General features: G+C 39.7%; 4 protein-coding genes and 2 long non-coding RNA genes across 15 annotated transcripts; 2 read left to right on the forward strand and 4 right to left on the reverse strand.

Moving 5' to 3' along the window:
- The first annotated feature begins 15452 nt into the window (after positions 1-15452).
- On the forward strand, positions 15453-59963 carry TMOD2 (tropomodulin 2). Of its 3 annotated transcripts, XM_082448062.1 has the most exons (11): positions 15461-15591; positions 28035-28127; positions 28968-29162; positions 30649-30805; positions 35695-35817; positions 37909-37995; positions 43418-43548; positions 45120-45227; positions 52285-52428; positions 57722-57866; positions 59796-59963. In XM_082448062.1, exons 3-11 carry the CDS (start codon positions 29037-29039, stop codon positions 59828-59830), a joined length of 1056 nt encoding a protein of 351 aa, XP_082304188.1. In that variant the 5' UTR covers positions 15461-15591; positions 28035-28127; positions 28968-29036; the 3' UTR covers positions 59831-59963. The 3 variants fall into 3 exon arrangements, with proteins under 3 accessions (XP_082304186.1, XP_082304188.1, XP_082304187.1); XM_082448060.1 differs by lacking the exon at positions 28035-28127 and having other exon boundaries at positions 15453-15591; XM_082448061.1 differs by lacking the exon at positions 28035-28127 and having other exon boundaries at positions 15462-15591; positions 28965-29162.
- Positions 59964-66638: 6675 nt separating this feature from the next.
- Positions 66639-75316, reverse strand: LOC309654380. The gene is made up of 2 exons (XR_014260206.1): positions 71511-75316; positions 66639-70099 (listed from the first exon to the last, which is right to left on the reverse strand). It is a non-coding gene; the product is annotated as an uncharacterized lncRNA (long non-coding RNA).
- A 124-nt stretch (positions 75317-75440) lies between these two features.
- On the forward strand, positions 75441-162462 carry TMOD3 (tropomodulin 3). 3 transcript variants are annotated; one of them, XR_014259152.1, is made up of 11 exons: positions 75465-75623; positions 114549-114742; positions 120270-120426; positions 144648-144770; positions 146075-146164; positions 149388-149518; positions 151246-151353; positions 154693-154836; positions 156432-156576; positions 159542-159630; positions 161554-162462. XR_014259152.1 is itself a non-coding variant. In XM_082448032.1 (11 exons), exons 3-11 carry the CDS (start codon positions 114617-114619, stop codon positions 161586-161588), a joined length of 1059 nt encoding a protein of 352 aa, XP_082304158.1. In that variant the 5' UTR covers positions 75467-75623; positions 105626-105677; positions 114549-114616; the 3' UTR covers positions 161589-162462. The 3 variants fall into 3 exon arrangements, 2 of the variants coding, with proteins under 2 accessions (XP_082304157.1, XP_082304158.1); XM_082448032.1 differs by lacking the exon at positions 159542-159630 and adding an exon at positions 105626-105677 and having other exon boundaries at positions 75467-75623; XM_082448031.1 differs by lacking the exon at positions 159542-159630 and having other exon boundaries at positions 75441-75623.
- Positions 161679-183418, reverse strand: LOC309653435 (RNA polymerase-associated protein LEO1-like). 5 transcript variants are annotated; one of them, XM_082448110.1, is made up of 11 exons: positions 179124-183418; positions 178057-178154; positions 177280-177425; positions 176436-176520; positions 175249-175343; positions 174534-174668; positions 173897-174032; positions 172098-172251; positions 171090-171187; positions 169977-170053; positions 161679-164805 (listed from the first exon to the last, which is right to left on the reverse strand). In XM_082448110.1, the coding sequence occupies exons 2-10, from the start codon at positions 178138-178140 to the stop codon at positions 169991-169993; spliced, it is 996 nt and encodes a 331-aa protein (XP_082304236.1). In that variant the 5' UTR covers positions 178141-178154; positions 179124-183418; the 3' UTR covers positions 161679-164805; positions 169977-169990. The 5 variants fall into 5 exon arrangements, with proteins under 5 accessions (XP_082304236.1, XP_082304235.1, XP_082304234.1 ...); XM_082448109.1 differs by lacking the exon at positions 179124-183418 and adding an exon at positions 178494-178512 and having other exon boundaries at positions 161679-164492; XM_082448108.1 differs by lacking the exon at positions 179124-183418 and adding an exon at positions 178494-178512.
- Positions 183419-183533: 115 nt separating this feature from the next.
- On the reverse strand, positions 183534-231255 carry LEO1 (LEO1 homolog, Paf1/RNA polymerase II complex component). 2 transcript variants are annotated; one of them, XM_082446518.1, is made up of 13 exons: positions 229951-231255; positions 216547-217302; positions 213894-213998; positions 209967-210061; positions 208856-209001; positions 208053-208137; positions 198307-198401; positions 197632-197766; positions 196397-196532; positions 194612-194798; positions 191534-191631; positions 186002-186093; positions 183534-183743 (listed from the first exon to the last, which is right to left on the reverse strand). In XM_082446518.1, the coding sequence occupies exons 1-13, from the start codon at positions 230006-230008 to the stop codon at positions 183671-183673; spliced, it is 2061 nt and encodes a 686-aa protein (XP_082302644.1). In that variant the 5' UTR covers positions 230009-231255; the 3' UTR covers positions 183534-183670. The 2 variants fall into 2 exon arrangements, with proteins under 2 accessions (XP_082302644.1, XP_082302643.1); XM_082446517.1 differs by lacking the exon at positions 186002-186093 and having other exon boundaries at positions 229951-230075.
- Positions 186932-191076, reverse strand: LOC309654347. Its single transcript, XR_014260172.1, has 2 exons — positions 188680-191076; positions 186932-188349 (listed from the first exon to the last, which is right to left on the reverse strand). It is a non-coding gene; the product is annotated as an uncharacterized lncRNA (long non-coding RNA).
- Positions 231256-239233: the final 7978 nt, after the last annotated feature.

Below are 239233 nucleotides of genomic sequence, written 5' to 3' on the forward strand. Positions count from 1 at the left end.
CCAGCCAAGGGTACTTCCCGCTCCCACCCGATTACCCCAGGACCTCACAGAAAACATTAAGACCATTAAACACACACAGTTTCTCCAGGCCCATCTCAACAGCCTGGAGGGTCCGGTGTACTCAACACTCCAAGGGGGTAGTGCTTCTAAGGCCGGGTGGCTGACCTCAAACTAACCCTCCAGTTGCTTTGCTTTCACTCTTCATTGCACACCAGTGCCAATTTTAGTCCTGTGCTGCCTTGAAAGTCTGCCTAGCTACCGTCCATTCTCCTGGCTCACTGCTTAGAATTTACTATCTGCACCCAATTTTTTCTTATGTTTCCTCTTTAATACCCTGAAATCATGACTCCCCAAAGTTTTGTCATTAACGCCATCAATGACCTCTTATTTGTAGTCTTTATCTGAACACCCTCTCCTCAACTTTCTGGCTTCCGATAGTATTCTACACAGAGTGGGTGTGCGTTTACTAGAATCTAGCGCTCAGGATTCTGTTGTACTCTGGACAGCTCTCCAGGAGGAAGTACCCTACAGGCAGGTTAGGAGACTGGAGGTTTGATTCATTGGCTGAAGTTTTGATATGTTGCTGTGCTGGACAGAGGCAAAGGAACTAGAGTTTAGGAGACAGGACGAGAGTGGGGGAGGAACACGTGGACTCCCAGTCACCCTCCCGCTCAAAAATTCTTCAGTGGCTCCCTGTGGACAGCAGTATTAACTCACACTGGCATTCAACTCTTACTTCCATTTTTATTATTCATGCTCTGGCCATACCCCATCTACAACTCATCCTGCAAACTCCATATACTCCTGCCACTTGAACTTCTTACCCTCATGCCTTGCATATGCTATACCCTCCACCTATAACCCCACTCTTCCAATACTCTCTGTCTACATTTAAGAAAATATTAAGGTCCATCCCAAATGAAACATCCCAAAATGAGATCTTTCCTGATTCTTCCCACCTGTCCCCCTCCCCCAACTGCCCAATTGTTATTGTTTCTCCATTGAATATCAAGGTGGTTTGTACCTCTTGTTTAGCATTTAACTCGTGTTTTGTGTCATGTACTTGTCTTATCTCCTCTATACATACTCCTGGGAGGTATAACTAGATCTTACTCATCCTTTTTAGCTCCAGCAGTGCCTACCTAGCTCAGTGCCTTGAATAAAGCATCAAAAGTGGTTGAATTGAGGTGTAGTAAAAAGATCCTGAAAGCTAAATTAGGTAATTTAGCAAGAGTCTGCCATAGATGAACTCTTGGGTGGTATCCAGTGTGCCTATCCCAGGGCCTAAGAAAGAGGCAGAACCCCAGAGTTTCAATATATAAATGAGATCAGGTAATACTTCAAGAAAACAGGAGAGGGGGCTTCCCTGGTGGCGCAGTGGTTGAGAATCTGCCTGCTAATGCAGGGGACACGGGTTCGAGCCCTGGTCTGGGAAGATCCCACATGCCACGGAGCAACTGAGCCCGTGAGCCACAACTACTGAGCCTGCGCGTCTGGAGCCTGTGCTCCGCAACAAGAGAGCCCGCGATAGTGAGAGGCCCGCGCACCGCAATGAAGAGTGGCCCCCGCTTGCCGCAACTAGAGAAAGCCCTAGCACAGAAACGAAGACCCAACATAGCAATCAATCAATCAATAAATAAATCTTTAAAAAAAAAAGAAAACAGGAGTAATTGCCCTCAGAGTTGACAGTCTAGTAGAGAGATAGCATATAACATGTCTTCCACTAAAGAAAAGTTTACTGAAGAACTGGAAGTTTTTATCTGAAAATTAATGAACTGGGTTCTATGAAGTATTATTAGGTGTTGTTTGAAAAGGGTTCCATGATCAATTAATTGGAGAAACACTGCGATATATGCTTCCCTTTTGGAGATTCACAGTGCACATTAGGATACTGAAGGCTCTAGAAGTCCTGTAGTAAAATAAGATATTGGATTTTGCTTGACACCATATTTCCCAAACTCATTTGACCATGGAACCCCTTTTTTTCTCAGAATTTTTACAATTTTGGAAATGCTGAATTAAAGTGGGGAAAAACAGGCCTAAATAAGGAACCAGGAAGATAGCTTTGGGAGTCAGAGATTCCCAAAAGGCAGAACAGTATACATAAGTAGGCAGAAAATGAGCCAGGAAGGAAAAAGGCTAGGTGATGATCACTTAATTCCTTTACAAAAAGACCAAGTCCTCTGTAAAAGTGCAAGGGAAAAGTTATCACCAGAAATGTATGGAGATTCGAAAGCCATCCCACTTCTCTCTTATCAGAGCTAATTTCTAAGCTGTCCCTAGTTATTTTCAATTTCTCCAGCCATAAGAAATCCTGGGTCAGAAAACACCTCCAGAACAATTCTAAAATGCTCTGAAATAAATTCAACACAGTTCTCAGAATTTTCTCCATGATTCCTTTTTGTGATCTTCACTAGCGTTTCCTCTAGCTCTCAGAAATTAATCGGCTGAAATAAGTACTTATTTTATGTTGCATGGTTAGGGTTCTTTATGAGTTGTTTTTTCCTAGATAGATTTGAGCTGTTGTCAAATATCTAGTGTTCCTGTGAATTTTTTTTTAATAAATTTATTTATTTATTTATTTTTATTTTTGGCTGTGTTGGGTCTTCATTGCTGCATGCAGGCTTTCTGTAGTTGCTACGAGCAGGGGCTACTCTTCGTTTGGTGCACGGGCTTCTCATTGCGGTGGCTTCTCTTTGTTGCAGAGCACGGGCTCTAGGTGCGTGGGCTTCCGTAGCTGTGGCACACAGTCTCAGTAGTTGTGGCTCGCGGGCTCTAGAGCACAGGCTCAGTAGTTGTGGCATACAGGCTTAGTTGCTCCATGGCATGTGGGATCTCCCTGGACCAGGGCTCAAACCCATGTCCTCTGCATTGGCCGGAGGATTCTTTTTTTTTTCTAAATTTATTTATTTATTTAATTTATTTTTGGCTGTGTTGGGTCTTCGTTTCTGTGCTAGGGCTTTCTCTAGTTGCGGCAAGTGGGGGCCACTCTTCATCACGGTGCGCGGGCCTCTCACTATCGTGGGCTCTCTTGTTGTGGAGCACAGGCTCCAGACGCGCAGGCTCTGTAGTTGTGGCTCACTGGCCCAGTTGCCCCGTGGCATGTGGGATCTTCCCAGACCAGGGCTCGAACCCGTGTCCCCTGCATTGGCAGGCAGATTCTCAACCACTGCACCACCAGGGAAGCCCCTGTGAATTTTATATCGATCTCTCCTTAATCCAAAGTTAATATCTACAATTTGTGGCTCAGATTGAATTTTTTGTACATTTATTTTTCCTTCTTCAACCAGAACTTCAAAATTAGTTTTATATATATCTACCTACAACATAGAACAAACCTCATCATTAGTAGTGAACATTAGAAGCACTCCCTTTGAGATCAAGAATAAGAACAGGAAGGCTTCTGTTACTACTCCTGTTTAATTTTGTTCTGGAGGTCCTAGCCAATGCAATAAGAAAAAGAAGGAGAAAGGGAAATGAAGATTGAAAAGAAATAAACTGTTATTTGCCAATAATAATACTAAAATGTTTACAGATAACACAGATAATGTCTACATTGGAACTGTTCAAACTATAAGACATAAGACTATAAGACACATTATGCAAATATCAATTGCATCAATCAATCAGAAAATATTTTGTGGAAAAGACAACCTTTTAGATACCAAAAAAAAAAATTTAGGAATAAACTTAACAAAAGAGAAGCATGCTTTATATGGAAAAATTATTACATTCTATTAAAGGACATAAAAGAAGATTTAAACAAAAGCAGAGATATACCATGTTTATAAATGGGGACATGCAAAATTTTCATTTCCTTCCCAAACTAATATATAAATTCATTGAAATTCCAACCAAAATCCCTATAGGATTCTTCAAAGGACATGACAGGCTTATCTTTTTTTTTTTTTTTAAATGTAAGTGTCTTATTTATTATTTTTTTAATAGTAATCTTTTATTTATTTAGTTATTTTTATATTTATTTTTGGCTGTGTTGGGTCTTCGTTTCTGTGCGAGGGCTTTCTCCAGTTGCAGCAAGAGGGGGCCACTCTTCATCGCGGTGCGCGGGCCTCTCACTATCGCGGCCTCTCTTGTTGCGGCACACAGGCTCCAGACGCGCAGGTTCAGTAGTTGTGGCTCACGGGCCTAGTTGCTCTGTGGCATGTGGGATCTTCCCAGAACCAGGGCTCGAACCCGTGTCCCCTGCATTAGCAGGCAGATTCTCAACCACTGCGCCACCAGGGAAGCCCCATGACAGGCTTATCTTAAAATTCATATGGAAGATAAAGGCTAAGAAGAGCCAAGACATTCCTGAAGAAGAATGAGGAAGGGAGACTTAACTTTACAATCATCAAGATTTACAAAAAAAGTGATGAGAACTAAACTATTACAGTAGTGATGCTGGGAAAGACAAATAAATGTAAGAAGGGGACAACAAAGAAAGCCCAGCAGCAGACCCACACATACCAGAGAAATGAATCTATGACAATAAATGCTGCTGCCACAATTAGCCATCCACATGGAAAAAAATTGTAGATCTCTACCTTATACCATATGCCAAAATCAATTATAGATTGATTAAATATATAATTGGGAAAAGCAAACTTTAACACTTTTAGAATATCTTTATAACCTTAGGATAGCAAAGAATTTCTTAAGCAAGATACCAAAAATACAAACTACAAAGAAAAAAACTGGCAAATTCTATATATAACATAAAAACCTCTGTCCTGAAAAGGCACCTGTAAAATTTCAATAGACAAGGTGTAAAATGGGAAAATATATTTGAATACCTATAACTGACAAAGTATTACTAGCCAGAGTATGTTAAAATGCCTGCAAGTTATTAGAAGAAAAACACCCACTAGAAAAATGTTCAAAAGATATGAACAATTTACAGAAGATAAAACTCAAATGGCCAATGGAAAGATGCACAACCTTACCAAAAAGCAGAGAAATTCCATTTAAAACTACAATTTCATAGGCATAAGACTGGCAAAAATTAAAGAACTGGACAATTCTAAGTATTGGTAAGATTCCTGTTGAACAACGGAAATTCTCAAACAGTGTTGGTGGCAGTATAAATAGGTGCAACCACTTTGAAGAGCTGTGGGACAATATCTAGTAAAGTTGAAGAAATTCATATCTGGTTCTGGTTCTGGCAAGCTGGAAGTCTAAACTAACTTGAAGTCCTCCTAATATAAGTATTTATAATTTAATTTTTTAATGAAATTCATAATTGAGCTGGCAATAAAAAAGGGACAGCCTTATGTATCAAAACAAGAGGAATTTGTAAGCTAGAACCATAAACAACTTGCCTAAACTAATACGTGGCAAAATAGAAAGTCTGAATGGTTCTATAACCATTAAAGAAACTGAATCAGTACTAGAGTTAAAAATCTTGTTACCAAAAAAAAGTCAGCATCAGAAGATCTTATTGGAAGATTCTATCAACCTTTCAAAGAACAGATCAATCCAATTTTATGTGAACTCTTTCAGAGAAAAGAAGTAGCAGGAACAATCTTCAACTTAGTTCATAATATAACCATACACTCAATCCCATATCTATCATGGTATAACCATGACCAAAACCAGTTGAGGAAGGTATCATGCTCATAAAGATGGATATAAGAATCTTAAAATATTATTAAGCCAAATCTAGCAGTGCATACAAAAGATAATCCATCATAAACAAGATGACTTTATCCCAGAAATTCAAGGGTGCCGTAATATTAAGACATTAATAGATTAAATGACAGAATAAATAGAACAAAGGAATGAATCTAATAAAGGATGGGCAAGACCTTTACAGAGAAAAAAATTTTAATATATGAAAATACATTAAAGAAGACTTAAATAAATGGAAAAACTACACCATGTTCACGGACAGGAAGACTCAATATCATACAAAATGTCAGTACTCTACAAATTGATCGTATATTCTATGCAACAGCAATGGGTTTGCAAGAAACATGACAAGCTAATTCTAAAGTTGATATGGAAAAGCAAAGACCCACAGACAGCCAAGATATTTTTGAAGAATAAGGAAAGGGAAACTGCCCTACCAGATAACAAGAATTATTATGAAGCTATAATAGTTAAGCCAGAGTGATATTGATGCTGGGAAACCAATGGATAAGAGTAGTGCACCCAAAAACACAATCACAAATGTATGAGAACTTCATCTATGACAAAGGTTGCGTTGTAGGTCACTGGGAAATGGTCTATAAAACACATGATGTCAGGACAGTTAGTTATCCACGTGGTAGAATCTCTACTTCCTACCACACACAAAATTTAAGTTCAGTTGAATTACAGATTAAATGTGAAAGATAAAACTTTAAAACTTTTAGAAGAATATAGAGAAAAATATCTTTATGATCTCAGGACAAGAAAAGATTCCTTTAGTAGGATGAAAAAAAGCTCTATTCATAAAACATTGATAAGTATGACAACGTTAAAATTAAGAACTTCTAACAAAAAAGATATCTTAAAGAAAATAAAAAGACAAATTAGAAACTAAGAGAAGAAACAGGTGTCCTAGGAACCAAAACTATTTGAATAAAATGTTGAATTATCTCATTATCCAAATTCGAGCTAACTTTTATATGAAAATCAAGAACGAAATAGATTCTGAAAACTAGGTATTCTTCATTATTTGAACTCTGGTTATCTGAATTCAGAAACTTCATAAATTCTGGTAGCAAGGAATGTCTATTTGTAACATATGCAATCAACCAAAGATTAATATCTAGAATATTTAAAGAGCTAATTCCTACATAACAGTAAGAAAAAGACATAATCCAATGGGATAACTAGAATTTTATAGAAGAAAAAAATCCTAATTGTGAATAAACATATGAAAAGATACTCAATCTCATTAAAATCAGAAAAATTCACATTAAGACCACAAAGAGTAACCCTTTTACACTCACCAGATGGGCAAAATCTAAGTTTGGCAAGATCAGTTACCAGTGAAGATAGGAATTCTATGCACTGCTGGGAGGAGTACAATTGGGTACAGCCACTTTGAAAAACACTCTGCCACTATCTTGCAAAACTGTACATGCGCATTCCCTACAAACCAGAAATTCCAATACTAGACACTGTATATCCCCTGTTGAAAATCTCGTACCTATACACCAGGAGACATGTTGTGAAAACGTCCATAGCAGCATCATTCAGAACAACAAAAACTGGAAATAATCAATTATTCAGTAGCAGAACAGATAAGTAAATTGTGCTATAATTATATAATTGCATATTTTAACACGCTTATTGAGAAATAGTTCACATACCATACAATTCACCCATATAAAATGTTTCACATTCACATTGCATTATTATTTTTTTAATTTGTGGTAAAATATATATGTATAATATAATATAATGTAAAATTAACCACTTTAACCATTTTTAAGTATACAATTTAGTGGCACAAAATACCATTCACAATGTGGTACCACCATCCCAACACTGTCTATCTCCAAAACGTTTTCATCACTCCAAACAGAAACTATAAACACTAAGCAGTGATTTCCGATTCCTACTTCCCACAGCCCCTGGTAACCTCTAATCTACTTTCTATCTCTATGAATTTACCTATTCTAGAAATTTCTTACAAAAAGAAACTTACAATATTTGTCCTTTGTGTATGGTTTGTTTCACTTAACATAATGTCCTCAAGGTTCATCCATGTTGTAGCACGTGTCAGAACTTCATTCCTTTTTATGGTTGAACAATACTTCATTGTATGGATATATCACATTTTGTTGTCCATTCATCGGCTGATGGATACTTGTTGGGTTGTTTCCACGTTTTGGCAATTGTAAATAATACTGCAGTAAACACTGGCATATAAGTATCTGTTCAAGTCCTTACTTTAGATTTCTTTAGAAAGATACCTAGGACTGAAATTGCTGGGTCATATGTTTAGCTTTTTGAGAAACCACCAAACTGTTTTCCATAGCATCTGCACCGTTTCACATTCCCACTTGCAGCAATGTATGCAGGTTCCAATTTCTCCACATCTTTGCCAACAAATATTTTTCCCAGTCTGTGGCTTGCCTTTTCATTCTTTTAACAGTGTCTTTCTCAGAGCAGTTTTCAACTTCCATAAAGCCCAACTTATCAATTTTTTCTTTCCCAAATCTGCTTCTGGTGTTGTATCTAAAAAGTCATCATCAAATCCAAAGTCACCTGGATTTTGTCCTATGTTATTTCCTGTAAGTCTTATAGTTTTGTGTTTTGAAGTTAGGTCTATGTTCCATCTTCAGTTAATATTTATGAATGGTGAGAATTCTGTGTTTAGATTTATTCTTTTGCGTGTGGATGTCCAGTTGCTAAGCACCACTGGTTGAAAAGACTATCCTTTCTCTATTGAATCCTCTTTGCTTCTTTGTCAAAGATAAGTTAATTGTACTTGTGTGAGTCTATTTCTGGGCTCTCTATTCTGTTTCATTGATCTATTTGTCTATTTTTTTCACCAATACCACACTGTCATGATTACTGTAGCTTTATAGTAAGTCTTGAAGTTTGGTAGTGTAAGTCCTTTGACTTTGTTCTTCCTCTTCAGTATTGTATGACTAATCTGGGTCTTTTACCTTTCCATATAAACTTTGGAATTAGTTAGTTGATACCTACAAAATAACTTGTTCAGATTTTGATTGGGATTGCCCTGAATCTATAGGTCAAGTTGGGAAGAAATGGCATCCTAATAACACTGAGTTTTTCTCTCTATAAACATGAAATATCTCACCATTTAAATTTTCTTTGACTCCTTTCAACAGAGCTTGTCGTTTCCCTCATATAGATACATATACCTAAGTATTTTTTTTCTTTCTTTCTTCCTTTTTTTGGTACTAAAATAAATGATATTGTGTTCTTAATTTACAATTACAGGAAAGCAATTGCCTTTGTCTATTGACCTTGTAACTTAACAACCTTGCTATAATCACTTATTAGTTCCAAAAGGTTTTTAAAATAATTCTTTGGGATTTTCTACATAGACAATCATGTCATCTATGAACAAAGACTTTCATTTCTTCCTTCCCAATCTGTATATACCTTCCCTCCCCTTCTAGTCTCGCTGCACTAACTAGGATTTTCAGTATGATGTTGAATAAGAATAATGAGAGGAGATATCCTTGCTTTGTTTCTGATCTTAGGGGGAAAGCATCCAGTTTCTCACCATTAAGTATGTCAGCTGTAGTTTTTATATATCTTCTTTATCATATCGAGGATGATCCCCTCTATTTCTAGTTTTCTGCGTGCTTTCTATCATGAATGAATGTTGGATTTTGTCAAATGCCTTTTCTATATCTATTGATATGCTCATATAAGTTTTTTCTTCTTTAGCCTGCTGATGTGATGGATTAATTGATTTTTTAAATGGTGAACCAGCCTTGCATACCTGGAATAAACCCCACTTGCTAGTAATGTAAGATCCTTTTTATGCATTGCTGAACTCAATTTATTAATATTTTGTTGAAGACTTTTGCATCTATTTTCATGAGAGATACTGACCTGTAATTTTTCTTTCTTGTAATATCTTTGTCTGGTATTGGTATTAGGGTAATACTGGCCTCATAGAATGAGTTAGGAAGTGTTCCTCTGCTTCTATTTTCTGGAAGAGATTATAGAGAATTGGTATCATTTCTTCCTTAAATTCTTGGTAGAATTCACGAGTGAAACCATCTCAGCCATAGTAAAGATAATAAGGATTATAGCAAAAATAAATGAAATGGAGACTAGAAAAACAATAGAGCAAATCAACAAAACCAAAAGTTGGTTCTTTGAAAAGATCAACAAAATTGACAAACCTTTACGTAGACTGACCAAGAAAAAAAGAAAGAGATGCATATACTAAAATTAGGAATGAAGGAGGGAACATCTCCTAGATCTTCATATCTCTACTGATATTACAGAAGGAAAAAGGATAATAAAGAAATATTATGAACAACTGTTTGCCAACAAACAAGGTAACTTAGATGAAATGGATAAATTCCTAGAAAGACACAAACTAACAAAACTGACTCAAGAAGAAATACATAATCTGAATTCAACCAAAAAGACTGAATTAGTAAATTTTAAATTTCCAACAAAAAAAGCCAAGGCCCAGATGGTTTCATTGGTAAATTCTACCAAACATTTAAAGAATTTAAAGAATTAATACCAGTCCTTCATAAATGCTTCCCAAAATTAGAAGAGGAAGCGACACTTCCTAACTCATTCTATAAGGCTAGTATTACTCTGATACCAAAACTAGTCAAAGCATCAAAAGATAAGAAAACTACTGACCAATATTTCCTATGAATATGGACACAAAAGGTTTTCAACAAAATACTAGCAAACCAATTCCAACGATATATAAAGAGGATTATACACCATGACCAAGTAGGATTTATCTCAGGAATGAATAGTTAATTTAAGATCTGAAAATAAATGTAATACACCATATTAATAGAATAAATGAAAAAAACCTACATGATCATCTTAACAGACACTGAAAAAGTCTTTGGTGCAATCTAACACCCTTTCATGATAAAAGCATTGAACAAAGTAGGAATAGACAGGAACCTCTTCAAACTGATACATGGTGTTTACCAAAGGATACCATCAAGAAATTAGAAAAAAAGAACAACCCACAGAATGGGAGAAAATATGTGCAAATAATATGTCTGATAAGGAATTTATAATCAGAACACATAAAAAACATTTATAGATCAATAATAAAAAGACAAATAGCCCAATGAAAAAGTAGGCAAAAGATTTTTAAAATTTTATTTATGTATTTATTTTTGGCTGCATTGGATCTTTGTTGCTGTGCGCGGGCTTTCTCTAGTTGCGGCGAGCGGGCGCTACTCTTCACTGCGGTGTGCGGGCTTCTCTTTGCGGTGGCTTCTCTTGTTGCAGAGCATGGGCTCTAGGTGCGCGGGCTTCAGTAGTTGTGGCTCGCAGGCTCTAGAGCGCAGGCTCAGTAGTTGTGGCGCACGGGCTTAGCTGCTCTGCGGCATGTGGGATCTTCCCGGACCAGGGCTCGAACCCGTGTCCCCTGCCTTGGCAGGCAGATTCTCAACCACTGCGCTACCAGGGAAGCCCAGATTTGTAGGCTTTAAGAGGGTAAATTTATGGTATGTGAAATATATCTCAGGGAAGCTGTATTTTAAAAATACAGAGATTATTTAGCCACAAAAAAGAATGAAATCTTGCCATTTGCGACAACATGGATGGACCTTGAGAGCATTATGCTTAGTGAAATAAGTCAGATGAGAAAGACAAGTACTGTGTGATCTCAGTTACATGTGGAATCTAAAACAAAAACAAAAACAAAAACCAAGTTTGTAGATACAGAGAACAGACCAGTAGTTGCCAGAGGCAAGGAGTGGGGAGTGGGTGAAATGGGTGTAGAGGGTCAAAAGATACAAACTTACAGTTATAAAATAAATCAGTCATGGGGATGTAATGTACAGCATGTGACTATAGTTCATAATACTGTATTGCATATTTGAAAGTTGTTAAGAGAATAGATCTTAAAAAGTTCTCATCACATGGAAGGGGGTCAAAAGGTACCAAAAAAAAAAATGCAGAGAGAATGGTTTAATGAAGTTCCATTACTCAGCTTCAACATTATCAACTCATGGCCTATCTTGTTTCATCGATACCTCCACCCTGCCACCCTACCACTACTCTCATGCTGGATTATTTGAAAAGCAAATCCCAGATATTATTTCTTCTGTAAATATTCAGTATTTTTTCAGTAATATTCAGTAGTATCTTTCCAAAAGATGACTCTTTTTTAAAAAATAACACGATACCATTATCACATCCAAACAATTTTAAAATAATACCCTAATATAATCAAATATTCTGTGTTCACATTCCCCCCAGTTGTCTCATAAATGTAATTTTTTTTAATGGCTGCTTTGTTCAAATCAAGATCAACACACTACATTTGGTTATTTGCCTCTTCTATTTCTGTGTATCTATAAGCTCTCTTTCCTTTATTTTTCTTGCAGTTTATTGAAGAACTGGGTTGTCATGTAGAGTTTCCCACATTCTGGAATTTGTTGCTTGCATCACTGTGGTGTCATTTAATATGATCACTATTATATAGTGATTCACTTTCAGATGCAGCACCAGGGCTGTTATAGTGTTATTTATTACACTATAAATAAGATAATTCATAGTTCATCAAGATAGTCACCACTCCTTTAGTGCTTACTAGGCACCATATCCTTTGTAGCATACTTGACACAAATTATCCCATTTCATCTTCATAACAACCTCATGTGGTAAGTATTATTATCCCCAGCCTAGAGATGAAGAAAATGAGGCTTAGAAAGGTTAAAGAAACTTGGCCACAGTCAAGCAAGCAGTAAACATATGGGTTCGACCCAGGTCTGTCTGGATTGGAAACCACAGTTTAACCATAGTTAAAATGCATACTTCTATCCATTATGTGATAATATCCCTATCCTTTTCCTGGGTTGTGGTTGTTGTTTGTTTTTATTAACTCTGGGAAGTAGTCCTTCAGTCCATCCAAAGAACTTACTTTCACATTTCATCTGCAACACTTAGGATTCTTTCAGTTTCAAGTAACAGAAAACTCCATCTCAAATGGGCTCAACAATAAGGATATTTATTATCTCATATAATAATAAATCCAGAAGTAGGGCAGCACCAGGGCTAATTGGTTTACTGACTCAACAACAACATCACAGACCCAAGTTCATTCTATCTCTTTACTCTGCCATCATCAGTGTGTTGGCTTTGTCTTAAGGCTGGATCCCCTAAGATGGCTATTCCAGTTTGAGGTAACACGGCCAGGTGCAACAACATCCCATGGAGATGGTGGCATGTTTCCCTGTACGCCTCTATTTAAGAGCAAGAAAACCTTTCCTAGAAGGACTTCAGCTGACCCCTCCTCAGGCCTCACTGGTCAGAACTGGGTCACATGCCCACCCCTAATCTCTCAGTGGCCAGTCAAGAGGATTGTATTCCCCTTGCCCATGATAGGTTGGTATGGGATGGTAATAGGGTCAGGTTCCCTAATGGGTGAACACCTTTACAGGCTTCTGCAAAGAAGGAAAAGGGGGGAATGGATGTTGAGTAGGCAAGCAACAGTATCTACTATGTGTTCCAAATGATGTATGCTACGTATTCCATTGCGAATTTACTGTCGACGTATCAGCCTCCTCATTGCATGAAGAGGCTAGACAAGATGATCTGTAAGGTCCCTCCCAGCTCTAGGAGTTGTGTTTCAATTTTACATTTTCATATAAATGGGACTGGGACTGTTGGATAGCTCTTGTATCTCTGCTTTGGCTGCCAACTATGACTTTAACCTAAGAAATCATTTCTATGCCTGCTTCCTTTCACAATCTTCATCTGAAGCAGTGCTCCATTCATTTCATCACATGCAGACATTTTCCTTTCAGGGAACCACAAGGAAGCCAATGAGAAAGATAGTACACCACTAAGTATCTTTGCTATATCAAACCTTTGCTACACTTTCTTCAAATCTGAATAAAATTGCTTTATTATTTTCAGCTTATGCCTACCATCAGCTTTCTCCAAGGAAGCTACTAGCCTGACCTGTAAGCAGTCCTATTCTTATTTAACAGAAAGCTATAATTTGTGACAAATGTACAACATAAGAAAGTCAAAGACATCTGGTCTGTTACATAGGATATTTGGAATAACAAACGTATAGGAAAACTTGGGAATGTGATTTAAATTGATTTGGTCACACCTCCATTTAAGTTCACTCCTTCCCTCTCAGATTAGTCATTCAGGTGAGGAGGCCAAAACTGTAGTCCATTACTATAGTGTTGATAGTGGAAACGACACTGGTATCTCAATCAGCAGCTACTGTATGCCATTGTTCATCTTTATAGTTCCAAGAACCTTTGAGAATTAACTTTATTTTCTGATTCAGCCCTCTTGCTGGGGAAGGTATGGCCCTGTTTTGAAATGTACAAAGGAAAGAGAGTGCTGTGAGTGCCTCTTTGGGGAAGGTCAGGGCTGAAGGAGAGAAGATAGGCTTAATGACCAGCTGGACGACCGAATAACTCATATCACCTCTCTGTGTCTCTTAGAACTCTAACTGAAGAAAATCCTCACTCTGCCTCTTACAGGGTTGTTGCAAAAATCAAGCGAGAACATGGATAGGAAAGTACTTCCACAAATGCAAAGTGATGCTACTATTTTCAAACATGGAATCCTCTGCGGCACTTTTTTTTTGGTCACATGATTACTGCACAGGTCATGCCAGATTATGATACTGTTTCACCTCCATTCACCCTTTGCCTATTTCAGAGATTATGCCAGCAATGGTGCGTCCATCTCTTTGGTTCATTTTCCTTCCACCACATCTGGAAGATGCAAATCCCACCATAATGAGAAATATTGCACTGAAAATATGCAGCAAGGGTTCAAAAAGGAGAGATATCACATCTGATTAGAAAACGTTTCTGGAAGGTAATCCTATTATGCCATATATTTTCATAATTCCAATCTTTGTCCAATGTCACCCCACCCCACTTCATGCTTCAGAGACCAGACAGTATTTTCTCTATCTTTGTAGTTCCCAAGAACCTGGCATAGAGGACACATCACAGTTTACATTCCGGATGAAGTGAGCCTGCTAAACGGCTGACAATAGCAAACCCGGCGGGTTGTAACATTTATTTATCTAGACCAACGATGTCGACTATCTTTAGCTTAGCATTATACGTAGGGCTTTCGAGGCCGGAAGTGTGCCCGGGTCTCCCTTGCAACTCCCGAGGAAGGACCATTTATGGAGTATGTGCTAAGTGCCAGACACAGGTGCTTTCACCTATGCACCTAAAATGCGTTTAGTCCTCACAACATGTCTTCAAGCTTTAAGCCTACCTTACAGATAAGGATGCTAAGGCACAGAGAGGCTAAATTAGCCAGCCTCTCCTCTAGTGACGCCATTGCGTGTGCGTCGGCTCTCGAACATTCTCACCCACAAACTTTAGATCGGCCTCGCTACACGCCACCTCCCTACCCCCAGGCATGTACCCCAGCTACTCCTCCCCACGCCCCGCCCTAGGCCGGCGTAAAGCCAATAAAGCCTAGGGCAGGCCTGCCCCTTCTCTGACCCGGTGTTAACAAGGCTTCCACTTAAAGATGCTCACTCACCCAACAGCTCTTCACAAGCTTGGGGAGACTTTGCCACCCACCCTATCCGTAGCCCCGAGCTTCTCCAAAGAGCCCGCACAGCTTGGTCCCAAGGCTGAGGTCCTCCTCGCCTGCACAGCGGTTACGGGGTCGGGACGCAGATTCCGGGCGAGGACACCTTCAGGGGAGGGGTGAGGAAGCCCGGGGTGGCAGCCAGGGGGCAGGGGGTCCCGCCTCCGCGCGGCCGCCGCACGCCGCCTCGAACTACGCTTCCCAGCCTGCTCCGCAGCAGCCGCGCGCCCCGGCGCCGCGCCCGCCCGGGAGCCGCCTGTTGATTGCCGCGCTCGCCCCGGCCACGGCGCCGCCCTGTTCGCCGGCCCCTCTACCTCGGGGCAGACAGACTGACGGCCAGCACCGCCGGCTCCGGGATGGGCGCGCTGACGGGTGAGCGCGCCGGGGGGTGGGTGGGGGCCCGCCCGGGCGAGGCGCGGTCTGCAGCCCCCGGCCCGCAGCGTGGGGCGGCCGCGCCCTCCCTGCCCTCGGGAGGATGCTCCGCGGCGTCGGCGCTCGGCCGGGCGGGCCCTCGAGGCCGGGGCCGCCTCTGGCCTCCTCGGCTCGACGGGCGGTGCGGAGGAGAGGGCGGCGCGGGCCGGAGGCGCCCGGCGGGTGTGGGTCCCACGCCCTGCACTGCGGCTCCGCAGTCTCTGCAGCCCTCGGGCCGCCGCAGTGAGGGCGCGGTCTCTGTCCTCCCTGAGCTGCGGGGCCGGGTTTTTCCACGCTGGGCTTTGTTCCCCATTTTATCCTCTCCTGTTAACGTTTGACAAGCTCCTGGAGCCTAATGCTGTCACTGCAGCGTTAGAGCAGGCGACGGGGAAGGGTAGACTCCGGCTGGAGCTGTCACCCGCAGGGCGTTTCAGCCTCCGAGAAAGCAGCGTTCCGAGAGCGGCCTGATGCAGGTCCTCGGGACTCATTTTTTTTCTGGTTAAAGTAATGGTAGCATGTGCTCCCTTGAGTCTTCCTAAATTTTCGCTGTTGACCTGCAGAAATGAAAATTGCTTTTTAATAATAATAATAATAATAATAATAATAATGGCTCCTAAAGGGAATTTTTACTTAACGTATTCAGAGGTGGGAAGGTGATGCGGGCAAAATGCAAATTAGCAATGAAGGAGGCTGTGAATGCTACGGGCTTCCTCTTGCCTACTAAACATCTGAATCACCAGGTCCTTGGGAAGGGAATGAAAAGACAATCGGAGAAGGTATTTACAAAACCCTTTTCCAGCTCTACCACTAAGGAGCTGAGGGACCCTGGACAAGTCCCTTCACCTCTCTTATCCTCTTTCTCCATGGTAAAACGGGGCATGCGGGTTACATGATTTCTAAACCTCTGTTCTTCCAAGACTCTCATTATCAGGGAACTGAGGAGATGAGGGGTGCTGGTGTTCAACACCATTACAAAAACCTGATTGTGACAGAACAAGCAGCTTTACCTAGTGAGGAGGAAAGATTTTTCAGGGTTTAGGCAACCTGATTTCTTAAAAAATAAAACCAATTTCCTCTATCTACTCTCTGCAGTCTAACCCAATAAATATGCATTACAACTTTTATTTTTTGTAAATTACTATAAATTGGTAGACAGCAACAGGCTGTGGATGTTCCGTGTTTGTTTTTAATTTGCTGAAGGTGAAGTGATGGGATCAGCAGGTAAAGGGAGAAGCAAATGGCTCCCCCGTGCTGGGCAGAGCAGTCAGATGTGGAGGAGTCAAGGAGGAGGGGAGGAAACCGCAGCAAAAAGTAAGCAGAGAGTACAGACACTGAGGATAGAGAGGATGGGTACTGATGGGTCATTGTTTGAATAATAAATACACAATAGAAGGAATGAAAGAACCAGAAAACCAGTGCTATGCAACCCTAATGTAACTGATTCAGGCAAGGATTCATCCAGGGGTACAAAACCTTTGAGCAAAAGATTGTTGGGGAACAGGATTTTCACATTTTTTCAAAGTATCTCGGCACAGATTACCTAGGGAAAATGTGTCCTTATAATGGAGAGATGAGGAAGTCATCACCTTAGCTGAATGATCAAGCTTACCAACACCTATCATGCATCTCTTGTTGGGATGCAATAAGAAGGTCACAACTTCACGTGTGTGGTGTTCCTCCCCAAAAGACGGTGGGAATGGGATACTGTAGATTAAAATATTCAAGTGATAACCAATCAGGATGTGTGAACTTTGGATCCTAGATCAGAAAAAATAAATAAAAAATAGCTATAAATGATGAGTTGGGGACAATTGGAGAGATTTGAATACGGACTGCATATTAGATAATATTATGGAATTACTTTTCATTTTCTTAGGTGCAGTGGTGGTACTGTGGTCATGTAGGACACTGTCTTTTTCTTTTGAGATGTGGGTATTTGAGGCACAGTGTCATGATGTCTGCAACTTTCAGCGGGTTCAGGGTGGAGGGGGATTAGAAGAGTTGGGGAGGACGCTCGAGAATGCAGCAAAATGATGACAGCTGGTGAATTAAAGAGAGTTGTATACAGGTGTTTATTGTACTATTTTACGTTTTCTGTAGATTTGAACTTTTTAAATAAAAATTGAGGTGATCAATAAAATAGATAAGTAAACAAAGGAAAGGATTGTAGAGGACAGCGTGGTTAGTGACAGAATAAAGCAGTGGTTAGTGACAGAATAAAGCAGTGGATCTGCGGGGGACTCACAGTGAGTCTGTGGCTTCAGGTTCCCAAGATTTAAATCCTATTGGAGGTGTGAGTTGGGTCAGGGGAAGTTCTCTTTTTTGGTTTGTCTTGGCTACTATGAATCATCTATTCTTAAGACATCTCATCCCCTAACTCCAACCTTAAAGGATTATTAATTCCCAAACCTTAGAAATTCTAGCCCTACCCAAGAACCATTCTGAAAGTGCTATCCCTTTCCTCTCTGAGTTCAAGATCTGCACCCATGTGGCTCAAAGAGGCTCATAGAAGGCAGATGCAGAAGAGAACTATTACCTATTACCAGACCAAGAAAACAGAACCAATTCTTAAGATACAACACTTAATTTTATACAGAACCTTTTGCTGCAAGGATGTTTTTCCTATACCTGAAATTTATATATATATGCTTTTATGTTCTGCCCCCCTGTTTTGGCATCAGGGCTACCCCATCTCTTTCCTGTGTGTCACCAGTATTCCTGGGTTTCCCTGGTGACGGCTGAGTAGAGTAGGAATGAGAAGGTCAGCTCTAGGACTGTGGGTAATAGGAGCTCATGAAACAAGGTGCAAGGCCAGCCATGCCAAGCCAGGACATGAGGAGTAAGGAGCCAATCTGAGGCACCAGCCCAATGAAAGAACCAGGAGGCCTCTTGTCAGAGCAGTGGGAGGGGTCTTGAGGCTAGGGAGCTGGGCTACTGTTCAGCCAGTGTATATAGGGTCAGCCATCCCTGTCGTTTATAGCTGACAACCATTCTTATAGGACAGTGCCCATTTCATACCAGTTAAATATTTTGCATATCATCTTGATAAGCAGTCATGAGTCAAGGTGCACATAGCACCTGTAAGTCATAACAAAGCTTTGATCAAAACCTAACTGGGATACAGCCAGAGAAGGAGAGAAGATAGGTGGGTCAAAGACACATAAGCAGGCAGACAAGACAAAAAGTAGAGAACCCATAGTGCCAGTCAAGAAGTGAGAAGCCCATAACTTCCTGAAGCCAAGATGAGGGGACATGGCCAGAACCAATAGGCAGTTGAAAACCAAAAAGACCCAGACACCCATGTGGAAGGCAAGGAGTTAGAAGTCAAGAAACAAGAACTCCTCAGAAAACAGAGAATAGGGCCAGACAAAGGGGTAGGGCAGCAGCAGGGAGTAGGACCTGCCAGGATAATTAGAAACCAGGTGGCAGTCTGGACAGACAGTGAGACTTCCATGCTAGAGCCCTTCTGCCCCCGCCAGGAAGCTTCTTGGCAACTTCCTGCCCAGGTGGAAACCTATCTCATACTTTGGCCAGCCTACCCATGGCGGCTTGCTACACCTGGCAGTGCTGACCCAGGGCTCCTATAGGGTGCTGCCTCTCCACGTTCAACAGATCCTGACAAGGTTAACGGAGGGAAACACCCTCTGAGATAAGTACTGCTCTTTGCCTGTTTTACAGAGGAAGGGACAGAGGCTTGGAGAGGTTGTCACTCGCACATGGATCTGTAACCATCAGTTCAAGGGCTGGCTGACTCCAAGGCCCATGCTTTTTGTCTTCTGTGCTCTTCTGAACGTGGAGGGGGTGGTTACTGGTGGGCACATTGTTTTAAAAGGAGACAGTTTTCAAGCACAGTTTGACCTATGGCAACTTTTGCGTTGTAAGATTGGCAAGTTAAGAACAAATGGTCTCAGAGACAAACTCTTCATTCTGGTAAGATCTGTTCCTCATTCCCCATTCAGCTTGCCCCTTCCAATTGCCTTCTCATTTTTTGCCTGAAATTCCTCCTTATCACACCCCATTCTCTGTCCTGCATCTCCTGCAGATATTTCCCAGGATATGGCAGGAGCCATTTGGTTATTTTAAAAAAAACAGACTTGAATGGGCCATCTTCAAATAGCTAGATTCCAAAACACAGGATGTGTTTTGTACACATCTTTGTATTTTCCTGCAGCTAGAAAAGAATTCAATATATAGGATCAATTCCTGTTTTGTTGGAGGATATATCGATAAGCTGATTTTCTTCTAACTTACTAGTTTTAGAAAATGTAGGTTTGGCTCTTGTGCAAACTGGTTCACTGGTTGTTTAAAGATTACTATAAAATATTGAAGATATATAATAAAGAATAATAACTTCTCACTTACTGACTACCCCACTTGGGACTAAATCATCATCAGTGCGGTGGAAGCCCAAGTCCTCCTTCCCCAATCAACTCCCCCTCCCCTCGCTATGTGGTGTCTGTCTTTTCCATGTGCAGTCCTTTGTAGCTTTCCCAGATATGTATGTACTCCAAAACAATTTATGGCACTGTTTTACCCATTTAAAAAACTTCTCACTAGGTTTTACAAGTATTCTTTTCTTACTCTTTTGTAAACATTGGTCTTTGGTTTGGATCAGATTTAATAAATAGGGCTGCTTGTTTTGGCTTTGGTTCTAATTGTGTGGGGAGGGAGGGCCAAAGGCTGGGCACTTCGTGCTGTATCTGATTTTCCTCTTTCATGCCACAGTTATACAAATAAGGTAGCGGAAAGAGAAGCGAAGGAAGCCACACTGCTTGTTTTCCTTCTCCAGGCTCGTATCTTTGGTAACAGGAAGAGTTATCAGAGGGCCCGAATCATCCTCCCTCCAGCTCAAGTCCTTGCTCCTCTTGTCCGTTTTCTAACCGGTTGGTGTACATGCCCACCTGGACTCCTGGAAGCTCTGTTTGGCGCTTGCTTCACTGCAGTGTGCATATTAGTTTCTCGTTGCATGTTGAGAGCTTGCCGTGGGACACACTCTGCTGGAGGTGAGGCTGCGGCAACTCTTTGGAAGCTTTCCGAAGAGGACAAATATGAACTCTGGGAGGCCTGGGTAGGGGCTAAAGCAGGCTAGCCATGAGCTAGAAATCTGTGATTTGACTTTAAAAGCTATGTGAATAATGTATTCACATATATCTGTATTTGTTATTAAAAATAAAACCAGCTTTCCCCCAAATCTTTAAATCAGAGTTGTGCTCCCAGAGGATACACTGTTTTTTTTTCTCCTCTGGCTTTAAGACTCCCGTGATGCACTGGCACAACATATGCAATTTGTTTTAACAGGTACTGTTACATAGTATTAACATGTTATTGTAACTACTTAATTAAAGTCTCTCTCACTGCCAAACTGTAAGCTTAGTTAGGGCACAAGATATCATCTGTTCTGTTCACTGCTTTTGTCCCAGCATTGGAAAAGGTGGGCTTTCAGTAGATATTTGTTGAATGTATATACAAGAAGCCCAGGAATATAAAGAATTATGACGTCATCCCTGTCCTCTACGAGTTGGTGGTGTAGTTGGAGAGAGAACCATTTATGTAGCATACATAAAAAATAATGAGAGAGAGATGAACACTCAACTGGTGACATAGGCAACGAGATTTAGGAAACAGAGCAACTTCTGTGCGTTTAGGTGGCCTCAGAAAGTTCCGTGACAGAGGGTGCAGGCTGTGGATATGGTGGAATGATCTCTGGACCAACGGGTCACTTCACCTCTCTGAGCTCATTTCCTTCATTTGACATTTGTTGCACAATACTTGTTGGATGTCTTCTCTGGGTCAAGACCTGTGCTGAGAGCCAGGATTATAACAATGACTAAAACTGATACAGTCTCCACCCTCACAGAGCTTAGCAAGGAAGACAGAGATAAAACAAGCAATTGTAATAAAGTCAAGGAGAGGTCTGCATAAGGGGTGTGCCATGGGGTGGGGAGTGACTCAGACCTGCCTGGGGGTCTGAACAAGGCCTCTCTGAGGAATTGAAGCTTACATTGAGACTGGAAGATGAGTTGGCTACCAGTCAGCCGGAGAAAGAGGGGGTAAGAGTGCTCTGAGCAGAGGAAACAACATAAGGCATGATCCAGGAGTTGGAAGTGGTCCAGGGGGCTGGAGCCAGGAGGAGATGGGGAGTGCAGTGCAGGATGAGGCTGATGAGGATGACAGAGGTCAGACTGTGAATTTGAACCTTACCCTCCAAGCGAAGGGAAGCCACTGGAGGATTTTAAGTAACTAGGGCAGAGTTGGTTAAAAAGATCACTTTGGCCGTTTGTATGGAGAATGGATGCAGATGGACTAAGGCTGGATGTGGCAGTGCAGGCAAGTGATGTAGGCGGATTCTCAACATGTTTAGGTATGGACCAGATTTGGTTATTGGTGGGCGGGGAGGAGACAAGGAAGAGAAGATGTCAAGGATGGCTCCCTGGTTTCTTGGCCAAATTCCTAAAATTGGAAATTCCAGTGGAGAAGCTATTTGGAAGGAAAGATGATGTGAATACTTCTGACATTTGAGCCTGATTCAGCGAAGTAGAGATGTTGGTTCGGCAATGGAAATATATGGACGTAACCCTCAAGGAACAAAGTCTAGATCAAAGATATGGATTTGGGGGTCTTCAGGTAATGGATTATAATTAAAACTTTGGAGGGGATGAGTTTCCCCAGGGAAAGTGTACAGTGTAAGAAAAGAAATGCTAAGACAGGATCTTGTAACATGCCAGTATTTAAGGTAGAGGAAGAAGAATTGCCAAAAGAGACCAAGGAGTGATCAGAGAAGCAGGAGAAAAACCATCTGTGTTGCTGGACTGTATGATCGTTAAGGCCTCACTCAGCCCTGACGTTCTGTGGTCCTGCAGAGCTGGGATCTGAGCCAGGTCTCAAAAGCAGAGCACATGGATTGACCATGAGAATAGAGAAGGGCATTCCAAGTAATATTGCTATATCAGCCAAGGTCCCAACAAGAAACAGAGGACACACTCAAACTGAATAATTTGAGGGAATTTTAATAAAGAGGCTATTTACAAAGTTGTCAGGAGGGTTTGAGGAATCCAACAAGGCAGAAATCTGGCACTAGCCACATAGGAACCCTTCACCACCCCCAGGCCTGAAGTCAGCAAGGGTGTAGGGGCAGCTGTGTAGAGGGGGCTTCCTGGTAGGCAATGTGGCCTTCTGGACCAACCTCCCTCTCCGCCTGCCCTCCGTTTTCCTGCTAGTGCCTCCTGTTGGCCAAACAGAAGCCAGAGAGCAAGGGAGCCTTGATGCCGTGTAAATACAGCATCTTCCTAGGGTGCAGAGCAGGGTGGGAAGTGAATTGGGAGGGCAAACGAGATATCCAGAACAATTATCTGGGAAAACGGAAGTCTATGAATAAGAGAGTATATTAGTTTCCTGTTGCTGCTGTCACAAATGCAGGGGCCTAAAACAACACAAATTTATTATTGCACAGTTTTGGAGGTTGGAAGTCCAAAGCAGGTTTCTTTGGGCTAAAATCAGGGCATCAGCAGGGCTGCATTCCTTTCTGAAGGCTCTGGGGAGAATTCATTTCCAAGCCTTTTCCAGCTTCTAAAGGATGCACACATTTCTTGTCTCTCGGCCGCTTCCTCCATCTTCAAAGCCAGCAATTGCATCACTCTGTCCCTCTGCTTTGGTCATCACATCTCATTCTCTGACTCTTCTGCCTTCCTCTTCCATCTTTTAAGAGCCCTGTGATTACATTGTACCCACCCAGATAATCCAGGATAGTCTCCCTAGTTTAAGATCCTTGATTTAATCACACACAGTCCCTTTTGCCATGTGAAGTAACATATTCCCAGGTTCTGGGGATTAGCATATGGACATCTTTAGGGGGCCATTATTCTGCCAACCACAGAGAGCGAATAAACAATTTTGGCTGGATTGGAGGGCTCCCTAGGAAAGTAATGAAGACAGAAAACAGAAAGTGCAGATCAAAGCCAAATAATAGGAGTTTGTGATGCTAGACTGTCTGAATTTCATTGTGTAGACAAGAGGGAGCCATTGTAAGTCCTTAATCAGGGAAGTGGCTTGTTAGCAGTGTGAAGAAAGATGATCTAACCATGGTGCTCTGGGTGGCTTAGAGGGAAGAATAGAATCCTTTCAAGATGCAATGAGAGTACTCCAGGTCTGAAAGAACAAAGATCTAAAGCAAGAGTGACAGGAAGGGATGGTATGAAAAGTATTGTACAAGAAGAATCCACAGGAGGTGGTAACCAACGAGACAGGGAAAGAAGGAAAAGAAACTCAAGTGGTCTGAGTTTTGGCAGTGACTGACAGGTAGATTAATAGTATGATCCAGAAAACCAGGAGAGCAAGTCCGTTTCAGGGGAAGATAAGAAGTTGGGGTATAGTTGTAGAATCCTGGAATAGAACTGCAAATAGAATCTTTTCAACTCTAAGATACCATCAGTTGTGAAATGCACCAGTATTTTACATACCACGGAGAAGAAAAATGCTGCCAATTAAAATGTGACCCTTCTTGGGAATTCCCTGGCGGTCCAGTGGTTAGGACTTGGCACTTTCACTGCCAGGGCCCAGGTTCAATCCCTGGTCGGGGAACTAAGATCCTGCAAGCCACACGGTGTGGCCAAAAAGAAAAAAAAAAAAAAAAAAGTGACCCTTCTTAAAAATATAATTTTTTACTTTATTGAAGAGCTGTTTTAGACTTACACATAGATTTTTTGAACTGACATTCAACAAATTGCACATATTTAAACCGATGCAATTTGATGAATTTTGACATATGCATGCACCTGTGAAGCCATCACCACAATCAAACCCCCAAAATTTCCTCATGCCCCTTTGTAAGCCTCTTCCCCTCCCTACCTCTCTCCCATCCCTAAGCAACTACTGTTTTGCTTGCTGTCATATAGAGCAGTTTACATTTTCTAGAATTTTAGACAAATGGAATCATGCCATATACATTCTTTTTGATCTGGCTTCTTTCATTCAGTATAATTGTTTTGAGGTTCATCCAAGTTACTGTGTGTATCAATAGTTCATTACTTTTTATTTCTGAGTAGATTCCATTATGTGGATATACCACAATTTGTTTATCCACTCACCTACTAATGATCATTCAGGTTATTTACGGTTTGGGCTATTACAAATAAAGCTGCTATGAATAAACATACATTTAAAAAAATAATATATCACCTCTGTGCATACAGAAAAAGGGAAAATGGAAATGAATGGGTTAATATTCTTTTTTTAAAAAAACTAATTAATTAATTTATTTATTTATTTTTGGCTACGTTGCGTCTTCGTTGCTGTGCACGGGCTTTCTCTACTTGTGGCCAGCAGGGGCTACTCTTCGTTGCAGTGCATGGGCTTCTCATCGTGGTGGCTTCTCTTGTTGCGGAGCACGGGCTCTAGGCGCGCGGGATTCAGTAGTTGTGGCACACGGGTTTAGTTGCTCCACAGCATGTGGGATCTTCCCAGACCAGGGCTCCAACCCGTGTTCCCTGCATTGACAGGTGTATTCTTAACCACTGTACCACCAGGGAAGCCCCTGGTTAATATTCTTAAAGCTTCTTCATGTTCAGACTCCAACTTTTTGAATCACTCATATTCATCAGTGTCTGGTCTTTTCCACACAGTATCTCCTCTGTGCCATCAAGAGTGGTAATTTAAAAAAAAAAATCTGAAAAAGAACTAAAAGCTTTTGATGTTGGCTCTTAAACCTACTCTGTAAATTATGTTAGGTTTTAAAAGAGTATTCCACTATTTTAAAAAGTCCCTGAGATATTTTCCAAACTCCTGACACCCCTTTTGCTACTTTTGAAGCTGGTGCTTTTGTTATTTATGCATACATAGGCAATGACAAGTATGACATCTTGACCGCTGCTGGGTTGGCAATAATTGTAGGACCATCAGTTGCAGGACACACAATTTCTGAGTGTTAAGTGTGGGAAACTGTGCATCTTAGAATCTGTTGGATAGGGTAATTCAGTCAGTTCATTTGATGGCTAAGAGCCTGGCAGATATGCACCTTAACTATCTAGGGCCAGTATCCTGTTCTTTCTCATCCTGAGTCCCCTCAGGGTGCACTGTTGGGGATGGCTGTAAGTGGCTGAGGGCATCCTTTGCTGATATGGCAGGCGGCCTTCTTAGACTCACACAATAAATTAGTGGTAGTTGGGACCAGAACAAAGTGTATATGACCCAGTTGGTTTCTTTGACTTTAGTGGGAGAGGATTTTTTTGTCTGTTTTGGTTTGGCTTTATTTTTTTACTGGGATATTACAATTAAAGCTTAAAAGAAGGTGGACTGATGGAAGGGAAAGAGAGTTACATTGTATATGGAAAAGACACCAAAATAAAAAACCACAAACTGGAACGTGGTGAGCAGTTGAAGTAAGGACAGAGGAACAACATTCCAATAGCCCTTAAGTGGCCCCGCCTACAACCAATCTCTTTCCATGACAACCTGTTTTTCATTCTTACCGTTTGAATTACCTTATTGAAAACAGGTCTTCTCAGATCAATTCCTCTACTTTAAACATTTGTGGTGACTCCCCATCTCCAACAGAATAAAGCCCAGGTTCTTTGGCAAGACGTATAGGAAAGGCCCTTCACAGTTGTCCCGTCCTCACCTTTAGTTGTTTCCTCTCCTCTTCCCCCTCCTCCCCTCTAGCCACACCAACCATTCACCAAGCATCATGTACTTTCTTATCTTTGTGCCTTTGTTTATGCTATTCCATTTTCCTGGAAGGAGCCTTCCCTGCCCACATCCACCTTAGGACCTCTTCCTTCAAGGCTCAAACACAACTTCTTTCAGTGTCAACTCAAAACCCCCATCCGCATCCAAGGATTATTTCCTCATGTGTTTTAAACCTACTGTGTACATGACTTCTGTTATAACACTTGTCAACTGAAAAAAAAAAAAGCACAACCTAAAAGTTGAGAATTATGTTTTCTTCAGTGGACTTTCTGAGGACTCAAGCCCAGGAGGCAGTTTCTCAGAAAGCTGTGTACGACAGGAGCCAGGATGTATAGGGGTTTTTGCTACAAAACCCAGGGAGTCCGAACATCAAAAGATTACTATTAGTTAAAACCAAACATCTCAAGTTAATGAATTCAGCACTTTTCTGTGTAGGGTGATAAATGGAATATTTATAAATGGAATATTTCCTGCCATATCAGTAAACAAAGGATGTCACAGTCACCAATGATTGCAGCCCTCCAACGTGAGCTGGTGAGCCCTGAGGAAACCATAGAGTCTGTCATACAGAGTGAAGTAAGTCAGAAAGAGAAAAACATATACGGTATGCTAACACATATATATGGAATCTAAGGAAAAAAAAAAAAAAGGTCATGAAGAACCTAGGGGAAAGATGGGAATAAAGACACAGACCTACCTGAGAATGGACTTGAGGATATGGGGAGGGGGAAGGGTAAGCTGTGACAAAGTGAGAGAGTGACATGGACATATATACACTACCAAACGTAAAATAGATAGCTAGTGGGAAGCAGCCGCATAGCATAGGGAGATCAGCTCGGTGCTTTGTGACCACCTAGAGGGGCGGGATAGGGAGGGTGGGAGGGAGGGAGACGCAAGAGGGAAGAGATATGGGGACATATGTATATGTATAAGTGATTCACTTTGTTATAAAGCAGAAACTGACACACCATTGTAAAGCAATTATACTCCAATAAAGATGTTAAAAAAGAAAAACAACATACAAAAAAAAAAAAGAATACGTGCCATCTAGCAGCCAGCAGACTGCAGCCAGTCCCTGCGGTGAGCCCCGAGGAAACTCAGGATGTGAAAACACAGGCCCCAGATAGATAAGATACATATCAAAGGAATGATTTCAGTGAGCCCAGACTCTTTCATCTTCCCATACATAGAAAAGCACTAAATTCCTTAACTTGAGATGCCTGGTTTTCTTTATTTAACAATAATCTTTTGACGTTCCCAATTACCTGCTCTTTGTTGCAAAACTCCTACATATCCTAGCTCCTCCCCCCGCCTCTTTGGAGCAGTTTCTCGGAGTTATCTGAAACGCTGTCTCCCGGGCTGCAGTCCTCATTTTGCCCCAAATAAAATTTAACTCGCAACTCTCACGTTGTGCATGTATTTTTTTTTAAGTCGACTAGGGGAAGATGCAAAAGTCTGGGCTCACTGAAGTCATTCCTCTGATATAAACCTTAACTATCTAGGGCCAGTATTCTGTTCTTTGCCATCCTGAGTGCCCTGAGGGTGCACCATTGGGGGTGGCTGTAGTGTTTGAGGGTTGCATCCTTTGCTGATCTGGCAGGCGGCATTCTTAGTCCACACACGTATCCAGTGGTATTATCCCTATATATGTATGTCTCACTGAGTTGTGTTCTCCTTGGGGAAAGGGTCATATCTTGTTTTATCTGTGTATTCCTGTTTTTTAGAACCATACCTGGCAAATAGTAGGTTGACAGCAAGTATTCATTGCCTTGAAAGATGTGCTTGATATTAATACGGCCAAAGGAGAAACACAATCAGTTAAGTACATTGCTATTTCCTGAGTGCAGTATTATCTTTTGAGGGAAGATCTGTAAAATCCTCTGCCAGAAAGAAGGGATTGAGGAAAAATTTTGTTTTGAGTGGAAGTTTAGGAGGGAGGTGATATAAAAAGAGGAGGTTGAAAAAAAGAATGGACTAGGGGTGTAAAGAATTAGGGAGGATGGCTTAAGAAACAAAAAGGAAATGGGACTAGAAAGAGAATGGGAGATGAAGAAAGAAGAAAAGAGGGGAGAAAAGTGGAGAGAGTACCAGGATTTTAGACTCTTACTTAGCTTAATTGCAGGGGAGTTTCTGCACGAGGCTTTCTCACATGGACGTCCAAACTCTCTTTCCTGAATGAACCCCATTTTGTATTCTTCACATCACTCTCCCTCTGAAAAGACACAAGTCTGCTCCTTACACTGACTTACAATTAGTGCATTGTTCTTCATTGTTCTCTGTGGAAAGCAGGAGGCAGAGTTGTCTGGTGGGAAAGGCACTCACTCCACAGGGACTCAAGGGCCTGGCACATCCCAGCTCCAGCCCCTCCAGCGAAGCCCTCAGCCCCTTCGACCTGAGAATCTTCATCTGTAAAATGGGATATCGATATCTGTCCAGGCTTCCTTTCCAGGTCATTGTAAAGATCTAAATAAGTGAGATAACATATATGAAAATACTTTATAAGCAGTCAGGCTGCTCTGCGAATGAAGGTGATATTACTTACTTTGTTGAGTTATTCGTCAGGGGAGAGACCCCATTGGCACATAGCATAGCCCTGTCTCCTGCTAATAAGTCCTGTTTACCCAAAGGAGATAACAGTGTTTCTTTCTTCTCAGCAGTATTCTGAAGTCTCAGGAAGCTGGTGCGGTTAAATGTGCATGGCCCATGAGAAAGGCGTATAGGAAACCATGGCACTCCCCTTTCAAAAAGACCTGGAGAAATACAAGAACATTGATGAAGATGAGCTTCTTGGCAAACTCTCAGAAGACGAACTGAAACAGTTGGAAAATGTTCTTGATGACCTAGATCCCGAGGTTAGTGACCTGGAACTGAAGCAGGTGGTTAGTGATAGGATGGGATAAACGGTGTGGTGTGGTCCTTAAACAATAGTGTAGGAATTCCCGATCTCTAAATGCAAATTATGTGTTCTTCCCTGATTGGCTGTGGGTCGTTACTTTTATAAACCCATGGAGAACCTCAGTAGCCACACCTATGATACAGCAATTGTATTTCTCAAAAACCAGTTTAATGTAAATGGGGGAAAATATTTTCCATTGGCTGAAAAAGGACTAGACTGACTTAGGGAAAAAGAAAGGAAGAGGGAGAGGAAACAAATATGACTGAGTTTCTTCTATGATTCATACACTCTGCTGGGCCCAGCAGCGCTTGAGATAAATTGTATTATCCCCATTTCATAAATGAGGAGACACACCAGGAGAAGTAATTTACATTAGATCCTATACTGGTAAATGTCAGAGATGGTATTTAAACCAGATCTTTAACCACAAAAGCAGATCTTTCTTATATCTTGTTTCTTTAACATGTATAAACAACTTGAAATCTTTGATGATCCCACAACAATGGCTAGATTAGAGTAAATGTAACCAGGGAGTTCCCTGACGGTCCAGTGGTTAAGACTCCACGCTCCCAGTGCAGGGGGTGCGCGTTCGATCCCTGGTCGGGGAACTAAGATCCCACATACCACATGGTATGGCCAAAAACAAATTTTTTTTAAGTATTAAAAAATAAATAAATAAAATAAAAACAAATAAATAAATGTAACCATAATATCAGGTAAATTTAAATGGAGCTTCTCATGTTTTTATGAGCTCTTGAAAAGGTAAATAGCTTGTTACAGTGATTGTTTAGCAAGCACTTTCTTCAGTCCTGCTAATATTATCTCAAACATAGAATAGGAGGCATCTAAAATAGTGATTTTCCTATAAATAAAAATGTCACTAAAATATTTATATGATATTCCATTATGCCAGATAATTTGGATATTGTTTTTACTTTAAAAAAATACTAGTATCCTTTTTTTAATTTTTTAAACTTAAGAAAGATACCTCTATATTTAATCAAGCAGGTATCAACATCTACCATAATACTCACTTACCAGCTTGGATGTTTCCCAGGAGAGGTTAGAAATAACAGAGTGTGGTCGCATTGGCTCATCCACACGCCTGCCTGGGAGCACTTTGGGTGCAGACCTGGCCAAACCTAAGAGGGATCTACGAAGAAAAAGGTCGTGAAGGGCGGCTGGCCTTTTGCTACCACGTTCTTAGAAGGCAGCTGCAGGAGACAGGCCGCTGCAGCCATGTGTGTTCTGCCTGAGCTCACCGGGAGCCCCCGTCTCAGCACAGAATGTTAGAGCAGGTGGGGCCTCAAAGGTATGCCAGAGCCCTAGCCCACAGCTCACACCCACATCCCCCATCTCCACATACACAGCAGGGGAAGGGGAGGTAACAGGTATCAGTCAGGCACACACCCTGCTTCCTGCTCACTCCTCTGTCTTGTCAGAGTGCACTGCTGCCAGCTGGATTTCGACAGAAAGACCAGACACAGAAAGCAGCCACCGGCCCGTTTGACCGCGAGCACCTCCTCATGTACCTGGAGAAGGAAGCTTTAGAACAGAAAGACAGGGAAGACTTTGTGCCCTTCACTGGAGAAAAGAAAGGTAAGACCACAGGCAGCATCTGGGAATGTAGGTACTCCTAAGGTATTGTCATGGAAGGTCAAGTAACAGAACTGACCTGAAAGGGGGAAATAAGACCACGAACTGGATTCAGTATTAAAAAGAACTGTGGCTGGTGGATACATGTCTGTGTACACTTGTCCAGACTCACAGACTGTACACCACCAAGAGTGAGCCCTAATGTAAACTGTAGATTTGGGGTGATAATGATGTCAATGTGGGTTCATCAGTTGTAACAAATGTACACTGTACTGTGGGCTGTCATTAGAGAGGAGGGTGTGAGTGTAGGGAAGGGGGAGGTGGGACACAGGAACTCTCTGTACTTTCCTCTGCTAACCTAAAGCTGCTCCAAAAAATAAAGTTTATTAATTAAAAAAAAAAAAAAGAACCATGGCAGAATATGAAGGCTGCAGGTATAGAGAACAAACTAGTGGTTACCAGAGGGGAGAGGGAGGAGAGAAAGGGTGAGACAGAGGTATGGGATTAAGAAACACAAACTACTATGTATAAAATAAGTAAGCAACAAGATCTATTGTACAGCACAGGGAAACATAAACATTCTTTTTAATAACTTTAAATGGAATTAATCTATAAAAATATTGAATCACTGTGTTGTACACCTGAAACTAATATAATATTGTAAATCAACTATACTTCAGTAAAATTTTAAAAAAACACAGACTGTTGTGCAGAGAAATTAAAGATCTGAATAGCAACAACAACAAAAAAGCTACCAGTTCAAAAGAAAGAAAATTGTCATTAGAAAGGTATGAATCTTGCTTCTGAAACACATGCAGGTAACCATAATTTATAAAAATAATCTGCTTGAGTAAGGGGGAAAGAAAAAGGAATATGTAAGCTAATTAACTGAATACTTAGAGTGTAATGGTACTCACATTACTTTTGTAAAAAAAAATCTTAAGCCCCAAAGAAGCAGTTTTGGAAGTGTAAAGTAGCGTCGGGCTTAAAAGAGGGTCTCACGGCATTGGCGTGTTCCTCTTAGCCCGGGGCTTTCCTAGCTGCAGGAGTCTACTCCAGGTCGAGGCGTTGCCTCTATTCCGTTAGATGCTACCATTAGAGGCCAGTGCAGTCAATCATCCGTTCATCCAGCATGTACCAACCACCTCCTGGGTGCAGAGCCCTGTGCCATGTGCTGGGACCACAGGGAATGAGACCCTGCCCTGCCCTCAAGGAGCATGTGGTCCGGCGAGAAACACTCTGATAGATCTGGAAAGGCCTGAGGAATAAGGGGATGTTTCTCCACACAGGGGGTGAGCTCTGAACTAAGACAAGGAAAATCCTCCTCCCTAGCTCCTGACCCTGAGCTCCTCTTTGGAGGAAAAGTGGATACCAGCCACCTGTCCAGGTTCCTCAGCTATAAGCAGTGACTTGGGCCCAAAGATACGACTGGAATCCCTGATAACTTCATAGTAACTACGGTCTTTTTAAAACACAAATCAGATCATGTCAGTTCCCTGCTTAGAATCCCAAATCATTGCCGTGGTCCTCAGAGTCCTGGCAGAGCTCACCTTGCCCACCTCTCTGACTGCATCTCTCCTACCCTCACTAAGCCTGGGCCCCACTGTCCTCCCTTCGTTCCCCAAACTTGTCAAGTTCTTCTCCCATCTCAGGGTCTTCTTCCCTCTGACCCACATCCCTGTTCTTCACCTCCTAAAAGCTCCGGCTTAAATGTCAGGGCCTCCAGCTTTCCCTGACCTCTCTGTCTAAAACAGACCCCATTTATTGCTTTCTTAGCACTGTGACAGAGTTCATCCTTTTGTTTACTTACTTTAGGATTTGTGTGTTTTCCATAGGAGAATGAGATTAACAGTGGGGCTGTGTCTCTCTTGCATCATGGCACAGAAACTGACACAGGGGAGGCACTAGATAAACGTAGATTGGAATAAATGCCATCTCTGAGCTTTTGTGCCGTGGCCACGGGGAGCAGGAGCACCGGCCGCTTGGCTGCTGCCTTCTCTATGCAGCCTCCTGGCTCCGCTGAATCATGCACATCCAATGGCTTGTGCACCACTCATAATGTCATTTTATTAAGAAGGTAAAGTTGGGCACTGACAAACTGGGCAAATAACCGAGGATTGCTGTAGGAATATGGAGCTGTTTCTATGGCAGCACGGTTATTGTTAGACTAATTTAATTGTGAAGGAAAAAATAAATTATAATGTCAGATCTTCAATAAAATCCCAGTTAACATCCAGTATTAGGGTAGTGAAAGAATAATAAGAGGGAAGCTGCTGTCTTCTGTTCTCAGAGCAGTGGTCTGAGGAACAGCTATGGTAATTAATTAATTACCTGGATTAATTAATCTGGATTAGGTATTACCTCCTGATCCAGATTAATCTACAGATGGTTCTTAGGGCGTTAGGAGTACAGGAGCAGTCAGAGTAATAAGTGGGGGTACAGAAGGGGTGCACAGCTGCACCAGGGAGCTTAGGAGAAGGCTGAGAAGCAACACGATTGAGCTAAATGAGCAGAGAGCAAGTTTTCCAGAAAGAGCGGAAGGATCAGAGTGAGGCGTGTGCAGGGCCCCTGGAAGAACAGCGGTGATGCAGGAGCAGCGGCAGGCTGTGGTGAGGGCTTCGGGAGAGGGACTGCCCAGCCTCAGTTCTGAATGCCAGGTGCCCTGGGCCTTCAGGTTGCTGGGCTACATTATTCATTTAGAGCTTGTCGTTCGGTTGGACCCCAGGAATGGATTTGCAGTAGCAATTATCCTGAATACTGATAGCTGGGCCACCTGTGCACCTAGTGTTCAGAGTAATCCTAAATGGTACCAGGAGTTAGGAACTCAGAAACCCGGTTTTGACTCTGGAGCCAAGATCTTGGCACCGGAAAGAAAATGCTTCGGGCTGCAGACGCTACGCAAAAGTCTGGGAGGAGCCTCACTGTCTGAGATGTTACTGATTGATGGATTGATTTGATTTTTTTTTCCTTTTCTATTCTCTGGCTATTTTCCTGTTTTGTTTCCCAGTCTGTTTCCCTTCTTTCTGGGAAATGTGGCAGATTATGTGATGGTCAGTGAGAGAGACCTTGTGGTCAGGATACCCCAGACTGACCACAGCAGTGGTGCCTCTTTGGGGTGCCCAGTTCTGCCTGGCCCCTGTTTATGTATCCAACCATTTGAAGGTCTGGTAAACCAGCAGGAAGTATGTAGCCCTGTAACCAGGGGAGTCTCCTGGAGAGTTTTCATGAGGGAGTACTTGACTTGGGTTATGACCCTTTCCTTTCCCATGAGAGTGGGGATGGCCAGGCTAGCCCGGGAGACCTGGCAAGAGCTTGGGTTCAGATTGTCTGAAGCTGGAGCCAGCTGTCTGTTCTAAGGTGACAAAGAGGAAAAGCAATAGAGGGGTGAGTCTTTAGGGACCTCCAACGATCAAAATGGAAGAGGCCAATTTCAAAGATCATGCCAAGACGTAAGAGCAGCTCCAACAGAGGGAAACCAAGAGTCAAAGCTGGGAGGAATTGGAAAAGAGTGTGAGTAGGTCTGGGGTCTCCTATGGTGGCTCTGTAGTGGCCTGGGTTTACCTTGAGGAGCCACTGCACACGTGGGATGTGGCTTTGTTGGCTTGGCTGGAAGTTAGGAGAAGGTCATGTGCCATCCTCCCAGAACTGTGATCATCAGTCCAGAGGTTTGGGCTGGGGGTGGGGGGGCGCGGTGGTGGTGGTGCTATAGATTTCAGCATATTCAGAAGTGAGTAGGGGGCAAAATAAATGGAATCAGCCTGACAGGATGAAGTGGGAGGTGGTGGCAGAGAGTGCATATTTGGGTAGCACAGTGTGTTGCTGCTCAGAACTCCACATCTCTAAATATGACAACCCTGATGTTTCCTTTTAAGTCAGGCTGACTTTGATGTGCTCTAGAAAGGTGACTGTGTCCCCAGGTCACTACACTAGTCAGGTACCCTAGATATAGCATGCTCGTTGCCTACAATCTCAGTTGGTAGGAGGAAAACTCTAGGAGGGGGATCACCAGTTTGTCTCTCAGGAACCCCTGGGGCTGTTTGGACGCATCTGCCCCCCATATGCAGGATCCAAGGCAAGAATACAAATAGAAGTCCATGTGCCATTTTTATAAATATTTCAAAGCTAACAAACTGTTAAAGTATGTGCTGTCCTCCTACCTAGGCCAATATTCTTGGACTTCCAAGAGTTCCACATAGGGATACGGGTCCATCCTGCACTGCCAACGCCTCAAGCACCATGGCTGACACCCCAGCCTACATATCACATATCCAAGCTTCATCCATACTCACTCACAGACAGCATCCTGTTGGCCCGTGGGTACACACCCCAGCAGTGTGACCTGCCTTCAGGAGGATGGACATGGGGAAGGGACTCATGCAGGCCCTGGAAGCAGGTTCAGGGCTCTTTGGCAGGGAATTGCAGGGCCCCAGGTGCCTGGGGTATAGTCTAGCAGGTGGCCTGTATTCTGGATGGGAATGTCCCTTTGTCCCCGTGACTCCTCCCTCGGTGGGATGCAGGCAGTGAGGAGGGGTGTGCATCCAGAAGAGACCAGAGTCGGGCCCCTCTAGAGCAAAGGGCTCATGGCAGGGCCCCTCTTGCCCAGGTCTAAGGGCAGTGCTGCCCAGGATAGGGAGGTAGGAGCCACTGTTTCCCTCTCTGCCGCCTCAGGTCTCTGTGTTGCAGAATTCAGGATTCCTCCTCTGACCTTCCTTCCTCTTATAGTGGATTATTGATATTGGCATCATCCCAGAAATTAAGGAATCCCAGTTAGATGTGCAGTGGTCTAATGCTTCAGCTCTTAGTGGCCAGAGCTGCACATTCTCTGGTTAGTTCACTTACCCTACAACAAGGCAGCAGCACGCAATGGTTTTTGTTTTTCTTCTGATTTAAAGGGAGAGTCTTTATCCCCAAAGAAAAGCCCATAGAAACTCGTAAAGAAGAAAAAGTGACCCTTGACCCAGAACTGGAAGAAGCTTTGGCCAGCGCCTCCGACACTGAACTCTACGATCTTGCAGGTTAGTCCTCAGCTCTGGGAAACTTTCCTGTCTGGCTCTGTGACCTCCAGATGGGCACTGACCCCCCTGGCAGCAGCCTTTGAGCTCCTGTGTAACTATTGATTGTTACTGTGATACCAGGTTGACTTCAGCCATTAGGCAGCTATAAGGCTGGATGCAGGTGACTTAAACCTCTCTGAGCAAACATTTTGCTGTATCTCAGCTGTAAAATGTAAAATCATATTTCAGCTGTAAAGTACTCCAAATAGTACCTGTCCTACAAAATCCGAGAGTTACTGTGAGAAATCAAAGAGAATAAATATGAAGGAGTATTCAGAACTTAATAAAATCACAGCCCTTATGCTTTCTAAAGAGCTTCACATTTGGCATTTTATCATCACAGAATTTCCGTTTCCATCACAAAATTTCTTGTTCTTCCCGACAGTCACTGTTCAATTTTGATTCTGTTAGCCTAAGCATGGAACAGGACCATTTTACTGTTACATTTCCCCCAGTAAAGTAAATCCATATTCAGCCCAATCTGCTGATTTTTTCTAGTTTTCTTAACAATAGCAACAATATAATAATTATGTGGATTGGTTATATGTGCAGATAGAAAAAAAACCCCAAATAGTACAAAAGAATATGTAATGAAAAGTCTCTCACCCTCGTTCCTAAGTCCCCTCCCATTTCTTACATTTCCTTCGAAAAAGATTCCATGCATGTACCAGCATATTTGTGTACTAATTGGATGAAAATTTGGATTATTAGGGTCATTAGGTCCTCACAGGATAGAGGTGCTTTGAGAAACAGTCCACAGCTTTGGCAAGAATTCTCACATTGTTATTCCATTGGAATATTGGAATATGTAAGTAATAATAATCTCCTTCCTCCCAGGAGAACCAGCTATGCCTTATTCTAATAGCATGCCAACCATCTCAGCTACATTTTCATTCCTTCTGTGATGATATCAGTGGTCATTATTAAGCTCACATATTTGAACCCCTCTCAGAAGTCACTGCAGGAGTTGAGGCACCTGCATCTAACACATAGGAAGTCATTTAACATTTGTAATAGGTAAAGTGTAATTATTATCCCTATTTTACAGATGGGGAAACTGAGCCTCAGAGGCATTTAAAAACTTATCAAGTCATACAGATAGTACATGACAGAGCTTGGATTTAAGCTCTGGCTGACTGCTCCTGACTGCCACTCTAAACCCCTAGACTCGCTGGTTCTGAACATTTGCCCTTTCTCAGCTGTAAGGGCTGCCCCCCCTCCTTCTAAGGTATAGATTACAGTGCATGAGGAGCTCAGGTGCGCCTCTGCCACCTGTTGGCAGACTATTCTGGGATCCTTGCCCAGGCGGCCACCTGTAATTTCTCACCTGGAATTTCCTTAGCAAAGGGAAAGCTGGGCAGTTGCAGTTAGAGTATGCTCAGTGTTGTCACCCCAGTGCTGTCCCCTGCATACTGTACTGCCCCCTGGTGTAAGTTTCATGTAGTACAAGAGACTCAAAAATCTCAGCCTGCTTATCTGACTTTCTATTGTTGACGTCTCTTATTTCCCACCCTGGGATGTTCTAGATGGGAAAAGAACCACTCTTTTTGGTACTGAGAGATGGGAGAGATGGGGAGGCTTACATTGAAAAAGGCCCATGATCTTTCTGCTCTTTGTCTCTGGAAAAACTGCATGCCATAGTCTGTATTATGTTAGATCTTAAACTATCCTTAGACTCAGTCCTACGTTCACATTTTACAGATGAGAAAACATAAGGGATGAATCTACTTAATTAACTAGGACGTCTATGCAGATTTTCAGTGTGGAGCTATGACGAGACCATTGTCCCTCAGACCCTACATGATTCTACACGTATAGATGTAGAAAGACATGTGAAGATTGATAGTGGTCTTGGGAGGAGGGTTTCTTTTTTTTTTTTAAATAAGCTTATTTCATACTATACATGTGTCATGCACTTTGCAAGGCAAGAGGGTCTAGAGACTTATCTTTATGATATGAAGAATTGTTCTTCGAGGGGCAAATTAACAATGTGGACATCTTAACACGCTTTCTCAAACTTAAGGTTTATTCACTGATTATCTTTGCTTTCAGCTGTTCTTGGAGTACACAATTTGCTCAACAATCCCAAGTTTGATGAAGAAACAGCCAGCACGAAAGGCGGCAAAGGGCCTGTGAGAAGTAAGCTGACATGAAATCTGTGGTTTTATGAAACTTGGGAGCCTCTCGGGTGTTGCTGGTAGGAAAGAGGCCTGTTGACTGGGCCCCCTGGGGAGTCCAGAATTCCTTTAGGCTTTGAAGGTGGATTTTGCCAGTTTACCAAGGATCACTGGGCTCTGAGCAGTCAAACCAGGATAGACTAGCCAATACTGGGAGCTCTGTCTGGCAGCGTAACTAGTACCAATCAGTGTGTTTTGCCCAGAACACACTGTCTTGATAGGTCTGTTCAGTCAAAAGAGAAAATTACTGATAAAAAAGGTTGCTTAGTCAGCACAGAATGCAGAGTTTTATGTTCTTTTTTTTTTTTTTAATTTAATTTATTTAATTTATTTATTTATTTATGGCTGTGTTGGGTCTTCGTTTCTGTGCGAGGGCTTTCTCTAGTTGCGGCAAGCAGGGGCCACTCTTCATCGCGGTGCGCGGGCCTCTCACTATCGCGGCCTCTCTTGTTGTGGAGCACAGGCTCCAGACGCGCAGGCTCAGTAGTTGTGGCTCACGGGCCCAGTTGCTCCGTGGCATGTGGGATCTTCCCAGACCAGGGCTCGAACCCGTGTCCCCTGCACTGGCAGGCAGACTCTCAACCACTGCGCCACCAGGGAAGCCTCGTTTTATGTTCTTAATGATGTTTTAATTAACTATAGTATCAGATAAGTTTCCTACTCTATTCGAGTGCCTTTTTGTCTCAGTAACGGATGTTTGTCATTAGAATTTGAATACCCGCTTCCCCCGGAGAGCGTGAAAGACACACTGGCATGGACTTGCTGGCACAGAATGTACCAGACCGTTATCTTCTATGTCACCATTTTCTGGAGAAACGTACAATTCATTAGACTCTCTCACTCATTCGTCAGTCATTTACTAAATACCTGCTGTTTCAGGAATGTTCTAGGCTTAGGTACAAAGGTAAAAAAGATGGTCCCTGCCCAAAGGAACTTATCTGTCCGTGGGAGGGACGGATCAGTAATGAGGTAATTTTAGTACAGTGTGATCCAGGTGCTATGAAAACTCACAGAAGATCACAGCTTTTCTTAGATTAAGTATATTTTATTCTCTTTGATGGTGATTTGGGCAATGCTTTCTAGTCTCAGCAGTATATTTATCAGTCGCTGTTTATACTGGGTAATTTACCCAATGAACAATATTCCTTTTATTTACCTTCTGTTTTCTTACGCATACAGATGAAAAGTGTTCATCCTTTTAATTTCAGTATCAAAGGATAACATTCTGACAACATGTTTGTTATTAAAAGTCTGGTGCATAACCTTCTGGGCTTTTATACATACACATACACACACATATCATTAACTTTTTAAAATACTTCATTTTTTTAGAGCAATTTTGTGTTCATGGCAAAATTGAGAGAAAGGCACAGAGATTTCCCATATACCCCCTGACCCTCCACATGCACAGCCTCCCCCATTATCAACATCCTGCACAGAGTGGTACAGTTGTTACAATTGATGAACTTACATTGATGCATCGTTATCACCGAGTCCATAGTTTACATTAGGGCTCACTCTTGGAGTTGTACATTCTCTGGGTTTGGACAAATGTACAATGACATATTTCCACCATTACAGTATCAGGCAGAGTAGTTTCACTGCCCTAAAATTCCTCTGTGCTCTGCCTATTTACTTCTCCTTCCCCACTAACCTCTGGCAACCCCTGATCTTTTAACTGTCTCCATCATTTTGCCTTTTGCAGAATGTCATATAGTTGGAATCATACAGTATGTAGCCTATTCAGACTGGCTTCTTTTACTTAATAATCTGCATTTAAGGTTGCTCTGTGTCTTTTCATGGCTTCATAGATCATTTATTTTTTTTATTGAGATATAGTTGATGTACAATATTGCATGTTACAGGTGTACAACATAGTGATTTGCAATTTTTAAAGGTTATACTCCATTTATAGTTATTATAAAATATTGGCTGTATTCCCTGTGTTGTATAATATATCCCTATAGTTTATTTATTTGTACTTCTTAATCCCCTACCCCTGTCTTGCCCCTCCCTGCTTCCCTCTCCCCACTGGTAACCACTAGTTTGTTCTCTGTATCTGTGAGTCTGTCCTTTTTGTTACACTGACTAATTTGTTTTATTTTTTAGATTCCACATATAAGTGACATCATACAGGATTTGTCTTTCTCTGTCTGACTTATTTCACTTAACATAATACCCTCCAAGTTCATCCATGTTGTTGTAAATGGTAAAATGTCATTCTTTATTATGACTGAGTAGTATTCCATATATATTATCCATTCATCTGTTGATGTACACTTAGGTTGCTTCCATATCTTGGCAGTTGTAAATAATGCTGCTATGAACATTGGGGTGCATGTATCTTTTCAAGTTAGTGTTTTTGTTTTTCTCAGACATATACCCAGTAGTGGAATTGCTGAGTCATATGGTAGAGATAGATCATTTCTTTTTAATGCTGAATAGTATTCTGTTATCTGGATATACCACAGTTTATTTATCAATTCAACTACTGAAGGACATCTTGGTTGCTTCCAAATTTTGGAAATGATGAATAAAACTGCTATAAATGTCTGTGTTCAGGTTTTAGACATAAATTTCCTGCTCCTTTGGGTAAATGTCAAGGAGCCGGATTGCTGGATCTTACGGCAAGATGTTTGGTTTTGTAAGAAACCACAAAACTGTCTTCCAAAATGGCTGTACCCTTTTGGATTCCCAGCAGCAAAGAATGAGAGTTCCTGTTGCTCCACATCCTCACCAGCATTTGGTTTTGCCAGTGTTCCAGATTTTGGGCATTCTAATAGGTGTGTAGTGGTATCTCATTATTTTAATTTGCATTTCCCTGACAAATATGATGTGGAACATCTTTTCATATGCATATTTGTCATTTGTATATCTTCTTTGGTGAGATATCTGTTAAGTTCTTTGGCCCATTTTAAAAATCAGGTTGTTTTCTTATTGTTGAGTTTCAAGAGTTCTTTGTATATATTGGATAAGTCCTTTATCAGATGTGTCTTTTTTTCTGATTTTTTTTTTTTAATGAAAGATTTTTAAAAATTCTATAGTGCTTTACAAATTTCAAAAGTTTCATACACACGATTTCAAATAATCCCATAATAACTCTTTTTTTCCCTCTACCCCTATATTGCCCCTCCCCTCTTCCCTCTCCCTACTGGTAACAACTAGTCTGTTCGCTATATCTGTGAGTCTATCAGATATTCTTTTGCAAACATTTTCTCCCAGTCTGTGGTTCATCTCCTCATTCTCTTGAGAGTATTTTTCGCAGAGTGGAAATTTTTTATTTTAATGCAATCCAGGTTATCAATTCTTCCTTTCATGGATTATGCCTTTGAGGCTGTGTCTAAAAATTCATCTCCAAACCCAAGGTCATCTAGATTTTATCCTATGTTATCTATCTATCTCATAGTTTTACATTTTATATTTAGGTCTGTGATCCATTTTGAGTTAATTTTTGTGAAGGGTGTAAGGTCTGTGCCTAGATTCACTTTTTTTTTTTCATGTGGATGTCCAGTTGTTCCAGCACCATTTGTTGAAAGACTATTTTTTTCTCCACTGTATTACCTTTGCTCCTTTGTCAAAGATCAATTGACTATATTTATGTGGGTCTATTTATGGATTCGCTACTCTGTTCCATTGATCTATTTGTATATTTTCACCAATACCACACTGTCTTGCTTTCTATAGCTTTAAGTCTTGAAGTTGGATAGTGTCAGTTCTCTAATTTTGTTCTTCTCTTTCAATATTGTGTTGGCTATTCTGAGTATTTTGCCTCTCTATAGAAACTTCAGAATCCTTTTTTTTTTTTTTTTTGATATCTACAAAATAACTTTCTGGGATTTTGATTGGGATTGCATTGAATCTATAGGTCAATTTGGGAAGAACTGACATCTTGACAATATTGAATCTTTCTATCCATGGAATATCTCTCCATTTAGTTCTTCTTTGATTTCTTTCAGTACAGGTCTGTAGTTTTCTTCATGCAGATTTTATATATATATAGTTAGATTTATACCTAAGTATTTCATTTTTCATTAACATTTTTTTCAAGTTGTGATTCTCTTATCAGTACCTGTAGGTTTACCTCATTCTTTTAATGAATAGATAGCATCGTATTATGTGATTATGCTATAACTTGTTTAACATTTTTGCATTGATGGACATTTGTTTATCATGTTTTGCTGTCACAAGTAACGTGTCAGTGAACATCCATGAATATATATCTTCATATATTCATGCTACTTTTTCTGTAGATTAGACTTTTAGATATAGAATTGCTGGGTCATAAAGTATCCACATTTTATATTTTAATAGATAATGCCGGGCTTCCCTGGTGGCACAGTGGTTAAGAATCCGCCTGCCAATGCAGGGGACACGGGTTCGAGCCCTGGCCCGGGCAGATCCCACATGCCGCGGAGCAACTAAGCCCGTGTGCCACAACTACTGAAGCCTGCATGCCGTGCTCTGCAATGAGAAGCCACTGCAATGAGAAGCCCGCGCACCGCAACGAAGACCCAACGCGGCCAAAGATAAAAATAAATAAATGAAAAAACAAAAAAAGATAATACCAAGTTACTCTTCCAGAAAATTTGTACCAGTTTACATTCCCACCAACAATGTATGAGGATGCTTTTTCCTCTACATTGTTGCCAACTCTGAATATTATCTTTTTACATTTTTTGGCTAATCAAATGGTATCTCATTTTTAAATTTCAGAGTTTAATTACTTATTATATGTTTTGGTTGACTGATAGAGATTCCTCTGATCATTAGTTGTTCATTTTCAATTGGGTTGTCTTATTGACTTGTCGGAGCTCTTTGTATATTGGGATATGAACCCTTTGTATGTTACATATATTGCAAACATTTTCTGTTAACTGCTTTTGAGAATTCTTCCATTCTTCTTTTCTATTCCTTTCTCTTCCCATACCATCCTCAAAATTAAAGCTCCAAAATGGAACTCAGAGGAGGGTGGGCCAGGAGAGGATTAAGGTTTGGGAGATAAAGAGACTCATTTTTTTGCATCTTAGATTCTTTGATTTGGTTATTATAGTCTGAAAGAGGTCCATATGGAGCAGCAGTAACTACCCACGGATATTCTTTTGGGTGTTGGAGTTTGCTGTTAGGGCCTCCTGCACTTTTGGCCCCATGGAGCATCAGCCACTGAGACTTCTCATTGCAGGTGAAAAACACCAACCTTTGAGGCTGTAACTCAGAACCATACCATTCCTGTGCTTGCTTAGTTGAGAGTAAGCTTACTGTCATTGATATCGGAGTATTATTGGAATCAGAGCATATGAAAGGAAGGTCATTTTGGGGGACGTCATCTCTGATTTTTATGGGAGAGCCCTTACATTTTATTTTTAAAGTTAAAACTTGTGTCTTAGATGTGGTCAAAGGTGAAAAGGTCAAGCCAGTATTTGAGGAACCACCCAATCCCACAAATGTGGAAGTAAGTCTGCAGCAGATGAAAGCCAATGACCCCAGCCTGCAAGAAGTCAACCTCAACAACATTAAGGTATTTCATTACGATTGTTGTCCATTGAGGTCAGAAAACTTACTGGAGATGACTGATTGCCTGTTTTACACCTGTTCAAAATTCTGTGTACTCACTGGATTTTGAGGCACAATATCCTATTTGAAAGAAATGGGTTTTAAAAAAAGAGTGATTCCTAGAATTCTTTGAAAAGAATCACAGTACTTGTGTTATACACAGTGTATTAGTTATCTACTGCTGAGTAACAAATTACTCCAAAACAACAAACAGTTATTATTTCACATAATTTCTGAGTGTCAGGAATCTGGGAGTGACTGGGCTGCGTTGTTGTGGCTCAGGCTCTCAAATGAGGCTATAGTTAAGCTGTCAGCCACAGCTGCACTTGTGTGAAGGCTTGACGAGGGCACAGAAATCCATTTCCAAGATGGCGCAGTCATGTGGCTGTTGGCAGGAGGCCCCAGTTTCTCAGAACGTGGATCTCTCAATAGGGCTGCCTGAGTGTCCTCACATCATGACAACTGGCTTCCCCCAGAGCAAGTGATCCAAAAGAAAAAAAGAGAGACTAAGCTGGAAGCCACAGTGCCTTTTAGGACCTATTCTCTGAAGTCATACACTGTCACTTCTGCTTTGACCATAAGTCATGTCACTCTCAAAGGGAGGGTAAGATGTGTGTGTGTGTGTGTGTGTGTGTGTGTGTGTGTGTGTGAGAGAGAGAGAGAGAGCACTGCCTGACATCTTTTTTGCTCATTCTTTTTGGGCCAATTTCTAGCATTTAATAATATTAACTGATTTTTATTAAGTACTCGCTATGTGCCATATCCTTTGCTAAATACTTGAAATTCATTATCTCATTGAATCCTTAGTGGGACTTAAAGAGGTTCAGTTGCCCACAGTCACAGAGCTGGCCTGTAGTGCTCTGTGAACTCACATTAGCCTCTAGCTGTGCCCCGTATAGTCTGCCTCCCCAGTGCCCAGTACTAGGCTAAGTGCTGTGGAAGAGGAAGTAAGAGTCACGCGGTATTCATTCTGAAGAACTTAAATTACGAGAAAAACACTAAGCGAATAATTACAACATGATGTGGTCAGCCCCCACATGTGGAATTGCGGGTAAGGAAAATTTTGATCCTGCCTAGGAGAGCCAATAAACCAAGGAGGTGATAATTCTGCTGGGTCTTGAAGGCTGAGTAGGAATTAGAGCAAAGGATAAAGGAATTTCTAGGCAAAAGGAAAAGCATATCTAAAGGTATGGACGAAAGAAAGACCATGGGATGGTAAAAGAATGGCAAGCAGGTCAGTCTGACTAAAATATAGAGAATGAAAGAAGAGAAGAGGAAAGTGTGCTGTATGCATAATTTGGACAGTAGGGTAAACAGAGGTGATGCCAGAATGTCACATTGTGTTAGATTCCCTTATTGGACACTAAGTGGTGCTATTTGGCTTAGGATAGGTTGGTTGCTAGAGAATGGGTGATGAATGTCTTTTAGAGAGGCTAACGTCTAAACATACAAGGTATTTAAAAGCTGTTGGTCCTTAGCTTGGGGTGAAGGTGCTGCAGAATGATTCATCAAGGATCTGTGTCTTCCTCATCTTAGAACATTCCAATTCCAACCCTGAAGGAATTTGCAAAGGCTCTGGAGACCAATACTCACGTGAAAAAGTTCAGCCTGGCCGCAACCCGCAGCAATGACCCTGTGGCGATTGTGAGTAAAATTCTTAGAAATATAACATGAAAATATTTAATTCATTAGAAGCTACTTTTAATTTGTTTTATCAATTAACAATGTTCAGATCGGGTAAATTTATTTTTTGTATAGTTAATAAACAAAATTAGTTATAATGAGACAGTAAAACAAGAACCCAACTGTCAGGCACCTTGAATTCACTAGAATTTTGTTAGCACTACACTTTTTGGAGAAAGAAACAAGATTAGATTTGGTATTTAGCTAAATAAATATTTAGATTTTGTTCTGCGCTTAGTACAAATTTTCTGAAACGTTTGTATCTACAGTAACATTCTGTCCCAGTAAATGGATATTATAAGACACCCCCCCCAAAGCCTACAGGAACTCGGCCCATATAAAAAATGTTAACATATATTTCATTTTAATCTTTGAAATGGATTAATGTGTCTCAAAAATATTTTAAACAACCAAATCTTGAAACATTTTTTGTTTGATACTGTTAACCAGAATATGAAAAAAATAAAATAAACAACCAAAAGCCCTATTCCTTCTATGCACTTTAGATAATTCAGGTAAATAAGGAAGCCCCTGGACCCAAGTAAATACTACTGCCATTGCCATCATCAGTGTTAACCCTCCTAATAATAGCTCCCATTTCTTGAGCAATTAGTAAATGCCAGTGCTGATCTCTGTGCTTTACTCGCATCATCTCACCTAATCCTCACTATAATACAGTGAGGTATATACTGTTATTAGTTCCCACTCTAACAAATGAGCAATTTGAGGCTCCGAAAGGTTAAGTAACTTTTCCAAAGTAACACAACCAGCAAGTGGCAGAGTCAGGATTCACAACCAGGTCTTTCTTGTTCCACAACCAGGATGCCTAACCACCAAGCTATGTGATATTTACATACTCACTGTCGTACATTTGCTAAACTATGGCAGTTGTCAGAAGCCTGAGCATCAGGCTACATCAGTGGTTCTACAGCATCTGATTCTCAGCACTTGAATTAAGCTAGAAAAACGAAAGTTTTCTTGACTTGATGATGCGATTTAAAGTAACATGTCTTTTGGAAGATCTAAAAGAGCATTAGGGACTTCCCTGGTGGCGCAGTGGTTAAGAATCCGCCTGCCAACGCAGGGGACACGGGTTCGATCCCTGGTCCGGGAAGATTGCACGTGCCGCGGAGCAACTAAGCCTGTGTGCCACAACTACTGAGCCTGTGCTCTAGAGCCCGCGAGCCACAACTACTGAGCCCACGTGCGGCAACTACTGAAGCCTGCGCGCCTAGAGCCCATGCTTCGCAGCAGGAGAAGCCACCGCAATGAGAAGCCCGTGCACTGCAACAAAGAGTAGCCCCTGCTCGCTGCAACTAGAGAAAAGCCCGTGTGCAGCAATGAAGACCCAACGCAGCCAAAAATAAGTTAAAAAAAAAAAGCATTAAAAACGGACAACATGAAAGTAATGACTACCCATCACAGTGTTGGCACAGAGTAGATATTTGAAAAATACTTGTTAAATGAGTGAATGAACATGCCCTCCAACCTCTCAGCATTAGACAATATTTCCATGATGACGATAGCAAATTTGAATTAAGCGCTCATGTAAAAGAGGCGCTAAGCTACAGAACTGATGTTTTCACCAGCAATTCTTACATATCTAAATTTGTAGGTTGAAAGCAGTTTTGAATTTGAAACCTATCATTAAAATAGCAAAAGAGCAGAACTAGATTATTGGTAAGGTGAATTTAGCAATTTAAGGGTTCTTATCTGTGTATGATTTTGTGTTATAATCTCTGCCCTTTAGTAGGCTTGTTTTCAATAAAGCAAAAATATTCACAGTACATTTTGTAAGTAAGTAACTAAAGGGATAAATAAATGATTTGTCGTTTCTGTTTAATATATTATTTACAGTAAAATGGCAGGGATGCAAATAGTGTATAGTTCATTGTCAGCACTACTAGTAAGCAGTCTAACTTCTACTCTAAGTCAAATAGATAACTTGCTAAATGGACTAAATAAATTTCAAATATAATAATCTCTTTGTTACTGTTTTTAATCCAACAACTATGTATTGAATGTATGCCATGTGACAAGCAAACCATACAACTGCAAGGAAAAACTATTATCCTTGAGGGTGTGAAAAGAAAAGCCTCTTTCAGCCTTATGCCTGGATGGCTTCACATGGTCCAGCCCGCACCTGGCTGAACCCAAGGTAGTTCCCCTTTCAGCTGTGCTATAGTCAGGAAAGAACTTTTCTGTAGGTTGTAATTTGGTTGGTTACCCCACAGGCAACAGAGATATTCAGACTGTGATTATGGCTGAACTTGCTGTTGAGAACTTGCTGTTGTCTCAACTTGCTGTTGAGAATTACAAATCAGCATTAAAGCAAGAGCTTCGAGAGACTTTTCTATGTAAGGTTCAGAAACAGATTCAACAAAGTACTTGTGGGATTATTGTGAATATAGGCCAGCTATGTGTATGTGAGATGACATTATCCCCATTTTACAGATGTGGCAACTGAGGCTCAGAGTTTGAGTAATTTAACTAAGATTACCCAGCATGTGGCCAAGCCAGGAAGCAAACTTAAGTGACCTGTAATCAAATTCAGTTTGCCATGCTCCAAGCACTTCCATATAATCACACCTATAGCAGGGAGTATTAATGAAACTTGCCACAGTAATGAATGCCGATGTAGAGAAAAGGCCCAAATATGTAAAAAAATGCTATTACGTATTATTAACAGATATGCCACATAAAAATCAGAAGTTTCGGACAGCACTGTCCAATAGGAATAAAATGAGAACCACAAATGTAAGCCACATGTGTAACTAAATTTTCCAGTAACCACATTAAAAAAAAAACAAAAAAAAAACGGTGAAATTAAACTTAATAATGTATTTTATTTAAACCACCATATCCAAAATATCATCATTTCAAAATGTAATGTGAAGATGTAATGAGGTCTTTTACAGTATTTTTCCATACTACATCTTTGAAATCCAATGCATGTTTTACATTTACAGCACATCTTGATTTAGAACAGACGCTTTTTAAGGGCTTCATAGCCACCTGTGTCCTATGCCTACCACTGGGATGGTACAGGTTTGGACAGTGCGGGAAACTGCTTTTCCGGGCAATTCTATAAAGTACTGAAAGCAAAACCTTCTCTTTAAAAATGTATTTCTACTCTAATTATTTATGTAACCTTTAAGAAATCTAGTCTTTGTTTTACTAATGTTATTATCCCCAGCACGTGTAATAGATGCTCAAATATTCGCTGAACTGTGGTGAACCTGGGCCTACAGCCCAGGGTTATGTTTGGCTGGATCTCTCTTCCCTGTTTTGTTCAATATGTGAAAAGTGTTTTCTCAAGTTTAAAAGAAATTGGCAGGATCATGGCTACTTGCCAAGAGGTCCTGCAACTTTTTTACAAAGGCCTAATTGCTCTGACATTTTGTTAGTCTAGAAATAGAAGTAAATCCCAAAGCTTGGAGCGTCCATAAGGAAAGGCTTGATGCATTCCCTTCTGGGACTCTAATTAAAATGCATACACTTAATTCTAACTAAAGACCTAGCACTGAATAAATGCACTTTAGTTTACATGGTGTACAATAACATCAGTCCAAATCCTTGAGCTTCCTGGTAGTTCAAGCAACTGCTTGACTAATACACAGGATTGATTATTCTTCTAGTCCAGTGATTGTCAACTCAGGGTGATTGTGCCCTCCAGGAACATTTGGCAGTGTCTGGAGATATTTTGGGTTGTCATGACTGGGAGGGGTACCGTTGGCATTTCGTGGGTCTCAGAGACTGCTAAACCTCCTACAATACACAGGACAACCTCCCACAACAAAGAATTATCCAGCTTCATGTCAGTAGACCCGAGGTTGGAAACCCTGTTCTTGTCCCAATTTGGATTCCTTCTCCTCTTCCTTCTTCTTGTCTTTTCTGCCATAAAAGCAGTTAAAATAGTTCAGAAGTTCCTTGTTCTACTCCCCAGAGCAATCACTGTTAGCAGTTTGTTTTTCATTCTTCTCATTGTCTGTATGACTTTAATTAAAGTGGTTTTCAATCCTTGCTGAACATTAGTCACCTGGAGAGCTTTTCAAAAATGCAGTTGTAAATCAACTACACTTCAATAACAAAAACCAAAACAAAACAAAAAAACAACTGTCCAGGCCACAGCCTGAGATTCTGATTTAATTCATCTGGGGTGGGGCCCAAGCACTGCTATATTTTTTAAAGCTTCCAGGTCATTCTAATATGCAACCAGGGTAGAAAAGCACTAATATACATGCACTTATATTTTTGATTTCTTATCTTAGACAATTTTTGATTCTCCATTAGAAAAGATGAGGGCAGTTCTGTACTCACTCTCCCTTCTATTCCTCCTTCCTTTTCTACCTCTGAGTTGTAGTTATTCTATCATTTCACACATTTGAGCTTTATACATTTTATGTCATTATATTCTGTTATGTACATAGGTTGACTCCAAAAAAATTAAAACATCACCAGCATTTACAATTATCTGGCTGTATAAATATATAAATCTCTGTTCTCATGGGCCTTAAAATCTGGTGACTAATGGCAGTCTGATTCTTGTTCCTTTGTGAGTAAATTTTTCTTGCTAAAAACTTTTAGGACTCTCTCTTTTCTCCTGGAGTTCTGAAATTTCACCTGTATGTGCCCACATATGAGTCTTTTATTTAGTCTGCTGAGCATCCAGCAGGTTCTTTCAAATAAAAACTTGAAGCTTTCTTCAACTCTGGGAAATTTTTCCCTATTATTTTATAGTTTCTTCCTTTCTGTTGTCTTTTTTTTTTTTTTGTGGTCCTTCTGAAACTCCAATAAGATGAATGTTGAGCTTCTGGATCTTTCCCTCCATACCTCCTAACATTTCTCTTGTATTTTCTCTTTGTCTTTCACTCTACATTTTTTAAAACATCCTCAGTTCCGTGTTCTAGATCACCAACTTGCTCTTCAGCAATGATCATTTTATAATTCTAAATGCCCATTGCTTTTTTTTTTTTTTAATTTTATTTATTTATTTATTTATGGCTGTGTTGGTTCTTCGTTTCTGTGCGAGGGCTTTCTCTAGTTGCGGCAAGCGGGGGCCACTCTTCATCGCGGTGCACGGGCCTCTCACTGTTGCGGCCTCTCTTGTTTCGGAGCACAGGCTCCAGATGCGCAGGCTCAGTAGTTGTGGCTCATGGGCCTAGTTGCTCCGCGGCATGTGGGATCTTCCCAGACCAGGGCTCGAACCCGTGTCCCCTGCATTGGCAGGCAGATTCTCAACCACTGCGCCACCAGGGAAGCCCTGCCCATTGCTTTTTAAAATTTCAATGTAGTACAGATTTTCAAAACTTTTTCTTGTTCTTTGTCCTCTTTTTTAAAATATATGTAATAGCCAGTCTTTATTTATTTTATGGCTACAATGTTTTTTCTTTCTCCTTTTTCTTTTCTTTTTTTTTGAAGTAGGGCAGGGTGCAGAGAGACTATAACAATTAGAAGTTTTACATATTTCTGTTTTCTGAATAATCTCTGTCCCTGTATGGCATGTTCTCCTGTTTGGTCAACTTGGCTTTTCTCTTTCATGGTGTTGGTTTTCCTAATATGTCTAGTAATCATTGGTTGCCTGGTCATATTTCCAAATAGAGAACAAAACGGATTTGTGTAAACCGGGACTATTTCCTCTCCTGTTATGTCGATCTGGTTCACCAACAGATCTCTCCCTTATAAGGGAAGCCCCTTTATGTTTCTCCATTTGTTACCAACTGACAGGCCACATATTTTATTTATTAATTATTGACTCTGCCTCTCCTACTCAAATATAAGCTCCCTAGAACAGGGATTTTTGTTTTTTCTACTGCTAGCATACAGTAGAAGCCTGATAAATAGTCTTTTTTGGTTGAATGAGTGAGTGCAGGCAGGTGAATTGATTGGCGGCCTTCCCTGCAGTGTGTGCATGAGAAGCTGGCAGGCAACCAGGGAGTCCTCTGCAAGTGCTCCAGTTAGTAGGGCTTCACTCTGCAAGGGATACATTTCAGTATACTTCCTTCCTGGGCAATTGCCGCCTCTCCTCTCCCTTCTCCGACACAGTATCTGGTGGAAGATCTGGAGGTGCCTCAGTTTCTGCACTGCTTCTCTCTTGGGACCTAGCACCCTCACTAGAGCCTCTTCCTGGGAGATTTCTCACTGATGGTTATGCAGGCAGTCGCTCTTTTTCAGGGAAGCCACAGGGAGGGATGGTGTGCTCGCCACCTGCTCTAGCTGATCCACCTGTTCCTAAGGTAGCTCTTTAATGAGACGCCCTAATCAGCTCTTACCTCTGGCATCTCAGGCAATTTTGTACTAATTTCTCCACCAATCTTTCTGTTTTCTGTGTTTTAGCAATTCTTCAAGATAATGGCCCTCTTTTTTTATTTTCTCGCACTGTGAGAGTTCCAGCCACTTAAAAATTATATCTTTTCTTCATGACAGTGGGAAACTTTGGGAATAAAGGGAGCAGACAGGTTCATGTGTACAGTCTGCTGTCTTGAACTGGAAGGAGTCTTTAGCGGTTCTGCCACTGAGTGTTGATTTTGTTCCAAAAGTTATCTTTGAAAAATCCTGATTTGTGATGACCTGAAGTAGTGCCCAAATGCTAGTCAATGATAAAAAATTTTTATCCATTCATAGTAAAAGGGAAATAATTCTGAGACTGTGTCGTTTCTACACTTTTCCTAATGTTAAAATGCCTTTTCTCAAAAAAAGAAAAAAATTGACAATGATAACAGATGGTAGTGAGGTTTTTTTTTAATGTCCTTACTTAATAAAACAAAGTTGTTAATTCTATGTCAGTTTTTTTTTTTTTAAGTTTTGCATGTATATGAAATTCGTAAGTCTGGACTGCTGAACTGAACTATCTTTTTGCATTTTTTAATTATTATCTTTGTTACTTGGAGGTGAAAGTATGATTTAACTAAGGTTTTCTTTAAGTACTGTAAAAAATATGTATTTAATGTGGGGGTGGGAAGCTTAGTAAATAAATCTTCAGAAACCCTAATGGTTATTTTCTTTTTCACATAACAAGGCTTTTGCAGATATGCTAAAAGTAAACAAGACCTTGAAAAGTCTAAACATAGAATCCAATTTTATCACTGGTACTGGGATCCTGGCCCTTGTAGAGGCACTCAAAGAAAATGACACCTTGACAGAGATCAAGATCGACAACCAGGTCAGTTAACGCACAGGGTACATGTGAAAGGGAGGAATACCACAATGGAGGGAGTTAAAAGACAAAGTTCTGTGACTCAGTTTGATGTTCTGGCTTTCTGGTAAATTATGACAGCTTCCAGCATGTGGAGGGTGTGTGGGAGAGCATATTAATGATTAAACGGTGCACAGTGGGGAAGCCTGAGACAGAAGGCTCTCCCCAGCCCTGCGCTAGTCAGGCACCAGAGGAGGAAAAAGAGGAGATGGGGGCAGAGGTGTTGACAGCTGCTTTGTTCAGCCTTCATCATCCTTGCCTCTTAGCAGGAACTTCAGCGCAGTCCTGCCCCAGCCTAGCTGTTGCCTCTCGCTGGGACTATGAGAAAAGCAGAGTGGCCACACCCAGAAACAGACTCCTTGTCCTTGGTTGGAGGCTGCCAGAGCCAAAAGAGCAGTCCCGGGCTCCTGCTGTCTGGTGCTGGACACAGAGCCTTGTTTCAAGGACTCGGGGTTCTAGTAGATGGCCTGGCTTAGAGTAGTAGTCCACACCCACAGTGTGATCACAGTCTCAGCTCTGTTGCAGCAAGGCTCCAGGTCCCACCAACAGCCAAAGCAAGCCGCTTTTCCCTGGAGCCACCCCCTCCTGTACCCCGAAGACCTCTTTTTCCCAGCGTCAGCCTACAGTGTTGCTGTAGTCGCTCTGCTGGTTTCAGCTGGTTCCTGCTCCCAGACAGCAGCTCTCAGTTCTCAGCATGATGCTGTGCCCTTCCCCTTTGGCTACAGGGACGTGTCTGCAGTGGGATTCAGTGAATCTGCGAGGTCTAGACACTGTATAGTTGGAATAAAGGGCCTTGGAATGGACCAGAAAGAGGAGAAAGCAAGGAGACTTATGCTGTGAGCATTCCCCTGTGGGGTGACGGGACGGGCAGTAGGGGAAGTGACCCCTGCATGGCTAGGAAAATCCCTGGTCTAGACCCTCCAAGATGTGATGAAGCCCCAGGGTCCCACCCAAGACTATTGCCTAAGCCTGGAGACCCCCAGCAGATCCCATGAATAGTTCTACTCTCCTTTTTTGTGTGTTTTTTTTTTTTTTTTTTTGCTAACCGGAACAAGTGGGCTGTTTCAGTGCAGGTCCTCTGTCCCGAGACTCCTCCTGAGCCTTGTTGCCAGGGGAGCAGGGGAACCCCACCAGGAGACAGGTACTCCCTCACTCTCACCCTCCCTAGAAGGGATGCATTATCAAAACAGCTTTCCCTTGCAGAGGTGTGGAGTGAATCCCTGGGAATGTGCACACGTGGCTGTACACACTTAGGAAGCTCGCTCCTGTGTATCCTAATGTGTCCAGCTGCTAGTAAATTAGGGCGTGGGAGAGTAGGAAAACAAGCTAGAGGGAAATATTAAGTGAGTGAAAAGAAGTGATAGCTCAGGGATATATATCAAATAGGCTAGTATCAGGAAGAAGTTATGAGGACTCTTAGTAAATATTTTCAGGAGTGCTAAGACAGAATTGGATACCTCGTTCCAAAGTATGTTTAACTTTCTGTGTTGGTTCAGGCCATTGTGCAACCCCATATCTGAAATAATGTTCCACGTGCTTTGTTACCAGTTCCTTGTAAGATACTACCTAGTTAGGGTTGCCAGATAAAATACAGTTAAATTTGAATTTCATATAAACAATGAATTATTTTTAGTACAAGTATGTCCCATGAAACATTTGGGACATACTTATACTAAAAAATTATTTGTTATTTATTGAAATTCAAATTTAATTGTGTGTCCTGTATTTTTATTTACTAAATCTAGCAACCTTATACCTATTAAATGAGCTGAAATCCTGAAAGTTTAGAATAGAGTAGCTTTTTAGAATGCATGTGAAGAAGACCGTGAAATATAAAGTCTGCTCTCTTAAATTCCTCTGAAGCATCAAACCTCATCTCCCATCCTCAGTCATCTAGGGATGGATTTGTGTAATTTTTCAACTTTCATCTTGCAATATGCCTCTGAAATGGCTTCTCTTTACTTGTGATGAGAAAGAGTGTTAAGTTCTAAAGCAACTGGAAAAATTATTTGCTTTATTCCAATGAAGGAAATTCAGACTCAAAACTTCTCTTCCATCCAAATTTTCTTCATTGACTCATAGACTGTTAGAAGTAGACCGCAGTTTCCTCATCTGTACAGTGAAAGGTTTGAAATAAAATAATCTCTAAGACCGGTTCCTCAGGAAGGGCCAGCAGCTGAGACCAATTTAGCATCATTGCAGCAGGCAGCTGCACCAAAATGAAGGCCTGCTGAGAATCCAGCACTGGCGTGAGCTGCCATGACTAAGCTCCAGGTAAACAAGTGATGATTTAATCAGGTGCCCCTGTGAGAAGAACAATCAGTGATGCATATTAATGAAACAGATGGGTAACTGCTAAATAAATTTGAGTAGAGAGAAAAGGTCACAAAAAAGGTGATCTGAAGGACTGTGTGCTTAACTTTTGTTTCTTTTTCTTTGTATTTAGTGACTTAAAATAAAAAAGAGAAACATCCAAATTATAAGAAATTTTGGTGCCCATTTGTTGCCCTGGGTTTATACAACACAAAAGATCTCAAATCAAAAAAAAAAAGACTCAGGCTAAGAAAGAAAGATGCTCTATGCTATACTACTTTCTCCCCTTCTTTTATATGCCCTCCTCCCAATATAATTTTCTTCGGCTCTTATATCCTTTTATCACCACAGCACGCTCAAGCTGTATATTACCCAAATCTAAGACTCCAAATGCCTAAGATTTGTGAGGGGAAATAGAGGGGTGTTATGTCATCCCCCTCAGTCAGCTACATCCATCTTGAGCTCCTTCTGCCCTTGGATAGCACCTTTGGCCGCCCCCGGGGGCATAAGCCATAACTATGGCAGCCCCGACCTTAGCTCAAGTCTCAATCTCTAATACAGCCCCGTTGTTGGAAAGTGTGTCATGAACTAAAGTTGCTCATGAAACTTGGAGGTCAGAATCTCTTACCTTTTTTGCTGCCTCTCCCTCCCATGGCCCTACGCTGCTGAGAACAGTAATCTCTATACTGTGGATACCCTGAATTGTTATTTTCTGACTGGAAATATCACATTTTGTTCATTTCTTGGGGAGAGACTCATTTGACAGGTTGCTGGATGAAAAGAAAGAAGAGGAACAGAGTTAAGCCTTAGAACTTGCCTAGAACACAAAAATTCCTCCATTAACTTTTCTTCATCTGCTCAATACTTAAATTTTCCAAATTTAAAAGATATATATATATTTAAATATATCTTTTAATATATTACATATTTTAATATATTTAATATATTTAAAAGGTTTAATCAAAATTGCATGATTCAGGCACAGACATAGACTTGGCAAAGCCATAGGGTCCAGAAACACACCCAAGTACACCTGAGAATTTTGCAGCAAGGTAGTATTTCAACTCAGCGGGGAAAGAATGAAGTAAAAGATGGTGGGACTACTCACTAGCATTTTTCTTTAAATTTCTATTGGAGAATAGTTGATTTACAATGTTGTGACTCACTAGCATTTTGGAACAAAATTACGTTGGGGCTCTATCTTAATTCTTCTACTAAAATTCATTCCAGGTAAAATGAAGATTTAAATATTAAAATATATGAAATCATAAAACAAATGGAAGAAATGAGAAGTAGAGAGGCTTCCTCAACATGACATAAAATCTAAGAGACTAATAAATTTGACTATATGAAAATGAAAAAAGGTCTTAATCAGAAAGTCAAAAGACAAACTGAGCAAAGTTTTTTTAGCATGCTTGACAAAGGGCTAATTTCCTAATATATAAATTTTAAAAACAGGAACCACAAGCTGGTAGAAAAATATACAAATGACAGAGGTTGGTAGTTTCCAAACAAAGAAATATAAGTGCATAAGAAAATTAATTGTTCTTAGTCATAATTTGAGAAATGCAAATTAAAGCAATTAAATAAATACAAGTGAAATAAATTTTTACCCCTTAGATTGAAAAAGGTGAAAAAGGTTCATAATATCCCATGTTGGCTAAAGTAGGGAACACTAGCTCTCCAACACTATCAGCAGGAATAAAAATCGTCACAACCTTTGACAGTAAGTCAGTAATTTATCAAAATTTGAAACATGCTTACTCTTGGGCCCAGCTATAATTTGCCCTACAGGCACACTGGCAGAAATGCCCCAGGACGTACTTTGTGTGCAAGGGAAGTTCACCATAGCATAGTTTGGAATAGGAATGGAAAGGAATGTAGCAGTCAGTAGAGCATAGCTAAATAAATTATGATCACTTACTACAATACAATGCTGCGCAATTGTTTACAAGGATGAGGGAAACATACTTACCTACATGAAAAGATGTTCTTAATGTTAAATGAAGAATAAAAACATGTTTCAGAACAATATGCTAGTGTGACCCATTTACGTGAAAAAAAGCGTAGATGTACATGTGATTACGTAGACATATGAATGCACAGAAAATGTTTCAAAGACTGCATGCCAAACTGGCTTTCTCTATGGGGAATGGGAATACTGGGGAAAGGGAGCTTTTATATTTTATACACTTTTTTTGTTTGTCTTTTCTTTGTACTTTCTAAAAAAATTAATGAATATAGTATGAAAAAATATACTATGTTCCTTAAATTTAACTGTAAATTCCTAAATTTACATGCCCCATTTTTTAACTCTACTTTTTAAATTATTATTCGATGTCTCAACTTAAAAAGCAAACAGACAAAAAGCCTCTTTCCACCAACTTAAAAAACTTAGGGGATTTTCCTGTAGCCCAATAACCCCTTCAGTGTTCGATAATTCAACTAGCTACAGTTCAAACCACTTTAATAAAGCCTCTTGAGGACCTCCTAGTGAGACTGTTGGGAGAGAATGGCCCATCTTCAGTTATTTTTGGATATGGACCCCAGAACAGAAAATTCCATAATTGGATTGATTGCTATAAGACAGTGTCACTATTAAAAAAACACCCTTTGTTTAAACAGCAGGTACTGGGGTAATTGGAAACACCAAGTATTAGTTTTGCTTTAATTTTACATCTGGAATTGTCTTTTCCTTCATAAATAATTTGCTTAGTCTTTTCAGTTTAACATGCCAGCAGATTCAGCTTTCTGTTGGATTTTGCTTCTCCTCAAGGAACAGTTCTCAAATAACTGTATGAGAGAAAATACCTCAAGTGATTTTGTCCCTTTCAATTTGAGACTTTTGCCTTTTTATCCAACAAATAGCCATGCATCTTTCCCATGCGAGTAACTGTTTCCTCTTCCTTCTTGGCCATTCTCTGTATGTGTCCACACCTGCAATCAGAGGCAGCAGTTGGGAACAGCCGTAGAGATGGAAATTGCCCAGATGCTCGAGGAGAATTCAAGGATCCTCAAGTTTGGATATCAGTTTACCAAGCAAGGACCACGAACAAGAGTGGCAGCTGCCATCACAAAGAATAATGACCTGGGTAATGCAGCCATAATATGTGCTGTTAGCAATTAGAAGAGCAGGATGACCATTCATTTCTCCAGATAGAACATCTCACAGATACCTTTCCACTGGCCTTTGGTGCCAGCCCTTCATCAGAAGCACATTATTACATGGTCATAGGAATCCTCATCATCTTCACAGTGTTTAAGTTTTATTGTAGCATTCTTTCAAGAGGAACTGTTTATTCTTTTTTTTCCAGACAGGCTTTGATTTTTGCTTGATTTCCTTTGTGCATTTACTTCTCCTTTACTTACTTCTTACACGTAATCACCCTCTGTTGTTATCTACACCACAAGATGGACACAGTGACATGGAAATTCCCAATTCACTTATGTTTGACTCCTGACTGTGCTTTTGTACTTGGGGTTAAATATGGTTATTGGTGATTTACATGTGAAATAACCTAACAGAGCTATGTTTTATAAAGGTTAAACTCAGAAGTAGCTTTTTCAGTTAGCCTCTCTTTAATCTTTCCTGCTACCCACTCTTTGCTGAGGACTTCTGTTAGAATGAGGTGAGGCATGTCCTGGTCAACCACAGCAAAGAAGAATGGGACTGATTGGGAAGGCTTGGTCTGGGGACATCCCAGCCACCTGAAGCAGTGTGGAGCAAGGCCATCCAGGTGCAGACAGTCCACTTGGCAAGCAGTCTGCCAATAACAGAGCTCAGTCCCCAGTCTGAGGTTCAGGGACAGAATGCCGGACCTTGGACAGGGAAACTGGACAAGGTGTCCCGCCACGTATAGTGCTGGCCATGGAGAGGGTTCAGATGGTGGACAAGATGGAAGCTTAGGGTTAGAACCAGAAGGGGGCAGGTACATGTTAGTGTCCTGTTTGCTGCCCAAGACCCTGAGGCCCAGCAAAGGTGCAGTGAATGGCACCCAGAGGCTGGCCAGGCATATGGCAATGCCTGCCTCCAAGGTGCAAAGGGTGAGGCTCAGGGGGCAATCCAGCAAACAGGGCTTTGGGGAATGATTAGAGCAGCAGTTGGAAGATTCCTGGGAAAACACGTGGGTCCTCATCTGAACAACACGGAGAGCAAAGAAAAACAGGCAAAACAAGAGGTCTGAAGTAAATGGAGAGGCGGTCCTGAGACCAAGAGCGGCAGCTGTGGGCAACAGCTTTTGTTGAATTTTCTGCAGCCGAGCAGGAGCAGGCTGGGCTATTTAAAGTGGGAAGTTGAGGCAGGGCCACAGCCAGGGCACCTTTTGTTTTTTGTTTTTTTTGCCAAATCCAGGAAGATTGGAGCAGCCCTCTTCCTATCCACCAGAGGAGCCTGCAGGTGGGGAGGTGAAAGGGGGAAGAAGAGGGTTGCAGAAACTGGGAAGGCAGTCAGGGCAGCTTCTTTGATACTAAGTACCAGATTAAAGGAACCTTAATCTCTTGAGTTTGCTAGCCATCTGAATCATACCTTCCTTGGAGGTTGATACTTCGAAGTTTCCATTTAAAACAGATTTAGAAACTTTAAATTTCTGTTTGCAGCTCCTCCTGGTTTTCAATCCAGAATCAGAATTGTGAATGTGTCATCCTGGGGAGTTAGTTATAGCCAGTTGGTGACTGAGTTACACAGAAGCTGAGAAGATGTGTTGTGGATAAGTAAACATGAAAATATTTAGACGTTCACTGTTTCGTGGGTTTGTTCTGGACCTTCTACTCCATAGAAATGGGAAAGCTCTAACATTCAAGTTCCCAACTATCAGACTTAGCTTTATTTGAATGTAAATTACAAAAGGCACTGGACTATTCTATCATTTCCATTTATTGCCACGGGTAGTTAAATATTGAAATTTTTGATAACTGTATTTTCAAGTGTGTGAGATTGCTATTCTGTGTGATTATTGTTGTTTGTCTGAAGTTTAAGAAATGTTCCTTCATTTTGTCTTTTTAAACCTTTCTTTCTCACCTAGTTCGTAAAAAGCGAGTTGAAGGAGACCGAAGATAAACTTCCACAAGAAGAGGAAGTTTCACCATGGTGGCAATTTCAAAACAAAAGCTCTTCTCCTTCTCCATTGGGACCATTTTATCAAAGGTTGTTCATTTCCGTTAACCACACAACTAATAATTTAATTGTTATTCTTTTTTAGCACTACGTATTTGTCTTGGATTTTTAAACGTATACGATTGTTTTATTTGCTCATGGGCACCTCTGGCAACTTGCACCAATGGACTTATGCAGATCTTAGTGGGTGACAACAATTGAAAATGGTTTAGCGACTTTCATATTGGGTGGTCTTGCTTTCTTACATGAACTTTTTTTTTAACCATTGAAAGGAACTTAGTATATAAATGTGTTTGTAACTGTGATTAAGATAGAGGCCTATCTCTGTTTACATGCATAGCTTTGAGTTAGGCTAAATACGTCAGAAGTGTTCTGCTGACCACATAAGAAGTTAGCATTGCCAATCTTTCACTGGGTGAAAAAATGTGACCAACTTAACACAAATTCTCCCTTAGTTCCAGAAAAATCACTAAATGCACATGCCTTACTGGTTGAAGATCAGTGGTGTCATCTTCATAAAAAGAAGACAGCATTATGATACATAAGCATAGCTTTAGCAAATAGGTATGAAATATTCTTTCACCCACAAAAATAGCTTCAAACCAGACTCACAAGTAGCAAAATGAATTAGCATGCGTACTTTTACTGATTATTCCACGTAAATTCAATCTTTAACATCACTCTATGGGTAACTTTTTACAAAGATGTTTTAAAGTTTTCCAGCCATGATGGCAAATTTTTAAATTTTAGCAAGAGGGAAGCTTTTAAAATAGTACATTCCTAAAAAAAACAATAATAATCGCACCTTAAGGTTTTCTGTTACACATGATTGCATTATTTTGGCAAATTTTAGAAGCATTTATTGCTTTGTCTTTAGGGCAACAAGATCACAGGATGAAATGTGAACATTCAGGTTAATTATACAGATTTTGTCCACATGGCATGATCCATCCAGACATTTTCAAACATCAGGAAAAAATATGAATTATCGTTTATCCAGATGTTTGTCATTCCAAGGACAAAGCCTGTGAAAGTACGACTGAGATGATTGCATGGTAGATGCATGAATCTTTTCGTCTAGCAGTGCACCAGTGCGATATTAAGCTAAGGAAACATGTGACTGCGGCCTTTGGCACTAGCTCACAGGTCGTTGGTAACTGTCAGTGCCTGAGGCTGGACTTGGTGACCCTCTGACACTACCTTAGGCACCTCTGCCTCCCTTCCCCACCTCCTTTCCTTCCAACTCATTCTCTTTTTTCTTCTTTTCCTTATAATTCTGAGCCTTGTAAAGGTGACATCCTTTGTCCTGGTGACAACTGGATCTAAAGAAGTTGCTGACTCAGGCAGAAGGTGGGCCCAATCCAGAATTTACTAAGTAACTGAGTGTTCCTGAGTTGCTTGATAGCAGTAAAACAAATAAATGAAAAAACAATTCATATATTATTCTAGTTAGTTTATAAAGCACATGGAAACTGTTTAGGATGGAAAGCCCTTATAAAATTGAACATTTACCTGTATTATAAGTGCCCACATCTCTATCTCTAAAATCCTTTGGAAAAGAAAATAGAAGAAAACAAAATAAAATCCTTTGAGACATAAGAATATTTTATACTTTTTGAGGGAATAATGAGCAGAGCATGTTGAATTTTGGAAACCCTAAAAATCCTTTAATTAGCTTTCTACTGCATCTCCCTATCTATCTATCTATCTATCTCTGTAGCAACTACTATTGGACAGTTTTCAGTCTGATTTTTTCTTTCCCTCTTACTCATTTAGGTGTGGTATGTTAGAGCCAACTCACAGGCTTACTCATTATTAAATTATCAAGAATTTTGTAAACTGGTTGTTAAACACAACCATTATTAAAAAGTAAATGACATGCACTTAGAATTAAATAAATTATATTAAAAAACAAAAGTAATACTCAAAAATACACTTTACTATTTTTCATACTCTTGAGATTATTTGCACTTATTGTGTCTGTATGGCAGAAATACTATATCATGGTGTGCTCTTATAAATCTCTGCCCAGCTCAGTAGTTCTTCCCAACTCAGAAGTTCAGTACTTCTTGTTGGTAGTTTGAAATTGGCCATGGTGGGAGTATTTATACCATGGAAATTAGCAAATGTTACAAATCAGGGCTTTCACCCCTTTGATGGCTTTCAAATTTCACCCATCTCCCCTACCTCCAGTTTGCTGGTTAATAAACATTCAGCAGCACACCACTGGGTAAAATGTATATATAGTTCTTCTCCTTCTTCTTCCTCTTCTTCCTCTCCCTCTCCCTTTCTCTCTCCCCCTCCCTCTCCCTCTTCTTCTTCTTCTTTTTGTATACATGTTTTGGTTACCATGTTGCCAGGGAAGACACATCTCTTAGTTGTCTTTCTCCTATCCCTTTAGATTTGTTGCAAATATGTTTAAGTGCAGAGTCACTGACATGCCCCTCTAAGTAAGGCTTCTTCCTTTCTTTTCTCATTTACTCTCTTTCTTGCCTTCACCCCTAAGAAATATTGGATCCTACAGAGTGTTCCCTGCAGCCCCAAGGTGCTGTGGACCGGGGGCTAAAGCAATTCTTGGCAAACCCTGGCAGAAAGCAAGAAAAAAAATCAGGACTTGATAGTGACTGTGCTGCAGTTGTCGATAGTATTAAAGCAAGATAATGGGATATTGTCAAAATTTAGCACTGTTTTTAGCTTATAAAATAGTTGGGTCACATGTATATAGAGTCTATTAAATCAAATATTTATTGTTAATCAGTTTATCTTATCATTACCTGTGTTTTTGTAGTAGCTCGAAAGGTGACATTTCCATGAGTATTCATATAACTATTAGAAGATAAACTTACATTTGGGGGAGCCTATAAATCATTTAATTAGCCTAGGACTTCATTTCCCTGTCTGCCAAGTGTGTGTAAGTAGAAGCTCTTTCGTGATCCTGAGCATGATTAATCCCTTACCATCCATCATGGTGGGGCATAATGTATATAAAATATTTTTATATGTATGCATTTTGCCAAATATTATATCGAGATATTTGGCAACATCTGGACAATTGATTGAAAGGAGATCATCTCTCCCCAGACCGCCTTCTTTCCCCTTTTAGACTTGTACAGGCCCACCCTAAGTGTAAAATCACTCACCTGGACTTGCAGGCTCCTATCACCAACACCCATCACAGCATATGTGGAAGATGACTTTTAGGAGATACATTTTGGAAGTCTAGAGAGATCATATAATTAGTTTAGCACTACATCTCCTCATCTGCCAGAAGTGTATAAAGGAAACTTTTATCCTCATCAGCATGATTAAATCCCTTCCTTTCATCTCGGTAGGGCATAATGTAAATACGCACGCGCGCGCGTGGGTGCGTGTGTGTATGTTGCCAAATATCCAAATATCTAACTGGGTATTTGGCTGCATCTGGACCACTGATTGAAGGGAGGTACTCTCTCCCCAGACCCATTTCCCTTGTCCTTTTTAGAGTTGCTTCAGGCCCAGGTGAAATGTGAAATCACTCCCTAGAGTTTGTGGCTTATGTCGCCAACCACCAAATTTCACAGCTTGTATGGAAGATAACTCTTAGGGAATGAATATCAGAAGCCTGGAAATCATTTCATTGTTCCAGCACCAAATCTCTCCATATGCCTAAAGTGTATGGGTGAAAGCACTTTCATCTTCATCCACATGATTAAGCCCCTTCCTTCCATCTTTGTAGGATATATTGTATGTAAATATTTTGTACATAAAGGTCGCCAAATACTGTAAGGAGGTGTTTGGCCAAAGCTGGACTCCTGATTGAAGGGAGATGCTGTCTCCCAGTCCCTCTCCCCTTTCCTTCTCAGAGTTGCTGCGGGCCTAGGTTAGGTAGAGAATCACTAACCTGGAGGGGCTCATGCAACTCACCCATCTTAGAGCACGCAGTTCATCTTACAATAAAAGCCCATCTCCATTTAAAAACTGAGAAAGCATCCCAATGCCTATACTCCTCAAAACAATTTCCCTAAGGGAAGCCTGGCACATCAAACCAAAAGAACAGCTGCTTCTCTTCCAGACAGAAATGTGGCCCCTGGCAGGTCACCAGCATTAGGGAAACCAGTGTGTTCTGAATAACTACCATGAGAATATTTCAGACAGTCAAACTTGAAACCAGTTTAAGCATCAACATGTTTTAAATGTAAGATAGCCCTTTAAAATTTACAAAAGAGTTTGGGGGTATTTTCCTTTTTTGTGGGCGTGATGTACTTAGCCCTCTTCTAGGCACTGTGAAGGAGACAGGAAGTGAAAGAACTCTGGATTAATATAATTTGATCTGTGTTTCTGGGTTTTGGGGTAGAGTGCCTTATTGAAAAGTGGATACCATCTTTAGCTCAAGTATTGATTGCATAAGCAAAATCGGGCAGGGGGCAGTAAGCTGTGGATACTTTGTTCTGTGCTATGTTACCTGTACTCAGTGGAACTGTTTCTGGAGTTGGGTTTTAAGTCATGATTCTGAAGCTTCCTTCCTCTCTTCCACTAATGAAGCAATGACGGCTATTTTCATTTTAATGAATAGAGAACTAAGAAGAAATATTTTAGCTCTGCCTTCCAGTAGCAGTTTCCCCTTATTGCTCCTCATTTAGAATATCCCCACCACTCACCATGCCATCCTCAATGCTCAAGGATTGAGACACATGCAAAGGAGAAGTGTGAGAATGCTTGGGAGCATCAGGTGAGCCCTCTGGATGAAAATCACATGATCGGGCCCCCTGATAACAAGCTGGAGAGAGAAAAGTACCCAGAACCTTAAGCATGTATTCATTGTTCTTGCTCCCAACTCTAGGTCAGATTGAATTTTGTTTTGTGGTTCAGGAGTTTAGTAGAGTGGAGGGGCTAAGTGCTGTGGGAAAGGAAGATGGAAATTAAAGGTTTTAATTTGCTTAAGGGTAGGAGTAAGCTCTGCTCAGCTTACCTCTTTCCCATCTGCCCCTAACAGCTATAATTAAACATTCAGTAGATGGATGGAGGAGTTGCAAGGTTTGAATCTATAACCTGCCTCTGGGTACTATTCTAGGAAGGTTGTACATGTACCAGAGGTTATCCCAGTTTTGTGATGCATCATTGACTTGGGAGAGGGTGAAGGAGACTAGACTTTTCTCTGACATCTTCCATGGTAGTCATTCTGAGCACATTGGCTCTGCTAGTTGGTATGGTGGAAGGGCACCATACTAACAGGTTTGGAGGCTGACTCCTAATCCCATCACCAACACTTAGCAGGTATATGATCATGGGCAATTCATTCAATTGCCTGACAATTATAGACTATATAGGGGGAAGAGCACTGGATTTGGAGTCAAGAAACTTGGACACTTGGCTCCATACTTTCTTAGCTGGGAGACTTTGGGGCAAGCCACTTAGTCTCTCAAGCCTTAGGTTCTTCAGCTATACTATAATGGGAATAAACTTCACTAACTACCTCACAGACTTGTGGTGAGAATATAATCAGATAATGGGATGAAAACACTATACTGGAAAGGGCTATACAAAAGTGGGAGATCATTTTTATTATCTATTCACTAACGTTTTCCACTGCCTCTTGAATCCATTTTATTTTCTTCTAACCAACAATTACATCTCTCACATCTTTTTGAATATGAGGAATTAAAACATGGGTATGATGTAGGGGACTGGAATTATTTTACTTTCAACATAGAGGTGGGAGAAGTGTTTGATGGGCGCAGTGGGTGTTAGATATACCAGTGAAGTATGTGGGTGGGCATTTTCCTGGGCCACTTTGACAGTACCCTGGGACGTGATCAGGACCCTTGCAGAGACACTAAGGGGAGAGCAAACAGTGATTAAGAGTTGAGAGGAGGGTCTGGCGCACTGCTGCCCTCCTGTCAGCTTTGTCACTACTCAGGGGGTGGGGTAGGCTAAGATTTGAGGTGTGATTGGAGGCCTAGGAAGGAAGACTGTCCTTAGGGCCCCAACAGCTGTGTAACAGGCTCGAGCCCTGATGGTGAAGGGGAGAACATGTTACTTGTGAGATCAGCTCTCCTGGGCATCAGCTGCTTTGTTATCACCAGCAACCTTAGTCCTGGTCAGTATTATTTTCTGCTAAGAAAGATATTGAAACATAGCCTCAAGGAACTTTCATAAGTACTGGGAAGCAGGGACTGTCTCATCAATCTTTGCATCTTCAGTAACATCTAGTAAGGTGCCTTGTATATAACAGGTGCTTAATAAATGTTGCTTGAATTGAATTATCCTCCAACCCCACAAGAATTATGCTCAATTTTCCACCAAGTGATATTTTTGGAAAATAGTACTGATTTGTATGTCAGCTATGTGTGACTTTGGGCAGGTCTTTCCATCTATCTTGTCTTCATTTCATTTCTAAAATGAAGTGAATTAGATGCTCTCTGAGGTCCCTTCCAGCTCCCAAATGTTACAATCCTGTGATTCTAAATGTTTCCATTGCCTCTGAACTTGGGTGCGGGTGTGCAATGCCTCCCTTGTGGCTCCATCTCTCCTCCATAGGCTTTGTTCAAAGGAAGACGTCTGAACATTCCACAGAGTTATTTGTTCCTCTGCAGCGGTTTTTACTGTTTTCAGAATAGTTCTGGAGGAGCAGCCTTTTTGACATTTTAAAATGTATGGTATTTTCTCCTTGTATTTTATTTCTCATGGTGGAGAAAGAGAGGAGGAAATGCAAAGAAAGAAACTGAGCACAGTAAACATGGTATGTTTTTCATAGGTTTTTATTTAGGGAGGGAGAGAGAGAGAGAGAGAGAGAGAGTGTGTGTGTGTGTGTGTGTGTGTGTGTGTGTGTGTGTCTGTGAGTCTGTGTGTCTGACTGAGCACATATTGACTGGATAACAGAGAGAAGCCAATCAGAATCAGAAGTACACTGTGTGATTGGGAGAAGCTGGTCCAGGATTAAAACTTTCCCATGGATAATCTAAATGTGGATAGATAAGAATTGGCCATATGGTGAAATGAGATGGATAGAAAATGTACTTTTTAAGGAAATTTTATTTTAGTACCAAATTTTGCCAGTGACAATCTTTAGTTAAGAAAGAAATTATTCTGAACTAAAATTCTCATCTCTGCCACTTTGGTTTTAAAAAACCCCATTATATTCATGGAATAATATTTATATTTTAATTAAAACTTTATCTTAATTCTGTTTCATCTATTTAAAGAAAACAAATAAGCAGCATTTTTCATTGCATTTAAAAATGTAAAATACTTGCATGCCACCAATGTGTAATATTTTACCAGTTCAGATGCCTGTAATGTGTGACCTTATGTGTACCTGTATTGTTTTGAAGAGAACAAAGGAAATAATACCTTGTAAGCTGTTTAAACTTATATTGGCAACATTTATCTGGCTAAGCAGTTATTGATAAATCCACATAGTTTTATTTTTCATTTTGAAACTTTTCAAAGGTAGACATTGATTATATTCATTAGGGAATTAAAGATTAATTTGCCTTTTAAATGTGAAATTGAACATTATGTGGGAAATAAATGTGTAAAAAAGCAAAATGTATGAAGCGTGAAATACTTTTACCATGATAATTAATAAGGATCCCAGTCGGCACAGATAGGTGCAGTGTTTGACCTTTTGGAATTTGCCAGCCTGACCTAATGCTAAGGTAAAGGTATACTGTTTTAATTAATCAAGATCTTTCTGCTTTCAAAGATGTAATGTATTCATTTGTGTCTGGAATGAAATTTCCAAGTGAAAATGTACAGAACATTAGGAATAATAAACTTTTCTTTTAAAATGAAAGTAAAGACTGATTTAATCTAGATAATTTTAAGACACATTGTCTCTTTAAAATAAATGATTGGCACCATGTTCTCATATTAGAAAAGTACATTTGCTAGAAAGGACCATAGAGTGCCCTTACTATGAGGAAGATAAGAAGTAGACAGACAACCAGAAGTAGCCAGAGGAGAAACAAGACCTCCTTATTAAAATGAAAATACACACACACACACACACACACACACACACACACATTCAGCTAAACAGTTAACATTTGTTAGAATAAATGGGAGCAAGAATACAGATATACTTAACCCCAAATGCGTTAAGTATTTTACCTTGAATTTTTTATATTAACTTTGGAATTAAATTTTTTGTAAGCTATGCTGGGATTCAAAACAGGGAACACTAAAAATAAAGTAACATTGTAAAGGCTTGTCCTGGAAGAACAAGAAAACCTACTCTTTCTGCCACCCTGTTGAACTCTGCCCTAACTCTTCGTCACCTAGACTGATGATGAGGTCCAAGAAGAAGCATAGGAGGCCTGTATCTAATTTCTATATTTGCTGTCTCATACCTTTTCATGGTCAAGGAGGTAAAGTAATTATTTTCTCTGAAGAATTCTCTCAGTCTCTGAGGCTGTAATGAATGGGAGTTACAGGTGTGCACTTTGGGGTCAGACTTGCCTAGTTCATATCTCACTTCTGTTAGTTGCGTGAATTTCTGCAAATTACCTAGCCTCAGTCTCTTCACCTCTGAAATAGGAATCACAGTCGTACTTCACAGTAGGACTATTATGAGGATTCATGTGTAAAAATACTTAGAGCAGTGCCTGGCATACAGAAGGCACTTAGGTATTAGTATCCTAAATTCTAACCTAAATTAATATCCATGGATATTAACAGCAACAAAGTTCCCTGTTCAATGCTGACAATGTCAGGAATTTAAGGAGGACTGAATCTTACTCATTTTTGTGTTTCCACTGTCCATTCCCTTCTGGCAGACAGGCCCTCCCCCATCACTCAAAGAATCAAATATAAATAAGATACAGCTGACTCAGAAGTTACTCCTGACCCACCCTCTCATTTAGCTCCTCATGAATTCCCTGATGTTTCAACTTGCTTGTACTTGCCCTGCTTTCTGGGTGCCCTCCTTTGGATTTGGCAGTCTGGCTTTGAGCAGTGACTCCTTGACTTTGGGTCTGTTGTATATTAGACTTGACTCTGTTATGGACCACCCTCTCTTGATCAGTCAGCCTTTCTCTGGGGCTGTAAGAAGTGGCGCCCCACACCCTCCCTGCCTCAGCTAACAGCTTGCTTCCCAGCCCACCAGTCAGGCAACACAATCAGATGCCCACAGCTGCCTGCAATTATCCCACATATCACAGGTCCTCTGTAGGAACTAGATGTACATGAGCTTGGATGAGGCGGGGCTATGCTTTGGCCCAACCAACCTAAGAAGGGAGATGATATAGGAAAATCAATGCATGACTCAAAAGGCGTGGTGGTAGAGGCCGGGTGGAGGTGGGGGAGGTCTCCAAATTGTAGACCACTGAACTTATCAATCCTGAGCAAAATCTTAGAAAAGTGTATTATCCGCTTTAGTGGTTTGTAAGCACTTAGAAGTGAAGCAGTGATCTCTTTAACAGGTAGCACAGATTCACTTATATTAAATGATAGGAAATCATAAGAGTACAGTCAAAAGAACATACTGTGTTTGGATTTCATCAAGACATTTGAGAAAGTCTCAACACCCTTGAGAAATGTGGGCTGTATAACAGTTCAACTAAATAGTTAAATGACTGGTTTAAACAGTCTTTTTTTTTTTTTTTTTTTGACTCATGATCATAAGCAAAGGCTGATGAATGGAAGAATTTCAACCAGGAGGGCTTAGCCACTACATGGCTCTTTCCTTGATGAGTTTTGGTTAGCAGTTCATCAGTAATTTGGATGTGATGCTCATGGAATACAGACTGAGTCTTTAACTAATGGGCACTGGGAGAGATAAGGAATACTTCGAGAGGTTCAAAAATATCTGGACAGGTCAAAATATAAGCCTGTGTCTAATCAGATGAAATTGAATAGAAACAATAGTAGTTTTCTACTTTTTAAAAATATATATATAAATTTATTTATTTATTTTTGGCTGCGTTGGGTCTTGGTTGCTGCACGTGGCAAGCGGGGGCTACTCTTTGTTGCGGTGTGGGGGCTTCTCACTGCGGTGGCTTCTCTTGTTGCGGAGCTCGGGCTAGTCTAGGCGCACGGGCTTCAGTAGTTGTGGCTCGCGGGCTCTAGAGTGCAGGCTCAGTAGTTGTGGTGCATGGGCTTAGTTGCTCAGCAGCACGTGAGATCTTCCTGGACCAGGGATCGAACCCATGTCCCTTGTATCGGCAGGCGGATTCTTATTCACTGTGCCACCAGGAAAGTCTCTAGTTTTCTACTTTTAATCCAAAAAGTCAACTACAAAAAATAGAATGGGAAAAATGTGACTTAATTGCCATCTGTGTGGATAAAGACTTTGGTGTTGACTAAAAGCTTAACTGTGAGTAAGAAGTAGAATGAGCCTGCCTAAAAGCCAACTCTAGCTTCAGTGACAGTAGACAAAGAGTCTTGATATTTGTCCAAAAATCTGTTATTTGTCCTGGGCTTTGGGCCTCAGCTTTTGGAATGCCTACTTCAATATTATTCCCATCATCCTTGAACTTTGGCATGGTTGGTGATAGGTATTTTTAAAGGTAATTCTTATATCTAATCAGTCAACAGTGTCACTGATAAGAACAAAGTATGTCATTTAGATTTGCTATTATTTTATGAATATTGATTTTCAGATATAGGCAGGTATTCTAGATTTAATCTGAGTGAAAAATCTGTTATTTATTTGTTGAAATTCTATCAAATATAAATGTATATTGCTAATTGGATAAGTAAAATGCTGTAATAATTGCTGATTGTGAAAGGTTTCTTTTGTCTTCAACATCAATTAAAAATAAATTAATTCAAAAACTATTTAAAAGTATTAAGAACTTTCAAGTAGATAAGTAGGGAAATAGGTTGACAGTTACTACAAATATAAAGAGAGACTGCATTAGTTAGATAACTTAGGAAGAACAAGAATATCTTTTTTAGTCAATATAGGCTTAAAATTTTAAAATAATAATACAAGGAAAGATAAGTAGAGATTACATCATACTATTATTCTTTATAGAAATCTTTGGTGTACCTAGCATGTATAATTTAAAACCAGAATTTAATTCTTATTTAGTTCCATTTAGGACATGGCTCTTGTTCATCCACTCGCCTCTGCTGAAATCTGACTCTCCAGTGACTGTAGGAGAGTCTAACAGCTCACAGAACTGGGAAATTATTGTTCCTATGCTTTACTATATTAAACTTTACTATTTTAGCACTAACATTTTAAATAATATTAAAACAATAATTTAAATTTTGGCATCAAAATTTAGGTTTATTTGTGTATCCAGAAGTTTATTTTTTGATAGTGATATCTGTGAGCAACCTTGGCTTCAGCTGAAAATTTAAATTCTCAGCCCTTTGGCACTTAGCTGAAATATGCATTTAGTGCACCTTCAGCGGAGGCACAGTAGGGTATAAAAATATGAGGAATGGCAAAATCAATTCCAGCTGATGGCCTTAGGGAAGTTTGAGTCAGAAACAGGCACTTGAGACGGGCAATGAAACATGAGGAAGCTTCTAACAAGCAGAGATGGGGTGCTAGGGAAAGATATTTCAAGCTAAAGGCTTTGCTTGAATCCTTTCTATAAAATCCTGCGCCCCAGCTATGGTGTTTGTCTTCTCTGATTCCTCCCTCCCACTGCTTTAACCAACTCTAAGCTCCCAGCGATGAAATCCTTACCTTTTAGTTACAACTTGATGTCTTTAGCTTAAGTTTTCTCAGTTCTCCTATAAAACACATTAAAAAGAAAAAACAAACTTCAGTATATCAAGGAAACTATTTCCTAAAGGAACTTTTGATAACAAGAAAATTGCCGCTGGCATTAATTTGCAAATGATGATTCAGTGTGACACGCTTTATGAGTTACTCTGGTAGGAAGTTTAAAGATAACACTACTTAGGGCTTGTAATACATTAAGTAAAGTCACAGTGTCATTTTGTCAATCACTTTCACTCTGGCGAAACCCTGAAAACTAACAGGATGTGTACTCTGTTCCTTATTCAAATATTTTACCTAACAGTCTCAGATGTGTTCTCTTTCGTATGTTGAACTTAAACTGTTTTCCATTACTTGAAGTGGGATTAAATGTGTGGGGAGGGGTGCCAGACCACTTTTATTTCAGAGGATCGCCTTTCATGGAATAGGCACTGCAGTAGTCAGCTTTGCTAGGTCAGTCTATAGTAACAAACAAACCTAAATCTCTGTTTACTTCTTGCTCGCATTACACGTCAGCACCTGTGTTCAGCCGAGGCTCTGATTCCATGTGACTTCTCATTCTAAAACCCAGGCAGAAGGACAAGACTCTATTTGGGACATGCCATTCTCTTGGTGGAAGGAAAGAGTAAGCACATGAGTAGGAAATGGCACTCTTAAAGCCTCCACTCAAAGCTGTCGTATTGTCGCTTCAATTCATTTTATTGGCCAAAGCAAATTCATGTTTGTAAGCTTTGCGATTACAATATGACAGTATTTTTGTGAAGAAAGAAGGAAAAGAAGCCTGAAAATATCTACAGAGAGGCACTGCAAGTCATATAACAGTGGGTAAGGTAGTCTTTTCCTCTACGGGAGAGCAAATAGTTGGGAACAATATTGCAATCCACCACAGGCATTTAGTGGATTAACCTTTTCACTTATTTATGTAAATATAATTTTCAGGTTTTGCCTTTTTTTCCCTCTTCTAGAATTGTGCTTTTTCTAACTGTAAGCTAATAATGGCAACCCATAAAGTGTAGTCCTTTTAAGAGAGCTCTGTCTCCATTTCAGGATGAGTTTCACTGGATCTTGTCCTGTGGAGCCAAACCCTCTCACAGCTGCTGTTTATAGCTGCATCAGGACCTTGGCTGGCATTTACCATGAACCTTGTGGATCTGTATCCCACTCATGTGCAGGAGGGGGGAGGGAAAGCTATTCATTTATTTACAAATATTTATTGAATACCTATTGTATGTCAGGCATTGTTGCAGACGCTAGGGAGAGAGGGGTAAATGATGCAAACTCCTTAAGCTTACGTGAGTAAATAAAGCAAGATGTTAGGGAGTGACAGGTGCTAAGAAGACAAAGCAAGTAAAGGGGAGAAAGACAGGGTAAGAGGATCAGAGAAGACCTTTCAGAGGTGACATTTGAACAGAACCTTCATGAAAATGAGGGTGTTAGCCACGAGTATTTGGGAGGGAATCATTCTCCTGTGTAGTAGACAGAACTTGAAGTGAGAAAATACTTGGCAGGAATGAGAAACCTCAGGGAGGCCCTGTGACTGGAGTAGAGCAAAAGAGTGTATGCGTGGTAGGAAATAAAAATTTTCATGTAAGGACTGGTGGGGGTGGATTGTATTGTAAAGGAATTTCCTTTCCTTTCCAAAGGAAATGTGTTGGGAAGCCCTAAGTGGTTTGGAGCAGGAGGGTGACATGATCTGATTTATTTTAAAAAGATCATTCTGGCACTGGTATACAGAATAGATTGTAGTTAGAGAGAGAAAGCAGTGAGGAAGGTTCTATTTTTTTAAAGTTTTATCCAATACTAGGATGTTATTCTTAATACGTCTGGTACCATATGTGGTATTTAATGTATATGGGTTTAGGCGATTCATATTTGTGAGTCTTGTGATTACAATATGATAACACTTGTCTGAAGAAAGGAAAAGAATCCATCACCAAATCACTTTATTTTAGAAAAATGAATTAGAATAAGATGAAGGCATTTGTTAGGAAAAACTTAAAGAGCTAAAAAAGAAAATATATTTAATGTATGCCTAATACCCCATATTGGAAGGTCAGGGAGGAAATGTGTCATAGTTTAAATCAGTCAGACATTGAATTAAAAGCCCTCTCTGCTTATTAAAGAGCAAAGCAGAAGAAGCCATATCGCTGTAAAGGAAAGTCCTTCTTAAAATAAACCATATCTGGATAACCATGGTTCTCTGCTTTGCTTTTTCAGAAACTCTATTTTGTCAGTTTCCCCAGAGGTGTAGCGGGAACTCACAAGAGACTTGCCAGTTAGCATAACACCTACATATTAACTTATAATGAAATACAGAACTACCAAATGAATCCAGATATTCAGCTCATCCAGTCAGCACACCATCTCCCTGGACTGTGTTAGAGAATTTTTTTTTATGTAACTTGGACATGGTCACAGATGATCTTACTTTAAAGAATTTGATGAAATTTAGGAGACAGTCTGATCAACAGTGGAAAGCATGCTAGAATTTGAGTCAGGCTACCTGTACTTCATTTCTGGATCTCCAGTTACTGTCTGTGTGACCTCGCACAGATTACTTAACTTTTCTGAGTCTTAGTTTTCTCATCTGTAGAAATGGAGGATACTAATATATTCTTTGCAGGGTTATTTCGAGGATTGGATGAGATATTATAAAGGGAGTGCTGGCACAGTTCTTGGTGTGGGTTAAATATTCAATAAAAGTTGAACCTGAATTCTGAATTCTGTAGGAAATTGCTCTCAGCTGTTATCACCAAGAATATTTGAGAAACTGATTCCCACGAAGGTGCTATAGAAAATAAGATGCAATGGCACAAGATTTAATGTTAATTGCCTTCTAAGTGTATTTTCATTTTGGAGGGTTTTTTTTTTCTTTTTTTCTCTTTCTTTCTTTTTTCCTGAAAAACTCCAAATCATCAGTGATCTTCACTGCTAGAATTAGTGGATGTTAATTGCATGAAATTCCAGGGTGTTTACCTGGGGTGCTCCCTGCTCTGAGGGGAAGAAGTAAATGCCAGGGGAGGCTTGACAATTAGTTGGCTCCCACACTGGGCGTAGCTGGAATGTATCTCAAGCAGGCACTTCAATCCTCTATCTGGCTGTATTTTTTGAGAAGGCGTATCAAAGCTGAGCATTACTCCGGGGAATGGTTTATTCCTGAAGAGCAGGTCAGGAAAATTACCGGTGAGTGATTAAAGGAATGAATGCAAGGCCGTGGCTGTTCCCTATCCTCAGAGCCCTGGACAAAAGGCAGCCATTTCTTAGGCCACCCTAGAGCTGCCATCTGAAGTATTCCCGCTGTCTTCCTCTTCGCCTTCAGAGTGCCCACCTGCCCCAGTTCCCCCCTTTAAGCAGCGCTTCTACTTTTTTCTCCCACTTACATCAGCCCGGTTCCACTGCCTGTTGTACAGCTTGAAGCTGGAATGCGAAGATGGGATGGGGTGGAAACTGATCGCGGCGACATCACCCCTGGTTGCAAACCTAAGGAAATCACTAGGGCCACTATGCGCTTGAGGTGACATCCGCCTGATTTACGTCCCTCTCGTGCTTGGCCTGTTTCCTTTTCTATCAGTTTTTCACAAGTTTAAAGGTCTCGATGTTATGTCCTCACATTAGCAACGAAGGGTACAACACAAGTCCTGCCTTGTGTCCCTCTTGACTAAAAGTCAAAGTAAAGAGGAAATCTATACTAAGGAGCCTCTAGTTGCTGTTTATAGCTCCCAAAGGGTCCAAGGTAGATATTTCCACTAGTAAAGGACGTTTTCTCAGGCTGGTGTAAGGCTTGGTATCCGCAGCCACTTCCAAAGTCCTGCACACAGAAAAGACCAGGGTCTGCGCTGAGCCGCGCCCTCCTCGCTCGAACTACAACTCCCAGGATGCCCCGCGACCTGGGAGTGCGCACGCGCATCGTCGGCGGAGTGGGAACCTGGGCCGTCGAGTTGGGGGAGCTGGCGGCGGTGTATCAGACAACTCCCTGGGAGGCGGCAGCAGGCAGACGGGCGGGTACTGGGAACTGAGCGGCAGGCCGTCCCCGCGGGTCTGTGAAGGAGGTCGGTGGCCCTAGCGGGCTCCAGTCAGGTAAGCCAAGACCGTGCTTTCCAGGAAGTCCGTCTGCGGGCGCGGGCAGGGAGTCGCACCGGCCATGGTGGCTGAGACGGGAGAGGTTGCCTTCCACTGCCTGGCTGTGATCTCCTTCCCTACCAGTCCCTCTCGGGGAGCGAGGGGACGCTGGGGGCTGCTTCGGGGCTAACGGGCCGGGGTAGGAGCCGTGGGACGCGCTGGGCGTTGCCCGCGGTGGAGGCGCGCGAATCGCGAGTTGCTGATGAATCACTCGGGGGGCCCGGCCTTGCCGGTTTCGGGACCGGCCCCTTCCCCTCCCGGCTGGAGCCTGCGCGGGCCGCGACCGTGCGAGCTCGCGGTGCCTACCCTTTCCACCCCACCGAGGTGTAGCTCGGGGGACTAGCGTCTGAAAAGGTTTTTTTCACCAAGACTCCTTCAAAGGTTTCTACTGGGTGAAAGTTGCAAAGAAGAAAATGAAAAAAAAAAAAAAAAGGGCACACCCTTTTCTTTTTGATTGAAATCTGGCTTGTCTTGCGTTCGCCGTTTTGATCTGTCTGCTCTTAGAATAAATTCCTGGCTCCTGCGCAGCACAGCTGGATCCGGCTGTGAAGTTTGTATGTTGGTTTGTTTTGAGGACGTGACTGGGTCGTTATATTTTTGCTTACAGAAATTGGTGTGTTTCCTCTGCAAGCCCGCATTCTGATTACAAACAAATGAGAAACAGCCGCAGGGGGATTTTTGTTCTGGTTTTTGGTTTTTTTATGTTTAGTTAAGAATCACATTTCCAACTTGCCCTTGGCTTCTCTTAAAACCAAAAGTCATCTGGTAATGAACACTGCAGTAAAACTTATCCCAGGAGGTCATACTTGAACAGGAAATAAGCCTGTGGAGATTTAAGTTAGTTATGTGCGGTCTCCCTTGGTTTGTAACATTTTCATGCAGCTCATGTTTCTTTTTCTGACAATTCCTTCAGGTTTATTTTTCAGCAGATTAAATTGATTAATTAATTGGCCTGTCCAAAAGTATATTAGGCTTAGAAAAATAGTTTTGTCCAACTTCATTTACCTTTGCCAGTCTCTTCTTCCTAGTCCTAGGCACCTTTCTACCCTATCACTTCTTTAAGAGCCCACAGTCATTTTATTAGAATACTTAGAATCACTTTTCTAACACATTCCTAGGAAAGTAACAAAAAGGGAAAATGTGAGATGCAGCATATTTTGGCTCGTTTAGCTTGCTTGCTTTTGAACCTCTCAGGATTTCTAGTTTGCTCATCTTTAAAATGAGGTTGTTTGGCCAGATGACCCCAAGATTGTCAGCCCTAGATATCTGATTGTAAAAATTCATTTATTTCATTCAGTCAGGAAACACTGGCCACACCTGTCATTCCAAGCCCAGTGCTAGGCATGAAGGAACAAAACTGAGTTCTTGAGGATGTCACTGACGTAATGCTCAATTTCTTTTAATCATGTTGTTATGACTAGTTAGTGGTAGTGGTATGAAAGTTTTGTGGTATACCCTCCAGGCCAAATTACTCTGTAATTAATAACTTAACCTAAAGTTAAATACCTACAGATCAAATCCAATTACAATGATCAGTTTCCTCTAATCAGAGATTTTTCAAGTGTTAGCTACTGGTCCATTTAAATAAAACACAGGTTCAGTACAACAGAAAGGACTTGAATGGTGTAGGGTGGTGCTTCTCAAACTTTAACAGCCATAAATCACCCAGAAACTTGTAGGTTTGCAGTGGGGGCTTGGAATCTGCTGGTCAGGAAGGGAATACTGTAGTTGTAGTGGGAGGCCACACTTTGAATATCAAGGGTTAGGAGATATTTTAAGGTGTTTATAATGACAGTTTAAAGACCAGTGTTGATAAATGCTGGAGAGGGTGTGGAGAAAAGGGAACACTCTTGCACTGTTGGTGGGAATGTAAACTGATACAGCCACTATGGAGAACAGTAGGGAAGTTCCTTAAAAAACTAAAAATAGAACTACCATAAGACCCAGCAATCCCACTACTGGGCATATACCCTGAGAAAACCATAATTCAAAAAGAAGCATGTACCACAATGTTCATTGCAGCTGTATTTACAATAGCCAGGACATGGAAGCAACCTAAGTGTCCATCCACAGATGAATGGATAAAGAAGATGTGGCACATATATACAATGGAATCTTACTCAGCCATAAAAAGAAACGAAATTGAGTTATTTGTAGTGAGGTGGATGGACCTAGAGACTGTCATACAGAGTGAAGTAAGTCAGAAAGAGAAAACAAATACCATATGCTAACACATATAGATGGAATCTAAAAAAAAAACCTGGTTCTGAAAAACCTAGGGGCAGGACAGGAATAAAGATGCAGACGTAGAGAATGGACTTGAGGACATGGGGAGGGGGAAGGGTAAGCTGGGACGAAGTGAGAGTGTGGCATGGACATATATATACTACCAAATGTAAAATAGATAGCTAGTGGGAAGCATCCACATAGCACAGGGATATCAGCTCCATGCTTTGTGACCACCTAGAGGGGTGGGATAGGGAGGATGGGAGGGAGACGCAAGAGGGAGGAGATAATGGGGATATATGTATATGTATAGCTGATTCACTTTGTTATACAGCAGAAACTGACACACCATTGTAAAGCAAATATACCCCAACAAAGATGTTAAAAAACAAAAAAAAGACTAGTGTTGATAGCTGTGATATGAGGTGCATAGCAATGGCTTTTTCCAACTCTCAATTTAAAAAAAGTAATCCTACTCTAACAAAAAAAATTTCCTTCACAAGTTTTCTTTTCTTTTTTCTCTTCTTTTGTTCCTTCCCTTCTCCTTTCTCTTTGATGTATCCTCTCAGCTTTTTTTCTCTCCTCCTCTTCCACCCTCAACTGTTTTCATTTACGTTAATTCAGTAATTCAATAATTCAACTTGTGTTTTGCCCCATCCTGTTCAAGGTATTGTCTTAGGCTCATGGTGAATACAGACATAGAAGACATGTTTTTTGTCTGGGAGCCTACTCCCTCTGAGATTAGGCATGTGTACTTGTTTATAGTTCAGAGCACTGTAAGAGTTGTCTGTAGGGAATAAAAACTTGCAGTAGGAGTTCAAACGGACAGATCTTCCACAGTTTTCAGGGTAGAAAACAAGTGAAGTCATCTTTTTCCCACTCAGTGGTCATGTTTTCCCCCAGGCTGTACTCTCTATACTGTTTGAGTGTGTTTATGACATATCTACATAGAATATAGTACAATTTCATAAATTAATTTATTTGGAACTTGGGGTGAGCTGGCTATATGAAAGTCAGTTAGGTCTGAGCAGTATCCTAGGGAGGATGAGAGGTGGTGAAGATGAAAATAGACCTGGATAGAGGCGCAGAGGACTCAGTAAAACAGTAGAAAAGGTCTCGGTGGTTTTCAGGTGTCTGTCTGACATACAGTGCTCTTGTTATTTAAGATGTGTTATCTTTTAAAGTTCAAATTAGCTGGCAAATTATGCCAGCTTTTCAATTGTTTTTTTTTTTCCATCCAGAGGTCTTTATTTATTTTTTTAACATCTTCATTGGAGTATAATTGCTTTACAATGGTGTGTTAGTTTCTGCTTTATAACAAAGTGAATCAGCTATATATATACATATATACTCATATCTCCTCCCTCTTGCGTCTCCCTCCCACCCTCCCTATCCCACCCCTCTAGGTGGTCACAAAGCACCGAGCTGATCTCCCTGTGCTATGCGGCTGCTTCCCACTAGCTATCTATTTTACATTTGTTAGTGTATATATGTCCATGCCACTCTCTCACTTCATCCCAGCTTACCCTTCCCCCTCCCCATGTCCTCAAGTCCATTCTCTACATCTGTGTCTTTATTCCGGTCCTGCCCTTAGGTTCTTCAGAATCATTATGGTTTTTTTTTTCTTTTTAGATTCCATATATATGTGTTAGCATATGGTATTTGTTTTTCTCTTTCTGACTTACTTCACTCTGTATGACAGTCTCTAGGTCCATCCACCTCACTACAAATAACTCAATTTCATTTCCTTTAATGGCTGAGTAAGATTCCATTGTATATATGTGCCACATCTTCTTTATCCATTCATCTGTTGATGGACACTTAGGTTGCTTCCATGTCCTGGCTATTGTAAATAGAGCTGCAATGAACATTGTGGTACATGCTTCTTTTTGAATTATGGTTTTCTCAGGGTATATGCCCAGTAGTGGGATTGCTGGGTCATATGGTAGTTCTATTTTTAGTTTTTTAAGGAACCTCCATACTGTTCTCCATAGTGGCTGTATCAGTTTACATTCCCACCAACAGTGCAAGAGGGTTCCCTTTTCTCCACACCCTCTCCAGCATTTATAGTTTGTAGATTTTTTGATGATGGCCATTCTGACTGGTGTGAGTTGATACTTCATTGTGGTTTTGATTTGCATTTCTCTAATGATTAGTGATGTTGAGCATCCTTTCATGTGTTTATTGGCAGTCTGTATATCTTCTTTGGAGAAATGTCTATTTAGGTCTTCTGCTTATTTTTGGATTGGGTTGTTAGTTTTTTTGATATTGAGCTGCATGAGCTGCTTATAAATTATGGAGATTAATCCTTTGTCAGTTGCTTCATTTGCAAATATTTTCTCCCACTCTGAGGGTTGTCTTTTGGTCTTGTTTATGGTTTCCTTTGCTGTGCAAAGCTTTTAAGTTTCATTAGGTCCCATGTGTTTATTTTTGTTTTTATAGCCATTTCTCTAGGAGGTGGGTCAAAAAACATCTTGCTGTGATTTATGTCATAGAGTGTTCTGCCTGTGTTTTCCTCTAAGAGTTTGATAGTGTCTGACCTTACATTTAGGTCTTTAATACATTTTGAGTTTATTTTTGTGTATGGTGTTAGGGAGTGTTCTAATTTCATTCTTTTACCTGTAGCTGTCCAGTTTTCCCAGCACCGCTTATTGAAGAGGCTGTCTTTTCTCCATTGTATATCCTTGCCTCTGTTGTCATAGATTAGTTGACCATAGGTTCATGGGTTTATTTCTGGGCTTTCTATCCTGTTCCATTGATCTATATTTCTGTTTTTGTGCAGTACCCTACTGTCTTGATTACTGTAGCTTTGTAGTATAGTCTGAAGTCAGGGAGTCTGATTCCTCCAGCTCCTTTTATTTCCCTCAAGACTGCTTTGGCCATTCGGAGTCTTTTGTGTCTCCATACAAATTTTAAGATTTTTTGTTCTAGTTCTGTAAAAAATGCCATTGGTAATTTGATAGGGATTGCATTGAATCTGTAGATAGCTTTGGGTAGTATAGTCATTTTCACAATATTGATTCTTCCAATCCAAGAGCATGGTATATCTCTCCATCTGTTTGTATCATCTTTAATTTCTTTCATCAGTGTCTTATAGTTTTCTGCATACATGTGTTTTGTCTCCCTAGGTAGGTTTATTCCTAGGTATTTTATTCTTTTTGTTGCAGTGGTAAATGGGAGTGTTTCCTTAATTTCTCTTTCAGATTTTTCATCATTAGTGTATAGGAATGCAAGAGATTTCTGTGTGTTAATTTTGTATCCTGCAACTTTACCAGATTTATTGATTAGCCCTAGTCGTTTTCTGGTGGCATCTTTAGGATTCTCTATGTATAGTATCATGTCATCTGCAAACAGTGACAGTTTTGCTTCTTCCTTTCCAATTTGTATTCTTTAATTTCTTTTTCTTCTCTGATTGCTGTGGCTAGGACTTCCAAAACTATGTTGAATAATAGTGGTGAGAGTGGACATCCTTGTCTAGTTCCTGATCTTAGAGGAAATGCTTTCAGTTTTTCACCATTGAGAATTGATGTTTGCTGTGGGTTTGTCATATATGGCCTTTATTATGTTGAGGTATGTTCCCTCTGTGCCCACTTTTCTGGAGAGTTTTTATCATAAATGGGTGTTGAATTTTGTCAAAAGCTTTTTCTGCATCTATTGAGATGATCATATGCTTTTTATTCTTCATTTTGTTAATATGGTGTATCACATTGGTTGATTTGCGTATATTGAACAATCCTTGCATCCCTGGCATAAATCCCACTTGATCATGGTGTATGATCCTTTTAATGTGTTGTTGGATTCTGTTTGCTAGTATTTTGTTGAGGATTTTTGCATCTATATTCATCAGTGATATTGGTCTGTAATTTTCTTTTTTTGTAATATCTTTGTCTGCTTTTGGTATCAGGGTGATGGTGGTCTCATAGAATGAGTTTGGGAGTGTTCCTTCCTCTGCAATTTTTTGGAAGAGTTTGAGAAGGATGGGTGTTGGGTCTTCTCTAAGTGTTTGATAGAATTCACCTGTGAAGCCATCTGGTCCTGGACTTTTGTTTGTTGGAAGATTTTTAATCACAGTTTCAATTTCATTATTTGTGATTGGTCTGTTCATATTTTCTATTTCTTTCTGGTTCAGTCTTGGAAGGTTATACCTTTCTAAGAATTTGTACGTTTCTTCCAGGTTGTCCATTTTATTGGCATAGAGTTGCTTGTAGTAGTCTTTTATTATGCTTTGTATTTCTGTGGTGTCCGTTGTAACTTCTTTTTCATTTCTAATTTTATTGATTTGAGTCCTCTCCCTCTTTTTCTTGATGAGTCTGGCTAATGGTTTATCAATTTTGTTTATCTTCTCAAAGAACCAGCTTTTAGTTTTATTCATCTCTGCCATTGTTTTCTGTTTCTATTTCATTTATTTCTGCTCTGATTTTTATGATTTCTTTCTTTCTACTAAGTTTGGATTTTGTTTGTTCTTCTTTCTCTAGTTCCTTTAGGTGTAAGGTTAGATTGTTTATTTGAGATTTTTCTTGTTTCTTGAGATAGGATTTTATTGCTCTAAACTTCCCTGTTAGAACTGCTTTTGCTGCATCCCATAGGTTTTGGATTGTTGTGTTTCCATTGTCATTTGTCTCTAGGTATTTTGTGATTTCCTCTTTGGTTTCTTCAGTGATCTCTTGGTTATTTAGTAATTTATTGTTTAGCCTCCATGTGTTTGTGTTTTTTATGTTTTTTTCCCTGTAACTGATTTCTAATCTCGTAGCTTTGTGGTCAGAAAAGATGCTTGATATGATTTCAATTTTCTTAAATTTACTGAGGCTTCATTTGTGACCCAAGATGTGATCTGTCCTGGAGAATGTTCTGTGTGCACTTGAGAAGAAAGTGTAATCTACTCTTTTTGGATGGAATGTCCTATAAATATCAATTAAATCTATCTGGTCTGTTGTGTCATTTAAAGCTTCTGTTTCCTTATTAATTTTCTGTTTGGATGATCTGTCCATTGGTGTAAGTGAGTTGTTAAAGTCCCCCACTATTATTGCATTTCTGTCGATTTCCTCTTCTATATCTGTTAGCAGTTGCCTTATGTATTGAGGTGCTTCTATGTTGGGTGCATATATATTTATAATTGTTATATCTTATTCTTGGATTGATCCCTTGATCATTATGTAGTGTCCTTCCTTGTCTCTTGTAACAATCTTTATTTTAAAGTCTATTTTATCTGATATGAGTATAGCTACTCCAGCTTTCTTTTGATTTCCATTTGCATGGAATATCTTTTTCCATCCCCTCACTTTCAGTCTGTATGTGTCCCTAGGTCTGAAGTGGGTCTCTTGTAGACAGCATATATATGGGTCTTATTTTTGTATCCATTCAGCCAGTCTGTTTCTTTTGGTTGGGACATTTAATCCATTTACATTCAAGGTTATTATTGATATGTATGTTCCTATGACCATTTTCTTAATTGTTTTGGTTTTGTTATTGTAGGTCTTTTCCTTCTCTTGTATTTCCTGTCTAGAGAAGTTCCTTTAGCGTCTGTTTTAAAGCTTGTTTGGTGGTGCTGAATTCTCTCAGCTTTTGCTTGTCTGTAAAGGTTTTAATTCCTCCGTTTAATCTGAATGAGATCCTTGCTGGGTAGAGTAATCTTGGTTGTAGGTTTTTCCCTTTCATCACTTTAAATATGTCCTGCCACTCCCTTCTGGCTTTCAGAGTTTATGCTGAAAGATCAGCTGTTAACTCTATGGGGATTCCTTTGTATTTTATTTGTTGTTTTTCCCTTGCTGCTTTTAATACTTTTTCTTTGCATGTAATTTTTGATAGTTTAATTAATATGTGTCTTGGCGTGTTTCTCCTTGGATTTATCCCGTATGGGACTCTCTGTGCTTCCTGGACTTGATTGACTATTTCCTTTCCCTTATTAGGGAAGTTTTCAACTATAATCTCTTCAAATATTTTCTCAGTCCCTTTCTTTTTCTCTTCTTCTTCTGGGACCTGTATAATTCGAATGTTGGTGCGTTTAATGTTGTCCCAGAGGTCTCTGAGACTGTCCTGAATTGTCTTCTTTTTTCTTTATTCTGCTCTGCAGTAGTTATTTCCACTATTTTATCTTCCAGGTCGCTTATCCTTTCTTCTGCCTCAGTTATTCTGCTATTGATTCCTTCTGGAGAATTTTTAATTTCATTTATTGTGTTGTTCATCATTGTTTGTTTGCTCTTTAGTTCTTCTAGGTCCTTGTTAAACATTTCTTTTATCTTCTCCGTTCTATTTCCAAGATTTTGAATCATCTTTACTATCATTACTCTGAATTCTTGTCCTGAACTCAACTCTCCCACCTCAGAGGCACAGGCCTGACACCCAGCCGGAGCACCAAGATCCTGTCAGCCACACGGCCAGATATGTGGGGAGTTTCTTGCCTTTTGGGAAGTCTGAGGTCTTCTGCCAGCATTCAGTAGGTTTTCTGTAGGAGTTGTTCCACATGTAGATGTATTTCTGATGTATTTGTGGGGAGGAAGGTGATCACCATGTCTTACTCCTCAGCCATCTTGAAGGTCTCCCCTTCAGTTGTTCTTAAATTTAAATATATATGACTCTGTCTTGATAAAAATAGTTGAGAGCGTTTTTCTTTAGGCTGTCATAGTGGTCAAAGCACTATTGTCCTTCCTTGCTGACATTTGATTTACATGCCTTACTCTTTCTCAGTCAGTTTTATATCTGACCCTCTAAAATGACAACTATAAAATCATTGAGAGGAAAATGGTAAAGAAAACAGAAAATTCTACTGAACTTCTCATAGTCCATTAGGTATGTATTGAAATTGTGAAGAATCAAACTTGATTTGCCATTTATGAAAAATTAAACATGAACACATATAATTATATCGACCTACCTATGTGCATCTGTAATCCATTAGGTGATTTGCAATAATGAAGGAATAGAGATGTCAGTAATCCAAAGTGGAAAGTAATTGAACATGTGTGGGGGGGTATTCTAGAATTTCATTTGAAACAAAATCATTAACTTATATCTTGAAGCAGAGTGCTACTTTGTATTGTTTTACTGAGGTGTGATTAACATTCAACAAAATGCACGTATCATAAGTGTCCAGTTCAAGGAGTTCTGCCAATTATATACACTGTAACTTCTACCAAAAGAGATAAAAAATATTTTTATCACCATAGAAAGTACCCTTATGCCGCTTTCCAGCCATTTCCCTCACCCACCCTCCGAAAGGTCACCACTTTCTTACCCTGTATTTCTGACACCATAGGTTTGTTTTGCTTAGTCTTGGACTTGACAAAAATGGAGTCATACAGTAGTATGTGCTTTTTTGTGTCTGCCTCTTTCCTGTAACGTGATATTTCTGAGATTTATCTGTGTTGTGTATCAGTGGTTTGTTCTCTTTTATTGATGAATAGTATTCCATTGTATGAATATACCGCAATTTGTTTATCTCATTTCTTCTTTTTTAAAAAAAATTATTTATTTTATTTATTTATTATTTATTTTTGGCTGCGTTGGGTCTTTGTTGCTGTGTGCGGGCTTTCTCTAGTTGTGGTGAGCGGGGGCTACTCTTCGTTGTGGTGTGCAGCCTTCTCGTTGCGGTGGCTTCTCTTATTGCAGAGCACGGGCTCTAGGCATGCGGGCTTCAGTAGTTGTGCCTCGCTGGCTCTATAGTGCAGGCTCAATAGTCGTGGTGCACGGGTTTAGTTGCTCCGCGGCATGTGGGATCTTCCCGGACCAGGGCTCAAACCCGTGTCCCCCACATTGGCAGGTGGATTCTTAACCACTCCGCTCTCAGGGAAACCCTACACAATTTAAAAAAAATATTTATTTGGCCGTACCAGGTGTTAGTTGCGGCACGCGGGATCTTTGTTGCCGTGTGCAGGATCTTTAGTTGCTGCATGTGAACTGTTAGTTGCTGCATGTGGAATCTAGTTTCCTGACCAGGTATCATACCAGGCCCCCTGCATTGGGAGCACAGTCTTAGCCTCTGGGCCACCAAGGAAGTCCCCAAATTTTAATTTTTAATGTTGCCAAATTTTAGTGCTGTCAGCCTTTTTTATTTTAGCCATACTAGAGGATGTAAAATGGTACCTCATTATGGTTTTTTTTTTTTTTTTTTTTTAAATTTTATTTTTTTTCTTTTTTTTATTTATGACTGTGTTGGGTCCTCGTTTCTGTGCAAGGGCTTTCTCCAGTTGTGGCAAGCGGGGGCCACTCCTCATCGCGGTGCGTGGGCCTCTCACTGTTGCGGCCTCTCCCGTTGCGGAGCACAGGCTCCAGACGCGCAGGCTCAGTACTTGTGGCCCACGGGCCTAGCCGCTCTGCGGCATGTGGGATCTTCCCAGACCAGGGCCCGAACCCGTGTCCCCCGCATCAGCAGGCAGACTCTCAACCACTGCGCCACCAGGGAAGCCCCTCATTATGGTTTTAAGTTGCATTTTCCTGACGATTAAGGACGTAGAATGCTTTATCATGTGCTAATTAGCTAGCCTTTATTTTCTTTTGTGAAGCATCTGTTCAAGTCTTTTGCCTATTTTTTTCATTGGGTGGTGCATCTTTTTATTGTTGTTTGCAGGAGTTCTTTATATATTCTGAGTACAGGTCTTTTGTCTGGTACGTGTGTTGGAGATTTTTTTTAACCTAGGCTTTGGCTTTTCTATTTATTTTCTTCATGATGTGATGAGGAGAAATTTTTTATGGAGTCATTTTATTAACTTTTAATTTTATGGTTAGTGTTTTTTATGCCAATCCCCAGGGTTGCAAAGCTTTCTTTATAAAAAGCTTTTCTTCTTTAAAGCTTTCTTTTTCTAGGTTTTACATTTTAGATCTTTGTTCCATCTCAGATTAATTTTTGTGTTATGATGGGAGGTAGGGGTTTAGGTTTATTTTCCTTTCATACAGATATCCAGTTGTTCCAGCAACATAGGTTAAAAAAATCTTTGCCATTAGATTGACTTGGCAACTTAATTGAAAATAAGCTGAGCTACTTTGTAATTTAGTTTTGCTTATATTGTCAGTTTCTTAAGAAGGGTCCTGGGGGCTTCCTTGGTGGCGCAGTGGTTGAGAATCTGCCTGCCAATGCAGGGAACACGGGTTCGAGCCCTGGTCTGGGAAGATCCCACATGCCGCAGAGCACCTAGGCCCATGAGCCACAGCTACTGAGCCTGCGCGTCTGGAGCCTGTGCTCCGCAACAAGAGAGGCCGCGATAGTGAGAGGCCCGCGCACCGCGATGAAGAGTGGCCCCCGCTTGCCGCAACTAGAGAAAGCCCTCACACGGAAATGAAGACCCAACACAGCCAAAAATAAATAAATAAATTAAAAAAAAAAAAAAAAGAAGGGTCCTGGATCTTTAAAACAAACAAAGCAACAACTTTTATGCACCTCTTCCATACTGCAGCTAGACTGAGATTGATCCAGGGCTAGTTACCATGTATTTCCTGATGGAGGTGCTAATAATGAATTTGAATTTTATTTTATTTATTTATTTTTTGGCTACACCACGGGGCATGTGGGATGTTAGTTCCCGATCCCCACGCCCCCTGCAGTGGAAGCGCAGAGTCTTAACCACTGGACCTCCAGGGAAGTCCCTAAGTTTTAATTTTAAATGGCTTTTCTGTGGGTTGAGTTGATGGAGCCGATCTCATTTCAGTAGAAGTTGCACCCTGAGCAAGCTATAGAGAGCTTAATATTTTCCTGTTTATTGACTTGGTCAAAATAGATGTAAATATATATATATATATATATATATATATATATATATATATATATATGTATATAAAACCCATGCATTTTAGTTTTCATCTTTCTACTACACTACTCCAGTCCAATCCTTTTTGACGCAGTTACTGAATTTGTCTTGGAACAGTTTCTAAGGAGACAGGTTGGTTCTTTTTTCTTCCAGATTTTATTGACTGATAACACAATACAATGATAACATTTTTAAAAGAACGTCACCTTAACCATATTACTCTAATGTAACTGTTTCATTTTTCCGCATTTCCTTCCAGGCTTTGTTCATCCACATACATATTTTTGTATGGTTGAAATCATAGTGTACATGTCCTTTTCTGTGGTAACCAGTGGACATTGTGTTCTGTATGTGAGTCACCCTTGTTAGTAAAGATAAATAAAGCTGGAGATGGAGATAAGACCACTAGGGGACTTAGCAGTGGGAAATCTTGAATCCACAGCTTAATTAAAATTGAAGTAGAACAAAGTTAAGATTTTCAAAGACAAGGTTACCCTTCCATGGAAATGCAGGACAACTTTGGTTTCCTTATTCTCTCTCTCTTTCTCTTTTTAATGTATAACAGCTTTATTGAAATATAATTCACGTATACAATTCACCCATTTAAAGCGTACAAGACAATGGATTTCAGTATATTCACAGAGTTGTGCAACCATCACCACAGTTCATTTTGGAACATTTTCATCACACCAAAAAGAAACCCCTGGGACTTCCGTGGCAGTCCAGTGGTTAAGACTCCAAGCTCCCAATGTAGGGGGCGTGGGTTTGATCCCTGGTCGGGGAACTAAGATCCCACATGCCGCATGGCATGGCCAAATAAATAAATATCAATAAATTAAAAGAAAAGAAAAGAAAAGAACCCCCTTGACCATTAGTAGTCACTACCTACTTCCTCCCAACACCCCTAGCCATAGGCAACCATTCTGCTTTTTGTCTCTATGAATTTGCCTGTTCTGGACATTTCATATAAATGGAATCATACAATATATAGTCTTTTGTGACGGGCCTCTTTCACCATTATACTCTTAATAGTTTGCTTTGAGAATCGTATTACAAGGTAGGTTCCTCCACAGATGTGCACACTTTTTGACCTGTAGAGAGATACACTCCCTTGGGTACATATGCTCAAACACTTATACCTACTCACTAAGGGAGGAACACAAACACACCAAGACGAACTTACAAACTAAGGTAATTGATACATGGAGATAACCCTTTACAAATAAACAGTTTCATATCTGGGCATATCTAAGCACTAATATCACCACACGTATGCACATATGAACACAACTCCTGAAGCATGTGTGAGAAAAATGGGTGAGAATATGATAAACTGGGAGGAAAAGAGGCCTGAGTGGACAAGAGTGAATGAGAGTGTGATGGCAAGTTGTGTTTATTTCAAAGTGTATTCTCCTGGTGTTTAAAACACTTTCTAGAGCTTTTCATCTTTTAAACCAGTAGCAATTGTCTGATATGTTTGTATTATTTAATATGTATATAGACTTGTAGGAAAGATTGTTGTAATTAGCTTATTATATAGCAGTCCTTTTGAGCAGGATGTTATTAATTGTAAAGTAGGGGATTTGCACATGGAAAAGTATAACCAACAAAATATTTTAGTTCCCTGGGTGTGGTGTTATCATTTTAATGAGGAGTTGTTAAGGAATATTTCCTTGATATGCATACCAGTGAAAAGAGGATACACTGTAATGTATACAGACGTATACATTATAAGTCTGACTTCTTCAGGCAGCCCTTACCCTGGAGCAAGCATGGCAAGATTTGATATAACCCCAGGATTTATTTTTGTTTATGGTGGGCGATTATTAACCCAAGTTAGTATTCTTAAAGAACTGTTCCTTTTTTTTCTTTTTTTTTTTCTTTCTTTTGTCTTTAATGGCCACTGAGATGCTTGCTTGGCTTGAGGGTGGGATTAGGGGGTGGGGTGGGTAGGGAAGGGATGGTGAGGTGGGGAAGAAAGTTTAATTTGATTGGGAAATATCAATAAATGATTATTGAAAAGTCAAGCCCCCCCCCCGTTTTTTTCCACTCATTTGTCCCAAAGATCTACAGTTTCTTAGAGAAAATCACAGAACCATACACAGAAATGGACCTCGACAGATTTGCACATTTTTATCTCTGCAAAGCCTTCTGTGCAGCTCGGCCCTTCTGTCAGCTATCAGCACACCCTCTACACCTGCTTTTTCTTTGCCACTTTTCTGGAGCCCCATTACTCCTCCTCATCAAATGATCTCACTTCGTACTCTCCTAAGATATCAGATGACATTGCAAGTGAACTGCTGGATATAGTTTGCTCCCCACCAGAGGACAGCCCTTGTCACTGCATTCAGCTTCTTAGTTAGCCTTCCCATCTGCCATATCCTCTTTTCTATCTTCTCCCACTGCCAGATAGGAATTCTGGCTTATAACTCCTTTTGAATGGGATACCGGGGGAGCCTCTTCAAAGAAATATTCAAACTGGTCCCTGAAAGATGTGAAAGGATTTGAACATGAAAAAAGGTAGAAAAGGATATTTCAGGTGTAACGAACGGTGTAGTCTGAGGGCTGGAGGCAGAAGACCAGGGAACTGTATTTACTTCTTTGGCTATGATACAGGGTGTGTGAAGGTCGTGCCTTCCCCTTTACTTGACTTTCCTTCCTCTCTTTTCCCTGGCTCCCTTCCCATCCTCCTTCCACCCCTTTTTAGCATGTACTTTGATGTCTTTGCTTAGATATTGCTCCTCCCCACTTCTATCTGGCTAAATCTATCCTTCCCTGACCACCCATAGCGATCTCTGAACTTCTGTATCACTAATTGTCAGTACCATTCTTTTGTCAGTTAAATATGTATTGCCTTGATTTAAAAAGGAAAAAAAAAAGCTTTATGTGCATGTCTCATTTTCCCAAATAGAGTTTATTAATCAAGGTTCTTAGGTCTCAGGGAACACCACCCACTCAAGCTAGGCTACTAGAAGATATGGCAGCAGGGCTGGGAGTTGTAGTGGGTTTTTACCCTGTTAAGGCAGCTGTGCTCCTTGAAATGAACTACAGCTGGAACCCAGAGCAGGCACTTGGAAAGTCCCTGTCCTTTCTCCCTCTGACTGCAGTTTTGCATGGACTGTCTTCGGTTTCTTTCTGTGCCTCTGCTTCATTCCAGAACAGTAATTTGGATTTTTTAAAATACTGTGCATAACACTATTATCTATCTTGATTACTGAGTTTCTTGGCGTCCTCTTAAATCTTGCACCTGAGGCAAATGCCCCAGTCCTGCTCCATTCTTTCCTTTATAGACTGGCTTTCTCTACTGTCTTGCTTTCTTTCTCTCTTCTGCCTTCACCTTAGCTTCAGCTTAAATGTGACTTTGGCTTGCTGTGATGCTGCCTTCAGACTAGACTGGATGATATATGATCTTTCGACTTAGATCAAATCCAGTTCTCCAGGAATTTGGAAAGCTGAGAAACAAAACCCATCTTGCTTGGGCTAGGGGTACTGCCTGTACCGAATATCTGTGAGGGAGGGGCATTGTTATGGTTGTGTACTTCACAGGGCCTGGGGTAAGGGTCCCAGAGAAGGGGGTTTAGGGTTGGTCATCCCCAAACATGCTTACCAGAGGTCAGAGGGAAGTGACCATGTCATTGTTTTTGTATCTGCACTGCATCTGGCAGATTAACAGCTAAAAAGTGGGTGTGCCTCTTTAGTATTTGTTTATTGCTATGACTCCCTGACCATTTGACCATTAGGATTACCTTTTGGGCATAACAGGCTAATCAGAGAAATATTTTTTAAATAAATAAATTTATTTATTTATTTATTTAGGCTGCATTGGGTCTTTGTTGCTGCATGTGGGCTTTCTCTAGTTGCGGTGAGCAGGGGCTACTCTTCGTTGTGGTGCATGGGCTTCTTGTTGCGGTGGCTTCTCTTGTTGCGGAGCCCAGGCTCTAGGCATGTGGGCTTCAGTACCTGTGGTGCGCGGGCTCAGTAGTTGTGGCGCACGGGCTTAGTCGCTCTGCGGCATATGGGATCTTCCCGGACCAGGGATCGAACCCTTGTCCCCTGCATTGGCAGGCAGATTCTTAACCACTGGGCCACCAGGGAAGTCCCAGAGATATTTTTAATATTAAAAATATTACCAAAATTTGTTTTATCATCATTTGAAAGATTTCTAATTTTAGAGCAAATTAACTATTTTTTAAACATTTTTGAAATTTATTTTCTAGTTCAGAAATAATAGAGGAGTAGAACATTGATAATCAATTAAATAAAAAGTGATAATAAGTCTTTACAGACTCTACCTGCCAGTCCTATTAGGATATGGTAAAATCAGGTACTCCCATCATTGATCTCAGATATTATTGAGTCCCACCCCCTTATTATTTTGTTATATACTTAGTATCTGCTATGTTGCAGGCACTATGTTGGGCTGATAATATAAAAATAAGTGCCTGGGGACTTCCCTGGTGGCACAGTGGATAAGACTCCACGCTCCCAATGCAGGGGCCCTGGGTTTGATCCCTGGTCAGGGAGCTAGATCCCACATGCATGCCACAACTAAGAGTTCACATGCCACAACTAAGGAGCCCGTGAGCTGCAACTAAGGAGCCCGCCTGCCTCAACTAAGACCTGGTGCAACCAAATAAATAAATAAATAAATACTAAAAAAAATAAAATAAAAAAATAAGTGCCTGTCCTTAAAGGGCTCACGGCCTATGAAGAAGATATGTATTAAGCAACTGATGATGATGAGGTAAATGTTGGTAGAAGTGTAGGCAAAGTGGTGACTTAACACCTCTCTTCTGTTGCTTTCTTTGTACATTCGTCGTCTCATTTTTTTATATTCCCTTTTTTAGTCTTCATTGCTCTCACCCAATCTTTGCAATTAATTGTCTGGATTATATGGATCTCAGTATGGTAATATCTCATTTACGTAGTATGAAATAATGAAGTATTCCTTAAAAATGAATTTTGAAGATAATGACTTTATTGGCTAAAATTTATTGAACCTTTGCTCTGTGTCAAAAACTGTTCTAATTGATTTATATGTATTCATTTAATGAATTAATATATCAGCCCCATGAGATAGGTACTATTATTATTCTCATTTTAAAAACAGAGAGACAAAATGTAGTTTACTACCTTGCCTAAGATTACAAAGTGAAATATCTGTAAGAAGATTGAGATCTTTTTTAAAAATCTATTTTAAATGTCATTTTTGGTAAAATGCATTATAAAGCTTTTCCTGGTCTTCTTAAATGGAGTTCTTCAAACTTAATTTAACCAAGATGATTTGGAGGATATAGAATTTTGAATTCATTGCGTGCATCAGGTATTATTCTGTGCTACTGAATTGCCTTCTGAGGTTGTTGCAGTTTATGGACTCTTGGTAATTACATTAAATTGTCCCACACTTAGTGCTTTAGTTACTTTATAGTTTTTCCTTTGCTTTTGCCTCCAGCTGCAGCTTTTTAATTGCCAATTACTGTCATGTTAGTAACTTGCTTCTGTTAATGTGTGGTGTGTAGTAACGTAAAAGTAAAAGCATGGTAGAAAGTAAGTATTTTATAGAGGCAGTATGATATAGTATAAAAAGCATGGATTTTAGAGTCAGGTTCAAATCTCACATCTACTGTTGAGAAAGAAGTTATATATCCTTGGGCAGGCTCTTTATTCTGAGCCTTAGTTTCATCATTTATGAAATGGGGATAGCAGTATTTTGCAGTTATTATGAGGAGATGTATTTGGTAAAGTAAATACCTGGCAAATAATAGGTATGCAAATAAAAATTGATCCCTTTATTTTTCTCTTCATTATGCTGGAATATGGCATACGGCCTCTTTGTTATTCTGAGAAGCTCAGGTAAATGAAAGAAACTTGTTTGTAAGATGTAAGAAAGATGTAGACAGTTTTATTCTGTCACTTAAAAATATTAGTTTACAGTTGGTGTCATAAGTGTTAATTTGAGCATTACCCTAAACTTCTGTTTTGGGTCTTTGTACTAAGCTCTCAGTAACCTCCTCTCCTTCTCTGCATTAAATTAAGTTGCCTTTACTTCTTTCTGTGTGGCTTTCTTGATTTTCCTTGTTTGCTATTAAAGGAAAAATGTCCCTCAGCCCTGTTCAAAAGAACCTATGCCAAGGCAGACCTTATGACACTGGGGGCAATAAACCAAGCTTCTTGGCCAATAACAGTGACTTCTGAGACTTCCTTTCTTTCATCAGTTCTGCTTTTTTCAGCTATCTCCAGCTTAAATATGAATTTATTTTTCTTTTTAGCCCCACCCCCTTCCATTTCTCCCTTCTCAGTAACTATCCACATTAGCTGTATGGTTATTATTTCACTAGTTTTATACGGTTTGGTTTTCATTATGTGTGTATATGTATTTCTCAAAGGCTATATTTTGGTAATTTTTGTTATTTATAGGGAACTCTCCTATCTTAATATGATAAAAAATTTTGCACCAGAGGTTTTGCCTTCTGTCTTGAAGTTCCAGTAAAAACCTGTGATACCCTCTCCTTACTGGACTGTCAGATGCTTCACCACATGCAAGTACTCCAGCTCAAGTCACCAAAAAAAGTTTTTAAACAATTTTACTGAGGCATAATTTACATATCATAAAATTCATCCTTTTTAAGTGTACAATTCAATAATAGCAAATAACTTTTTCCTATCAAAAACTCTCCAGTGCTGTCTTTAGTCTATAAGAGGATAGTCATCTTTTTGTTCCCAAGATCATTTATGGTGGGTTGTGTGGTCTTGCTCCTGGCTGCCATGTGGTTACATACACGTACCCCATCTGTTGGTTATCGCTTCTGTTGTTCACTCTGGGTATCATAGTACTTCATTAACAGTGAGGTTCTCTATAGTTGGGACACTGAGTCAAAGTGGTGGGACACTACCATTTTGTTGAAGAATGGCTCCTTTTTGGCATTAACTGAGGGAACTCATTCTCTCATCTTAGGTATTCTCCACCTGATGAGATTTATACCCTAACTTCAGGGCCTTCCAAATCTCTCTGATTGGTTCTGTATTCCCCACTTCTCCCTTGAGACATCAAGACACATTATGTAAATTTAGGCATGTGCCTCTCCAAACATAACTGCTTCTCCATGTTACTCTGACAATTAATTCAATAATTGCTATAGCAAACTTGGTATGTCCCTAGTCCCCTGAAATTGATTAGGGTAAAACGAGTGGTATCCCTAAAAGTCACAAGTGTGCTATTTCTCCAAAGGTGTATATGAAATACTTCACCATGTAGGAGTGAGGCATGGTCCATTGGGGGGCATACATTCATAGCAGGCGGGGCACCAGACACCTGAATCAATGGCAAGTATTGGGGCTAAATGGTGTGGTGCATCCTGAGTGTTGTTGACCTTCAGAGTGGAAAAGAGGCCAAGTAGGGTTGGAGGAGCTAAGAAAGGCTTTGGAGAAGATGGACTGGAGCTAGTCTTTGAAGGGTATGCAAGTTTGGATAGGATGGAGAAGTGAAATTTGGGGTTGGAAGAGGGAGGATTGTTGAAGAGAAGTGCAGACCATATTGGGAAACAAATGAGGCAAAAAGGTAAAAGTGAACTTAGGATATTTGTGAGACCCTGAGGAAACCAGCCTGATTAGAACTGAGGATTCCTAGTAATTCTTAGTGAAAGTAGGAAAGTGGAGTTTTATCAAAATCACCGGAGAAACTGTCAAAATACAAGCACCTAACAAATAAAAAAATTCTTAGCAAAGGAATGAAATGTAAAAGCAGTGTTTCAGGAAGCATGGTCAGGTGACTGTGATCAAGATCATTAGAGCAGGAAGGCAAGAGTTTAGTCAGGCAAGGAGTTTGCTTGCCCCTAGGAGGAAGGGCTTGGTAAAGCATTGTTTTTTACTTCCTTTCTTTATGAGACTCCAGAAATTTCCCTAGGTACTGGAACTGTTCCTGGGAAGGGGCAGGGTCCAGAAACACAAGGCTTTGAAGGCCTGCACAGAACTTCAGAAAAGTTATTTCTCTTGATGTTTCCTTAGGGAAAAGGAATAAAACACCCCAAAACTGGCCCCATCCCAGTTTCAGAGTCTCAATTATATAGGGCCTTTGGGCCCAAGCTGTGGAGCTTTGGAGACTATATAATTATATATCTCTTTAAATGATTCTTACTATTGGTCTCATAGATTGTTAGTTTTTTTCCCCTTAATTAATGTTCTGAAATTCTTTTAATAGGACTCTCTAATGGCTGATGCTTTTCGTTGTTTTGCTTTTCCACCAAAGCACTTTTTGCTGTTACCTGGGGGTGGCATGCATAAAGTCAGAGGCAATATTTGTTACTGTTTTTTCATACACAGCAACAAAATGCAACAAATGATTGAGTTATTATTTAAATTAAAAATAAAATAAATGCACATGATACAAAACTCAAAAGTGACCACTGGATATCTGGTGAACACTCTCCCTGTATCTTTAGCTCTCTGGTTTGTCTCTGGTTCTTGTGGATCTTTTCAGAGTTAGTCCCAAGGCACTTATTTTTAAAAGTTGAGTGATCTTAGACTTTTAGATTTGGAAGGACCATAGGGGTCATTTGTCAACCATTAGTGTTTCTTGTGGTATAGAGAAAAGTGGGCCAGATTTGAGGAATGGACATGGATGAATTAATGGGGTTGAGTGACTCCTCTAAAATTTCTTAGAATATCACCATCTGAAACTAAAGCCTTTATGAAGCCTGTTTCCCAAAGGCCTCTTTCCTAAATTCCAAATCTATTTTCCCAATCTGTTTTCCTTGTTCTAAAGTCTTTTTCCTAATATCTTCCAGTACTGTCCTACTCTTGATTGTCTTGGATTTAATATTTAATTAAAATAGAGACAGTAGTTAGATACTTTTAAATTTATTTTAAAAAAAGAAAATGAAATAAAGAACAAGACAGAAGTGCATGTGCTGCTTTATACTTCAGTAGTTTTACTGTATTACTAAAATTTATATTTAATTTTGTGATTAAAATTCTTTTGCATTCATTCTTATGATTTATGATGTATTGGGAATTCATGTTTTCATAGAAACAGTTCTAATTTTATTATGGGAAATAGAAAATGATCTGTAGAAATTTGCTTTATTTGGCAACTTTCAAGAAAGCATTTATTAATATGGTTATTCCACTTTAACTTCTTTTTCTCTAGTACATAACAACATAGGCCTATGTTTGACTTCATTATTTACTTTTTTTCGTTGTTTAATCTGTTCTGGTTTCTCAAGTCACTTTCCTAAAGTATTTCACTTTATTGTTTTTGTGCTTACCTAGCATGATTCAGCTCTGGTATCTTTCCTTTCTACTTATACATTGTTCATGTTGGCAAGTTTGAGTTAGTGTTTCCTTAAGATCATAGACACTAGAGCTACAAGAGACCTGAGGACATTGAGCCTGGGAATAAAGTGAATAGGCTTCATCCCTTTGCCACTTCTCATCTGTTGATAGTGGCTGCCTAAAGACTGAGGCAGAATTTACCCTGACTGGGGAAAAGGCTGTTTGATTTCCCGTGTCTGGACCTGGAGAAGTCTACTGTCAGAACTAGGACATATCTTGGTTATTCCTCATCTAGCCCAGAAAACTGAGAAGTGAAGTAACTTGCTCAAAGTCACAGAGCCCTTAAGTCCATGGATCTAGTGACCCCCAATGCTAGGAGCTAAGTGCTAGGCCTTTTTCTCCCTAAGAATTCTGGATTTCTTTCTGGATTTTTTGGTTTGTTTTTGTTTTTCCTCCTTGAGTGATAATTGAATTCTATTAAGTACATCAACTTGTCACAGTTTGTTGTATCTTCAGGAAAGACTCAGAAGTGTTCATCGGGCAGTTTAAAAATAGACTTGTCCTTATTCTAGGAAAGAAAGGGGGCTTGAGTTACATAGTCTAGCTAAAACTGAGAACTTTCTTTTCACTTATTTTTTTTTAATATAAATTTATTTATTTGTTTGTTTTTGGCTGCTTTGGGTCCTCGTTGCTGTGTTGCGGCGAGCGGGAGCTACTCTTCGGTGCAGTGGGCGGGCTTCTTATTGTGGTGGCCTCTCTTGTTGCAGAGCATGGGCTCTAGGCACACGGGCTTCAGTAGTTGTGGCACACGGGCTCAGTAGTTGTGGCTCGTGGGTTCCAGAGCTCAGGCTTAGCAGTTGTGGCTCACGGGCCCAGTTGCTCCACGGCATGTGGGATCTTCCCAGACCAGGGCTCGAACCCACGTCCCCGGCATTGGCAGGCAGACTCCCAACCACTGCGCCTTCAGGGAAGCCCCAGCAGGCAGATTCTTAACCAGTGTGCCACCAGGGAAGCCCTCACTTATTTTATTTTATTTTTTTCTTTGGCTGCGTTGGGTCTTTGTTGCTGCGTGCAGGCTTTCTCTAGTTGCAGTGAGCGGGGGGGCTACTCTTCGTTGCGGTGCACGGGCTTCTCTTGCGGTGGCTTCTCTTGTTGCAGAGCATGGACTCTAGGCGTGCGGGCTTCAATAGTTGTGGAGGGAGGGCTCAGTAGTTGTGGCTCGCGGGCTCTAGAGCACAGGCTCAGTAGTTGTGGCGTATGGGCTTAGTTGCTCCGCGGCATGTGGGATCTTCCTGGACCAGGGCTCGAACCCGTGTCCCCTGCATTGGTAGGCGGATTCTTAACCACTGCTCCACCAGGGAAGTCCCCTCATTTATTTTTAAGACTGAAAGTTTTCCCATTAAACTTTTAAAACTTATCCTCATTACTATGCATCCAGACCCACCCTCCCAAAAAGGGAGGAAAAGTAGAATTTTATTAGAAAGAGTGAATTTTATTAGAGTGAGATTATTGGTTCAAAACAAAATCTGGTCTAGAAGGATTAAAACACTAGCAGAGTGAGACAGGGTAGGGAGGTCCTTTAATAACGTTTTACTTTCTACATTTATCAACTGTACTATTTGACATTTTGGCCAAGATCATGCATTATTTTGCAATTACAAATACAGGTAACACAATACACAAAACAAATAACAATAGTAGCTATATTCTGTGTGTATGTTAGTATTTATTTTATGATCATTGATTTGGGAAAACTTCATATTAAAAAATATATATTTTCTCTGACATCTTCTACATCTTATGGGCTTATTTTGGTGGTTTAGAATAGTTCTGGTAATTCCTTAGAGCACTTTGTCCCATGTATTACCAAAACCTTAACTTTTTTAAGTCTCTAGAATGCTGGGACAGCTTTCACACAAAATATTTTGATGCCTTATTAACTGTTAACCAGCAGGTCTGCAAGTATTGCCAACAACAGTTATGTACGTGTTCATCAAGTCACGTTTTGTTGAGAATAGTTGATTTCTCCCAGGATAGTTTCCTCATTTGGAGGTATATTTTTCTATATAAACACATTTTCAGTTGAACAGTGATGTACTTCTTAATCCTTTTTTGTGGCACAATTATTGATACACAGCGTTGCTAGAGGGTAGGGTTCTGCATACCCGTGGATGTAACAAGGGAGTGGAGAAGAGAAGAGACATGCCAGTGAAGGGTTCTTTTCAGTGTGCCACCTGGGCTGTACTCTTATGATGGAAGGTGGCAAGAGAAGGTGTGAGGGAGAATCAGATTTACTTTCACTATATGCCCAGCTTTGCTGGTCACCAGTTTTGCATATTGAGAGAGCACAACAGTGTATCCAAAGAAAACTTTAAAGTGTTGAGATTGAATCTGCATTTAACATTACATCTACAGTTGAATATTACAGTCTCTGTGCCCTATTTTTGCCATGTCTTTGATTCTTATAATCTTTTAAATTCCAGTTTGAGAAACACTTATAAAGTGGGGAGAGAGAACAACAATCTGTTTATGCAATTTTCTGAAATTCTTTTCCTCTCCTTCCCGTGGTCCCTTTCCTCTCCCTATGTCCTACCCACCTCCAGTCCAATGTCTCCCTTCCCCAGGACAGCACATTAAATGTAATAGGCACTTAATAAATATATACAAATACATATTGATTTGAAGATGGGGAAATTGGTAAGGTTGAAAAGAGTTTTTCAGAATGAAGGAAAAAACCTGGTCTGAAGCCCAGGAAATTCAGAAGGGTGAAACTGAGGAAAGATGTTGCCGTTCACCTTTTGTTCACTGCATAAAACTCAACTTGATCTCAGCATGATTTCTTTAAGATCTAGCCTAGTTTATTTTAGGATTTTGTATATAGTTTTACTAACTCAGTGTATTAAGAAAATTCTTGCAAGAGGAAGAATGAGTCATAGCGATACTTCCCTTGGTAGAGAAAGAGAAAGAAAACCCTCAGTCTCTCCGTTATATACTTGGAATGGATTCAGCATTTTGATTGATGGCTGAGCACTGATAAGTTTTTCCTGCAAGCCACCTCATGTCATATTTGATTTTGTCCACAGTATAACTGGTAGAAGAATCTTTTAGGTTAACCAGCAGAGATAAGAGCTCTGTAACCTGATTATCCTGGGAGACTTGTTTATGATGTCATTCCTATTTTAAGATTTTTTTGAGTTTGCAATAACTTTTAGAAAAGCTTGAGCATTTCCTCCTCTGCCCAATCTATTAAACAAACAAACCAAAAAGAAGACTGGAAAACATTTGGTACTGAGAAACGGGTATGTTAAGGGTGTGGCTGGTGTGGCATTCATCCCAGCCCAGAGTGGGTTCCTCTCTGACCTTGCCTTGTACCTCTGTTGCTGCAACTCCACAAAGAATAAATAGAGAGGAGGTGGGCTACGACTGGGAGCTGGTTTGGCTGCTTTGAGCCAGAAAAGGAAATGAGGGTACTCACATGGGAGCCACAGAGTCTCTCGGTAGAGTCTTGTTGAAAGATTGTTTTTGAAGTGCTATGAGTAACCTATGAAGTATTTCTCCTAATAGTCACAGAAATGACCTGGCTGCTTTCTACTTTAAGGTTGCCCTCAGTAACCTGCTTCCAATTAAATCTCTTCTCTGTTCTGGCCCTAACAAGTTTTTCCGGACTGCCCTCAGACTTCAGACTTTATTTTCTTTCCTTGTGCTTTTGGGATCTACAGATCTCATTTTAAAAAAATCGAGACGGCATCAGTTGCAGTGACAGGAAAGACGGGGCTGCTTAGCTAATCTCATACTTAGTGAAGGTTGGTAAGTTTCCATGGAACTTTTACACAGAATAATCAACCACCAGTTTCTCAAACTTCTGTGTGCTGAGCACCTACCTCACTCAGATGTGCCCACATCTGGGTCAACCATAGCATCCTAAGAACTCAGCAAAAATCCTTACTTAATGCACTGCCTTTTACACTTCATTGTATAGAAGAGGCAGTGAACAGAACAGAAGGATAGATTTAGCATCCAACTCATTTCCTTTAAAAATGTCTTATTTACTACAAAAGTAATATACGTAATATACAACTAAAATAAAATGGTTTTTATTTTTTAGAAGGTAAATACTGTGTGCATAGTGCTTTGGACGCAGTGAGCACCAAGTACATTTTTTGGTTATAATTAGTGTTATCTAGAATCATAAGCTCATAAAAAGGAAATGACCTTATGAGACTCTTAAACTCCCTTGCAGTTGAGGAATCTGCTGCACAATATCCCAGACAGATATTCATACTCAGCCTGTGCTTTAGCAATGCCAGGAATAAATAGATGACTTTCTTTACTCCAGCCTTCTCCATCAAAGAGAATGTTCCTCAGACCAGCAGAGATGAAACTAAAGGCCGACATTAAATGGGATCGCATTTAGATGCTTTAAATGTTAAAATCTCCAGGTAGAGATAACTTATTTTATTTTATAAGTATTTTTTGCGTGTTTATTTATTATTTTATTTTTGGGGGCTGCAACATAATGCATGTGAGATTCATGTTTTTGCACATAATCATAGTTGCTCTTTAATGTAGTATTGTCTTTTATAACTGTACCACAGTTCATTTGTGTATTCTCCTGATAATGGGCATTTGGCTCATTTTCTATCAGTTTGGAGATATTATGAGTAAAGCTGCAGTGAGCATTTTTGTACATCTTATTTTATTAACACAAACACTATTTCTCTTGGGTAGATAGCTAGGAGTGAAATTGCTACACCATTGTGGTATGAGTGTGTTTGGTTTTAGTAGATACTACCAAATACTTTTCCAAAGTGGTTGAATCAATTTGTACTCCATTAGCAAATTATGAGTATCAGTTGCTCTACATCCTTATCTACACTTGGTATTGTCATTCTTTTTCATTTTAGCCATGCTGGTAGGTATATGTATTTTTATTTTTAAAAAGACAAGTTACGAAGAAAAAAAGAGCCAGGCCATCTCAGCAATTTAATATGAGAAACTTAAAAATACAGAGTTAGGCAGCTCAGTCGAGTGCTAACTTTCCTATTCTTAGCTTAATTTATTTACTTCTTAATAAATAAGCCTCGATTTAGTTCTTAAACAACTTCTTAAGTTAGATCTGATCTAGGAAGAAACATCATAAACAAAGCTACTGTCATATAAAGGTAAGAGGTTAGTGTTTCAATAATCTTGAATGACTCTAGGTTAACTTAAGTGACTTTAATAAGTTTACACTTAGCCTTGAAATTAGATATATCTGCTGTTTTTTAGTACTTGGCATGGGCCATGATCTATTCTCTGTTGACGATGTAGTAGTGAACAAAAGAGAGTCTCTGATTGAATATAGTTTAGATTTTAGTGACAAGATATAGATAATGAATCAATAAATATATAGCATGTCAGATAATAATGTAGAGGGAAATACAGGGTAAGAAAATAGAGATTGCCTAGTGCAGTAGTGGAGGGGCCTGTGGGAGTTGATATTTTATATATAGTGGACAGGGAAGTCCTCTCTAAGCAATGGATATTTAAGCAGAGATCTTAAAGAAGTGAGGGAACAGGTCATTTAGCTGTTTCAGGGAAGAGTTTTCCAGGTAGAAGGAACATCAAGTGCAAAAGCCCTCAGGCAGGAGTATGCCTGGTTTGATGGAGGAAGAGCAAGAAGATCAGTGTTGCTGAAGTGCTGTGAGCAAAGTGGAGGACAGTTGGAGATGAGTTGAGGCTTAGTGGGGTGGGGGGATTGTGTACGGCCTTGTGGACCACTGTAAAGCCATTTGGCTTTTATTCTGATTGAGATGAGATGCCATTAGAAGATAGTGAGTAGCAGAAGTAATGGAATCTGGCCAGTTCACACAAGAACCTGTACACAAATAGACACTTTATTTGTAGTAGTCAAGAACTGTCTTTCAACATCTGAATGGTTAAACTGCAGAAAATACATAGCATGGAATACAATTTTAAAAGTGAACTATCGATACACAGCAACTTGGACGAATCTTTAGGAATTTATGCTTAATGATCCCTAAGGTTACATATTGTATGATCCTATGTATATAGCATTTTTTAAATGACTTAATTTTAGAAATGGAGGGCAGATAAGTTGTTTTCCAGGGGTTAGAGAAGGAGATGAGTGTGGTTATAAAAGGACAACATGGGGAATCTTTGTGGTGTTGAAACTGTTCAGTATCTCCACTGTAGTGGTGGATACACAAACCTAAAAGGTGATAAAATTGTATGGAACATACTATACACACATATACACAAATATGAGTACAAGTAAAACTGGAGAAATCAGAAAAAGATCAGTGGACTATATCAATGTCAATATGCTCATTGTGATGTACTATAGTTTTGCAAAATGTTGCCATCAGGGGAAACTGGACAACGTGTTCAAGGGATCCCTCTGTTGTTTCTTACAACTGCATATGAATCTATAACTATCTTGATAAGAACTTCTTAAAAAGAATAAGATAGCTCTGGTACCTTTGCAGAAAATAGACTATAGACTATATGGGCATTAGAGTGGGAGGAGGAGCCCCAGTTAGGAGGAGATTGCAGTGGTCCAGGAAAGAGATGTTGATGACTTGGACCAGAGTGGAAGCAGTGGAGATGGTAAGTCCATGATGTTTTAAAGATAGAGCCAAATGTTTGATGGATCACATGCGGAGTCTGAGAGAAGTCAAAGTTAACTCCAAAATTTGTGGACTGAGCAACTAAAAGAATGGAGTTGCTGTTTATTAAATGATGAAAACATGGCAAGAGCAGGTCTGGGGGAGAAAATTAAGAGTCTGTTTTGTACATTCACATTTGAGATACCTGTTAGCCATCCAAGTAGAGGTGTTACCTAGGTAGTTATTTTTAAGTCTGGAGTTGGGGAGAGAGGTCCAAATTGGAGATATAAATCCAAGAGTTGTCAATGTATGAAATCACCTAGGGAGTGAATATAGAAAGAGAAGCTGTCCAAAGAACTTAAGTCCTGGGGGCACTCCCACATTTAAAGGTAGGAAAGATGAGGAGGAACTAGCAAAGGAGAATGAGGTGGGAGAGTCAGAGAGATAAAGGGAGACCAAGAGAAAATAATGTCCCCACGGCCAAGTGAGAAAAGTGTTTTAGGATAAAGGAGTGATCTGTTGTCAGATGCTGCTTCTCATAGGTCTCGTAAGATGAGGGCTAAGAATTGACAGCTGGCTCTGTATCTTGATTATGGTGGTGGTTGTACAACTCTACATTTACTCTGCATTTATCAAAGCTCACAGAACTGTACATCAGAATGATGTACAGTTCTATATGTAATTTATAAAATGTAATAATATACTATATGTAATTAATAAAATATTTTAAAATTAAAAAAAAAAGAATTGACAGCTGGATTTGGCACCATGCAGGCCATTACTGACAAGGTCAGTTTGGGTAGAGTAAGTGCTGGGAACAAAAGCCAAACTGGAGAAGGTATAAGAGAATAAGAGGGAGGGAACTTGGGGTACCAAAAACAGTTCTTTCAAGGAATTCTGCTATAAAGAGGAGCCAAGAAATTGTCGGGAGGGGGATGCGAAGTGTCTGGAGGGGGATATGAAGTCAAAGGAATGTTTGTTTTTAATTTGGGAGGTATGTTAACAGTCTATATGCTGATGGGCATGATCCTGTAGAAAAAGGGCCCAATTATTGAAGTGATCTTGTATAAATGAGCATGGATGGGATTTGGTCACAGGCAGTGGGTTTGGCCTTAGATAAGAGTCTGGACAGTTTATCTATAAAAACAAGAGAGAAGATAGAGTATATGAGTACAAATTTAGGTCGGTTGGTAGATATAGCAGTGTGAGCTTAGATATCCTTTTATGATTGCTTTTATATTGTCAGTGAAATATTAAGGTAGGGTCTTCATCTGAGAGTGATAGATAAGAAATATTAAAGGTCTGAGGGAAAAGACGAAGTAAAATAGTCAGATTATGGGAGAGTGACTGCACTAGGGAAATGCAGTGGGATTAGTAGGCAGCACTCTTTGATGTTAGTGGTGATAAATATTAAATATGGCTGGTCAGTTGGTGTGTTTTTCTCCTGCTTTATCTGTCACCCTGGTACAGGTGAGGAGTAGGAAGAGCGTTCTAACCAGGATTGGGGTTTTGCTAGAGGAGTTTCAGAGAGAGAGAGAGGATCAAAGAAATTTAGAGTTATGGAGGGGTACAATTATTGGTAATGATTAGAACTAGGTTACAACCATAGGGATGTAGAGCTGAGGTAGGGCAGAGGACGGGACCATCAGAAGAGAGAAGGTCAAGGAACTCAGAGACTAGGTGATGAGGGTCAGCAGTGTGGATCTTGAAATCACAGTGATTGCTGGGTGCCAAATTCATGATCATCTCTTCTTCAGTAGTTTGACTATAAGTATTAAAAATATTGGAGAGAAAAATAAGTTAGGAACAGTAATTGTATAATATTTTTTTAAAAATCATGACAGAATATTTGCTTGTTTCACTTTTTAGTCTCAGCTCTTTGCAAAAGATGATGCCAGAAATAGTATTAACATAGGCACTTTTGTTTAGCCTACAAATATATTTAAAGGCCATAGCCAGCAATTGTTTTATTTAGTAATTTTTTATTGGTTTATTTTGTTTCGCTAATTGGTTATTATTATTATGGGTGTTCAAGATTTGTCATATGAGAACAGTTCACAATGTGGATCTCAAAACAAACGATTATGAAAATATTAACCAGGAACCTTTTTTTTTTCAGACCTAGAAATATAGGTGGCATAGGGCCATGTTCAGCTCTTCAGAAAAAATAGGTATGGAACAACAACAACAGAAATTATTAAATACTAACTGAAGTTAACACAGAGGTCATCCCTTAGGGCATCTTTTGTCCTTATCTCCTTACAGCCAATCTGTGAACAAGTCCTTTTGGCTTTGCTTCTAAAATATGTCACATGTTTTTTTCCACTTCTATCTCCACAGCTACAACTTCAAGCAAAGCCACCATTGTTTTTCACCTAGATTGCTGCTGTTAGCGGAGTCCTAGGCTGAGAGGGTTGCGAGAGACCTTTAGATCTTGGCTTAAAAGTCACCTTTCAGAACAGTCTATCTGAACCACTTAAAGTAACTTTTCTGACCCTCACTTCTCCTATAGCATTGTCCTGGGTTTTTCCTTATCATGTTTATTGCTATCTGTTATTACCTTGGTTTTTTGTTCATTGTTTTTTGTCTTTCCACCACCTTTAAAATAAACTGGAGCAAGGAACTTGTCTGTCTTGTATACTGCTTATGCCTATTGTCTGGAACAAGTCAATTCCTGGTACAGAAGATGTTCAAAAATATTCGTTGAATGAACAGTAAATATATTGGAAAACAAATAATCACCTGGGAATCTTGTGACAGAAAAAAAGACATTTCTGATCTGGCGGGTCAGGTTGGTTCAGTACCCAGGGGTCCTAGGAGAAGCCAGTGAGGAAAAGACACGCAGTCTTAAGCCCAGCACATCTGAAGAGTGAGGCTTGGTATCTCCCAAGGAGGAAATTCATTTCTACTCAAAAGAAAATCAAATCATCATCAGGGCATGTATTTAATTTCAGAGGTCTGGTGACTGATAATCAGATGTTTTTCTTTTGTTTTAACTAGGGAAGATTAGACAGCAGAGAACTCTGAGCCAAAATGGTTTGACACTGAGGGAAGAAAAGATGAACAATGCAGAGGCTATAAAGGATTAGCAGAAGTATCAAGGACTGATTATCAGTGCCTTTTTAGTTGTGATAAGGGAAATAGAGTGAGGGAGCAAGAGGGATACTAGATATCTGGGGCAGGTAGAGGGAACTACCAAAGAAGGAAAAGGAGAGACTAATATATGATCCAATTAAATCAAATTTGGCTTAACTATGTGTAACCACGTACTGCACCTGGTGATGGCAACCCAGTAAGAAATGAGATCTAGAAGAGAATCTCTCTTCTTCAAGGGGCTTACAGTGTCCAGCAAGAGAGACAGAAGATGACCTAATACACTGTCATTGTTGGTTTGACATGAGATAGAGGGTGTCTTTAGGAGTAGCTGGCCAGCCATCTTTGGGATAGGATTTCATGTGATGGTCCTCAGCTTTGCTTTTGCAGAGACCTGATTTCAAACCACCAATAGGTGCCTAATTTCTTAAAAAGTGACCCATACTAACCACACTCATAAAAGACTGGTGCATAAGTCAAAACATCAGTTTATTAATTTACAGTGAGGAAAACTACATGAATAGCCAAGTTTTAATTAGAAGATTACTTGGTGAGCATGGAGAGGAGTAAGGGGAGTTGAGTGATGTAAATGTCGAATGACATCAGGCATTGGCCATCTGATGCTTCTTCATATGGGACATATAACTGCAGTGGGAACCAGCTAATCACATCTGCTGGTCAGGATATCATGCCTCCCTTGTACTTCATGAACACGGCCAAATCTTGCTTAATGAACCCCATTTTCTTTTTTTTTTTTTTCACAATTTACATTTTTTAAAAAATTTTATTTATTTATGGCTGTGTTGGGTCTTCGTTTCTGTGCGAGGGCTTCCTCCAGCTGCGGCAAGTGGGGGCCACTCTTCATCGCGGTGTGCGGGCCTCTCACTATCACGGCCTCTCCTGTTGCGGAGCACAGGCTCCAGACGCGCAGGCTCAGTAGTTGTGGCGCACAGGCCCAGTTGCTCCGCGGCATGTGGGATCTTCCCAGACCAGGGCTCGAACCCGCGTCCCCCGCACTGGCAGGCAGACTCTCAACCACTGCGCCACCAGGGAAGCCCCCCATTTTCTTTTATTTGCCTGCTTACTGCCTACTTTCCATGGTTGTGTTACCATCATGCTATAGTCATTTGTTCTATCTACTTTTTTGGGAAACATTCTCTTATCGTATGTTGATCTTATCAGTTGAAGATACTAATCTTTCCTGGGGGTCCAATCAAACGGAGAGCAGGGAAAATTTCAGGGAAGATATGTATGACATTTTAGCTAGGCCTTGAAGAATATGTAGGGGTTTGAGGGCAGAGGTAAATGAGAAAGAGTGCATGCATTGTGGAGAGAGGGAACGAAATAAGCAAACAGCATAGAGACCTAAAGCTTTGGGGCCTATTTGGCCTATAGGCTATGTGATGGTGAGCAGCCGGAGATAATATAATAGAAAGCTAGCTGGGTGCTGGTTGTGAACTACGTTATCTCATGCTGAGGAATTTGGACTTTATCTTGTAGGTCAGGGCTTGGCAAACTTTTTCTGTGAAGGGCCAGATAGTAAATAGTTCAGGTTTTACAGACCATATGGGTCTCTGTTGCATTTATTCAACTTTGCCATTGTAGCACAAAAGCAGCCATGGACAATACGTAAGTGAATGAATGGGACTATCTTCCAGTAAAACGTTATTTACAGCCATAGGCAGCAGGCCGAGTTTGGCCCACTGACACTGTACTTTGCCTAACCCCGTTGAAGGTACTATGAGTCTATTTTAGATTTTTGAACTAGAGAACAACATGATCACATGTGTGCATTTAAGAGAGAACAGATAAGAGGCTGAACTCTGAGCCTGCCCTGTTGAAATAGTGAGGAAATGGGGGTTAACACCTCATATTTTGAGAGAATGCAACTTTGAATCACGTAATTTCAGGTTTTTTTCTTAATAGTCAGTGTCAAGACCTTACTCTATAAAAAAATGTGAACTGAAGGAAAATAAGTGGAGATTGGTTAAATAGAGAAGTATTTCTCTTAAAAAATTATTGTGGATCCTAGTGTTAATTATTTTTGCAAGAACTAAATTGCCGTCGATGGGAATATGGTACCGACTGCTTCAGTAGAAGTTCTCTTTGAGTTCACTGTGCCTCTCTGACCATCTACCATGTACAGGTATAGCTCTTCTACTATTTTTCTTTTTTATACAGATTTTTTAAAATTTTATTTATTTTTTTATTTTTGGCTGCATCGGGTCTTAGTTACAGCACGCGGGATCTTCGTTGCAGGATGCTGTATCTTTCGTTGCGGTGTGTGGGCTTCTCTCTAGTTGTGGCATGTGGGTTTTTCTCTCTCTAATTGTGGTGCTTGGGCTCCAGAGTGCGTGGGCTCTGTAGTTGAGACGGGCTCTGTAGTTGAGGCGCATGGGCTCAGTAGTTGCAGCACTTGGGCTTAGTTGCCCCGTGGCATGTGGGATCTTAGTTCCCTGACCAGGGATCGAACCTGCGTCCCCTGCATTGGAAGATGGATTTTTGACCAGCGGGGAAGTCCCCTTCTACTATTTTTCTATGTTTGAATCTCAGAGAAACCTTTGGTTACGTAGTGCTGTGTCTCCATTTTGTGCAAATGCATCATTTAGGTATTAAGACTGCCTCTGTATTAGTTTAGAACAATTAAGGCAGGTCTACCTGGTGCTGATGCAATGATAAATATAAATGTAAATATGACATCTGAAATCTCACAACAGTGCTTCATTTAAAGTGATCCCAAAGATCTAGAATACAGCTATTTAAAAAGTATCTAAATAGAAGAATCCACCTGAAAATTAGCAGGGTCCTGAAAGTCTTGTGTGAAAAGTAAGGAGGATTCTAGAGACTAGTAATACACGAAAAGGAAGTTGGTTAATGGAATGAAAGCTTTTGGCCCAGAATACTCCAGGAGTTTCCTTCTGTTCCTCGGTATTGCCTCCGCTAACTGAAATCCAGTGAAGCAGTGGCAGAGTGAAAAGGAAAGCGTACCATGGCAACAGTTGTCATAGACTTTGGGGACTATTTTAACAAAGTTCTTCAGCCTGTGAGTAGGGCAAGATAGACTGCCACAAGAATGTGAGACCTAGTTGTCAGAATTTACAAATTTATGAAGTCAGTTCCTCTAGAGCAGTGCTTCTCAAAGCCTAGTTCCTGACCGGCTGTATCAGCACCACCTGGCAGCTGGTTAAAAATGCAGATTTTTGGCCCTACCCTAGACCTATTCAATCAGGAAACTGGGGGTGGGGCCCAGGGGTGGTGTCCTAACAAGCCCTCCAGGGGGTTCTGATTCAGTCTAAAACATGAAAACCACTGCTCTAAAAAGTGAGTTAAGGATGGAGAATTAAACAGTCTGATCATACCAGAATTTCAAGTTAAAAGATTTTCTACATCCGCCTGAAAGTTTACCTGACTTATCTAGCAAAACTAACTTTTGCTTATATACAACCTTTAGAAAAAAAAAAAAAAGACTGAGTATATTATGCTTAAAAAAATCTATTCCTGTGCTCTGTAGATTATGAAGTGTATTTTTATGAAATGTATTTTACATTAGCTTGGGGATTAAAAAAAGTTCCTGTAGACCCAGTGTAGATTTAAGATACTTTTCTAGCACACTGGTTGAAACCATTCAGAATTTGTTCCCCTTCTGATATACAGGTGTCAGAGGACAAGCAAGAGAGGACATGTTATCCATGGGACAGAAAGCAGAGCAAAGCACGGCTTCCAGAGCTTCCCTTCTTAAGGAGTTCTGAGCTTCTCTTGCTAATACTTGGCACATTGTCAGCACACAGATAATCCTCAGTGAAGGATGAGAGTTGAGAGGGAAGGTAACAATCAAGTTAGAGACTCTGAGAATGTGAACACTTGTGGTGAGTTTTGAGCAGCATTAGGTAGGATGAGCAGCAGTTGGTTGCTTTCTACTGAAGCAGAATTGAAGCTTCTGGGAAGCTCTGGTGTAGTACCTGGAAGTTCTTGGCAAGATTTCATAATCCGAACTTGAAGGAAATGCCTTTCCATTGCTTTGAAAAGGAAAAAACAAGCCAAAGAAGTAAATTCCTTAGATAATTAAATGAAAAACACTTTGATATGTTTCCCCCTAGAAATACCTTAATAAACTAATGAGTTAAAAGAAAATGGAAGAGATTTTTAACATATAACTGACAAGATTAGTATCCGGAATATAGTAAAGAGCATCTATTTTTTTTTTAAAAGATAACACAATATAAAAATGGGCAAAGAGGGCTTCCCTGGTGGCGCAGTGGTTAAGAATCTGCCTGCCAGTGCAGGGGACACAGGATCGAGCCCTGGACCGGGAAGATCCCACATGTCTCGGAGCAACTAAGCCTGTGCGCCACAACTACTGAGCCTGCGCTCTAGAGCCCGGGAGCCACAGCTACTGAGCCCTCCTGCCACAACTACTGAAGCCCATGTGCCTGGAGCCTGTGCTATGCAACAAGAGAAGCCACTGCAATGAGAAGCCCGCTCACCGCAACAAAGAATAACCCCCACTTGCTGCAACAAAGACCCGACGCAGCCAAAAATAAATAAACTAAATAAATTTATTTAAAAAAAAAACGGGCAAAGATTCTTCACAGACTAAGGAACACCACTATGTCTAAGTGACTAAGGCCAAGAACGTATGAAAAGATACTCAACCTCATCATAACTCAGCAAAATGCAAATTAAAACCACAATGAAATATCATTTCACATCCACCAGAATGGGCAAAAAAACCCACAATAACTGATAATATCAACAATCAGCAAGGACGAGCAACATGAAATTGTCATGCATTGAATCTTCTAGGAATGTGAATTGGTACAACCACTTTGAAAACAGTTTGACATTACCTAGTAAACTTGAGTAATACCATACCCTTTTCCCAGCAATTCCATTCCTAGGTTTGGACAACTTGGAGAAACTCTTGCACATGTATACCAGGAAATAGGTAACAGCAGAAAAATAGAGTAGGAAAGACTATAAGTAATTCAGATGTTCATTTATATAACAGAATATGATATAGACATGAAAATGAAACAAGTGCAGCTCTAAGCATGAACTCAAAGCAATGCTGAGTGTAAAAACCAAGTCACAGAAGGATACATACTGTGTGAGTCCATATATATACATATATATATGTGCAAAAAATAGCAAAACTAAAACTGTTTAAAGATATGTACATTTAAGGTAAAACTGTAAAGAAAGTAAGGGAATGATTAATTCAGAATTCAGTACAATGGCTACTTCTTTTGGGGGAAGAGATGCAACTGGAAAGGGGAACATGAGAGTACAAAGTAATGTTTTCTTTCTGAGGCTGGGTGGTGTGTTCATGGTGTTCATTTTATCAATCTTTAAGCAATACTATGAACATGCTTTGTGTGACAGATTTTACTTTGGGATAAGGAGCCATCTCTTGGAGTAACCTGTTTAGTCACTCTAAGGAATGTCATGTTCCAAACCTATAGACCCTGGGTGGCATATAACATTGCCTTTGCCCCTAACACCTCATTCCTATCATATTGCCCATTATAATACCTTATTAGTAGGATGACCATTGAATTTATGGCCCAAACTGGAACACTTGAGAGTAAAGTGAGGGGATGCTCAAAATAATTAATATGTATTTCTTTGAAATATTTATTGAACAAGAAGTTGGTTTTATTGTATGTTATAAACCTCAAAAATAAATTATATTAAACTACATTAAAAACTTTTTGGATTGATTGTCCAAACATTAAAAAATGGTGAAAACTAAGTAATTACTCATGGTACCTATTCATGTACTTTTATCAATTTCCTACCCTTATCTGTCTCAAATACCATATTATTGGTATTTTAATAAAGGGAGTATTTTTTCAAAATGTTCTTCTATTTATTTTTTTCTCCTAACATTGCCTGCCACCTTCTTTATTTTATTTTATTTTTTTAAAGTGAATTATGTATGTATGTATGTGTGTATGTATGTATGTATGTATGTATGTCTGCGTTGGGTCCTCATTTTTGTGCACGGGCTTTCTCTAGTTGTGGCGACCGGGGGCTACTCTTCGTTGCGGTTCACGGGCTTCTCATTGTGGTGGCTTCTCTTGTTGTGGAGCACGGGCTCTAGGCACGTGGGCCTCAGTAGTTGTGGCACATGGGCTCAGTAGTTGTGGCTCGCGGGCTCTAGCACGCAGGCTCAGTAGTTGTGGCACATGGGCTTAGTTGCTCAGTGGCATGTGGGATCTTCCCAGACCAGGGCTTGAACCTGTGTTCCCTGGATTGGGAGGCGGATTCTTAACCACTGCACCACCAGGGAAGTCCTGTGCCACCTTCTTTAAAATTGCATTTTACGGTTAATATATTTGAAAGTGCTGATACCTTCTATTGAATCGTCTCCTCAGACTGTATTATTTTTAATTGAGAAAATACACTCTCAGGATACTTGGTAAGCTTGTTGTCTTAAAGTTGGAAATACAAAGGATGTTTACCAAACTTAGTAATGACAACAATGATAATTATGTGTTCAAAAAAGTGAAAAAAATCCAGAGTAACTGCTCAACCAATGAAGTGCCAGTAGAACAGGTGTAAGCCAGACCTGTCTTTGGCAGTTACACAAAATGCCTGCAATTTAACATCTGCATAAGCACAGCTCTGTTAATTTGCTTGTTATTGGTCCCAGATGCTTGCTAGCTGACAGACCCCTGTGGTGAACCTTCCTGTCTTCATAGGAGATGAAAACACATAAAAGGGTCCATAAAATGTTACTAGTTTGAGGAGGAAAATGTATTAGTTAAAATATTAAGTTGGGAAAACTTGGGAGAAGGGAGTAGAAAGTATATCCAAACTTTGAAGTACTGGGCATTTTACAGCCAAGAAAAATTTAGCGAAATCAGGAAGTCTAAGGATTATTTCTTATTCACATAGGAACATTTTATGAGGCAAATGATCCACATATATGGCTAGAATTTATAGAAATACTTCATTTTTACTTCACGCTTTTTGCAGTACTTACTTTAAGTATTTTTTTTTCCTATAGAATAGTCTTGCTATATCTGGAAAGATGCTGCTTTTTGAGTCACTTCATAGCTGTTTGGGAGGGATGAACATGGTGAGGAAATGGTGAAGGTCCTTTCCTACCACCAGACCCTCCTGACTAATCTTGCCAGTCAGTGGATGACATATCCCAGCATGGTTTTGAGTATTTTGCTGAAACATTTTCAGAATGCTATGTTTTTTTCCTTTAAAAATGCCTTTTCCTAATAAGAATGCTAGTATGTATTGGTTAGAATACATCTAATATTTCATATTTAAAAAATAATCAGTGCACTTTCTTCAGAATTTTCTTTTATTTCGACTTGTAACCTAGATTACTTTGCCAAATAAATGTATTGTTTTCATAATGCAACAAAATATAAATTAGAAGAAAAAATGCAAAAAATTTTTTTAAATGAACCTTCTCAAAAAATGTTTTTTCCAATGGCCATTCCTCCCATGGAGAGCATATTAATCTCTCTCCTATATTAATATTGAGTCAGAAAATAATGTTCTAAGCAATTTACAGGAAAACAAGCATGCCTCAAACATACTGTGCTTAAACAAAGTATTCTGGTAGCAATCATTTGAAAGCAATTGATGGAAAAAATTATATTTTGGCACATATTATAAGTTCTTCCCCCCTAAAACTCAGTTATCAGGAATCTAAATTCTGTCAAGTAGCTGTTTTAATGGATTTCAATTTTATTCTCTCCTCCCCCTCTTTTTTCCCAGTGTGGCTTTTTGTTTTTGTTTGGTTGCTTTTTGTCAACAAAAGACAAAAGGTAAAGACATTGAATGATTCATAGGCAAGGGTAGTGTGTGATACGTAGTCAAAGAATATATGACACATGGAAATTACATTTCATTTAACCTAAAATAGATCTAAGTAGGTGGGGATGACTTAATATTTTAAATGTTTTTGTTTCTTCTCTCCATAGCTTTAAGAAAAAAAATAAGAAATCACTTCCGACTGTACTGAATAGCAAAAATTAAGTGACTGCAAACCATGGCACTATCGTTCCGGAAGGACTTAGAAAAGTACAAGGACGTTGATGAAGATGAACTCCTTGGGAATCTATCAGAAATAGAACTGAAACAACTGGAAACTGTGCTGGATGATCTTGACCCTGAGGTAGGTGCTAGACAATAAAGAGAAATGAAATAATTTTTCAAACCCTTTGATACTAAGTAGCTGCCTTTGAACAGTTAGCTTTTCCATGACTTTTCCCTGACACTGCCATCCCCCTCCTCCTCTTTATCCAAATGAACTTTTGGCCTCCTTTCCAGTACCCCCACTTCTGCCTGGTATCTCTAATGACATGACTGTTGTAAACTATTTTCTCCAACATTTTTATTTTCAAACATCTCCTGAAATTTTCTTCCCTTTAAGAAATCTTTTCTCTCTGGGCTGGGAAGAATGTTTTTGGTAAAATGCGGCAGATTATTAGCTCTTTGACATACGCCAGCCTCTATGCCTCTTCAGGGCTTCTGTACCAGGATGGCTGCAGTGTAGAGAGTGTCTCTAGAGGGTCCTTCATGACCTTAAATCTAATTATTACCTTTCTGAAAGATGCTGACCAAATTGGATCAAAGTTTCTAGTTATTGGTAGAGTAGATCTAAGCAGACTCTGGGCAATACTGCAAACCATGTAGAGCAGAACTGAATATATGAATATATGTTTTATTTTGCAAAATGGCTGTTGCTTACCTTATGCATTACATAAGGCTAAGGTGGAGACCCTTGACCCTGGAATTGTTAATCCCTGGTATGTTTGGAGCGGTTGTTGCAGCAGGGCGTGTGCGGCTGGGAGGCAGTGAGGGGAGAACACTAAGGTTGTGCCTCCTTGATCTGAAGGTAGTGGCTATTTGCTAGGCTGCTTTTCTTTACCACATTTTATTATGACAAGACATTGACTTTTAGTGCCTTTTAAGGACTGTGGTAAGAGTTTGTTTTATGAAAGTGTTCATGTCACTACCACACATTTATTTCCTGCTAGAAGGTTTTCTAATTTATGTTGAGAATTACACCCCTTTTCTCAGCATTACTTTAGCACTTGGGTAATGTGTCAATACCACTGATCAAATCCCTTAACCATAATTGTTACTATAAGGAAGATTTTTCAGTGCACCTAAGTCTGTGGGGTAACTCAGAATAACAGTGCTGTTTTGCAGGTTACAGCAGTATCTGCTCCAGGCAATTCAACCTATCAGACCTATTTGAATCAAATAGTAGGAGCATAAGAGTTCATCTGGTCCAGGGTTTCTCAACCCTGGCGCTGCTGACATTTGGGGCTGGATAATTCTTTGCTGTGGGGCTGTCCTGTGCGTTGTAGGGTGTTTTGCAGCTTCCCTGGCCTCTACTCACAACATACTAATAGCATACCCTCCTGGTTTAAAATGTACCTGGGATTCTGTTTTAATCAGGTCTGATAGGATACCATACATGGAAACTTCCTTGAAAGAAGAGTTTATTACTTTCAGTTCCCAACAGCAGGAGGTGCACCAAGCCCTGCAGGGCCACATGGGGGAGCAATTGGGTTGGTCAGGAGGTAGGAGTGAGGAGCAAGTGTGGCCCAGAACTTTTATTGTGGTTTCCAAGGGAAGGAAAAGGTGAGACAGGGTGGACAGATTTGAGCAAGTTTAGAATTGGATAGTTTGAATAATTTCAGTGGCTCTGGGCTACAGGAGTGGTCTCTCGTTGTCCAGTGCCTGGCCCTGGGCAGTTTAGGGCAGGGGAAGTATTGGCTTTGTGTGTGAAAGATGAAAGAGGTGGTCGGGGGTGTGGGCTCTGGATTGGTTGGTTTTCACATGAGAGGCACATGGCAGGGGCTGGGGGGAGTTGTTTGCTATCCCTAGGAATTAGTTAGCCCTGGGAGGGGCAGTCTTTCCAGGATTAGCAAGGCCCCCAAGATGTCAAAGCATCATAAAATACAGAAAATTTAAAAAGTGATTAATATGCCCTCCCCCCAACTGTGACAATCAAAAATGTTTCCAGATATTGCCAGTTGTCCCCTGGGGGATGAAAACACCCCTGGTTGAGAAACACTGATCTAGCGCTTGCCCTCTGTTTCACAGATGGAAAACAAAAGTTAGGTGACTTGCCTCAGTTATTACAATTAGGGAAAGAACTGAGACTAGATCCTTTACTACCTGATTGATCCCTGGCAGAGTCTAGTGGTCCTTCTGTTAAACTACAGTGAGTCCCCTTTAACTCGTGCTTTATAGGTCTAAAAGCTGATGGCTTATATTTTCTTCTTTGGAAATCCATGGCCTGCTTCTTTTATGGGGAGGCTTGGGTTCTAACTTCTGGATGTATTTTGCAGACTCCCCAACCCTAGTTGTAACTCCCCCAACCTCAGATACTGTTAGTTGAGACTAGAAGAACAGTGATGTTTACTGACAGCTTGCCACTCGTTGGGTGAAGTTTCTGGAAAGTGTTTCAGTAAAGGAACAGGGGAGACAAGAGGGCCAGGGCAGCAGCAGCTACTTCAACCAGAGGAACACACTGTACCTTACAAAGTCTCAGAAGGTAGATAAGAGAAGAGCAGGTGAAGTTTGTATATGGTGCTATTCTGTTATATTTTGGAGGGCTGTTTTACTTTCCTTATGCTGCATTCAATATATTTATTTGCTAACTTACTGTGTTTTCTCAAAACTTCTGTCTCAAAAAGACAGCCAGCCAGCCTAGGCAAAAGGTAGTTTTTTCGTTTCTAAGACTGGGAATAAATTATTACAACAAAATTCCACTGCAAGGGAGAAGCATGTAATTTTCAGTGGCAGTCATTTTAATGAGATTTTTATCTATTTGTTAAGTAATTATGATCCATTAACTTTCTTGATTAAAGTGTGCTTCTAATAAAGCTTAGCTCATGGCCTCCAAAGCCAGTTAGCTCTCATTTATTTTGTGGTCAAAGACTGTATTTAAGGAGCCAGGATTCCAGCTAACATATCATTTAAAACCTGTATTTTTTTTTAATATTTAATTATTTATTTATTTAATCATTTAATTAATTATTTATTTTTGGCTGTGTTGGGTCTTTGTTTCTGTGCGAGGGCTTTCTCTAGTTGTGGCAAGCGGGGGCCACTCTTCATCACGGTGCGCAGGCCTCTCACTATCGTGGCCTCTCTTGTTGCGGAGCACAGGCTCCAGTCGCGCAGGCTAAGTAGTTGTGGCTCACGGGACCAGTTGCTCCGCGGCATGTGGGATCTTCCCAGACCAGGGCTCGAACCCGTGTCCCCTGCATTGGCAGGCAGATTCTCAACCACTGCGCCACCAGGGAAGCCCTAAAACCTGTATGTTTGACATGGGCTTGAACAGGCAGGTGGTATAATGCAACTCCATTGCTACCACCATGAAGTAGCAGTATGTATACATGTGCCTTATTGATGGTGAAGGAAAGTAACTTATATTAATTTGCCTTAACGAGCATTTTTCTTTAAAAGTATTCTCAAATCTTTATTCAGTAAATATTGGGGTGGGGGGCAACCTATAGATCTCAGGTACTATGCTAGGCTTAGGAATATGAGAGTGATCAAAACAAATGTGGTCTTTGCCCTCATGATGTATAGTCTGGTAGGAGTGTGAGGAATTAGACATTAATCAAATAATCGTGCCATATATAAGAGCATATAATGGGAGGTCAGGAAAAGTTTTCCTTGGGGGAATGGAGCTGCAGTCTGAAAAATGAGTTGCAAAAGAGGATGGACAGAGCATTCCAGGGAAAGAAGTATATGGCACGTACAAGGGAGGAACAAGGGCTGATGTGGTTAGAATGGAGAGGGTGTGTGAGATGAGGCTAGGGTAACCTTGGTGGGTGGGAGTGAAGGTTGAAGAGTATCAGCAACTGATCCAGGGAGACCAGTTGGGAGGCTAATGTAATAGTCCCTCCCAGCTTGGATCATCGTGTAGACCAAAGTAATGGTATTGGAGATGAAGAAAAGTTAGACAGTTTTTTAGGAAGTAAAAATGGATAGGACTTGATGGTTTGTTGAGAATGGATTCTTCATGTGTAGGTCTTGTCTTGATTTCAAAGTCTGAGGGTAGAAATCTTGTATTTCTTTTTTATATTCCTATAGACAATTTTGTGTTGTAGAAACATTTTTGGTGCATGGTTAGGAAAAACCTCTTTTGTATTTCATCTTGATAGGTGAGCTTTCTGTGTTATGCATACACCATTACATGAGGAAAACACAAAGGCGAATTTTATGAAAATATTGTGGATTTCAGCAAATGGCCAAAGTTGAAGTGCCATATTTTCTAGTTATAAAATGAGTATTTCTTATTATCATTATCCATATAAGATCACTCTTTGTAATGAAAAATGATCTTATAACACCTAGGAGATTCAGCATCCTTGCCAATATTGTGAGGTGTTGTAGAACAGAGTTGGCCCTTTTGTGTAACTTTTCTGGCTGCCTCCCATTTTCAAAGCAAAGAATACTTGGGAATTGTGAGACAAGGTAGTATCACCTCTTCGGTTTTTGACTAGCAAAAAGATGCACCTCACATTGTTTAGTCACCACTTGTTATTCCTGGGCTTAGTGAAAATACAGAGTAGGGACTAAAAGAGACAACTTTAGTCCATTGCCTCTCACCCCTCCCCCACTCTCAGTTACTCCATGCACTCAAAAAGTCTGTACCCAGGTGGAAACCTAGGGATATAACTCTTGCCGTGAGAATCTCTGAGTGTCTTGAGTAGCAATGACAGTGGTTGCTGCAAATACGTCCTAGTGCTGATGTATACACACATACGTACACATAGAAGTTGAACCTTTGCATTTAAACACAAACAAGTAAACATTAATATCCTGATACCCTACTGTATGATACACATGTTTTTCTTCTGAGAAAGTCTTTATGATGAAATAGCAGACATTATGAAGGACTATGATGTATATAGTCATTTAACATTCTTTTTTTTTTTTTGTGATTCTCAATAAAGAATTGCTTTAATAATTTCTATACTGATCACAAAAGTAAATTAAAATAATATATATATATATTTTTAAACATCTTTATTGAAGTATAATTGCCTTACAATGGTGTGTTAGCTTCTGCTTTATGACAAAGTGAATCAGTTATACACATACAATATGTTCCCATATCTCTTCCCTCTTGCATCTCCCTCCCTCCCACCCTCCCCATCCCACCCCTCTAGGTGGTCACCAAGCATCGAGCTGATCTCCCTGTGCTATGTGGCTGCTTCCCACTAGCTATCTATTTTACATTTGGTAGTGTATATATGTCCATGACACTCTCTTACCCTGTCACATCTCACCCCACCCCCTCCCCTTAACATTCTTTTGCAATGGAATTCTTTTCTATGTTTACATATATGCTGAGCTGTTATTAAGCATTACAAACTATTTTTCATTACTGTCCCAGGATACTTAAAAGTAAAGGGTGTTTCCTGCTAGTAGAATACTTTCTGAAGAAAAGGTGCATGTGCCTATTTTAATAATAATGTAAGTGAATTCTACCTAATTTTAAAAAACTTTGTTTGGAACACTTTTATGTTGCTGCCCTAAAACCCTGTAATGAAGTCTTTAATGCCTACATCCCATTCTAGTCTATAAATCTTTCTTAGATGGTAACATCTGGACGTATATAGCATTGGCATTCTTGCTGGTCATAATGGCTGATTCATTCTCTTTGGCAGAATGCCCTTCTGCCTGCAGGGTTCCGGCAGAAGAACCAGACATCAAAGTCTGCCACAGGGCCATTTGATAGAGATCACCTCCTTTCATATCTGGAAAAGGAAGCTTTGGAGCATAAGGACAGGGAAGACTATGTGCCCTACACTGGAGAAAAAAAAGGTAAGCACAGAATTTTGAAGTCATTATTTGACAGCACTTGATTTTTCTGCTTACAGGTAGGACTGGAGAAAATATTTTTAGAGGTGCATCATTGATAGCCTCAAACATATGATACTGTTGACTTTAAAAATTATTAGGGAACTTCCCTGGTGGCACAGTGGTTAAGAATCCTCCTGCCAACGCAGGGGACACGGGTTCGAGCCCTGGTCTGGGAAGATCCCATGTGCTGCGGAGCAGCTAAGCCCGTGTGCCACAACTACTGAGCCTGCACTTTAGAACCCACGAACCACAACTACTGAAGCCTGCACGCCTAGAGCCTGTGCTCTGCAACAAGAGAAGCCACTGCAATGAGAAGCCTATGTACTGCAGCGAAGCGTAGCCCCCGCTCGCCACAACTAGAGAAAGCAAGTGCACAGCAACGAAGGCCCAACACAGCCAAAAATAAATAAATAAATAAATTAAAAAAAATTATTAGGTAATTTGGGCACTTTCTTTACATTCACCGACTTGGCCAGTAAGTTCCTTGTTAATGATTTGTTAGTGAGGTTTTATTACACAGTGATTTTTAGTTCTCTTTAGAATTCTTTAGTTCTCAGCTGTAACAAATATTAAAAGTGTACTGAGGTAAAATTTTAAATGCACTACTGTATTACAAAATGCAGTGATGTCAAAGTGCCACTCATTTCTAACTCCTGTCTTTAAAGTGGAATGCCATAAGAAAATTCAGGACATATTTTCAAAGACTCTTACCCTACAGCCTTCCTTATTAATTCAGTGATCCATAACCATTATAATTCTAATTGTCAGTGCTTCAAAATCATTACTTTCAGGAAATTCTTCTAGTCCAAGTCCTTCCCATTGCAGATTTTTTGTTTTTTAATTTATTTTATTTATTTATTTATTTTTGGCTGTGTTGTGTCTTCATTGCTGTACTCAGGCTTTCTCTAGTTGCGGCAAGCGGGGGCTACTCTTTGTTGCGGTGCACGGGCTTCTCATTGCAGTGGCTTCTCTTGTTGCAGAGCACGGGCTCTAGGTGTGAGGGCTTCAGTAGTTGTGGCACATGGGCTCAGTAGTTGTGGCTTGCAGGCTCTAGAGCGCAGGCTCAGTAGTTGTGGCAGACGGGCTTAGTTGCTCCGCGGCATGTGGGATCTTCCCGGACCAGGGATCGAACCCGTGTCCCCTACTTTGGCAGGCAGATTAGTAACCATTGTGCCACCAAGGAAGACCCCCATTGCAGATTTTGACCTTAGCTAGCCTCAGTGGAGAAAGAGTACAGCTATAATTTAAAAAGCTGTCTATATAATAACATTTAACATGAAGTAGGTTAAATTTCTCAGCTTTCAATACAGGTTGGCCTAAGAAGCCAGATTCTGCTTTCACTTCTATTTAAAATGCTGTTCATGGAACACTGGGGAGTGGTGGCAGCAGTAGAGTTGATCTTCAGCTCTTCCAGGCACTGTTTTTACATCTGAATCCTTACTAGGCCAGGCGGGGAGAATGGTTAGAGCATAGCGCTTTCTCCTAGTAAGGCTTTAGCTTTTTATTTGGGAAGGAAGCCCTTCTGGCCACAACTCTGTTACATGACTATCCCTTAGCTGCAGGGGAAGGTGGAAAATTCATTTTAGTATTCCCACCTCTGTAATAGACGAAGGTTGTGAATGGCTTTTGAGTAGGTATTATTCCACAAGGTCTGCCCATGCCTTTTCAAAATTATCATCCCCAACCCCTCTGCTCTTCTTATCGACCCCACTTCCCCTTATCTCTAGTTGAGAATCACTACCTTAGATACTTGTATTAGGGTTCTCCAGAGAAATAGAACCAAAAGGGTATGTGTGTGTGTGTGTAGAGAGAGACAGAGAGATTTATTTATTCATTCATTCCTTTTTGTAAAAATTGAGGTATAGTTGATGTACCATTTATAAGTTTCAGGTATACAACCCAGTGATTCACATTTTTAAAGGTTATTTAGTTTTTAGTTTTTATATTTAGTTATTATAAAATATTAGCTATATTCCCTGTGCTGTACAGTATATCCTTGTAGCCTATTTATTTATTTATTTTAAAATATTTATTTATTTAGGCTGCGCCGGGTCTTAGTTGCGGCACGTGGGATCTTTAGTTACAGCATGTGGACTCGTAGTTGCGGCATGCATGCGGGATCTAGTTCCCTGACCAGGGATCAAACCCAGGCCCCTTGCATTGGGAGCTTGGAGTCTTACCCACTGGACCACCAGGGAAGTCCCTAGCCTATTTATTTTATACATAGTGGTTTGTACCTCTTAAACCCTATCCCTATTTTGCCCCCGCCCCCTTTTCTCTCCCCCTGGTAACCACTAGTTTGTTTTCTATATCTGTGAGTCTGTTTCTTTTTTGTTGTATTCACCAGTGTGTTTTATTTTTTAGATTCCACATATAAGTGATAACATGCGGTATTTGTCTTTCTCTGTCTGACTTATTTCACTAAGCATAATACCATCCAAGTCCATCCATGTTGTTGCAAATGGCAAAATTTCATTCTTTTTAATGGCTGAGTACTATTCCATTGTACATACATACCACGTCTTCTTTATCCGTTTGTCTGTTGTTGGATGCTTAGGTTGCTTCCATATCTTGGCTATTGTAAATAATGCTGCCATGAACATTGGGTTCATGTATCTTTTTGAATTAGCGTTTTTGTTTTCTTCAGATGTATACACAGGACTGGAATTGCTGGATCATATGGTAGTTCTATTTTTAGTTTTTTGAGGAACCTCCATACTGTTCTCCACTGCGGCTGCATCAATTTACATTCCCACCAAGGGTTCCCTTTTCTTCACGTCCTCACCAACTTTTGTTATTTGTGGGTTTTTTTGATGATAGCTGTTCTGACAGGTGTGAGGTGATATCTCATTGTGGTTTTAATTTGCATTTCTCTGGTGATTATGACATTGAGCACCTTTTTATGTGCCTGTTGGCCATCTATTTGTCTTTGGAAAAATATCTCTTTAGGTCTTCTGCCCATTTTTTAATCAGGTTGTTTGTTTTTTTGATGTTGTGTTTTATGAGCTGTTTATATATTTTGGGTATTAACCACTTATCAGTCATATCATTTGCAAGTATTTTTTCCCATTCAGTAGGTTGTCTTTTCGTCTAGTCAGTGGTTTCCTTTGCTGTGCAAAAAGCTTTTAAATTTAATTACGTCCCGTTTGTTTATTTTTGCTTTTCTTTTGCCTTAGGCGACAGATCCAAAAAAATACTAAGATTTATGTCAAAGAGTGTTCTGCCTATGTTTTCTTCTAGGAGTTTATGGTTTCAGGTCTTACATTTAGGTATTTAATCCATTTTGAGTTTATTTTTGTATATGGTGTTAGAGAATGTTCTAATTTCATTCTTTTACATGTAGCTGTCCAGTTTTCCCAGCACCACTTATTGAAGAGACTGTCTTTTCTCTATTGTATATTCTTGCCCCCTTTGTCATAGATGAGTTGACCATAGCTGCATGGGTTTATTTATGGGCCCTCTATGTGCATGTTCCTCAGGCCAGGCCTTAAAAGCCATGTTACAGTATTGTAGACATGAAGAAGGGCAAGTTTACCTTCAACAATTGGAGAACTTTGGTTCCAGAGCTCTGTTTTGAAATATAGCTGAAAGACGGCTCTCGGCTTCTTAAAGCCACCCTGGAGCTCATCCTTAAATTGGTTGGCCTTGGTTATTCGTAGTCACTAATATGCCTTCCTTTCTTTGGGTCTCATCCCCAAGATTTTGATCACATTCCAGAAGATCCTCAGAATAATTCATCTACATCGTATTAGCATACCTTCCAATCAAGCTAAATGTGAATCCCCTCCTTAGCTCTGAGAATTCAGAAGCTTGTTTTTTTAAGCTGCCTCTCCAATGACCCTTTAGCTGAACACCTGGGTTGAGTCCCAGGTTTCTTACTTAATGGCTTATTTCACAGGAGATAGACTTTCAGATGGAGGATGCCTTCCCAGACAGAAGAGTTTCTCCTGGTTCTTCTTAAAACAGTTTGCAAACCTGTTAAGAAATAAAAGCATTTTACTGTTTTGGTGTACTCACACTAGTGAGAATCTGTGAAATGTGCCATTGTTCTCTAAACTAAATCGTTTTTCATACTAAGATGACTGGTTTCAGAGTTCAGTCCCCAATGGCAGTATTAGTTTTCTGTACCAGGGAATGCTACAGCGATTCACTCAGTTCCTTGAACTCCTTTCAAGTTATATGCCAGAATCTCATAGGGATCTCTTATTGTAAATTATTTTTAAAGATGACTACCCAATTCTCTTTTAAAAGAAAAATTGGGAACCACTAAAAGGAATAGTTATGCAACTACTTTCTTATATTCTGAGACTAAATGATGATGATTAATTATACTTGTTATTTTTTAACTTAAAGACACACTCTTTCTGGAGCTAAAATTATACAGAACTGGTATGACAAAAGGGAATCCCCATAAAACTAAAAATTGGACATTTCATGATTTTTCTTTTTGACCATGAACAAAAGCTATACACTCATGCCAAATTTTATCTTTCTAGGTCATCTCAGAATGCCTTGAAAAGACCTACAGAGTAAGAACACTTGAGGGTTGTTATACAGAGATATATTAGTAATTTCATTTTGTGATTTGTGAAATGGTTGTTTATAATTGTACATTTTACAGAATTAAAAGCATATGTCAACATCTGAGAAGGAGGAATTCATCCTAATTAGGTGAAATTCAAGGCATTATGTCTTCGATGCATTTTGGGAACATTTTGTCCTACAGTAATAAATGTTCCGCTTTTAATAACTGCAATTTTGTTGACAGCAAAAAAGAAGGTATTAGGCAGCTAATAAGGCACAGCTGACAAAAGATGTATTAAGGATTGTTTTTAAGTGCATTGTTTACAGTAGAATCCACAATATACATCTGTTAAGTTCATCTAAATCTAACAAGCTCATGGTAGGAATGGTATCATGGTATCAAGTAATCTTGGTAGAGATTAATGGAAATGTCTTTGCTATGAGCCTACTATGTTCAAAATGTTGAGAAACTAAATGTTTAAGAAAATTAAAACAATAACATAATTGCAATATAATGTTCCTTTTACTTGAAGATATAATATTAAACTTTTGGGAAGCTTTTTACCTCTTTCTCCTTGAAATGTTGCAGAAGATGTAACTGAGGCATAGACCAAGGGTGAAGGAGAGTATTCATCCAGCTCTTTCTCATTCCTGAGAATGGTGAAAATGCAGAGTTCTGACTGGTTATTATTTCTCATCATATTTTTACATATCTTGAATATTCTGTCTCCAGGATAGATAAGGCTCAGAGCCTTGCCATGGATTTGACACTTAGAGAAATAATTGGGCCCAGTTTGTAATACTTCTTACTGACTCTCATTTTGCTTTGCTTTGCCAGGAGTCTTCCTCCCCACGTCGAACATCACACTTTACCCTTACCTAGCCTAAGACTTTTTTTCCCCTCATTGTCCCTTATTTCATAGACTAGAGCCTGATGCACCTTGTACACTCTCTCCTGTGCACCACCAAAGAATCCCTCCCTTCGAGCCACTGACACTCCTAAGTTGGGCTCCTCCCCTCCTTGAAGATCACGCCTGTGCTCCCAGTTGGCCCTTGGGGTAGAGCCATCTATTCTTTCTGGTGGTTTCCCTTCCTCTCCTGGATAGAGGAATGCCCTTGGGTTTTCTTCCCAAGAATCTCCTAGGCCCTGCTCTGTTTACTAAAGGTGAATTTAACCAGATTGCCTTAAACTAAGAGTTCTCATATACTTTCTAGATTACTTATTCACAGTTACCTTAGCCTTCCAGAAAACTTACTATAGTCACTCTTCTGAAAGATGCTTCCCTCATCTTTCTGAGTACATGATTTCTTTTTGGAGGAAAGGCAGACTTGATTCCTTAAACCAGAAGGATCATAGTTATAAACTGCCTAAATCAGCAGGATTATGTAACTGCGAGTGTGCAGTTGGTTTCCACTAAATTCAAGATAAAGACTGGCTCTATTTTTGTACTCAAATCTCATAAATTCTAAATGTCCTTTATATACCTCTAAAAAGTGGTCTTATCAGGCACTGATATGTAGAGTGGGCTATTTAAATTAGTCATGCAGATGCAGGCATCTCCTTTGGAGACTGGTCACTGTATCTTTTGAATGATTCACTCACTACTCCTTTGGGGTGAGGAGTTAGCCTGATGGATTGTTCATGTTTTATGGGAAACTTTCCCGTATAAACATACCCACTCTGGATATTCCTTTCCCGCCAACATGCCTGTATATAATTTGCATACCACAGAATTTTGATTTTAATTGTTCCAGAATCATACACTGTGAGGCTGTGTTATTAGGTTTTTTCTTTTCTTCTTTTTTAATAGATCTTTATTGGAGTATAATTGCCTCACAGTACCGTGTTAGTGTTAGTTGCTGTTGCACAACAAAGCGAATCAGCCATATGCATACACATGTCCCCATATCCCCTCCCTCATGAGCCTCCCTCCCATCCTCCCTATCCCATCCCTCTAGGTCATCGCAGAGCATCAAACCGATCTCCCATGCTTTGCTGCTGCTTCCCACCAGCCAACTATTTTACATTCGGTAGTGTATATATGTTGATGCTACTCTCACTTTGCCCCAGCTTTGCCCTCCCACCCCATGTCATCAAGTCCATTCTCTATGTCTACCTCTTTATTCCTGCCCAGCAACTAGGTTCATCAGTACTTTTTTTTTTAGATTCCATATATATACGTTAGCATACGGTATTTGTTTTTCTCTTTCTGACTTACTTCACTCTTTATGACAGACTCTAGGTCCATCCACCTCACTACTAATAACTCAATTTCGTTTCTTTTTATGGCTGAGTAATATTCCACTGGATATATGTGCCACATCTTCTTTATCCATTCATCTGTCGATGGACACTTAGGTTGCTTCCATGACCTGGCTATTGTAAATAGTGCTGCAGTGAACATTGTGGTCCACGTCTCTTTTTGAATTATGGTTTTCTCAGGGTATACGCGCAGTAGTGGGATTGCTGGGTCATATGGTAGTTCTGTTTTTAGTTTTTTAAGGAACCTCCGTACTATCTTCCATAGTAGTTGTATCAGTTTACATTCCCACCAACAGTGTAGGAGGGTTCCCTTTTCACTACACCCTTTCCAGCATTTATTGTTTCTAGCTTTTTTGATAGTGGCCATTCTGACTGGTGTGAGGTGATACCTCATTGTAGTTTTGATTTGCATTTCTATAATTATTAGTGATGTTGAGCATCTTTTCGTGTTCCTCTTGGCCATCTGTATGTCTTCCTTGGTAAAATGTCTATTTAGGTCTTCTGTCCATTTTTTAACTGGACTGTTTGTTTATTTGACATTGAGCTCCATGAGCTGTTTGTATATTTTGGAGATTAATCCTTTATCTGTTGTTTCATTTGCAAATATTTTCTCCCATGCTGAGGGTTGTCTTTTTGTTTTGTTTATGGTTTTCTTTGCTGTGCAAAAGCTTTTAAGTTTAATTAGGTCCCATTTGTTTATTTTTGTTTTTATTTCCGTTACTCTAGGAGGTGGGTCTAAAAAGATCTTGCTGTGGTTTATGTCAAAGAGTGTTTTTCCTATGTTTTCCTCTAAGAGTTTTATAGTGTCTGGTCTTACATTTAAGTCTTTAATCCATTTGGAGTTTATTTTTGTGTATGGTGTTAGGTAGTGTTCTAATTTTATTCTTTTACATGTAGCTGTCCAGTTTTCCCAGCACCACTTATTGAAGAGGCTGTCTTTTCTCCATTGTATGTTCTTGCCTCCTTTGTCATAAATTAGGTGCCCATATGTGTGTGGGTTTATCTCTGGGCATTCTATCCTGTACCACTGATCTATCTTTCTGTTTTTGTGGCAGTACCATACTGTCTTGATTACTGTAGCTTTGTGGTATAGTTTGAAGTTGGGGAGCCTGATTCCTCCAACTCCGTTTTTCTTTCTCAAGATTGCTTTGGCTATTCAGGGTCTTTTGTGTTTCCATATGAATTGTAAGATTTTTTGTTCTACTTCTGTGAAGAATGCCATTGGTAGTTTGATAGGGATTGCATTGAATCTGTATATTGTAGTATAGTCATTTTCACAATATTGATTCTTCCAATCCAAGAACATGGTATATTTCTCCATCTGTTTATGTCATCTTTGATTTCTTTCATCAGTGTTTTATAGTTTTCTGAGTACAAGTCTTTCGCCTCCTTAGGCAGGTTTATTCCTAGGTATTTCATTCTTTTTGTTGCAGTGGTAAATGGGAGTGTTTCCTTAATTTCTCTTTCTGATTTTTCGTTGTTGGTGTATAGGAATGCCAGAGATTTCTGTGCATTAATTTTGTATCCTGCAACTTTACCAAATTCATTGATTAGTTCTAGTAGTTTTCTGGTGGCATCTTTAGGATTTTCTACATATAACATCATGTCATCGGCAAACAGTGGCAGTCTTACATCTTCTTTTCCAATTTGTATTCCTTTTATTTCTTTTTCTTTTCTGATTGCCATGGCTAAGACTTCCAAAACTATGTTGAATAATAGTGGCGAGAGTGGACATCCTTGTCTTATTCCTAATCCTAGTGGAAATGCTTTCCGTTTTTCACCATTGAGAATGATGCTTGCTGTTAGTTTGTCATATATGGCCTTTATTATGTTGAGGTAGTTTCCCTCTAAGCCCATTTTCTGGAGAGTTTTAATCATAAATGGGTGTTGAATTTTGTTGAAAGCTTTTTCTGCATCTATTGAGATGATCATATGGTTTTTATTCCTTAATTTGTAAATGTGGTGTATCACATTGATTGATTTGAATATATTGAAGAATCCTTGCATCCCTGGGATAAATCCCACTTGATCATGGTGTATGATCCTTTTAATGTGCTGTTGGATTCTGTTTACTAGTATTTTGTTCAGGATTTTTGCATCTATGTTCATCATTGATATTGGTCTATAATTTTCTTTTTTGTGTGATATCTTTTTCTGGTTTTGGTATCAGGGTGATGGTGGCTTTGTAGAATGAATTTGGGAGTGTTTCTCCCTCTGCAATTTTTTGGAAGAGTTTGAGAAGGATTGGTGTTAGCTCTTCTCTAAACGTTTGATAGAATTCGCCCGTGAAGCCATCTCGTCCTGGACTTTTGTTTGTTGGAAGATTTTTAATTACAGTTTCAATTTCAATACTTGTGATAGGTCTGTTTATATTTTCTAATTCTTCCTGGTTCAGTCTTGGAAAATTGTACCTTTCCAAGAATTTGTCCATTTCTTCGTTGTTGTCCATTTTATCGGCATAGAGTTGTTTGTAGTAGTCTCTTATAATCCTTTGTATTTCTGCAGTGTCAGTTGTGATTTCTCCTTTTTCATTTCTAATTTTATTGATTTGCGTCCTCTCCCTTTTTTTCTTGATGTGTCTGGCTAAGGGTTTATCAATTTTGTTTATCCTCTCAAAGAACCAGCTGTTAGTTTTATTGATCTTTGCTATTGTTTTCTTCATTTTATTTCATTTATTTCTGCTCTGATCTTTATGATTTCTTTCCTTCTACTGACTTTGGGTTTTCTTTGTTCTTCTTTCTCTAGTTGTTTTAAGTGTGGAGTTAGATTGTTTATTTGAGATTTTTCTTGTTTCTTGAGGTGAGATTGAATTGCTATAAACTTTCCTCTTAGAACTGCTTTTGCTGCATCCCATACAGTTTGGGTTGCTGTGTTTTTGTTGTCATTTGTTTCCACGTATTTTTTTATTTCTTCTTTCATTTCTTCAGTAATCTCTTGGTTATTTAGTAGCGCACTGTTTAGCCTCCATGTATTTGTGTTTTTTACAGTCTTCTTCCTGTAATTGATTTCCAATCTCATAGCATCGTGGTCAGAAAAGATGCTTGCTACAATTTCAATTTTCTTAAATTTTCTGAGGCTTGATTTATGACCCAAGATGTGATCTGTCCTGGAGAATGTTCCATGTGCAGTTGAGAAGAAAGTGTATTCTGCCACTTTTGGGTGGAATGTTCTGTAAATATCAATTAGATCTATCTGGTCTGTTGTGTCATTTAAAGCTTGTGTTTCCTTATTTATTTTCTGTTTGGATGATCTGTCCATTGGTGTAAGTGGGGTGTTAAAGTCCCCTACTATTATTGCATTACTGTCGATTTCTCCTTTCATGGTTGTTAGCATTTACCTTATGTTTTGAGGTGCTCCTTTGTTGGTTGCATAAACATTTATAATTGTTATATCTTCTTCTTGGATTGATCCCTTGATCATTATGTAGTGTCCCTCCTTATCTCTTGTAACAGTTTTTATTTTAAAGTCTATTTTATCTGATACGAGTATTGCTACTCCAGCTTTCTTTTGATTTCCATTTGCATGGAATATCTTTTTCCATCCCTTCACTTTCAGTCTGTATGTGTCCCTAGTTCTGAAGTGGGTCTTTTGTAGATAGCATATATATGGGTCTTGTTTTTGTATCCATTCAGCCGGTCTGTGTCTTTTGGTTGGGACATTTAATCCACTTACATTCAAGGTTATTATTGATATGTATGTTCCTGTTACATTTTCTTAATTGTTTTGGGTTTGTTTTTGTGGGTCTTTTTCTTCTCTTGTGTTTCCCGCTTAGAGAAGTTTCTTTAGCATGTGTTGTAAAGCTGGTTTGGTGGTGCTGAATTCTCTTAGCTGTTGTTTGTCTGAAAAGCTTTTGACTTCTCCATCGAATCTGAATGAGATCCTTGCTGGGTAGAGTAATCTTGGTTGTAGGTTTTTCTCTTTCATCACTTTAAGTATATCCTGCTACTCCCTTCTGGCCTGCAGAGTTTCCACTGAAAAATCAGCTGATAACCTTATGGGGATTCCTTTGTGTGTATTTTTTGTTTTTCCCTTGCTGCTTTTAATATTTTTTCTTTGAATTTAATTTTTGTTAGTTTGATTAATATGTGTCTTGGTGTGTTTTTCCTAGGGTTTACCCTGTATGGGACTCTCTGTGCTTCCTGGACTTGGGTGACTATTTCCTTTCCCATATTAGAGAAATTTTCCACTTTAATCTCTTCAAATATTTTTTCAGACCCTTTCTTTTTCTCTTCCTCTTCTGGGACCCCTATAATTCGAATGTTGGTGCATTTAGTGTTGTCCCAGAGGTCTCTGAGATTGTCTTCAGTTCTTTTCATTCTTTTTTCTTTATTCTGCGCCTCGGCATTTATTTCCACCATTTTGTCTTCCAGCTCACTTATTCGTTCTTCTGCCTCCGTTATTCTGTTATTGATTCCTTCTAGTGTATTTTTCATTTCAGTTATGGTGTTGTTCATCTGTTTGTTTGTTCTTTAGTTCTTCTAGATCTTTGTTAAACATTTCATGTATTTTCTCAATCCATGCTTCCATTCTATTTCTGAGATTCTGGATCATCTTTACTATCATTACTATGAATTCTTTTTCAGGTAGATTGCCTGTTTCCTTGTCATTTGTTTGGTCTTGTAGGTTTTTACCTTGCTCCTTCATCTGTGACATATTTTTTTGCCATCTCTTTTTTTTTTTTTTTTATGAGTGGGATTGTGTTCCTGTTTTACTGGTTGTTTGGCCTGATCCAACACTGGAGTTTGTAGGCTATTGGGTAGAGCTGGGTCTTGGTGCTGAGATGAGGAACTCTGTGAGACCTCACTCTGATGAATATTCCCTGGGGTCTGAAGGTGTCTGTTAGTCCAGTGGTTCAGACTCAGAGCTCCCACTGCAGGAGCTTCCACCCGACCCCGTGCTAGCAAATCAAGATCCTGTGAGCCATGTGGGGTGGCAAAAAAAAAAGAGAACAATAACAAAAAAAAAATTAGACTAGGAAACTAACAGATATGTTAGAAAGAATGTAAAAATAGAAATACAGATGAATCAACAAGTGGAAGGTACATAGTACCACAATAGTAAAAAAAGAGGAGGAGGGAAAAGAAAAATAATAATAAATAAAAGGAGGGGGGGAAGGCCTTGGCTGTGGAGAGCAGGGCCTAAGCAAGGGTGAGGTTTGGGTGGTGGGCAGGGCCAATGCTCAGGACACACAGCACTGGAAAAGGCCCTGGGGGCTGTGTGGGGTGGGGCTTAGGCTCAAGGAACAGAAGGGTCCCAGTCTCAAGAGGGCAGGGGACCTCACCTGGGAGCCCAGCAGGCTTCCTGGGCTCGAGTGGGTGGGGCAAATGCCCTCCTCTCCTCTCCTGCTCCTCCGGTCTGGGGTGTGGGAGGGCCCCTCCCGCCTGCGTCTCCTGATCTCCCTGGCCTCCCTCCTATGCCCCCAGGACCCATGTGGCCTGGAGGGGGCTTTGGAAAGGTGGGGAGCCGGCTTGGGAGCTCAGCAGGCTCCCCAGTCCCAGTGGTCCAGGCAATCACCCTCCACTCCTCTCCTGCTCTTCCCGGAGAGTCCCTCCCACCTGCCTCTCCTAATCTCTCTGGCTTCAGGGGTGCCGATCTTGTCTGGCCTCTACTTCTCCTACCCTCTCGGTCCCCCTACATCCTACCAGTTCACTCTGGGGTTCCTCCTGTCTCCTTGGGGGTTAGAGTCCTCCATCAGCGGCCGGCACGTGCCCTAGTTGTGGGGAGACGCTAACTCCCCGTCCTCCCACACCACCATCTTGACTCCTCCCCCCATGTTTTTTCTTTTTAGTTGATTTAAGCTTGTATATCCTCTTGATGCATTGCCCATTTTGTCATTATGGAATGACCTTCTTTATCCCTGGTAATATTCTTTGCTTTGAAATCTACTTTGTCTGATATTAATATAACCAATCTTGCTTTCTTTAGATTAGTTTTAACATAGTATATTTTTTCTGTTTGTCCCATCAGTTCTTTGTTCTCTTTCCTCCTTTTTTTTTTTTTTTGTTTCATATCTTCCATGTCTCTATATAACATTTTGAACATATGGAATATAATTATAATAACTGTTTTAATATCCTTACCTGCTGACTTTATCATCTGTCATTGCTAAGTCAGTTTTGATATATTGATTTTTTTTTTCTCTTCCTTATGGGTCGAATTTCCCTGCTTCTTTGCATGCTGGTAAATTTTTATTGGATACCAGACATTATGAATTTTAGCTTTTTGGGTGCTGGATATTTTGATACCCCTATAAATAGTCTTGAGTTTCATTCTGAGACAAGATTTAGTTACTTGGAAACAATTTGATCATTTGCTCCTTTAGGGTCTTGCTTTTCAGATTTGTTAGGTGGGACTGGAGCAGTGTTTGGTCTAGGGCTCATTATTTCTCCACTACTGAGGCAAGACTCTCCTGAGTTCCCTACCCAGTGCACTGTGAATTATGAGGTTTTCCAGTCTGGCTGGTGGGAGCACATTCTATTCCCAGCCCTGCATGAGCCTGTGCACTGTTATTTCTAATTTTTTCAGATGTTTTTTTTCCTTGGCCCAAGGTAGTTTCATCATACACGTGTGCTGATCTGTACTCTGCTGAACGCTAAAAGGCAGCCCTCTGCAGATCTCCGGAGTGCGCTGTCTGTGTAACTCTGTCCTCTCTGGCACTCTGTTCTATAAACGCTGGCTGCCCTCATCTTTCTGGACCTCAGCTGTGTCTCTTTGGTTCAGATAGTTCCCCAGGCTCTGCCTGGGTTCTGTTCCCCGTGCTGCAGCCTGGACACTTTTCTCCAGGCAGTAACCTGGGCAGTCATGGAGCTCACTTTGTTTCTCATCTCTCAGGAATCACTGTTCTTTTTTGCCTGATGATCAGCGTCTTGTAAACTTTCTTATATTTTGTCCATTTTGGGGTTGTTTCAGTCATGGGTAAATCCTGACCCTATTACTCCATCTTGGCCAGAAGTGGAAGTCTCCAGAATCGTATACAATAGATATCCTGTTTCCCCACCTAGAGTATAAGCTCCTCAAAGTAAAGAATCTCATATTTCATTTTCCTTATGCTATCTTTCTAGCTCATTATCTAGTATATACAAGCTCTCTAAACATTTGTTGAATAAAGAAGCATTTATTGGTGATCATATTGTAGTATTGAGCAGGTGTCATGTGTGCTGTTGGGTCAAACCAAAAATGCCTTTCCAGTATCTGCTCCCTCATCCTTTGGTTTGGTTGAGTTGAGGTTTGTGCACTTCCTGTCAAAAGGATATCCCAAAGCCCCCTGTGGAGATTATAGTGGCCTAGTTCCCTTAAATCTTTTCTGGAACAAGGTAGCTTATAAACATGCACATAGTAAAATTAGCTAGGGCCTTTCACCTCTGTAGAAATGAAATAACTAGGAGACTCCTCTGTTTCTAGTTATTGTACATTTTATATACTTAGCAAGGATGGGACCATGACTAAGATCATTCTTTCTTTTTTTTTTTTTTTTTTAATTTAATTTATTTATTTATTTACTTTTGGCTGTGTTGGGTCGTTTTCTGTGCGAGGGCTTTCTCCAGTTGCGGCAAGTGGGGGCCACTCTTCATCACGGTGCGCGGGCCTCTCACTATCGCGGCCTCTCTTGTTGCGGAGCACAGGCTCCAGACGCGCAGGCTCAGCAGTTGTGGCTCACGGGCCGAGTTGCTCCGCGGCATGTGGGATCTTCCCAGACCAGGGCTCGAACCCGTGTCCCCTGCATTAGCAGGCAGATTCTTAACCACTGCGCCACCAGGGAAGCCCAGATCATTCTTAACATTGTGGTAGCTGTGACTTGATATCAGAGCAAAAGAGATGAGGACTTGTGAAGAAAGGTCCTGGCCATAGAATTGTTAACATGGTTCATAGTATCTTACTTATTTTAGAACAATAACAAGGATCTTGGCAAGATATTCCTTTTTTTTTTTTTTCTCCTCTTGGCACAAACACAGGTTTGGATTAATGCCATGCATTTAAGCTACCATTATATGAATTCTTATCTTGGTTTCTTCTATTTCCTTAGCTGCCATTTTGTAGTTACAGAAACATTACTGAACTCTTTCAGCATTCTTAGCAACCAAGAGTCATTGCCCTGTTTTTGTTTTGTTTCATTTGGGGGTGGCAAGCCTATCTTTTCATACTTGTCTGAGAGATTTTTTTCTGATCTTGTCATTGCTTATTTTCATATTTTGCTACAATGTAAAGAACTGTAATTTCAGTCTTTAAAAAATCCAGTTTTAGATGTTGCTTTGTTAAATAAGGTATTTAGATAGAATGCTGTGTACTGAAGAATAGAAGTGAATTAACCATTTTTTAAGACATTATGTTATTTCAAATAAATACAAATATTAAAAGTTATAAGTCAGAGCTTTTTGACCATATTTCAAGGAGAGGAAAAGTAAAATTAGATCAGTACAGTAGTACTCATCCTAATCTTTTCAGAGCTGTAATTATACAGATTAGCACTTTATCAACATGAGTAGGTAAAAATCAGAATCATGTAGGGAGCTTTTTCAAAAATATCCATGCCTAGTCAGTCTTCATTTTCTGAGTTTAGGAATCACTGATATAGGGCTTCCTTGGTGGCGCAATGCTTAAGAAGCCACCTGCCAATGCACGGGACATGGGTTCAAGCCCTGGTCCGGGAAGATCCCACACGCCGTGAAGCAACTAAGCCCGTGTGCCACAACTACTGAGCCTGCGCTCTAGAGCCAGTGAGGCACAACTACTGAAGCCCGCACGCCTAGAGCCCGTGCTCCGCAATAAGAGAAGCCACTGCAATGAGAAGCCCGCGCACTGCAACGAAGAGTAGCCCCCGCTCGCCACAACTAGAGAAAGCCCGTGCGCAGCAACAAAGACCCAACTCAGCTATAAATAAATGAATGAATGAATAAATTTTAAAAAAAGAATCACTGATATAGATACTTGGGACTTTATGGTTTTCAGTCCTCCTGGGTTGTTTTGGAAAACGCTCTGTGTCTCTCACGTACACATGCAAGAAATTCCAGAGAAAATAAGAATAAATAATTAACATGTGTCTATTGCATTTACTGTATACCAGTTGCTTTATATATGTTAAATCATTTTATCAGAATGAGACTGAAATTTCTATAAAGAATAATCTATGATTTTTATAAAAACATATCAGAAGAAAGATGATCATAAAAAAATGGTGTACTAATTTTGTTAACAGATGGTTTTGGATAAAAGCAGTATCAAATTTACACATTTCCCTACCCTCTGCAAAAACACACACACACACACACACACACACACACACACACACACACCCTACTCAATACCTATACATCAAATAAAAGCTGAACATTTCACTCATCTTGCAAGACATTGAGGGCACAAATCACATTAACCATTATAATGGAGATCTATTTATCAGCATCTCTTAGTAATTAAGATTTGTAACAAATCTAATTTATATGAGACTAATTTAAATTAACACACATGTTTAGAAACGCGTTTTCTGTTAATATGGAATCAATCAAGCAGTTTGCTAATTGTGTATTTCTCAGAGAACAGCTGATTTTAACTAAGAAGCACAAACAGTATCTGGCTGAATGTGTTTAAGGTGCAACCCACATCATAAAATTTACCCATTTAAAGTGTACAATTCAATGGTTTTTAGTACATTCACAGAGTTGTATAACTATCACCATAATCTTAAGTTTAGAACATTTTTATCATCCCAAAAGGAAACCCTGTACCTCTGAATAGTCTCCATTCCTCACTCTATTGTCCAGCCCCAGAAAACCACTCATCAACTTTTTCTCTCTAAATTTGCCTATTCTGGACATTTCAAATAAATGGAATCATACAATATGTATTTATGACTGACTTCCTTCACTTAGCCTAGTGTTTGGGAGTTTCATCTGTGTTTTAGCATGTTTCAGTGTTTTATTCCTTTTTATGGATGAATAATATTTCATTGTATGAAAACACACACTTTGTTTCTCCATTTGTCAGTTGATGGACATTTGGATTGTTTCCACTTTTTAGCTATTATGAATAATGCTACTGTGAACACTTGTGTACAAGTTGCTATGTATACCTACTAGTGGAATTGCTGGGTCACTTAGTAACTTTTTTAACAATTTGAACAACTGCCAAATTGTTTTCCAAAGTGGCTGCACCATTTTACATTCCCACCAGCAATGTATTAGGGTTCCGATTTCTCCACATCCTGGCCAACTCTTGTCTGTCGTTTTGCTTATAGCCATCTTAGTAGGTGTGAAGTGATAACATACATTGTGGTTTTGATTTGCATTTCCCTAATGACTAATGGTATTGAGCATTTTTTCATGTGCTCTTAGACATCTTATGTCTTCTTTGGATAAATGTCTCTTCAAATCCTTTGCCTATTTTTAAATTGGGATGTCTTTTTATTACTGATTTTTGTCAGTCAATCAAAATATTTGATTTATTATTGATAAACACTTTTTATATATTCTAGATATGTTTCTTATCAAATATATGATTTGAAAACTTTTTTCTCTCATTCTGTAGCTTGTCTTTTCATTTTCTTGGTGGTATCACTGCCCCACAAAATTTTAGATTTTGATATAGTTCAATTTATCTATTTTTTCTTTTGTTGTTTGTACTTTTTTTTGTTTTACAATAACCTTTTAAATTTTATTTATTTATTTATTTTGGATGCATTGGGTCTTTGTTCCTGCGCACAGGCTTTTTCTCTAGTTGCGGGGAGCAGGGGCTACTCTTTTCATTGCGGTGCGTGGGCATCTCATTGCGGTGGCTTCTCTTGTTGTGGAGCGCGGGCTCTAGGTGCACAGGCTTCAGTAGTTGTGGCACACAGGTTTAGTTGCTCCGTAGCATGTGGGATCTTCCTGGAGCAGGGATCGAACCTGTGTCCCCTGCACTGGCAGGTGGGTTCTTTTTATTTTTTATTTATTTCTTTGTTTTTTTTTGTTGTTGTTTTGGGGTTTTTTTAACATCTTTATTGGAGTATATTTGCTTTACAATGGTTTGTTAGTTTCTGCTTTATAACAAAGTGAATCGGTTATACATATACATATATCCCCATATCTCTTCCCTCTTGCGTCTCCCTCCCACCCTCCCTATCCCACCCCTCTAGGTGGTTACAAAGCACCGAACTGATCTCCCTGTGCTATGCGGCTGCTTCCCACTAGCTATCTGGTTTACATTTGGTAGTGTATATATGTCCATGCCACTCTCACTTTGTCCCAGCTTACCCTTCCCCCTCCCCATATCCTCAAGTCCATTCTCTAGTAGGTCTGCGTCTTTATTCCCATCTTGCCCCTAGGTTCTTCATGACCTTTTGTTTTTCCTTAGATTCCATATATATGTGTTAGCATACGGTATTTGTTTTTCTCTTTCTGACTTACTTCACTCTGTATGACAGACTCTAGGTCCATCCACCTCACTACAAGTAACTCAATTTCGTTTCTTTTTATGGCTGAGTAATATGTCATTGTATATATGTACCACATCTTCTTTATCCATTCATCTGTTGACGCACACTTAGGTTGCTTCCATGTCCTGGCTATTGTTAATAGAGCTGGCAGGCAGATTCTTAACCACTGCGCCACCAGGGAAGTCCTGTTGTTTGTACTTTTGTTGTTATATCTAAAAAATCATTCCCTAACTCAAGGCCATGGAGATTTACTCTTAGGTTTTTTTTTTCTGAGTTGTAGTTTTAGCTCTTACATTTAGGTCTGTAATTCATTTTGAGTTAATATTTGTGTATGGTATGAAATATAGGGGTCCAACTTCATTCTTTTGCATATAGCTATCCAACTGTCCAAGTACTATTTGTTGAAAAGACAACTCTTGCTCAGTCGAATTGTCTTGGTATCCTTGTAGAAATTCAATTGACCGTAAATATGAGTTTATTTCTGGGTTCTCAATTCTATTTCATTGATGTAAATGTCTTTCCTTGTACACCATAACACTATCTTGATTACAATAACTTTGTATTTAGTTTTTTTTTTTAATTTTTATTTATTTATTTACTTTTGGCTGCGTTGGGTCTTCATTGCTGCGTGCGGGCTTTCTCTAGTTGCGGCGAGCGGGAGCTACTCTTTGTTGCGGTGCGTGGGCTTCTCATCGTGGTGGCTTCTCTTGTTGCCGAGCATGGGCTCTAGGCGCGCAAGCTTCAGCAGTTGTGGCTTGTGGGCTCTAGAGCGCAGACTCAGTAGTTGTGGTGCACGGGCTTAGTTGCTCCATGGCACGTGGGATCTTCCCAGACCAGAGACTGAAACTGTGTCCCCTGCACTGGCAGGGGGATTCCTAATCACTGCGTCACCAGCGAGGTCTTGTATTAAGTTTTGAAATTGGGAAGTGTGAGTCCTTCAGCTGTTCTTCTTTTTCAAGATTGTTTGGCTATTCTGGGTCTCTTGGATTCCCACATGAATTTTAGAATCACCTTGTCACTTTCTGCAAATAGCTGAGATTTGTTTAAGGGATTAAGTCTTTAAAGAGTTTGAGGAGAACCGCTTAAGTACTGTATTCATAATACTAAACTTAAGTTCTGCCTATTTTATCCTTTCTTACAAAAGTAATTTTCTTTACTTTTAATTTTCTATAACAAGATTTTATATATACGCATTAAAGTATAATTCTTACAGTGTATTCATGTTAAACTAATCATGAAGAAATATGAAGTGATTACTTTTTGTATTGTTAAAAACACAATACTGTATAATCTACATACCTCTGCAACAAAAATCTCTACATACAGAGAAATTGTAAAGAGGAGTATCAGAAGAGGTACCAAATTATTTCACAGCTGTATAAATAGAGCAAAATTCTGTGTCACAGAATTTCCATAAGCCCTTGGAAGTTTTGTTTTGCTTTGTTGTTTTTTTCTGATGAGATCCATTTTGTATTTGTAAGTATTAGCAAAAGTTTATGTATGGGGAAAAATTAGATAAGAATAATGCCTCGGGACTTCCCTGGTGGCGCAGTGGTTAAGACTCAACACTCCCAGTGCAGGGGGCCTGGGTTCGATCCCTGGCCAGGGAACTAGATCCCACATGCATGCTGCAACTAAGAGTTTGCATGCCACAACTAAGGAGCTAGTGAGCTGCAACTAAGGAGCCTGCCTGCCACAACTAAGACCTGGTGCAACCAAATAAATAAATAAATAAACATAAAAAAAAAAAGAAAAGAAAGAAAGAACGTGCTGATGGGGGATTGGAACTCCCTTCTGCAAAAAAAAAGAAAAAGAAAAAGAATAATGCCTCTATGGACTGTGGATGAGGATTACAAAAATAAACATTTTAGATTTTTATAACGCTTTAGATGCCGTTGGTCCCTAGAATAAGACATAGGCAGCTTTTTGATAGTTTATATAGTTTTTTTTACTAAGTGAATACCATAATCCAATGTTTCTTGACCTTGGCTACTATGCATTAGAATTCCTAGAGAGCTTTTGAAAATCCAGATGTCCCATACAGCACATCAGACCAGTTAAATCAGAATCTCTGGGGGTGGGACTTGGACATCAGAATTTATTAAAATTTTCCAGGTGACTCCATTGTGCAGCCAACATTAGCCACGGAGATAGACACCTGAAAGTGCCGGTAAGATTTTGCTCAGGAAAATGTAATTATCCTGAAATGGCAATTAAAGGCATGCCATCTGAATTGTATGCCACTTTGTTATATCAGCCACTGTGAAAAGTATTAAGGAATTATCAGAATGTAATGATTTGTATTTGCCTTTGTCTGTGAACTAATGATAAAAGATTATCTAATAATCACCAGAACTCCAAAGTTTGGTACTAAGAAGATCAGTTACGTACCACCATACAGATAAGCATTTGTTTGAGTTGAAAAGTCCACTGCTAAAGAGTTAAGTTTGAAAGCCACCAGTTTATTGGGAAAATTACTGGGTTGAGAGTTTGGGAACCTGTGTTCTAGTGCTAACTCTGCTGTGTAACTTTGAACCAGGGTATTTATATTATACTTTATACAATGAGGTAGTTGAGCTGAGGTGATCACCAGATTATTTATTCAACAAATTGGATTGCCTGCTGTGAGCTAGGAAATGTAGGGATGGAACAGAACATTGAAAAGCTCACAGAGGACAGACAAGGTAGGGATGGAATTGTAGGGATGGAAATGTAAGGATGGAACAGAACATTGAAATGCTCACAGAGGACAGACAAACATGCAAAATGAGTAAGTGTAGCCACAGTGAAATGTTCAGGGAATTAAGGGAGCACAGAAGTGTACTTCATCTGGTTCAGTACTGGGACAAATGTGGTAGTTTTCTATTTAACAACCATTCAGAAATTCCTTCTTCCTTACTGGCAGAATCCATCTCTGAAATAGACTGAAAAGGCCAGATCCTTGCTTTTCAAGCTACCCTTGCAGGTGGGGCATGGACATGTGACCCGGTGCTGGTCAGTGAGACCAGAGAAGAAATCTATTGGACAGTTTTCCTTATAAAAGTCAGCAGTTGAGAAAGTGCCCTTCCTTCCTGCCCTGACCTTGCCGCATGAGGATGTGATGCGTACTATTACAAAGGTCATCTTGAGACTAATGGCCTGAGAACAAAGGCTTCCATGCTAGTTACAGACAAAGAGAAAAATAGAGCCTGGATCTTTGATGTCAACATTGAGCTGCTGAACCAATCCTTCAGCCACCTACCTGTGGAGTTATTAAGTGAGATAAAAAATACTTATTGTTTAAACCCTTGCTGCTTTGAGAGTGATCTGTGCATCAGCGGTATCAGCACCACCTGGGAGGCTGGCTAGAAATACAGATTCTTAGAGCTCATGTTAGACCTCCTGCATCAGAATCTGCACTTTAATAAGACCACTAGGTAGATGACATGCACATTAAAGCTTGAGAAGCACCAGTTTAAACCACTTTAAATTGGGGATTTTGTTATATGCAGTTAAAAGCATCCTTACTAATATAAATACATTGTAGATTGGCCAAGTGCCATTTTTTAAATAAGAAAATACTTGCCTAGAAAGACTTCTGATTCAGATGTAGGAAGTTGCAAGAGACTTCTTATTCTCACCAAAACAAGCAATATACGCTACATTAATCATAGTTAAAAAAAAAAAATCAGAAAGCTTGAAGACACAAATCTTAGTGACTCACAGAAAGTGGCAAGCCCTCCATCAGAGAGGTGATCCAAAAAAAAAAAAAAAAAAGAGGTGATCCATTCTGCGTTCTTTCCTGACTGAAATATCGGGAAAAGGAGGAAACTACCGTAGAGAGGAGTAAGGAGAAGTCAGCCTAACTTTTAAGCTTTTAATGGCAGTGTATGGGCCAGCACGGTAGATTAGAAATCACAGGAGCCCTAGAGCAGCACTGTCCGCTAGAACTTTATGCCATGGTGGGAATGGTCAGTATCTGTGCTAACCAGTGTGGTAGCTACTAGCCAAACGTGGCTAGTGTAACTGAGAGACTGAATTTTTAATTTTAACTAATTTAAACTTAAATAGTCACATACCGTATTGAACATATCATACTGAACAGTGCAGCCCTAGAGATAGGGTGAGACTGCATGACCCTCCAGTTCTTTGCTTCAGGTCTTCATTTAGTGCTAGGGATTCTACTCCAAGAACCGAGGCAGTGAAGCAGAGCTGAGAGAAGATTCCTGAGGCATAGGTTTTTAGCTCGGGAGATTGAGAGAGAGACAGGAGAGCTGAGAGAAATCCCTTTCAGGCCATCTCCCACTTCACAAAGTGTAGAGCAGACAACATAAGCGTCGGGCTGAAAGATCTGCCAAGGCCCAAAAAGTGGGAAAGTGGGGGGTGGAACTGCAAAACAGAGCTCCTAGAAATCTGGCAGCCAGGACTACACATCAGGAGCAATGTTGCTACTTTACAGTTCAAAACAGTAGGCAGTGGCAGCTCAGGAGATCTCCAGAACCTCACCAGAGTTCTAATCCTAGGCCTTGCTGAAGATTAAGTCCTGATCCTGTCCTCAAAATGTTTGAAGCCAGTGAGGAAGTGAATCAAACTAACGTTGCAACAAAAAGCCCAGATTCAGCTCAACTGTAGAGCATGTTACTTCAGCACTGACCTGAGTGGCACATTCCTTTCTAGGAATAAATGTCACTTCCTTTAGTCTCTGCTATACTTTTGTACAAAAATGCCCAGTATGAAGTCAGAGATCTTAAGACACATGTGGCCTATAGTCAAGAAAAGTAAACAGTCAATAGAAGACCAGAGATGACCCAAATATTGGTGTTATCAGTCAGGAACTTTATGACAAAAATCTCAGAAAATCTGGTGGACAAGGCATGTGTGAAGAGATGAGGCATTTTGGCAGAGAGATAGAAACTAATTTTTTTTAACAAGAACCAAGTGGAAATAATAAAAAATGAAATATAATATCAGAAATTAAATCTTTTAGATGGGCTTAGCTGAAAATACCTGACCAGCTTTGGTCAGATTCCTGGGAGCAATCTGTGTTGTGGAAGGATTTCTTATGAATTACACTGATTAATATTTACCTTGAACAAGAATTGTACAACATTTACTATACTGATTATTAAGCCCACAAACATTTCTTTTGATAGAATACTACATAGATTCATCAGGTCACATATTCTCACACATTTCCCTGGTAATTTTCTGATAGAAAAGAAAATAATTGGAGCTTGTGTGAATCCACACATAGGCCTTCCTAGATCACTTAGTTAGAATTTTCACCTGTCTCAGGGGGGAAACCAGAGTCAATCTTGGTAACTCAGTCCCACCATGTGTAAGTACCTCTTGTTTGGTTGGCTTGTGCTGCAGTTATATCATTATCATTTTCCATTCCCTTCATGTTTTCATTTTTGCGTTGAACATACGGTAATGAAATACTGATTTTCACATAATAAATACTGTAGGTTTCTAGAATAACTAGTTTCTTAACAGGTAACCTTGTTAGTGTCATAGAGGCTTAGATGAACAGTGACAGAAAGTTTCAGACTACCACTCAGGACATACTGGAATTTCTTTGCAATTAGAACTTGAATTTCTGGAATTAGAATTGCCTCTGCCATCCCCCAAGGGACTGTAGCAGTTCCTTGCTTAAGAATAAGAAAATGAATTCTGTTTTTTCCTTAATTTATAGATTTTTTTATTCATTTATTTTTTGATTTAGTATTTGTAGAATAACTCATAATTACTCCAAAAAGAGCCTATTTTTACTTTCACAAATGGGAAAATTTCTCGGTTCATTTCTTTTTCTTGTTCCAACTTATATGGCCAAAGTGTTGCCTTAGAAACTTATAAATACATACCGAAGATGAAACAAAATTATTGTAGATGTTAATCTTGACCTTTTACTTCAGCTTCAGTTGCACATACTTCTAATAATTTTTGTAAGAATAAAATGGTGAGTTACTAGCAGTAGTAGTGAAACTAACAAACTGCTTTATTTTACAGGGAAGATATTTATCCCTAAGCAGAAACCTGTGCAGACTTTTACAGAAGAAAAAGTATCTCTTGATCCAGAGCTAGAAGAAGCTTTGACAAGTGCTTCTGATACAGAATTGTGTGATCTCGCAGGTATCTCCTAAAACAAATTAATTTGTGAATGGTATAGAGGGGAGGAAAATACCAACACACACCTTATACACACTATACAAATGCTTGCTTTGCCCAGCAGAGTGCTGTTGAATAAGTAACCGTACATTTGGCTTTGTTTGTTACACTATAAATCTGACATAAAGGATTTAGTTTCTTTAAATTCTCTTAATGGTGAAATTTTTATATTAATGGAATTTATTGATTATTGGATGTCTTTTCCCATTTTGCCATCTTTGAAAGTCTTTATAAAAATCTTTCATCAGCTGGTGCTCAGCTAGAAGCTGTCTCCAGGGTCTACTGCTATCCCATTTTATTAGAAGACCCAGAAACGGGTAATTGGAAATTAGATAAAATAGTCAGTCCTGAGCTATACTCACCACTTTCCCAACTTTTCTGAAGATATATGGAACATTCCAAACCTCCCTGTGATTTTCATCATTACCAGTTTCTTATCTGGACCAGTATCTGCCCCCAGCTGCCTCCACCCACACCCATTTTTCTAGATAGAAAAATATGACACATGGGGAAAGGTTAGTACCAAATAATTTCAAGTACTAACATGTTTAAAAGGAGCAGTGATGGTTCTTTGGGAAGGACCCAGGGAAGGGACAGTCAAGGTGTGGTACCACAGCTAGAGCAGGTATCTTATTCCCTGGGGAGGGGCTGAGGGCTAATGGATTTGTAAATGGTACATTCCTCAGAGTGGAATGGGCCAAAGGCATACTGTAGCTTCTGCCTTATTTGTGCAAAAGGCCATCAAAATCCAAATTTATTTCTCCTCCTAAGTGTCATTTTTGAGGGATGCTACTTTAATCTTAAATATGAGAATTCAACCATACTTTTAGTATTCTACTCTTAGCTAAAATACAAATGTAAATTAATATGAGAGTTAAGGTTAAGTTGAAAAATCTGCCTTTTATCTCATTATGTTTGGAGAAGCCCTGTGACGGTGAACAGCAACAATAGATCATTTCCTTTTTCTCTCTTGGCCACCAGATGGAGCTAAGCATAGACTTAGGTTTAGGGTTAAGCTGGCTCCAGCTGTGTCTAAATTCAGAAATGTGGGGAGAAATTACAAGGGTATTGATAAGAAAGAGATTGTAGGTGGTTTTTAATCATGTTTTCTCTTTTTTGTTTTTTTAGCTACGAAATGTGTATTTAATTTAGTAGGAAAAAGCCCAGAGAGTGTTAAAATCGTTGATAGAAATTTGGGGGCATAAAATTAATTCTTTGTTTAAAATTGATGGAAATAAAAAAATAATTTTCTTTTTCTGTATTTATAGCTATTCTTGGGATGCACAATTTGATAACGAATACACAGTTCTGCAATATAGTGGGAAGTAGTAATGGTGTCGACCAAGAACATTTTTCAAGTGAGTACTTATAATGCTTTGTGAATTCCAATCCTTTGTTAATTATGTTTTGTTTTCTCCATGTAATAGCTTCAGTATTTGCATACCAGATGTTATGCATATGTACTTGAAACCTAAGATTCCAGTTAGATGGTATTGACCTAGAAAACCATTGAGAATAGAATATTAAATATTTTATGCTTAATGTGTCAGCAAATGTAATAGGAACTACTCTCACCTCACTAAATAATACTAATGGTAAACGCTATAAAAATTGGTCATACTTGGCTTTTACTGACATTTTGTTTTCAGTGTTCCTGATTTTCAAGAAACCCACAACAGTGCTGACAAAGAAAGTATATTATAAAATCAGATTCAGGAGAAAGCAAAGAACTATTCAGCCCCTAAACCTTTTAGTCTGATGCTAAGTATTAGATAACCTAAAGCAAAGCTTTTTAAAAAATTTATTTATAAGACATCTTAAAATCACCAAAGTCATGCCTATTTTGTAGTAAATTTAAACAAGACCTAAGGGGACAAGGTAAGCAGTAAAAGTGTCTCTACTCACAACCGTCATGCCTCCTACTCACCATACCCGACCTCTACCCCCTCCCTAACTGTTAACAATTGGGAATATATCCTTCCAGACTTTGTATTATGCTTGTATAAACTTACATATGTATATGTGCTATACACGAATTGTCTTTTTTCTTACAAAAATGGGATCATACTAGAGATATTTCTTGTCCCTGAATTTTTCAGTAATACTGTTGGCTGATTTTTTTGAATGCTTACCATGGGCCATGTTCTTGTGTGCACAGCTCTTGAATGTAAATTGTTCTCAATCCTCACAACAGTTCTACGAAACAAGTATTATTATTATCTTTAATATGCCTTTGAAGGAGCTGAGGTTTTAGAATGATTAAGTAACTAGCTTCAATATCCCACGAAATCGGTGGTGAGGATTTTAATCCATGCTATATAGGATATCACTTAGCAATATATCACATTTCCTAGTTAGTACATACAGATTTACCTCATTCAAACATCTGTATAACATTCCATTTTATGAATGTTCTGTAATTGGCCATTCCCCTATTTTTTTAACTTTCTATTGTAGAAATGTTCAAGCATACATTATAGAAGAGGGAATAATAAATCCATCGTCCAGCTTCAGCTGTTTTGCACATTATGCCAGCCGGGTTTCATCCACCGTCTGCCTCCCTCCCATCCCTTCTACTCTTTTCCCTGGAATATTTTAAAGCAAATCCTGTTTGTTTGTATTACTTCACCCATAAATATTTCCATATGTGTCTCTCACAAAGGCTTTTCTTGTAACATAACCACAATGCCATGATCAAACTTAAAAATAACCAGCAATTCCTTCATATCATCTAATACCCAGTCCATGTTCAGATTTCCCATTTTCTCTCAAAAACGTCATTTCACAGCTGGTTTGTTCAAATCAGGATCCAGATGAGGGTCACATATTGCATTTGGTTGTCGTTTGGTTTAAGTTCCTCTTAATTTCTTAACAGTTCTCCTCCTCAACTTCTTTCCCACTTTCTTCATAGCATTTATCCCTTGAAGAAAATGTGTTGTCATGTAGAATTTTCCACATTCTGGATTTGGCTGATTGCAACCTTGTAGTATCATTTTACTTGTTTCTCTCTACCTCCTGTGTTTCTGTAAACTGTTGTTTTCTAGAAGCTTGATCAAATTCAGGTGCAGTTTTTAATTTTTTTTGGCAAGAACGCTTCCTGGATAGTGATCGAATCACATTAGGAAGCATATCAAGTCTGGTCATTCCTCTTTGCGGAACGTGTTAAGATTGATCAGTGGACTCAAATTTTGGCAACCTGATCCCTCCAATTAAAGTTCCCCATGAACCTTTCTTAATGGTTTCCACATCCTGTTGACTGGATCCATTATTTCATTATAGAGCAAGGCTCTTTATACGCATTCTGCAGAGAAGAAAAGGAATTTCTTGGTTTTAGAAAATTTGGAATTGAGAAAGAGCTCATTGAATTTTCCATTCAGTGAGGAAGATTTTCTCCAGTCCCCTTGATCTACCATCTTGAAGAAGACTGCCTTGCTGATCTTCCAGCTGTCCTCAGGAAATTAATTTTCAGACTTTTGTCTGAGCTGATCTCTTCAGGATGCTGTGTGTAGGAGGGTGTGTGTGTGTGTGTGTGTGTGTGTGTGTGTGATATTTGAAAAGAACAAGGTACTCGTAGAGGGAATTTATTGGATGAGTAAGCAATATACTTTGTCTTAAGGTGAGTTTTGCTCCTAAAAGCTAGAGGAGGGCAGCAGGGAATAACTAAGCCAGACAGTGACCCTGTCAGTCTTTCCATTGTCACTTGCTCTTAATGTTGTGGTCATTCTCCTCTTTGAGAATCTGATGCTCTAGTTGTTCTCCCCAGAAAATACATCCATAAAAGTTTATCTGTTATAGGTATTCATGGACCTCCACACATACCTCAGAGCGCATTTACATCTCACTAGAGGGTTCAAGGCTTCTGGGTCCTCTTTCAGTTTTGAATAGCTGTATTCTGGCCATGTGTGTGGGTATAAATGGTGAAGGATTGGGCTGTAGGATGAAGGAGGGCAGGGAATTCCTGTCTCAGTAGTTCTTCCGTGTACCATTACCTTTCTCTGTCTCCCCATTCCCTGTTTCTACTCGTCTTCCTGATAGAGTCCTCTGCCCTTTCTCATTGCGTAGTACTCCCCACGGGAGGAACAGGCAGTGTGTCCTTCCGTCAACTCACTCTTTGTGGAGGCTGTGTTTGTTCATGTCTCTGATTCTTACTGCCTTTGCATTAATTACTAGTCAAACCTCAGAGAAAATGATGAGTTGTTAGATTTTGTCCTATTAGAACTTTATCTTGAACATTGCTAAAAATAAAGGGGGTCACCAGCTTGTGTCATCAACTATATTTTCATGGTAAAGATATCTTGTAATACACTAAGAGGCAAGAGGCAGTGAAAATACTCATTTTTGAAGGCTGATACACTGCAAACAAATTAAATGTTGAATTATGTTTGGTATTTATATTCAGTAAAATTTTATTTCAGTGCTTTATGTGGGAGCACATAAAGGATTTTTTAGAAATTTGGGGAAAGAAACTTATAGTTCTACTGAATATGTGTATGTGTGCTATGTGTTTCCAAGTTAATATATGCATTCACTGTTACAGTATCAACCCAGTGACACTCTTGCTCTTTTCATTTGTTGCTACAGATGTGGTAAAAGGTGAAAAGATTCTTCCAGTATTTGATGAGCCCCCAAATCCAACTAATGTTGAAGAGAGTTTACAGAGAATTAAAGAAAATGATGTTCGTCTTGTTGAAGTTAATTTGAATAATATAAAGGTAGGTGTGATAAGCAAACAAAAAGTTGTTTTGAATTGCTTTGAGTCAGTTGGATCTAGGATGAGAGCTGGGCAGTTTTGATACAGTCTAATCCTTTCTACTTAATGGTAAAGTTTTTACCTCTAGTAGTATGCTAACATAGATTCGTTCGATTTTAGAAGTTAAAGTATTATAGTATTTTTCTGATTTACTTTTTAAAGGCTATCACATAGAAATATAAACTCTACAGACTGTCACAGTATACCTCTCGGGCTCCCAAAGTACTGCCCACTTTTAGGAGCATTTTATAGCCTTTCAGGTTTTGTTTTTTTAATCAGCTCTCTTGAGCTATAAGGTATATATAGTGAAATTCTCCCTTTCTAGTGTGCAGTTCTATGAATTAAAGCAAATGCGTACAGTTGTACAACTACCACCACAGTCAGGTGTAGAACATGCCACACCCCTATGTCATCACTCCCTGCCACCAGCTCTAGCCCCTGACAACCGTGGATCTGTTTTCTTTCCCTATCGTTTTGCCTTCTCCAGAATTTCATATAAATGGAACCATATAGTGTGTAGCCATTGAGTCTGGTTTCTTTCACTTCACACAGTACATTTGAGACTCCTCCATGCTGTTGTGTGTGTCAGTGGTTTGCTCCTTTGTGTTGTAGAGGAGCATTCCTTTGTCTGGATGTGCTGCAGTTTGTGTGTCCGTTCACCAGTTGATAGACATATGAGTTGCTTCCAGTTTGGGATGATTATAAATAAAGCCACTATACACATTCACATACAGGTTTTTGCATGAACATATGTTTCCATTTCTCTTGAGTAAACACCAAGAATTGGGCTTTGTGGGATCTCATTGGGATTTTTAAAATGCAACTCTTCCTTGGAGTAGAGAAAGAAGAAATGAGTTAGGAGGGCATAGGGATAATTAATTACCAAAGAGTAAACTCAAATGATCTCTTAGCGTATTAGCCATTGTATAATAGCTTCATTACAAATTCCTCATTTTAAATCTTGATTTATCTGACTTGGAGGCAGGGAGAACATCTGGAAATTACAAGAACCTAGGGAATAAGACCTCTGTGCTCTTTTTGTGGGTGTTCCTTCCTGTGAGTGGAGGGGGGAAAGCCTTGGGGAAAGCTAATATCCCTAGTTGATCACTAATCTTCTTATTTTTTAAAAAAATTCAGTTCTCGTATATCTCTGTCTCTAAATCAATAGTAACAATCTGAAAATAGGCAGCCTACAGGAAATTGAAGTCTTGGTACTAAGGGGAAAGATGAGTGTCTCCTAAAACTATCTCTTTCCTCATTTCAAGAAATGTTAATCTCTCTTAATACCTTACAGCTTGAGTGACTGAAAACAGTATGTCATCTGCCTCAGGAATCATCATAAGTAGATTCCCACGTCTTTCCCTTTGTAGAAAAGTGGATCCACTTTGAGTACTCAAGGGCTGACTTCTCATAATACAAATAATTAAAAAGAGAATTTCTTTAACCTCAATGCTAGAGAAACGGTGATGTATGCTCTGCTCTATGCCAACAGTTTGTACCATAATAGAGAAATCAAAGAGGTAAGAAGGAGGCTGAGTTGTTTGTTTTCAGTTGTAGACCAGCGGTTGTATGTTACATAATTTCTGAATACATTTTAATGCAAAAAAGAAAGTACAGATGTATTTGATTAATGGACTGAATTTCCTGAAAACTAAAATGTAATAATGTTTCACATTTTTGTCTTTCAAGAATATCCCAATTCCAACCCTAAAAGATTTTGCGAAGGCTTTGGAAACCAACACACATGTGAAATATTTCAGTCTTGCAGCCACCCGAAGCAATGACCCCGTTGCTGTTGTAAGTAAGCTAACTACTAATGATACCGAAATTATGGCTATGTAATACCAGGGCATGTTACAAAGGTGGTTAAACTGATTTTATGAACAAGATTTACTCTCTTTTAATTCAACTATACTTCAATAAAAAATAAATTTAAAAACTAAAATAATTTTTTAATGTAGTTTCAAAACTCTGTGTTGTAAGATCAACTGTTAATTAGTAACCATGATGTTCAACAATCAATAAAAGCAAATATCAGTAAAAAAAAAAAAAAAAAAAAAAAAATTTACTCTCTTTTTTCAATTGATGTTTACTCACTATTAGGCAATACATTATTTACTACCATTTTATGTTTATTTTTTTCTGTATTTCCTTTCTATGAAATTTTTTAAACATAAATGGAGTCATGCAATGTAGGCTGTTCTGCAACTTAATTTTTCACTTAACAGTATATCTCAGAGATCTTTTCATATCAGCATATAAAGTTCTACATCATTCCTTTAACACCTGCAGAGGGTTCCATTTATGGATCTATAGTGTTGAATTTTTATCAAATGCTTTTTCTGTGTCTGTTGAGGTGATCATGTGGTTTTATTCATGTGGTCCTTTATTCAGTTAATATGGTGTATTACATTGATTAATTGTTTTAATAATTTATTTTATTATTTATTTATTTATTTATTTTTGGCTGCATTGGGTCTTCGTTGCTGTGTGTGGGCTTTCTCTAGTTGTGGCGAGCGGGGGCTACTCTTCGTTGCGGTGCACGGGCTTCTATTGCAGTGGCTTCTCTTGATGCAGAGCACGAGCTCTAGGCACGCGGGCTCAGTAGTTGTGGCTTGTGGGCTCTAGAGCGCAGGCTTCAGTAGTTGTGGCTTGCGGGCTCTAGAGCGCAGGCTCAGTAGTTGTGGCACACGGGCTTAGTTGCTCTGTGTCATGTGGAATCTTCCTGGACCAGGGATCGAACCTGTGTCCCCTGCATTGGCAGGCAGATTCTTAACCACTGCGCCACCAGGGAAGTCCCACATTGATTAATTTTTATATGTTAAATCAACTTTGCGTTTCTGGGGTAAATCCCACTTGATCATGGTATAAACCCTTTTCTTCTTGGCTTTGAGGATATCACTCCCTTTGATTCTCCTCCTTCCTCTCTGGTCCCTACACTGGTTCCTCCTCATCTCCCCAACATCTAAACATCTAAATGGCTCAGAGCTTGGTTCTAGTCCTTCTTCTTTCCTCTATCTGCACTCACTTCCCGGGTGATCTCATTCTGTTTCATTGCTATATATTATCTATGCATGCTGATGACTCCCAATATTATTATCTCCAGTTCATACCTCTCCCCTCAACTCCAAACCCATGTCCAGCTACTGCTTAACAGCTTTACTTGTGTATCTAACAGACATCTCAAACCCAAGTCCCAAACCAAACTCCTGACTTCCGTCCCATACCTGCCTCTCTCACACTCTTTCCTATCTCACTAAATGGCAACTTCATTCTTTCATTTGCTCAAGCCAAAAATATTAAAAATAATAATAATAATAATGGAGTGATCCTTGACTTCCCTTTCTCACAACTTTAAATGTATATCCAGCTGTGTCTTCAAATATTTCCTGTATATCCAACCACTTCTCACCATTTTCACAGCTACCACCCTGGCCCAAGCCACTGACTTCTCTCACCTGGATTATCCTAATTGAGCTGCCTGCTTCATCTCTTTACACAGCATCAGAAGTACTCTTAAAACTTAAATGTTCTCATTTCTGTACTCAGAACCCTCCAGCAGTTCTCTGTCTCACTAAGTAAAAATCAGAATCTTTCACTGGCCTAATAAGGCCTTACATGAGCAGACCTCATCTCCCCTCTTGCTGTTTCTTTCATTCTGCTCCAGCCACACAGCCTCCTTGCTCTGCCTCAAACATGCCGTGCATGCTCCCAACTCAGAGCCTCACGCTTGTTCCTCCTGCCTAGAACTTTCTCCCTGAAGATATTCCACGTAGTTTACTTCATCACTTAAATTATTTCAGTCCTTGCTCAGCTGTCACCTTCCAGGGGAGGCCGTTCCTGACCCCTGTACATAAAACAGCAACCCCACCCCTACCCCCAGCACTCCCCATCCACCCTGCTATGCCTTTGTTTCGTCCTCTATAGCCCTTTTTACCATCTGACATTACATTTTGCTTACTTACTATGTGGGTCCCCCACTAAAATGTAAGTTCCATCAGGTAGAGACTTGTATGTTTTATTTCTGAATTTACAGAACAGTACTTATCAAAAATAGGCCATTGTAGTATTTTAATAAATGTGTGTACAGATGGATGGATAAGGGATTTGCTCCAAGTCACATAGCCAGTTGTTGCTGTGCGTGTGTAGATATCTGTCCCCAGTTCTTTCTAGTATCACTGCGCAGTATTGCCTTTTCTTTAACTTGACTTCAATTTTAAGCTTGATCTTACCCATATTCTCTGGAGTTCGGCCTTTCTTTTGACGCCTCTTCAGGGCTTTTTAAATAAACTCACACTCCTATTCTTCCTCCTCCCCCCTCCCTTCTCTTTCCCCTCTGCTCACTTACAGGCTTTGTTAATTAATCAGTATAGCACCTATTAAGCACTGGGTCAAACGCCTAGCACTGCCATATCCTGTGAGAAATGTATTGGAAGCAGATGGAAAACATACCGTTCTTTGAGTTGAATATTTAGTTAGCCCCTTCTTCTCCATAGATTTTGTGCTCTCTCAGTTCCAGTCATCTGTGATCTTTTCTGGCCTTCTGCCTTAGGCAGTCCTTTTGGTCCCTGCCTTGGAAATTAGTCCATAATTTACCCTCATTTGGGCTTCACAGTAACCCAGCTGCCGCAGGACGCAAGTAAGAAAAAATGTTCCAAAGAGACATTGATGGGACTTCCCTGGCGGTCCAGCGGTTAAGACTCTGCGCTCCCACTGCAGGGGGGTGTGGGTTTGATCCATGGTCAGGGAACTACGATCCTGCATGCTGTGCGGTGCGGGCAAAGGGAAATAATAAAGCAAAGAGACATTGATGACGTTACTCCTACACAGAGACTCAGAGAAAGTATGAGAGACGCAGGAGAACGAAGCATGAAGTGGAAGTAGGAATGAATAGCAGTAGAGAATGTTACCAATGGGGAATTACACATGACAAAAAAAAAAATCTAAAGTCTGTGACCAAGTGCATGTGAAAATAGATACATGTGAGACCTGTGAAGTAGTGTGTCAAGCTAAAACAATCTAATAAGAAACATTAAAGCAGTTGTATTGATTTGTGTATTTGTTTCAGGCTTGTTCAGTGTTTATTTACTAGGTGCTGTCAAACTGTAATCTCCAAATATTTTCTTTAATTTCCAGGCTTTTGCAGAGATGCTAAGAGTGAACAAAAATTTGAAGAGCTTAAATATGGAGTCCAACTTTATTACAGGAGCTGGGATTCTAGCACTGATTGATGCTTTGAGAGATAATGAAACCCTGGCTGAGCTGAAAATCGACAATCAGGTCAGTGATGTGCAGCAGCAGCTTTGAGGAAACTACAGCCCACACTCTGTGCAGGGCTTGGGGACTCAGGAGGTGGGTGGGAGGAGGGCTTTCAGGGAACCCTTGGGAAGGTGGTCCTGAAAAGGGATGAGAGAACATTTGGGGGCATCCAGAATATTAACTTAACATATAGAAAGGTATACAAGCAGCACTCCCTGGTTGGTCTTAAGAGGATTTAGATGGCTGGCTGTTTTGAACAGGAAGAATTCTCACAGGTGACAGTCCATCCTCAAATTTTTCAGCTCTTTGGTGGCAAGATCCACATAGTAGAATTTTTGCGTCTGTAGCATGTCAGTCCCAGACACAGTAGGTGAACAGAATAGGCTCAGTGAAAAACAGAAAACTCCAGTACCCAGGTTACCCAGAGACACAGGCTCCTGTGCAGCCACATTCAGTGCTGACGCTGTAAGATAATGCTGGGTCACCCCTGCCAGACGCACTTTTCTTTAAAGCAGCAGAGAAATATACATGTTAGAGGTGTTTCCATCCAGAGTGGTAATTAACTAAAAATAAAACAACATTACACATTTGACTAAATACTTCAGTCTATTTTATTTGAAAAATAACTTCAGTTATTTTTTAAAAATATGTGGTAAATGACTCCCTTAATCCTTCAAAGTAAGTAAATTTTGTAGATTATGAAGGTAGAAAGAAGAGTTATATCTTAAAATTTAACCAGGATGCTATTTAATCAATGTTTCCAATTTTTTTATTGAGATATAATTCACTTACCATAAAATTTACTCTTTTAAAGTATACAATTAAATGGTTTTTAGTATATTCATAGAGTTGTGCAACCATCACCACTGTCTAACTCCAGAACATCTTCATCGCCCCAAAAAGAAACCCCACACCCATCAGCAGTCCCTTCCTAGTCGCCCTTCCCACCAGCCCCTGGCAACCACGAATCTACTTTCTGTCTCTATGCATTTGCCTGTTTTGGACAGTTCATATCAATGGATTTATGTAATATGTGACCTTTTGTGTCTTCCTTCTTTCACTTAGCAAAATGTTAAGGAGGTTTATTCATGTTGTAGCATATATCAGTACCTATTCCTTTTTATGGCTGAATAATCTATTATACTTGGGTTGTTTCCACTTTTTGAATTATACAGATATGCTGCTGTGAACATTCATGTACAGATTCTTATATGAATATATGTTTTCACTTCTCATGGGTATATACCTAGGAGTGGAAATGCTGGGTCATATGGTAACTCTGTGTTTAACCTTTTGAGAAATAGCCGAATTGTTTTCCATAACAGTTGCACCATTTTACATTCCTGCCCGCATGCCTAAAGCTCCCAATTTTTCCATATCCTTGCTAACACTATTGTCTGTCTTTTTGATTATAGTCATCCTAGCGGGTATGAAGTGGTATCTCACTGTACTAATCCACATTTTTCTGATGTCTGCATGATCATACACTAAACTTACATTTTTGTTTCTCTTATGTATGGTGTAAGACTTGGGAAAATTTTTAAGGAATCAGCATGTACCTGAAAAGTATTTTGATCTAGCTCATTAATACTATTCTTTATTCTCAATTATTCCAGAGGCAGCAGTTGGGGACGGCTGTAGAATTGGAAATGGCCAAGATGCTTGAGGAAAATACCAATATCCTTAAATTTGGGTATCAGTTTACGCAGCAGGGACCCCGAACCAGGGCAGCTAATGCTATAACAAAAAATAATGACTTAGGTAAGACATATTCGGTGTGAAATTGAATTTCTGAATTGTATCATTAAGCTAATGTATTGGAGGGACTTTGTCTAAAATATATTTTTACACAGGAAGATTATTTGGCCTTTGTTTCTAAAGTCCACACAGTCTTTTATAATACTCACTGAATTATAGTTCAGTTTAAATGCGGTTGTAGTGATTATAGGTTAGTGCGTGACAACCTATTTCACAGCTTTTAGTGAAATAGTTTTCTACAACAAACATTATAAAAAATGCTTCCCTAAAAAATATTTTGTTCTCAATTACAAGTCACCTCTTGGAGCTAGTAAAACAAAGATTTCAATGTTACAGGAAAGTTTTGCCCTTTTGATCAAAGGCCTAGATAGAAATTCTGTTTTATATGGTAAAATATAAAATAATTATAGTTTTTTAAAAAAATTTATTTATTATCCATTTGGTTGCTTCGGGTCTCAGTTGCAGCAGGAGGGCTCCTTAGCTGCGGCTCGCCGGCCTCCCAGCTCCCAGTTGCAGCACGAGGGCTCCTTAGTTGAGGCAGGAGGGCTCCCCAGCTGCAGCTGGCTGGTTCCTTGGTTGTGGCCTGCGAACTCCTAGCTGCAGCATGCATGTGGGATACACTTCCCGGACCAGTGATCGAACCCGGGACCCCTGCACTGGGAGCGTGGAGTCCCAAGCACTGCGCCACCAGGGAAGTCCCTAAAGTAATTATAGTTTTAACCTGAGTTTTAAGTTTGGTGTTTGTCACTGAAATATTTAAAAAAATGCATTTAGACAAGAATTAAAATAATACTTCTTAAAGAGAGTCACATTTCACCATGATGCAGTTCTTTTAGGCTTCGGCCATATTTGAGTTTGCAGTTTTTTAAAGATTTTTGGAGCAGAACTACAGCCTCATCCCTTTAATCCAGATCACTGTGAAAAGTATTAGTTCAAACCCTTTCTGTCCTTTGATGACTGTAGTTTCCTATGGAAGATTTTAGCCTCTTGCTTTTTAAAAGAGAAATTTGGTGTGTTTTGGTGTATTGTTGATTTTAGATGTAGTTTGCAAGGTCATGCTAATATTTTAGTGTTGCTTCCTTCGTTGGCTTCTATTTTTTTTCCTTCAGGAATTTAATTTTGCTTTTTAGAGCTAATATTTAGTGTTGCTAAATATTTTAGTGTTGCTTCCTTCGTTGGCTTCTATTTTTTTTTCTTTCAGGAATTTAATTTTGCTTTTTAGAGCAGTGTTTCTCAACTCTAACTGAACTTCATAAATAGAGAACCTTAAGAACGTATACATTATTGGCTCTAAAAAGTTAGTTTTTTACTTACTAGGTTATACTTCATTGTAATAGTCTATTTTCAAAGACTTTAAGCTTTTGGAGGTCAGGGGCCATGTGTATCTGTTGAATTCACAACTTTCTTTAAAACCATGTGTGACAATAGTAGGTACTTAATATTTATTAAGTAAAAAAAGAAAGTGGTAGAATTTGAATCCTGCTTAAAGTTGAAATTTTCTGGTAACTAAGCAGCTATAAACTTAAGCCAGAAGTGTCGCCATTCTTCCTTTCCTCAGAAACCACCTTAGCTTTCCCAGGATCCCACCAACATATTTGTAGCCCTAGCCCTCTCTGTCACCTGTGTCCCTCCCAGAGGAGGTGGTGCCAGCAGCTGTCCTGCAGGAGCAGCACAGTGAGAGTCTGTACGTGTACATCCCTGTATATGAAAGGGACGCCAGCCTTTCGAGGCCTCAGCACTTGTGCTCTTCTGCGAGCCTGTTATGGCAGGTGCTTTGCCCAGATCTTTCTAAGAAAAGAGGGCCTGATGTTAGAGCAAGGAAGATTTTGGCAGATGGAAGATGAGGGGAGCAGATGAAAACAGTTCCCTAGGCTGCTTTATGTCAACACCGAGCAGTCGAGGAGCTGTGCACAGGCCTGTGTAATAGAGGACGAGGAGGCCGTGTTGAAGAAGGTGCGCTCTGACATGAAGCAGAGGTGAGAAACGGCATACAGCTTTGTGCTGGTAGCTCTCTAGACAAGCTGCCCGCCCTCCCCATGCTGCTCATTCTGATCCAAACCAGATCTGCAGACATGGGTCTTAGGCATGAAATGAGAACAAGGACATTCCTGGAGTGAGGAATTGCATGAATAAAAGCTCAGATTTGGGAGTAAGCAAGTTATTTATATGCTGAAGACAGCCTGCAGATTTTGAGAACTGACTCTCATAACAGGATGCAGGATCCAGAATAAACTTTCAACAAGCACTTGCTATTTGAAGCTAACAGAATAAAAAAACATTATTTCAGCGGATTCAGAGGGAATGCTGATAGAAGGCACTAAAATTACGCGGTAAGGAACTTAGATTCCTTTGGACTTTATGTGGAGGCATTTGAGAGCCCTTATAGGCCACTGAGTGCATGATTAAAATGATACTTCAAAAACACTATTCTTATTACTCTTCTAGAGATAGAGAAGAAATGAGATTAGTTAGGATTTATTGGCAATTGACTAATCATGAAGTATCGAGAACTTATATTAGTGGAGTGGATTTTGGAAAGAAATTGCCAAAGAATTGTTAATAGGGTTGAATGTATTAGTCCTTCATCCACAGGATGAACTGAAGAATTGCTGAGGTAACAAGTGGGCACCAAGTGAGGAAGAGGGGTCGGAAGTGCTCTTTGCCCGCCTCCCTCTGCTGTGCTGTGTCACGGCAACGGCAGCCGGCCCTCCATCCACCCTCAGCTGGATTTGTTTTTTAGCCCTGCATTTTGATCTCTGCCTGTAGATCAAGGTGGCAAGCCTAAAGACCGTCTTCTTACTTGCATTCTAGTATGCGGTAACTGGACAGAGATATTGGAGCACAAGACTTGAAACTTGTACAGCATCTCTGGGGCATATAATTTTTCTTCACCTTGCAAACGGGGCTACATCAGAGCTTTAGTGTTCTGATTTTGATACTGTCTTTCCCTCTCTCATTGTTTTCTTAGTCTCAACTTTTCATTGAAATAATCCTACCTACTCGCCATCTCTTCAGCTAAGGAGTATCACGGCTATAACAGCAAAGAGGTTATATGGTGTACGTGCAATATTCGATTGAACTTTGTCTCACGTTACTATCTTTGCACTAGCTAACTACGTAATTAATTTTCTATACTTTTTTTGTTTGTTCCATCTGTCCTATTGATCTTGTTTATAATGTGCATTTTTTTAATAACATGCTTTTTAACATCTGAAATGGTCTGCCAATAACATCCAAACACTACTGCAATTCAAAATTTTCTTGGAAATGTTCTACCCTAAAGAATTATGTGCTTTGCCTTTCAGATATATCCATGTTCTTCAGAGATCCATATACATGAATTAAGTTTGTATTTGAGGACTCAATTCTCCATTTGATTTCTTCCCCTAATATTTCAGTAAATATGTGAAACTTGTTCATTAACATGGACTGAAATTAGAGTTGGGGTGCACCTAGTTAAATAAGTATAAAAATGTTCATGGGGACCTGACACTTCAGTCCTCCTGGTTTTTATTTTCTGGACAAGCTTCTATGTGCATCACTTGACTGTCCAGTCTCATCTCTTGAAGGCCAGTGAACAGAAGCCAGCAGTCAGAACAGCATGAGAGCAGAATTCGTAGCCTGGCCAGGAGGCCAGTGCACCTGTTAGCTTTTCATTCCTCTGTTAAAACAGCCAATTCAGGCTGAACAAAGACAGGTGTCTTCCTACTTGCTTCCACAGAAGAGAGTATAGAAATTAATAGACCAACAGTGTAACTTAAACAGAGGAACTTACTTACTTACTGGTTAGAGTATCAAAACCAATTATGTATACATGCAAATCCTCTAACTTTATGAAAGCTAAATTGACTTTCCTCATCCCGAAAAGATGGCTGACCTCAGGACCATCCCGTGACCCCACTGTGGTGGGTAACGAGGCTGAGTACCCTTCACTGAATGTTTTCTATATTAACACGACACTAAGCAGACTTTACTCGCACAGCCGTGAGGTACAGGTCTCATTATCCCCTGTTACAGAGGATGAGTTGGGGCTCAGAGAGGTTACCTTGCTTGCCAAAGAGCAAACCACAAAAAGCAACAGATTCCCACTCTTGCTGACTCCAGAACCTGTGCTCGTTGTCCTCTCTAAATAGGAGTTGCCACAATGCTGAGGAGCCCTGACCTGGTGGCTCTCAGCAGATATTCTCTGGTAGCTGACAGGTGAGAGTGAAGGTAGCAAGACCCTGACGCTGAAGACTTAGCCCTGCTGCTAGTGAGCACAGCCAAGTGGCTCAGGGTCAGCAGCCCGGGAGGAGGCTGGGGGTCCTCAGATGTGCACCTTTGTTTACTCCATTAACTGGACTAGTTGACCAACCACTGTGGCTGCCCAAGTTTATGGTAGCCAGGTGTGACATCACCACATTACCAGGGTCTAAGATCTTCATTACTTTGCATTTGTTGTCTTCTCAGAGCCCTGAACTGGCTCATTTTGTAGGAGGTAAGTGAAGGAAAATTTGGAGAGCAGTAGCGGCAAGTCACTTACCTTTGAAACTGATAATACTATTTTTGGTATATGTTCTTGCACAAACTGAGGAAATAATCAGAAGAGCATGCAAATAGTTACGTTTAATACTTTCTAATCCCAGCTGCCTGAATGTCATTTCAAAATTTAATACAGTAAGTTATTAATCATTTTTTAATGGAGGTATAAATTTTAATACACAAATGAGACAGGCACAGTGGCTTGAAGGTGACTGCTGACCATTCTGTTGTAGATTTCTAATGTTACTGCTGTGTAAGCACAGCTGAGCTTAGCCCCTCAGTTCTTAACAGGTAAGTAAGTAACCATGGTGAAGGATGTGAGTTTTTTATTTTAATGGCCATCTGAACTGCAAATGGACAAATCATTTTTGTACAACTCTAACTGGATCACACAGAAACTTGTCACAAGCAAATTAACATTGTACAAACTAACAGGGATTTCTAACATTTTTCTCATAGTTCGCAAGAGACGAGTTGAAGGAGACCACCAGTAAGTCTGCCAACATATAATCTTTGGAAGACTTCGAAAGTTTGCCAAGGGCCCGTGTTGTGATATCAGATGTAAAATTTTCCTCGGGAGAAGGGAAAAGACTGGAAATTCTTTTTTTTTTTTTAACTACATGTATCTTTTACCTAGTTTAAGTTGTTACCAGTTTCAAATTGTAAATCACTAGTAGGTGATATTTTGTATTCTAAAGTATTATTTCTACTTTCTGCTAAAATCAATTTTAATTTAGCTTAATTAAATGGTTTATGATGAGTCTTGGGTTAAAAAAATACAATTATAAAAAAGTTTAGGAAGTCATTTATGTAGAATAATATGAACATTCTAAGGACCAATCTTTTTTTAAGTCAAAAAGGGACATTGCTGATGTCAGAATTGTTGTTGCACCTCTTAGGTACAAGGAACTTCAAAGCTTTCCTTATTCCATGGCAAGGAGACTTTTCCAAGTTTCATAACACATGAACTTGGCAAGAGTATGCTTTTTGCTTCTATCAAGAAAGCGAAATGCCAGCATTTTAAAACAGATGACTCAAAACCTGGTCATCTGTTTTGGAGTCAAAGCAGATCTCTAGGAGAGAGGAAGCAGTCGTCTCCTGTGCATTCCACGGCACTGCACCTGTCCAAGGTGTCTCAGCAACACCTACAGTTTTTTTCAACAAAGTCATCAGCTTGGCCAGGTTACACACTTTGTTTAAAAGTATAGTTAGGTCTAAATTCATTACCGGTTTTCATTGTAATAATGTGGGCATTGTTAAATTTTTGTGAAAGCTCATAGTAAAAAAAAAGCATCTGAGTAGGAAAGCTATTTTTTCTTCCCTGTAAAAGGCATACAGCCAACTCTCAGTTATTTAGGGTAAAAGAAAGCTGTTGTTAAACAAACACATGAAATCAAAGTTAATAAATGGTGGAGCTTAAGTCAGAGGAGCATGCAAAACAGTCCTTTAAATTGATGGTTACTGACGGTAAATTAGAAACTGGCCTGGGTATAAATTAAGGAGCTGCACAGGATAGTGAGACGTTCCTATATGCAACACAGAATTGTCTGAATGGTATATAATCACCACTCACTACAGATTTTCCCAACCAATAAGGAAAATGGCTGTTCTTGATAAATCTAACTTTTATTATCTGTTTCCTTTCATCTTGTACTTTTTGGTCTACGTTGTATAAAAGCAATTTCTCATAACACAAGTTGTCTTCCTATCAATCATTCAAAGTATTAAAGTGAACAGTTAAACGGTGGTCCTGTGGTGGGAAGACTACTCCAGATCCAATAGTATGATAGACATTTTGGGCCTGCATTCATGTCTTATTTCAGGGCAGCCCCGGAGCAGGAGATGGCAGAGGCGATACAGCTGCAGACAACAGGGGCAAAGGAGTCTGAGCAGTCCTGGCCTTGACAATTCAGGCCTGGGTGTATCACTTACAGGGAGATTTTTCTAAAGGAGGAATCTCCTTCCAGAATAGGGGAGAGGTCTATTGTTAATTTTTTTAAACTTCTTGAAATTGAATTATAAAATGTCTGCTCCTTTGTCTTGGGTTGGACAGCTTATCTAATGAGCTAGGCAGCTCCTTGCATGCTACAGTAATAAGCCTTCTTAACAGGCAAAAGCTTTCCTCATGAGGATTGAGTGTGTGTTTTTTTGGAATCACTATCCATTGTTTGAAAGGGGCCAAAGAGTGACTTTGCACTGTACTGCTATTCCCTTTCAGTTATAGGGTGCTGGAGGTTTTTCCAAGTTAGCAAGTCAAGCTCACTCTCGCTCGCTCTCTCCCTCTTTCCTTTCATAAATGACTTTGGAAATGCACTTGGTTTTAGAGACTGCACAGTTCCAGCAGGGTGGGGAGTCAGCATGGAGCAGCTGTACAGAGCTACCAGTACACTTTTAGCAAGGCTTCCTTGCTTGCCCTGCCCTGTAAGTCAGTCAGTAAATTGCTAAGTATGTTACCCTTTCCTCCCCAAAGTTTGTTTTTAAATATAGGTAGGTGGGCCCCACCTAAAATTGTGTGTTATACTTGGGGCAATATCTTTTCCACTTATTATTTATCAAAGTATGAAGAAGTTGAGTGTTTTCCTTGTACCATTCCAGTTCTGAGCTACAATAGTTCATTATATAATTGAAGAAAAGATTTCTTAATAGATAAGGGTGAATATTCATCTGATTAAATGCAGAAAATCTTTCAAGAATTGTAATTACAAGGGAGAAAACTGATGTTTCTTTGATCTTTAAGAATCTGGCACCTCTTACCCTTTTAGTAACTTTCAGTATTTCTGTATTTCTCTAAAATTTTTTATAACAGATTGGAGTTGTGAAATACTCTTGATTTTTAAACCAAAGATTTTCTAAGACTTTAAGTTTTTGTAGTGTAACCAATATAAACTTATCTGGTTATCTAAGCAAAGACTATTCTTTGCATTTTTAAATTGCTGTTTTTTAAAAAGCTTTTAATTTCCCATTTTATAAAATTTTATATTCATATTGGAAGTTCTAATTTTTCCAGTTTGTCTACATGAAATTGTATGTATTAAAAAATCAATATTAATAATATTGATATTATTAAAATGGATTTTGGTGCTGTATACTTGTAGCTAAAGCCTAGTAGAAGTCTAATTCATAGGTGAAATACATTTTCTAAGGGTGTGGTGCCTGTCGTTTAAAAGACCAAATAAACATTTTGTGTTTAAAAAATTAGCAGATTGTTGGAGATTTTAAGGAGAATTATATCTTGATTGTTAAATTGCAGATTCTCGTTATTTGAATGAAATAATCCACATACTTGCTTTGTGCAGTAGTTGTCCTCTGGAAAAGTTACATGTATAGAGCTTTGTATATTGTTTTTCCGTTGACAGCATCTGATATTTTTTCATTTAAAAAGGGGAGTCCATGGTATACTGAAAATTATAAAAGAAAAAATGTTTTGATAAAATGTTAGTCATGTTCTATTGTACATTATATTTAACCCTTGCTACCATTAAAATAAGATTAAATAATTCATGAGGTTTCATAAAATCTTTAAATTTTCGCTCTGTGTTCCCAGGACTGCCTCACTTTTTCCTTATAAAATCAGGAATCACTGTTACCTCCCAGCAGATACAAGGATCATTGTTTTTCTAGAATCCATAGCAATTTCCGTTCTCTGTAAGTTCGGTAATGTACAGTTTTGCTCTTCATTTCAAATGCCACTTCACTTAAAAAATTGTTTTTCTAGTTTTATTGAGATAATTGACATATAACATTGTATTAGTTTAAGGTGTACAACATAATGATTCGATATATGCACATACTGCAAAATGATTACCACAATAAGTTTAGTTAACATCTATCACCTCATGTAGTTTTAAAAAATGCTTTTCCTTGTGATGAGAACTTTTAAGATCTATTCTCTTAGCAACTTTCAAATATGTAATACAGTATTATTAACTGTCATAACTATGCTGTACATTACAGTCGTAGGACTTTTTCTTATAACTGGAAGTTTGTACCATTTGACCACCTTCACACATTTCACCCACTCCCCATGCCCCACCTCTGGCAACCACCACTCTGCTTGCTGTATCTATGAATTTAGTTTTTTTAGATTCTGATACGTGAGATCATACAGTATTTATTTGTCTTTCTCTCTGACTTATTTCATTTAGCATAATGCGCTCAAGACCACTCCATTTTCGAACAGTATTAACTAAAGACATGGCACCCACAAGAACCAAACAAATTGGATGTGTCAGAGCACCTCCTATCAAGGGGCGTGACTTCTTCAGTCTAAACATCTATAGAACCATCTTTTCCATCAGCTCCCACTGAACATTAATGTTTCTAGCTACTTCTCAGTCAAAGGAATTCTTCACAAATTTTTAAATTGAGAAAATTGTATTTACAATAAGCAAAGATTTTTATATTATGTCATTTTAATGTGGTCATTCTTTCTTATGTCATATTGATTTTTCTGCATTATAATTTAGTTCCATAAGTCTTTCCCTATAAAAACTGATAAAAATTGGAAATTTTTTTATAATAAAACATTTATAACAGTTTGTTAATGCTGAACTCTAACCTGCAGTCTGATCATTCAGAGGAGCCAATCTTGTAAACCATTACCAAGTATTTTAGACAGCCTTCATTGACATATAAAGACTTTTACTTAGGACATCTGCTCTAGTGGCTAGATAAGAATAGACTGTAACACCGTGAAACACCACCAGCCATGTTTTGTTAGCGTTGTTCAAGTTTGTACACTTTTAAGATAAACTCCCTTGGAGTCTGCATATGTGAGGCTTAACTCCCTTTTCTACAGACTATCAGTATGTTTTAAGTGCTGCAAAGCAATTAATAGGCCTAAAATTTTTCTGTCAGATATTGTAGTCCACTCATATAGTAAGGTTTAAGAACAAATTCTGGGTGCTTCTTGGTGGCTATGTATAGCAATTTTTAGGAGTTTAAATTTTACCTTAACTCACAAAAGAAAAGTCTTTGATTCAGTTGTTTAAACTTTTTAGATTTGTCTGCTTAAGAATTGTAAAAAAATTGTGAAAAAAAATTGCATGCATACATGTGCATTTACACACACACGTAGCATAAAAACCTCTGTAATTTTGAATAAATGCCCACATTTTTTTTCAGTCTTTTGGATGAATTATATTTGGTTTTAGTTATGTTTAAAAGCTTGAAAATTACCTTTATAACAGTGCATCATTCTTTGTCACATGAAATTGGGCATTTAAATACATTTTTTAACTCTAAAATACCAAAATGCTATAAATGCTTTACTTTTTCAATTTTTATAAATATAAAAATTGAATTTTATAATACTGATACTTAAATATTACAAAATATTAATATTATTATTATTGGCTCATAATAGCACAGTGAAGGTTCTTTTGAAAAATATGGACTGTAGGCATTTAGAATTTACCACTTCATATTGGAATAAATAATTTCACTAAAGTTTATCAAATATACTGTAGACTTGGACTTTTTGGAAAATCCATTTAGTGCTTATGTTCTAAAGTTCATTCCTTACACACCTCTTAAGAACAAGTTTATTAATTTCCCTGAGTTATTCTTTCCTACCCTATTAAGTTAAACCATATAAAACTGTCAATACATGACCATTTATACCCATAAAAATAGTAAGTTCATATGGTTCAATCTCATACCATCAGTACTCCGTCTGGTCTGTCCATAAAATCAAATTGAGTTTTTAAAAAAAACGGAGTTGACAAATAAGAAGAAACAGGGACCTATGATACAGTGCGTTCTGGGCCTGATGGGAGCCAATCCAGCTATTAAACTAGAGATTATTTTTGCAGTAAAACAAAGACATCTCTCATAAGTCACCTATATCCACCAACCAAAAGAGAAAATCAGCGCAACGTGTAATGGGTTTGAGGAAACTTTTAGGGATAAACATCAAATAACTGAATTTTGAAACTTAAGGAGTAACGAAATTCCCCTTGAATCTTTAGTGTTGGCTGGCCTTCCGAGGATGGCTGTCTGGCTTATGTTCACATACGGGAAGCCTTGATGCCTGTTGGAGGCTCGGGTGCTTGGGTTGTCAGGTAACTCCAGCTCCCGTGGGTCTGAGTGGACGTGGTGCCAGGAGCTGTGGCTGTGGGGAGACAGTGCCCTCATGCTCAGCCCAGTGGCACCCTGCTCCAAGCACCAAACAATGGGAGGGTCCAAAATCCCCAAATATCTTTTGGCCTTCAAATATTAAGCTTTCCACCATGTCTACGAGGGTTGAGGGCCTCTAGGCTCAGCCCAACTGCCCTGCCCCAGTCCTGTTGCTGAAGTAGCAGAGCCTCAAGGCCAGCCCCTATAAAGAACAGCTGACCTAATCTACAGATTTAATATGATCCCTTTCAAATTACCCATGACATTTTTCACAGAACTAGAACAAATAATCCTGAAATTTATGTGAAACCATAAAAGACCCATAATTGCCAAAGCAGTCCTGAGGGGAAAGAACAAAGCAGGAGGCATAACCCTCCCAGGCTTCAGACAATACTACAAAGCTACAGTAATCAAAACAGTGTGGTACTGGCACAAAAACAGACATACATATCAGTGGAACAGAATAGAGAGCCCAGAAAAAAACCTACACACCTATGGTCAATTAGTCTTTGACAAAATAGGCAAGAATATAAAATGGGAAAAAGATGGTCTCTTCAACAAGTGGTTCTGGGAAAGTTGGACAGCTGCATGTAAATCAATGAAGTTAAAACACACCCTCACACCATGCACAAAAATAAACTCAAAATGGCTTAAAGACTTAAACATGAGATATGACACCATAAAACTCCTAGAAGAGATCACAGGCAAAACATTCTCTGACATAAATCATACCAATGTTTTCTTAGGTCAGGCTCCCAGGGCAACAGAACTTAAAAACAAAAATAGACAAATGGGACCTAATCAAACTTAAAGCTTTTGCACAGAAAAGGAAACCATAAACAAAACAAAAAGACTATGGGCTGGGAGAAAATATTTGCAAATGATGTGACCAACAAGGGCTTAATTTCCAAAATATACAAACAGCTCATACAACTCAACAACAACAACAAAAAAAACACAACCCAATCAAAAAGTGGGCAGAAGACCTAAATAGACATTTCTCCGAAGAAGACATACAGATGGCCAAGAGGCACATGAAAAGATGCTCAACATCACTAATTATTAGAGAAATGCAAATCCAAACTACAGTGAGGTACCACATTACACCAGTCAGAATGGCCATCATTAAAAAGTCTACAAACAACAAATGCTGGAAAGGGTGTGGAGAAAAGGGAACCCTCCTACACTATTGGTGGGAATGTAAATTGGTGCAGCCACTATGGAAAACAGTTTGGAGTTTCCTCAAAAAAACTAAAAATAGAGTTGATGTATGATCCAGCAATCTCACTCCTGGGCATATACCCAGATGAAACTAATTCGAAAAGATACATGCACCCCTATGTTCATAGCGGCGCTATTCACAATAGCCAAGACATGGAAAAACCTAAATGAATGAATGGATAAAGAAGATATACAATGGATATACTCAGCCATCAGGAAGAATGAAATAATGCCATTTGCCGCTCAACAGACTTGAGGTTGCCAAGGGGTTTGGAGGGATAGGAAAGGGAAGGAATGGGAGTTTGGGATTAGCAGAGGCAAACTATTATATATAGGATGGATAAAAAACAAGATCCTACTGTGTAGCACAGGGAATTATATTCGATATCCTGTGACAAACCATAATGGAAAAGAATGTGAAAAAGTATATATATACATATGTATAAGTGAGTCACTTTGCTGTACAGAAGAAATTAACACAACATTGTATATCAACTTTACTTCAATAAAATTAAAAAAAAAAAAAAAGAATAGCCGACTTTATGACTGAACTGTGCTAGTACCTCTCAGCATTCTGGATGAGTCTCTAAATGGCCTTTCTGGAGTGGGTGCTAATTATGTCTGTGTTTACTACACAACTATGAAATTATACTTTAAAAATATAAAAGGGAGGGAAATATAATGTATATCCAGGTTTTCTGCGTGGTAAGATGATGGGACATTTTCCTTTTCTTTGACCATTTCTGTTTAACAAAAGACTTCTAAAAAAACGTATCTAATTAGTATTCAACTCTCAGAGGTAGAGGAATATAAACATTAAATCATGAAGAATTTACATGGTCAAGTCCAAACCCCACCAAGTTGAGCAAACTAACTTCAGAGAAGTTGAATAACTTCCCCAAGATAATATCATTGGTTTGGTCATTCAATAAATACTTTTTATGCACCTATTATGTTCCAGCTACTGCACTAGTCACAAAGCTAGAAGTCAAATCTAGTGTTTTGTTTCGCACTGCTCTTTTTTCTCTAAACCTTTTGGTGACCATTTCTCTCAGGTATTTTGGGTGTCTTTCTCCATAAGGTCACTAATGTATCTGCTCAGCAGTGTGACTGCTGTGCACATAAGTTCCTGACCCTTGTCTCAAAAATGTTTTTGTTTTTAACTTAAGAAAAAGCTTTGGACAGAGGTCTTAAGTTCTAACTCAGCTTCCACGTCTGTAAAATGAGAATAACAGTGGCTGCCCTTTGAGTTGTTCTGAGGATTAGAACCGGTAAGGCCCATGCAGCACTTGGCAAAGCACCGAGTCTCCAGCGAACCCTCCTGTGCTGTACCTGCTCGGACAAGGAAACCCAAGACCCAGAGCAAACAGTTACCAAAATAAACTTCTCATTTGGGAAGAATGTATTTTCTAAAGTCACAGACTCGCTTCTGAACATTTTTAAACCACAACTAGGATTATGCAAAAGCAACTCAATTCCTCCCTTCAATCAAAACAAGTCATTTCATCATTGTTTTAAAACAAACAGTTGAAAACCATACTTACAGCAAGCACGCGTTTCATGCTTCAGTCATCCTCTTCTTCTTCGCCGCCTGCTTTCCTCTTTCTGGAGGGTTCACCTCCTGAACAGATATGAGAGAGAAGGTGTAAAATTTAATACTGAACGTTTCTGGAAATTTTGTCTTAAGTAATTCTGAGCTGATGCGGGAGCTAGCCCTTCATGTTAGAACCCTACCCACCAGTGGCGACCTTGTCCACAAACACTGTCTCTACAGGTCAGACAAGGGGAGCCCGGGCTTCCCTGGGCAGCAGTCAGGGCTCAGGGACACCTCACTCTATCCTGACGGGGATTCTGCTCATTATTACTTGAAATATGTACCTCTGCTTCCTCAGTACTTCACTTTCTCCATCTAAAATTCAGTATTTTAAAGCCTGTCAATTTTTTTTTAAAAAGGACTGCTTGTGTTTTATGCTTTTTCAGTATGCTTTCCAAGTTTTAAATATATTTTTTTCACATGAAAAATTAGTGCTTCCATTACACAGTAAGGCCGATTTCTATCACTGAGATGTTTCCTCTGATCTGTAACTCCAAACCCATAGTGGAGCATGTTAAGTGTTCAGAAAACACTGGATGAATGAATATGGCACAATGGCAACAACATAGTGATTTGCTGGTGTAATTAAGACTTAAATTTTCTTTGCACTTGTGCTCTTATAAGTGGGAAAGGAAATAATTAAAGGAAAATAATTTTAACAACATGGAAAGGAACGAACCCTCCACTATCATCATACCCATGATGAAGGTGAGAGGCCCCTTGCTCTACTGCACTCAGCTACTTCTAATTCTCTGGTCGAGCCCTGGTGTCTCAGCCATGTGTCTTTTCTCACAGGCCTCTCCGTCCTCTGGCATGCCCACCCTAACACTCTTCCTTCAGCACCCAGCAAGACAGCGCCTGCTCTGGGCAGTCTCCCAGTGCGCACAGGTGTCAGGCCCTCCTCTGGGCCACGTCTAGGCTTATTACTGCATTCATCTCACTGAGTTACAGGGAGGTGTGTAGACATCTGTCTGTGCTCCAGGGCTGTGAGCTCCTCTTCATTCCAGGAGTTGACTTGTGGCTACAGGGCAAACCCCTTCAGATTGAATAAATTTGGTTTTACCCCATCACTGGTGAGTTTCTTTGCTCTCGGCGATCTTTGAGCCTTATCTTCATCTGGTCCCTCATCACTCTCTGAAGAATAGATTCTGGCCCTTTCCTCTGAAAGCAAAGGGACTTTATATATGGGATTGACCTTCAAAGATGAAGACCCATTTATTCCTGAATTTTTCTACTCTTGAATATTGCTACTTCCCACCATATATTTCCCTTGAGGAGCCAACAATTTTTTAAAGTTTTCATGAAGAAGTATGTATTGCTTTCAAACATGCTTAAATGACTTAGATTGGAGAGGTTTTTTTCCCTCGGAGAGATTGTCTGATCATTTTTAAATACCCGAGGGGCTTCATGCACACATTTTAAAAAAAAATTTATTTTATATATTTTTTATTTTTGGCTGCGTTGGGTCTTCGTAGCTGCGAGCGGGCTTCCTCTAGTTGTGGTGAGCGGGGGCTACTCTTCATTGTGGTGCACGGGCTTCTCATTGTGGTGGCTTCTCTTGTTGTGGAGCATGGGCTCTAGGCACACGGGCTTCAGTAGTTGTGGCGTGCGGGCTCAGTAGTTGTGGCTCACAAGCTCTAGAGTGCAGGCTCAGTAGTTGTGGCTCACGAGCTTAGTTGCTCCGCAGCGTGTGGAATCTTTCCGGACCAGGCCTCAAACCCATGTCCCCTACATTGGCAGGCAGATTCTTAACCATTGCACCACCAGGGAAGCCCCACATTTTTTAAAACTACAAAGTTTAAACACTGGGTCCCTATACAAGCAGGAGAACTGCCTGTTACACATTTTCCTCCATAAGGACAAAACTTATTTGACTGATTTTCTTTATTATGGGGGTGCCTTATTTTCCCAGCCAAGCTTTTGTGTGGGAAAGTGGTCCTAGGGAAAACAAAATAAAAGGCCTTTGTACTGTTGTCCTAAGTGAATAACAGCAAGACAGTAAGAGTCCACCAGAGCATAATCGCTCCCATGGACCTGAGATGATGAACTGTGACCTCCTCTCCCGACTCACCTCGGCGTTCCCCTCGGCCATGGCTCTTGCTGGTTTCACCCTCCTCATCACTGCTGGGGCCCTGGTAGAGGGCACTTGGCCCCCGCTGGTTCTGCTTTTCCCGCAGATGGATGGTCTCCTTGTGAGTAGAAGCCCTCAAACGTTCTTCTTCTTTCTGTAAAGAAGCAAATAAATTACTGCACTTTAAAAAAAAAATGAACTCACTTAGTGCCCCCGTGAAACTACTTTACTGTAAAGAACACGTAAATGCCTCGCCCAGGACAACACCAGTTCCTGTGTCCTGAGGGTACAGTTCTCTCCATTTTACACCTCTGTTACCACACATGGTCATCATCTTGTTCAGTTCGAAGGAGTGAAGACCACACAGGGTGAAGAGGCAAAGGCTCCCTCCCTCACACCAATTGCCCCATCAGAACTGGCACCGGCACAGCCTAGGGAGCTGCAGCGTCCCCTGTGCTGCCAGGCAGAGCCCAGAGTGCGGCGACCAGCCTGAGGAACCTCGTTCATGCCCAGTGGATGCCTGAGGGAGGCGGGTTCTCTTCACCCCTGAGACAGACACCTGACTTGCCCAGGCTCCACCAAACTACCATGGTGCCCAGATATTCCAGTCTGGGGCCCTCAACCCAGAGAGCTCCCCACAGCTCCTGATGGCAGGATGGGGAGGTTCTGGTGGGGAGGGTCCCTGAGCCCCAAAGCAGAGCCTTCATTCCCTTCCATCTGCCTGGCTTCTACACATTGGGGTTCACTAGGCAGAGCCAGTGTCAACTGAGTCAGGAATGTCCTCCTGACCTTCCCACATCACCTCCTATCTGGCTAACACAGTTTAATGGTATACATCAAGGGTTATATTTTTATATAAAGATTTTTTAAAATTAATTTATTTTTGACTACATTGGGTGTTCGTTGCTGCACACGGGCTTTCTCTAGTTGTGGCGAGCAGGGGCTATTCTTCATTGCGGTGCGTGGGCTTCTCATTGCGGTGGCTTCTCTTGTTGCACAGCATGGGCTCTAGGAGCGTGGGCTTCAGTAGTTGTGGCTCGTGGGCTCTAGAGCGCAGGCTCAGTAGTTGTGGCCCACAGGTTTACTTGCTCTGTGGCATGTGGGATCTTCCCGGACCAGGGATCGAACCCGTGTCTCCTACACTGGCAGGCAGATTCTTAACCACTGTGCCACCAGGGAAGCCCGGGTTATATTTTTATTTTATTTATTTTATTTTTTATTTTTTTAAATTACAGTATACTAGGTGTGCTTTATTTTATTTTTATTAATGGCTGTGTTGGATCTTCGTTTCTGTGCGAGGGCTTTCTCCAGTTGTGGCAAGCGGGGGCCACTCTTCATCACGGTGCGCGGGCCTCTCACTATCGCGGCCTCTCTTGTTGTGGAGCACAGGCTCCAGACGCGCAGGCTCAGTAATTGTGGCTCACGGGCCCATTTGCTCCGCGGCATGTGGGATGTTCCCAGACCAGGGCCCGAACCCGTGTCCCCTGCATTGGCAGGCAGATTCCCAACCACTGTGCCACCAGGGAAGCCCCCGGGTTATATTTTTAAATTACTAGTTTCCCTCTGAAATCTCATAGATTGGAGAGAGAACACCTGAGGGGCCGGATTGCTGTATCTCACCATCAGCCATTGACTATGACCATTACTGTGGTTAACCATATGCTTAGAAGGTTAAGCAGGCTCCCTGATAACCACAAGAAATAAAACGGCTGTGACAATAAGAAATGATGAATTAACATTCTGGAAAGCACAGCTCTTAATACCCCAAACAATCCCAGGATAAATCTCAGCCAACATACCTTAATCAGCTCTCTGCGCTGGCATTCAGGATCACGACCAGCTATTGGTAAGATTCTAATCTTCTGTGTCCTCGAGCTTCTATTAGCAAGTGGCAGGGTCATCTTTCTATGTGTGGCATAGTCTGTAGCCTGAGGTCTGCAGGAAACAGACAAAAACGTCTCACTGTTTACAAAGAATATTTGGAGGCAATCATACCAACAGCAAACACAGCTGCGGACAATGACACACCAGCCCCTGCGGCAGCCCTTTCCTCTGGCGCATGCGCACACCAAGAGCATGCTCGCGATCGGCAGGCTTCCCAGGTAAACGTCCCTGAAGGGAAGGGACACGCTGACCAGCAGAGCAGCACAGACAGTCCAGGCCTCTTACCAGGTGCGTCAATCAATGTGAGTTAATAACCGGTCTTCTGGTTTGTACGGCGGGCTCATGTTGGTTTCCATAGCGTGAACTGGCTCCCTGAGGGACAGCAACTTGTTGCAAAGATGAAAAATAGCATGGGAACCAGACCGTGGACTTTGGTGAGCTGTACCTCAAAATCAGGTCAATCAGGACTGAGGCGGGCTTTGTGCACAGCCAACCTCTCTGCCCTGTTGCTCTTTAACTGCCAAGTAGCTGTAGGTCACTATGAACAGTTACCTGAAAGTGAGTTTGGATTTAAAGATGGCTTGTCCCTGCAGACCAGTGTCTTCCCTAATGAACAGGTGGTTGTGATTGCCCTGCATCGGGGCCTTGTAAACATCAAACACCTCATTGCCTAAATGCAGGGATAGGCTGGAAACAAGAAATAGTTCAGTTATTAGTGTGGATATTTAACAAATCCTACAGCTTCCATTCTACCCTGTTAGCTGTTCTTAAAATGCTGTGGAACTGCAGGATCCTGTCTCCATACTGAATTCATAAGAAAAACAAAGAAAAGATACTGGAAACAACTAACCTAACCTTTCAAAGTAAAAGGTCATAAAATCCATCTTCCTTTCAACTTCAAATATAATTGTTTTTATCATTTTCCCAATGTCTATCATTTCATTAGTAAAATAGAAACCATTTTTTTAAACATACCAATTTATAATGTCCAATAATCACAAATGGGCGCTAAGATTAGGCTTTCATATCAATAAGGTAGATACTGTGAATTTGATCACATCTTGGGGCTATGACTAGAGTATCCCAGTGCTGCACTGTGATCTTAACCTTATTTATTTCTCCCAGGTTTCCCAGGTAATGCCAGAGGCCTAGATCTTGTTAATTCTTTAATGAAAGATGATCCCAAAATACGGTCCTACGCAGAAAACTTCATTCATCCCAGGCCTCCCTCTGGGTATTTCCATACTCTTCAGGCATTTATGCTCACCTTCCATCGGACCACTTGACTATCCGAGCATTGCTTTCTTTAATTTCATTTCCTTCTTTGTCCCGGCGTATCCTCCATCGTATAGTATTTTCTATCTGTTTCAAAACACAAAGGCATTAGAAAACCAGCGTTACTAACTGCATGTTCTTTTTTCCTCAAGTGACTTATAATCATGTGCCAAGAATTCATAGATGGTAAGAGAATAAGCTCACCACAAAATAGTTGATTAGGCAACATGGAAACCTTCCTGCTACAGATACCTAGAGATACTGGTTGAAATCACCAGACATTTTGTTTTAATCTTCTATGAGCTCCAGTTCATGGCAGTGGAAGCAAAATCTTTGGGGCCATATGAGGTAGGAGGTTACAACTGAGATCTCTGTCTATTGCAGCCCAACTTGAAGGCTATGAACCCAGAGAAAGAAGGACTAAAAAAGGACCCATTCGCCTAGTAAGACAGGGAAGCTCTGAGTATTAATTAAAAAAAAAAAAAAAAGAATATACAATTAAGTAATAAACAACAGATTAAAACCTGAGACTTTTGCTTTACCCTATCCTTATTGTGGGGAACTCCAAATTACAAAAGTAGCATAAAAATGGATCCCGCCACGGCTACCACTGCGGCCTCTGGCAGAAGCTCATTCAAAACCCGGTTAAAGGCAACGCCATCCCTGTGAGAGCAATGGTAGGGTTTTGCCATCCAGGCCTTCTCGAGGGGGACCACCTAATGACAAGGCCTATTTTCTGTGCATAATCTGAATTGCCATAAAGAGTCTGAGATACTCTTCTTGTGGGAAGCTGCTTGGATCTATCCACAATAAAATGTGGAGGCAGTTCTGTATACCTAGCTACATTACTATTTATCCTGAAGGAAATAGCTAACAATTTTCAAGAATTTTTATCTTTACTTCTGTCAAAAAATTACAACTGCAAAAGAAAGGTTAAAAAAGTGACAATTCTACACGGATTTTTTTAAAAAGGATATATACCTTCCCCTCTAAAAATGTTCTGAAAAGATATTTAATTCCTTGTTCTAAGCAGTTATTTGTTGATTGTTTATGACAATAAACATAAAGATCATTTTATAAGCTGGTCTCAAATTGTTACCCCTGTGTTTTACTTTATAAAAGGAAGAACTCAAAAAAAAACAAAAAACCAAAACACAGGAATAAAGTGTGAAATGGTACCTTTAATTTTAACCTGGTTCTATCTTCTTCATCAAGCACTTCCTCATCTTCAAATTCATCTTCATAATACTGAGGATGAAAAGGCCTAAAAGGTGTTTTTTAATGTAGTATTAGCCATCTTTAGTATTGAATATAATTAATGTATAAAATAATAATCTTTACAACATGCACTAATATGTTAAAAAAATCACAGTAGACAAATAACTTCATGTAAAACTTCAAAAAGTAGGCAAATTACTGTACTTTCTTGAAATTTGATTTTAAAACATATTACCTGAAATAAAATCCAAATGTGACTTACAGTTCAAAGTTTTTAAATCATATTTTTGTTCAGTAACATATGCCCTCTAAAGTATAGGTGACACATGATCTATCTTTTCATATTTTTTAAGAAAAGTGTCATGTTTAATTGCATAAGAGCTTGCAATGGTGCACCATCGTGAATAATACCCATCAACACTATTTTGTTGTCTAAAATTGTGGTCGTTTCTAGATTCACAAAGGCTTTTGCATTGAACATTTGTGATTTCTCTAGCAAACTTTCTCACTCTCATTTTCCAATTTTTCAGCTTTATAATAGTGAAAAATACCTTCATCAGCTATGTCTGTTCATTTATAAGAAAGTGCCAAAATGCTAGAAGAATTATTAGCATTAAAACTTTCTCACACCAGTAATTCATCATTTTCTACCACAGCACATTCTAAATTTATTTTTTCAGAGTTACATGAGAAATCTCCCACCTCTGTGATTAGCCAACTCATTATAAATGAGAAAAACATTTACATTCCACATATTTTTACTCAATATCTTGGGGAAAAAAAAAACTTTAATCAGTCCTCTTACTTGGGTTCTATGCTGAGAAATTTGGGTAGTTTAACAAAGTACAATTCATTTCCTAAATCAGAGTTGATGCTGGGAATTTCTACTTCTATTTTGGTTTCAGATATTGGCTCTTCCTCCTGCTGGTCCTGAGGCACTCCACGTCCATCCTAAGAGAGAATCAGAATGTGAGAGCCTGAGTTGACATTAGAAATGCTCTAGCTCTCCTTCTGCACTAGGCAGATGCAGGTGTGACCAGAAGTAAACTTGGACACCCCTTCAGAGATAAAGCAGTTGGCAACCCCTCCAGGCCTCTCCTTAAAATTTCATCCTCTCCCCACCCCACCCCTGAAAAACCACCATGCAAAACAAGACCTGTTAGCCTGCAGTACCAGAAAAAATGTTGACCTATCTAGTTTGCATAAGATATTTAGCAACAGGTGTGTGAAATTATGCAACCCCTCAATGCTAGGTAACTATTAAAATCAGAGAAGAATGTCAAATAGTACACACTTCTTGGCACAGGTTTAAATAAGAACAACTTTTAAATCAAAGGTTTTCAAATTATGCATCCTCACAGTCTAGCCCCTGAAGTTTGGCATCAAATTCATTCTGAGCAATTCCTTCTATTCTCTTTAATATCCAGAAATTCCCAACATAGCTAAGAAAGTCACCCATTCGTCAGATGTTTCAGACTGCTATTCATTATCCATGTCCTCTCCCTACATGACCCATCAGCCTCTGAAACGTTTTTCTTAACTTTGAACAATGGGCCCAGGTGAGATTTGTAACCGTACTTACAGTAACAGGCTGTCCTGAAATGGGCGGTTTATTGTCCCCGTCACTCTCTGAAGAAATGTCATCTATGTCTCCAAACAGATCCATGGTCCCACTATAATCTTCAACGTTGGGGGGAAAATGCACAGTATTAATTTCTCTCACTGAAGTTCTTCACACAGTTCTTAGCCCATCACTTCAACACATTCCCAAGATTCATAAACCAAACCTCCACTAAACCATGATCAGACTGACTCCCTGAGCCTGGCCCTCAGAAGCCTCACAAGAGTGTCTACAGGGAAGGAAAACAGCAAAGTTAGTTGGTGGAAGGCCAAGCTGCTGTGATAGCCAGATTTCAAGGTGGATCCCGGGGATCCCTGCCTCTGGTATTCTTGCCCTTGTGTGGTCCCCTCCCACAGGTATCATGGTTGGTCTATGTGATCAATAGAATACAGCCTCACTTCCAAGTCTCTGCATGACATTGTGGCTTTTCTGCCTTGCTCTTTCTCCCTTGGGTCACTTGCTCTGGAGGAAGCCAGCTGCTGTGATATGAAGACACTCAAACTGCTGTGGAGAGGCTCATGCAGTGACAAACTGAGGCCTCCTGCCAAGAGCCACGTGAGTGAACCATCTCGGAAACAGATCCCTCAGCCCCAGCCAGGCAAGCCTTTAAATAATACAGTCTCAGCCAACATCTTGATTGCAGCCTTGTGGGAGACCCTGAGCCAGTGCTAAACCACTCCTGACCCTTAGAAACGGTGAGATATATTAAATGTTTGTTGTTTTAAGCTGGCGCTCTCAGGGAGTGTAGTTAGGGAAGGTGGGGGATGGTATGCAGGTCACACAAAATATGTCTACTCTGACACTCCTATCTCCCTGTCTTTGAATTCCCTCTGCACAAAGCCAGGGAAGCTTTGGTATCTCAACTTCATTATATGAAGGCCACCACTGAGTTTTTTTGGTGAACCCATCAAGTATAGAGCCACGTCCAGCTATATGTCCTAACACATCAAATCCAGAATATATCAATATAAGTGCACCCGTATCAGTAAATTTGGCCCAAGGTAGTTAGTGTTTTTCCTTCATCTCACATTCTTAGAATCCACGTCCACACACATTCCCCAGGCTTTTGCTCATATTTAATAGCAAAATCTTGCAATTCTTTTGGTGTGTAAGTTATTTCTTCTTCAGTCAAGAGTTTGTGCTTTCTTTGCCAGAGTATGATGAGATCCTAGTGATGGGTCTGCTGGTAAAAAGTAGGTCAGACAGAACTCAGCTGGGTGATTCTTGAGGGGAATGCAGACTGCTCCAAGTGATGTTATTACAGCATTTTCAAGCAAGAAGACTAGTTTCATAACCTACTGAATGGGAGAAAATGTTTGCAAATGATAGGACCGATAAGGGGTTAATATCCAAAATATATAAACAGCTCATACAACTCAGCATTAAAAAAACAAACAACTTGATTAAGAAATGGGCAGAAGACATGAATAGACATTTTTCCAAAGACATACACATGGCCAACAGGCCCATGAAAAGATGCTCAACATCACTAATCATTCAGGGAAATGCAAATCAAAACCACAGTGAGATATCACCTCACACCTGTCAGAATAGCTACCATCAAAAAGTCTACAGATAGCAAATGTTGGGGAGAATATGAAGAAAAGGGAACCCTTGTATGCTGTTGGTGGGAATGTAAATTGGTGCAGCCACTATGGAAAATAGTATGGAGGTTCCTCAAAAAACTAAAAATAGAACTACCATATGATCCAGTAATTTCACTCCTGGGTATATATCTGAAAGAAACAAAAACCCTAATTCAAAGAGATATGTGCACCCCAATGTTCATAGCAGCAATATCTACAATAGCCAAGATATGGAAGCAACCTGTCCATCAACAGATGAATGGATAAAGAAGATGTGGTATGTATGTACAATGAAATACTACTCAGCCATAAAAAAAGAATGAAATTCTGCCATTTGCAACAACATGGATGGACCTTCACGGTATTATGCTTAGTGAAATGTCAGAGAAAGACAAATACTGTATGTTATCACTTATATGTGGAATCTGAAAAATAAAACAAACCAGTGAATATAACAAAACAAACAGACTCACAGATATAGAGAACAAACTAGTGGTTACCAGTGGCGAGAGGGAAGGGGGAAGGGACAAGATAGAGGAAGGAGATTAAGAGGTACAAAGTACTGTGTATAAAATAAATAAGCCACAAGGATATATTGTATAGCACAGGGAATATAGCCAATATTTTATAACTTTAAACAGAATATAATTTATAAGAATATTTGAATTACTATTTTGTACACCTGAAGCTAATATAATATTGTAAATCAACTATATGTCAATTAAAAAAAATTTTTTTCCCTCAGATATAGGAAGGCAGACTGCTTCTCACAGGCAAGGCAGGCTCAGAGGGACTAGAAAATTTGTTTTTCAGCCTTATCTGAATCCAAACAGAAATCCCCATTCCTAGTTTCTTTCTCAGTCAATACCCTTTCACATGAGAGACTTGAAGAGGCTGTGAATTCAGTTGATGTTGTAGTTCTGCAACCACACAATTACATGCGTTTGATTTTTCAGCTACCTCAGCCCTCTGACTACAAGATATGAGATTCCTTTAGGGCTGTCACAAGTGCTCCCTGGTTCTCTGACCATGACTTGAGCCGAACGTTTAAAGACCTAAGCTTCTGTGAAGTTAAGTCATAGAGAGAAAGACAAATACCACATCCCTTATATGTGGACTCTAAAATACAACACAAAGGAAGCTATCTACAAGACAGAAACAGACTCACAGACATAGAGGACAGACTTGTGGTTACCAAGGGGGAGGGGGTGTGGGGGGAGAAGGAATGGGAGTTTGGGATTAGTGGATGCAAACTATTATATAGAGAACAGATAAACGACAAGGCCCTCCTGTATAGCACAGGGAACAATATTCAGTATCCTGTGACAAACCCTAATGGAAAAGAATATGAAAAAGAATATATAACGGAATCACTTTGCTGTACAGCAGAAATTAACACAACATTGTAAATCAACTCTACTTCAATAAAGTTTAAAAACAAACCAAAACTAACCTAAGCTTGTCGACTTTCTGTAAGTGCTCCAGGGCACTCGGAGGCATCCATCCCACACCACAGTCCTTAGTCATCAGGACTGCCTAACAAGTGTAGCAGCCGCTTGAGCCCTCAATCACAGGGGATAATCTGGTTCATCATGATGCCGAGGCACCACCAGCATCCTGTTTCCCATCGGTGAGGAGCTCAGACCCAAACCAATCTACACATGTCATCTTTGAGGATTTGCTTCCTGGACTACCCAGTCAGGTCCAAGTTGGGCAACAGAAAACTTACCAGTTGTCTACACAGATAGATCTTAATATTTTTTAAAAATTGTAATTAGGTTTAAAGTTGTTGATTTGGTTACAAAAAGTACAAAGAGAACTCCCTAAGGGATCGCAGAATTAGCAACTTCAGAGAGCAACTTCCACCCCTAGAGATGAGGGAACAAAGGGGAAAGTTAAAATTATTATTAAACTTACAAACTTACAGACAGGGCCCCTCGGAGCTGAAACTCATACCTGAGGAAGAGAAGTGTCCAGCTGGTACTGACATCTCTTGGGAGTACAACGAAGCTGTCTCTTCAAGTCTTGGTAAAACTGCAAACCGGACTGAGCTGCTGTGGGAAGAGACTACTGCTGCTGCTGCGCCCCCTTAGAAAGACTGCAGGTCAACAGGAAGCCCCCAGAAAAGTTCCATAAACAAACAGGAAGGAGCAATCTTTTCTTTGTTATCCAGGCTCCCGGTTTTCTCTGGCGCCCCCTAACAGGGGGCAGCTGGCAAAGCTGAAATGTGCTTGCAGAGCCTTAGCCCTGCATAGCCAAGCTCTGTAGAGAAGGGCAGGTTTGGAGGCAACAGACAAGAGCTCAATCACTGTCACATATGTGTCTGCTAGTGAAAAAACAAAAACAATGTTGCCTTGGAAAGGAAAGAGTCAAAATGAAGGCTCTCAAGAGCCAGGCATCGGAGTTTCAACTTGATTAACCAAGAAATAGCAAGGGACTGAAGGTTTCTGAGTTTAGGAGAGTGACACAGTGGTGAGTTAGGACCTTATTCTCTTTCAGTGTCACTCCTCTATAACCAGGCTTCAGGGTAAGCCTCCCACAAGCCACCACTCCTAGATTGTATTTACAGCCCTAGTCCGTTCACAAGGGAAAGATCAGTCTGTGTAGAAGAGCACCGCAGAAAAGACAAATACATATCTTAAATAATGGATTTCAAATATATCTGCTAATTCTTTGCCATTTCTACCATCGAGAGGAGTCAAATTTCCCTCCCTTTGAATATGAGCTCACATCAGTGACTCACTTCTATTGAACAGAATGTGGTGGATTTTGAAAAAAGGTAATACAGCTCTCTTGGGGTACTCACCGTTGGAACCCAGCCACCATGCTGTGAGAAAGCAGGGCCACAACTAGGATGCAACATGTGAGATACTCACTTTGGTGAAAAATATAAGTGGTGCCAGAAACTCAGTGATCAAGATAAATAATATTGCAATACATTTTAAACTCCATGCAAAAAACTCCCATAAACAAAACATCAAAATTTCAAATAAAGAGACGATCCATCCAGTTCTGTACTTGTGCCACTCTTCTCACTTGCCTTACCCTAATCCCAGCCCTTAGATCATCTTTATTTGAATTTTTGACATTTTGTTCATCATATTTTTACATTAATTTTATTTTTTTTAAATGTTGTATTACAGTGTTATTAAACTTGATTACTGTAGTGGGCTGAATAGGGACCCTTCAAAATTCATATCTACCCAGAACCTCAGAATGTGACTTTATTTGGCAATAGGATCTTTGCAGATGTAATTAGTTAAGATGAGGTCACACTGGATTAGGGTTGACCCTAAACCCATTGATGGGTGTCCTGAAAGGAGAGTGGGATCTGGAGACACAGAGAGACACAGAGTGGAGACACAGAAAGACACAGAGCAGACACACAGGGAAACAAGCCATGTGAAGACAGAGGCAGAGATTGGAGTTATGCTGCTACAAGCCAAGGATTACTGGGAGCCTCCAGAAGCTAGGACAATGCAGGGAAGGATTCTTCCCTTTAGAGGGAGCACGGCTCTGCCGACACCTTTATTTAGGATTTCTAGGCTTCAGAACTGTGAGAGAATGTGTTTCTGTGGTATTAAGTCACCCAGTTTGTGGTACTTTGCTACAGCAGACCTAGCAAACAAATACAATTACGGAGGCTTTTTTGTGCCCCTTTTAAAACTCTGCACCCCAGAAGAATGCCTCACTCGTTTCACCTGGCCCTTGCCAGGCTTCTTTGTGGGACCTGGGAGGAATTCACTAAAACCTAAGACTTAGTGTAAAGCATTAACAAAATCAGCCTGCTTTGGGAGGGGTCAATTTCTTGAACAGAGACCTGCTTTTTAAATTTTTTTATTACAATTAAAATTACTCAAAAGCAAATCAATTTATTTCGGTCAAAATAACTCATGTTTACATCATATTTATAAAACAAACTGTACAATAAAATACATAGTTTTCACATTTTCTACTTCAATCATCATCTTCTTCCTCTTCATCACTGATCACGTACTTCTTGTGCTTTTTATTTGCTTTATCATCATCTTCTGCTTTTCTCTTTCCAGAAGGCTCACCTTCCTAAACAGATAAAAATTTAAAAAATCTAAAAGTTCATAGAGAATATTTCTAGAAAGGTTTATCAAAAGTAGCTCTGAGCTGAATAACCCTCTGAAAACCCCAAAATAACATAACTTTTAATAAGAACATTTACCAGCTGAATAAAACCAGTGGTTAAGGTCATGGCCAGTTTCCAAATCTACAAGTACTAGAGGCATTCAAAATGACTACCGAGTAATAACAAAACTAACCCTAAAACCCAATTTCAGGCCCATGAGGGCGAGCTAAGCAATTGTGACCCAGTCTCACAGGGGGAAGAAGCTATTGTACATGGAGAAGAGCTGCAGGAAAGTGGAAATGGGCTTTGCCCTGGGAAGAGTTAGGGCTCTCCCAAAGAAGTCAGCCTATATAACCACTTGTTCTGCTGACTATTTTGACCATAATTAGGTATTTACTTAAACTTTTTTCTCCACATGCTGAGCATTTCACTTCTTCGTTATCTAAGAAGCATTCTAAAGACTGTCAATTTTTAAAAATAACCATTTCTTGTTTTGGATGTACTAAAAACTCACATAATAAAGATTTTTTTTTAATATTTGAAAAAAATTTTTGAAGAAATTAAATGCCTTCATACACAAGTTTCCACTGCTTAAAGTCATGTTGTATAATGTTATAATCGAAACAAAAAATTCGGGAAGTTTTCTAAAAACACTTTTTACAGATAGAATTTGAACAGATCAACATTAAATAATATCAAAAACTGATTAAAATGAAATGATACTAAATATGATACTCCAGAATTGCCTTAACAAGACTCCTCACCAAAAACAAAACAGGGTGAACAAAGTTTAAAGGTTGAAGTTGGGGAAGGCCAAGCCATCTTACTACCCTGTCCAGAGAATGCTTCTGGATGTAGCATACAAGCTGGCATAGCCACTTTTTCTGATGCCTGGCCCTCTGAGGAGCAAAATATAAATACTATCTCACACTCGTTTCCTGCCTTATTATCCCGAATGCATCCCAAAGACCTGAAGTCATAGGAGAATTCAAAGGGGTAAGTTATGGATCCACAGGAAGAGATCCAGAAGTCCTCCTGCACGTACTTCCCAGCTGGCAGCAATAAAGTTACCCCAACAGCAAGCCTGGAGGATGGATCCTGCCCCCAGGCTGTGACAAGCCTCCTTTCTACTTCCCAGCCTTGAGCAAACCTAGACACTTCTCTCCCAACCCCACACTGGCAAAGGCAAGAAGCACATTCACTACTACCACCACTTTTCATTTATTTTCAGCTGATGAATCTTATCTTAAACTCTTTACATGCCAGCCTGGTTTGTGGCAACCTTCCCCAAGTAAACTTCAGTGTGTATGGTCTCCTCAGCTCTAAAATTCTTTAATGGGTTTAAATTTGAGTGAATAAAAGAATAACTGGCATGGTATGTCTAAAAGGTGGTAGAGCCTGTCCTAAAGGATCCTAGACAAGGCCAAGCAGCTGGGAAGTCAGAAGCCAGGTCAAAGCTCTCCCAAAGAAGTCTAATCGGCACCGGTTCTAATCCACTGTCTCGGGTAAGACGCTCTGGAATTCTGCTTTGAAAATCCTTCCAAGACCGACTTCCCTGGCGGCTACAGACAAGCACAGTAAAGCCCAGCAAAGGCATGCAGGCCTGCTACTCCCAGGACTTAGAAAGTTGAGCGGCAACCTTCAGGAGACCTCATTTTGTGAAACCAGGTGTGTGGGATTCTCCCTTACTGAACTTGGCTGGAATAAATCTCTGTGCCATGTAAATGCAACAAATGACAAAAATACTCATATTAGATGAACACAAAGCTTCCTAATACAGCCATGAATGCAGGTCCCTAAAGACACAGGAACAGGCAGCCCACAGTTATGGAGGAGTTGTCTTCCAACAATTTACTTTTTAGACTGATTGTAAAACTCACATTATAAACCAACTCTCACAGTTTATTTAACCCAAAATATACCTAAGAATATATACAAATAAGGGTGTCTTAAAGTATACGTGACCAACACCAAGAGTGTCAAGGCTTCCAGGGAAACACATTCAGAATCCCAACCACACTGGAGGGGAAGCTGGGACTACCCTGGTTCCAAGTTGCTGATGGCTCCATAAACAGAGGGGCCTCTAACAGGTAAGGCAGGGCAGACAAGGGGGGAATGGAGGCTCCACGAGGCAGAGCTGGGGGAGGAGAGAGAGACATGGAGAGGAACCAGACCACCAGCACCACATTCTAGGCAGTCCTTGGCAGGTCGTCTCTTTCATCCAAGAAAGCTGAGGCCTGGCAGTGATGCGCTTCCTTCCCATTGTCTGCATGTTCCTTTCCACGGGAGTCTTTCCCTTTTCCACAGTTTCTCCTACTACCCATCTTTCCACTTTTGTTGTAATTTAGGTTTTCTAAAGTCTTCACTGCTTACAAAAATAAGGGAGGATAAAAAGTTCTGTTTCTCTCCTTTTTTGTAACTTAGACCCTGCTGGGGAAGGGAAGCTAGCATTCACCCACTTTCACATCTGTTATTTACTATAATACAACTTTACAAGGCAGCGAGCATAAATCCCACAGAACAGATGACGAAACAGACTTGGAAATGTGAGATGACTTGCTCAAGGCCATACAAGTAGTATAAAATAGCCCAAGATTCAGTAATCCAGTTCATTCTAATCCAGACCAATGCCCTTTCCCCATATCAAGGAATGCTCTGGTGACAACGGTGGTTCTCTGGGGTGGGGACTTAGGGTCTGAAAACTCGCTTTATCTCAGAGGAATAACTAGGCTCATGGCGTGTGGGTAGGGTTTAGTGTGCAAATAAGGAGAGGGACCTAGAGCAGGTCTGACCCCTTTCCTCCTCTCTCCCATTGTGACCCATGCCAGGACTTGAACTGGGGCAATAAGGGGAGGCAGAGGCAGGGGTTGGGAGGTCCAGGCAGAAGTAAAGTCTCTGTTGTCAGGAAAGGGGAAGGGAGGGGTACAGAAAGACTTAACAGCGAGTATTTGGGTGCGGAAGGTAGAGGGTAGCTCCTATAACAGACACCTAGGAGGCATTCGCAAGAGACTTTTTTTTTTTTTTTTAAGAGACATTTTTTAAGTCAGAGAGTTACAGGTTTGCAATTGCCCAGACTAGAAGAAGACTATTTGATGGATCACATTTAGAAATCTCGTTTCTGAGAATACTAGAAATAAACAGAAGTCCCATGGCACTTTTCAATTTTTATTCACAGTTTCTGCTTGCCAAAAAATAAAACGGCATCTGCTTAGATGAGGATTCCTGTTTGCCAACAGTTCAACACACTATAAATGCATGATTAAGATGTTTCCTATCTAATTTAAAACAAGTATGTTGCAGAATAATTTAACAATTTTTGTCTAGCTATCTTCCATAGCATGCCACTTTCAAGAAAGACTGGGAAATATTAAATGTTGTAATTAACAATAACACAAGAACAAAATTCTGTTTCACATGAGAAAAGAGCTCACAGAAGCTCACAGTTCACAGGCTAAAATGATCAAAATACATTAAAATCATGAATAACAGAAACACAACAATGTTCCCACAATATGGCAGAACAATCCTTTGAATAACCCTCCCACTGAAAATTACGATGATGAAAAACTATAAACAAACCAAAGTGATGGCAAGAAAATAACGTGTAATCAGAGACCAAAAATTAAGCAAAAGCAAGAACCCAGAGAGAAAAGCACAGCACAAAAGCAGGCTTTCTCCTTGAAGACATTTACCAAACTGTGTGAACATGAGCTTTGGTTTTATGCCTTGCAGGGTGCTGAGGACAGGAGACAAAGGCCAAGTGGAGCAGATTAATAGCAGACCCCAAAGGACTGTATCTTTAGTGTTCAGGTGAACTAGAAATAAACCCAGGCCGATTTCTCTGAGGCAGGGGTCAGCAATCCTTTTTGGTAAAGGGCCTGAGAATAAATGTCTTAGGTTTTACAAGACATATGTATGGTTTCTGTTGCAACTAATCAACTCTGTCACTATAGAAGGAAAACATCCACAGACAAATACATAAACGAATAACCATGGGTGGATTCCTAAAAAACTTTATTTGAAAAAACAGGTGGCAGACCAGATTAGGTCAGTGGGATGTAATTTTGCCAACCCCTGTTCTAAATGCCTGCAAGGATAATTTCTAATCTCTAACATTAGAACTAATTAACAGGGGATTAAAACAAAAAATTAAAAATTTCTAGGAAAATTCATAACCACAAGTCAGAACCCATCCTTCCAGTAAAACTAAGAAAACCTTATTCCAAGAATATAATTTAAAGTGGTCCCAAGGTACCTGGCAGAAGCAAATATATACCATCTTTGGAGGAATCCATCAATCTAGGCCACAAAAATTCCCATTGATCTGAGCTAAGTAAATCAATCATTTAATTGCAGAACACATGGAGAAATAAGTCATCATGAAAAAGAGCCAGCAGAAGTAATTGGCAGTAAAATCACACATGTAAAGATTTTAGACATTGGAATTATCAGACATAAAAGACCATACATGTAGGTTTAAAATATTTAAAGACATTAAAAGGAGAAACTGAAAAATATAATTTAGGAGCAAAATTTTTAAAAATGACCCATTAGAAAAAGAAACTAGGGCTTCCCTGGTGGCGCAGTGGTTGGGAGTCCGCCTACTAATGCAGGAGACACGGGTTCGAGCCCTGGTCCGGGAAGATCCCACATGCCACGGAGCAACTAGGCCCGTGAGCCACAACTACTGAGCCTGCGCATCTGGAGCCTGTGCTCTGCAACAAGAGAGGCCACGACAGTGAAAGGCCTGCGCACCGCGATGAAGAGTGGCCCCCACTTGCCACAACTAGAGAAAGCCCTCGCACAGAAATGAAGACCCAACACAGCCATAAATAATTAAAACTAAATAAATAAATAAAAATTTAAAAAAAAAAAAAAAAAAAGAAAAAGAAACTAAACCTCTAGAGATAAAAAACTGAAACAAAGTAAAAATTCAATGCAAGAGATTAACAATGTATTAGACAGCTAAAGAAAGAACCACTGAACTAGAAGGCTCTGAAGAACTGTCCTAGAATGTAGAGAGATAAAGACATGGAAAATATGAAAGACAGATTGAGGATCTGTCATGGAGGATAAAGTAAGAAGGAATAACATGCATCTAATCAGAGTTTCATGAAGAAAGGAGAGACAGAATGGTACAGAAGTAATATCTGAAGAATTAATGGCTGAGAAATTTTCAGAATTGATGAAAGATACCAATCTACAGATTCAGAAAATCTAACAAATCCCAATAAGGAAAATAAAAAGAAATACAAAGTAAGATACCATAGCAAAATTCAAGAACAGCAAAGATAACAATAATCTAAAAAGATTTAAATAGGGACTTCCCTGGTGGTGCAGTGGTTAAGAATCTGCCTGCCAATGCAGGGGACACAGGTTCGAGCCCTGGCCCGGGAAGATCCCACATGCTGCGGAGCAACTAAGCCCTTGTGCCACAACTACTGAGCCTGTGCTCTAAAGCCCATGAGCCACAACTACTGAAGCCAGCACACCTAGAGCCCGTGCTCCGCAACAAGAGAAGCCACCACAATAAGCCCACGCACCGCAACGAAGAGCAGACCCTGCTCGCCGGAACTAGAGAAAGCCCGCGCACAGCAACAAAGACCCAACACAGCCAAAAATAAATTAATTAATTAATTTTAAAAATAAATAAATAAAAAGACAAATAAAATAAGTAGGCCATGGGGATGTGATGTACAGCATAGTGACTACAGTTAATAATACTGTATTGTGGGCTTCCCTGGTGGCACAGTGGTTAAGAATCCGCCTGCCAATGCAGGGGACACAGGTTCGAGCCCTGGTCCGGGAAGATCCCACATGCCACAGAGCAACTAAGCCCATGCGCCACAACTACTGAGCCTGCGCTCTAGAGCCTGCAAGCCACAACTACTGAGCCCGCGTGCCACAACTACTGAAGCCCGCCTGCCTAGAGGCTGTGCTCCGCAACAAGAGAAGCCACTGCAATGAGAAGCCCACGCACCGCAACAAAAAGTAGCCCCCGCTCGCCACAACTAGAGAAAGCCCACATGCAGCAACAAAGACCCAACGCAGCCAAAAATAATAAATAAATAAATAAATAAATACTGTATTGTACAATTTAAAGTTGTTAAGAGCATAGATATTAAAAGTTCTAATCACAAGAAAAAAACATATAACTATAACTAAACATATAACTATTGTGGTGTGATCATTTTGCAATATATACATATATCGATCAAATCTTTATGTTGTATACCTGAAACTAATATAATGTTATATAATGTTACATGTCAATTATATTTTGAAAAAAGACTTAACATTTCTCAGCACCTGTACTCTTATAATTTGAAGAGGATACTGTCAAAAACGTAAGTTAAAATTCCTTTGAAAATTTATTATTTCAATAATAGATGGAAATTTATTTTCTTGAATTACTCAATACTATTTCAAATATGAGTTCATCTAAATAAAAAGAGCACAGATTTTTCTACCATAAGAATTATTTCTGTAATTTAAAAAATATATTGACCGGGATGCCTGACAAATGGACCCCGGGTCGAGAGCAGAGGCCGAATCACAGGCCACGAGAACTCCAAGCAGAAAGCGAGCCGGCGGCCTGGGAGCATGATCTCTTCTGCCAACTGCCCCTTCATAGTATAATTTTAAAACACAGTTACAGGGACTTTCCTGGTGGCACGGTGGTTAAGACTCTGCGCTCCCAACACAGGGGGAGCGGGTTCGATCCCTGGTCAGGGATCCCACATGCATGCCACAACTAAGAGTTCGCATGCTGCAACTAAGGAGCCCATCAGCTGCAACTAAGGAGCCCACATGCCACAACCAAGGAGCCCTTGAGCCGCAACTAAGGAGCCCACGAGCCGCAACTAAGGAGCCCACATGCCACAACTAAGGAGCCCGCCTGCCGCAACTAAGACCTGGCACAACCAAGTAAATAAATAAATAAATATACTAAAAAAAAAAAAAAAAAAAAAAAACCACAGTTACAGAGCTTCAAAAATATTGATCCTAAAAATGTTTTAATCTCTAAAAGCAGAAATTATGTCACTTTCTCATGTTAATAACTTCTAATACTATATTATTTTTTATTTTTTTTAACATCTTTATTGGAGTATAATAGCTTTACAATGGTATGTTAGTTTCTGCTGTATAACAAAGTGAATCAGCTATACATATACATGTATCCCCATATCTACTCCCTCTTGCATCTCCCTCCCACCCTCCCTATCTAATGCTATTTTAAATAACGCATTAATTCAAAATGCATCTGCTTTTTAAAAAGCGTAAAACAAAGAAAAACCAAAATATATATATATATATGTGTGTATATATATATATATATATATATATATATATATATATATAAAATAAACAAAAAGAGAAAAAGAAAGCTGAGATACATGCTCTGATCTACCCACACTAATGATTTCTAGTTCTCTAGTTGAGCCTTGGTATCTCCCAGGGCCATGTGTCTTCTCCCAGGCCTTTCCATCTACCTGGTATGCCCACCCTGGCTGGTTTGCCCTGCACACCTAGCATTCTTCCTTCAACACCCAACGAGAGGTCTCCATCTCTGAGCAGAGGTATCAGACCCTCCTCTGGGCCACCCCTAGTCCTGTTACTGCATTTATTTCTCTGAGCTTCAGTGAAGTGTGTAGACATCTATCTGTGCTCCTGGGCTGTGAGCTCCTCTTCATTCCAGGAGTTGACTTGTAGGTACAGGGTAAACCTCTAGAATTGAATAAATTTGGTTTACCTCATCACTGGTGAGTTTCTTTGCTTTGAGTAATCTTTGAGCCTTATCTTCTTCTGATCCCTCATCACTGTCTGATGAATAGATTCTGGCTCGTTCCTCTGAAAGCAAAGGAAGAAGATTTGTGAGTGACTTTCAAAGACAATGATCCATTCATTCCCGGATTTTTCTTCTGATGAATATCTTTAGTTCCGTTGTACATTTTTTTCCAGAGGAAACAAATAATTAAAATTTTTTTAAACTTAAAGGTAAATGTGGGCTTCCCTGGTGGTGCAGTGGTTAGGAATCTGCCTGCCGGTGCAGGGGACACGGGTTTGAGCCCTGGTCCGGGAAGATCCCACATGCTGCGGAGCAACGGAGCCCGTGCACCACAACTACTGAGCCTGCGCTCTAGAGCCGAGAGCCACAACTACTGAGCCTGTGTGCCACAACTACTGAAGCCCACGCGCCTAGAGCCCGTGCTCCGCAACAAGAGAGGCCACAGCAATGAGAAGCCTGCGCACCACAACAAAGAGTAGCCCCTGCTCGCCGCAACTAGAGAAAGCCCACGCACAGCAAGACCTGATGCAGCCAAAGATAAATAAATAAAAATAAATTTATTTTTAAAAAAAGGTAAATGTAAGTTTAGATATGTTGAAATGAAGCACTTACCCTCTCAAGTACAAGAATGGTTTATCTGACAACTTTTTTTTTTTTTGGTATCTGACCACTTTTAAATATTAAAAAGGCCTGTGCAAGCTGATTAAAGAGACAGACACCACTATTTTCAAATAAGTTTTTAAAGTCTGAGTCATTCTTTTATCAGGGTAACAGTTAATTCCAAAATACGTTTTAAAGATAAAAGCAAGAGGTGGTTTCCTGGTCCTGTAAAGACGGTTTGTTGCCAAGTGGACATTTCAAAGGGAGATGGAGATGAATAACAGCCTGTGCTGATGCCTCAGCCCAGGTGAAGCGCAGGTAGAATAGGAACAGCTGATGTTAGACCAACCCCCTCACCTCAGAACCCAGTGCTCTCTCCTTCTCCCCACTCCCTGCCTATCTGACTATTGGACAGAACTGATCGCTAATGAACTTCTCCATTAGGTTTTTAATCACTGGGAAACTGAATATTATATAACTCTTCCCTAAAAAATCCTCAATTTTTTGGTTTTTATTTAGTGTATATGTGACGTATTTCCACAGTTAATCTTTTCTGTGGGAAATCTGCACTAACAAAAAAATAAAAATAAAAGGTCTCTGTACTATAGTCCCAAAATAAATAAAATGCAGTTGCTGTGAAAAAGGAGAAGGGAGTTTCACAGGATGGTCAGAGAAAGGGAAAATTGGGTGTTCTTATAATTTATCATTCTAACAGGGCAAAACCAGGAACATGGTCACCCAAGGTATACCTTACATTGTACAGTGATTCCCAAATCTCTATCAAAGCTAACCTGGGGGGGATTAAATCCTCATTTTACAGATGGGGAACTCGGTATTCAGAGATATGGAGTCATTTGCCCGAAGCCGATGAGTGGTAAGAACAATGACAATAGTTTTGGGTAACATTTATTTAGTACTTGTTATATGCCAAGGGCTGGATAAAGTACTTTATATGTATTATGTCAGTCGATTCTCAAAACAACCTCATCGTGGTATAAATACTATTACCAATAGGTTGTTCTTTTCTTGATAAGGGTAACAGAAAAGAGGTACTGTAACTTTCCAAAAGTCATCCAACTAAAAAGTGAGAGAGTTGGGAATTCCCTGGTGGTCCAGTGGTTAGGACTCCGTGTTTTCACTGCTGAGGGAGTGGGTTTGATCCCTGGTTGGGGAACTAAGATCCCGCAGGTCGTGTAGTGCGGCCAAAAACAAAACAAAACAAAAAGTGGCAGAGCTCAGTCCAGTCCAGGTCTTCCATCTTCAGGTTCAGTTTGCTTTTTTAAGTATGACATCTTGCTGCAGGCTGTGGGGAAACTTCTGGAGACTGACACCTTAGAAGTCAGATTGCCTTGGTTCAAGAACTGTCCACGTACCAACTATGTGTCTTTGGGCAAGCCACTCAACCTCTCAAAGTCTCCAATTCCTCAGTAAGAACAAGACAAAAATGGACCTTGAAGCATTATGCTAAGTGAAATAAGTCACACAGAGAAAGACGAATACTGCTTGATCTCACTTGTATGTGGGATGTAAAAAAAAGGAAAACAAAAAACCAAGCTCATAGATACAGAGAACAGATTAGTAGTTGCCTGAGGTGTGGTGTGGAGGGTGGAGGAAAGGGTGAAGGGAGTCAAACGGTACGAGTTCCAGTTAGAAGATAAATCAGTCACGGGCATGTAATGTACGGCGTGGTGACTAAAGTTAATAACACTGTACTGCATATTTAAAAGTTGCTGAGAGAGCAGACCTTAAAAGTTCCCATCACAAGAAAAAAAATTCCGTAACTATCTTTGGTGGCAGAAGTTAACTAGACTTATTATGGTGATCATTTCACAATATATACAAATACCGAATCATTAGGTTGTACACCTGAAACTAATATAATTAGTTTAGTAATCAATTTTTTAAAAAAAGAACAAGACAATAGTAGTAACTGGGTCTTAACATTGTTATGAGGATCCAATAGGATGCATGTTTGAGTATTTGCCTGGGATTCAGTATGTGCTGAATAAATGTTAACCATTATAAATTATTGGTACTTGTGAAAGAAGGGAATATGCAATGGAGAACTTTGAAAGAGAACACATGTATTCGCTGAAAAACTGAACTTCCTGATTCTTAAAAACTGAACTTCTTGATTCTTAACTAGTAATTTAAAAAGTTGAGAGAAGTTCCAAATATAATCAGCAGACTTTCAAATCAGAAAGCAGAAGCTCAAGGGATGAGTCTGAAAGCGAGAGAGCACAGGCAGCTTCTACCCTTCCAGGCTGACCTGAAAGGATTCCACAATGACTCTTCAGCTCTTTAGACCTCAAAATGTCTCACTCATTAACACTGGTTCCTTAAAAATAAAATGTCCGGTGACTGAGCATTCAGAGTATGCTCAATGCAAAGATAAATTCCTGGACCCTGACATGATGACGTTTAATTTCTGCCCAAACTCACCTCGAATGCCTCCTTTGTATCGGTTTTTAATGGCAGCCAAGCTGATGGACTCCTCACCTTCCTCCTCCTCATCATATCGATCAGGTTCTAGGTAGCTAGCACTCAGCCCCCGCTGGTGCTGTTTCTCTCTCATGCGGCGCTGCTGAGATTCCCTACGAATAGAAGCCCTCAAACGTTCTTCTTCTTTCTGTAAAGAAGCAAATAAATTACTGCACTTTAAAACAAAAAATGAACTCACTTAGTGCCCCCTTGAAACTACTTTACTGTGAAGAACAGGTAAATGCCTCGCCCAGGACAACACCAGTTCCTGTGTCCTGAGGGTACAGTTCTCTCCATTTTACACCTCTGTTACCACACATGGTCATCATCTTGTTCAGTTCGAAGGAGTGAAGACAACACAGGGTGAAGAGGCAAAGGCTCCCTCCCTCACACCAATTGCCCCATCAGAACTGGCACCGGCACAGCCTAGGGAGCTGCAGCGTCCCCTGTGCTGCCAGGCAGAGCCCAGAGTGTGGCGACCAGCCTGAGAAACCTCGTTCATGTCCAGTGGATGCCTGAGGGAGGCGGGTTCTCTTCACCCCTGAGACAGACACCTGACTTGCCCAGGCTCCACCAAACTACCATGGTGCCCAGATATTCCAGTCTGGGGCCCTCAACCCAGAGAGCTCCCCACAGCTCCTGATGGCAGGATGGGGAGGTTCTGGTGGGGAGGGTCCCTGAGCCCCAAAGCAGAGCCTTCATTCCCTTCCATCTGCCTGTCTTCTACACATTGGGGTTCACTAGGCAGGGCCAGGGTATGAGAAGTCAGGGATATTCTGGCGTTTCTTTGATTCCTCATTTAATTGCTTTATTACTGCATACAACTCTAATTCTGTTGCTGGACACTGTTTCATTAAATAGTATGTGGTTGTGCTGAGTATAGAGTAAAAATCACTGTCAGTAGAATAGGGATTAAGAACAAACTAGCTGATTCCTTGTGCATTTCCATGTAAGCTGGGGATGTGAGGGAGGGCTTGGGGCATCTCTCAGTGTGGTCCTGGAGTCTTCAAGTCCCTCCAACTCACCTACCTTCAGGAGAAAAGGGGGGAAACTTCTTGTCTATTTATATTCTACCTAGACCAAATATCTCGAGCATTTCCACTGATTCTTGACATGGACTCTAAACCAGACATAGATGATTTAATCATCCTTGAAATTATCTGTGAAAGTTCAGATTCTTTCAGTCATCTGTTTGCCAAACTCTCAGGACCTGGTGGGAGAGAACCCAAGCCAGGGTTTGTTTTAGGACTATCACCATATTACCCATTTGTCAAATGCTTAGGAAATGAAACCAGCTCCGTATTCATGCCAGCTGGAAGGATAAATAGTGGGTCAATAAGAGATGATGAACAACATTTTAGGAAATGCTATTCTTTTTTTTTTTTTTTTTTTTTTTTTTTTTATTTATTATTTGTTTATTATTTATTTTTGGCTGTGTTGGGTCTTCGTTTCTGTGCGAGGGCTTTCTCTACTTGCGGCAAGCGGGGGCCACTCTTCATCGCGGTGCGCGGGCCCCTCACCATCGCGGCCTCTCTTGTTGCGGAGCACAGGCTCCAGACGCGCAGGCTCAGTAGTTGTGGCTCACGGGCCTAGTTGCTCCGCGGCATGTGGAATCTTCCCAGACCAGGGCTCGAACCTGTGTCCCCTGCATTGGCAGGCAGATTCTCAACCACTGCGCCACCAGGGAAGCCCGGAAATGCTATTCTTAATATTCCAAAATTCCAGGATAAAGCTCAGCCAACATACCTTAATCATCTCTGTGCGCTGGCATTCAGGATCACGACCAGCCATTGGTAAGATTCTAATCTTCTGTGTCTTTGAACATCTATCTGCAAGTGACAGGGTCATCTTCCTATGTGTGGCACTGTCTGTAGAGTGAGGTCTGCAGGAAATGAACAAAAATACCTCACTGTTTAGCAAATACATTTGTGAGCCAGTCACATCAACATCAAAGGAGGCCAGTGACCATTTCCTATTCCCTAGAAAAAAATACGCAGGGACACAAAAACAATATACTAGATGGGGATTCTGAACTTTCTTCATTCTGTAGCTTACTAAAACATTCTTATCTCACAAGTAAAGTGAAATACGGAAAGCTGGAGTAAAAAAGGCTTGCACAGCACAATTACTCTCTAGAAGCAGTAAATGGATGGGCTTAAGCAGCATTTACTGAATACTAAGTGCCAAGCACTGTACTTTTGTGTTTTACATATTACATGACTTCATTGTCACAGCTCCTCTATGAGATAATTATTACATTTTATATATTAGGAAACTGAGGCAAGGAAAGGTTGAGAAAGTTACACAAGGTCATGCAAGTGGAAATGGGACTCAGATACAGGTCTATCTGATGCCAAAGCCTATAATCTTGACCATTACAATTTTCAAAACTGTAAGTCATAACCAAGAATATTGTGTCCTCTCCAAAGATAAGCATTACCCAAGGAGGATGGTCTGCTTAGAATCAAGAAAAGAAAAACAAGAATGTTTCATTGTAGTGCCTACGCTGCCTAGACAAGGGGGATGCTCTCGCCAGCTGACCTGAGTATCCTGGGCTGCTTGGGGGACACATCCTTGGAGAGGTAATGGATGCAGCAGCCTAAAGAACGAGATAACCTCAGCCTTCACACCCACCAACTCACTGCCTTTCCTCTGATCCCATGCACACTAACAACCTCTAATTACTGCACTGACCTGCAAGTATTCTTAGGCCTCCTGGCAGTTATAGTAATCACAAGAATTAATAAACTGACATTCTGGTTTACATAACAGTCTCTTGGAAGTTTAGTTAGCATGACCTGGTTCCCTGTGAAACAGCAACTTGACAATATAGCCTTTGAACCTTCAGAGCTGAGAACCAGATCTTGGTCTTTGGGGAACTATACTGCAAGGTTATGCCAATCAGGAGTCAGGCACTTTGAACAACACCTATATTTCACCGCTTTTATTGTAACAAATAGTACGTTGATGAGAGTAATTACCTGAATGTGAGTTTGGTTTTAAAGACGGCTTGTCCCTGTAGACCGGTACCTTGTCTTATGAAAAGGTGGTTGTGATCACCCTGCAGTGGAGCCTTGTAAACATCAAACACCTCATTGCCTAAATGCAGGGACATGCTGAAAAGAAGGAACACTTCACATGTAAGTCAGAAAGCTTTCACTCTATCATTTTACTTCACTTGAAATGTGATTCAGCTCCTGCTTTCTCTCCTTACACAGAATTCAGAAGGAAGGAAAGAATAAAGAAGGCATGATGTGGAAAACGACCTACACAGAAGTAAAACACTCTGTATGTTTATGCTTAGCAGTAAAACATGCTGTGACGTTCACTCAGCTTCTACCACCTTCCCAGTGAAGGGCAGTTTTACTAAAGCGTCAATTTGTAAGGAGGGAGGGAAGTTGGTCTAACTTTTCCAGACTACTATGCTGGAGCCAAAGAGGATGGTCACATTTCCAGCCTACTTTTAATGTCTTCTACCAGCCTGTATGACCCTCAACTGCCTATTTATTTCTCTCAGGTTTTCTTTGCAATGCCAGGGACTAAACAATGGAAATTCTTTAATAAGAGGTGTACCCCAAATAAGGTCATATTCCAAAGCTTGATCCCTCCCAGCCACATTCTGGGTATTTCCATACTCTTCAGGCATTTGTGCTCACCTTCCATCGGACCACTTGACTATCCGAGCATTGCTTTCTTTAATTTCATTTCCTTCTTCATCCCGGCGTATCCTCCATCGTATAGTATTTTCTACCTGTTTTAAAACACAAGTGCCTCAGAACACTGTAGTTTGTGCTTCTTCTCTCCTCAAGAGACACAAAATCACAGAATAAATGTCCATAGATAGTGACAGAAAAACAGACACTGAAACCCTCTTGTTTTAATCACCTAGAGATTCCGGATAAAATAACAACAGGAAAGAAAGTACGCTTAAGTGAATTTCTGAGCTCCTAGTGCTAGAACCAGAGACAGAGCTCAGTGCCAGAGCATCTCAGCAGATGCTAAATCTGTGGTAAACTCCAGAAGTTTTAAGACGCAGTAAGAGCTAGGAGGACAAGAAACAAGGCTTGAGGCCATATGAGATGGCAATTTAGGATTGAGACCCCCTGTATAAACAGGTTCTCTCACAGAGCTAAAAACCCAATAAATGTGGGACTAAAAAACTCTGCCAACTGGACTAGGGATGCTCCCCACACATGGGTAAGGAAAAAAAAAGCACCTTATGAAAATAAAAACCCCAGGTTTGAGCAGGTTTAGAGTCTAACTTTATCTTAACTTTATAGGGTGGGTGGGGGGGTAGGAGGTGGTTTGGGGTGGGGGAGAGGGAGCACCAGGCAGATGTGGAAAATATTCAAGGGCTTCCTAAAATGAAAACCACTATTATTGAAATTGAAAACTCAATGGGGGCTTCCCTGGTGGCACAGTGGTTGAGAATCTGCCTGCCAATGCAGGGGACACGGGTTCAACCCCTGGTCCAGGAAGATCCCACATGCTATGGAGCAACAAAACCTGTGCGCCACAACTACTGAGCCTGCGCTCTACAGTGCATGAGCCATAACTACTGAGCCCGTGTGCCACAACTACTGAAGCCCATGCGCCCTAGTGCCCGTGCTCCGCAACAAGAGAAGCCATCACAATGAGAAGCCTGTGTACTGCATCAAAGAGTAGCTCCCACTCTCCGCAACTAGAGAAAGCCCGCATGCAGCAATGAAGACTCAATGCAGCCAAAAATAAAATTAATTAATTAATTAATTAATTAAAAAAAAAAAAAAAACCTCAATGGGACTTCCAGGAAAATAAAGCACACTAAATGCATGTAGTTTATCCCTGCTGCATCCTGGAAACACACTAAAATGACAGTAAAGAATTAAATAAAGGATAAACTCACGAGGATAAAGAAAATGTGAGTTAAGATGGCGTCGAAGAGAAGCCAACATTTTGAAAACCGATAGATCTAAGCCCAAGCTTCCCTCTGCCTCTGCCCTCACCACCAACCCTAACAGCAGCTGCTCCCACTCCCAGTTAGATTTTCTGGATCTCCTCTGTTAATTGCAACTGCCTTTCCAACTGAGTCCAAATGCTTTCCCTCCAGTTTTCCCCTTTACTTCTTTAGTCCTCACTATATAAACAAACAACTATGAAGCTGGCTGATTAAAAACTCGATAATATTCATGAATTAAATATGATGTCAAATCTGAGATTTGTTTCCAAATAGTCTGGGTAAGGTGGGGTGGGGAATACAGATGAAACAAGATGTCCAACCTGACAACCACTGAAATGAGTGACGGGTACATGAGATTTTATTATACTGTTTTCATTATATCTGTATATGCTTAAAATTTTCCTGAATAAAAGAAACGAAATGATCTGTCACAATTCCTGCCTTCCTTCTCATACAAAATAGGTTAGCCACATGCAAGTATGAAGACACATATGGGCCATTATTAACTGAGAAGCCACTTTGAAAAACGCTTCCTATTATATAAGGTGATTCAAATAATGATGCTATGAAAGGATAAAACACTCCTACGTCTTACCCTACTGGGATGAAAGACACATCAAAGTACTTCTAAAGCCAGAGGACCTCATAGAGGTACATAAACTGTACCTGGTTCTTTGCTCATTAAAGAGTTAATTATACCACCAACTCTTTAAAAATGGTCAGCCTAGTCTCTAGAATATCACTCAAGAAACCAAGGGTCCATGGTTATTTTCCATCACACATCAAGGTTTTGAAAAACAGTCTGGAGAGACTGGTTCCAGATGGCGGAGTAGAAGGACATGCGCTCACCCTCTCTTGGGAGCGCACTGGAATCACAACTAACTGCTGAACAATCATCGACAGGAAGACACTGGAAGTCACCAAAAAAGATACCCCACATCCAAAGACAAAGGAGAAACCACAATGAGACGGTAGGAGGAGCGCAATCACAATAAAATCAAATCCCATAACTGCTGGGTGGATGACTCACAGACTGGAGAACAATTATACTACAGAAGTCCACCCACTAGAGTGAAGGTTCTGAGCCCCACGTCAGACTTCCCAACCTGGGGGTCTGGCAACGGGAGGAGGAATTCCCAGAGAATCAGACTTTGAAGGCTAGCAGGATTTGATTGCAGGACTTCAACAGGACTGGGGGAAACAGAGACTCCACTCCTGGGGGGCACACACAAAGTAGTGTGCGCACTGGGACCTAGGGGAAGGAGCAGTGACCCCATACGAGACTGAACCAGACCTACCTGCTAGTGTTGGAGGGTCTCCTGCAGAGGCAGGGGGCAGCTGTGGCTCACCGCGGGGACAAGGACACTGGCAGCAGAAGTTCTGGGAAGTACTCCTTGGCGTAAGCCCTCCTGGGGTCTGCCATTGACCCCACCAAAGAGCCCGGGTAGGCCCCAGTGTTGGTCACCTCAGGCCAAACAACCAACAGGGAGGGAACTCAGCTCCACCCATCAGCAGACAAGCAGACTAAAGTTTTACTGAGCTCTGCCTGCGTGAGCAACACCCAGCTCTACCCACCACCAGTCCCTCCCATCAGGAAGCTTGCACAAGCCTCTTACACAGCCTCATCCACCAGAGGAGACAGCAGAAGCAAGAAGAACTACAATCCTGCAGCCTGTGGAACGAAAACCACATTCACAGAAAGATAGACAAAATGAAAAAGCAGAGGACTATGTTCCAGATGAAGGAACGAGATAAAACCCCAGAAAAACAACTAAATGAAGTGGAGATAGGCAACCTTCCAGAAGAATTAAGGATAATGATAGTAAAGATGATCCAGGACCTCGGAAAAAGAATGGAGGAAAAGATCGAGAAGATGCAAGAAATGTTTAACGAAGACCTAGAAGAACTAAAGAACAAACAAACAGAGATGAACAATACAATAACTGAAATGAAAAATACACTAGAAGGAATCAGTAGCAGAATAACTGAGGCAGAAGAATGGATAAGTGACCTGGAAGACAGGATGGTGGAATTCACTGCCGTGGAACAGAATAAAGAAAAAAAAATGAAAAGAAATGAAGACTGCCTAAGAGACCTCTGGTACAACATTAAACCCACCAACATTCACATTATAGGGGTCCCAGAAGGAGAAGAGAGAGAGAAAGGACCTGATAAAAAATGTGAAGAGATTATAGTTGCAAACTCCCCTAACATGGGAAAGAAAATAGCCACCCAAGTCCAGGAAGCGCAGAGAGTCCCAGGCAGGATAAACCCAAGGAGAAACACACCAAGACACAGAGTAATCAAATTGACAAAGATCAAAGACAAAGAAAAATTAATAAAAGCAACAAAGGAAAAACGACAAATAGCATACAAGGGAACTCCCATAAGGTTAACAGCTGATTTCTAAGCAGAAACTCTACAAGCCAGAAGGAAGTGGAATGATAAATTTAAAGTGATGAAAGGGAAGAACCTACAACCACGATTACTCTACCGGGCAAGGATCTCATTCAGATTCAACAGAGAAATAAAAAGCGCTACAGACAAGCAAAAGCTAAGAGAATTCAGCACCATCAAACCAGCTCTACAACAAATGCTAAAGGAACGTCTCTAAGAGGGAAAAACAAGAGAAGAAAAGGACCTGAAAAAAGTAACCCAAAACAATTAAGAAAATGGTCATAGGAACATACATATCGATAATTACCTTAATTGTGAATGGATTAAATGCTCCAACCAAAACACACAGGCTGGCTGAATGGATACAAAAACAAGACCCATATATATGCTGTCTACAAGAGACCCACTTCAGACCCAGGGACACATACAGACTGAAAGTGAGGAGATGGAAAAAGATATTCCATGCAAATGGAAAACAAAAGAAAGCTGGAGTAGCAATACTCATATCAGATAAAATAGACTTTAAAATAAAGAATGTTACCAGAGAAAAGGAAGGACACTACATAATGATCAAGGGATCAATCCAAGAAGAAGATATAACAATTATAAATATACATGCACCCAACATAGGAGCACTTCAATACATAAGGCAACTGCTAACAGCTATAAAAGAGGAAATTGACAGTAACACAATAATAGTGGGGGACTTTAACACCTCACTTACACCAATGGGCAGATCATCCAAACAGAAAATTAATAAGGAAACACAAGCTTTAAATGACACAATAGACCAGATAGATTTAATTGATATTTATAGGACACTCCATCCAAAAACAGCAGATTACACTTTCTTCTCAAGTGTACATGGAACATTCTCCAGGAGAGATCACATCTTGGGTCACAAATCAAGCCTCGGTAAATTTAAGAAAACTGAAATCATATAAAGCATCTTTTCCGACCACAACGCTATGAGGATAGAAATCAATTACAGGGGAAAAAATGTAAAAAACACAAACACATGGAGGCTAAACAATACGTTACTAAATAACCAAGAGATCACTGAAGAAATCAAAGAGGAAATCAAAAAATACCTAGAGACAAATGACAACAAAAACACAACAATCCAAAACCTATGGGATTTAGCAAAAACCGTTCTAAGAGGAAAGTTTATAGCAATTCAATCCTACCTCAAGAAACAAGAAAATTCTCAAATAAACAATCTAACCTTACACCTAAAGGAACTAGAGAAAGAAGAACAAACAAAACCTAGTTAGCAGAAGGAAAGAAATCATAAAGATCACATCAGAAATAAATGAAAAAGAAATGAAGGAAACGACAGCAAAGATCAATAAAACTAAAAGCTGCTTCTTTGAAAAGATAAACAAAATTGATAAACCATTGGCCAGACTCATCAAGAAAAAAGGGAGAAGACTCAAATCAATAGACTTAGAAATGAAAAAGGAGCAGTAACAACTGACACTGCAGAAATACAAAGGATCATGAGAGATTACTACAAGCAACTATATGCCAATAAAATGGACAACCTGGAAGAAATGGACAAATTCTTAGAAATGCACAACCTTCCGAGACTGAACCAGGAAGAAACAGAAAATATGAACAGACCAATCACAAGTAATGAAATTGAAACTGTGATTCAAAATCTTCCAACAAACAAAAGCCCAGGACCAGATAGCTTCACAGGCGAATTCTATCAAACATTTAGAGAAGAGCTAACACCTATCCTTCTCAAACTCTTCCAAAAAATTGCAGAGGAAGGAACACTCCCAAACTCATTCTATGAGGCCACCAACGCTAATACCAAAAGCAGACAAAGATACTACAAAAAAAGAAAATTACAGACCAATATCACTGATGAATATAATGCCAAAATCCTCAACAAAATACTAGCAAACAGAAACCAACAACACATTAAAAGGATCATACACCATGATCAAGTGGGATTTATCCCAGGGATGCAAGGATTCTTCAATATATGCAAATCAACCAATGTGATACACCATATTCACAAATTGAAGAAGAAAAACCATATGATCATCTCAATAGATGCAGAAAAACCTTCTGACAAAATTCAACACCCATTTATAATAAAAACTTTTCAGAAAGTGGGCACAGAGGGAACCTACTGCAACATAATAAAGGCCATATATGACAAACCCACAGCAAACATCATTCTCAATGGTGAAAAACTGAAAGCATTTCCTCTAAGATCAGGAACAAGACAAGGATGTCCACTCTTGCCACTATTATTCAATATAGTTTTGGTAGCCAGGGCAATCAGAGAAGAAAAAGAAATAAAAGGAATACAAATTGGAAAAGAAGTAAAACTGTCAGTGTTTGCAGATGACATGATACTATACATAGAGAATCCTAAAGATGCCACCAGAAAACTACTAGACCTAATCAATGAATTTGGTAAAGTTGCAGGATACAAAATTAATGCACAGAAATCTCTTGCATTCATATACACTAACAACGAAAGATCAGAAAGAGAAATTAAGGAAACAATCCCATTCACCACTGCAACAAAAAGAATAAAATACCTAGGAATGAACCTACCTTAGGAGGTAAAAGACCTGTACTCAGAAAACTATAAGACACTGATGAAAGAAATCAAAGATGACACAAACAGATGAAGAAGATATATCATGTTCTTGGATTGGAAGAATCAATATTGTGAAAATGACTATACTACCCAAAGCAATCTACAGATTCAATGCAATCCCTATCAAATTACCAATGGCATTTTTTACAGAACTAGAACAAAAAACATTAAAATTTGTATGGAGACACAAAAGACCCCGAATAGCCAAAGCAATCTTGAGTGGAAAAAAACGGAGCTGGAGGAATCAGACTCCCTGACTTCAGACTATACTATGAAGCTACAGTAATCAAGACAAAATGGTACTGGCTCAAAAATAGAAATATACATCAATGGAACAGGATAGAAAGCCCAGAGATAAACCCACACACCTATGGTCAACTAATCTATGACAAAGGAGGCAAGGATATACAATGGAGAAAAGACAGTCTCTTCAATAAGTGGTGCTGGGAAAACTGGACAGCTACATGTAAAAGGATGAAATTAGAACACTCCCTAACACCATACACAAAAATAAACTCAAAATGGATTAAAGACCTAAATGTAAGACCAGACACTATAAAACTCTTAGAGCAAAACACAGAAAGAACACTCTTTGACATAAATCACAGCAAGATCTTTTTTTGACCCACCTCCTAGAGTAATGGAAATAAAAAGAAAAATAAACAAATGGGAGCTAATGAAACTTAAAAGCTTTTGCACAGCAAAGGAAACTATAAACAAGATGAAAAGACAACCCTCAGAATGGGAGAAAATATTTGCAAATGAATCAACAGACAAAGGATTAATCTCCAAAATATAGAAACAGCTCAATATTAAAAAAACAAACAACCCAATCCAAAAATGGGCAGAAGACCTAAATAGACATTTCTCTAAAGAAGACATACAGATGGCCAAGAAGCACATGAAAAGCTGCTCAGCATCACTAATTATTAGAGAAATGCAAATCAAAACTACAGTGAGGTATCACCTCACACTGGTTAGAATGGGCATCATCAGAAAATCTACAAACAACAAATGCTGGACAGGGTGTGGAGAAAAGGGAACCCTCTTGCACTGTTGGTGTGAATGTAAACTGATACAGCCACTATGGAGAACAGTATGGAGGTTCCTTTAAAAACTAGAAGTAGAATTAGCATATGACCCAGCAATCCCACTACTGGGAAAAGAGAAAAGCATAATTCAAAAAGACACATGCATCCCAATGTTCATTACAGCACTATTTACAACAGCCAGGTCATGGAAGGAACCTAAATGCTCATAGACAGATGAATGGATAAAGAAGATATGGTACATATATACATTGGAATATTACTCAGCCATAAAAAGGAACAAAATTGAGTTATTTGTAGAGACGTGGATGGACCTAGAGACTGTCATACAGAGTGAAGTAAGTCAGAAAGAGAAAAACAAATATCGTATATTAACACATATATGTGGAATCTAGAAAAATGGTACAGATGAATCGGTGTGCAAGGCAGAAATACAGACACAGATGTAGAGGACAAACGTATGGACACCAAGGGGGGAAAGCAGGGGGGTGGGGGGGAAAGGGAGTATGAATTGGGAGATTAGGATTGATGACATATATACAGTAATATGTATAAAATAGATAACTAATAAGAACCTGCTGTATAAAAAATAAATAAAATTTTTAAAAATAAAATAAAAAAGTCTGTTATACACTGACATTTTGTACTCTAAGCACCAAGGTTTTAGAGTAAACTACTTACTTTTAAACTCTGATGCCTACACTACAGTCTGATTTACATGGTCTTAAAATACAGATACACTGACACTTGCTGACGTATCATCATAGAACGTGAGGGGAAAATGCAAAAATCAATAAAAAGTAAACAAATAAGGCACTATCACATTAATTTATATAAATGATGAGAAAGAAAAGCAATAGAACAATGCCAGAGGTACTAAAACAGGCATGAAAAATTCACAGTGCTCAGCCTAAATCAACAGATACACATGTTCTGAGGAAAAACATTAAGAGATAACCTAATGGAGACTGGGATGGGGTGGGGGGTGGGGAAGCATGGAGAAGAACAGCAAAACATCAAAAACAGTCTAAGTACTATTCTTATTAATTGTGTGACCTTGACCAAGTTAATGGTGCCTGCTTATCTCCATTTTTTCATTTGATTTCCACTTCCATTAAGAGGGAGGAGTAATGACATTTCACTGAAAAGCTTTGGAAGCCCATGCATTTTAGAGAAACCATCTTATATATCAAGGTTCTTTAGGTACTTGTGGATCTATCACACTTGAAGAGATGGAATTACTCTAAAATTTCAGCCCCTGAATTCTAAGAATGCCAGATTGCCACTTCTTAATATTTTAACACCATGTACAACATCCACCAGGGAAAAAAAAAAATATTTACAGGAAATCCTTCAGATTTAAGAATTGTAAATGCATAGCTCCAATTTCAGTATCATGAGTTCAACTGCTTCATGTTTTTTGTTTTTTAATTATTTATTTATTTTTGGCTGCACTGGGTCTCCGTTGCTGCACGCGGGCTTTCTCTAGCGCGGCAAGTTGGGGCTACTCTTCATTGCAGTGCGTGGGCTTCTCATTGCGGTGGCTTCTCTTGGTGCAGAGCACGGGCTCTAGGTGCGTGGGCTTCTGTAGTTGTGGCACGCGGGCTCAGTAGTTGTGGCTCAAGGGCTCTAAAGCGCAGGCTCAGTAGTTGTGGTGCACAGGCTTAGTTGCTCCACGGCATGTGGGATCCTCCCGGACCAGGGACTGAACCCATTTCCCTTGCATTCTCAGGCAGATTCTTAACCACTGCGCCACCAGTGAAGTCCCAACTGCTTCTTGTTCTCTGCTACAACTCAGCTCTAAAGCATATGCTTAAACTTACATCCTCCTTGATTAAAGGAAGATTAGAGGCTGTCCTTGGATAGAGGTAACCAGATAGTACAAGGTATCAAAGAGAAGCATTAGGAATTTAGTACAATAAAAATTTCTCCTAATAGTGAACAAGAACAATCGGAAGAATACAAAGACAGCCATACAGTAAAGTGTTAGGTACTAGTGATAAATTCTCCTTTTGTATCTGATTTGTTCATCCTGAGATCAAAGAGCCTGAAGAAATTCCCCTTGCAGGAAGGTGTTAGAACTTAACCCACAGTACGTATGGAGGTAGCTGTTCTAAACACCAAACCACAGTACAACTTATTCTGAAGGAAGTAGCTAATAATTTTTTTAAAGCATCAAGAAAGTTTAACAGTGAGAAAAGTAACAGAAAAGTGACAGCTTTTACAGAGAAAAAGCTACGTATTTTCTTTCTAAAAATATTCTGAAAAGGTAGATAATTTGTCTGTTGATTAAACAAGAAACATAAAAAATCATTTTCAAAAGCTCAAGTCTCAAGTTAATATTCCCAGGTTTTACTTTATAAAAGAAAAAAAAAAAAAAGCACAGAATAGTACCTTTAATTTTAACCTGGTTCGACCTTCTTCATCCAGCATTTCCTCATCTTCAAATTCATCTTCATAATATTGAGGATCAAAAGGTCTACAAATTGTTTTTAAAATAAACCATTAATCACATTTTGTAAGAAATATCATTACTGTTATATAATGCAACTCTAAAAAATCACAATAATTAAAAATCATAATGGTCAACTATAAGGAAGCATTCAAATTACTGTACCGTCTTGAAATTTGGTGTTAATACACATTGCTTGAAATAAAGTGCAAGCAAGGCTAAATATTCAAACTATTCTTTATTCTTATATGTCTTCCAAAGAGTAGACCACACATACTCTAGCTTTCCACATCATTTTGCTTAGGGAAAAAATTTTAAATCGCACAAGATCTTGCATGTTACTTAGTGAATAATACCCATCAACACTGTTTAACTGTCCAAAACCATTAGTTTTTCTAGATCCACAATGGCTGCTACAGTAGACATTTGCAGTTTCTCTAGCAAACTTCACCACTCTCAATTTCAGCTTTTTCAGGGATCCATTAGTCAGAAACAACCAAAGACTTGTGGTGTCTGTTAATTCATAAGAAATACCAGACTGCTAAAAACAATTACAAGCATTAAAAGTCTCCTTTACCAATAGTCCATACTTTTTCTATCACAGTATATACTTGATTTATTTTTTCAGAGCTACATAACCAGTTTTCCATTTTGTGATCAGTCAACTCATAAAAAATAAGAAAAATATCAACATTCTACATATTTCTATCCAACATTAAAAAACACTATTAACTGATCCCCTTACCTGGGCTCTACACTGAGAAAGTTGGGCAGCTTAACAAAATACAAGTCATTTCCTAAATCAGTGTTTACTTTGGGTATTTCTACTTCTATTCTGGTCTCAGGAATTGGCTCCTCCTCCTGTTGATCCTGAGGCAATCCATTTTCATCCTAGTAAAAGAGTCACAGAGCTTTAGATCTTGATGGGACCTTAGAGGTGGTCTAGCTCAACTTCCACACTTTAATTGCTTAGGCAGATAAGAAGTATAATGAGACATGACTTTAGGGTTAACATCCATTCCCTACCAACCAACTCCCCAAAAACCTCATGGAAAACAAGATCTGTTTGGAAGCATCAATATAAGAAAATATCTCTTTTGTGATAAATCTACCTTCCACATATTCACCGATAGAAGTGTGAAATTAATCGGCACTTCAATATGAAGTCACTCTATCAATTAAAATCAGAGAAGATTATCAACAAAGCACAAAAAACATTTAAATCAATGGTTCTCAATTCACAGGTCTTTGCAGTCTAGACTCTTAAGGTATGGCGCCAACCTCATGCTGGGCAGTTCTTTCTTTCTTTCTTTCTTTCTTTTTCTTATCCATTTTTTCCCAGTGATAACATCTTGCAAAACTATAGTGCAATATCACAACCAGGAGACTGACCCTGATACAGGCAGACACAGGACATTTCCATCACCACAAAGAATCATGCTGCCCTTTTACAGCCACATCCACTTCCCTCTTGCCCTCATCCCTCCTTAATATCCATTAATCCCTTCTCCATTTCTACAATTCTGTCATTTCAAGAATGTTATATAAGTGGATTCATACAGTATGTAACCTTTTGGGACTGGCTTTTTCTCACTCAGCATAATTACCTGGAACTTCATCCAAGTTGCTGCGTATATCAATAGTTAAATCCTTTTCATTGCTCAGTAGTATTCCGTGGATGGATGTGCCATGGCAGTTATTTCTAATCCTCCTTATAACCAAGTGTTCCCTAATTAACTGAGAATGTCATCTGTTTGTTGTATTTTCATACTGCAATTCATTTATCGACTTCCTCTTCCCAGCGTAAGAGAGAGACTTAATACTCTCCTCCAATTCTCACTGGTAATTCTACTTACAACAGGCTGTCCTGGAGTGGGTGGTTTATCTTCCCCATCACTCCCTGAAGATATATCATCTGCACCTCCAAAGAGATCCATGGTTCCACTATTATCTTCCATATAGGAGAAAAAAAATGCTCAGTATTAATATCTTTAACAATGATTCTTCAAATCTATCACTTCAACACATTCCCAAGGTTTCTAGACCAAGCACCCAGAAACCACTCAAACACAACTCTGAGCCTGGCTCTCAAAGATCTGACGAGAATGTCTGTGGAGAAGGAAGGGGGCAAATCCAGTGAAGGGCAAAGCTGCACAGGAGGCACTCCTTTCTCCCTTCACTTACTTGATCCTTGTTCTTCCACTTTCCTTTATTCCCCAGGAGCCTAAAAATATCCTCCTACAATCTAGATACTCAAATTTGGGGCTTAAGCACTCTACACAGGCCTATTCTCTATAGAGTTCCTCAAGTTTTAAAATTACAGGTCCATGTCTTCCCAGGTCCCCCTCCTCTCAAGCAGAACTTCACCCAGGTATAGGCAAAACAACAACATCAACAACGATCTGTAATAAATCAATAAATCAAGGTGGGGTAGTAGAGGAGGTGACAGGAAGATAGGAGGGCAGTCAAAAAGTAGGCTGCTTGAAATTGGGATTATAGAAGAGTTATGATTATTGGTAATGACATGGTCTAGGATAAAACCATGGGAGTGAGTTATTGAGACAAGGTGAAGGACTGACCACTGAAAAAGAAGAGGCAACCTATTAGAATGACCAAAATTCAGAACCCTGCCAACACCAAATGCTGACAAAAATATGGAGCAACAGGAACTCTCATTCACTGATGGTGGGAATGCAAAATGGTACACCCACTTTGGAGGACAGTCTGGCAGTTTCTCACCAAACTAAACATACTCTTACCACATGCCCCAGAAATTGCGCTCCTTGGTATTTGCCCAAAGGATCTGCAAACTTATATCCACACGAAAACTTGCACACGAATGTTTATAGCAGCTTTACTCATAACTGCCAAAACTCAGAAGCAACCAAAATGTCCTTCAGTAGGTGAAAGGATAAACTGGTACATCCAGACAATGGAATACAGGAATACCTCGGAGACATCTTGGGTTTGGTTCCAGACCACCACAATAAAGTGAATATTGCAATAAAGCAAGTCACATGAAATTTTTGGTTTCCCAAGGCATATAAAAGTTATATTTACACTATGCAGTAGTCTATTAGGTGTGCAAAAGCATTATGTCTAAAAAAATGTACATATCTTAATTTTAAAACACTTTAAATTGTAAAATTATTTAAAAATTATAAAATATTTTATTGCAAAAAAATGCTAACCATCATCTGAGCCTTCAGTGAATCATAATCTTTTTGCTGGTGGAGGATTTGAAATATCACAATTACCAAAATGTGACACAGAGATATGACGTAAGCAAAAGCTGTTAGAAAAATGGTGCCAACAGACTTGCTCAATGCACGGTTATCACAAACCTTCAGTTTGCAAAGGACACAGTATCTGAGAAGCACAATAAACTGAAGTGCAATATTACAAGGTATGCCTATATTACTCAGTGCTAAAAAGAAATGAGCTGTAAAACCATGAAAGACATGGAGGACACTTAAATACATATTACTAAGTGAAAGAAGCCAATCTAAAAAGGCTACTTACTATATGATTCCAACTATGACATTCTGGAAAAGGCAAAACTATGGAGACAGTAAAAAGATCACTGGTTGCCAGAGGTTAGGCAGGAGGGAGGGATGAACAGGCAGAGCACAGAGAATTTTAGGACAGTGAAACTATTCTGTATGACATGAAGATGGTGGATCCATTGTCATCATACATTTTTCCAAACCCATAGAATGTACAATACCAAGAAGTGAACCGTAATGTAAACTATGGATTTTGGGTGATTACAATGTGTCATTGTAGGTTCATCAATTGTAACAAATGTACCACTCTGGTGGAGGACGTTGATAGTGGGGCAAGCTATGCATGAGTGGGGGCAGGGCATATATGAGAAATCTCTACCTTGCCCTCAGTTTTGCTCTGAACCTTAAACTGCTTTAAAAAAAAAATTTTTTTTTTTTAAAAGAGGAGGAAGGAGGAAGGTCACAAGTATTGAAAAGTTCATCTATATGATAAAATCACCAAAACTACAACTCCATCCACCAACACTCTCACGTCCCCACTTGATTACTTTCTTCTTAGGTCTTATCACCATCTAACATTTCATTTACTTATTGTGTTATTAGTCTCCCTACCTTACACTGACCCCACCAGAATATGGGTTCTACAAGGGAGAAGTCTTTATCTGTTTTGATTATTGCTACATTCTGAGTGCACAGAATAGTACTAGTACAAAGCAGATTCTCAATAAATAACTGTAAAAAGATAAAATAATTAATATATCTAATTCTCACAACAACGCTGTTAGGTGGTTAGCATCATCTCCCTCGTACAGATCAGAAAATTTAAGTGTAGTAAGTAAGTAATTTGACCAAAATCATATAGTTGGAAAGTACAATAGAACCATAAAGATTCTAACTTGGATCATCTGATTCCAAAGTCCACGTACATAGATCTAAAGATGTTTAAGTAAACCCCAGAGCTTGTTCTGTCCAGCTCTCTCCTTTTCTCGCTAGTTGACTCTCTAAATGTTTGCTTTAGTTATACTGTTACTTGTGATAATTTATATAAGCTATTTAACATTAATGCCTAATTACCATTCAGCAAAAAAATGGCTGTGCATATCAAACTTATGTTTGCTGTAACTTTTAAACTAACATCTTATCTTTATTGTATAGTAACTAGCCATTTGAAATGTAGTCACACCTTACCTAACACTGGGTTTTTATAAACTCTTCATCTAAACCAGAGCTTGGGGACTTCCCTGCTGGCGCAGTGGTTAAGAATCCGCCTGCCAGTGCAGGGGACACAGGTTCAATCCCTGGTCCGGGAAGATCCCACATGCCAAAGAGCAACTAAGCCCATGCGCCACAACTACTGAGCCTGCGCGCCTAGAGCCCGTGCTCCGCAACAAGAGAAGCCACCTCAATGAAAAGCCTGCGCAATGCAATGAAGAGTAGCCCCCGCTCACCGCAACTAGAGAAAGCCTGCCCACAGCAACAAAGACCCAATGCAGCCAAAAATAAATTAATTAATTTAAGTAAATAAATAAATAAACCATAGCTTGAAGAATCAGGTTCTTCATCTGATATTAACCTATTAAGAACTTAAGAACAAGCTAACAGGCTTCCCTGGTGGTGCAGTGGTTAAGAATGTGCCTGCTAATGCAGGGGACACGGGTTCGAGCCCTGGTCTGGGAGGATCCCACATACCATGGAGCAACTAAGCCCGTGTGCCACAACTACTGAGCCTGCGCTCTAGAGCCCGTGAGCCACAACTACTGAGCCCGCATGCCACAACTACTGAAGCCCGTGTGCCTAGAGCCCCTGCTCTGCAACAAGAGAAGCCACCACAATGAAAAGCCCGCGCACCGCAACGAAGAGTAGCCCCCGTTCACTGCAACTACAGAAAGCCCGCACGCAGCAACGAAGACCCAACGCAGCCAAAAATAAATAAATAAAATAAATAAATTTATTTTAAAAAAAAAGAAGAACAAGCTAACAAGGTGCGCTGGAACTGTCATTCAAACAAAAGAATGGACATTGCCACCTCCACCTCAACCAGAGCCTCAGTCCCTAATAGCAGATTCACTCTGACTATAAATGAAGCAGGTTCTTCAACTAATTAAGTGCAAGCAGTTTCTCCTATCTGTACAACTTGCCTGTGTACACTAAATGTATCCACACTCTCTTCTGTGGGTCTTGCAGTCTGGGGCCAGTGCCCAGGGTTGGGAATGCACTACAGTTAAATGCAGAGAGAGGGATGGAAATACAGATACATAAAAGAAGTAATTGGAGTACCTTTTGGTACCTCAGTGTCACTATCTGCTTCTGAATCAGATGCAATTGCATTCTTGCGTTTCATTCGTAAAACTTCATCTTCGCTATCACTGCCTCTTGCAGATTCTGTAAGAGGAAAATCAGAAGATCTGCATAATCACAGTCATATCATTACTTAGAATTTTGTGTTTTAAAAGCAACATTAGGAAAATAAATAAATAAAAGCAACATTAGGGATAAACAAACTGTGGTACACCCATACAATGGAAAACTACTCAGTAATAAGTAAGAATGAAGTACTGATACATGTAACGATTTGGGTAAGTCTCAAATGCATTACACTAAGTGAAAGAAAAAAGGTTACATACTGTATTCCATTTATATGATGACATTCTCAAAAAGACAAAACTACAGTGACAGGACAGAGCAGTAGTTGTCAAGGGTCACAGGTAGGGAAGTATATAACTACAGAAGGTATAGAATGAGGGAGTTTTCTAGGGTGACAGAACTATTCTGTATCTTGACTGTGGTGGTGGTTACACAAATCTATACATGCATTAACACTAACAGAACTGTACATACACACACAAAAATCAACTTACTATAGTAAATTTTAAAATAAAGTTAATAAAAGCAACATTGGTTTCTGTAAGCAGAAAAACTTGGGAGAATATGAAAAGCAGTACTGAAACTTAAAATTAAATTTATATACCACTCATTACAGAAGAAAAAAAAAAGAGGTAAAAGTATTGCAATGAAAGAGACAAATATATCTGGATGGTACAATTATTTACTTAATTATAAACTTCAAAAATGAACCACTGTAATAAAGAAGATGTGGCACATATATACAATGGAATATTACTCAACCATAAAAAGAAACGAAATTGAATTATTTGTAGTGAGGTGGATGGACCTAGAGTCTGCAATACAGAGTGAAGTAAGTTAGAAAGAGAAAAACAAATACCGTATGCTAACACATATATATGGAATCTAAAAAAAAAAAAAAAAGGTCATGAAGAACCTAGGGGCAGGATGGGAATAAAGATGCAGACCTACTAGAGAATGCACTTGAGGACACGGGGAGGGGGAAGGGTAAGCTGGGACAAAGTGAGAGAGTGGCATGTGTATATATATACACTACCAAACGTAAAACCGATAGCTAGTGGGAAGCAGCCGCATAGCACAGGGAGCTCACCTCAGTGCTTTGTGACCACCTAGAGGGGTGGGATAGGGAGGGTGGGAGGGAGGGAGACACAAGAGGAAAGAGATATGGGGATATATGTATAGGTGATTCACTTTGTTATGAAGCAGAAACTAACACACCATTGTAAAGCAATTATACTCCAATAAAGATGTTAAAAAAAAAAAAAGAACCATTGAAGAACTAGTTTAGAATTAAGCAGAATGACCAGCTACAAGATTCCTACTATAACTCTAGTTTTAGGTTAGCCTGCTAGTATTTGGGAAGTAGTGCATGAGCCTTAATGATTCTGGTAACAGTACAAATAACTCTACCCAGAACTAGTTACTGAGTACTTACTGCAGTCCTATAGTCTATATAGACCTATATCCATCTCTGGAAATTTTCTGATCTCCTCTCCTAAATAATGCTAAAATGTGGTCTTGAATGCTATCCTGAGGTATGTATTACAGGGGAAAAGACCCCCTCTCTCCATACTGCAGCTCTCTAAGAAGACAGGATCAATATGTAATTATAATCAATCACTTATAAAAATGAAGCAATCCAGATATTAATTACTTCAGGAAGACTTCCAACCTAATCAAAGTGACTTTTACATAATACAAAAAAAGAAGATGGCTAATTGTTTTAATATTCTATATGAGAACGTGTTAACTTCAGGAGAACAGTGTAAATGACTATTATAAAACGGGGTCCAGAAGCCAAAGTTCAGCTCTGTGTTTCCTGCTGTCTTTAGGGAATGAATGTTCTGATCTAAGCACATCTCCCCAGGATGAGGACGCATGTGTCAAGCTATCATAGCTGAGATCATCCAGCTGTGTTTTCATTTTCTGGATATTATGCTCCCCAGGTAACCTCCTGATTGTTATAATTTGGCATCCAATGTAGATTTTCCCCCAAAGGAAAGGATACAGTGATAAGAGAGACATAACTGATGCTCTTGAAACAAACAATTTTGCAATTCAATTTTTATAGTTTCCTGTGAATTTGATTAGTCTGAGTACACTCCTTGGAGCCTGATTACCTCTGGAGGATGAAATTTTGGATCTCAAATAAACTGAGCTGGAACACCTCATTATAGCTACCCTATGGGGGAGTTTCAATGGTATTGGGTTTTTGCGCCCAGGCAAATCTATTCTCACCTGAGGCATGCTCTTAGTTACCCACAAAAATGGAACTAACTATTTGATATCTAGCTACTTTAGCACTATACATCTTTCTCTAAGACTTTCCTCTTTAAATTTTTTTCTTCCTGATTTATCATCAATTAAATGGAAGGGGAATAAGAGAAATAATACATGGATTAGGAAAATGTTTAAAGGCAAAATGTAAAGAGTTAGAAAAGGCTAAAATAGAGGGACAGAAGAGAAAAAACAGGGTACTAAAAGTAGGAATGTGAAAAGAATAAATGAGCCCCTGCTGTACCTGAATGCTTCTACTAAACCATTATGGTTCTCATAAACGTATTACCTGACTTATGGTCCTGTTCCTCTTCATCATCTGAATGCCTGTGTTCTTCATCCGAGGCCTGTGGCCTTTCATCATCAGAATTTTGCATTTTCTCGTCATCAGACATCTGTGGCCGCTCTTCATCATCAGAATTCTGTTTCTCATCATCATTATCAGAAGCTGCTGGCCGTTCATCATCCGAATTAGCCTTCTCCTCCTCAGACAGTTGTTGTCTCTCATCATCTGAAAGCTGAGGCCTCTCCTCATCATCTGTGTTCTGCATTTTCTCATCATCATCAGAATTCTGCAGTTTATCTTCATCAGATCCTTGTGCCCTCTCCTCATCATCAGAATTTTGTATCTTTTCATCATCTGACTGGTCACTTTTATCTTCTCTGCCCCATTTTTCATCATCTGAATGTGCTTTTTCAGAACCTTCCGCTTCTGAGTGATGGCTCCCTCCATCTGATCTATGACCTTCATCGTCATCGTCATTGTGGGCTTCTGATCCACTGTGCTGATCTACATCTGAGGGATCATTGTCTTCATGGTCAGAACGCTCAGAAGCTTCTGATCTATTGTCTGATCCTTCAGAGTGATTATCACTCCCACTATGATGAGAAGCTCCCTCATCCTCACTGTCATCTCCAAACAGTTCCTTATTACTTGGTTTTCCTGAGTCATCTCTTTCATCTTGATCACTTTCACTTCCAGAGGCATTACTGCCAGAAGCAACATTCTCTTGATCAGAATCTGAGCCTGATCCAGAATCAGAATCTATGGGATCATATAAACACAGGGCGATGTAAGCAAAAAAAGCAGAATAAGCAACACCAAAAGTCCATCCCAACATAAAAGCAATGAGAAAATTTGTCAAAAGCTGTTAGCATCTATTTTCTCAGACTCTGGAAACTAACTAAAAGTTGCAGCAACCAGGGGAATGCTTAACAAGAAAAAAATGCTGAGTCTCAGTAAGAAAAAGGGGTGTTTTAACATACCCCCCCACCCCCAACCCACCCCTTGGTCAATGGTGCCTTGAAGATAATAGCCCAAACTTCTGGTGCATGTACCACAAATGGAGGGAGCAGAAGGCACCTCATTTGCAAAGAATCATGGTTGTTAGTTTTGATCTGTCTGGTGGATCACTGAGGGACTGGCTCAAAGGGCTTGACTTTATCTCACCTAACTTGGAACTCTCTTGTTGTTAAGGAAGCTACCTGAGAGTGTTGGTCAAACACATTTACAGGCATATGTATTAGTTGCCTCTGTCTGGGATAATGGAAAGCAGTTGAGGCAAACAACAGACTAACTAAAAAGCTTGGGAGAAAAGGCTGAGGAATGACATAATATAAGGGCTTTTAAAAGCTTCCACAATAAACGAAACAAAAAAAAAAGAAAAGAAAAGGAAAAAAAACACCCACATATTCTTACTGACCTGAAAAGCCATGCACTTGCCCAGGGCTGTGCACATGCTCAAGAAAGAACCAAGAAGGCCCTAAGCTCTCACTTCCAGCTGACCTTCAGGCTCTGTGCAAGTAGGAAATGAAGGCAAAGACAGGTTATAAACAACCTGGTTGAGTGTTGAAAGCATGCCCTAACACACACACAGAGCCAATCTGCAAAGGCTGGGAGTTTTTTCGTTATTGTTGTTGTTTCTTTTTTTGCATTTAAGGAAATCTCTGTCCAATCACTAGCTGACCACTAAGCTAATGGAACAGAGACTTTAGTGGCTATACACAACAAAGACTGCAGACGTCACAAAATTAGTTCAAAAGAATCACTAAACAATAACTACTACAACAAATGCTGGGGGCGGGGGTAGGGGGAAGAGAGTGCTGTCCTGAGTCACCACATTACAATATTCAAAATGTCCATTTATCAACAAAAAATTACAAGGCCTGCAAAGAAATAAGGAAGCATGGCCCATACATATGAAAAAAGGCTACACACTGTCCCTGAAGAAGCCCAGTCAATGAAAATGATGTCTTACCAAATAGAGAATATCAATAAAAAGACAGATATTATAAAAAAAGAACCGAACAGAAATTCTGGAGTTGGAAATTACAATAACTGAAATGAAAAATTCACTAAAGGGACTAAACATCAGATGTGAGTAGGAAGAAGAAAGAATCAGGAAACTTTAAGATACATCAACTGAGATTATCGAGTCTGGTGAACAAAAAGAGAAAAGAGTGAAGAAAAATGAAAAGTCTAAAAGACTTGTGGGAAACCAGCAAGTATACCAATCTATGCATAATGGGAGTTCCAGAAGAAGAGAAAAAAGAGAAAGGGACAGAAAGAATATTTGAAGAAATAATAGCCAAAAACTCCCCAAATTTGAAGAAAGACATCGACGTACACATACAAGTTTATCAACAAATACCAAGTAGGATAAAGTTAAAGAGACGCACACCTAGACACATCATTATCAAACTGTCTAAAGACAAAGAAAAAATCCTGAAAGCAGCAAAGCAACAGGTCCCATACAAAGGGATCCTCAATAAGGATAACAGTTGATTTCTCATCAGAAACCATAAAAACCAGGAGGCAGTGGTATGAAATATTCAAAGTGCGGAAAGAAATACTGTCAACCAAGAATTCTATATCCAGCAAAACTATCCTTCAAAAATGAAGGAATTATGAGCAGCAACAACAACAAAAGATAAATTGGATTTCCTCAAAATGAAAAGCTTTTATGCAAGAAAGGACATTATCAAGAAAGTGAAAAAACAGCTTACAGAATGGGACAAAATATTTGCAAACCATGTATCTGTCAAGTATATGTATATACTTACAGTATAGTATCCAGATTATATAAAGAATGTTTACAACAAAAAGACAAAAACGCATTTGAAAAATAGACAACAGACTTGAATAGACATTTCTGCATAGTTATACAAATGAAACAAGTACATGAAAAGATGCTCAACATCATTAGCCATTAGGAAATGGAAATCAAAACCACAATTAGATATCACTAGACACCAACAGCAATGGCTGTATTTTAAAGAGCGGGGTGGGGGGGGGGGAGGGAGAAGTAAAATAAGTATTGGCAAGGATATGAAGAAATAGAACACTCAAACATTGCTGGTGGTAATTGAAAATGGTCCAGCTGCTATAAAAAATGGTTTGGTTGTTTCTCAAAAAGTAAAACAAAGAATTACCATATGACTCAGCAATTCCACTCCTACATATATACCCAAAAGAACTGAAAACAGGCACTCACACAAGTACTTGTACACAAACAGCATCACTATTTAAAAGCCAAAAGATGGAAACAACCCAATGTCCATCAACAGCTGGATAAACAAATTGGGATATATACACAGAGTGGAAGACTATTCAGTCATTAAAAAGAAATGAAGTACTGATACATACTACAATGTGGATGAACTTCGAAAACATGATGGTAAGAGATAGAAATCAGACACAAAGGGCCACATGTTAGGAATTCCCTGGCGGTCCAGTGGTTAGGATGCCACACTCTCACTGCCAAGGGCTCAGGTTCAATCCCTGGCTGGAGAACTAAGATCCCACAAGCCTCGAGGTGCAGCAAAAAAAAAAAAAAAAAAAAAAAAAAAGCCACATGTTTTATGATTCCACTTGTATGAAATGTCCAGAATAGATAAATCCATAGATGCAGAAAGCAGACTGATGGTTCATGGGGGCTAGCAAAAGGAGCAAATGGCAAGTAACTGCTTAATGGGTATGGCGTTTTATTTTGAGGTGATGAAAATGTTTCAGAACTAGATAGAGATAGTGGCTACACAACATTTTAAAGGTACTAAATACCACTGAATTGTTCACTTAAAAATGGCATATTCGGGGACTTCCCCAGTGGTCCAGTGGTAAAGAATGCACCTTCCAATGCAGGGGACTCGGGTATGATCCCTGCTCAGGGAACTGAGATCCCACATGCCACAGGGCAACTAAGCCCTCGCGCCACAACTACCGAGCTCGTGCGCCTCAATGAGAGAGCATGCATGCTGCAAACTACAGAGCCCATGCATCCTGGAGCCCGTGCGCCACAACTAGAGAAAGAAAAAAAAAAATGGCATATTCTGTAACCAAACTGAAAAGAAGTAAAACTGTCACTATTTGCAGATGACATGATATTATATATAGAAAATCCTAAAGACTCCACCAGAAAACTGTTAGAACTAATAAATAAATTCAATAAAGTTGCAGGATACAATATCAATATACAGTTGTGATTCTATACACTAATAACGAGCTATCAGAAAGAGAAATTAAGAAAACAATCTCATTTACGATTGTATCAAAAAGAGTAAAATACTTAGGAACAAATTTAACCAAAAAGCTGAAAGACCTGTACGCTGAAAACACTGATGAAAGAAACAGAAGAAGATACAAATAAATGGAAAGGTATTCCATGCTCATGGATTGGAAGAATCAATATTGTTAAAATGTCCATACTACCCAAAGCAATCTACATATTGAACACAATCCCTATAAAAATTCCAATGGCATTTTTTCACAGAAATAGAACAAAGAACTCTAAAATTTGTATGGAACGAAAAAAAAACCCAAATAGCCAAAGCAATCTTGAGATAAAAGAATAAAGCTGAAGGCATCATGCCCTTGATTTCAAGCTATATTACAGACACATAAATCACTGGAACAGAATAAAGAGCTCAGAAATAAACCCACACATATATGGTCAATTAATTTACAACAAAGGAACCAAGCCAAGAATACACAATGGGGTAAGGATAGTCTCTTCAATAAATGGTGTTGGGAAAACTGGACAGCAACACGTAAAAGAATGAAACTGGACCACTATCTTACACCATATACAAAGTTTGACTCTAAATGGATTAGACTTAAATTTTAGGCCTGAAACCATAAAACTCCTAGAAGAAAACAGGCAGTAAGCTCCTTGACATGGTCTTGGTTATCATTTTTTGGATTTGACACCAAAAGCAAAGGCAACTAAAGCAAAAATAAACAAGAGTGACACATCAAACTAAAAAGCTTCTACACAGCAAAGGAAGCCAACAACAAAATGAAAAGGCAACCTACTAAATGGGATAAAATATTTGCAAATCATATATCTGATAAAGGGTTAATATCCAAAATATATAAAGAACTCACACTATTCAATAGCAAACAAACAAACAACACAATTAAAAAATGGGCAGAAGAACTGAATAGACACTTTCCCAAAAAAGACAGATGGCCAACAGGTACATAAAAAGATGCTCAACATCACTAATCAGAGAAATGAAAATCAAAACCACAGTTAGAATGGCTATTTTCAAAAAGACAAGAAGTAACAAGTGTTGGAGAGGATGTGGAGAAAAGGGAACATTTGTAATTGTTGGTGGGATTGTAAAGTGCTGCAGTCACTATGGAAAACATCATGGAAATGCTTCAGAAAAAGAACAGAACTACTATATGATCCAGCTATTCCACTTCTGGGTATTTATCCAAAGAACACAGAAATACTAATTTGAAAAGACATATGCACATCTATGTTCACTGCAGCATTACTTACAATAGCCAAGATATGGAAACAACCTAAGTGTGCATCTAGAGACAAGTGGACAAAGAAAATGTGGTGTATATATACAATAAAATATTATTCATGCCACTGTAAATATGGCATATATATAATGGAATATTATTCAACCATAAAAAAGAAGGAAATCTTGGGAATTCCCTGGCGGTCCAGTGGTTAGGACTGGGCGCTTCCATGGCAGGGGGCCTGGGTTCGATCCCTGGTTGGGGAACTAAGATCCCGCAAGCCACGTGGCACAGCCAAAGAAAAAAGGAAGGAAATCTTGCTGTTTACAACAACATGGATGGATCTCGAGGGCATTATGCTAGGTAAAATAAGCAGACAGAGAAAGACAAATACTGTATGTATGATATCACTTATATGTGGGATCTAAAAAAACAAAAACACAAAGCTCATGGATACAGAGAATAAATTGGTGGTTGTTAGAGACTGAGGGAAGGGGGAGAGGTGGACAAAATGGGTGAAGGGAGTCAAAAGATACAAACTTCCAGTTATAAAATAAATAAGTCATGGGGATGTAATATACAGCATGATGACTACAGTTAATAGACTGTATTGCATATTTGAAAGTTGCTAAGAGAGTAGATTTTAACAGTTCTCATCACAGTAAAATAAATTCTGTAACAAGGTATGGTGACACATGTTAACTAGACTTACTGTGGTGACCATTTCACAATATATATAACTATCAAATCATTATGTTGTACACATGGAACTAATGTTGTATGTCAATTATACCTTAATAAAAATAAAATAAGATGGTAAATTTTATGTTATGTAAATCTCACCTCAATAAAAACAAATTTACAGTTTGTTGCCAGTGCCCTACAAGAAATGCTGAAGGGAGTCCTTCAGGCCGAAATGAAAGGACAATGGGCAGTAACTTGAATCCACAAGAAAAAATAAAGAACACCAGTAAAGGTAACTAAATAGGTGAGTATAAAGGTCAGTATTAATGTATTTCTAGTTAGTGACTCCTCTTTTTTCATAAGATTTAATTTAAAAGACAATTGTATAAAACAATAATTATAAATCTACATCACTGGGCAGTGTATAAAGATGTAATTTGTGACAACAATAAAAAGGTGAGAGGACGGAGCTATATAGAAAAAAAGTTTTTGTATACTATTGAAATTAAGTTGGTATTAATACAAACTAGATTGTTAGAAATTAAGATTAATTGTAGTCACCAGAGAAACCATTAAAGAAGTTACTAAAACTAAAAATATACAGACAAAGAAACAAGAAGGGAATCACGACAGTACACTACAGAAAAAGCAGTCATAAAGGAAGACAGTAATAAGAAGAATTGAGGAACAAAAAAGACATGACATAGAAAACAAATATCAAAATGGCAGAAGTCCTTCCTTACTGGTAATTACTTTAAATGTATATAAATCAACTTCTCCAATGAAAAGGCAGAAATTGGCAGGATGAATTTTAAAAATGATCCATCCTGGGACTTCCCTGGTGGCCCCATGGTTAAGAATCCTCCTGCCAATGCAGGGGACACAGGTACGAGCCCTGGTCCAGGAAGATCCCACATGCCGCAGAGCAACTAAGCCCGTGCACCACAACTACTGAGCCTGCGCTCTAGAGCCCACAAGCCACAGCTACTGAAGCCCGTGTGCCTAGAGCCCTGCTCTGCAACAAGAGAAGCCACCGCAATGAGAAGCCCACGCACTGCAACAAAGAACTGCCCCTGCTCCCTGCAACTAGAGAAAGCCCGCATGCACCAACAAAGACCCAACGTAGCCAAAAATAAATAAATAATTTTTTTTAAAAAAGATCCATCTATATGCTGTCTACAGGACAGTCTCTTTAGAACCAATACACAAATAGGTTGAAAGTGAAAAAAACGGAAAAAGATTATACCATGTAAACAGTAACCAAAAAGCACAGTAGTTATACTAATAGCAGACAAAATAAGTCTTAAGATAAATTGTTACAAAAGACAAAAAAGGACATCACAAAATGATAAAAAGGGTCAATCCAACATGAAGATATAATAATTTAAAACATATATGCACCTGCATGTAAATCAATGAAGTTACAACACACCCTCACACCGTACACAAAAATAAACTCAAAATGGCTTAAAGACTTAAATATAAGACATGACACCATAAAACTCCTAGAAGAGAACACAGGCAAAAAATTCTGACATAAATCGTACCAATGTTTTCTTAGGTCAGTCTACCGAGGCAATAGAAATAAAAGCAAAAATAAACAAATGGGACCTAATCAAACTTACAAGCTTCTGTACCGCAAAGGAAACCATAAGCAAAATGAAAAGACAACATGCAGACTGGGAGAAAATATTTGCAAATGATGTGACCAACAAGGGCTTAATTTCCAAAATATACCAATAGCTCATACTACTCAATAACAAAAAAACAAACAACCCAATCAAAAAATTGGCAGAAGGGGCTTCCCTGGTGGCTCAATGGTTGAGAATCTGCCTGCTAATGCAGGGGACACGGGTTCGAGCCCTGGTCTGGGAAGATCCCACATGCCGCAGAGCAACTAGGCCCGTGAGCCACAACTACTGAGCCTGCGCGTCTGGAGCCTGTGCTCCGCAACAAGAGAGGCCGCGATAGTGAAGAGGCCCACGCACCGCGATTAAGAGGGGCCCCCGCTTGCCGCAACTAGAGAAAGCCCTCACAGAGAAACGAAGACTCAACACAGCCAAAAACAAATATAAAAATAAATAAATAAATAAAAATACTAAATATCCTGTGTCAAAAAAAAAAAAAAAAAAAAGGGCAGAAGATCTAAACAGACATTTCTCCAAAGGTGACATACAGATGGCCAACAGGAACATGGAAAGATGCTCAACATGGCTAATTATTAGAGAAATGCAAATCAAAACTACAATGAGGTACCACATCACACCAGTCAGAATGGCCATCATTAAAAAAGTCTACAGGTAACAAACGCTGGAGAGGGTGTGGAGAAAGGGAACCTTCCTACACTGTTGGTGTGAAAGTAAATTGGTGCAGCCCCTATGGAGAACAGTATGGAGGTTCCTCAAACAACTAAAAATAGAGTTGCCATATGATTCAGCAATGCTACTCCTGGGCAAATATCCAGACAAAACTATAATTCAAAAAGATACATGCACTCCTATGTTCACAGCAGCACTGTTCACAATAGCCAAGACATGGAAACAACCTAAATGTCCATAGATAGATGAATGGATAAAGGAGATGTGAGAGACATATATATATATGATATATATATAAATATCATATATATGTATACACACACACATATACACACAATGGAATATTAAAAAAGAATGAAATAATGCCATTTGCAACTACATGGATGGACCTAGAAATAATCCTACTAAGTGAAGCAAGTCAGAAAGAGAAAGACAAATACCATAGGATATCACTTATGTGTGGAATCTAAAATATGACACAAATGAACTTATCTATGAAAAAGACTCACAGTCATAGAGAACAGACCTGTGGTTGCGAAGGGGGAGTGGGGGTGGGAGAGGGTTGGATTGGGAGTTTGGGACTAGCAGATGCAAACTATTATATACACTGAGCTGGCCACAAAGTTCATTCAGTTTTAAGTAAAAATAAAACACACATTTTTCATTTTCACCAAGAACTTTATTAAATGTATTCATTAACCAAACGAACTTTTTGGCCAACCCAACAGAATGAATAAACAACAAGGTCCTATTGCATAGCACAGGGAACTATATTCAATATCTTGTAATAAATCATAATGGAGAAGAATATGAAAAAATTATGTAATATATATGTATATGTATATATGTATAATATATAAGTATAACTGAATCACTGTGCTGTACACCAGAAACTAACACAACATAGTAAATCAACTACACTTCAATAAAACTACATATATATATATATATATATATATATATATATATATATATATGCACCAAAAGAAAAAAAAAAAACAAACCAACAGAATTGAAGGAAGAAATAGACAGTTCAACAATAACAATTGGAAACTTCAAATACCCCACTTTCAATAATGGTCAGAACAAACAGAAGGTCAGTAAGGAAACAGAGGACTTGAACAATGCGATAAAACAACCAGACATAATAGACATCAATAGAACTCTCCACTCAACAGAATATACATTCTTCCCAACTGCACATGCAACATTCTCCAAGACAGACCATAATTTTAGGACACAAAACAAGTCTCAACAAATTTGAAAAGACTAAAATAATACACAGTATGTTCTCTGACCACAACAGAATGAAACTGAAATCCATCACAGAAAAAAATCTGGAAAATTCACAAATATGTGGAAATTAAACAACGCACTCAAACAATCAAGGGTGCAAAGAAGAAATCACAAGGGAAATTAGAAAATATTTTGACATGAATGAAAATGATAACAAAGCCTACCAATACTTAAGGGATGCAGGGAAAGCAGTGCTAAAAAGGAAATTTGTAGCTGTAAACACATACATTAAAAAACAAAACAAAACTCAAACTGATAATGTAACCTTTCACTTTAAGGAACTAGAAAAAGAAAACTATACCCAAAGCAAGCAGAAGGAAAAAAAATAATAAAGATTAGAGCAGAGATAAATAAAATAAAGAACAGAAAAAAATAATAGAATCAATGAAACCAAAAGTTCATTCTTTAAAAACTTAAGATTGACACACCTTTAGCTAGGCTGACCAAGGGAAAAAAATACCCTCAAATTACTAAAATCAGGAATGGAAGTGGGGATTTTACTACTAATTTTTCAGAAAATAAGACTAAAAGAGAACACTATAAACAACTGTATACCAACAAGTTAAATAATTTAGATGAAATGGATTAATTCCTAGAAATACACAATCTACCAAAACTGACTCAAGATGAAACAAAATCTGAATAGACCTATAACAAGTAGAGTTTGAATCAGTAATCAAAAAGTTTCTAACAAAGAAAAGCCAGGACAAGATGGCTTCACTGGTGAATCCTATCAAACATTTAGAGAAGAATTAATCCCTATCCTTCTCAAACTCTTCCAAAAACTTGAGCAAAGGGAACACTTCCTAACACATTCTAAGCCAGCATTACCCTGATACCAAAGCCAGACGAAAAATCACAAAAAAGGAAAACCACAGACCAATATCCCTCATAAATATGTATGCAAAAATACTATCAAAATACTAGCAAACCAAATCCAACAACATATTAAAAGGATATACACCATGACCAAGTGGAATTTACCCTAGGAATACAAGACTGATTCAACATCTAAAAATCAAAATGAAACACAATATTAATAAAGGATAAAATTTTGATCATTGTAATTGATGCAGAAGAGACATTTGACAAAATTCAACATCCTTTCATGATAAAACTACTCAACAAACTAGGAATCGAAGGTAATTACCTCAATGTAATAAAGGGCATCTACAAAAAACCCACAGCAGGCTTCCCTGGTGGCGCAGTGGTTGAGAATCTGCCTGCTAATGCAGGGGACACAGGTTCGGGCCCTGGTCTGGGAAGATCCCACATGCCACGGAGCAGCTAGGCCCGTGAGCCACAACTACTGAGCCTGCGCGTCTGGAGGCTATGCTCCGCAACAAGAGAGGCCGCGATAGTGAGAGGCCCGCGCACCGCGATGAAGAGTGACCCCCGGTTGCCACAACTAGAGAAAGCCCTCGCACAGAAACGAAGACCCAACACAGCCAAAAATAAAATAAAAATAAATAAATAAATAAATAAATTTTAAAAAAAACAAACCCACAGCTATCATCATATGTAGTGGTAAAGAAATGGATGCGTTTTCCCAAAGATTAGGAAAAAGACAAAGATGTCCACTCTCCCCCTTCTATTCAACATTATACAGAAAGTTCTAGCTGGGGTAATTAATCAAGAAAAAGAAATAAAAGGCATCCAAATTGTAAAGGAAGAAGTAAAACCATCTCTACTCACAGATGACATGATCTTATATGTAGAAAATCCTAAAGAATACACACACCCCCCAAACAACTATTAGAGCTAATATATTCCACAAGGTTGCAGGACACAAAATTAGCAAACAAAAATCAGCTGTATTTCTACACACCAGCAATGAACAATCCAAAAATGAAATTAAGAAAACAATTCCACTTGCAACAGTATCCAAAATGAAATACTTAGGAATAAATTTAACCTAGGAAGTGCAGGACTTATACAATAAAAACTACAAAGCATTGCTGAAAGAAATTAAAGAAGACCTGGCACATTTATACATGAAAGAAACACACTGGGCCTAGGTAGGAATTCTACCCACTGTTATACCAAGAAATCTGTCAAGTGTAGTTATTTTCTATGTCTGTCTTAGCCCAGAGAAATAATGAAATATGATGATATAACAGGAGTTACCCTGCCACATCCATCCTATGTTCAGGACCAACAGCAACCTTCAAGGACAGATTTGGAAGTAAATCCTAGAGAGTTCTATAATCTAACGGTAAGAGGGAAGAATGCAGCAGTAGACTTACAAGAAGGTAAAACATGAAGCCCAGAGAAGCAGCTATCTCCATACATCACTTCCCCATACCCTGAGTTTGCAATGGGAAAGCACTGCAGGGTACATCTACTATTGCTTCTACCCATCCAATTATTTACCAAGTATGCATTAAGCACTGAGGGAGGGCGGCAGGGGGGACGATCTTTTCATCATTATATCCCCTACATCTAGCAAAGTAGCTGAAACATGACAGGGGATCTATAAATGTTGAATGAACAACTTCATGGAAGTGAGTCACGGGAGGGTGCACATGGTTCTGTGCCTTAAAGGGTGAACGGGATATGGACAAGTACAGATGAAGGGGAAATGAAAACATCAGCAAAGTAAGTGGAACAAGATTAGTATACTGGGCTCTATAGTTCCAGACATCCTGACTAGAACATTCTGGATGTCCATCCTGGTAGAGCCCTCACACTAGACTTCCACCTGGTGCTCTCTTAACTATACTCTAAAAAGTATGAATAAACTGAAGCTGGAGAAAGAAAAAAACAACCACGATAATGCACTGTGCTAAGGAAAAAAGTAGATACTACATTACTTTGAGCCTGGGGACTTGCAAGAATTCTGAACTTGGTCTTGGGCCCCTTCTCACTTCAAATAACTCCTATTCATATTTCAAACTCAAATACCCAGTCTTTGTGCCAGAAAGACTTCCTTGCACCATAAACATACACTCACTAATTCATTTCATCATCAAATCCTTCATCCCTTCTCTCCAAACACAGACATCCTATGCTCCCCAATCTAATACCACCGACTGAAGAAATTCTAGAGTTTCTGCACAGGCTCTCGGAGGACACATTATCTTATGCGTGTAACGCCTATATGCAGCCCTACCTCGGTATCCTTCCCAATCTCCTCACCCAGACATCTCAAACTCCCCAACACGCCACGCTCTGGTTTCATTCAAGAGGGCATTCTGAGCCCCTCTGCAAATTCGCCTAGCCCATCCCCATGTTCCCGAACACCTAATTTCCATTCATTCACAAGAGCCCTTACTCTGCGCTGGCCTGTGCAAGGCAGGACAGAGCAAGACTCCAAGGTTCCTCCTCCGGCTGCGCTGGCTCGCCCGGCCTCCACCCCTGCCCCGCGCCCCCTTCGCTCCACACGCTCCCAGGCACGGCTTGTTCCATGGACACCAAGAACCTCGAGGTACACACTCTGCGTCTGTCACTTCATTCCCGCCCTCGGTGGGGGGAGGCTTGCACCGCCGGGAGTGCAGGGGGAGCTGAAGCAGGAGTGGAGGAAGAGCCACCACTCGCCCGCGGCGCCGGAGCGCTCGCAGACCCGGAACCGGACCGCTGTCGAGCTCCCGCCGCAAAAGCCCCGCCACGCTCGCCTCCCCCCAAGCCCAGCCTACCCCACCTTTACGCTCAGCATCGCTGTCGGCGTCGCTCCCGAAAAGGTCCTCCATATCCGCCATTGCCGCGCACGTCAGCTGTCTTTACCGGGGGCGGCTCCGCGACTGTCTTTACGGCACGGAACCAACGAAACGCGATAGTGTCGCAAAGATTAGCTAAAAGTCGGCTTTTCAGCTACATAGTATAGCGTGCGCAGTGAACCTGCACTTGTCGGCTAGCTTACGTCAGCAATCCTGCCCTTTCGTCAATATCTGTTCTTATTAGCGAGGATTCTCATCGGGGTACACCCGGTCTGGGTGTCGGTGGAGCGGGCCGCACTTGGGGGCTCCCCAGAAGGGCCTGGGACCGTGTTAAACCTGCCAGGAGTCAGGCCTGAAGTCCTTTGTTTCGTATTGATCAGGGGTTCTCAAATTGTTGCAAACTCCAAAGTGCTTTTGTTTCTGTGGGTTATATCTATTGCTATTTACTGTAATAGTAATTAAGGCAGAAAATTTAAAAACTCGTTTAAAAATAATAAACAGGTTAACATAAATAGCATTTAAAAATTTTAACCGACTGTATTTTTTCTAAAACAAAACCAAAAAAAATTGAAGAGTGGAATTGTTTTAGTTTTCAAAATATCTTTAGTGTCTGTCTCGAATGAAAACAGCTGAATTCTCATACCTGCTTCTACATTCAATCTTTTGAGAAAGGTTTTGGTTGAAGCTTATGAAGAAAATCAGACCTAACACACGTATGCATGTGATCAGGAAAGGGAGGGCCTCTCGTACACCCAAAAGGGTCTTCTTCGGTCCACTCTTTAACAACCGCAGCTTTAGAGCAGTGTATCTCAAACATCAAAATTGTCCCATCCTAACTCAGTATACACTTTTATGTATAAAACTGAAATAAATAATTCACAAAACAATACTGATGACTAAGATGCAGTCTGAGATTTCCTATTCTCTTTTATTCTATTTCAGCTTGTTTTTAATGCTGACAGGTGGTGCATCCACTAAATTAATTTCGTGATTTACTAATGGATTGCAGCTTGCAGCTAGAGAAACACTATTCAGAGAGTTCCATTGGCTTGTTTACTTTTTCGGGAAAAAGTTTAATTTTGCTAGGAAATGTGGCTATATTTGTACCTTATAAAATCTGACAGTAATACAATTTTCATAATAGGTCAGTGCTAGATAAACCCTCTTGCTTTACAGAAGCTCAAAGAAATGAAGTGACTTGCACATGTTAAACAACTAGGTCGTTTTTAGGAAGCTTAAATTTTTAGTTGTCAAAAATGTACATCCTGGGGCTTCCCTGGTGGCGCAGTGGTTAAGAATCCACCTGCCAATGCAGGGGACACGGGTTCGAGCCCTGGTCCAGGCAGATCCCACATGCCACGGAGCAACTAAGCCCGTGCGCCACAACTACTGAGCCTGCACTCTAGAGCCTGTGACCCACAACGACTGAGCCCGCATGCCACAACTACTGAAGCCTGTGCACCTAGAGCCCGTGCTCCACAACAAGAGAAGCCACTGCAGTGAGAAGCCCACACACCACAACGAAGAGTAGCCCCCGCTCACCTCAACTAGAGAAAGCCCGCGCAGCAACAAAGACCCAACACAGCCAAAAATAAATAAATTAAATAAATAAAAAAATTTTTAAAAATGTACATCCTGTGTTAAGATCTTACCTGATTAGCCCAACATGAGGGGTTGTTTGTTTGTTTGTTTTCAATATGAGGGTTTTGATCTTGGACAAGCAACAGTAGATTTTTAGTTTGGAGATTATGAGATATATTTTTGTTGAAAATAAGAGTGACTGACAGGGTTCAAATGGATAAGAAGTGGAACTGAGTATGTTATCCTAGAGCTATTGTGTATAAAGTGGATGATGTAAGAGTAGGTAGATGGGATCATGTTAAAACTTTCTGGAATACTGGAAAAACAAGTATTCTATTTGATTGCAATTCAGTTTCATTTTCATTTGGAATACTATCCTTGAAAAGTGCATTGAGGACTTCCCTGGTGGCACAGTGGTTAAGAATCCGCCTGCCAATGCAGGGGACACGGGTTCAATCCCTGGTCCGGGAAGATCCCACGTGCACGGAGCAGCTAAGCCCGTGCGCCACAACTACAGAGCCTGTGCTCTAGAGCCTGCGAGCCACAACTACTGAGCCCACACGCCTAGAGCCTGTGCTCCGCAACAAGAGAAGCCACCACAATGAGAAGCCCGCGCACTGCAACGAAGAGTAGCCCCCGCACTGCAATGAAGAGTAGCCCCCGCTCACCGCAACTAGAGAAAGCCTGCGCGCAGCAACAAAGACCCAACACAGCCAAAAAAGAAAAAAAAAAGTGCATTGATTAAATCTTAACAAACTGAATTACAGTGAGGCCTGCTGAATCACCCTAACCATATTCTTGACTAGCAGAATTAATGTGTTTATCCCATATGAATAGTGCAAAACAAATAACTTCTGGTTCTTTGTTTTTGTTTTTGCTATACTTTGTGCTGACCATTGCTCTTCACGTTGTCTTTCTTCAGACAGGATATAATACATTCAATTAGATTTCAACTAAATCAATCACAATCATTTTCTGATACTGCTTGCTTGAGGTTACCCCCAGATCACTATCATTGATGTTTAGAGTGTTAAAATCACCTTTTCATTTACTACCAGAGATGGAGAAGTTTATCCTATTGGGTTTGTGTTTTACTAATTTAACTTTGGGTATTAAGATAATCTCTTGCTTTGCTCTCAGGGATGGAGAATTTCATGTGTTAGGTGTGTAACTGGATAAAACATCTCCAGGGTAGCTTTATTATTTTTCCCAGTTTTTGAGAGTTTGTTTTTTTCCCATGTTCTGCCTTCATAAGATCCTCAAAATAGTGATCAATACCCCCTAGTCAAAGAACAAAGATTCAACTAGGTTGATTAACACAATAGAATATAACACGACACAATTAGTGTACAAACACTTTTATAAGGTAATTAAATATCTTTAAAATTTCTGAAATCTATGCTTACACCAAGTTTTAAAACAGGAATATGTGTTTTAAAAATTTGTGTAACATCTTAAAGACTAAGAGGAAAAACAACAGCTTGATTAAACAATACATTAACTGCAAATTCACTCCATTTATGGTAAACTGCTACTCCATGGGAGGATAATGTGGCTTATTTCTGAGTACTTTGTGGAAGGAGCTAGCTTTTAGAATGGGCACATTGATCTGAACTAAAGAGAAGGAGAAGCCCCGAGGTCCTTCTCTACAGCAGTAAGTGAACAACGGGGCAGCTCATTTCTTGGAAGACACAGAGCATTCACGTATCATCTGCCTTAACTGAGTCCCTGCAATGGGTGCTATAGGGATATAAAAATAATAGCAAACATGATTTTTTTCATATATACAGAAGAGCCTGAGGGAAATGAAACAAATCTCTAAAACATCTGAAGAATTAAAGTTTTAGAAATAAATTATAAACTATATTCACGTGCTGAAGAATGGGAAACAGAAAATGATTAATATCCCTGAAAGTCAGTCAGGAAAGGTTTCTTAGTACTATGGTCTGAATGTTTGTGTCCCCCAAAGTTCATGTTGAAATCCTAATGCTCAAGTGTTGGTATTAGGAGGTGGGGCCTTTAGGAGGTGATTAGGTAATTTAAAAAGGATTAGTAGTCTTATTTTTAAAAGACCCCACAGAACTCTTCAGCCCTTTCTACCATGTGAGGACACAGTGAGAAGTCTCTGGCTATGAACCAGGAAGAGGGCTCTCACCAGAATGCAATCATGTTGGCTATTTGATCTTGGACCTCTCAGCCTCCAGAACTGTGAGAAATAAATTTCTGTTATGTATAAGCTACCCAGTCTTGGTATTTTGTTATTAATAGTGAGAATAGACTAAGACAGACAGAATGATTCAAGCTAGAATAATGAAGTAATGGGAGGAAGCCCAGTTATCGGGACATAAAATTGAGCGGAACTTAAAATTCAACCAAGCAAGACTTCAGTTAGTTTATCAAATCTATTCCTTGATTCACATGAAGTTCCAGAACACTGGGGATAAAGAGATTATTCTAAACACTTGTAGAGAGAAAAATCAGCTGACATATAAAGGATCTGGAATTAAAATGACATTGCACAATTCTGAAAGTTATAAAACAATGGAGAATTGCTTATGAAATCCTGAAGGAAAATAATCCATTCTAGAATTTTATTCTCCCCAAGCTATCATTTAGTGCTAGGGAAGAATAATGAGATTCAGTGGAAGCCAGCCTGTATGTAAGCAGTCCAACAGTCCTGAGGCTGCCATGCTGTGAAGAAGCCCAACTAGCCCATGCAGACAAACTACATAGAGATGTATGACCAGCCCTCAGCTTCTGCAGACCTCCTGCAGTTCCAGCTCCAGTCTGCAGGCCACCAGTGCCCAGCTGAGCCTTTCCTGCATTCCTATCTCACAGAAACCAGGAGATAATAAATAAGTGTTGCGGAAGAGTGCCACTAAGTTTTGAGGTCGTTTGTTACACAGCAATAGCAATTGGAAGAGTTATTCAAAAATTGTACAATTGATGAATGTGGTCCACCAAAAAAGAAGGACTAAACCAAGGAATAGAAAAGGTTTAGAGGCAGGAAACCCAAGACTGGCCACAGGCAAAAGGAATCACCGAGATGATAGTTAGGCCTGCAGGCCTAGAGGGATGCTGGTCCAGATTGGAACAAGAGGACAGAAGTCTCCGTGAGAGAACAGACTGAGATGGAAACAAAACTAATAGAATACCTGATACATTCACTCATCCAATAAGGATTTAAGTGCCTTCTCTGTGCCAGAAGCTATTCTAGGCACTGGAAATACAACAGAGAACAAAATAGACCAAGTGTCTGTTCTCAGAAGCTTGCATTTTGGTGGAAGATGAGACAAGAAAAGACAGAAATATACATCTCACAATACAATTTCAGCTGTTTTTCAAAATGATAGCACGGCCTTTTGCCAATCTTTTTCTTCTCACTATCATTAATCTAACTCACTTTTGTAAGATTCAAGTGTCAACTCCAAAGCACTAGTGAATAACTGTTCCCTATGCAAACGAGAGTTTGGACAGGCAAATATGAGCTTGGAAAATGTCCCAGTATACTTCCTATGAAAATTGGCACTTGTGTTGAGAAAAAAGAACAAGAAAGATAATGAGTCAGTAACTATTTCTTAGGACTGAAGCTAAGGTTGTCCTTTTGAAACCTTTTCTCTTGAATCTAGGGTTAAGTTTAGGCACTGGCTTCCTTGAATAGGTAGGATTTAGGTTCCTCCCGGAAGTTTAAGGGTTACCAGGAAGCCGTGTCCTTAAAAGACCTAAGCCGCAGACCAGATGAGATCGGTGCACTCGGTGCACTAGAAAAGCCGGAACATCAGCTACTGGGGGAAGGAATTAGAAGGAACAAAGAAAGGAGAACACAGAAGTGGGGGAGGGGGCGTTGTGGGTGTGGATGTTAGTACAGGCCGCTGAATAAGTAAAGTGATCCGCAGCAAGGATACCAAAGAAACTGAAAATGAGAAGGATGAGGAAGGAGAGAAAAGAAGGAAAAATATATTAATGAGACAAAGGGAAAGGAGGAATCATCTACAAGAGAAGAGCAGAAAAAAAACATTTTTAAAAAAAGAACATAATAAAATAGTACTAAAAGCGGGGGGTGGGGGTGGGGGTGGGGATATTGAAACAAAAATGAGAAAACACTCCAACAATATAAACAAAGAAACAGAGAAAAAAGGAGATTTACAGGCTCCCATGCCAACCAATATTTTTACAAATCAGAAGGAAACACTAAAACAGATTCGGCAAACACAAAACACAGAAGATAACTGAACATTTCACTTTACAGTAAAACTGCTCATTACATCTCTTCACTAGATTTCCTTACTCAACTGATTGTTTTAGCATCATGTGAAAACAACATAAATGCAGGGATATCATCTCACCATAGGGTGGGAACCCTACATGCAGGCAGTTTCTGGCCCTCAGTTTATTTCATCTAATCCAGAGAAGGATTACCAAAAGGAGATACACTGTATTTCATGCTTGCAATTGCAAAAGAGCATTATGGTGTTAAACCCCTTAACAGTAATATGGCAAAAGGCCACAAGGTGGTGATGGTATACCCTGAAGAGACCTCCTTCTGCAAAAAGAGACACACACGCCCACATATACCCTCACCAATTTTTCCTTAACAAAAAATTGACTTGGGGTGTGAAGGAGAGATTTGAAAAACACTAAGTTTAGATAGTAATCAAAACACTTCTTATAAAAATATTTAGAAATATTTATCCATTTGTTTTCTCTTTTTTCCCAATTAAAAAAAAAACAGTACTTTTAAGACTGGCAAACATTAAGGAAATATTTTTCAGCTATAGGCACTCTGATTTTTATGTATCTACTGATAAAGTGATACATTTAAATAAAGTAACTGTTACCTTCTGGGGAAATTTAGATTTTTTTCTTGGGTTTCATAATATGAAATTTCCCTAAAGAGTCCAGTGAAGATTTCATTTCTTTGACTGCAATTTATTTCCTTACTCATTAAGGAAATGACAGGTAGGGTTAATCCCATACCTTAAATGGGTGCGACTATGTAAGGTTAATAATGATTCATATAGGGACTTCCTTGGTGGCGCAGTGGTTGGGAATCTGCCTGTCAGTGCAGGGGACACGGGTTTGAGCCCTGGTCTGGGAAGATCCCACATGCCGCAGAGCAGCTAAGCCCATGTGCCACAACTACTGAGCCTGCACTCTAGAGATCCTGAGCCACAACTACTGAGCCCGCGTGCCACAACTACTGAAGCCGGCGTGCCTAGAGCCTGTGCTCCGCAACAAGAGAAGCCACCACGATGAGAAACCCGCGCACCGCAACAAAGAGTAGCGCCCGCCGCAGCTAGAGAAAGCCCACAAGCAGTAACGAAGACCCAAAGCAGCCAAAAACAAATTAATTAATTAATTATTTTAAAAAAATGATTCATATATATGTATGGATACATTTAACTTTCCAACACGCAAACACACATGTATATGTTATACTTTTTATCTGCTACTTAACACAGAAACAAAATTTGGATGGGGGAATAGGGTAGAATCCTGGGCCTAAAATCCCAAAGAAGTAATTAAATGGAAAATAGCCTAAAGGTTATTTGAGAGCCATGAGACTTTATTTCCAAAAACAATATTAGTCATTAGGAAAAAGTTTTTTTTCTATTTAGCATCAAGTAAATTCTTAAAAAAAAAAAAAAACAAGTACTAAATACTGACCTGAAGCTAATAATATGTACAAAAATGTCACAAAAATATTCTTACCTTTGACTCTGTAGTTCTTCCATATCAAAGAATTTATCTTAGGAAAATAAGAGATTCACCTGAAGATTTTCAAGGGTGTTTGTTATAACATTGTTTATAGAAATGAGAAATACTGTAAACACCATAGTAAGAAATTGATCAAATAAATTATCAGACATTTATAAACTGAAATACTATGCAATCACTTAAATTATGTTTTTCAGGGCATTGTCATACACCAGTGAAGGAAGTATAAAAATAAGAAACCGTTTAAAGGACTTTGGTATCATCTATCTAAATTGTGGAATACTCTTTGATTCAACATCTCCTGCCTAGAAATTTATCCCAAGAAAATAATTTGACAAATATGCAGATACATATGGACAAAATAGTCACTGAAACTTTGTTTATAATAGCCAGAAATTGGAACCAATCAAAACACCCATCAATGGAGAATTGTTCAAATAAATTATAATGCAGTCACAGAGTGAAGTGCTAAGTAGCAAGGATTAGGTAGATGAATGTGTTTTGAAGTAGAGGGGCATAATATATTGTTGGATTGCCAAAGCCAATGAGAAAATTGGATGTTTTCTACAGTATGGAGGTGCCTCAAAAAAAATTAAAATAAAACTACCATATGATCCAGCAATTCCACTTCTGGGTGTGTATATGAAGGAAATGAAATCACTATCTCAAAGAGATATCTGCACCCCCATATTCATTGCAACAGTATTTACAATAGCCAAGACATGGAAACAACCTAAGTGTTCATCAATGGATGAATGGATAAAGAAAATGTGGAAAAATGCACAATGGAATATTATTTAGCCATAAAAAAGAAGCAAATCCTGCTATAGACAACATGGATGAAACTTGAGGGCATTATGCAAGTGAGATAAGACAGACAGAGAAAGATAAGTACTGTGTGATCTTCCTTATATGTGGAATCTAAAAAAAACCTGAACTCATAGAGAGTAGATTGATGGTTGCCAGGGTTGGGGGTGAGGGGACACAGCAAGGAGAGAGTGGGTGAGAATGGTCAAAAATACAAAATTCCACTTGTAAGTCCTGAGTATGTAATGTACCCCATGGTGACCATAGTTAACAATACCATATTGTATATTTCAAAACTGCAAAGAGAGAAAATCTTAGGTGTGCTCACCATACACACACACACACACACACACACACAAATTGTAACTATTTGAGGTGATGGATGTGTTAACTAATATTATTGTGGTAGTCATTTTGCAATACACACATGTACCAAATTACTGCTTTATACAGTTTAAACCTACACGTTATACATCAATTATATATCAATAAAGCTGGGGGGAAAAAGAAAATTGGATGTTTTCTATGTTTATGTAAATAAATATTTAAATACACAGAAAATGTCTAGGAGGATATAGCATAGTGATGTTCTGGTAAAAGTTTAACAACCAGTTTTCCAGGGGGGGGAAAAAATCGTTGATAGGTGGTGTTTGCCAATCTCCATAGCGTTAAGTACTCCTGCCGTGGCTGATTTCAAGCTCTTGATGTATGCACACAATTAGCTTAATGAGCCAGTGTGAGCAGACTCCAGCACATCTCTATACCCCTCGGAGGTGAGATTATGAGAAGACTTTCATGTTCTACCTTACTTACTTCTGTGTTTGTCTGCATTTTTCACAACAAAATTGCACCACTGTTGTAATCCACAAAAAAATGAATAAAAATGCCAATTTGACAAAACAAAGAGTTTTAAAAGAATATTTAAAGACCTGGGAGGATGCTTATGACACATTGCCAAGTAAAAATTGTATGTTTCAAAGAAGTATCTTGTATTATCTCAATTTCATTTATGTGCATTCCTTTGCACAGGAAAATGTCTGAAAGAAAATACGCTAAAATGTACATGGTGGTTATAGCTGAGTGATGGAGGTTCTGGGTGATTTTATTCTTTGTTTTACTTTTCAATATTTTCTGTGTTTTCTACAAATGCTTTTATAATTA

The sequence above is a fragment of the Balaenoptera physalus genome (assembly GCF_965194825.1).
Source record: "Balaenoptera physalus genome assembly, chromosome: 2".
Lineage (NCBI taxonomy): Eukaryota > Metazoa > Chordata > Mammalia > Artiodactyla > Balaenopteridae > Balaenoptera > Balaenoptera physalus.

Excerpts from the sequence above, each read along its gene's own strand:
- LOC309653435 (XM_082448109.1), bottom strand. Across the intron at positions 175,344-176,435 it reads GAACCAGGTTAAAATTAAAG|ATAGAAAATACTATACGATG; the intron begins GTACCATTTCAC and ends GTTTTGAAACAG. Across the intron at positions 174,033-174,533 it reads AAATCCAAACTCACTTTCAG|ACCTCAGGCTACAGACTATG; the intron begins GTAACTGTTCAT and ends TGTTTCCTGCAG.
- TMOD2 (XM_082448060.1), top strand. The coding sequence starts at position 29,037 with ATGGCACTCCCCTTTCAAAAAGACCTGGAGAAATACAAGAACATTGAT. Across the intron at positions 30,806-35,694 it reads CTTCACTGGAGAAAAGAAAG|GGAGAGTCTTTATCCCCAAA; the intron begins GTAAGACCACAG and ends TCTGATTTAAAG. Across the intron at positions 37,996-43,417 it reads CGGCAAAGGGCCTGTGAGAA|ATGTGGTCAAAGGTGAAAAG; the intron begins GTAAGCTGACAT and ends CTTGTGTCTTAG.
- LEO1 (XM_082446518.1), bottom strand. The coding sequence starts at position 230,008 with ATGGCGGATATGGAGGACCTTTTCGGGAGCGACGCCGACAGCGATGCT. Across the intron at positions 186,094-191,533 it reads AGAAACTCACCAGTGATGAG|GAGAAACTGTGGAAAAGGGA; the intron begins GTAAACCAAATT and ends GATGGGTAGTAG. Across the intron at positions 183,744-186,001 it reads CCAGGCCTCAGCTTTCTTGG|GAAGGTGAGCCTTCTGGAAA; the intron begins ATGAAAGAGACG and ends TTATCTGTTTAG.
- TMOD3 (XM_082448031.1), top strand. The coding sequence starts at position 114,617 with ATGGCACTATCGTTCCGGAAGGACTTAGAAAAGTACAAGGACGTTGAT. Across the intron at positions 114,743-120,269 it reads TGGATGATCTTGACCCTGAG|AATGCCCTTCTGCCTGCAGG; the intron begins GTAGGTGCTAGA and ends TCTCTTTGGCAG. Across the intron at positions 154,837-156,431 it reads AGCTGAAAATCGACAATCAG|AGGCAGCAGTTGGGGACGGC; the intron begins GTCAGTGATGTG and ends CAATTATTCCAG.